The 288,358-nt window shown below is 44.1% G+C and overlaps 2 protein-coding genes and 1 pseudogene across 4 annotated transcripts; all 3 read right to left on the bottom strand.

The window, feature by feature from the left end:
• Positions 1–84,830: 84,830 nt before the first annotated feature.
• Positions 84,831–139,445, bottom strand: LOC143989074 (cytochrome P450 2C5-like). Of its 2 annotated transcripts, none has more exons than XM_077489085.1 (10): positions 139,291–139,445; positions 115,099–115,292; positions 112,877–113,039; positions 109,758–109,907; positions 104,439–104,599; positions 102,741–102,917; positions 99,678–99,819; positions 97,495–97,679; positions 89,515–89,656; positions 84,831–85,199 (listed from the first exon to the last, which is right to left on the bottom strand). In XM_077489085.1, exons 2-10 carry the CDS (start codon positions 115,276–115,278, stop codon positions 85,021–85,023), a joined length of 1,479 nt encoding a protein of 492 aa, XP_077345211.1. In that variant the 5' UTR covers positions 115,279–115,292; positions 139,291–139,445; the 3' UTR covers positions 84,831–85,020. The 2 variants fall into 2 exon arrangements, with proteins under 2 accessions (XP_077345211.1, XP_077345212.1); XM_077489086.1 differs by lacking the exon at positions 139,291–139,445 and adding an exon at positions 126,744–126,867.
• Positions 139,446–148,153: 8,708 nt separating this feature from the next.
• LOC143989072 (cytochrome P450 2C14-like) lies at positions 148,154–238,747 on the bottom strand. Its single transcript, XM_077489083.1, has 11 exons — positions 238,612–238,747; positions 215,984–216,066; positions 196,151–196,344; positions 185,549–185,711; positions 183,330–183,479; positions 179,038–179,198; positions 173,151–173,327; positions 167,590–167,731; positions 163,735–163,919; positions 152,953–153,094; positions 148,154–148,882 (listed from the first exon to the last, which is right to left on the bottom strand). Exons 3-11 carry the CDS (start codon positions 196,328–196,330, stop codon positions 148,704–148,706), a joined length of 1,479 nt encoding a protein of 492 aa, XP_077345209.1. The 5' UTR covers positions 196,331–196,344; positions 215,984–216,066; positions 238,612–238,747; the 3' UTR covers positions 148,154–148,703.
• A 2,843-nt stretch (positions 238,748–241,590) lies between these two features.
• LOC143989071 (cytochrome P450 2K1-like) lies at positions 241,591–288,122 on the bottom strand (annotated as a pseudogene). Its single transcript, XR_013276967.1, has 9 exons — positions 287,946–288,122; positions 283,808–283,970; positions 265,832–265,981; positions 264,975–265,135; positions 262,811–262,987; positions 261,319–261,460; positions 249,825–250,009; positions 245,461–245,602; positions 241,591–242,130 (listed from the first exon to the last, which is right to left on the bottom strand). The product of XR_013276967.1 is annotated as a cytochrome P450 2K1-like (transcript).
• Positions 288,123–288,358: the final 236 nt, after the last annotated feature.

Here is a 288,358-nt window from a genome sequence, read left to right as displayed (position 1 = left end):
TAGAAACCACTGGATCATTCAGTTCCCACAGAGGGGCGGCCCAAGATAACGCCTCGCCGGACAGGAGGGATATGATATATGCAACTTTTGCCCGATCGGACAGGAAGTTTTGGGGCAGAAGTTCAAAATGAATTGTGCACTGGCTAAGGAACCCTCTGCAACCCTTGGAGTCCCCAGAGAAACGGACCGGAGCTGGTAGTTGTAATGAATGTGTGGCTGCGACTGATGCGATAGGTGCAGCAGCAGATAGCGGTTGCGGTTGTTGAACTGGGGGTCCTAATGAGGCCTGAACCTGTTCAAAATGGGATACCAAATCCTGAAGGAATCGCATCACCTGGGTCTGATGCGATTCTTGGGTCTCAAGTCTGCGAACTAAGCTCTACAATGGATCATCTGCAGAAAGCGGCACGTCAGCTGGGTCCATGGCTGATCAAACTGTCAGGTCACCTTGAGGCGAGGTGACAGGTGCACACCGTAGGGATCAGGAGTGCACCGCAAGGTTGTGGACCCTACAGCTGACTGCTGCAGATGGGGGACAGATCCTACTGGGGTTAGAGCATAAGATTCCCTGGGGCGCAGAGTCTGAGCCCACGTACACACGGTCAGAGATTTTGCCAACCAAATCCGTCGGATTTTGCCCGTCGGATTTAGTCTGACGGATTGTGTCCGAAACTGTTGCATACACACAAACGGGCCAAGTTGGCAAAAAATCAGATCTTTCAGAATGTGATGACGTAATTTCGTTACGATGGGACTACATTCAGGCTAGTAGCCAATAGCTTTGATGTAGCAATTTGATCTGAGCATGCGTGGCACTTGGTCCAATGAAAATGCTCTACACATGATCGGATTAGGTCCGTCTGGCTCAGTTGGTCGGGAAATATTTCCAACATGTTGGAAAATTGGGTCGGATGGAGATTCGGACGGAATCAGTCCGATGCATACCACACACAGTCGGATTATCTGACGACACGGTCCGATAAGACTCATTCCGACAGATTCTCCGACCGTGTGTACAAGGGCAAAGAGCCAGCAGGTGTTCAACAGCGCCTCTGGTGGTGAGGATGGACTTAGCTGCAACTGGCTCCAGGTCGCGACCCCCAGGGTCCCCCAGCTCACACCCACAGTAGGCAACAGGAGGATAGGGATGGTGAGGGACAAAGCCAAGGTCGGGACCACAAGCAGACAAGAATAGTCAGGTACACGCCAAAAGGTCAGGATCACAGGCAAACAAGGATAGTCAAGACACGCCAAAGTCGGTAACGGAAAACAGTAGCAGAGCACACGGCAGGAAACAGGAAGCTAACACACAAAGGAATACACAATGGTTGATCAGTCCTGATGGCCTGCAGTGCACAGGTTAATATAGGGCTCCCTGATAGGGCCTGGGGTGGAGCCATGCTTAGAGGAGAGGTTATAAAAACCACCAGGTGGAAGTGGCTGGCCTCTTTAGTCTGAACACATGAGGGGAGGTAAGCAAACACAGGAAGATCACTGCATAACTATGACAAGTAGGTTGTGATTAGCAGACTGTACCTCAGTCACTACTAAAGGACTGCTGCAGAATAGGGCAGCAGTCAGCAGTAGTGCACCTCAACCCTATATATTGTGGACCTATACCAGTCCTTAAGGAATAGCAGACTGTACCTCACTCAACCCTATGTACTGTAGTACACTATACCTTACCAGTCCTTATAAGGTCCTTTGTGGAACTAGTAGGTTGTGATTAGCAGACTGTACCTCGGTCCCTATACTGATAAAGGACTGCTGCAGAATAGGGCAGCAGTCAGCAGTAGTGCACCTCAACCCTATATATTGTGGACCTATACCAGCCCTTAAGGAATAGCAGACTGTACCTCACTCAACCCTATGTACTGTAGTACGCTATACCTTACCAGTCCTTATAAGGACCTTTGTGGAACTAGTAGGTTGTGATTAGCAGACTGTACCTCAGTCCCTATACTCATAAAGGACTACTGCAGCAGAAGGGCAGAAGTCAAGTATAATATTCTTTCTATATTTGGAAGAAAGAATATTATACATGTACAAGCCTATTACCATACCAGTCCTGAAAAGAACCTTTGTGGACCTAATAGTAACAGCTACTGGTTAAACTGACTGTCCCTCATTGCCACACACAGCTTCCTGCCTGTCCATATTTAAACTGACAAAACACAGGCTGCTGCAACAATAACTTGAATAGCACTCAAAACTATATCCTGTACTACTTTACCATACCAGTCCTGAAAAGGACTTTTGTGGACCTAATAGTAACAGCTAATGATTAAACTGACTGTCCCTGCTGCACACAGCGTCCTGTCCCTCTCTCTACACTGACAAAAGACAGGCTGCTGCAACAATGACTTGAATAGCAGTGCCTCAAACCTATATCCTGAACTACACCTAACACCTATACCATACCAGTCATTAAAATAACTTTTGTGGACCTAATAGCTAGCGATTTGGGTCACTGCAGTCTCTCTCTGCTCCACACAGCAACCTCTCCCTATAGTGACAGAAGAAAGAATGTAAAATGGCCGCCGGATCGGGTCTATTTATAAGTTAGGGGGAATGTCCAAGTGTCCATGTGCTGTAATGTCTCAATTGGCTGTCCTGTACCCCATGATGGATGTGTCATCATAGGTCAAAGTTCTTTTACACAGTAAACACGGAAGTCCGCCGGGCGAACAGCGGCAATAGTCCGCCGATCGGGCGGACCGCGAACAGACGAAATTCGCCGCGAAACGACCGCCGGGCGAACCGTCCGGCCATCCCTACTTGGAATTACTGGAGCTTCCAGAATGGTACCAGGAATTTGCTTTGCCTCCCCTGGAAAGGAGTCCTCCAAGATCCCCCTTTTCCTCCCCTGACAAGCAGCAGTCATAGAAAATTAAACCTAACCATGGGGGAGGCTCACACTTGGGGACCCCAAACCCACGACCTAACCTGTAACCTATATCTACAGTGAATTTGGTGGTGTACTGTCTCTAATACACTTCAGGTGGTGAATTAATATCTCTCTCTCTCACTATATATATATATATATATATATATATATATATATATATATACACACATATATATATATATATCGAGGGTTTAGGCTGGTGACGCCTGCACAAAGTGTCATGATGGCAACAAGTGTTTGGCACTTGGTACATGGGCACTTCTTCTAACAAGACCACCTGTCATCTTCACCATCTCCTCGCATGCCTTCTCTGCTCTACTCTTTCAGGTAACTGCACTGATCTTCCCTGCAACACAAAGTTGCTCTACCTGTCTGTGATTTTCCCACCTGAGTCCTCTTCATACCCTCTGGTAACTGCACTGATCTTCCCTGCAACACAAAGTTGCTCTACCTGTCTGCGATTTTCCCAGCTGACTCCTCTTCATACCCTCTGGCAACTTCACTGATCTCCCCTGCAACACAAAGTTGCTCTACCTGTCTGTGATTTTCCCACCTAACTCCTCTTTATACCCTCTGGTAACTGCAAAGACTCCACTCTTAAACACTGGACTACATTGCCTAACTGAACATTAATTCTGCCTTACTAAGAATTTGAAAGTGTCACTTATTTTGTATTATGCTGTCCTGAACAAGATCAAACATTTCACCTTATTCTGTTGCCCCCTCCTGCACTGCACTCTATCAAGGCTAGTTGTAACCCCCCCCCCCCCCACAGGCCTGTTTTTATCAGCTTCTAATTTAATAATTTTGAATCATCCCCCCAACCTTTCCCAGTATAAATGTAGTTCATTTTTTGGGATGACTGGCGAGGGTTTCGGCTGGTCACTCCTGCACAAGGTGTCACGCCGGCAACAAGTGTTTGGCACTTGTACATGGGCACTTTGACTAAGGCACTGCTACAAAAAAAGTAAGTAAGGCATTATTGTTCCACTGCTATTTGGCAGGAGGTTCCTCTTAATACTCTAACTTCCCTCAACCTTCCTTCTATTCCCCTCACCCCACCCTCCAACCAGGGGTGGATCCAGAGTCCAGTCTCGGTAGGGGCACTATCAAAAATGTTTTTTGGGGGGCAATTTATATGGGAAATGGCTGGTATTGGCGCTTCAATCATTACGGCACCATGGTTGTTATGGTGTCAGGATGATTGAAGCGCATTATTTCTATTAATACATTGTAATATAAAATTAAATGGTTCAACTCACCACAATGCAGAATCAGTGGGAGCCCTGAGGGTGTCATTTGCCATGTCGCCTGCCACCAAATGCAGATTGTTACTTGCCACGTCACCTGCCACACATTGCGGATTGTCACTTGCCACGTTGCCTGCCACACATTGCGGATTGCCACTTGCCACGTAGCCTGCCACACATTGCGGATTGTCACTTGCCACGTCACCTGCCACACATTGCGGATTGTAATTTGCCACGTCGCCTGCCACCAGATGCGGATTGCCACGTAGCCTGCCACACATTGTGGATTGTCACTTGCCACGTCACCTGCCACACATTGCTGATTGTCACTTGCCACGTCGCCTGCCACACATTGCGGATTGCCACTTGCCACGTCGCCTTTCACACATTGCGGATTGCCACTTGCCACGTCGCCTTTCACACATTGCGGATTGTCACTTGCCACGTCGCCTTCCACACATTGTGGATTGCCACTTGCCACGTCACCTGCCACACATTGCGGATTGTCACTTGCCATGTAGCCTGCCCCACATTGCAGATTGTCACTTGCCACGTCACCTGCCACACATTGCGGATTGCCACTTGCCACGTAGTCTGCCACACATTGCCGATTGTCACTTGCCACGTAGCCTGCCACACATTGCGGATTGTCACCTACTGTGTCACTTTTCTGCTAAGGTTTTCTTTTGTTGAGTCCAGAGTGAAGATAGGCAGCAGAGAGATGATGTAATCTCTCTGCTGCACACAGCTTCCCGCAAAGTGAGGGCGGAACTGGAGGGATGCAGGGCAGTGAGAGATGATGTCATCTCCCTGCTCCCCTGCCTGCTGGCTTCCTGATTGGCCAGCAGCCCTCCTAAAGCCGCGTACACAAGGGCGGACTGTCTGGCCAACTTAGTCCGCCGAAACACATTGCAGCGGACAGTCCGCTCGTGTGTGGGCTTCAGCTGACTTTTTCAGCGTGCAGTCTGGCGGACTAAGTATTTTGGAATTTCCGTAATACTGTCCGTCGGACTCGCATTTCGGCGGACAATCCGCCCGTGTGTATGCCAGTCCGCCGTACTTTTGAAATGAGCGGACTTTTCCCGCCCGGAGAAAAGTCCGCTCATTTCGAGCGGGTATCCAGGTAGGCGGGGCCCGCGATGGAGATGTCGCTGGCCCCGCCGCCTGGTATGGACTTAAAGGGGAACCCCAACGCCGAAAAAAATCGGCGTGGGGGTCCCCCCCAAGTCCACAACAGACCCTTGTCCGAGCACGCTACCCGGCCGGCCAGGAAAGGGGGGCGAGCGAGCGCCCCCCCCCTCCTGAGCCGTACCAGGCCGTGTGCCCTCAACATGGGGGGGTGCCTTGGGGAAGGGGGGCCGCGCGGCCCCCCCACCCCAAAGCACCTTGTCCCCCTGTTGATGAGGACAAGGGCCTCTTCCCGACAACCCTGGCCGTTGGTTGTCGGGGTCTGCGGGCGGGGGGCTTATCGGAATCCGGGAGCCCCCTTTAATAAGGGGGCCCCCGGATACCGGCCCCCCACCCTATGTGAATGAGTATGGGGTACAATGTACCCCTACCCATTCACCTGTAAAATAAAAGTACAAAAAAAACACAACACACGAGATAAAATACTTTATTGCACAGCTCCGGGGGTCTTCCGTCTTCGGGGGTCTTCTCGCCGGACTCCTCCGCTATCTTCTTGTAGCTCTTTTGCTAGCGGAGGAGTCCGGCTTTCTTCCTCGCTGCCGGCCTCTTCTCCCGACTTCGGGGGTCTTGTCCCCCTCTTCGGTTCTTCTGCCGGGCCACCGCGCCTTCTTATAGCTCTTTTACATGCGGTGGCCCGGTCTTCTGTCGCCGCCGCCGCCTTCCGTTCTTCTTCTTCTTCTTCTTCTTCTTCTTCTCCAGGAGATGTTGCCTCGACGATCTCTCCGGCCGGAATGCCACTTATATAGGGACAAGGGGTGGTGTCACATGGCTTTAGGTCACATGGGTTGCTGTCACATGGTGACCCCGCCCCCTTACGATGTCATAGTCCCCATGTGACATCAACCCATGTGACCAACCCATGTGACATAAAGCCATGTGACACTGCCCCTTGTCCCTATATAAGTGGCCGCACAGTGCGTCCCTGGCATTCCGGCCCGGAGAGATCGTCGAGGCAACATCTCCTGGAGAAGAAGAAGAAGAAGAAGAAGAACGGAAGGCGGCGACAGAAGACCGGGCCACCGCCTGTAAAAGAGCTATAAGAAGGCGCGGTGGCCCGGCAGAAGAACCGAAGAGGGGGACAAGACCCCCGAAGTCGGGAGAAGAGGCCGGCGGCGAGGAAGAAAGCCGGACTCCTCCGCTAGCAAAAGAGCTACAAGAAGATAGCGGAGGAGTCCGGCGAAAAGACCCCCGAAGACGGAAGACCCCCCGGAGCTGTGCAATAAAGTATTTTATCTCGTGTGTTGTGTTTTTTTTTGTACTTTTATTTTACAGGTGAATGGGTAGGGGTACATTGTACCCCATACTCATTCACATAGGGTGGAGGGCCGGTATCCGGGGGCCCCCTTATTAAAGGGGCTCCCGGATTCCGATAAGCCCCCTGCCCGCAGACCCCGACAACCAACGGCCAGGGTTGTCGGGAAGAGGCCCTTGTCCTCATCAACAGGGGGACAAGGTGCTTTGGGGTGGGGGGGCCGCGCGGCCCCCCCTTCCCCAAGGCACCCCCCCATGTTGAGGGCACGCGGCCTGGTACGGCTCAGGAGGGGGGGCGCTCGCTCGCCCCCTTTCCTGGCCGGCCGGGTAGCGTGCTCGGACAAGGGTCTGTTGTGGACTTGGGGGGGACCCCCACGCCGATTTTTTTCGGCGTTGGGGTTCCCCTTTAAGTCCATACCAGACGGCGGGGCCAGCGACGTCTCCTTCGCGGGCCCCGCCTACCTGGAGACGCTCTCGAAATGAGCGGACTTTCCTTCGCGTGTGTGGGCGAGTCCGTTCATTTCAAAAGTAGGGCGGATAGTATGGCGGACTTAGTACGCCGTATTAGTCCGCTCAAAAAGTGGTGTGTGTGGTCAAGTCTGTTCATTCGAAAGTATGACGGACTGTCCGTCGGATTGTCTGATGGACTAAGTTGGCCAGACAGTCCGCCCGTGTGTACGCTGCTTTAGCCGCCCAGCTGCCCCCTCACCCATCCACTCAGCGCAATCACCCGCGGAACCGGCCGCGTTGGAACCCGCCGAACCGGCCATGCTGTCATCAGCTGGCGGTATTCTCGGAGGGGGCAATTGACCCGTTGCCCCCCCTGGATCTGCCCCTGCCTCCAACAAGCTCACACTAATCTTTGTTATAACGTCCTCTCTCCTCAAACTCTCATTTCTTTATCCCTTATCTCCAGCCCCCAATCTGTACATATCTCCCTTTCTTCTGTCCACTTAATATCACTCCACTTACCACCTCCTGCTCATTCTAAGCCCACACAGTATCACCACGTCCATTCCACCACAGCATCTGCCCTCCTATAAATCCCACTCCTGCCTTACCACCCTCACCCTCCTACTACTCCTAATGACTGGGGACATTGCACCAAACCCCGACCCTCCCACACCCAATTCCCACCCCCAAAATTGTCTGTCTACCTCCTCCAACAGTCATAACTCCTACTTTCTCATCCCAATTCCCCCGATTCCACAAGTCTACCCCCCTCTTTCATGTGCCCTCTGGAATGCCTGCTCAGTCTTCAACAAACCGCCCTCTGTCAATTACCTTTTCCTCTCCAAATTCCTTAATCTATTTGCTATAACCGAAACCTGGCTCCAGGAATCTGACACTACCTCTACAGCTGCCCTGTCCCACAGTGGCCTCCTTTGGACTCACTCCACCAGACCCAGTGGACAAAAAGGAGGTGATGTCGGACTTCTCCTCTCCACACAATGCACCTTCCAGGTACTTCCAACACCTCCCTCTCTTTCCCCCTGCTCTTTCGAAATGCACTGCATTCATCTTTTCTCTCCAGTTTGTGTGAGGGTCGCAGTTATCCAGTGTCACGCTTTCTGGATGATTTTTCTGCATGGCTACCCTATTTTCTCTCATCTGAAGTGCCTGCCATCATGCTAGGTGACTTTAAGATTCCAATCAATGTTAATACTGCTATCACTTCTACACTACTCAACCTAACCTCCTCTTTTAACCTAACACAATGGACCACAAACCACCACTCACTCCAACGGTAACACTCTCAATCTCGTATTCTCCCATCGCTGCACTCCCTGCAATCTCTCTAACACACCCTTTCCTCTCTCTGATCAAAACCTTATCCGTTTCACTGTCTCCTTGTCTCCTACATCCCATGCTGCCAACCCACAAACCACTACCCGTAGAAACCTTTGCAACCTCAACCCTTCCCTTCTTTACTCTGCTACTGATGGCCTTTATGACAAAATCGCACCCCTGTCCTGCCCAGACCTAACCACTTCCATCTACAACAACATGCTGTCATCCTCCCTAGACATACTTGCTCCTCTTACTGCACGCAGAACCAGGCCCCATCTGCCACAATCCTGGCAAACAGACGACACCAGAAGTCTCAAGAGACACAGCTGTGCTCTTGAGCGAGCATAAATCTAAATCTAATCTGCAAGACTTTACCCTCTACAGATTTGCCCTTTTCAAATACAACTCCTGCCTACACACTGCTAAGCAAACCTATTACGACACTCTCATCAAAACCCTCTCATCCAAACCTTGTCAACTCTTTTCTACCCTTAATATCGCTCAACAAATTGCCAACCATTTCAATAGCAAAATCGACACAATTCGCGTGGGATATCCAGCATTCAACTTCCTCCCCTACCCAACATACAGTGGTGTGAAAAAGTGTTTGCCCCCTTCCTCATTTCCTGTTCCTTTGCATGTTTGTCACACTTAAGTGTTTCGGAACATCAAACCAATTTAAACAATAGTCAAGGACAACACAAGTAAACACAAAATGCAATTTGTAAATGAAGGTGTTTATTATTAAAGGTGAAAAAAAATCCAAACCATCATGGCCCTGTGTGAAAAAGTGATTGCCCCCCTTGTTAAAACATACTATAACTGTGGTTGTCCACACCTGAGTTCAATTTCTCTAGCCACACCCAGGCCTGATTATTGCCACACCTGTTCACAATCAAGGCATCACTTAAATAGGAGCTGCTTGACACAGTAAGGTCCACCAGAAGATCCTTAAAAGCTACACATCATGCCGAGACCCAAAGAAATTCAGGAACAATTGAGAAAGAAAGTAATTGAGATCTATCAGTCTGGAAAGGGTTATAAAGCCATTTCCAAAGCTTTGGGAATCCAGCGAACCACAGTGAGAGCCATTATCCACAAATGGCGAAGACATGGAACAGTGGTGAACCTTCCCAGGAGTGGCCGGCCGCCCAAAATTACCCCAAGAGCGCAGCGACGACTCATCCAAGAGGTCACAAAAGACCCCACAACAACGTCCAAGGAACTGCAGGCCTCACTTGCCTCAGTTAAGGTCAGCGTTCATGCCTCCACCATCAGGAAAAGACTGGGCAAAAATGGCCTGCATGGCAGAGTTCCAAGGAGAAAACCACTGCTGAGCAAAAAGAACATCAAAGCTCGTCTCAATTTCTCCACAACACATCTTGATGATCCCCAAGACTTTTGGGACAACATTCTGTGGACCGATGAGACAAAAGTGGAACTCTTTGGAAGGTGTGTGTCCAAGTATATCTGGCGTAGAAGGAACACTGCATTTCATAAAAAGAACATTATACCAACATTAAAATATGGTGGTGGTAGTGTGATGGTCTGGGGCTGTTTTGCTGCTTCAGGACCTGGAAGACTTGCCGTGATAAAAGGAACTATGAATTCTGCTGTCTACCAAGAGATCCTGAAGGAGAATGTCCGACCATCTGTTCGTGTACTCAAGCTGAAACGAACTTGGGTTCTGCAGCAGGACAATGATCTTAAACACACCAGCAAGTCCACCACCGAATGGCTGAAGAAAAACAAAATGAAGACTTTGGAGTGGCCTAGCCAAAGTCCTGACCTGAATCCTATTGAGATGTTGTGGTATGACCTTAAAAAGGCCGTTCATGCTCGAAAACCCTCTAATGTAACTGAATTAGGACAATTCTGCAAAGATGAGTGGGCCAAAATTCCTCCAGGACGCTGTAAAAGCCTCATTGCACGTTATCGCAAACGCTTGGTTGCAGTTGTTGCTGCTAAGGGTGGCCCAACCAGTTATTAGGTTTATGGGGGCAATCACTTTTTCACACATGGCCATGATGGTTTAGATTTTTTTTCACCTTTAATAATAAACACCTTCATTTACAAATTGCATTTTGTGTTTACTTGTGTTGTCCTTGACTATTGTTTAAATTGGTTTGATGTTCCGAAACACTTAAGTGTGACAAACATGCAAAGGAACAGGAAATGAGGAAGGGAGCAAACACTTTTTCACACCACTGTAACAGGTCCAACACCACACTCAATACTCTCCTCTTTTTGCTCAGTTACCACAGATGAAGTTGATAAACTCCTCTCCATGGCCCATCACTACCTGTTCCCTGGACCCTGTCCCCTCTCATTTACTGCAACCCCCTTCCCACTCTATCCTCAACTCCCTAACCCACATCTTCAACCAACATGTACTGGTTACCCCCATACTCAAAAAACTCTCACTAGACTCCACCTGTTTGAATAACTTCAGACCCATCTCCCTGCTCCCGTTTGCCTCCAAGCTCGTCGAACACCTTGTCCATGACCAAATGAGTGGCTACCTCATGGACAACAACCTTCTCAACCCCCTACAGCCTGGCTTCTGCCAACAACATTCTACTGAAACTGCTCTACTAAAACTCACCAATGACTACTAACTGCTAAAACCAACGGCCACTACTCCATACTCATACTTTTAAACCTCTCTGCTGCCTTTGACACAGTTTACCACCTGCTCCTCCTTAGCAAATTACACTCCCTTAGCCTCCACGATTCTGCTTTATCCTGGTTCTTCTCCTACCTATCTCAGCACACTTTCAGTGTCACTTACAACTCCATCTACTCCGCTCCCCTTCCTCTTTTTGTTGGGGTACCCCAAGGTTCCGTCCTTGGGCCCCTCCTATACTCACGCTATACCTCTTCCCTAGCCCAGTTGATAGCCTCCCATGGTTTTCAATACCACCTCTATGCTGACGACACCCAGATCTGTCTCTCCATTCCTCAATTCACCCCCTTGATCTCCTTGATTTCAAACTTACTGAATGACATTTCAGTATGGATGTCACACCACTTCCTCAAACTCAATCTTTCTAAAACTGAACTTTGGTATATTTCCTCCTTCACAATCCCCCCCTCCCCCGTGATTTCACCCTTAATATCAACAACACAACCATTGGTCTCTCCACACATGCCAGGGTCCTGGGTGTAATCCTTGACTCTGACCTCTCCTTCAGCCCCCATATCCAATCATTGGCTAAATCCTGGCACCTTCACCTCCGCAATATCTCCAGAATTCGACCCTTCCTGACTAATGACACCACAAAGCAACTCATTCACTCCTTGATTATTTCACGCCTTGACTACTGCAACTCTCTCCTTAATGGCCTACCCTTAAGCAGACTATCCCCCTTCAGTCTATTATGAATTCTGCTGCTAGACTAATACACCTCACTAATCGATCAGTGACTGCCGCTCCTGTCTGCCAATCCCTTCACTGGTTTCCTCTATCCCACCTTGTAAAATTGAAAATGCTAACCATAACATACAAAGCCATCCACAACATCGCCCCCATCTACATCACCAACCTCATCTGCAGATATTGCCCAAATCGTCCTCTCCGCTCCTCCCAGGATCTCCTGCTTTCTAGCTCCCTTGTTACCTCCTCCCATGCTCGCCTTCAAGACTTTTCCAAAACCTCTCCCATCCTCTGGAACTCCCTGCCCCAGTTGTCCGATCAGCCCCTACCCTGTCCACTTTTAGGAGATTCCTTAAAAACTAATTTATTCAGGGAAGCCTATCGCACACCCACCTAACATCTGTCCCCGAGCCACCCCCATCAAATCATTCTCTGCAGCTATTACCTTTTGTACCAACACCCCTTCTCCCTTTAGAATGTAAGCTCTACGAGCAGGGCCCTCCTGTACCTTTTGTATTGAACTGTACTGTAATTGTGTTGTTCCCCCCCCCCCCCATACATTTTTAAAGTGCTGTGTAAATAAATAATATATATATATATATATATATATATATATATATATATATATATATATATATATATATATATATAGCAAAACCTTGGGAAGGTATTGCATCGGAACAGTTGTCCTGTCTTTTTCCTATATATATATATATATATATATATATATATATATATATATATATATATATATATATATATATATATAGTGCAGCGCTATAAAATTCAAATTGGTTGATACAGATATGCATGTACCAAAACTGCATATTAAAGTGCAAAAATGCAATTATTAACCGTGATTAGTAAACTTTAGCCATAATCAATACAGTACACAACAAAAATTATAAAGTGAAAGTCCAATGTATCATGAAGTGCACAAAATACACATATCCATATACTTCATAAGTGACTTAAGTTCATGGCTTAAGATTCTAGTGCAATGTGAGTTCAGTGAAGTAGATCATTCATGAATTTTTTTTTTTTTTTTTTACTTCAGTATTTTTTATTGAAATTTTCACATAAAACAATATTCAAATCATAAAAAAACAAAAAAACTAAAACAGAGATGAAAAATAGCAGAAACTGTTTGATATACACAGTATAACCTCAGATATTGAGTGTGACTGTGTATTGGTGTTCAGGTATAATATGAAAAGAATAGGTTAATAAAATACAGAAAACGAATATCAATGGAGTCGGTATAAAGAATCTCGGAGAAAGATTGTTTGGAAGCAAGTGTGTTGTCTACCTCTCAAGGGATGTTGTGTTTAGGCCAGATAGACCAACTTTTATCAAATTTCTTACTTTGCAGAGAGTTAATAGCAAATGTGCAGTTCCTGTGGACTGCCTTTAATACATCAGAAAGGTTTATAGTGGTATTCGTTTTCCAAGTGCGTAATATTAACGCTGGGGTTTCTATAAGACATGATTAACTACAGAATTATGCTCAGGTGGGAATTTTCCAATGCCTGTATGTAGTAATGCCAAAGCCAGCAAGGGGGAGGATTGTACCCCAGTGAGGGAGGAGATTAGACAAAACACTTAGATCCATAAGCTTCTCACATTTGGACAATTCCAAAACATATGCAACAAATTTCCTATTTGTCTGCAGTGTCTCCAGCAGTGTGGCGATGAGCTTATAAAATATTTTGATAGTCTATATGGAGTATATTGCCACCTGTTTACAATTTTTATTGTCATTTCCCAATGTTTAACACAGTGGGTTGATCTATGTATTGCCCTGAAAGCTGCTTGCCATTGGCTGGGTTAGTGTAAAAATGCCATATTTTTGGTGGGACACTGGATTGGGATGATTTTTGAGGAAGTTTTCAATTCGCAAGCAGGAGAACAGTTTATTGTTTCATAGTTTCATAGTTAGGTTGAATAAAGACACCAGTCCATCCAGTTCAACCTGAGTGAGTGTCTACAATTGTCCCTATCCCTGTACATTGCATGCTCACGTCAGTCCCCACAATCCAAGGTCCCCTTTCATATACTAGGGCCAATTTTAGACAGAGGCCAATTAACCTACCTGCATGTCTTTGTTAGGTAAGTTATATTGAGTTAGTATTTGTCCTATGGATTTGGGTTGGTTTTCACTGTATAAGTCTGAGATAAAAGAGATACCATGTTCTGTTAAGTCTTTTACTGATAACATTGGGATTTTAGCTTCAAGTAATACCAATGGTAGCTTGTAAGTTATTTCCTGGGCTTCACTATTTTTCAACTTAAGGTAAAGCCTCCATGCTATTCATGGTCTGCATGGGTGGAGACAGGGATGATAGGTTCCATGGAGACCAGCTATCATTTAAGAGGAGCAATTTCAGGTCAGCGGTAGGTGATATTGATTTGTCAATATCGACCTATAAAGGGGGCTCCTGGGTGTCTAACCAACGTTTGATGCAGTCTAGTCTGACTGCCCAAAGGTAGTCATGTAGGTCCACTAATCCTGCCCCACTTGCTTTCTTATGGGCGATAAGGTTGTTACGTGAGCACCTGTCTCTTTTCCCTCCCCAGATGAATGCCCTGCCCATGCCTGAAAGTTTGTTAAGGTATTTAATAGGAATATGAACTGGAAGAGTACGAAATAAATATACAATTTGTGGTAATATCATAATTTTGTAGGCTGTGATTTTCCCCATCTATGAAATTTCTCTCTTCGACATCTCTTTAAGTTGGACTTCTAGTTTAGGTATTAGCTTGGACATATTGATTTTAATTAGAGTTGAAACATTATTGGTTAGAGTAATGCCTAGGTACACAATACCTTCGTCACTCCAAGTATATGGTAATTGGTTTTGTAGTATGTGTCGTATCTTAGGGGGCACTCCGAGGTCTAGAAGCAGAGATTTACTAAAGTTCACTTTATAGTACGATACCTCCCCAAAATCCGTTAGGATTTTATGCGCCTGTTGTAGTGATTGTTGTGGGTCGGTCAAGAGTAGAATGACATCATCCACGAAAAGGTTAATAGAGTGTATGCTGGGACCGAATTGAAACCCTTTTATAAGAGGATGGGCTCTGATCGTTTCAGCTAGTGGTTCTATCATAAGATTGAAAATGGTAGGGGATAATGGGCAGCCTTGTCTTGTCCCATTCGTTATATTAAATATTTTGGGTAAGAAACCAGCCGATTGTACCTGAGCTGATGGACAGGAGTAAAGAGCTGAGATAGCCGGTAGAATATTACCTTTCAATCCAAACTTTGTTAAGACTGATGGAATATACGCCCAGTGAACCCTGTCAAACGCCATTTATTATTCTTCTGGTAGCCAATCTGATCGCGATGGATAAGTGTCGGAATTATAGTCAACAACCTTTTGGCCAGTAATTTTGCATATATTTGCTGGTGTTGTAGGATCCTTCCCTGGCTTCGGGAGTGTGACTATGTGTGCTCTTAACATTTCTTGGGGAAAGGAAGCATTTTCTGCTGCTTTGTTAAAAACTTGTTTCATGTGTGGTATTACAGTAAGTTTAAATGTTTTGAGATATTCATTAGAGAAACCGCCAGGCCCTGGTGATTTGCCATTGGAAAGGCTATCTATTACTCGTTCTATCTCTTGGTCTGAAATTGCGGTGTTATGGTCTGATAATTGTTGTGTAGATAGGTATGGAAGTTTTAATTTTTGTAAAAAGGATTGAATCTTATCTGTCCACGTTGAGGTTATATAGCTTGCTATAGTATTCAGCGAATTGGTTTGCTATAGCTTGTGGGTCTACTATCTTATGATGTGTCGTGGGGTGGAGGAGAAATGGTATTCTGGATTTTATGCGTGCGGCTTTTAATCTGTTCGCTAGGTATTTACCTGCTCTGTTGGCATAATAATTTAGTTGTAAGCATCTTAGGTGTTTATCATATTGTTGGAAGAGGTGTTCACGTAGTGACTCCCTGAGATTTGATAGTTTGCTAGTTAAATTATGTGTGGGGGTCTGTTTATGTAAACGTTCTGTGTCATGGATCTCTTTCAACAAGGCATTTCATTTTTGTGTGTGTTTTCTTTTTTCCTGAGCTCCTAATTAGATAAGTATACCCCGCATATAGGCCTTATGAGAATTCCATAGGACAAAGGGATCTTGGACTGAGTCTTTGTTGTCTTTAAAGAAATTTCATATGTGGTGTGATATTTTTTAATGTGTGCGGGATTCCTGTAACATTACAGCGCCAGATGGGAGGAGAAGAGGAGATACACTTTTCTAAGATAGACAAACAAAAAGCAGCATGGTCCGACCACGTTATATCATATATCTTGGTAGTATCTACGTATTGTAGTAGCCACTTGTCCGATAAAAACAGGTCAATTCATGAGTATGAGGAGTGCCTGTGCGAGAAGAAAGTGTAATCCTTTTCGTTGGTGTGGTGACACCTTCACGCATCGAACAGTTCCTCAGACTACAAAAAGGTTTGAAGGGAAACCGTACCTTTAGACCTTTTTGTGGTGGTGTCTATCGTCAAGTCCGGTACTACATTAAGTCTCCACAAATGAGGAGACGACCATATTTCATAGAGGCTGCTTTTCTAAAAAAACTTCCATATAAAGTGAAGTTGATGGGAGTTGGGGGAGTATAGCGTGATCAATGTGTAAGGTTTGGAATTAATATCATCATTGAGGATGATATACCTCCCATTTTCGTCCAGGAAAACTTCTTTGAGTTGGAAAGATACTGAGTCACTTATGGCCATGAGGACTCCCCCTTTATTGTGGTCAGGTGTACTGGCTATAAAAATATGTGGAAATTTTTTATGTGAGCAGTAAAGCCCCGTACACACGAGAGAACTTATGTCCGACAGACTTCCGAAGGAGTCCTGCCGGAGTTCCGACAGAGTTCTGACGGACTTTTCGACTGAGCGGACTTGGCCACACACAATCACACCAAACTCAGACGGATTCGAACATGATGACGTACGACTGGACTCGAATAAGGAAGTTCATAGCCAGTAGCCAATAGCTGCCCTAGCGTCGGTTTTAGTCCGTCGGAATAGCATACACACGAGCAAATTTTTCCGTCGGAAAAATTTTAAGCATGTTCCATTTTCTAAAGTCCGTCAGACTTTTGCGAATCAAAAGTCCGTTGCAGCCCACACACGATCGAAAAGTCTGACGGAATCATTCCGTCAGACTTTGGATGTCGAAAAGTCCGCTCGTGTGTACGGGGCTTAAGGGACTTTATTCTTTTGGAAGTAGGTCTCCTGGATGCAAAGTATGTCTGCTCTCTGTGTGATGGCTTGGTTCCATAGAGAGAATCTTTTGGTGGGATGGTTTAGCCCCCTTGCATTAATAGATAAGCAGTAGATTACCATGATTTGGGAATTGAGTAGTAGCATGTGCGCGCATAGTGTGGTTACTCACTGTGCAGATGGAGGTTCCAGCAATGAAAGGTGGACATAGTGACAGGGTGGAGGAAGACCAGGCGAGTTCAGTGATGGAGATTCTGTGGATTTCTAGATATCTGTGTATATTGAATAAAAAACATGAGGAACATGGGGTAATAAGAACAAAACAATAAGAAACAGCCAACATGGAGAATATAAGAAATGGATCCATAAACTGATCCGTGTGCAGAATCATCTTCTATTAGTTGCCAGGAGGGGGTAGAGGAGAACTAACTATATAGCCGCGTACACACGGGCGGACTGTCTGGCCTACTTAGTCCGCCGAAACACATTTCAGTGGACAGTCCGCTCGTGTGTGGGCTTCAGCGGACTTTTTCAGCGTGCAGTCTGGCGGACTAAGTATTTCGGAATTTCCGTAATACAGTCCGTCGGACTCGCATTTGGGCAGACAATCCGCCCGTGTGTGTTTCAGTCCGCCGTACTTTTGAAATGAGCGGACTTTTCCCGCCCGGAGAAAAGTCCGCTGATTTCGAGCGGGTATCCAGGTAGGCGGGGCCCGCGAAGGAGACGTCGCTGGCCACGCCACCTGGTATGGACTTAAAGGGGAACCCCAACGCTGAAAAAAATCGGCGTGGGGGTCCCCCCCAAGTCCACAACAGACCCTTGTCCGAGCGCCCCCCCCCTCCTGAGCCGTACCAGGCCGCGTGCCCTCAACATGGGGGGGTGCCTTGGGGAAGGGGGGCCGCGCGGCCCCCCACCCCAAAGCACCTTGTCCCCATGTTGATGAGGACAAGGGCCTCTTCCCGACAACCCTGGCCGTTGGTTGTCGGGGTCTGCGGGCGGGGGGCTTATCGGAATCCGGGAGCCCCCTTTAATAAGGGGGCCCCCGGATACCGGCCCCCCCACCCTATGTGAATGAGTATGGGGTACAATGTACCCTTACCCATTCACCTGTGAAAAAAAGTACAAAAAAAACACAACACAGGGTTAAAATATTTTATTGCACAGCTCCGGGGGTCTTCCGTCTTCGGGGGTCTTCTCGCCGGACTCCTCCACTATCTTCTTGTAGCTCTTTTGCTAGCGGAGGAGTCCGGCTTTCTTCCTCGCCGCCGGCCTCTTCTCCCGACTTCGGGGGTCTTGTCCCCCTCTTCGGTTCTTCTGCCGGGCCACCGCGCCTTCTTATAGCTCTTTTACAGGCGGTGGCCCGGTCTTCTGTCGCCGCCGTCGCCAGGAGGAGGAGGATTGTGTCAGCATGGAGGTGGAGCCTGGCACTCAGCATCAGCAGCAGTCTTTAAGGGATCATTTACAGTCCCAAGAAACCCATGGATTTGTACGTGGCTGGGAGGAGGTGGCTATGGATCGTCATGTCGTCCTTAGTGACCCAGAATGCCTCAGCTAACCTACGCTGCATGTCCTCCCTGATCCTGCAAAGCCTGCGGAAGGATCCTCGTATTCGTTGGATCAAGGAGAGGGATCATTACTGTTTGGCAACCCTTGTTGATCCACGTTACAAGGGTAAGGTTGAGGACCTTATCATGCAGTTGCAGAGGGAGCAGAGGATGAAACATCTTCGGGAGGCCTTGCAGAAAGCTCTGTGCAACACGTTCCCAGAGACTGGGAGGTTACAAATTCCTGGTCCTGGACAACATGTTGCTGAGGCTTCAGTCAGTCACAGAAGGACCGGTGGAGAAGGTGGCCGTCTAACCGATGCATTCAGACAATTTTTTTAGTCCTCAGACCCAAGGTATGATCAGTTCCAGCAACTATCGCCAGCATCTGATTTACATGGTGCAGGAATACCTAGGGGAAAGATCAGACTTGGACACCTTTCCCACTGAAAATCCTCTGGGTTACTGGGTCTTGAGGATGGATCACTGGCCAGAGCGTACACAGTATGTAATTGAGCTACTGGCCTGTCCTGCATCCAGCTTTCTTTTGGAACTCACATTCAGTGCTGCTGGAGGCTTTGTAACCGATCACAGGGTGCGCCTGTCCACCGACTCAGTTGATCGACTGACCTTCATAAAAATCAATCAGTCTTGGATCACCACCAGCTACCAAGCACCTGATGCTGATGTAACCAAATATTTTTTTTTTTTAAATGTCAGATCCCTTCAAGACTGTCTATGCTGAGTGACTATCCTGTTATGCTGAGTGACTATCCTCTTCCTCCTCATTATCATGCTGATAGCTTGTAAGAACATTTTTGGTTCTGGGCACTGCCACCAGTGGCTAAGGCCCAATTTTTCAGCCCCTGTTTAATTTTTGATGCAATATTTTGCAGGAGGGTTCATTGCTGCGCTCAACTATAATATTTGTGAGTGGTTGCAGTGTTGTGGCACCAGTGCCTAAGGCCCAATTTTTCTGACCCTGTTCAACAGGGGCATGTAATTCCAATTCTTGATATAATATTTCACAGCAGGGCCCATTCCAGCGCCACCAAGAGTAACTGTGAGGGCTTACAGTGTTGTGGCAACACCACCACACCACCACCAAAGGCCAATATTTCTGACCCTGTTCAACAGGGGCATGTAATTACAATTCTTGGTATAATATTTCACAGCAGGGCCCATTCTAGCGCCCCCCAAGAGTAACTGTGAGGACTTACAGTGTTGTGGCACCAGCACCACCAAAGGCCCAATTTTTCTACCATTGTTCAACAATGGCATGTAATTACAATTCTTGATATAATAGTTCACAGCAGGGTATTCCAGCGCCCACCAAGAGTTACTGTGAGGGCTTACAGTGTTGTGGCAACACCAACACCTTAAGCCCAAATTTCTGCAGAGCATATAGGGCAGGCCCCTACTTTCAAACATCCTAATCTTGGTCTCATCAGCCCACAGGTAAAAGTTCCAGTAATGTCTGCTTTTCTTCAGCAAACTGTTTGTGGGCTTTCTTGTGCATCATCTTTAGAAGAGGCTTCCTTCTAGGACAACAGTCACGCAGACCAATTTGATGAAATGTGCAGTGTGTGCTCTGAGCACTGGCTTACAGGCTTAACCCCCCCCCCCCTTACTCATACATCTATTTCCCAAGGACAACCTCTGGATATGACGTTGAGCACGTGCACTAACTTCTTTGGTTGACCATGGCGAGGCCTGTTCTGAGTGGAACCTGTCCTCTTAAACCACTGTATGGTCTTGGCAACTTTGCTGCTCTAGGCCATCTTTATATAGAGTAACAATTCTTTTTTTCAGACCCTCAGAGAGCTCTTCCAGTGACCAGTATGGGAGAGTGAGAGCAATAATACCAAATTTAACACATCTGCTCCCCATTCACATCTGAGACCTTGTAATACTAACGAGTCACATGAAACCGCGGAGGAAAAATGGATAAATGGGCCCAATTTTAACATTTTTACTTAGGGGCATACTCTCACTTTTGATGTCAGCCCTTTGAGGGGACAGCAAATTTACACTGTTATACAAGCTGTACACGGATTACTTTACATTGTAGCAATTTCTTCAGTGTTGTCACATGAAAAGTTATAATAAAAATATTTACAAAAATGTGAGGGGTGTACTCACTTTTGTGAGATACTGTACATCAGCTTCCTGTTCTAATGGTTTTGCTGTCACTATACACACTATTGTCTCAATAACTGACTTGATAGATAGTCAGGTAAATTCATCAAACCATCCAAGGGTTGGTGCACAACTTTGAGACCTTTGGTACCGTAAACGTACTACTTTCGTATAGATGTACCCCCTTTTCGTCGACTGACTTTTTTATTTTCTGCTTTTTCTTACTTCCTACATGATTCTGATCTGCATCACTGTTTTTTTATATAAAAGTTGAATCACACTAATAAAGTGAGAATAAAAAACTCCACGCCACTTAATAAATATTGGTGCTGCTCCCCTCAAAGAGTGTAATGCTCCTAAAAAGGGTAGTTTGTATAAAGGGGGTGCTATGCTATATTAAAGATGTGCTAGCTACATCTAAATTTCAATATATGTGGCAAATCTATGATGTCCTTGGTGAACAATAGAAACGTCACCCTAAAAATTAGTGTATATCATCCCAATCAAGTCACACCATTAACATCCCATCAAAGCGATAAATGGATCATAAAAACCACATAGGTGAATCAATAAGAAAAAATAGGAAAAAATTCCTAAAGACAAACTTTATAAATGAAAAAACACTAGAAATTATTATGTATCGTCCCAATCAAGTGACACTGACAACATTAGAGTCCCATCAAAGTGATGAATAATATCATAAACATCCGAAGAAGTGAATCAATCGAGGAAAAAGTTAATTCAAACATTTCATGAATAAAAATAAAAATAACATCTGTCTTCCAACCAATGCCTTCTTAGCAGATAGTGTATAATTCTTCCCCAAATATAAATAGCCAAGTGCACCCAAACTGTGAATAGGTAAGTGATCTGCTTACCAGATCAGTCTGACTTCCTTCCTAAGCCCTTGTACACATCGGAATGTGTCCAATCGGACCGTTTTGTCGGATATTCCGACTGTATGTGGTCTACATCCGACTGTTTCCGTCGGAGTATCCGACGGACCAAGTTTTCCAACTTGTTGGTAAAATTTTCCGACAAAATGCTCCGATTGGACATACTCCGATCATGTGTAGAGAATTCCGATCGGACAAAGTGCCACGCATGCTCAGATCAAATTCCTACAGCAAAGCTATTGGCTACTAGCGTGAAAGTAGTCCCGTTGTAACAAAATAACATAATCACGTCGGATTTTCCGACAACTTTGTCCAACCATGTGTATGCAACAGTTTTGGACAAAATCCGTCTGACAAAATCCGACGGATTTGTTTGTCGGAATCTCCAACCGTGTGTACAAGGGCTAAGAAAGATAGTCAAACTGAGCTTTGCAGGATGGTGCCTGCTCACATAGGGATGAAATATGGAACTTTGTAGCTCTTTCTCCTCAGTGATGATAGCAGGATATACAGAGAGAACAAATAGTATCCATAGTGTAATACTGTTTATTAAAATCTCAAATATAAAAATCAAGCCAAATGGCTGCTTACATTACAATGTGCCTCTCCCGTCACTGGGGCTACTAGTAGTCGAAGAGATGCTGGTGGATGCTCCATGGGGTCACCTCAACTCGCCTTCTTTCCCCCGACCTGTACCGCCGACCACTCAGACCGGAAGTTGCGTAAAAATGTGACCAGGTACCGCCTCGATGTAAGTTTCATTTGTTTACGTCTTCAGGAAGCGTATCTGGTAACTGGTAGTCACTTCATTTAAACCCTAGCTGATCACTATGGCAAATTTAATGCGCAGCCTCAGTCCCGGTAAATGAACAAAAAGAGCCAAATAGCAATTTGCCGCTAATGTTTACATATATATATATATATATATATATATATATATATATATATATATATATATATATATATATATATATGTATATATATATATAAAACATTTACAACAAAATAAAACAACAGCAAAAATACCCCAAAGATTGAATTCTCTAAAAAACACATTGTTCTTACATGATTCAAAAGTCTCCGTTAGAAATCCCAAAAATCCTCAAGATGGCGATGGATATTAGACTAACTAAGCATATCTTTTTGGACGCAATCCCATATTTCTATGTGTTATTGCCCCACTACATTTAAAAAGTAAAACATTTCAGAATGAACACCTATTTCTTGAAACTTTACACTTTGCTAATCATTGGACAAAAAACAATTAAGATCTAATTCTATGTTCATTTCTAGTGATTGCATACTCATAGTTAGCAAGGTTGAATAGACACTAGTCCATCCAGTTCAACCTGAGTGAGTGTCTACCCCTATCCCTGTACATTTCACACTCACATTGGTCCCTACCCTCAAGGAGCCCCCAATCATACACTAGGGCCAATTTTTTGGACAGAAGTCAATTAACCTACCTGCATGTCTTTGGTGTGCAGGAAGAAACCGGAGCACCCAGAGGAAACCCATGCGGGCACAGGGAGAACATGCAAACTCCAGGCAGGTAGTGTTGTGGTTGGGATTTGAACCAGCAATCATTTTTACTGCTAGGTGAGAGTGCTAACCACTACACCACTGTGCTGTCCAGCTGCTACTCCTTAATTTATATATCCACTTAGTCTCATTTTTAGAGATTTCTCATTTCATATATGTACCCCTCCAATTTTTTACAATTTTGTCAATCTCATAAAATATGCAGAGAGCAGGGTCACTATTATGATACATTTTGAAATGTCTTGAGACACTATGGTTTGGAAAACCTTTTTTTTATATTCGTTAGATGTTCATTTATTCTGTTTTTTAGTTGTCTGTTTGTCCGCCTATATATTGGAGGGACCAGGGACACACCAACACATAAGTCACATGATCTGAGTTACATGTGATAAGTGGTTTGATTTTGTATTGCTCTTTAGTTACTACAGATAGAAAATGCGTAACCTTTTTGGAGGTTCCTGGCCTTCTTGTGGTCTTACAGAGCTCTTGCACCAAGGAACAAAAATGAAACCCAGACCCATCCAAAAAAGGTAATTGTTTTGTTAGAGGGGTCTAGTACATTTTGGGTTATTTGGTTTCTCAGCCCTGGGGCCCTCCTATAGATAAATTTTTGTTTAAGTGGAATAATGGATGACAGATCTTGGTTTTTCAACAAAATGGGTCAGTGTTTTTTAATTATGGCCTCCACTTTTTTGAATCACACTAGCGTTTTACAATCAAACAAATGTGACGATTGACATAGGCACTAACTATTGTTAAGTGCTCATTTTAGATTCTATATCACAAGTGGTTATTATTTACAGACATTATCTGATGTCCCGATTGGTATTACGTGTTCTTATTGCATACTGATACCCTGTGCTTGGCTGTGTTTGGGAAACTTCTGATTTTCATGACAATTCACCTTGAAGTTGCATTTCTGTGTCAGGGAAATAGGAGTTACCTTGTGGGACGCGATCGTGTTAACGCGCGTCAGCGCCCACGAAGACGCAATATGATTCCCAGACGAACGCCGGATGGAGCCTCCGATCGAGTACGCGTGCGCCGGGTAGTACGAACGCATTACGTTACACGTCGTAGGCGTACGGACGCGGTGGCGCGCTCACGACGTAATCCAAGCGCCGTGTCTATTTAAACGTTCACCTGACAGCATCACATTGCTGGTTTATCGTCAGCTCTTCCTGAGTACCCGTGCCTGTTATCTCTGCTACCTGATCTCCTGTTACCGACCCGGCTTGTTTGACCTGCTTCCGATTACTCTCCTGGCTCCGACTTCTGGCTTGTCCCTGATACTCCTTGTCTGCTCCCGGCACCCGACCTCGGCTTGGCTTGACCTCCGTTCCTGGTCTCCAGTTCAGTATCCATCCTTCTTACCTCCGGATTGACCTCCCGTGTTTGACCTTCGGCTTGACCCTGACCCTGCCTTGGACTTCTTGCACAGTTGCCTCCAGAGACTGGTCTGCTCAGCATTTCCATCTACTGCTGCTACCCGGCAACCTGTGCTACTGTGGGCACTGCATCCCTGTGCCATCTCCAGGGTTGCACTGCACTCGGCCGCAAGGGGAGCCCTCTCAGCATCTCGGCCTCCTAACCTCGGTAGTGACAGTATAAACCAGCCAGATGTCAGAGGCCGACAGAGGCAACTCCCCGATAGAGGCCATCTTACGGGAAGTCATGGCCCTGACCCCAGCGATTAAGGGTCTCCAAGAGAAGTACCTTCGATTGGAGGAACGTCTGCAGCACCCTCCTGAGCCATCTGTCCTCTCTGGCCAAGATCCTAGCGCTATAGTCTCAACCTCTCCCGAGCCACGAGTCCCTGCACCAGAATATTTTCATGGGGACCGAAGAAAATTTAGAACCTTCAGGAACTCATGCTACTTGTACTTCTCTCTGCAGCCTCAGACATTTACTTCTGAAATGACCAAAGTGGGTTTTACCATCTCACTACTAAGGGACGATCCCCAGACCTGGGCTCACGGCTTACTAGAGCAACGCAGCTCTTCCATTAGTACCTTGGATCAGTTTTTTCAAGCTATGGCCCGCCTTTACGATGATCCCTTTCGGACAACTACAGCCGAAGCAACCTTGTACTCCCTCCGCCAGGGCGAGCGGCCTGCAGAAGATTATACAGTAGAGTTCCGTACTTGGTCTGCAGATGTCGGCTGGAATGAGGCAGCTTTAAAATATCAGTACCGGATGGGGCTGTCCGAGGTCCTCAAGGACGAGCTAGCCAGATTGGAGGTTCCCCCAACACTTGAGGAACTCATCCAACTTACCACACAGCTTGATAGGCGCCTACGTGAACGCCGGTCTGAAACCACTTGGACCTTTAACTCTACCCAGGCTCCACCTCCGGCCTGCCCAGCGGCATCCTCTGTTCTGAATGGCCCGTTCCGCTCTCCCTTGACCACTGAAGAGAGGCTTCGCCGCCGTCAGGCACATCTCTGCTTCTATTGTGGGGAATCAGGACATCGTATTGACCACTGTCCCACCAGGCCAAGTAAATCCACCCTCTGCACTCCATGTCATCTCCAGGTAACGAAACCCGCTTCAACCCACATCGCCCTTCCTGTCACATTGACGATGTCAGGTCAGGAGATCCACTTACAGGCAATATTGGACTCTGGGGCCTGCAGCTGCTTTCTGGACTCAACCCTGGCTAAAAATCTTGCTCTCCCGCTTCTCTTGAAGAAACAAAAGCTGACTGTCCGTCTGGCCGACGGCTCCCTACCTAGCTCTGGCCATGTCACCAGGGAAACAAGACCCATCCTAACGACCACAGATTCTGGTCATCGGGAGTTTATCAAGTTCGACGTCCTGTGTTCTCCCATGTTCCCTGTCATCCTAGGAATCCCGTGGCTTCAGGCACACAATCCTCGGATTGATTGGTCCAAGAAAGAAATAGCCTTCACTTCAGCTTACTGCCAACAACACTGTCTGGACCCCGAATCTAGAAACTTGCCCAGCTGTTTGACCGTCCAACCCGTACTCAGTCCCGCTCCTAACATACCAGCAGCGTACCAAGAGTTCAGGGACGTATTCGACAAGAGAAAGGCAGATATCTTACCTCCGCACCGTCCCTATGACTGCCCCATCGAATTATTGCCGGGAGCTCCCATTCCCTTCGGCCGGATTTTCCCTCTCTCCGAGACTGAACTTGAGGCCTTAAGACAATATATAGATGAGAATCTGGCAAAGGGGTTCATCCGTCCTTCCTCATCCCCTGCTGGTGCGGGCATCTTTTTCGTAGAAAAAAAGGACAAGACTCTGAGACCGTGCGTGGACTACAGGGAACTAAATAACATCACCCTCAAGAACCGCTACCCACTTCCGCTCATCCCAGAACTTTTCCAAAGGTTCCACACTTTCCGCATTTTTACTAAGCTTGACCTACGTGGAGCCTACAACCTCGTCCGTATCCGGAAGGGGGACGAGTGGAAGACGGCATTCAGAACAAGATTTGGGCATTTCGAATACTTGGTCATGCCCTTCGGATTGTGCAATGCCCCAGCAACTTTCCAGCACTTTATTAATGACGTCCTCCGGGAGTACTTGGACCACTTTGTCGTCGCCTACCTGGACGACATTCTGATCTTCTCGACCACTCTAGAACTCCATAGAATACATGTTAAAAAAGTGTTAGGTATTCTCAGGACCCACGGACTATTCGTTAAGGCCGAGAAATGCGACTTCGAAAAAGAATCTATTCAGTTCCTGGGACTCATCATTTCCACAGGTGGAATCGCCATGGACCCCCAGAAAGTGAAATCCATCCTAGACTGGCCCGCTCCTTCTGACAAGAAGGCTGTTCAAAGGTTCATTGGGTTTGCTAATTTCTACCGGAGGTTCATAAGGAGCTTCTCCACCATAGTAGCACCCATCACGCAGACCACTCGTCAACATATCAAGTTTCTCTGGACTCCAGCAGCACAATCTGCCTTTGACCAACTCAAAACCCTCTTCACTACCGCACCTATCCTGCAGCATCCAGATCCCGCCTTACCCTACGTTCTGGAGGTCGATGCCTCAGAGGTGGCCACAGGAGCAATTCTATCCCAGCGACAAGGTCCCAAGGCATTATTGCACCCTGTAGCCTTCTTCTCACGGAAGATGAGCCCCCCAGAGAGGAACTACGATGTAGGTGACCGGGAGCTTTTGGCAATCAAGACCGCCCTTGAAGAGTGGAGGTATCTCTTGGAAGGTGCCGCTCACCCCATCCTGGTCTTCACCGACCATAAAAATTTAGAATATCTTCGCACAGCTAAACGTCTGAGACCCCGACAAGCCCGCTGGGCTTTATTCTTCTCAAGGTTTAATTTTCATGTGACCTACCGTCCAGGATCAAAAAATGGCAAGGCAGATGCCTTGTCCCGGATGTTCCCAGACTCCTCAGAGAAGACTACACCTAGTACAATTCTGTCTCCCCAGAATTTCCTACTAATGCAACCGGACCTAAGGGCTTCGATAGCACAGGCCTCTAACCAATGTACTGACATAGAAGCTTCTTCCTTGAGAAGTCAAGACGGGCTTCTATGGCACCAGAACAAAATTTTTGTGCCTCAGCAGGCCAGGTTACTCGTACTAAGGACCTTCCACGACCACCCACTGGCCGGCCATTTTGGGGTGCGGAAGACGATTGATCTTGTGCAGCGGTCCTTATGGTGGCCTACCTTAAGATCCGACTGTAAAGAGTACGTTGATTCCTGTACAACCTGCCAACGAAACAAGGGGTCTAACGCTAGACCCTGGGGCCTGTTAAGGCCGCTACCAGTCCCAGAAAAACCGTGGAAGGAAATCTCTTTGGACTTCATTGTGGAGTTGCCCCCTTCTGAAGAGCACACTACCATCTTGGTAGTGGTGGATCGCCTATCTAAGATGGCGCACTTTCTGCCTATGAAAGGGACCCCCTCCGCCTTGGATACCGCAAAAATCTTCATTAAGGAAATTGTCCGCCTACATGGTGTACCCGACAGCATCGTATCAGATAGAGGGGTGCAATTTACCTCCAGGTTCTGGAAAGAGCTCTGTAAGTTGTTATCGATTAGAATATGTCTATCCTCAGCCTACCACCCACAGAGTAATGGACAAACAGAGAGAACCAACCAGACGCTCGAACAATATCTGCGATGCTTTTGTTCTTTTTCCCAGGATGATTGGGCCTCCCTGCTCCCTTGCGCGGAATTCGCGTACAACAATTCAGTGCATGCCTCGACCAACCAATCACCCTTTTGGGCAAACTACGGGTTCCACCCTTCGTTCTTACCCAATACCATTCCTGAATCTACGGTCCCAGCCGTTCAGGATAGAGTAAACCTCATCCAAACGAACTATCAGTTGCTCCAGGATACCATGAAGAAGGCTCAGGAGGAATACAAAAGACATTATGATAAGAAAAAGAGAATTAACCCTGCCTTTAAGATAGGGGACAAAGTGTGGCTCTCTGCTGTGAACTTAAAACTGTCATGTCCTTCTCGGAAGTTGGGACCCAAGTTCCTGGGCCCTTTTGAGATTAGACGTGTAATTAACCCTGTAGCATTCGAACTTGCTTTGCCTAATTCTCTTAGAATTCATCCCGTTTTCCATGTCTCCCTTCTCAAACGTGTCATCTCCAGTCCTTTTTCAGGTAGAGAAGAAGTGCCCCCGCCTCCGGTTCAGGTTGGTGATGAAACCGAATTTGAAGTCGAATCTATCCTTGATTGTCGTCGGAGAGGTAGGACAATCCAATTTCTAATTAAATGGAAGGGGTATTCGGCTGAGGAAAATTCTTGGGAACCTGCAAGTTTTGTACATGCACCTAGACTCATACACAGGTTTCGATGTCTTCATCCTGAAAAATGGGCTAGTTTAGGCATCCGGAGGCTGCCCCTTGGGGGGGGGCACTGTCAGGGAAATAGGAGTTACCTTGTGGGACGCGATCGTGTTAACGCGCGTCAGCGCCCACGAAGACGCAATATGATTCCCAGACGAACGCCGGATGGAGCCTCCGATCGAGTACGCGTGCGCCGGGTAGTACGAACGCATTACGTTACACGTCGTAGGCGTACGGACGCGGTGGCGCGCTCACGACGTAATCCAAGCGCCGTGTCTATTTAAACGTTCACCTGACAGCATCACATTGCTGGTTTATCGTCAGCTCTTCCTGAGTACCCGTGCCTGTTATCTCTGCTACCTGATCTCCTGTTACCGACCCGGCTTGTTTGACCTGCTTCCGATTACTCTCCTGGCTCCGACTTCTGGCTTGTCCCTGATACTCCTTGTCTGCTCCCGGCACCCGACCTCGGCTTGGCTTGACCTCCGTTCCTGGTCTCCAGTTCAGTATCCATCCTTCTTACCTCCGGATTGACCTCCCGTGTTTGACCTTCGGCTTGACCCTGACCCTGCCTTGGACTTCTTGCACAGTTGCCTCCAGAGACTGGTCTGCTCAGCATTTCCATCTACTGCTGCTACCCGGCAACCTGTGCTACTGTGGGCACTGCATCCCTGTGCCATCTCCAGGGTTGCACTGCACTCGGCCGCAAGGGGAGCCCTCTCAGCATCTCGGCCTCCTAACCTCGGTAGTGACATTCTGTTTCTATGCTCTGATTTGTGAAAGTTATACGTGCTCTTAATAAACTTTTAATGTTTAAAAAAATCTAATATTGTAGGGGTTTTAAATATAATTAAAAGAGGTTATCATATAATATAAAGGGCATTTTATGATACTGTTAATAAATGAATATGACATCAATTTAAGGAAAAACAAATAGTCACAAATGAAAACGAATCATGAGATCTATTATGGGTAAATCAGATTAAGATACTGGCATACATGCTTTCATATACAAGACTGAAATAAACTGTGTCTCTTATCTTCTTCTATGTGTTATTTCCTCCTGAATATCTTAATATCTCAAGCAACTGGCAATGAGTAAAATGTGTTGATCATATGCATGATAAAGTTAAGGAGAAACCACCTATAGCATTTTGGAGAACGCCCAAAAGTGAAATTAAAACAGAATCCAAGAGCAAATGGACCAGAAATGAGTAAACCTTAAGGCAGTTGATGTACTTTCTGCAAAATTGTTTAATATAGCATGACCATATAAACATAAGAACTGAATAATAAGAAATAATTGTTTACTGTTGACTCTTAGGGATACTCTTGGCCTGTTGTATTGCAGATTGTAACACCATGCATATTTTGTTACTCAGGAAAACATTACAGAACTTTAACCGCTTCAGCCCTGGACCATTTGGCTAGCCAAAGACCAGAGCACTTTTTGTGATTCGGCACTGAATGAATGAATGAATGAAATACTTGTATAGTGTACAATGCGAACTGAATCGCCTCTAGGCACTGCGTTGCTTTAACTGACAATTGCGCGGATGTACAACGTGGCTCCCAAACAAGATTGACGTCCTTTTTTTCCCCACAAATAGAGCTTTCTTTTGGTGGTATTTTATCACCTTTGCAGTTTTTATTTTTTGTGCTATGAACAAAAAATAGCAACAATTTTGCTATAATAAATATCCCCCAAAAATATATAAAAAAAGTATTTTTTCCTCAGTTTTGGCTGATATGTATTCTTCTACGTATTTTTGGTTAAAAAAAATCACAATAAGCGTATATTGATTGGTTTGCGCAAAAGTTATAGAGTCTAAAAAATATTGGATAGTTTTATGACATTTTTATTAATATATTTTTTTTTTATAGTAATGGTGGCGATCAGCAATTTTTATCATGACTGTGACATTATGGTGGACATGTCGGACAATTCTGACACATTTTTGGGACCCTTGGCTTTAATACAGTGATCAGTGCATTGATTATTGTAAAAATGTCACTGTCAGTGAAGAGGTTAACACTAGGGGGCAGTGAAGATGTTAATGTGTGTCCTAGTTTGTGTTCTAACTGAAGGGGGGAGGGGACTGTGCAGGGAAACTAACAGATCGTTGTTCATGCTCTGTGACGATCTGTCAGTTGTCCCCTCAGAGAACCAGAAACTGTGTGTTAACACACACAGTTCTGGGCTCTCCATGTGCCCCGGCTCGGGGAGCGAGCATAACGTCGTTTGGCCCAGCTGTGCCATTCTGCCGCAGTACACTACAGTACACACTAATAGGCAATATCTGACTAGCTTCAGCTTCTAATGAATAGTGATGGACGAACTTCCGATGGGACGTTTCGCGAACGCGGACCGCGAACGCGGCCGATAGTTCGCGAACCGCAACGTTCGGGGCGGGCCACATTGACTTCAATGGGAGGCGAACTTTGCAAACCTACAGGTCAAATTTGCAGCCACAAAATAATTAATAGCTGTGCAAACAAAGTCCCACCACATGGCCAATGACATAACACATGTATGAGGTGAATCTGGGATCGACAACTATAAGCATTCTTTTTTTATATGTGAAATTGTTGTGACAATTCAGGACTGTGGAGCGCATGAAGGCAAAGGAGGAGAGGGAAAGTCAGGGTAGGCAAAGAAGAGGGTGCAGGAGATGATCACCAGCAGTGTGACATACATCAATGACACCTGCACTGTGATAGAGTCATCTGACACCAGCACCATGATATAGAGCACTGACATCAGCAGCGTGACATACAGCAATGACACCTGCACCGTGATATACAGCACTGACACCAGCACCGTGATAGAGAGCACTGACATCAGCAGTGTGACATACAGCAATGACACCTGCACCGTGATAGAGTGATCTGACACCAGCACTGTGATAGAGAGCACTGACATCAGCAGCGTGACATACAGCACTAACACCAGCACCGCGATATACAGCACTGACACCAGCACCGTGATAGAGAGCACTGACATCAGCAGCGTGACATAAAGCACTCACACCAGCACCGTGATATACAGCACTGACACCAGCACCGTGATATACAGCACTGACACCTGCACCGTAAGCAGCCCCAGGAGGAAGTCAGCATAGCACATGGATGGTGGGAGCCCCTCATAATGAGCATAGCACAGGGATGGTGGGAGCCCCTCATAATGAGCATAGCACAGGGATGGTGGGAGCCCCTCATAATATGCACAGCAGAGGTACAGCCCCAGGAGGAAGTCAGCATAGCACAGGGATGGTGGGAGCCCCTCATAATAAGCAGCCCCAGGAGGAAGTCAGCATAGCACAGGGATGGTGGGAGCCCCTCATAATAAGCAGCCCCAGGAGGAAGTCAGCACAGCACAGGGATGGTGGGAGCCCCTCATAATAAGCAGCCCCAGTAGAAATATGGCACCGCTCAACCTCTTCAAACAGGAGGATACGGGCATATAGTACGGTGTGCTTTTTTTGGACAAGGAAGTGAGCCAAATGAAGAAAGAAGGTCTGTGTGCTCGATTAAAAAAATTGTTTATAGACATATACATGGTCTACTGGTCACATGTGTTGAATTCCTCCAAGATCCATGCCTCATTCATTTTTAGAAATGTGAGGTAGTTAACACTGTCGTGAGCTAGGCGAGTACGCTTATCGGTCACAATCCCCCCTGCTGCGCTGAACGTCCTTTCGGACAGGACACTGGATGAGGGGCAAGCCAACAGTTCGATTGCAAATTGGGCAAGCTCTGGCCAGAGGTCAAGCCTGCCCACCCAGTAGTCCAGGGGTTCATCACTCCTCAGAGCGTCCACATCGGCCATTAACCCGATGTAGTCGGACACCTGACGGTCTAGGCATTCCCTGATGCTGGATCCGGATGATACCTGTCGATGGGTCGGCTGAAAGAATGACCTCATATCCGAAGTCACCAACACATCTTCAAACCGGCCTCTTCTTGCAGGCGCTGTTGGATTGGTACCCGCAACTCCTTCTCTGGGAGTGGCAATTGCTCCTTTGCCAGCGCACACAAAAGCAGAATGCAGCATTTCTCGAAGCAAGGCCTGGAAGTGCTCCATTCTGACAGCCCTCTGTGACGGCGGTAACGTTTCGGCCATTTTGTGTTTGTACCGGGGGTCTAAGTACGTTGCCACCCAGTACTGGTCCTTGACCCTTATGCTTTTTATACGGGGGTCCCTATTAAAACACTGGAGCATGAAGGCCCCCATATGCACTAAACTGGAAGCGGTGTGGTGGCCTGGCTCCTGCTCACCATCCAGGATAATGTCGTCCTCTTCATTCTCCTCTATCCATCCACGCACAACAACAGGGATCCCAGAAAGGTTTAAAGCATGCTCTTCTTGCTCCTCCTCATCCGCCCTGGCACCATCCTCCTCTGACTCCTCTTCAGACTCCTGTTGTTCACTTGTCTCAGATAGAGTAGCCCCCCCTGGGAATTCATCCAGCATTGCGACTTCCTCATCTTCCCGCTCCTGCTCCTCCACAGCTTGATCAATGACACGACGCAATGCACGCTCCATAAAGAAGGCATAAGGTACCATGTCACTGATGGCGCCATGGCTGCGACTGACCAGTTTGGTGATCTCCTCAAATGGGCGCAGAAGTCTGCATGCGTCGCGAATGAGCAGCCACTGGCGCGGTGAAAAAAAAACCAGCTCCCCAGAACCTGTTCTGCCGCAGAGTTCATACAGGTAGACATTACCTGCACATTTCTGCTGGAGCAGCCTATCAAGCATATAGAAGGTTGAGTTCCATCGCGTTGGGCAATCGCAAATAAGACGTGAATAAATGCTAAGGTGGTAGTAACGGCGCTCGCCTGCTGTTAATTGTGCCTGCAGGAGACCCACCTACTATTAGTTGTGCCTAGTCTTTGCAGGGATATATATCAAATTAAAAGGTGTAGCTGAAGTGAAAACCTAGTGCATTAAGGTGCTTAAATGGCCGAGATTTTCCTTGCCTGCGCAAGATGTCCTGGACCCCAGGGTATTTGACAACGAATCGCTGCACGACCAAGTTTAAGACGTGTGCCATGCATGGCACGTGCGTAATTTTGCCCTGTTTCAATGCGCTAAGCAGATTGGCACCGTTGTCACACACCACTTTACCAACTGTCAAATTGAGTGGTGTTAGCCACTGATCTGCCTGTGAACGTAAAGCTGAAAGGAGTGTCGGGCCAGTGTGGCTCTTGGCTTCCAGGCACAACAGACGCAGCACGGCATGGCAACATCTCACCTGGCATGTCGAATAGGTTCTGGGGAGCTTGGGCGGCGCAGCGGAAGAGACGCTAGCAGCGGAAAAGGAGGAGTCAGCCAAGGAGGAGAGGGAGGAGGATGGAGTAGGAGGAGGAGGAGAAGAAGAGCCAGGCCTGCATGCAATCCGGCGGTAAAACCAAATCTACACAGGTGCCACGGGTTACATGCTTGACGGCCATCAGAAGGTTCACCCAGTGGGCAGTAAAAGTGATATACCTTCCCTGCCCGTGTTTGCTAGACCACGTGTCTGTGGTCAGATGTATCTTGGCACCAACACTGTGTGCCAGAGATACATTCACTTGCCGCTGAACATGGCCATATAGCTCTGGGATGCCCTTCTGTGAGAAATACTTCCTTCCTGGGACCTTCCATTGTGGTGTTCCAATGGCCACAAATTTTCAAAAGGCCTCCGAGTCCACCAGTTTATATGGCAGTAGTTGGCGGGCTATCAGTTCTGACAAGCCAGCCGTCAACGGTTGGGCAAGAGGGTTATCCGGCGTCATCATTTTTTTACACTCGAACATTAGGCCCACGGAAGCCTGCCTTTTTGCAGAAAAACGTGAGCTTGGCGTGATGGAAGGTGGAGTGGAGGACAATTGTGAGGAGAGAGGAGAAGGAGAAGTAGAAGACGAGGCTGGACGGTGAGAGCCTGGAGTGTGGCTTTGTGTGTTCCGTTGCTCCCACTGGGCTCGGTGATGGCTGCTCATGTGCCTTCTTAAGGCGGTCGTCCCTAGGCGAGTGTTGGGCTTACCGCGACTAATGCGTTGACTGCAAAGATTGCAGATGGCAACGCTATTGTCAGCAGCGGACACGTTAAAAAAAGCCCACACTGCGGAGCCATGTGCCGGTGTCCTGGGAGCGCCAGATGTGACTGTACATGGTCGATGGCTCGCTCCTGATACATTAGCAGTCTGCTTTGTCCCTCCTGTGCAATGTAAGTTATTCCTGCTTCTCCTCCCTATCTGCTGGTCCATATCTTCTTCTGAACTCCCCTCCTCTTCCTCTCTTGTGGGCACCCACGTGACATCACTAGACACGTCATCATCGATGTCACCTTCCCCACCGCTATAAGTAGAGATCTCAGAGTAGGCAGCAACACCGGGGACCAACTTCCTCCTTGGGCTGATCTGGGTACTGTCGTCAGACTGCTGAGTAGCGGTTGTTGCTACCTCCTCTTTCTGATCCAATACCAAGAGTGGCTGCGCATCAGAAATGTCTTGATATGGATCGCAAAATAATTCCTGTGACTCAAGCGGAAGGTATGTGGTGGTGGTGGTGTTGTTGGTGGTAGTGTCTTTGGGGGTGCACATAGCAGAGAGTGAAGAAGAGGGTGCAGATGGAAAGGATGAGGAAGGTGCAGAAGAGTAAGGCTGAGTTAGCCACTCAACCAAGTCTGGTGCGTCCTTTAAAGTAATTGAACGCACCTTCTGCAACTTCCCACTTTGGCTCAAGCCTGTTGCTCCTGCCCTACCCCTACCACCCCTGCGGAAGGGACTGCCTCTTCCTCTGCCTGTCATTTTGTAAATGACCCTGTGACAAAACTCTCAGTCCCTATACTGTGTGAGGGGGTTCGCTCGGTAGCGGGTGTGTGTGACCCCCTGGATGGGTTCACAACACAAAGTCAGGCACAGCAGACAGCGGTGTAGGTGCAAAAAACAAAAGGTCCGGTTTATTTAGGCTACATGCAGTGATACATATAACAGCCAAACAAAATAAAACAAGAAAATAAATCCTGATCAGCTTGACCTCTAACTACACACGTAGACTCCCTGTCTAACAACTGGGTGCAGCCTTGTGCTGCCCCAGTCCCTGTCTCTATTGTAGGGGTTTGCCACACAGGCGTTAACTCACCGCACAGAACAGATCTCAGACTCCCCAGTCTATACACACAGAACTGGTTCCAGGATGGAGCATCTCCCTATGCATGCTGGGGTTTTTTGTAGAGGTCTTAATGAGCCCACTTACTTCAGCTGGGCTCATTAACTCTTCCCCTCTAATTGTAAAAGTCTGCATAAAGCCTGAATCTAGGACACACATATTTCCCATCCTGAATACAACCAGGTGATTTTACCTGCGTGCTGCCACATACCCCCCCCTCTTGTTTCAACCTTGGGGTTGTAACACAAGCAGCCAGACACGCATGTATCTGAGACAAAGCATCCACATTCCCCATTTTAACACCAGGGCGATGCTTAACTGTAAAGTTAAATTCCTGTAGGGCCAGGAACCACCTATTTACCCTTCTATTGGTCTCCTTGTTTTGAGCCATCCACTTTAAAGGAGCGTGATCAGTCACCAGGTCAAAGTGCCTACCTAGCAGATAGTACCGAAGGGAATCTAGAGCCCACTTCACTGCTAAACATTCCTTCTCAATCGTGGAGTAATTTACCTCATGGGACTTCAACTTCCTGCTGAGGTAAATGACTGGGTGCTCTTCCCCGTTCCAGACCTGGGATAACACTGCTCCTAACCCAACGTCTGATGCATCAGTTTGTACATCAAAGTCCTTAGAGAAGTCTGGTGAGTACAACACTGGCTGGCTACATAAGGCTGTTTTTAAGGACTGAAATGCTTCCTCAGCCTCTGGGGACCATTTAACCATAACCGACTCTTTCCCTTTTGTCAGGTTGGTGAGGGGCACAGCCTGAGAAGCAAAATGGGGAATGAATCGTCGATAATAGCCAGCAATTCCCAGAAAGGCTCGTACCTGTTTCTTGCTGTTGGGACGTGGCCAACTCTGTATGGCCTCGACTTTATTGACTTGGGGTTTTATCACCCCCCTCCCAATAGTGTACCCAAGATATTTGGCCTCCTCCTGTCCAATGGTACACTTCTTTGGATTGGCCGTAAACCCAGCTTCCTGGATAGAGTCTAGGACTGCCTGTACTTTTGGCAAATGTGAGACCCAGTCTGTGCTATGGATAATCACATCATCCAGGTAAGCTGCAGCATATTTATGATGGGGCCTCAGAATCTTATCCATTTTCCGCTGGAATGTTGCCGGTGCATTCTGTAACCCAAACGGCATTCTCTTATATTGGAATGCCCCATCTGGGGTTACAAACGCAGTTTTCTCCTTGGCCGACTCGGCCAGGGGAATTTGCCAATACCCTTTGGTGAGATCAAGAGTTGTCATATATCGGGCTGTTCCCAGCCGGTCAACCAACTCATCTATACGTGGCATGGGGTAGGTGTCAAATTTTGTAACTTTATTTAATTGTCTAAAATCGTTACAAAACCGCCAGCTCCCATCAGGTTTGGGCACTAGTACAATAGGACTGGACCAGTCACTCTGGGACTCCTCTATCACACCCAATTCCAGCATCCTTTGAACCTCCCCACGTATTGCCTCCCGTCGGGCCTCTGGTATTCTATAAGGTTTTAGTTTTACCCTTTCTCCTGGCGGGGTGATAATGTCATGCTCTACGCCAGATGTTTGTCCCGGAAGCTCAGAGAAAATCTCTTTGTTACGAAGTACAAACTCTTTAACCTCCTGTTGTTGGGGTTTCGATAAGGTGTCTGCTATTCCAACCTCAGGAACTAAGCAATCAGGCTGTACTTGTGACAAAGTCTCTGCGACTAGGGATTCCCTATCCCTCCAGGCTTTCAGCAGATTGACGTGATAGATCTGCTCCGGCTTTCGCCTTCCTGGCTGTCTAACCCTGTAGTTCACCTCACTAATTTTTTCAATTACTTCATATGGACCTTGCCATTTGGCCAGAAATTTGCTTTCAACCGTAGGGACTAGCACCAAGACCCTATCCCCCGGGGAAAAAGTACGTGTCTTGGCCCCACGGTTGTACACTCTCTGCTGTGCTAACTGCGCTTGGGTTAAATGTTCCTTTACAATTGGCATTACCTGTGCAATTCTATCTTGCATCAGGGCGACATGCTCAATCACACTCCTGTGAGGAGAACTCTCATTTTCCCAAGTTTCCTTGGCGATATCCAGCAGCCCTCTTGGGTGTCTCCCATAGAGCAACTCGAAGGGTGAGAAACCCGTAGAGGATTGGGGTACCTCCCTAATGGCAAACATCAGATAGGGTATTAGACAATCCCAATTCTTTCCATCTCTATCCACCACCTTCTTTAACATTTGTTTTAGGGTTTTGTTGAATCTTTCAACCAACCCATCTGTTTGGGGGTGATACACAGATGTACGCAATTGCTTCACTTTGTACAACTTGCATAATTCTTTCATAACCCGGGACATAAAGGGTGTACCTTGGTCCGTAAGCAGTTCCTTACAAATACCCACGCGGCTAAAAACAAGGGATAGCTCTTTGGCTATGGTTTTGGCCGAGGTATTTCGGAGAGGAATTGCTTCCGGATAACGGGTGGCATAGTCCAATATAACCAAAATGTACTGATGCCCCCTAGCAGACTTCATTATCGGACCTACCAAATCCATTGTGATCCTCTCAAAGGGGACCTCAATGATAGGAAGAGGTACCAGTGGGTTACGGAAATGTGGCATAGGTGCCGACTTCTGACACACAGGGCAGGAGGAACAATAATTTTCTATTTCCTTCATGACCCCAGGCCAATAGAATCTCTGCAATACCCTCTCTCTGGTTTTCTCTGTCCCCAGATGACCTCCCAGAATGTGTCCATGAGCCAATTCTAACACCAACTTCCTGTAAGGTTTGGGCACTACAAGTTGCTCAATGGTTTCTTCTGCCCTTTGAGCCACTCGATATAGCAGGTCCCTTTCCATAGTGAAGTAAGGATAAGGGCAAGTCTTATCTGGGTTCACTAACTCGCCATCTATTTTCACCACATTTTCCCGTGCCTTTATTAGGGTGGGGTCTTTTAACTGTTCTGTGGCAAAATTTTCCCTGTGAACCTCAAGATCCGAAAACTCCACAGACGGCATGTTTTCATCTGAGGATGTTGGCTCCTCCCCAGTTTCTCGAGTTTCCCCCGCCAATACCGACAAGGGAAATTCAGGAGAGTCCTCACCACTCCCAGAGGAATTCTGGTCATCTTCCTGGTTTATAGGGGCACCAGTGGGGGGCTCAGGACAATCCCAGAGTTCCCAGAATTTTGGAAAATCCCTTCCCACAATAGCATCATGTGGTAACTGAGACACTAACCCCACCTGATGAGAGAGGTTACCTTTGGGGGTCTCAAAAAACACTGAAGTTACAGGATACTCTCGGGTGTCCCCATGCACACAAATAACAGCCACCCTGTTCTTCCCAGAGACCTCTGTAGTAACTAATTCAGCTTTTATCAATGTTACCAGGCTACCTGAATCTAGCAACACATCAACATGTCTACCATTAATACACATTTTACATAAATGTTTCTCAGGTCCCCGAATGGCAGTGCATGCAACTGTCGCAAACAGCGACTGACGTCTCTCCCTTATAAAGTCACATTGCATAGGCTCATCCACAACTGGGCAATTGGCTGCAATATGTCCCTCTTGCCGGCAGCGGTAGCAAATAATTTTTTTCGCTGCCTCTTGCAGCATGGGCTTCCTGGGCTGCTCCCGCCAGACCTTAGGTAGAACTCCCACCCTCTCACTCTCTCCACCCTCACCCCTTGGAGTCATCTTACCCGCCACTGGGGATGATCTGGTCTTAGGGGGGAAAGTCCGTGAGTCCCTGGAAGAGGTGGTCAAGTTCTCTGTAGCCAAGTACCTCTCAACCAGATCCACAAGTGTATCTGCATTTTCTGGGTCTCCATGGCTTACCCATTTTTGGATGGCAGTAGGAAGAGCTCTCAGGAAACGATCCATAACCACACGTTCCACAATGTTTGGTGCGGTCAAAATCTCTGGCTGCAGCCACTTCCTGCTCAGGTGAATGAGATCATACATTTGAGACCTGGGAGGTTTTCCAACCTGAAAAGTCCAGTTATGCACACGCTGAGCCCGGACTGCCAGGGTGACACCCAGCCGTGCCAATATTTCTGCTTTTAGCACCACATAGTCTTTTGCTTGGTCAGGCTCTAGGTCATAATAAGCTTTCTGCGATTCCCCAGTTAACAGAGGGGCCACCAGTCCAGCCCATTGCTCCTTAGGCCACTTTTCCTTTTCAGCAGTCCTTTCAAATGTGGTCAAAAACACCTCCGGATCATCCTCTCCAGTCATTTTTGTCAGTAAACGGCTCACACCAAAGGTTGCGGTATTATTGTACCCACTTGCTTCATTGGTCTGCGGACGTTGCTGTATCAATGTCTCTATTTGCTGTTGAAAATTCTGCTCTTGCTTCTGCAACAGGTCTATGAAGCGGGCTTCAGATCGCTGCTGGGCTTGTTGCTGAGCTTCCAAACTCTGCTGCAAAGTTGCATTTGTCTGCTGCTGATTTGCATTTGCCTGCTGCTGGGCTTGTTGTTGAGCTGCAAGGCTCTTTTGTAAAGCTGCATTTGTTTGCTGCTGATTTGCATTTGCTTGCTGCTGGTTTGCATTTGCTAGAGCCAGCTGTCTCAGTATCTCCTCCATGCTGGCCTTAACAAAAAAAAAAAAAAACTGCCAAAATTCTCCACCAACTGTGAGGGGGTTCGCTCGGTAGCGGGTGTGTGTGACCCCCTGGATGGGTTCACAACACAAAGTCAGGCACAGCAGACAGCGGTGTAGGTGCAAAAAACAAAAGGTCCGGTTTATTTAGGCTACATGCAGTGATACATATAACAGCCAAACAAAATAAAACAAGAAAATAAATCCTGGTCAGCTTGACCTCTAACTACACACGTAGACTCCCTGTCTAACAACTGGGTGCAGCCTTGTGCTGCCCCAGTCCCTGTCTCTATTGTAGGGGTTTGCCACACAGGCGTTAACTCACCGCACAGAACAGAACAGATCTCAGACTCCCCAGTCTATACACACAAAACTGGTTCCAGGATGGAGCATCTCCCTATGCATGCTGGGGTTTTTTGTAGAGGTCTTAATGAGCCCACTTACTTCAGCTGGGCTCATTAACTCTTCCCCTCTAATTGTAAAAGTCTGCATAAAGCCTGAATCTAGGACACACATATTTCCCATCCTGAATACAACCAGGTGATTTTACCTGCGTGCTGCCACAACTGATAAAGGACTGCTGCAGTATAGGGCAGCAGTCAGCAGTAGTGCACCTCAACCCTATGTATTGTGGACCTATACCAGTCCTTAAAGAATAGCAGACTGTACCTCACTCAACCCTATGTACTGTAGCACCCTAGACCTTACCAGTCCTTATAAGGACCTTTGCGGAACAAGTAGGTTGTGAATGATTAGCAGACTGTACCTCAGTCCCTATACTGATAAAGGACTGCTGCAGTATAGGGCAGCAGTCAGCAGTAGTGCACCTCAACCCTATGTATTGTGGACCTATACCAGTCCTTAAGGAATAGCAGACTGTACCTCACTCAACCCTATGTACTGTAGCACCCTAGACCTTACCAGTCCTTATAAGGACCTTTGCGGAACAAGTAGGTTGTGAATGATTAGCAGACTGTACCTCAGTCCCTATACTGATAAAGGACTACTGCAGCAGAAGGGCAGCAGTCAAGTATAATATTCTTTCTATATTTGAAAGAAATATTATTATACGTGTACAAGCCTATTACCATACCAGTCCTGAAAAGAACTTTTGTGGACCTAATAGTAACAGCTAATGATTAAACTTACTGCCCCTGCAGCACACAGCGTACTGTCCCTCTCTCTACACTGACAAGAGACAGTCTGCTGCAACAATCAGTAGCACAGCAGTACCTCAAACCTATATCCTAAACTACACCTAACACCTATACCAGTCCTGAAAATAACTTTTGTGGACCAAATAGCTAGCGATTTGGGTCACTGCAATCTCTCCCTGCTCCACACAGCAACCTCTCCCTATAGTGACAGAAGAAAGAATGTAAAATGGCCGCCGGATCAGTTCTATTTATAAGTTAGGGGGAATGTCCAAGTGTCCATGTGCTGTAATGTCTCAATTGGCTGTCCTGTACCCCATGATGGATGTGTCATCATAGGTCAAAGTTCTTTTACACAGTAAACACGGAAGTCCGCCGGGCAAACGGCAGCAATAGTCCGCCGATCGGGCGGACGGCGAATAGCCGAAATTCGCCGCAAAATGACCGCCGGGCGAACCTTTCGTCCATCCCTACTAATGAACACAGTGAGAAGCTCACTGTATGCAGTGAAGTCACAATAAGCAATTTCAGTATAAGAAAGGGGTGTATGCAACTGTGCAAAATCAAAGGTAAAGTTTTGGTTCAGCTTAATCCCATTAAAGTGGACTATGCAGTATAATGCAAGACCCATTTATTAGCTTTGTAAAAATTGTTGAATAACAGCATGTCACAAGAGTGCCTGTAAAGAAAAAAGTTAGTCTGGGGAATGGTGAGTACTCCAAAATCACAAGGAGTCACTCCAGTCCAGTGTAAAAGTCTCTCACCCCCAACGGGGGGGGGGGGAGGCGTCATATTTTTCTGGTAAGGAGCCAATCTCTATATAATTGGTGGTGGAGATAACACGGCTTGCACCTTTGAAGAATTCTATTGGAGTTCAGCATTTTTCACTTTATCATGGGTGGCTGGCTATTCAAGATTAACATTTTAATTAATATTATTATCTATTTTGGAATATATGTTTATTTAAATGTTTATTCAAATGTGAGGATTACAACTATTTATTTTGTGATAATTGGTATTTGCCCCTGGAGGTAGGGTTGTCATAACGCTGAGTGAAGGGTTTTTCTTAAGCCCCATACACACTATTAGTTTTTCCTTCAGATTTACCAAGACCATATAATATGAGGTCAAACCTTAGGAGTTTCAATTTGTATGCAATCAGGCAGGCCCTTCCACCACATGGTTTTGGTAAACCTGAAGGAAAAACTCAGCGGAAAAACTGATAGTGTGTATGGGGCTTTAGGCTATCTTTAATTTGATAATTTGTGATATTAGAACATACATGTTGCACAAGCACAAGGTTAAATCAGTGTTCTATATTTATATGCTTTTATATTATTTACAGGCTAGCGCAATTCATCTTTCTATATTTCTTTTTGTATATTTGGTTTACAGTAGAGTTGTAGCTTCCAAAGGCCCTTCCCAGGCTGTTCAGATATTTATTCCGGAATGCAGTTTGTTTTCCTTTCTCTTACTTTACATTGTAGCAAAGTGTAATTTCTTCAGTGTTGTCACATGAAAAGTTATAATAAAAATATTTACAAAAATGTGAGGGGTGTACTCACTTTTGTGAGATACTGTACATCAGCTTCCTGTTCTAATGGTTTTGCTGTCACTATACACACTATTGTCTCAATAACTGACTTGATAGATAGTCAGGTAAATTCATCAAACCATCCAAGGGTTGGTACACAACTTTGAGACCTTTGGTCCCGTATTCTTACTACTTTCGTATGGATGCACCCCCTTTTTGTAGACTGACTTTTTTATTTTCTGCTTTCTCTTACTTCCTACATCATTCTGATCTGCATCACTGTTTTTTTATATCAAAGTTGAATCACACTAATAAAGTGAGAATAAAAAACTCCACGCCACTTAAAAAATAAATATTGGTGCTGCTCCCCTCAAAGAGTTTAATACTCCTAAAAAGTGTAGTTTGTATAAAGGGGGCGCTATGCAATATGAGAGATGTGCTAGCTACATCTAAATTTCAATTGATGTGACACATCTATGATGTCCTTGGTTAACAATAGAAACGTCACGTTCTGTCTTCCAACCGATGCGTGTGGATAGGTAAGTGATCTGCTCACCAGATCAGTCTGACTTCCTTCCTAAGAAAGATAGTCAAACTGCGCTTTGCAGGATGGTGCCTGCTCACATAGGGATGAGATATGGAACTTTGTAGCTCTTTCTCCTCAGTGATGATAGCAGGATATACAGAGAGAACAAATAGTATCCATAGTTTAATACTGTTTATTAAAATCTCAAATATAAAGATCAAGCCAAATCGCTGCTTACATTACAATGTGCCTCTCCCAGCACAGGGGCTACTAGTAGTCGAATAGATGCTGGTGGATGCTGTAGGCTCCATGGGGTCACCTCCGCTCGCCTTCTTTCCCCCAACCTGTACTGCCGACCACCGAGACCAGAAGTTGCGTAAAAACGTGACCAGGTACCGCCTCAATGTAAGTTTCATTTGTTTACGTCTCCAGGAAGTGTACCTGTTAACTGGTAGTCACTTCTTTTAAACCCTAGCTGATTACTATCGCAGATTTAATGCGCAGCTTCAGTCCCGGTAAAGGAACAAAAAGAGCCAAATAGCAATTTGCCGCTAATGTTTACATATACATATATATATATACATTAGCGGCAAATTGCTATTTGGCTCTTTTTGTTCCTTTACCGGGACTGAGGCTGCAACAAAATAAAACAAAATAAAACAACAGCAAAAATACCCCAAAGATTGAATTCTCTATAAAAAAAACATTGTTCTTACATGATTCAAAAGTCTCCGTTAGAAATCCCATCAAACCATGTAGTTCTCACAAAAATCCTCAAGATGGCGATGGATATTAGACTAACTAAGCATATCTTTTTGAACGCAATCCCATATTTCTATGGGTTATCGCCCCACTACATTTAAAAAGTAAAAAATGTCAGAATTAACACCTATTTTTTTAAACTTTACACTTTGCTAATCATTGGACAAAAAACAATTTAGATCTAATTCTATGTTCATTTCTAGTGGTTGCATACTCCGTAATTTATATATCCACTTAGTCTCATTTTTAGAGATTTCCCTTTTCATATATGTACCCCTCCAATGTTTTACAATTTTGTCAATCCCATAAAATGTAGACTATGGTTTGGAAAACCTTTTTTTATATTCATTAGATGTTCATTTATTATGTTTTTTAGTTGTCTGGTTGTCCGCCTATATATTGGAGGGAACAGGGACACTCCAACACATAAGTTACATGACTTGAGTTACATGCGATAAGTGGTTTGATTTTGTATTGCTCTTTAGTTACTACAGATGGAAAATGTGTAACCTTTTTGGAGGTCCCTGGCCTTCTTGTGGTCTTACAGGGCTCTTGCACCAAGGAACAAAAATGAAACCCAGACCCATCCAAATAGGTAATTGTTTTGTTAGGGGGGTCTGGTACATTTCGGGATATTTGGTTTCTCAGCCCTGGGGCTCTCCTATAGATAAATTTGGGTTTAAGTGGAATAATGGATGACAGATCTTGGTTTTTCAACAAAATGGGTCAGTGTTTTTTAATTATGGCCTCCACTTTTTTGAATCACACTAGCGTTTTACAATCAAACAAATGTGACGAATGACATAGGCACTAACTATTGTTAATTGCTCATTCTAGATTCAATATCACAAGTGGTTATTATTTACAGACATTATCTGATGTCCCGATTGATATTATGTGTTCTTATTTCCTACTGTTTGGCTGTGTTTGGGAAACTTCTGATTTTCATGACAATTCACCTTGAAGTTGCATTTTCTGTTTCTATGCTCTGATTTGTGAAAGTTATATGTGCTCTTAATAAACTTTTAATGTTTAAAAAAATATAATATTGTAGGGGTTTTAAATATAAAAAAAGAGGTTATCATATAATATAAAGGGCATTTTATGATACTTTTAATAAATGAATATGACATAAATTTAAGGAAAAACAAATAGTGACAAATGAAAACGAATCATGAGATCTATTATGGGTAAATCAGGTTAAGATACTGGCATACAGTACAGCATGCTTTCATATGCAAGACTGATATAAACTGTGTCTCTTATCGTCTTCTATGTGTTATTTCCTCCTGAATATCTTAATATCTCAAGCAACTGGCAATGAGTAAATTGTGTCAATCATATGCATGATAAAGTTAAGGAGGAACCACCTATAGCATTTTGGAGAACGCCCAAAAGTGAAGTTAAAATAGAATCCAAGAGCAAATGGACCGGAAATGAGCAAACCTTAAGGCAATTGATGTACTTTCTGTAAAATTGTTTAATATAGCATGACCATATAAACAGAAGAACTGAATAATAAGAAATAGTTGTTTACTGTTGGCTCTTAGGACTACTCTTGGCCTGTTGTATTGCATATTGTAACACCATGCCTCTTTTGTTACTCAGGAAAACATTACAGAACTTTAACCGCTTCAGCCCCGAACCATTTGGCTAGCCAAAGACTAGAGCATTTTTTGTGATTCGGCACTGCATTGCTTTAACTGACAATTGCGCGGTTGTGCAACGTGGCTCCCAAACAAAATTGACGTCCTTTTTTTCCTCACAAATAGAGCTTTCTTTTGGTGGTATTTGATCACCTTTGCAGTTTTTATTTTTTGTGCTATAAACAAAAAATAGCAACAATTTTGCTATAATAAATATCCCCCAAAAATATATAAAAAAAATATTTTTTCCTCAGTTTAGGCTGATATGTATTCTTCTACATATTTTTGGTAAAAAAAAACACAATAAGCGTATATTGATTGGTTTGCGCAAAAGTTATAGAGTCTACAAAATATTGGATAGTTTTATGGCATTTTTATAAATATTTTTTTTTTATAGTAATGGTGGCGATCAGCAATTTTTATCATGACTGTGACATTATGGTGGACATGTCGGACAATTCGGACACATTTTTGGGACCCTTGGCTTTAATACAGTGATCAATGCATTGATTATTGTAAAAATGTCACTGTCAGTGAAGAGGTTAACACTAGAGGGCAGTGAAGAGGTTAATGTGTGTCCTAGTTTGTGTTCTAACTGAAGGGGGGAGGGGACTGTGCAGGGAAACTAACAGATCGTTGTTCATACTCTGTGACGATCTGTCAGTTCTCCCCTCAGAGAACCAGAAACTGTGTGTTAACACACAGAGTTCTGGGCTCTCCATGTGCCTCGGCTCGGGGAGCGAGCATAACGTCGTTTGGCCTAGCTGTGCCATTCTGCCGCAGTACAACTATGGCGGATGGTTGGCACGTGGTTAAATAAACAACACTAATAATTAATATCTGACTAGCTTCAGCTTCTAATGAACACAGTGAGAAGCTCACTGTATGCAGTGAAGTCACAATAAGCAATTTCAGTATAAGAAAGGGGTGTATGCAACTGTGCAAAATCAAAGGTAAAGTTTTGGTTCAGCTTAATCCCATTAAAGTGGACTATGCAGTATAATGCAAGACCCATTTATTAGCTTTGTAAAAATTGTTGAATAACAGCATGTCACAAGAGTGCCTGTAAAGAAAAAAGTTAGTCTAGGGAATGATGAGCACTCCAAAATCACAAGGAGTCACTCCAGTCCAGTGTAAAAGTCTCTCACCAGAAGGATAATGATGTCACCCTCAATTAGACGCCGCAGAGTGGAAATGGCCTTAAGGTAGCATATCATTTATTTTTTCCAAAACAGATACAGTTCTTTTTGATAATGATTTTAACAAGTGGCGGGAGCCTGGACCAATTAAGACCTTGCATTTTACTGTATGTCCTGCTTTAAATTGATCATGATGCTTAAATGAACCCCATCCCACTGATCGTACAATATACAGTGCATCCAGAAAGTATTCAAAGCGCTTCACATTTCCATTTTTGTAATGTTACAGACTTATTCCAAAATGGATTCAATTCATTATTTTCCTCAGAATTACATTTAAATAAACATATATTCCAAAATAGATAATAATATTAATAAATACTGTCCATCTTGAATAGCCAGCCACCCGTGATAAAGTGAAAAATGCTGAATTCCAATAGAATTCTTCAAAGGCGCAAGCCGTGTTATCTCCACCACCAATTATATAGAGATTGGCTCCTTACCAGAAAAATATGACCCCCCCCCCCCTGTTACAGAGGGTCACAACAGATGTAAAATGCGGTATATGGGCTCTCACGCCGTCAAACTGACCCTCCGATCTTGTACCATCAACAATATGGAATTGGCTCAGTCATTCACAGCTCCTCCCCTCCCGTGCACAACTCTCCACTCAACGTGGTAGCACATAAAAGATATAAAGGCTCCGGATAGTGTAAAACCTTTAGCTTTAATTGTATAAGTATATAAAAAATATTGTACTTACAAACTTAGAATGACATCAGGCCTTAAGAAGTGTTTGCCGGCCGGACACACACAAACAAACCCGTGTTTCCTGGAGTGCCAACAAACAAAACCGAGGTGACATCAGCGTGTCGCTCCTCCCTACGCATTTCGTAATAATTTACGTCGTTCAGGGGCTCTGTTGTGACCCTCTGTAACGGGGGTCATATTTTTCTGGTAAGGAGCCAATCTCTATATAATTGGTGGTGGAGATAACATGGCTTGCACCTTTGAAGAATTCTATTGGAGTTCAGCATTTTTCACTTTATCATGGGTGGCTGGCTATTCAAGATGGACATTTTTATTAATATTATTATCTATTTTGGAATATATGTTTATTTAAATGTTTATTCAAATGTGAGGATTAAAACTATTTATTTTGTGATAATTGGTATTTGCCCCTGGAGGTAGGGTTGTCATAACACTGAGTAAAGGGTTTTTCTTAGGTTATCTTTAATTTGATAATTTGTGATATTAGAACATACATGTTGCACAAGCACAAGGTTAAATCAGTGTTCTATATTTATATGTTTTTATATTATTTACAGGCTAGCGCAATTCATATCTTTCTATATTTATTTTTGTATATTTGGTGTACAGTAGAGTTTCTGCTTCCAAAGGGCCTTCCCGGGCTGTTTAGATATATTTATTCCGTAGCGCAGTTTGTTTTCCTTTCTCTTACTTTACATTGTAGCAAAGTGTAATTTCTGCAGTGTTGTTACATGAAAAGTTATAATAAAAATATTTACAAAAATGTGAGGGGTGTACTCACTTTTGTGAGTTACTGTACATCAGCTTCCTGTTCTAATGGTTTTGCTGTCACTATACACACTATTGTCTCAATAACTGACTTGATAGATAGTCAGGTAAATTCATCAAACCATCCAAGGGTTGGCACACAACTTTGAGACCTTTGGTCCCGTAATCTTACTACTTTCGTATGGATGCACCCCCTTTTCGTCGACTGACTTTTTTATTTTCTGCTTTCTCTTACTTCCTACATCATTCTGATCTGCATCACTGTTTTTTTATATCAAAGTTGAATCACACTAATAAAGTGAGAATAAAAAACTCCACGCCACTTAAAAATAAATATTGGTGCTGCTCCCCTCAAAGAGTATAATACTCCTAAAAAGTGTAGTTTGTATAAAGGGGGTGCTATGCTATATGAAAGATGTGCTAGCTACATCTAAATTTCAATATATGTGACAAATCTATAATGTCCTTGGTGAACAATAGAAACATCACCCTAAAAATTAGTGTATATCATCCCAATCAAGTGACACCATTAACATCCCATCAAAGTGATAAATGTATCATAAAAACCACATAGGTGAATCAATAAGAAAAAATAGGAAAAAATTCCTAAAGACAAACCTTATAAATGAAAAAAACCTTGAAATTATTATGTATCGTCCCAATCAAGTGACAACATTAGAGTCCCATCAAAGTGATGAATTATATCATAAACATCCAAAGTAGTGAATCAATAGAGGAAAAAGTTCATTCAAACAAAATTCATAAATAAAAATAAAAATAACAAAAATAAAAATAACCGATGCCTTCTTAGCAGATAGTGTGTAATCCTTCACCAAATATAAATAGCCAAGTGCACCCAAACTGTGGATAGGTAAGTGATCTGCTTACCAGATCAGTCTGACTTTGCAGGATGGTGCCTGCTCACATAGGGATGAGATATGGAACTTTGTAGCTCTTTCTCCTCAGTGATGATGGCAGGATATACAGAGAGAACAAATAGTATCCATAGTGTAATACTGTTTATTCAAATCTCAAATATAAAAATTAAGCTAAATGGCTGCTTACATTACAATGTGCCTCTCCCGGCACTGGGGCTGCTAGTAGTCGAATAGATGCTGGTGGAAGCTGTAGGCTCCATGGGGTCACCTCCGGTCGCCTTCTTTCCCCCGACCTGTACCGCTGACCACCGAGACCGGAAGTTGCGTAAAAACGTGACCAGGTACCTCCTCGATGTAAGTTTCATTTGTTTACGTCTTCAAGAAGCGTACCTGGTAACTGGTAGTCACTTCTTTTAAAACCTAGCTGATTACTATCGCAGATTTAATGCGCAGCCTCAGTCCCGGTAAAGGAACAAAAAGAGCCAAATAGCAATTTGCTGCTAATGTTTACATATATATATATATGTAAAACATTTACAACAAAATAAAACAACAGCAAAAAAAATACCCCAAAGATTGAATTCTCTAAAAAAACACATTGTTCTTACATGATTCAAAAGTCTCCATTAGAAATCCCATCAAATCATGTAGTTCTCACAAAAATCCTCAAGATGGCGATGGATATTAGACTAACTAAGCATATCTTTTTGGATGCAATCCCATATTATTATGGGTTATCGCCCCACTACATTTAAAAAGTAAAACATTTCTGAATTAACACCTATTTTTTGAAACTTTACACTTTGCTAATCATTGGACAAAAAACTATTTAGATCTAATTCTATGTTCATTCCTAGTGGTTGCATACTCCTTAATTTATATATCCACTTAGTCTCATTTTTAGAGATTTCTCTTTTCATATATGTACCCCTCCAATGTTTTACAATTTTGTCAATCCCATAAAATGTAGACTATGGTTTGGAAAACCTTTTTTTATATTCGTTAGATGTTCATTTATTCTGTTTTTTAGTTGTCTGGTTGTCCGCCTATATATTGGAGGGAACAGGGACACTCCAACACATAAGTTACATGACTTGAGTTACATGTGATAAGTGGTTTGATTTTGTATTGCTCTTTAGTTACTACAGATTGAAAATGTGTAACCTTTTTGGAGGTCCCTGGCCTTCTTGTGGTCTTACAGGGCTCTTGCACCAAGGAACAAAAATGAAACCCAGACCCATCCAAAAAGGTAATTGTTTTGTTAGGGGGGTCCGTTACATTTCGGGATATTTGGTTTCTCAGCCCTGGGGCCCTCCTATAGATAAATTTGGGTTTAAGTGGAATAATGGATGACAGATCTTGATTTTTCAACAAAATGGGTCAGTGTTTTTTAATTATGGCCTCCACTTTTTTGAATCACACTAGCGTTTTACAATCAAACAAATGTGACGATTGACATAGGCACTAACTATTGTTAATTGCTCATTCTAGATTCAATATCACAAGTGGTTATTATTTACAGACATTATCTGATGTCCCGATTGGTATTATGTGTTCTTATTGCATACTGATTCCCTGTGTTTGGCTGTGTTTGAGAAACTTCTGATTTTCATGACAATTCACCTTGAAGTTGCATTTTCTGTTTCTATGCTCTGATTTGTGAAAGTTATACATGCTACTAATAAACTTTTAATGTTTAAAAAATAATCTAATATTGTAGGGGTTTTAAATATAAAAAAAAGAGGTTATCATATAATATAAAGGGCATTTTATGATACTTTTAATAAATTAATATGACATCAATTTAAGGAAAAACAAATAGTGACAAATGAAAACGAATCATTTGATCTATTATGGGTAAATCAGGTTAAGATACTGACATACGGTACAACATGCTTTCATATGCAAGACTAAAATAAACTGTGTCTCTTATCGTCTTCTATGTGTTATTTCCGCCTGAATATCTTAATATCTCAAGCAACTGGCAATGAGTAAAATGTGTCAATCATATGCATGATAAAGTTAAGGAGGAACCACCTATAGCATTTTGGAGAACGCCCAAAAGTGAAATTAAAACAGAATCCAAGAGCAAATGGACCAGAAATGAGCAAACCTTAAGGCAATCAATGTACTTTCTGTAAAATTGTTTAATATGGCGTAAACATATAAACAGAAAAACTGAATAATAGGAAATAGTTGTTTACTATTGACTCTTAGGACTACTCTTGGCCTGTTGTATTGCATATTGTAACACCATGCATATTTTGTTACTCAGGAAAACATTACAGAACTTTAACCGCTTCAGCCCCGGACCATTTGGCTAGCCAAAGACCAGAGCACTTTTTGTGATTCGGCACTGCGTTGCTTTAACTGACAATTGCACAGTTGTGCAACGTGGCTCCCAAACAAAATTTACATCCTTTTTTCCCCACAAATAGAACTTTCTTTTGGTAGTATTTGATCACCTTTGCAGTTTTTATTTTTTGTGCTATAAACCATAAACGAGCAACAATTTTGCTATAATAAATATCCCCCAAAAATATATATATAAAAAAAAAAATTCCTCAGTTTAGGCCAATATGTATTCTTCTACTTATTTTTGTAAAAAAAAATCACAATAAGTTTATATTGATTGGTTTGCGCAAAAGGTATAACGTCTACAAAATATTGGATAGTTTTATGGCATTTTTAGTAATATATATATTTTTTAATAGTAATGGTGGCGATCAGCAATTTTTATCGTAACTGCGACATTATGGTGGACATGTCGGACAATTTTGACACATTTTTGGGACCCTTGGCTTTAATACAGTGATCAGTGCGATTAAAAATACATTGATTATTGTAAAAATGTCACTGGCAGTGAAGAGGTTAACACTAGGAGGCAGTGAAGAGGTTAATGTGTGTCCTAGTTTGTGTTCTAACTGAAGGGGGAGGGGACTGTGCCGGGAAACTAACAGATCGTTGTTCATACTCTGTATGAACAGACGATCTGTCAGTTCTCCCCTCAGAGAACCAGAAACTGTGTTTTTACACACAGTTCCGGGTTCTCCATGTGCCCCGGCTCGGGAAGCGAGCATAACGTTGTTTTGCCCAGCCGTGCCATTCTGCTGCAGTACAACTGTGGCGGCTGGTTGGCATGTGGTTAAATAAACAACACTAATAGGCAATATCTGACTAGCTTCAGCTTCTAATGAACACTGTGAGAAGCTCCCTGTATGCAGTGAAGTCACAATAAGAAATTTCAGTACAAGAAAGGAGTTTATGCAACTGTGCAAAATCAAAGGTAAAGTTTTGGTTCAGCTTAATCCCATTAAAGTGGACTATGCAGTATAATGCAAGACCCATTTATTAGCTTTGTAAAAATTGTTGCGTAACAGCATGTCACAAGAGTGCCTGTAAAGAAAAAAGTTAGTCTGAGAAATGATAATACCCCAAAATCACAAGAAGTCACTCCAGTCCAGTGTAAAAGTCTCTCGCCAGAAGGATAATGATGCCACCCTCAATTAGACGCCGCAGAGAGGAGATGGCATTAAGGTAGCATATCATTTATTTTTTTTCCAAATCAGATACAGTTCTATTAGATAGTGATTTTAACAAGTGGCAGGAGCCTGGACCTTTTAAGACCTTGCATTTTACTATAAGTCCTGCTTTAAAGTGACTCTGACGCTTAAATAAACCCCATCCCACTGACCGTAAAATATACAGTGCATCCAGAAAGTATTCAAAGCACTTCACTTTTTCCACTTTTTTTATGTTACAGACTTATTCCAAAATGGATTCAATTCATTATTTTCCTCAAAATTCTACAAACTGTACCCCATAATGACAACGTGAAAGAAGTTTGAAATCTTTGCAAATTTATTACAAATAAAAACAAAAAAAAAATCAAAGGTACATAAGTATTCAGAGACTTTGCTCAATACTTTGTTGAAGCATCTTTGGAAGTACAGCGTCAAGTCTTTTGGAATTTGATGCTACAAGCTTGGCACACCTATTTTTGGGCAGTTTCTCCCATTCTTCTTTGCTGGACCTCTCAAGCTCCATCAGATTGGATGGGGAGCGTCAGTGTACAGCCATTTTTAAATCTCTCCAGAGATGTTCAATCGGGTTTAAGTCTGGGCTCTGGCTGGGCCACTCAAGGACATTCATAGAGCTGCCTCACAGGCACTCCTTTGTTATCTTGGCTGTGTGCTTAGGGCCATTGTCCTGTTGGAGGATGAACCTTCCCCCCTGTCAGAAATCATGAATCAGGCTGAGACAGAAGTACAGTTAAATTACACTTGTTTAATAATAATAAAAAAAGTAAACAGAGTAAATGTAGTCAAAACATAGCCAGAGTTCAGAAACCGGAACGGATAGTCAGACAAGCCAAGGTGCAGTAGAACAGCAAGCAGGATCTGGAGCCAGAAAAAATGTCAGCCAAGCAAGTCTTGAACAGGGGAGCGTCTCTAGAGATGTGACCAAGGCGAAGGCAGAGATCATCTGCACTGGACGGCTTAAGTAGGCAGGACAAACTAGCAGGATATCATCAACAGGTGAGTCACTGTGGAGAGATAGGAGCTGGCAATCAGCCGACTGTTGAGTGGCCAGCTTTGAGAAGGAAGGGCTGAGCTGACCTTACGTAAGGTATCATTGATGTTTTTGTATTTCATATGCTCTGTAATATTTATCTTTAGTGTTTTTATGTTAGCGTTGCTATTTTCTAGGGAAATAAATACAACATTGTTTTATTAAGAAGTGTGTTTATGTTCATAGCTAAACTTATTGTACTATTGCCAGTAACATTATCAGAGCTTTGATAGTCTAGCTAATTATGGGAATAGACAAAGTTAATACATATTTTGAATAGATAGAGGGAATCCATAACCATCCACCTAATATTTATTTCAGATGGGCACTGATGAGGCTACACTGATGGTCACTGATGAGGCTAAACTGATGGGCACTGATGAGGCTGCACTGATGGACACTGATGAGGCTACATTGATGGGCATTAATGAGGCTGCACTGATGGTCACTGGTGAGGCTACACTGATGAGGCGGCACTGATGGGCAGCAATATGCTGCACTGATGGGCACTGATATGTTGCACTGATGGACATTGATAGGCTCCACAGATCATCAGTGCACTGATTATCAGTGTAATTGTCCCCTGTACCTGGAAAGGTGATCAGCTTTCCTTTCCTCAGACACTGACAGAGCTGAGGAAAGGAAATGTCAATAACTGGCATTTGTTTACATGTTACCAGCTGCGATTGGACACAGTTGATCACATGGTAAAGAGCCTACTTCATCGGCTCTTTACCATGATTGGTGATGTGCTGTGTCTGAAGGACACAGCTCCCCACTGATAGTTGTCATGCACGCCGCAATGTAAAAGACATTATATGGCATCCAGTCAGAATGGCAAAGCGGCCACCCAGCTGTCAATCTGCTATAGGCCAGGTGGGAAGGTGTTTAAAGTAAAACTAAAGGAAAAACTTTTTGTTTTGTTTTGGATAGAGTGGAGAGGGATTAGAACCCCTGTCAGTTTTTATTGCTGTCCGTGCCCTCATTAGATTCACCCTATCTATTTTTCCTGTTTCCCATTATTATTGAAAGTGATAGTACAAGAAAATCCCATTTTGGGTTGTGCTCAGAAAAGTAATAGAGGGGAAATCTTCCAATGGGGACACAGGTTCTGGTAATGTGGGGGTATTTAAAGGAATTCCTTTATTTGGAAGGGATTTCCTCTCACTTCCTGTTTGGTTATGGGACAGAAAGTGAAGGCAAATCTCCGCAATGGGACACAGATGGCGAAAAAAATCTGACAGAGGTTATAACCCTCCCTTACTCTATGCAAAATGAAAAAAAAAAGTTTTGCCTATAGTTCTACTTTGAATAACCCTACATTACACTACTCTTGAAGAAGTGGATTACAATACAAGAAATGCATTAAGCTCATACATATGGAGATTATCTTAAATCATTCCTGTTAGTTATTTTTAGTGTTATAATCTACGTGGACTAAAGTATGAGTTGCGTCTCAAAAATCATACAATCCAACATTTGTGCTATATGCAGTTCTTTTTGGGATGTAGCACATGTTTAGTCAGCATATATGTCTCAGTAAACTTTGCTATGGGGTTATCGCCCTTTGAGTACACTGACCTTAGGCTTATGAAATAAGTAGATGTGTGTTTAAAACATGTCTATTAATATGCAGCTTTCAAATAATTCTACCCAAGAACGGTACAGATTTGAAGGACCGCTATTGTAAAAAGTAAAAAAAAAATTAACCACTTTAATACCACTCTATGGCCGATATACTTCTAAAGCATGTCTCTCCAGTTCAGGGACGTTGTCCCTGGATGCCCTCCCAAAAACATGCTTCCTGTGCGCCCCCTGGGGAGTGCATTGGGAAGTGTCTGTGATCTCTGTGTCTTTTGGACATGGCGGATCACAGATCGGGGTAAAGGGCCAATTACATCAGCCCTTTACCATGTGATCAGCTGTGCCCAATCACAGCTGGTTATATGTAGACAGACTTGCCAGTGTGGTCTTTTGTTTCCTCACACGGAGACACACTGAATACAACACAATGTACACTGATAATGAGTGCAGTCCCATCAGTGCCGCTTATCACTGCATATCTCTGCTGTCTATCAGTGCAGCCTAAATAGTGCCCATCAGTGCAGCCTCATCAGTGCCCATCAGTGCAGCTTTGTCAATGCCTACTCATCAGTGCCCATTAGTGCAGCCTCCTCAGCGCCCATCAGTGTAGCATCACGAGCGCCCACCCATGCAGCCTCATCAGCACCCATCAGTACAGCCTCATCAGTGCCCATCAGTACAGCCTCATCAATGCCCATCAGTGCAGCCTCATCAGCGCCCATCAGTGGAGCCTCATCAGCACCCATCAGTGCAGCCTCATCAGTTCCCATCCAAGCAGCCTCATCAGTGCCGCTCAGTGCAGCCTTTTCAATGCCTCCTCATCAGTGCCCATCAGTGCAGCTTTATCAGCGCCCATCAGTGCAGCCTTGTCAATGCCTCCTAATCAGTGCCCATCAGTGCAGCCTAATCAGTGTCCATCAGTGCAGCCTCATCAGCGCCAATCAGTGCAGCATCATCAGTGCTCATAAGTGCAGCCTCATTAGCACCCATCAGTGCAGCCTAGTGCAGCCTCATCAGCGCTCATCAGTGCAGCCTCATCAGCACCCATCAGTGCAGCCTCATCAGTGCTCATCTGTGCAGCCTCATCAGCATCCCTCAGTGCAGCCTTTTCAATGCCTCCTCATCAGTGCCCATCAGTGCAGCTTTATCAGCGCCCATCAGTGCAACCTCATCAGTGTCCATCAGTGCCCATCAGTGCAGCCTTGTCAATGCCTCCTAATCAGTGCCCATCAGTGCTACCTCATCAGCGCCCATCAGTGCAGCCTCATCAGCGCCCATCAGTGCAGCATCATCAGTGCTCATAAGTGCAGCCTCATTAGCGCTCATCAGTGAAGAAGAAAAATTACTTGTTTGCAAAATGTATAACAAAAAATAAGAAAAACATTTATTTAAAACAAAAAAAATCTGTCTAAAAAAAAATGATTAAAATGTAATTATCATTCAAAGTGCTATAGCGCTAAAAAATGGCTTGGGTAAGAAGGGGGTGAAATGCCCAGTATTTAATTATAGTGTTAAAAATATGTAGACACATTGCCCCCATGATTCTGATTAGTGCTGTTCTGCTTCTCAGTAGGGATGGCCGAACTGTTCGCCCGGCAGTCGGTTCGCAGCAAATTTTGTGAATTCGTGTTCGCAATTCGCCTGATCGGCCGACTATTGCCGCTGTTCGCCCAGCGGACATATGTGTTTACAGTGTGAAAGAGTTTTGACCCATGATGACACATCCATCATGGGGTACAGGACAGCCAATTGAGACATATCAGCACAGGTACAATTGGACATTCCCCGTACCTTATAAATAGACCTGATCTGGCGGCCATTTTACATTCTGTCTTATGTACGTTTAGGGACAGGATGCTGTGTGGAGCAGAGAGAGGCTGTAGTGATACAAATCGCTAGCTATTAGGTCCACAAAAGTCCTTTTAACCACTTGCAGACTGGACCATTTTGCTGGTCAAAGACCAGACCACTTTTTGCGATTCGGCACTGCGTCGCTTTAACTGACAATTGCGCGGTCGTGCGACGTGGCTCCCAAACAAAATTGACGTCCTTTTTTTCCCACAAATAGAGCTTTCTTTTGGTGGTATTTGATCACCCCTGCGGTTTTTATTTTTTGCGCTATAAACAAAAATAAAGCGACAATTTTGAAAAAAACGCATAATTTTTTACTTTTTGTTATAATAAATATCCCCCAAAAATATATAAAAAAACATTTTTTTCCCTCAGTTTAGGCCGATACGTATTCTTCTACATATTTTTGGTAAAAAAAATCGCAATAAGCGATTATTGATTGGTTTGCGCAAAAGTTATAGCGTTTACAAAATAGGGATAGTTTTATAGCATTTTTATTAATAATTTTTTATTATTTTATTATTTTTTTTACGGCGGCGATCAGCGATTTTTATTGTGACTGCGACATTGTGGGGGACCCATCGGACATTTTTGACACATTTTTGGGACCATTGTCATTTATACAGTAATCACTGCTATATAAATGCAGTGATTCCTGTGTAAATGACACTGGCAGTGAAGGGGTTAACCAGTGGGTGGCAGTGTAGGGGTTAAGTGTTCCTAGGGGTGTGTTACTAACTGTGGGGGGGTTGGGCTTTCATTTAGTGAACACTGATCTCTGCTCCAATCACATGGAGCAGAGATCAGCGTCACTAGTTGCTAGGCAGAATGGAGAAATGCTGTTTACTCTGCATTTCCTCCATTCGGCCGCTCCGTGAGACGATCGCGGGGATGCCCGCGGCGATCGAGTCCGCGGGTCCCGCGACCGGACTCACGGGGGTCCCGACCAGCGCTGGGGAGCGCGCCGCCGGCGGCGCGCTCCCGATGGCAGGGCCGCATTGAATATTGGATGTACCTGTACGCCAATATGCCTGCCCGTGCCATTCTGTCGACGTACATCGTCGTGCGCTGGTCGGGAAGTGGTTAAGGACTGGTATAGGTGTAGTACAGTATATAGGGTTCAGTACACCTGTGCTGGTGATTGCAGCAGCCTGCCTTTGTCAGTGTAGGGAGGGACAGGACGCTGTGTGGAGCAGGGACAGTCAGTTTAATCACTAGCTATTACTATTAGGTCCACAAAGGTCCTTTTAAGGACTGGTATAGGTGTACAGTATATAGGGTTGTACACGTATAATATACTTTCTTCCAAATATAGAAAGAATATTATACTTGACTGCTGCCCGATTCTGCAGCTGTCTTTTATCAGTGTTGGGACTGAGGGACAGTCTGCAAATCACTAGCTACTAGGTCCACAAAGGTCCTTGTAAGGACTGGTATAGGTGTACAATATATAGAGTGCTGGTGCAGGGCTGTGCTGCAGATTACTGCCTTATTCTGCAGCAGTCTTTTATCAGTGTAGGGACTGAGGTACAGTCTGCAAATCACTAGCAACTAGGTCCACAAAGGTCCTTGTAAGGACTGGTATAGGTGTACAATATATAGGGTGCTGGTGCAGGGCTGTGCTGCAGATTACTGCCCTATTCTGCAGCAGTCCTTTATCAGTGTAGTGACTGAGGGACAGTCTGAAAATCACTAGCTACTAGGTCCACAAAGGCCCTTTTAAGGACTGGTATAGGTGTACTATTTGGTGTGCAGTATACAGGTGTGTAATACACATATAAAATACTTGCACATATAGAAAGCATAGTATAGTTTCCACTGTGCAGCATTGTGACTGATGAGTGGTTTTGCAGCGATACTACAAAGAGTGACAAATGCAATAAAAAAAAAGTATTATAACTGGTGTGATAGACCAGTGGCCCCCAAAAACAACAGATTGAAGCGGGGTGTTATATACCTTCTTCCACATACATACTGCACTTCTCTAGAGACTTTTGTCACAGGGTCATTTAAGGCAGGCCCTTCCGCAGGGGTGGTAGGGGTAGGGCAGGAGCAACAGGCTTGAGCCAAAGTGGCAATTTGCAGAAGGTACGTGCGATTACGTCAAAGGACGCACCAGACTTGGTTGAGTGGCTCACTCAGCCTTACTCTTCTGCACCCTCCTCATCCTCTCGATCTGCACCCTCTTCTTCACTCTCTGCTGTGTGCACCCCCAAAGACATACCTTCCGCTTGAGTCACAGGAATTATTTTCCAATCCATATCAAGACATTTCCGATGCGCGGCTACTCTTGGCATTGTATCAGGAAGAGGAGGTAGCAACAACCGCCACTCAGCAGACTGACTGCTGGTGTCAGTGCACTATATTACGGTGCTGGTGTCAGTGCACTCTATCACGGTGCTGGTGTCAGTGCTCTATATCAAGGTGCTGGTGTCAGTGCACTCTATCACGGTGCTGGTGTCTGTGCACTCTATCACGGTGCTGCTGTCAGTGCTCTATATCACGGTGCTGGTGTCAGTGCACACTATCACGGTGCTAGTGTCAGGGCTCTATATAACGGTGATGGTGTCAGTGCACTCTATCACGGTGCTGGTGTCAGTGCTCTATATCACGATGCTGGTGTCAGTGCACTCTATCACGGTGCTGGTGTCAGTACACTCTATCACTGTGCTGGTGTCAGTGCTCTATATCACGGTGCTGGTGTCAGTGCACTCTATCACGGTGCTAGTGTCAGTGCTCTATATCACGGTGCTAGTGTCAGTGCTCTATATCACGGTGCTAGTGTCAGTGCTCTATATCACGGTGCTAGTGTCAGTGCTCTATATCACAGTGATGGTGTCAGTGCACTTTATCACGGTGCTGGTGTCAGTGCTCTATATCACGGTGCTGGTGATCATCTCCTGCACCCTCTTCATAGCCTACCCTGACCTTTCCTCTCCTCCATTGCCTTCATGCGCTCCTGAGTCCTGAATTGTCAAAATTTCACAGATAAAAAAAGAATGCTTGACGTTGTCAATCTCAGATTCACTTCATACATGTGTTATGTCAGTGGCCATGTGGTGGGACTATGTGTGCACAGCGAGTAAGTATTTTGTGGCTGGAAATATGACCTGTAGGTTTTTAAAGTTCGCCTGCCATTGAAGTCAATGGGGCCCGCCGCGAACTTTGCGGTTTGCAAACTTTTGGCCGCGTTCGCGTTCGCGAAATGTCCCGTCGGAAGTTCGTCCATCTCTACTTCTCTGTATTCAACATAGGTCATTTCATTGTACTGTGGGTACCTGTTCTCCTGTTTTATACTTAGTGCCTACCAGTGAAACTGAGTAAGATCTTGACTTTGGTTGTCAACTTTTTAATTTTGTGTGCTTGTTTTTTTCTGTTTCTTTTTTGTTTTGCATACCATACCTTTTAAACGCAATAAAAAGAAGTTCCAAAAAAAAAAATTATTTATATATAGAAAGGCCAGTATGGTGGCCTGGAATTATGGGAGGAGCCCGGTGGGGTATATAATCAGCCCGTTCGCCTATCTTCCTCGTCGGTTCCGGTGCGCGATATCTGTTACGTCAGAGATCAAGGGCCGACTGTTCGAGACCAAACGTAGTGAGTTGTGTTTGTGAGTTCCCGTGTTTGTCCCGATCGTGTCCGTGTTGTTAGTCGTCTTGTCTTCGTAAGCGTTCGTGTGTTTTCCCCGTCCGAGTGTCGCAATACTCAAGGAAATTGCCGTTGTCGTACAACGCATCTGGGCCGGCTGTCGCAGGTAGGGCTTCGGCACCCATTTCATTTCATGTGTTACTATGTCACTTAAGCACGATATCCTGAACTCACGAACCTCTCACTTTTCATTTCACGAACGTTTTAAACCATGTCACCCGTACTCATTACCTCATGTCACTACTCCTTTTCTTTTCGAAGAGAAGTCGTTATTACCTATTCGGGACATGTCGGTCGTGCCACATCAGGCACTTCATTTCGTAGGCACTTCATTTCTAGCTGAACGACTCCCCAATCATTTCTTAATATTCGAATCGATCGAATCATTTCGAAATCACACCGGCTGCGCGTTACATCAAGTCAAGCAGTCCGGACCATTTCTAAAAATTCATTTCGAATCGTTTCAAACCGTTACGAGTCATTTCAAACCGGTCGGACCATTCCAAAATCATTTCGAATCATTTCATATAAATGAGTCATGTCAGTCATTTTATATCGTTCGAACCATTTCAATAATTTCATGTCATTTCGAATCATTTCAATCTCTTTTATGTCAAATCGAATCATTTCGAATCATTCGCTCATTTCTGTCACTTACCGCGTGCTCCGGTTCGAATCCTGTCGCATCCCCGATGCACCGATTCGCTTCGAAGTGCCCCAGGTTTCGGCCTCATTTCTGTACATGCTCCAGAGACTGAGTCACTCGCAGGTTCAGGTACAGGCCCTGATTCTAGTCTTTGTCATGGCATATCATTTCTGTCACTTATTACGCTCCGATTCGAATCCTGCCGCATTCATTGATGCACCGATTCGTTCCGGTGTGCCCAGCTGTTACGCCTCATTTCAGTACATGCTCCAGAGATGGATTCTTTGTTATAACTATCAGTCCAGTCGTTGATTCTTGTCTCTGTCATGGCATATCATTTCTGTCACTTATCACGCTCCGATTCGAATCCTATTGCATTTATTGATGCACCGATTTGTTCCGGTGTGCCCAGCTGTCACGCCTCATTTCAGTACATGCTCCAAAGACAGGATTCATTTATTTCATTCATGGGCCCATCCTCTGATTCTTGTCTTTGTCATGGGTATCATTTCATCTCACCTATCACGCTCCGGTATGAATAGTCACACCCGTGCACCAAATTCGTCTCGGCGTGCCCTAGGACAGGCCTCATTTCAGTACATGCTCCAGAATCCGTTTCGTGCTCGGTTGCAAGATTGTGGCATGGCGATCCGGACCTCTGTCATGGCAGATTCACTCATTTCACTGTCACGTACCGCTTCCCGGTTTGAGTCCAGTTGGTTCTTCAATGTTTTGATTCCTACCGGGGGCCTTGCTCATCGGTCTCATTTCACTAAAAGTTGCCTCAAAATTCAATACATGCTCCAGAGTTCGGTTTGCTGTCAGTTGCATCGGCGACGCGACCAAATCACATCTCTGTCATGGTAGGCATTTCATTCAAAAAAGCAACATTTCATTTGTTTGTTTGTCTCATTTCGTTTGTTTCATTTCATTTCATTTCTAAATCTCACCTCCATGAAGTCACTATTTAGCTAGCCATCTCTGTTCAGGTGTTGAACTCTCAAACAAACTTCACCTTCATCTCCTCAGGTCAGTCGAGTTTTCAGTAGGTCCACCCTGCACCTGGTCGGACGGTGCCTCCTTAGGTAAGGAAAAAAAAAAAAAACGTCATCTGGGAAGGAAACGCTCATGAGCGGAAGCATCCTTCTTGATTAAGCATGTATTTCTTCAGGAGTCTCCAACGAGTCTTGTAATCCATGTCACCCTCATATAGGTTCCGCTTAGGAGAAAACCCGAACCCGAGGACTAGTAGGCTCGCCAGGGCTGGATTACGCCACCATGTCCCGGGCCGGCAGTGAGGACCTCACAGCCCCATTATCTCCGTCTCTAGTCTCAGAGAGTGGCAGCCAACGGTCCCCCAGAGCATGGACCATTCCTAGGCTGACAGCTGAGCTGAGGCGCAGAAGTGTACCCTTTCCGGCAACAGCCAGAAAGGCAGAGCTTTTCAGGCTCCTCTTTCCTCCCCCAGCTGCGGCAGAAGCTAGTACCCAGCAGGCCTCCCTGGGCTCTATCGCCTCTTCAATTTCGCAGCTACATACCCTGGTATCTTCCCTGGCGACCTCAATGTCAGAGGTCCAGAATCGGGTGGCCCTCCTCGAGACCCGCTCGCCCGTTTCTCTTCCAGTACCAGCATCCCAGGCAGTGACTAGCCCTCTCGCAGGTATCACCGGGTGTACGTCAGTTGTGTACCCTTCTCATCTGGTATCAGCTAGCATCAGGAAGGACATCCTAGAGGGCAAGGACGTCAATCTGGCTTCTCTTCTCATCTCCATTCACAAGCTTGCGGAGAATAAGGCTTATACGTGGGGGGACGTGTCAGTGGTCCTCAAAACCAAGGACCCCAGGCTGGACAGAAAGCTTTCGGTCACCGAGTTTACGCTGGCCTTCGGCATGATGAGGGATATCATCTGCTCAGCCTCCCCCGGCAGGAGGGAGGAGCTGGATCGCTACCTCCATGTAGTAGTAGACTTAGGTTATAAATACGGCGGTTTTTCATTTTACGACTACCACCGCTCCTTCTCCGCCAAGGCGGCCACCAGGCTCTTCCAATTCCAGACGCCTACTGACTGGAGCGTCATGGATACCGAGCTATTTTGCCGCCACTTCGCGGGGCTACGGTCTCCCCTCTGTGCGATTTGCCAGTCGGCTACTCATACCACGACCTGGTGCGCTAGCTCAGTGACAGCCCCGCCCTCAGACAGTCCTTCTGCCTCAGGTACTGCTCAGGGCCCACAGGCGCCGGCACGCCTGCCGCAGACGGATAAGTTTGGGTGCCCGGTCAAGACCATGGGAGGGGCAGCAATCTGCAACAATTACAATAGCGGGTCATGCAATTTTAGTCAGTGCAGGCTGCTCCATGTATGCACGCAGTGTCATAGGGCTCATCCCAGGCTTATGTGCGAGGTCAAACAGATTAAGAAATCTTGACTAAGCCGGGTCAATGTCTCGTGGCTCAGCATCTACTTTACCGCTCATCCTACTCCCTCACTATCCGTCTACCTTGTCCAGGGCTTCACTCACGGCTTTCACACTGGACTTATCTCTCTCCCTCACCTCACGCACGAATGCCGGAACCTGCGGTCAGCAGCTATGGATGAACGAGCCATTGATCAACTACTACAGTCAGAGTTAGACCAGGACTTTATCATAGGCCCTTTCACACAGCCCCCATTCAACACCTGGAGAGTCAGCCCTATTGGGCTTGTCAAGGGTAAGTTCTCTAATAAACTCAGATTGGTGTACGATTTGTCAGCGCCTCATTCCTCTTCTGTCCCCAGTCTTAATTCCCTTATCCCTTCCGAGGAGTTCTCCCTTAAATATGCATCCGTAGACACGGCCATCCAGGCCATTCTCAAAACAGGCACGGGCACCTGGCTCTCCAAGGCCGACATCTCGGATGCCTTCAAGCTCCTTCCCATCCATCCATCTCTCTGGTGCTGGCATGGCATCTAATGGAGGGAGCTGTACTATTTTGCCACCAAACTGACATTCGGGTCCAAAAGCAGCCCCTGGCTCTTTGACACTTTCGCACAGCCACTCACGTTGATCTTGCTGCACGTAGCCCAGTGTCGGGGAGTCATACACTATCTGGATGACTTCCTGCTGATCGAGCCACCCGGCTCACCGCCAGGAGATCTGGATAAGTTAGGGGTGGTCTTCAGTAACCTCAACGTCCCCATTGCCAAGCATAAGGTGGATGGTCCAACGCAGGCCATCACCTTTCTCTGGGTTAGCCTAGACACCAACACCATGCAGGCCAGCCTCCCCCCGGATAAACTGGCCCGCATCAGGACGGTCCTGAAGGGACTTCACCCGCGCCAGAACTTGCACCAAAAGACAGCTACAATCCCTACTCGGCATGTTGAACTTCGCCATGTGCATCATCCCTCAGGGTCGCGCATTTGTGTCACGCCTATTGGTCTTACTGTCCCTCTCACAGGACCCGGAGCAAGTCCTCAGCCTGGATCCCGCGGCGATAGCGGACCTTGCTATGTGGGAGGAATTCCTATCGTCTTGGAATGGCGTGTCCCTGTTCATTCCCTCCGTGTCTTCCCTTTCACCCCAGGTGGTGACCGACGCAGCGGCCTCCACAGGCTTTGCGGCAATTTTTGGCCACCTCTGGCTCGCAGCTCCCTGGCCTCCCCAGATACTGGCAATTCCTGGCTTTGCCGAGACGTCCTCCCTGTTTGAGTTATACCCCATCGTAGCTGCAGCACACACATGGGGCCGTAGTTGGTCGGGTCAAACTGTGACCTTTTCAACAGATAATTTAGCCACTGCGGAGATCATTAATAAAGGCAGGTCCAAGTCTCTAGCGATAATGTCCTTCCTACGTCGACTGGTCCAGCTCTCGTTATTATTTCCGTTCAACATCCATTGTTCCTTTATCCCCGGTAAATTCAATCAGGCAGCAGATGCCCTCTCCCGCTTTAACTTTGTCTCATTTTTCGATCAGGTGCCCGGAGCCGGACCAACATCAGCAGCTATCCCGGACTGGTCTCAGCTGACCCTGGATTAACCCCACACCTCCTAGCGGCAACCCAACTCATCGATCACTCCCTCTCACGTAATACCCTCAAGGCCTATCAATCGGCCTGGAGGGCCTTTAACCGCTTTATGACATATCACAGCACAGAGACGTCCCGTGTCAAGCAAGTCCTGGCCTTCATTTCCTACTGCCACTCGGAGTTGGCGTTATCCTTTAATACGATCCGGCTATACCTGGCCGGGGTACAACATTTCACATCCCTCCAGGACCCTACCGAACCTTCCTTATTTTCTTACCACGCCGTTCGGGCTATTATGCGCGGCGTCCAGAAGCGCCAGCCAATGGCCTGCACCAAACGGCTGCCTATCACAGGAGACATTTTTAGAAACATGTCAGATATCCTGGCCACTTCACCTTTCGGTCTCCGCATTAGTGTCATCTTACAAGCAGCCATACATCTGGCCTTCTACGGCTTCTTACGGCCAGGCGAGTTCACTTGTAACAGCCCCACAGCACGCATGCTGTGCAAGCACCACCTGGTCCGATACGAAGACCATTTCATCTTACGCTTAGCAGTCTCCAAAACGCAGCAGCTTGGCTCGGGTACAGACATACATTTCTATAAGACCAACAACCGCTGGTGCCCGGTCGCCACTCTCACCCGCTTGTTGACCCTTCTGGCCGATCAACCAGAAACTGGCCAGCTTCTGCCATTTCACACTAAACCTCTGAACGCTGCCCGGTTTATGGAACATGTCAGGATACTCCTGCGTATCCTTCACCTCAATCCTACTCACTACTCCGGACATTCCTTCCGTATCGGAGCAGCTTCAACAGCCTCCCGCCAAGGGGTCCCGGACCATGTTATCAAGAAGTTGGGCAGATGGAAGTCCACCTGTTTCGCCCGTTACATACCCAATCCACAAGTGGAGATGGCCCAGGCCTTTGTCAAGCTCACCCAGTAACAAACTTGAAACAATAAAAATACAACCCCTACCTGAATGTTTTTGCCCCCTTTTTTTGGTATACCGTACGTTAGACCAGGGCACACTTTCAGGTCCATTTCAAGTAAGCGAGTTTATGTTAACCTTGTTTGTCATCCTTATCCGTATCGGTCAGAGGGTTCTGAACCATAAATAGAAAGGCCAGTATGGTGGCCTGGAATTATGGGAGGAGCCCGGTGGGGTATATAATCAGCCCGTTCGCCTATCTTCCTCGTCGGTTCCGGTGCGTGATACCCACCCACCCATCCCCTTTTTCAGGGCATTTCTCAAGCATTATACTCCTCATGAGAGTACTCATTTCACTCCATTTCATATTCATCTCATTTAACACCCACTTCTCTATCTAGGGTATGCCCCCTTATTTTGGTATACCGTACGTTAGACCAGGGCACACTTTCAGGTCCATTTCAAGTAAGCGAGTTTATGTTAACCTTGTTTGCCATCCTTATCCGTATCGGTCAGAGGGTTCTGAACCATAAATTATATATATATATATATATATATATATATATATATATATATATATATATATATATATATATATATATATATATATATGTGAACCCAACATTTCATATTCCTTATCTGTGCCTGCTGTACATTCATGTACTTGTATGAAAAAGTATCCTGTTCTCTTTGTATTGCTTCCTTTGTGAGAAATCCCTGGTGTTCCTGCCAGTCCCTCTGTTGTCCATCCTCCTTTACATTGGTATCCTCAGCGCCACTTACTTGCATCCAAGTCCCCTTCGCACCCCCCTTTCTTTGTAGCTCAGTCCTCTTCACAGCCCCCTTGTACCCCAGTCCCTTTTAAAATCCTCCTTTACTTGCAACCCTGTACCCTTTGCAACCCCCCTTTACTTGTACCCCAGTCCCTTTTACAGTCCCCCTTACGTGCACCCCAGTCTCCTTCACAGCTGCTCCCTTACTTGCCCCACAGAACCATGCAAAGCTCCACTCCATGTATCCCAGTTTCGTTTACAGCCCCCCTTCCTTGCACCCCTGTCCCTCTTTCCATGTATTTCAGTTCCCTCCACAGCCCCCATACTTGTATCCCAGTCCCCTCCACAGCTCTCTGTTTGATGTGATGTAAGTAAAGAGACAGCACAAGCCATTACTGTACAGAAGCCATGTTCACTGAATAAACCCACCAGGAACTGGAAACACCAAACAGGAAGAAGTACAACAGAAATGCACCATAGAGTTGCATTTAAAGAAACATAACATCCATAACACTCCTCTCTTTGTATCCCAGCCCTTCCACAGTCCCCCTCCTTGTATCCCTGTCCCCTCCACAGCTCCCCTCCTTGTATCCCTGTGCCCTCCACAGCCCCCCTCCTTGTACCCAGTCCCCTTCACAGCCTGTCCTTTTATCCTAGTCCCCTCCACAGCCCCCTCCTTGTACCCAGTCCCCTCCACAGCCCCGTTCTTGTATCTCAGCCCCTCCTTCTGTGTATCTCAGTCCCCTCCACAGCCCCGTCCTTCTATCCCAGCCCCTCCTTCTGTGTATTTCAGTTCGCTCCACAGCCCCGCTTCTTTTATCCCATTCCCATCCACAGCCCCCCTCCTTGTATCCCAATCCCCTCCACAGCCCCCCTGATTGTATCCCAGTCCCCTCCACAGCCCCCCTCCTTGTACCCAGTCCCCTCCACAGCACCGTCCTTGTATCCTAGCCCCTCCTTCCGTGTATCTCAGTTCCCTCCACAGCCCCCTCCTTGTACCCAGTCCCCTCCACAGCTCCCTCCTTGTATCCCAGCCCCTCCACAGCTCCCCTCCTTGTACTCAGTCCCCTCCACAGCTCCCCTCCTTGTATCCAAGTCCCCTCCACAGTTCCCCTTCTTGTATCCAAGTCTCCACAGCTCCCCTCCTTGTACCCAGTCCCCTCCACAGCCCCTCTGCTTATATCCCAGTCCCCTTCACAGCCCCCCTCCTTGTACCCAGTCTCCTCCATAGCCCCCCTCCTCCATCTGACCAAAGCACATAATCCCAAGGTAAGTATAGTAGCAAGTCCTAGTTGCAATACCTAGTTGGAACACCCAATAAGAGGATAATATGCGACCAGTTTAAACTACGTGGCGTGTTCACCAATGCCAGGAGTATGGCGGACAGGATGGGTGAACTAGAGATACTGTCGTACGAGGAGGATTTGGATTTTGTGGGAATTTAGAGTGCCACCACTGCTCCACCACTAAGAACCCCTCCTGATGGATGGGGTACTGAAGGAGGGATCCCCTAGGGGTGGATTTTGAAGGCACGTACAACTTTACTTTACAAAAAATATTTTATTTCATAAAACAAACAGAAAAATAGTATACAATATACATCTAAAATATATATCTCTACTCTGGGTATAGTTATAAAGACAATGTTGATAACAGTATACACCATTTAATGTGCAGTATAATCCATGTAGGTATAGACACTCTATGCGTTTCGGAGCTCAATAACGCATGTCCTGCTTCAGGGGTGTATATACAACATTTGCATGGAATAATACCTGTGGTGGGGTTGGTAATGTCCCAAAGATGTTATTTAATAAAAAACAGAAGATTATAGATGACCGAACATGTAGAAATTACTCTGCCAGTGTTCAAAGCGCATCCCAAATTTGTATACAAGAGGGCAAGTGGCGTAGATGTCGTGCAGGTGTAACAACGACTTTAAAGAGGTAGTGCAGACCAGAGAGAAATCCAGTGGACTGGAGCTCTAGAGGCACACCGCCCTGAAAAATCCTCAATAAGGCAGAAGGGTCAGGGATAGAAGGCAAATTGTCCAACTGGCATTACGCATGTGGGATCAGCAGCTCCTGGGTAATTAAATAAATAAAAGAGCGAACAAAAGTCCTGGATGGCTTAACTCCATATATATATATATATATATATATATATATATATATATATAAAAGCAAAGCAGAAGGCTTTCAAAAAATATAAGGTTGAGGGATCATCATCAGCATTCAGACTTTATAAAGAATGTAACAAGAAATATAAGAGTGCAATAAGGATGGCTAATGCCACGTACAACCGACCAAACTTTTTGACAGCAAAGGAAAGAATCTGTCGGACAATTCGATCATGTGTGGGCTCCATCGGACCTTTGCTTGCCAAAAATTCGATGGACTTTAGAAATAGAACATGTTTTAAATTTTCCCGCTGGAACTCCACCAGACCCAGTTCCTAATGGGAAAACCGTTCGTCTGTATGCTGGTCCGACGGACCAAATATGACACAAGGGCAGCTACAGCACCTGCCCGCGAGAATGTTTCCAGCTCAATCCTATTGCGCTGGTTCTCCGCTGCAGGATACTGTACATCTCATGCTCGCTGCAATAGGAAAAACGCAAGAGAGAGGCAACAATGTCCTTTTTTAGGTCTGGTATGAATTTTAAGGGGAAGCCCCTACACAGAAAAAACAGCGTGGGGGTCCCCCCAAAATCCATACCAGACCCTTATCTGAGCACACAACCCCGCCGGTCAGCAAAGGGGTTGGGGACAAGCGAGCACCCCCCTCCCTCCTCCTGAGACGTACCAGGCCACATGCCCTCAACATGGGGGGTGGGCGCTTTGGGGAAGGGGGCGCCTGGCCCCCCCACCCCAAAGCACCTTGTCCCCATGTTGATGAGGACAAGGGCCTCTTCCCGACAACACTGGCCATTGGCTGTCGGGGTCTTCGGGTGGAGGTTTGTCAGAATCTGGGAGCCCCCTTTAATAAGGGGGCCCCCAGATCCCAGCTCCCACCCTTCCCCAAAGCACCCATCCCCCATGTTGAGAGCATGCGGCCTGGTGCGGTTCAGGAGGGGGGGGGGGCGCTCGCTTGTTCCCACCCCCTTTCCTGCCCGGCCGAGCTGCGTACTCTCATAAGGATCTGGTATGGACCTTGGGGGGACCTCCACGCCATTTTTGCAGGGGTTCCCCTTAAAATCCATACCAGGTGATGGGGCTTGCAAGGTGTCAATCTCGGCGACAAAAGCGGCGAGATTGACTTCCTTTGCTAGTCCCATCGTAACTTGTCACGTTCGAAATGAACAGACATCGGTCCATGTGTGGGCAAGTACGTTCATTTGGAAGTCCGCCGTAACTCTGTTGGAAGTCCGTCGGAAAGACCGATCATGTGTGGGCAAGTCCGTTAGTTCAGAAAGTCCATCTGAACTCCGCCGGAAGTCCGGCGGGAAGTCCATTGGACCTAGTCTGCTGGAAAGTCCAGTTGTGTGTACAGGGCATAAGACAGAATATGAAAGACACATAGCGGAGAAGAGCAAAAAAAACAGTAAAAAAGGGAGGACAGCCCATATTGGCCCCATAAAGAATGAGGAAGGGCATCTGGTTACAAAGGATGGGGAGATGATGAAGGTATTGAATTGATTCTTCTCCTCAGTCTTCACAAGGGAATCGGGGGGCTTCAGTTACCAAAACTGCAGTGTTTATCCTCATGACACATCACAGGAAGCACCTCCATGGTTAACAGAGGACAGAATTAAAATTAGACTTGGGAAAATTAACATTAATAAATCACCGGGATCAGAAGGCTTGTACTCGAGGGTACTTAGGGAACTCAGTCAAGTAATTCCCAGACCATTGTTCCTAATTTTTACTGACAGTCTACTGACTGGAATGGTACTAGCTGATTGGAGAAAAGCCAATGTAGCACCAACATTTAAAAAGGGCCCAAAATACATCCTTGGTAATTACAGACCAGTTAGCCTAACATCAATAGTATGTAAACTCTTGGAGGGGATGATAAGGGACTATATACAAGATTTTTGTAAAAGTATCATTAGCAGTAATCAGCATGGATTCATGAAGAATCGTTCTTTCCTAACCAATCTATTAACCTTCTATGAGGAGGTGTGTTACCATCTAGATAAAGAAGGCCTGTGGATGTGGTGTATCTGGATTTTGCAAAAACATTTGACACAGTTCCCTATAAACGTTTACTGTATAAAATAAGGTCCGTTGGCATGGACCATAGGGTGAGTACATGGATTGAAATCTGGCTACAAGGGCGAGTTCAGAGGGTGGTAATAAATGGGGAGTACTCAGAATGGTCAGGGGTGGGTAGTGGGGTCCCCCAGGTTTCTGTGCTGGGACCAGTCCTATTTAATTTGTTCATAAATGACCTGGATGGTAGGGTAAACAGTTCAATTTCTGTATCTGCAGACGATACTAAGCTAAGCAGGGCAATAACTTCTCCACAGGATGTGGAAACCTTGCCAAAAGATCTGAACAAATTAATGGGGTGGGCACCTACATGGCAAATGAGGTTCAATGTAGAAAAATTTAAATAATGCATTTGGGTGGCAAAAATATGAATGCGATCTATGCACTGGGGAGAACCTCTGGAGAATCTAGGATGGAAAAAACCTGGGGGTCCTAGTAGATGCTAGGCTCAGCAATGGCATGCAATGCCAAGCTACTGCTAACAAAGCAAACAGAATATTACCATGCATTAAAAAGGGGATCAACTCCAGAAATAATTCTCCTGCTCTACAAGACTCTGCTCCGGCCACACTTAGAGTATGCTGTCCAGTTCTGGGCACCAGTCCTCAGGATGGATGTACTGGAAATGGAGCAAGTACAAAGAAGGGCAACAAAGCTAATAAAGGGTCTGGAGGATATTAGTTACCAGGAAAGGTTGTGAGCACTGAAGAGATGCTTGAGAGGGGATATGATTTCAATATACAGTGGTGTGAAAAAGTGTTTGCCCCCTTCCTCATTTCCTGTTCCTTTGCATGTTTGTCACACTTAGGGGGTTTTGGAACATCAAACCAATTTAAACAATAGTCAAGGACAACACAAGTAAACACAAAATGCAATTTGTAAATGAAGGTGTTTATTATTAAAGGTGAAAAAAAAATCCAAACCATCATGGCCCTGTGTGAAAAAGTGATTGCCCCCCTTGTTAAAACATACTATAACTGTGGTTGTCCACACCTGAGTTCAATTTCTCTAGCCACACCCAGGCCTGAATATTGCCACACCTGTTCACAATCAAGGCATCACTTAAATAGGAGCTGCTTGACACAGTAAGGTCCACCAGAAGATCCTTAAAAGCTACACATCATGCCGAGACCCAAAGAAATTCAGGAACAATTGAGAAAGAAAGTAATTGAGATCTATCAGTCTGGAAAGGGTTATAAAGCCATTTCCAAAGCTTTGGGAATCCAGCGAACCACAGTGAGAGCCATTATCCACAAATGGCGAAGACATGGAACAGTGGTGAACCTTCCCAGGAGTGGCCGGCCGCCCAAAATTACCCCAAGAGCGCAGCGACGACTCATCCAAGAGGTCACAAAAGACCCCACAACAACGTCCAAGGAACTGCAGGCCTCACTTGCCTCAGTTAAGGTCAGCGTTCATGCCTCCACCCTCAGGAAAAGACTGGGCAAAAATGGCCTGCATGGCAGAGTTCCAAGGAGAAAACCACTGCTGAGCAAAAAGAACATCAAAGCTCGTCTCAATTTCTCCACAACACATCTTGATGATCCCCAAGACTTTTGGGACAACATTCTGTGGACCGATGAGACAAAAGTGGAACTCTTTGGAAGGTGTGTGTCCAAGTATATCTGGCGTAGAAGGAACACTGCATTTCATAAAAAGAACATTATACCAACAGTAAAATATGGTGGTGGTAGTGTGATGGTCTGGGGCTGTTTTGCTGCTTCAGGACCTGGAAGACTTGCCGTGATAAAAGGAACTATGAATTCTGCTGTCTACCAAGAGATCCTGAAGGAGAATGTCCGACCATCTGTTCGTGTACTCAAGCTGAAACGAACTTGGGTTCTGCAGCAGGACAATGATCCTAAACACACCAGCAAGTCCACCACCGAATGGCTGAAGAAAAACAAAATGAAGACTTTGGAGTGGCCTAGCCAAAGTCCTGACCTAAATCCTATTGAGATGTTGTGGTATGACCTCAAAAAGGCCGTTCATGCTCGAAAACCCTCTAATGTAACTGAATTAGGACAATTCTGCAAAGATGAGTGGGCCAAAATTCCTCCAGGACGCTGTAAAAGCCTCATTGCACGTTATCGCAAACGCTTGGTTGCAGTTGTTGCTGCTAAGGGTGGCCCAACCAGTTATTAGGTTTAGGGGGCAATCACTTTTTCACACAGGGCCATGATGGTTTGGATTTTTTTTCACCTTTTAATAATAAACACCTTCATTTACAAATTGCATTTTGTGTTTACTTGTGTTGTCCTTGACTATTGTTTAAATTGGTTTGATGTTCCGAAACACTTAAGTGTGACAAACATGCAAAGGAACAGGAAATGAGGAAGGGGGCAAACACTTTTTCACACCACTGTACAAATACCATACTGGTGACCCCACAATAGGGATAAAACTTTTTCGCAGAAGGGAGTTTAACAAGATTCGTAGCCACTGATTAAAATTAGAAGAAAAGAGGTTTAAACCTAAGCTACGTAGAGGGTTCTTTACTGTAAGAGCAGCAAGGATGTGGAATTCCCTTCCATAGGCAGTAGTCTCAGCGGGGAGAATCGATAGTTTTGAGAAACTATTAGATAAGCACCTAAACGACCACAGCATACAGGGGTATACAATGTAATACTGACATATAATCACACACATGGGTTGGACTCGATGGACTTGACTATAAGGCCATCAGGCATTATAATTTCCACATCACCAGGAATTCTGAGACAAGCTATCTTATCTCCATACCCTGCCGTTAGGGAGGTATTGGAGAACCCTCTCTTGGATGAAGAATCCTGATATGCAATCTTCTATTCCACACACCCTGCTGTTTAATCCTGATCTACTGGTATTCGGAGATGATCACCAGTAGGCCAAAAGGCTTATGGATAACCAGACAGTAGCTATCCATAAATGTCCAAAATTAAAACATCTTGTGCTCTCCATCAAATATCAACTTATAAACATGTGTATGATCCCCACAGAATAATGAGAATATATCATATTTATCGGCGTATAACACGCACTTTTTTCCCCTTAAAAGCAGGGGAAAATCGTGGGTGCGTGTTATACGCCGATCCCCCGAAATTCTGAGCCTCTCTTCAAGGCGACTTTCGGCCGCCTTCGGCCGTTCTCAGAAGCTTTCGGCTGCCTTCGGCTGTTCTCGGAAGCTTCCGGCCGCCGAGAAGAGCCGAAGGCGGCCGAAAGCTACCGAGAACGGCCGAAGGCGGCCGAAAGCTTCTGAGGAGAGCCGAAGGCAGCCGGAGGCCCGCCGAGAACTACCGCACACCGCCGAGATACACATCCGGCTCTGTATCTCGGCGGCGGCATTTTTAAAAAATAAAATAGACACGGCTGCAATGGGGGACAAGACTGCAATGGGGGCCAAGGCTGCAATGGGGGACAAGACTGCATAAGGCTGCAATGGTGGACAAGGCTTCATAAGACTGCAATGGCGGACAAGGCTGCAATGGTGGACAAGGCTGCAGATGACACTGATGGGCATATAAATGTAAGTTGTTTTTTTTTTCCTTAAACTTCCCTCCTAAAAGTTTTTTTTTCCTTAAACTTCCCTCCTAAAAGTTTTTTTTTCTTAAAACTCCCTCCTAAACTTGGGGTGCATGTTATACGACGGCGCGTGTTATACGCCGATAAATACGGTATATATATATTTTTTGATAGTGGCCTAACCTAATTAAAATCAATTTATATCTGGAAAAAAAAACAAAAACAAATTGTGCTTCACGTTGACATCTTACCTTTTTAAAATAGGGATCACAGCCCAGTCCTGGTTCGCAGTCAGTTGTTTGCAAATGAAATGAGCAGTGCACTTTGGAATCTGACAAATTCACTTGCTGGGAAGCCATGCCCAGCATTATAATGGAGACTGGCAAACATTTTTTCAGTGATGTAAAGGATACAAAAATGCCTTGACCAGAGAACAATTTAACCACTTGACCCCGGGCCAATTCTGTCCTTTCTCTCATACAGAGAGATCTGCATTTTTTTGTGCTAGAAAATTACTTAGAACTCCCAGACATTATATATTTTTTTAAAAGCAAAGACCCTAGAGAATACAGTGGTAGGTGTTGCAATTTGTTTATGTGTCATGGTATTTGCACAATGAGAATAGAGTGGGGGGCGGGACGTGCTCTATGTGTGAATGGACACACAGAGCGCAGCTCAGGAATGAGCCTGCTCGAGGGCCCCCATAACAAGAGGCTTGCTACTGGTGGCACTCAGCAGGCACTGTTAATTTTGACATCAAATTTTCAATTTAGTTTTAGTTATAGTCTTTTGACTAAAATGCCATTTTAATTTTAGATTTAGTCGTATTTTAGTCTTTTGACTCAGATGCTTTTTTAGTTTTTGTCGTATTCTAGTCATCTGAGTTGCTTTAGTTTAAGTTGTATTTTAGTCGACTAAAATCCCTGGTACAATTTAGTTAACTAAAATATGATGGGTTTAGTTAAATGTGAATGTGTTATTTCTTTAGAACTGCCAAACATATACTCCTGGAGTAAAAATCTGATAAAATGTTTCTTTTATATGGTATTTAGGTTTGAACGGAAACAGATTTAGCCATTGTGATATAGATTCAATATGGTTTAAGTCATAGTCTTTTGACTAAAATGCCATTTTAGTTTTATTCATATTTTAGTCATCTGAATTGTTTTAGTTTTAGTCATAGTAGACTTAACCACTTAAGGACCGCCTGACACCGATGTACGTTGGCAGAATGGCATGGCTGGGCACAAGCACATACCTATACGTTGCTTTTTAAGTGCCCAGCTGTGGGTCGGGAGCGCGCCACCGCCGGTGCGCTCCCGACCCGGTTCTGTGCTCCGTGACCACAGCCACGGGACCAGCGGACCCAATCGCCGCTGGTGTCCTGCGATTGGGTCAAAGAGCTGAAGAACGAGGAGAGGTCTGTGTAAACAAACCTCTCCCCGTGCTTCCCTGAGTGGCTTTCACCGATCATCTGTTCCCTTTTATAGAGAAGGACGATCAGTGATGTCACATGTCAGGCCACGCTCCCCTACAATAAAAAAAACACATATTGTCATACATAACACCTACACTGCCTCCTAGTGGTTAACTCCTTCACTGCCAGTGTCATTTACACAGGAATCAGTGCATTTAAATAGAACTGATTGCTGTATAAATGACAATGGTCCCAAAAATGTGTCAAAAATGTCCGATGTGTCCGCCATAATGTCGCAGTCACAATAAAAATCACTGATCGACCGCCATTACTAGTAAAAAAAAATATTAATAAAAATGCTATAAAACGATCCCCTATTTTGTAAACGCTATAACTTTTGCGCAAACCAATCAATGATCGCTAATTGCGATTTTTTTTTACAAAAAATATGTAGAAGAATACGCCTAAACTGAGGAAAAAAAATGTTTTTTTATATATTTCGGGGGATATTTATTATAGCAAAAAATAAAAAATATTGCATTTTTTCAAAATTGTTGCTCTATTCTTGTTTATAGCGCAAAAAATAAAAACGGCAGAGGTGATCAAATACCACCAAAAGAAAGCTCTATTTGTGGGAAAAAAAGGACGCCAATTTTGTTTGGGAGCCATGTCGCACGATCGCGCAATTGTCAGTTAAATCGACGCAGTGCCGAATGGCAAAAAGAGGCTTGGTCCTTTGGCTGCAAATTGGTCCCGGGTTTAAGTGGTTAAATAGTATTAATTTAGTAGACAAAAATATTTTAGTCAACGGGGACCCAAAAAGAAGAGTAAATATATGCAATATATTCAGACTTATGTTATAAACCCAGGGCTCAGTGATCCATGTTTTAGATGAGACAGCTTGATGCTGATATCTTCCATTTGTCTTTGTGGTGTCCTGGGATTGAAGGGAGAATGGTAATTTTGACCTTTGTAGCAGGGATCATTCAACCAAGGTGAGAGTTTTGTCACCAATATTGTTTTGAACTAAATAACACTTTTTTTTAGTTCATCTGTCCCTTTTTCACTTTATACACACGTTATAATAAAGAGCTCAGATGCAATGGGACAATTTGGAGAGCTTTAACCTCATGATCCATATCTATGGTAGCCACCATGTGTGTATTTTTCAGACCAAAATGTCATTTCCCAGTGATGCTATGTTTGCTATTTATTATACCTGTTTTTACTCTTTATATACCATATTTTTTCTGATACCTTGTTATTGTATTACCAGATGTCACAGCCATTCATGTATAATATATGTGATATTCTCATCTATTGTTAGATGGCTTTCATCAATAAAATTTGTACGTTTTATTATACTTCTTTACGCATCTTTCTGGTTTCCTACCTATGCCCATAAAGTCCCAGGGGGTGTCTCCTTTGTGTTTCTTTCTCTATATAGGGATGTGGCTATAGGTTCCAGTCATTCACTATATAGTTGGCTTTCTTTCTCAATAAGTTTCTATACGCACATTATTGATCACATTCTTGCAAAACACAATTTGGACATATTTTTAATGATTTACTAATTAATTCGGTGTTTGCAGCTATTTTATTGAAGTTTGTTGTGGACAGATATATTGTATATACACATTATATATGCAAGCTGATTAATGCTCAGGGCTCACTTTCACTCCTCTTTCCTGTGGGAGCCTGCTACCATGTTCAATCCTATTAGTCAGGGACTAAAACTTAATTTAGTTAGTGGTTCAGACAAGCAGATGTTCTGTTTGTTTTTGCTATGGACTTTTTGTACAGGGTGTTACTGTTTTGTGCATTGCTTAAGAATGTCAAATGCAGTTGAACCTGCCCCTTTATATAAACAATATATGTATTGTATATATGGCAACTCCAAAAGAGCTGTTGAGTTATAATGGTCCTTCCTAGACGATCTAGAGATACCATTTCCACAGCTACTCCATAAACACTCACCGACCAAGCAGCAGCAACCAAATCCTGGATTTACGCTCTGCCAATATTTTGCTCAGAGAGAATGTATTAGAACAATGGTGGAGAGACTGATGCCGCATACACACGACCGGACTTTCCATCAGAAAAGGTCAGACGGAATAATTTCATCGGATATTCTGATCGTGTATGGGCTTCATCTTTTTTTTTTTCAAAAATTCTGATGGACCTAGAAATAGAACATGTTTTAAATCTTTCCAACGGAATCAATTCCTATCGGGAAAACCGTTCGTCTGTATGCTATATCAACGGACCAAAAAATGACGCAAGGGCAGCTATTGGCTACTGGCTATTGAACTTCCTTTTTCTAGTCCTGTCGTACGTCATCATGTTCTAAACTAACGGACTTTGGTGTGATTGTGTGTAGGCAAGTCCGTTTCAGGGGAACTACATCAGAACTCCATCAGAGAGACCGTCAGAATTTATTCTGATGGAAAAAATGGTCGTGTGTACGCAGCATTAGAATACCCAAGTGTGCTGGCAAAATTATTATTTTTTTACATTTTCTTAATTACATTTTTATTTTCTTGCCGTGATTGGCTTTGCAAAGTCAAATTTCACCTCATTCTTTGGGGAAACACCAAGCTTTGGGAAAAATTCCCTTGCAGAGTGAAATTTCCCTTCCAAAGTGAACATTCTATTTGAATTTTAGTAAATCAATCCCTTGTGTTAGTCGTGATGGTAAAACAGTAGGGGCAGGCACTGATACAGACCTTCTCCTATTGACTTCCAATGCTCTTAAAGCAGGGCAGGCTGAGACAACCATTGGGTGTCTGGCTAGTTAATAAACTATCTTGCACATTGATAGCCCTGGCTTCCAAAACTGAGACAAAATGTACTTGGAGATCTGAACACCTTTCATAATATTTATTGTGTCTGTTAATAGAAAATAAGGTATATCATTTAATAAAATGGTTAACATGGCCTTAATAATACATCTGTTAATCTGCCCTACAGAATTATTGGGGGTTAGTAATGTAATTGTCACCATGACACTATCATAGTTGCATAAAAAAAAAATAGGGACACCTTTTTTGCTGTTTGTTTAGCAAACCATTAAAGGTGGAGTATTACTTTAATTAGGGGTGGGGCATTAATTTAGGCATATCAGTAACCTAACACCATACTATAATTAAGCATAAATAATGCAGCCCTGTTGCTACGGTATGTAGCAACAGGGCGATAGGTGAGCAGTGCGTATTGACAAAGCAGTCAGTAAGCAGTATGTGGTGGCAGAGCAGCTAGTGAGCAGTATATAGTGGCAGAACGGTCAGTGAGCAGTATGTGGTAGCAGGGCAGTCAGTGAACAGTATATACGGTAGCAGAAGGGTGGTCAGTGAGCAGTATATAGTGGTAGGGCAGTGAGTGAGCAGTATGTGGCAGCAGGGTGGTCAGTGAACAGTATATAGAGTAGCAGTATATTGTAGGGCAGTGAACAGTAGGTAGTGGCAGGGCAGTGAGTGAGCATTATGTAGTGGCAGGGTGCCCAGTATGCAGGATATCAGGGCAGGGCAGTTAGTGAGTGGTATGTCAGGACAAGGCAGTCAGCTAGCAGTATGTATAGGCAGGGGATTTAGTGAGCAGTATGTCAGGGTATGGCAGTCAAGGAGCAGTATGTAAGGGCAGGGCAGGGAGTTAGCGGTATGTCAGGGCATGATAGTCAATGAGCAGTTTGTCAGGGCAGTCAGTGAGCAGTTTGCCATGGCAGGGCACTAAGTGAGTGGTATGTCAGGACAGGGCAGTCAGTGACTGGTATGTCAGAGCAGGGTAGTCAGTTAGTAGGGTCATACTATGGTCACTTACCACCTGGCTGTAGGGAGAAGGCTTCCTGGGTTGCTATCTCTGTTCCTCCTCTTTTCAATCCTTCAGCTGCTAGATGAGCACAAATGAAGCAGCCACCTGTGCTACAATGGGAGGAAATGGTCACACACCTGCCCCACCCACCAACTGGGGTACCCTACCGTGTGTGCTCTGCCTCCCAAACTAGGTACTGTAATAGCACAATATTCCTGCAATTGCTACTTCTGTGGGCTCCCCCACCCTATGTTGCCCCCAAGACCTCCTTCCTGGCAGCCATAAAATATCAGAGAGGCTATTGTGGGAGGTGGAGCCAGGGAAAACATGTGGGAAGTGGTAAATACAGTAAATAAAAGAAAAGTCAGTGGTGCTGTAACCCTACTTTTTACTGTCTATGGGATAAGGTTGGATGGTCCATGGCAGTGGTTCTCAACAGGCCATGTTTTCAGGTTTTCCTTTATCTTGTGCAGGTGCTTTAAGCTAGTTTATCTAAGAAAAAATCCCAAAACATGGCCTGTTGAGGGTTGAGAACCACTGGTCTATGCCAAGGTCCAGAGTGTTTGGGGCTGAAACACATAAATTTTTTTATATGATGAATTATTTTATGTCTTTATGGATAACGAATAAAGTGTACTACAATTTTAGTTTATACTGTGGTGGTGACGGACTCCTACTTTCTTTATGGCAATCTATGGTAGATACAGTCTCTGGCAGATACTGAAGATGGAGGATAGAGTTACATAGTTACATAGTTAGTCAGGTTGAAGTAAAACCACAAAAAAAAAAAAAATAATATCATACAATCCCACATACCCAACTCTATACCCACAGTTGATCCAGAGGAAGGCGAAAAACTCCAGCAGAGCATGATTCAATTTGCTAAAGCAGGGGAAAAATTCCATCCTGATCCCCCCGAGAGGCAATCGGATTTTCCCCGGATCAACTTTACCTATAAATGTTAGTACCCAGTTATATTATGTACATTTAAGAAATAATCTAGGCCTCTTAGTGTGAAAGAAACCTTTCTGTATATGGAGATGAAATGTCTTTTCCTCTAAACGTAAAGGGTGCCCCCTTGTCCTCTTTGTTGACTGTAAAGTGAATAATTCAACACCAAGTTCACTATATGGACCCCATATATATTTGTACATGTTGATCATATCCCCCCTTAATATCCTCTTATCAAGAGTGAATAAATTCAGTTCCTCTAATCTTTCCTCATAGCTGAGCTCCTCCATGCCACTTATCAGTTTGGTTGCCCTTCTCTGCACTTTCTCTGGTTCCCTAATATCCTTTGTGAAAATTGGTGCCCAAAACTGAACTGCATATTCCAGATGAGGTCTTACTAATGATTTGAACAGGGGCAAAATGATATCTCTCTCTCTGGAGTCCATACCTTTCTTAATACAAGAAAGGACTTTGCTCGCTTTGGAAACCACAGCTTGGCATTGCATGCTATTATTGAGCTTATGATCTACCAAAACCCCCACATCCTTCTCCACTATGGATCCCCCCAGTTGTACCCCCCACAGTTGTACCCCCCCCCCCAGTATGTATGATGCATGCATATTCTTAGCCCCCAAGTGCATAACTTTACATTTCTCAACAATAAACCTCATCTGCCACATAGTCGCCCAATTAGACAGAACATTGAGGTCGGCCTGTAAATTGGAGACCTCCTGTAAGGAGGTTATTCCACTGCATAGCTTGGTGTCATCTGCAAAGATGGAAATGTTACTTTTGATCCTAGACCCAATATCATTTATAAAGATATTAAAAAGTAAGGGTCCCAGCACTGAACCTTGGGGTACACCACTGATAACCTTAGACCATTCAGAGTAAGAATCATTAACCACTACTCTCTGAATTCTGTCTTTTAGCCAGTTTTCTATCCATTTACAAACTGATATTTCCAAACTTGTAGACTTTACCTTACACATGAGCCATGTGTGCGGAACTGTATTGAACGCTTTTGCAAAATCCAAGTATACCATGTCCACCGCCACCCCTCTGTCCAAGGTTTTACTTACCTCCTCATAAAAAGAAATCAGGTTTGTCTGACAACTTCTGTCTTTCATGAATCCATGCTGTCTATTGCTTAAAATATTTTTTTCCTGCAAGAACTCGTCTATGTGGTCTTTTATTAATCTCGCCAGTATAGAAGTTAAACTAACAGGTCTATAGTTACTTGGTAAAGACTTTGTTCCCTTTTTAAATATAGGCCCCACATTGGCCCTGTGCCAATCCAGTGGTACTATTCCTGTCATTAATGAGTCCCTAAAAATTAGATACAATGGCTTTGAAATTACAGAGCTCAATTCTTTTAGGATCTGGTCCAGGTGCTTTATCCACCTTTATTCTGTCTAAATATTTCTGGATCATATCACTTTTGAGTCATTGTGGATTTGGGGCTGTATCACTACCACCCCCATTGTGGACATGAGCTCCCCCATGCTCCTTTGTATACACAGAGCTGAAGAAAGTATTTAATAAATTAGCCTTCTCTTTGTACCCAGTCACCCACTGGGATTATTTTGTAAAGGGCTTACATGCTCAGACTTGACCTTTTTACTATTAATATATTTGAAGAATTTTTTGGGGTTTGTCCTACTATCTTTTGCAATCTGTCTTTCGTTTTGAATTTTTGCATCCTTGATTTCCTTTTTACATATTCTGTTATATTCTTTGTAACATTTAAATGACACTAGTGTTGCTTCATTTTTATATTTTTTAAAAGCTCTTTTCTTATAGTTAATAGGTTTTATTGTTAGCCTTTTAAACTTATTGCCCATGGGAATATACTTTGCAGTGAGTTTCCAAACAGTCTTTTTGTAGAATTACCATTTCTGTTCTGTGCCCATTGATGCCAATATTCTCTACCAGTCTAAGTCCTAGAGAGAAGCCCTCATGCTTGGAAAATTTGCTCTCTTGAAATTAAGTGTCTTTATCTTTTCCATATGTGATTTTTGCTTACAGCTAACATCAAATAAAATCATGTTATGGTCACTGCTACCCAGGTGTTCCTTTATCTGAACATTAGTAATATGCTCTGCATGGTTTGAGATTACCAGGTCCAACAGAGCATAATTCCTAGTTGGGGCCTCAATAAACTGGAAAACTTGTCCTGTAATAGGTTTATAAATTTTTGCCCTTTAACTGTCCCAGCAGTGCCATTACTCCAGTCAATTTCTGGGTAGTTAAAATCCCCCATTATTATCACTGTCCCAGCCCTTGCAGCCCTTTCCATCTGTGCAAGGAGCTGAGTCTCTACCTCCTCATTAACATTGGGTGGTCTATAACAAACTCCAATGATTAACTTTGAGCTACGCAAATCTGTATGCAGTTCCACCCATAATGCTTCAGACTCACCACTCTCCATCCACCAGGTCCTCTTTCACACTCGCTTTGAGATTACTTCTCACATACAGACAGACCCCTCCACCTTTCCTTATTACTCTGTCTTTCCGAAAGAGTGCATAGCCAGGAATATTAATAGCCCAGTGAGGAATGAAGCCAAGTTTCAGCAATACCGATTACATCATAGCTCTCCTGAGCTTCCAACTCACCTATTTTGCTTGCCAGACGTCTGCCATTGGTGAACAAACACTTGAATGCATTAATATATTTTGACCGGTCGCATACTATCCTCTTGGGTATTCAGAGATTGCAACTAGGACTTGCTACTATACTTACCTTGGGTTTATGTGCTTTGGTTACCCTACCACTAATGCCCCTAATATTAACCTTTGGAATATGTTCCACGCTGGCTATCTCTATCTCTGGACCCCCCCCCCCCAGAGTTGGGGCGGGAGTGTGAGGCGCAGAATAAATTACATTATACTTCCACCACACCGTCTATAGCTAATTAACTTAGTTATAGGTGGTGGGAGTATAATATAATCTATTTTCTACTGTAGTATTCTGGGTAGATGCTAGTATAAGGAAACTGCAGCTGTTAGTGCCTTGATTCCGAGACAAGTCCTGGGAAAGAGGCATCATGGGACATCCGACCAAAAAGCCTGACTGCCAAAACATTACATTTTATTTAGAAAGATTGTAGAAATACACTTTTAATAATTGCACATAGAATAGTTAGATGTTTTAAAGGAGCAAGGTGAGGTTTGCATTCAACACAAAACATGTTTAGAATACATTCATATTGTCAGAAAAATAAATACCATACAAAGTTATTCCCACTTTGTCATAGTTCAGCATTACACACGAGACAAAGCACAAATTTTATGACTCACAGGACCCCGTGTGAAACCAACTGCTGTTTTAAGGTCTAGTTTAGTTCCTGGAGGTGCCTGGAAAGTGAAGTTTTGTAGAAGACTTACAAAGAACATAAACAATTCCATTTTGGCCAATGTCTCACCAACACAGCTTCTTTTACCTAGTAAATATAAGAGATATATATTATCAGGTTATTAGAATTGAGATTCTATACCTGCTTTTGAAGGAAGTAAGTCAAATTCTCCCCAATAAGGACATAAGCAATAAAAACCTAAGATATACAGTCTATCCAAAATGAAAAAAAAAAATCTTTGGCTGAAAAGGATTCTCGGATCATATCTGATCCCAAGCAGGTGACGATGCCCAAAATTGGATGAATTCCTGATGCATTACAAAGGCGTTTTGAGGAACCAATTCAGGAAGTGAAACTATATTACAGTGCCTTGAAAAAGTATTCATACCCCTTGACATTTTCCATTATTGGGATTTTATGTGATAGACCAACACAAAGTGGCACATAATTGTGAAATGGAAGGAAAATGCTAAATAGATTTCAAACTTATTTACCAATAAATATGTAAAAAGTGTGACATGCATTTGTATTCAGCCCCCCTGAGTCAATATTTTGTAGAATCACCTTTTGTGGCAATTACAACTGCAAGCCTTTTTGGGTATGCCTCTACCAGCTTGCACATCTAGAGTGAAAATTTTGCACATTCTTCTTTGCAAAATAGCTCAAGCTCTGTCAGATTGTATGTAGAGCATCTGTGAACAGCAATTTTCAATTATTGTCACAGATTCTTAATTGGATTTAGGTCTGGACTTTTGACTGGGCCATTCTAACAAATGAATATACTTTGATCTAAACCATTCCATAGTAGCTCTGGCTGTTCGTTGTCGTGCTGGAAGGTGAACCTCTGCCCCAGTCTTAAGTCTTTTGTAGACTCTAACAGGGTTTCTTCTAAGATTGCCCTGTTTTTGGCTCCATCCATCTTCCCATCACCTCTCACCAACTTCCCTGTCCCTGCTGAAGAAAAGCAACCCAACAACATGATACTGCCACCACCATGTTTTAAGGTGGGGATGGTATGTTCAGGGTGATGTGAAGTGTTAGTTTTCCTCCACACATAGTGTTTTGCTTTTAGGCCAAACAGTTAAAATTTGGTCTCATCTAACCAGAATACTTTATTCCATATGTTTGCTGTGTCCCCACATGGCTTCTCACAAGCTGCAAATGGGACTTATGACTTTCTTTCAACAATGACTTTCTTCTTGCCACTCTTTCATAAAGGCCAGATTTGTGGAGTGCAAGTTGTCCTGTGAACATATTCTCCCACCTGAGCTGTGGATCTCTGCAGCTCCTCCAGAGTTACCATGGGCCTCTGGGCTGCTTCTTTGATTAATGCTCTCTTTGCCCGGCCTGTTAGTTTTGGTAAGTTTGCAGTTGTGCCATACTCTTTCCATTTTCGGATTGTCAGAAACCATGAACCAGACCGAGACAGAAATACAATTAAATCACACTTGTTTATTAATAAAAAATAAAAAGGTAAATAGAGTAAGCGTAGTCAAAGCATATCCAGAGTCCAGTAACCGAATCGAATTGTCAGCCAGGCCAGAGTTCAGTAACCAAATCGGGTAATCAGCCAGGCCAGAAGCCAGGGATCCAAGCAGAGGAACAGCAAGCAGGATAAGGAGCCAGAAGGGATGTCAGCAAGCAAGTCTTTAAACAGGAACTCAGGAGATTGTTTCCTGTGATGTGACCAAGGCAGAGATGAAGTGAGCTGGACAGCTTTAAGTAGGAAGGTCAGACGAGCAAGATCAGGAATAGCTGGATAACTGTGTAGAGAGATGAGAGCTGGCAATTAGCCGACGGCTGAATAGCCAGCCCAGAGAAAGAAGGGCTAAGCCAGCCCTGACACGGATGATGGATTAAACAGTGTTCCGTGAAATCTTCAAAGCTTATTTTTTTATAACCCAACTCTGCTTTAAATTTCTCCACAACTGTATTCTTGACCCGTCTTGTGTGTTCCTTGGCCTTCTTGATGCTGTTCATTCACTTAGGTTTTCTCTTAAAGACATAGGTGGACTCTATTTACTAATTAGGTGAATTCTGAAGGCAATTGGTTCCACTAGATTTTAGTTAGGGGTATCAGAGTAAACGGGCTGAATAAAAATGCACACCAGACTTTTCAGATATTTTTATTTTTTTTAATTTGAAAACCATTTATCATATTCCTTTGGCTTCACAATTATGTGCCACCATGTGTTGGTCTATTGCATAAAATCCCAATAAAATACATTTACGTTTTTGGTTGTAACATGACAAAATGTGGAAAACTTCAAGGGCTATGAATACTTTTTCAAGGCACTGTATATGATGGTTTGAAGAAATATAAAATATACTATTTGTTTAATCTGAAATTGGCATAACTGTAGCTCTAGTTTTAGCGCTACCTCTGAAGAAACTGCGGTTAATGTCTGCAGTAGGGATGGGCCTAACACCCCCCGGTTTGTAACCGAGTGATTCCGCCCCTTCTGATGTCACAAGCACCCTCCTAAAGTGACCTGGTATGGTTCAGGAGGAGGGGGGAGGGCGCTCCACCCTTCAATGGCCTACCAGGCTGCTTGCTTAGATAAAGGTCTGGTATTGATTTTGGAGGGGGGTCCTCACGACATTTTTTTTGTTAATTTTTTCTTAATTCTGTCTTAGGTTCCCCTTAATCACTTGTATTATATACACTACACTGACTGCACTATATACTCTGCGCTGCATTATATACACTACACTGACTGCACTATATACGCTGCACTCCGTTATATGCACTACACTGACTGCACTATATACTCTGCACTGCATTATATACACTATACTAACTGCACTATATACTCTACACTGTATGATTATATACACTACACTGACTGCACTATATACTCTACACTGTATGATTATATACACTACACTGATTGCACCATATACCCTACACTTTATGATTATATACACTACACTGACTGCACTATATACTCTGCACTGCATTATATACACTATACTAACTGCACTATATACTCTACACTGTATGATTATATACACTACACTGACTGCACCATATACCCTACACTATATGATTATATACACTACACTGACTGCACGCTCAATCCACTAACTAACCTGCCGTGTAAGCAGCCTTATATAGTGTGAGCCAAGATTGGCCAAAGGCACCCTGTCTTTGGCCAGTCATGGCTCTCACAGCATATCACGCTGTGATTGGCCAAAGTATATAGGTCAGGTGCATGCTTTAGCCAATCAGCAGCCTTCAATTCACTGCAATATTGGAGTGCATTATGGGACACATTGCGGTGGACGAACTTCACGCGAACAAACAAACACCCAATGTTCAAGCCAAACTTACATTCGACTGGAACATCTGGACCATCCCTAGCCCCTAGGTTATCTCTCTTGAATCAGTGCAGGGCAGCCAGGCACACAGCCATCATCCATCCACTCTGAATTACTAAACAGTCCAGGGGTGTCTTTTTGTACTTTATTGCTGGTAAACCTCGGGTAGAGGATTTGGGAATTAAGAAGGTTACTTCAAAAATGGAACAGGTTGCTAATGGAGGAAACTTTAATCTTGATAGTAGCACTAGCAATTACCAAGGGAATGACAGTCTATATGTGCATAACTGATGACCATGCACCAAAATGCTACACAAGTCATGAGAGCCTGAGATCAAGTAAACTTCAGCTCAAGAGAGGAGGCTTCACTAGCAGGGTCCCAAAGTATATACTATCCATAGGCACAATCCCAATGGAGAAGTACAGCATCCAGCAGCCCCTGGAACTCACAGGTCCATTCCCACAAAAAGGAAAGAGCCCTTCCAACTGCACTCCAGCCTATGTAACAGGAGCCCATCCACTATCTGAGCACCCAGGAATTGGATATGCCCTACTAAATATTCAGGCCGGCTATTTGAATTCTCAGACTCTAATATCCAGAACCTTCTCCTAAAGTCAGGGGGGAGGTAATCAGACTCCCAGCCTGTGGCGTCCTGAGCAGACCAAACTAAACATTCCTGGCTCCTGTCGCTAGAGCAGAAGGCCCATGCTAAATTCACCTAAAAGCCTAAGTAGGAGGGCACTACACTAGGAATAAATACGAAAATGTTGATTTTATATTCAGCATTTGCATAATAGAGACCAAATAGTAGGCTAGCTATTCAGCTTAATGTTTTTTTTTTTCCTTTATATATCGCTCCATCTTGAACACTACTGCGTGGCACAGAAAGACAAGCAAAAACAGAGTAAGGACTATACATAGCTGTGGGCATAGCAATATAGAAAAATATGTATCCTTATATTTTATGGTTCTCAAACAGGAAGTATGAAGATATCTCCCAGATACGAGAACGTTTTTATAAATGACTAATCCATGAACTGGGATTATACCATGGGGCCACAAATGTGGCATTTAACTCACCAGCTGAAAATGGAATGAAGGTTTCTTTCTTCAAAAAATTTCCTCTAGCATCTAGAAAATGTTCTGGATAAAACTCCTCTGGTTTTTCAAAGTGAGCCTCATCCAACATGACAGATGTCAGCAATGGAATCACATGTGTGTCCTCAAAAAAAGATCAAAATGTCATTGACATCACAGTACAATATAGTTTGAAAAACAATTTAAATTGTTATGATGTGTTTTTAATTGATTGTCTTAGTAGTAGGGATCAGCCAAATTTAGTGGTTTCAAATTTCATGGAAGTTAGATGAGAATCTGGAAGTTTGTTGAAATGTTGCCAATTTAGTTAAATGCATTGGAGTCAAAAGAGAAAGCTAAATTAGGGTATTTTTTTGGAGATATATAAAAGTGTAATAAACTATAAATGAAAAGCAAAGAGTACCCAATCACATGCAGGGAAAAAAAAAAAAAAAACTAAAGTGCCACACCATCACGTTAACGTCCAAATAGATACTGTTTATAAAGCCGATGCTCTTTGGTGGCCAAAGAGCGCAATACAGGCTAGGGGCATAGGAAGTTATAAGCTTAGAAGATTTCTAAGATGGTCAACAATAATCTTTCTTTTATCTGCAAACAGATATAACAAAACACCTATAATGGTATATTAACCACTTCAGCCCCGGACCAATAAACACCTTAAGGACCAGAGGTCTTTTTCCAATTTCGCACTGCGCTGCTTTAACTGGTAATTGCGCGGTCATGCAATATTGCACCCAAAAGAAATTTGCGTCCTTTTCTTCCCACAAATATAGCTTTCTTTTGATGGTATTTGATTGCCTCTGCGATTTTTTTTTTGCGATATAAATGGAAAAAGAGCGAAAATTTTGAAAAAAAATGATATTTTCTTCTTTTTGTTATAAGAAAAATCGAATAAACTAAATTTTAGTCATACATTGAGGGCAAAATTTATTCAGCCACATGTCTATAGTAAAAAAATGTCAATAAGCGTATATTTTTTGGTTTGCGCAAAAGTTATAGCGTCTACAAACTAGAGTACATTTTCTGGAATTTACACAGCTTTTAATTTATGACTGCCTATCTCATTTCTTGAGGTGCTAAAATGGCAGGGCAGTACAACCCCCCCCACCCCAAATGACCCCATTTTGGAAAGTAGACACCCCAAGGAAATTGCTGATGGGTATGTTGAGCCCATTGAATATTTATTTTTTTTGTCCTAAGGGATTGAATAATGACAAAAAAAAAAAATTTTTTACAAAAAGTTGTCACTAAATGATATATTGCTCACACATGCCATGGTTATATGTGGAATTGCACCCCAAAATATATTCCGCTACTTCTCCCGAGTATGGGGATACCACATGTGTGGGACTTTTTGGGAGTCTAGTCGCGCACGGCACCCCCAAAACCAATCACCACCTTCAGGATTTCTAAGGGTGCACATTTTTGATTTAACTCCTCACTACCTATCACAGTTTCGAAGGCCATAAAATGCCAAAATAGCACAAAACCCCCCAAAACGACCCCATTTTGGAAAGAAGACACCCCAAGCTATTTACTGAGAGGCATGTTGAGTCCATGGAATATTTTATATTTTGCCACAAGTTGCGGGAATATTACAAACTTTTTTTTTTTTTGCACAAAGTTGTCACTAAATGATATATTGCTCACACATGCTATGGGCATATGTGAAATGACACCCCAAAATACATTCTGCTGCTTCTCCTAAGTACGGGGATACCACATGTGTGGGACTTTTTGGAAGCCTAGCCGCGTACGGGACCCCGAAATCCAAGCACCGCCTTCAGGATTTCTAAGGGCATACATTTTTTATTTTACTCCTCACTACCTATCACTACCTATCACAGTTTTGAAGGCCATAAAATGCCAAGATGGCACAAAACCCCCCCAAATGACCCCATTTTGGAAAGTAGACACCCCAAGCTATTTGCTGAGGGCCATGTTGAGACCATTGAATATTTTTTTTTTTGTCCCAAGGGATTGAATAATGACAAAAAATTAAAAAAAAAATTTTTTTTACAAAAAGTTGTCACTAAATGATATATTGCTCACACATGCTATGGGCAGAAGTCAAATTACACCCCAAAATAAATTCTGCTGCTTCTCCCGAGTACGGGGATACCACATGTGGGGGACTTTTTGGGAGCCTAGCCACGTACGGGACCCCGAAAACCAAGCACTGCCTTCCGGATTTAAATATAAAATGCTACCAAAAAAACTGTTAGCGATCGCAGGGATCAGGCCTGACTCTGCGATCGCTGCAGTTATGTGTTTAGTGTTTTGTAAGTGACAGTGATCGATCGATACTGCACTTGGGTGGGCTGGGCAGAGGGGCAAAACGCAGGTGCTAGCAGGTATCTGGGCTGATCCCGCTAACAATGCGTTTTTTTGGAACCCTGAACTGCTGGGGACGCTAGTATAGATCTGATCAGATCAGATATTGATCTGTTCAGATTCTATACCACTACGGGAGGTGTATGCTTTGCGCATGGGTGTTAGCGGTACTGGCACTAACCTAGCGCTGCCTGGGGCGACGCAGACCCTGACCCTAAAACCGAATTGATATCACCCGCCGGGTGATCAGGGGGTTAAACCTTTATTGGGTAATAAATGGTGGGTGCCCTGATGCTATAAAAAGCAAACTAACCAGAGTCACCCGTAACACTTATACGGTGATCAGTGGTGAAAGGGTTAACTAGGGGCAATCAGGGGGTTCAAATTTTTATTAGGTAGTATATGGGGGTCCCTGGCGCTATATAAAAACCTGACGGGGAACCTAAATAACTAACTGGCTAACCAGCGTCACCAGTGACACTTAGGCCGCGTACACACGCGGGGACTGTTCGCCCAACTTTGTCCGTCAAACAGTTTCGGCAAACAGTCCGCTCAAAATTAGCATGGACGGACATGGCCACACACGACGAACGAACAGTTTGCTGAAACCGTGCGCGATGACGTGAACGGCACGTACGACGGGACGAAAAATACGACGTCCTATACACTGCATTATAACTTTCGGCGTGTAAATCCTTTCTGAGCATGCGCGGAACTTAGTTTGACGAACAAGCCTACACACGGGCGGACTGTTCGCTCAAACAAGGTTTCAGCGGACAGTTTTACGGAATTTCCGAAAAACCTTGTTCGTCAAACTGTCCGCTGAAACTGTCCGCTGAAAGCCCACACACGAGCGGACTGTCCGCCCAAACACTGTTCAGCGGACAAAGTTGGGTGAACAGTCCGCGCGTGTGTACGCGGCCTTATACTGTGATCGCTGGTGAAAGGGTTAACTAGGGGCAATCAGGGGGTTAAAACCATTATTGGGTAGTATATGGGGATACCTAGCGCTATAAAAACCTGGCGGTGAACCTAAAAAAATAACTAGCTACCTAGCGACAGTAGCGACACTGATGCAGCGATCAGAAAAATTATCGCTTAGTGACACTGGCAAAAGGGGGTGAAAGGGTTAACTAGGGGCAATCAGGATGTTAAAACCATTATTGGGTAGTATATCGGGGTACCTAGCGATATAAAAACCTGGCGGTGAACCTAAAAAAATAACTAGCTACCTAGCGACAGTAGCGACACTAATGCAGCGATCAGAAAAATGATCGCTTAGTGACAGTGGCAAAAGGGGGTGAAAGGTTTAACTAGGGGCAATTAGGATGTTAAAACCATTATTGGGTAGTATATCGGGGTACCTAGCGCTATAAAAACCTGGCGGTGAACCTAAAAAAATAACTAGCTACCTAGCGACAGTAGCGACACTGATGCAGCGATCAGAAAAATGATCGCTTAGTGACAGTGGCAAAAGGGGGTGAAAGGGTTAACTAGGGGCAATCAGGATGTTAAAACCATTATTGGGTAGTATATCGGGGTACCTAGCGATATAAAAACCTGGCGGTGAACCTAAAAAAAAACTAGCTACCTAGCGACACTAGCGACACTGATGCAGCGATCAGAAAAATTATCGCTTAGTGACACTGGCAAAAGGGGGTGAAAGGGTTAACTCTAGGGGCAATCAGGGGGTTAAATCTTTATTGGGGGGTGATAGGGGGCTACCCTGGACCTAACACTAACTGCCCTGACAGTTTTTACTTTTACAACTGACACTGAATGCATTGATCAGTAAAGAAATGATCAATGCAATCAGTGACACTGTGACTGGGGGGGGGGCGGGGGGGATCGGGGGGCGATCGGGGGGGGGGGATCGGGGGGGGGGTTTGTGTACCTATGTGTACCTATGTGTCAGTGTAGTGTTTTGGTGCACTTACTTTTAGTCTTCTCCTCGTAGTCCGGTCAAAAAGACCGCCCGAGGAGAATGACATCACTTCCTCCTTCCTGTGTAAACAATACACAGTGGGAGGAGGTTCGTCATTGGCCTGGAGCGATCGAGAGGGGGTGGCCATAAACCAACGGCCATCCCCTCATCACGGATCGCTCCTGGAGGAAAACGGACTGCCGTATCCAGCGGGAGGGGGTCCGATCGGACCCCCCACCCGCTGGAAGGCAGGCACGTACATGTGCGTGCTTGTGCCTGCCTGTGCCATTGTAATGACGTACATTGGCAATACGGCGGTCCTTAAGTGGTTAAGCAGACCAAACAAAAGAAGTTAGTTGTTTGGGTTCATAAAAATTGTATTTACTGTTCCCATCCCATTTTTATACTATCTGTCAGTGCGGCTCCATAGCAATGGAAATCACTGTTTCCAACCCATTTGTATATTATCTGTCAGCATAGCCCCAGCATTTAACGGGGCGGGATGAGGATCTTAGCACCGATCCAATTAAGAAAATAACAAAGGGTATAGTGCATTGCTACAGAAAAATGTCAAAATCAAATTCTCTGAGGTGCGAGACATATTGTAAAACGACATTGGCCCCCTTACTGATGAGGAGTGGTCCAATGTGCCTAATATTGTAGGACAAGTATCTCTTTCTGCATCTCAGAGATGTACCCAACCCTTACCCCTCAGATGTATACGGCAATTCTTCGACTGTTGTATATAGCCCAAAAGTTGATGGCGCAGAAATGGATCTCTATGGCTCCCCCCAACATACTCTTTGTGGATAAAATCATTAAATGAGGTTTTGCAAAGAGAACATATGGTTTATTAGCATAGGGGATACCCAGATATATTTATAAAACTGGGACAAATGGTTAGACACTTTAAGGTTGATTTTGTCACAATTAGGTTGAGATAGGTTGTTAGGGTGTAGCACATAAATGGAACTCTCCATCCCCTTTTTTTTGTTCTTGGAATTGGAGGGGAATAATAAATTACACAGAAATGAATGGATGGAAGTTTGTAATATTATCACACATATAAAAGGGATTGTAGGATATACTACACATGGAGGCTTCAATAATTATTTAACACTAAACGGAATATGGGAAATTGTGAAGAATCTCTCAGATACAGTGGGGACGGAAAGTATTCAGACCCCCTTAAATTTTTCACTGTTTGTTATATTGTAGCCATTTGCTAAAATCATTTAAGTTAATTTTTTTTCTCATTAGTGTACACACAGCACTCCATATTGACAGAAAAACACAGAATTGTTGACATTTTTGCAGATTAAAAAAAAAAAGAAAAACTGAAATATCACATGGTCCTAAGTATTCAGACCCTTTGCTCGGTATTTAGTAGAAGCACCTTTTTGATCTAATACAGCCATGAGTCTTTTTGGGAAAGATGCAGCAAGTTTTTCACACCTGGATTTGGGAATCCTCTGCCATTCCTCTTTGCAGATCCTCTCCAGTTCTGTCAGGTTGGATGGTAAACATTGGTGGACAGCTATTTTTAGGTCTCTCCAGAGATACTCAATTGGGTTTAAGTGAGGGCTCTGGCTGGGGCATTCAAGAACAGTCACAGAGTTGTTGTGAAGCCACTCCTTCGTTATTTTAGCTGTGTGCTTAGGGTCATTGTCTTGTTGGAAGGTGACCATACTTCCAGAAGAGCATTTGTGAAGTCAGGCACTGATGTGGACTTGTGCACTAGTCCAAATCATTTTGTGGAGGGGGAATAATGGTGTGGGGTTGTTTGTCAAGGGTTGGGCTTGGCCCCTTAAGGCGTCAGCATACCAAGACATTTTGGACAATTTCATGTTCTCAACTTTGTGGGAAAAGTTTGGAGATGGCCCCTTTCTGTTCCAACATGACTGCTCACCAGTGCACAAAGCAAGGTCCATAAAGACATGGATGAGTGAGTTTGGGGTGGAGGAACTTGTCTGGCCTACATAGAGTCCTGACCTCAACCTGAAAGAACACCTTTGGGATGAATTAGAGCAGGGACTGCGAGCCAGGCCTTCTTGTCCAACATCAGTGCCTGACCTCACAAATGTGCTTCTGGAAGAATGGTCAAACATTCCCATAGACACACTCCTAAACCTTGTGGACAGCCTTCCCAGAAGAGTTGAAGCTGTTAAGGGTGGATCAATTCAATGTTGAAACTCTATGGACTAAGTTTGGGATACCACTAAAGTTCATGTTCGTGTAAAGGCAGGTATCCCAATACTTTTGGTAGTATGGTGTGTGCATACTGTATATATATATATATATATATATATATTCACTGAATGTTACTGGAATGTCTAGCTATTAGGATGACTGGAGACAATAGTTTTGTTTAATAAATTGTATGTATGTGTTGTGTAAAAAAGGAAAAAAATGAAAGTTTAATAAAGATTATTTGAAATAAATAAATGTAATCACTTGTAATTGTGGTAGAATCAGAGCCGATACAAGGGGGGGCAGAAGGGGTGGATGCCCTGGGCGGTACAATTTATTGGGGGTGGGGGGGCGCAGTGAAGTGAAGAACCGCCTCTGCTGACAACAATCCTGCTGCAGCCGTAATCTCCGGCCAGGAGTGGTTTAACATTTCCTGTGTGCTCCATGGCCAGGAAGTGGAGAGAGAGGACGAAGCGTGGTAGGGAGGAGGCGGGGCCAGCACTGTGTTGTCCGGGGTAGGAGAGGAGGAGGAGAAGGGGATGATATTTCAGCAGCCAGAGCTAAATGTTTCCCGCTGCTCCAGAGACACAAATCACGCTCCCCCAGCCGTCACCCCCCACCACTGGAGTGCTCAGCAGAGCGGTCCCTGCACACCTGGAGGAGGCATCTGGCATGCAGTGGCGAGGACTGGAAGAGGAAAGTCCTGCGGAGGAGGCCCTATGAGCGCTGTATGGAGCTGATTGAAAGAGAGGAAGGAAATAAGAGGTGTTTTGACCGGTCTCCCCTCTCTGGGGCTGTCAATCAGTGCGGGGGGGAGGGGAGACCGGGGCTCCAGCTGCAGGTAGAAGCACAGCTACCACCATGCCACAACCTCTTTCCGCAGCCAGCGATCAACAACATGAGAAAGAGCCAGAACCCCCCCAACATCCCTCAGCCACAGACTGGTCTTTATATCCACCCCCTGTCCCATCCCATCCATTCCACTCCCTTCTTCCTGATCATCAGTGTCACAAAGAGTAAGGACAGCTCAGTCACAGTGTGCCCACCTGTGATTGCCAGCCCTCGAACTCTCCCTCCTACCTGCCCTTACCCCCACCTATGCGGGACTCCACTGCGGGTGAGTTGGGAGGTCCGCGTCCTGTGCTAGCACTGCCTGCTGATTGGCTTCCATGACGCTTCCTCATAAAAAATGGGGGGGGGGGGGCGCATTTTGCCATCTTTGCCCTGAGCACCAAATGGCCTTGTCCCAGCACTGGGTAGAATGACTGAGTTACTAAAAATGTTCATTTCTATTTCATTAACATTGCTGTGTTTATTACCCATGATGCTGTGCAGTGGCACAATGGGATCTCAAAGGGGAGAAATAAGATTTAAAAAAGAGTTATAATCAGATACGTTGAGGACAGAGGACTGACAACTTGTTTGGATGTGCTACTTGTAAAAATAATGGAAACCAATTCATTTTACTGTGTGATGAATTAAATAACAGAGCACAGTGCTAACTTGCTGCTTACTTTTGGAAGAAAGTACCCTCGGAAGTAGACATCTTTAGTAATGGCATGTGGGACATTAGTTGGAACGATATTTCCGAATCTTTGAATCTCGTGAATAACAGCATCTGTGTACGGCATGTCCTTACGATGACTTGCTTGTGGAGGAGATGATCCAATCACTTTTTCAATTTCTTTTTGGACTTTTCCTGGTACCAATACAAAAGTTAAAGCTGAAGCGGCAAGTAAAATGTTCAGTTCCAATAAATACTTACTTTAAACCTTGCTGATATATATTTTTAATTTTAACAGATTTGCATAATTGATTTGCACTTTTTTTTTTCAGTTACAATAGGTTTTTACTGGGTTTTTACATACAATAAATCAAAAACATAACAAAAGGAAGCTTTGCATGTAGAAAGTTTCATCATTGCTCTCATTTTAAAAGAATATAAAAGAGTATAAAGGAAATAATACACAGAAATAAGGTAAGAAACCATAACAAGTGCCATCCTTATGCTCATCCATAAAAAGAACTTAGTGCAGGTTAAACAAAAGGGAGCACATGTAATTTAATGACCTTACTTTAATCACTAAGCGTAAGTAGTCACAACATTACATACAGTACAGCTAGGGTTGCTCAGTCATTTTGTAACAAGTTAGCCATAAGGCCCATATATTTTTTTTCCAAGAAGGTATGTGTCTCTGTTGGGTGAAATTAAGAGTTCGTAGGTATAGTGTGTCTGAGTCGTTGTTATGACATCCATCAGAGTTGGAGGTGAGCTGGATTTCCAGAGTCTAGTCAGTGATAGTCTGGATGTAAGTAGAATATACATAGCCATTGTGCAGGTTGAAGGAGGAAATTGGTCTATGTTCAGGTTTAGCAGTACCAAGTCAGGAGATGGTGGAGTAGGAAGGCCAGTAATATTGGTAATCAATGGGTCTGAACGGATCTGCTCTGCTAGGGGCTCCATGACTAGATTGAAGATTAGAGGGGATAGGGGGCAGCATTGCCTTGTCCCATTCGTTATGCAGAAGGGATGCAAAAGCATCCCATCCACATATACCTGGGCAGAGGGTTGGGAGTAGAGAGCCGATATAGCTTGTAAAATTCTGTCTTTGAATCCAAACTGACTGATTTAAGGTAACCCCAATGTACTCTGTCGAATGCCTTCTCTGCATCTAAGGAAAGTAGCAGAGATGGCGTTCGGGTGCGTTCAGTGAAATGTACAACATTAATTAGTCTTCTGGTTGTATCAGCTGATTTGCTTTTAGTAAATCCTGTCTGGTCTCTATGAATAAGTAAAAGCATGTATTTCATAAGTTGAGTCGCTATGAATTTGGCATATATCTTGATGTCTATGTTAAGAAGTGAAATTGGGTGAAAGTTCTGGGGTGTGTTAGGCTCTTTTCCTGTTTTCGGTAATTTTATAACCAATGCTTTCAACATCTCTGCTGGAGATTTGCACAATTTTTTAATTGTTTATATAGAATCTTTATTATACAGGTTCATCTGTTAGGAAAACCTAGCACTAGCCACATGCGGCTTGGTTGTGTCTAGGAGGAAAAGCAACTGCATGGCGCTATAACTGCTGGCAAAAAGTGGCATTGATTTTTTTGTTGATTGACTAGTTGGTTGATTTCTGCTGAATATATATTTGATACTTTTCCTATGAAAAGCTGACTAACCAACATTTTTCCAAAATTATGCACTCTCTAAAGCAGCCTTTATCAATCTTTTCAACACAGAGAAACTCTTGAAATAACTTTCCAGTCAAGGGAACTCCAGTCAACAAGTGAAAATTCCTACAACTCATAATACATTAGTGTGATAGTCACTGGGAACAATGCAACTTACATTTGTGGTCATTGGGAAGAATTACCCCCTTGGGTTCAAGCCCAAGCAACCTCTGGAGGAACCCTAGGGTTATATAGAACCCTGGCTGAGATGCCCTGCTCTAATTGTTTTTTCTTAAATAATTTTATCACTTTCAGAAATGATATTGACTGCACAGGCTGTCATACAAAAGGCTGTTAACTCTAGTGGTTACAAGTCAGCATATGAAATCATCATAAAAATATGGCTAAAGCATGCAAATAATGAACGGTAAAAAAAAAAGAATTTTTAGATATACCGTATGCAATACTAACAACATAGCTGTAAGGCATTTACAATAGACCTTACAAAAGCCTTGCTTCTCTCTTACTTTGGATGTCTGGGTGTGTTATCATCAGCAGAATTCCCCAGCGAAGTGTGGTCGAGGTGGTCTCCATTCCCGCAGAAAAGAGATCGGTTACAAGCATTGTCAGGTTTTCATTGGTGAAAAATAATTTTTCATTGGGCTTTTCCTGCAAGACAAGGTTTTTGAACTTTGTGATGAAGACTTTGTGACCATCTATTCTTGTTAGCTGTTGTCCCAAAAAATTATCTTTTCCACTCTAGACCTTTGAGCCAAACATTAGGTACATACCTATTTGCTGTATATAGCTGAACTACCTACCCATTACATATTATTACCTGACAAAGGTTTTTTTTTAACTCTACCTTAGTGGTCTGAAACCTCACTCTTCTCCTATTTAGTTTGTAAAACACATGTAGTGCTGAAAAAAAAAAAGAGAAAAACTGCGCTAAGGTGAAACACAAGAAACAATTATATAGATTGATCCTAAACAGACCAAATTTAGCTGCGGCTTAACTGTGTCACATAACTACAGAAAAAAACTAAAGATAAAAATATATAAGCTGCGCTAAATATCACAAACATCAAAATGTGTAGAAATTAATTAAGTGACAATGGATTATGGGCTGTTACTCAGCCTCTAAACATAAATTAATGTAAAATCAAACCATGAGTGATAAATACACATAAATATTATAAACTCAGACCATGCAAACCGCCTATTCTTAGCAGTATAGGACCAAGCCGCATGCCCCTATATATAATGATACAAACTCTAAATACACCCAGTGTATGGATCAACAAGTCTATATATATAAATCAAATAAGTTATTTGTGTAATAGAAAATGTGAATAAAGTACCCCACAGATGAACCGTAAACGATCCACCGCTGTATGCGATTAAGTAGTGCTTGATCCGCCACCAAATAATTAAATTTGCCGCTTACCAGAAAATAATGACCCCCCACTACAGAGGGTTACAAAAGGCATGTGAATATATGATCATCTCCCAATCCAGAGGGGTCCTCGAAACTCTCCTTGCGCCACCACTCCACTACAAGGATTGTAGAAAACGCTCCCAAAAAATCTTTCTCATGAGTTCAGAGGGATTTAGGATAGGTATACAGTGTATATAGAAATCATCAGCCTTAAGTCCGTTGCGCCGGCCGGACGCATACGGACAGACCCGTTCTCCTGGAACTGTTCCAAACACGAGGTGACGTTAGCGTATAAAGTAGTGCTACCACCGCAGGGGACACTGATTTTAACTGACTCTCCCCCAAACAGTACAGAGGCCAGCCATCCACCCAAGCAACAGCCTATTCAGGAAAGGGTTTAGGGGGATGGGATACTCCAAATCCTCCAGCACATAACAACTGGAGGATAGTCTTCTCCTTAAAGCGGAGGTCCACCCTAAAATGGACCTCCGCTCATCGGAATCCCCCCCCCCTCCGGCGCCACAATCGGCACCTTTCAGGGGGGAGGGGGGTGCAGTTACCTGGATAATCCAGGTAACTGCACCCACTTCCGGGCTAGCTCTCTGCGGAACGGGGCGTACGTTACGCCCCATTCCGCAAGCGCCCGCCCCCCTTCAGCAAGTGCCCCGCTGCCTGCTGGGAAACACACAGCTCCCAGAGGCAGCGGGGACCGTCCGGATTGCGCCGCGCGGCTCGCGCATGCGCAGTAGGGAACCGGGAAATGAAGCCGAAAGGCTCCATTTCCTGATTCCCATACCCAAGATGGCGGCGGGACCCGGCAGCCGAGCGAGCGATCGGCTTCGGGTGCCGACATCGCGGGCGCGCTGGACAGGTAAGTGTCACTATTTAAAAGTCAGCAGCTGCAGTATTTGTAGCTGCTGGCTTTTAAAAAAAAAAAAAAACGCGGAGTCCCGGTGGACTCCCGCTTTAAGCAACTGTGAATATTGGGCAGTATAAGGCCTCACAGCTGGGGTCCATGAGGCAAGTCTCTTTGGCAGCAGGTTACCCTGCACCACTACACAGCTATTGATATCCAGTGCAATCTCAGGGACACTTCACAGTACTGGAAGGCACTCTTCTCTAAGCTCATAGTAAAGTACACTGCTGAGGGTAGAGAATGGCCAGTATCTGACAAGGTGACTCTGGCAATTACCTGTATATTTCAAAAGCACACCATCACCAAGAATCAATTCAGGGTCATTACTCACAAGAGCCCAGGACAGCTGCCACCTTTCAGCTTCCTCCAGACACATTCCAGTGAGTGGGTCAGTTCTCTAGACCATCTTTGGTATAGTCTTGCAGTCAGTCCCAGATTACTTCAAGGTCCAAGATCTGTCACTGCTGAGATATCACAGAACAGCAACACAATTCACAGGCCACCTCAAAGGCAATAGTCCCCCTGAGGCTTGGAACTCTCCTTCCTGGGGAAAGACAATCTCTCCAGAGCTTCAGAATATTTGTTTGTTTCTGAGCCACCATCTGGGCACACCTTCTTGGGGATTGGCTAGGCCCTGACAATTATTCAGGCTGGTTATTTTAAGTCTTCTAGAGGAAGGCTGAAGCAATGAAACTCCCAGCCTGTGAAACCATGAACAGACCAGGCCAAACAATCTCTGCTCCCTTGATTACAGAAGGAGCCAAAAACTAAATTTACCTAGCAGTCTACCTAGGACGGCACTACATATAGTTTGCTTTAGTATCTGCTGCCATCCTGATGACTGGACAAGAAAGAAACACACTGATAAATCTTTGGCTCCGGTGTCCACAGTTTCTGCGAAACCAGGAATTGGGGGGAAAGACTCTGAAATTAGTGACAGTGATAAAAAGCTAGGTAAGTGCTTAGGGATAGGTGAAGGAGGGGGGTGGGGACAGGGTAGGATGTGCAGTGAATTTGCATTTTTAATGCAGAGAATACATTAAGAATACATTAGGTATAAAAATGTTTAAAATTTAGTACTATTTTAAATGTCTTTTCTTCCAATCTTGCAATGGCCATTTTTAACCTTAAAGGGATAGTCAAGCAAAAAACTACATAAAAACAGTTTTACATGGCATTTTTTTTAAGTAATTGCTTCTCTTTTGAATTTTTCAGTTTCCCAAAGTGTCACCTTACCTCTTGCTGTTTTACCAAGAATGCATCAACAAGATTCCTCTGGTCATTGACATCCAGCTCTTTCCTTTGGGTGGTAAAGGTCTCCCTAATAAATTCATGCGTTTCGATTTGGTTTTTAATGACCTTCCTGTGATTTCCAGGCAACCAACGTAATATTGATGGAAATGCATTATACAGCTGCCAAAACAAAAAGGAACATGAAATATACAGTACTGTATGCTAAAATATAATGAGCACATTAATGGACCTAATTTGAGAAATATTACATCTGTCAGTTAAACTAAAAAATGAAATAATTTAGAAATGCAAGCAGTGTGAGTACCTGAATTTGACTTTGCTTGCAGTACCAGCAGAGCACAGTGTTCATAGGGAGTGAAAATCAGCACAACGAGCCAATCAGTTGTGCTGTACTGATCATGTGCTAATATTAAGCATGTTGACAGCATGAGAGATCAGAGTGGCTGAGAAATGAGCTCAGTGGTCTGCTGCTTCTGCTTTTACTGTACAGTCATAGGGTAGGCAAAGAAAAAGACCTGTACCGTATTTGCTGGCATATAAGACGACCCCCCCTAATTTTCCATTTTTTTTTTTTTTTACAGTTTTTGCCTGCACTCACCATATAAGATGACCCCTTTTCCAAGGCTTCATATTTCCTTATTCTTACTGGAGCTGGAGCCATACCGTACTGAGCCAATCACGGTGAGTGACGTATTCTATGAATGAATACAAAGCCTGCTCGGATTGGCAGACACTGTAACATCATCAACCCACGCCTCTCTGACTCCCAAAGTCGAGTAGGCTACTGTATGTAGCCTACTTGGATTGGCAGAGGTTGTTGCTCCAATCTGAACAGGCTCTGTATTCATTAATAGAATACATTGCATACAAGGATTAGCTCAGTGGTGCACACTGTATGTAGCCAAAGCTACATATGGTATTACCGCACATCTGACTGGCTGACATTCAGAGGGTGGCATTTTATACCCAGAGTATAAGACGACCCCCACTTTTTTGCCCGTTTTTTTAAGTTTAAAAGGTCGTCTTATACACTGGAAAATATGGTAAGTGTTACTTAAAGCAGTTGCAAAGCCTTAATTTTTATTTTCCTAAAATAATAAACATTATACTTGCCCGCTCTGTGCAATGATTTTTCACACAATGGCCCCTAAGCTCCTCCTCTTCTGTCTGTGCCCCCATAGCAAGTTGCTGTTACAATTACTGGGACATTTATTTACCCTAATGTAGGGAATGCATTAAAGTGGTTCTAAAGGCTAAAGATTTCTAGGCACCAAGGTAAAAACCTTCAGTGTTCTGCTCCCCCCACAGCCCCCCCCCCCCCCAATACTTACCGTTCATGATCCAGTGATGTGCATGAGATTGGCTGCTCTCCTTGGTCTCTGTCTCCTCAATGGCTGTTTTAAATCTTTCAGACGGAACCAATTCCTATCGGAAAAACCATTCACCTGTATGCTGTTCCGATGGACCAAAAACGACACATGCTCTGAAGCAAGTACGAGATGGAAGCTATTGGCTACTGGCTATTGAACTTCCTTTTTCTAGTCTCGTCGTACATGCTGTACATCACCATGTTCTTAACGATAGGACTTTGGTGTGATTCCGTCGGAACTCTGTCGGAAAAACCTTTGGAGTTTATTCCGACAGGAAAACCGGTCGTGTGTATTGAATTTAGTTGCTTACCATAGCTGCTGGACTGCCAAGGATTTGGATATTTTCCACATATATATTCAAAAGCCTCAGATATGTTGAATCCTTGTAATCAAATCGATTGCTCAGTAATATGGAAACAATTATGTTGGCCACCGCAGCGTTCATAATCATGGAGTGATTAAATGGTTCTCCTATAATTAGGACACACAAAAAAAATGTATGTTACTGAAATGAAAATTCATAGTGTATGTGGGGTTTAGCTTTTCATAAATCATAAGGCCCCTTCCACATGGGGCGGGCTCCACTGGCGTCCACTTGCTTAGCAGGGGATCGGCCTGCTGATCCCCCTTGAGCAGGCGGATGACTGGTCCATATCTACTCTGCTTATACAGAATGGATACAGACACAGCCTGCTCTCCTCTATGGGAGGTCTGATGCTAATAAATTGCCTGTATGTTTACAATCTACTGCCATCCGATCCGGTCCACCAGAAGAATGGGGAACGGATCCATCCATCAGTTTTTAGCAGATAGGATCGGATGCATGTCCATTTACACCCGCCACTCCATAGAGCAGACTGGAAGGTCAGACTGGGTCCACCTTTAAAACGGACAGGCAGACCCAATCAGCTAGTGTGAAAGGGGCCTATCTCTTATAGAAGTGTTCCGCTTTCAGGCAAACCTTTGTTTACTACTGCTACCAATGAATTCCGATACCCACTCAGAAGACCAATTTGCAACTGCCAAGCTACTATCTTTGGTAAAACCAATCTTCTTTCTGGCAGGATGCAATCCTCTTTTAAAACTCAAAGCTTCTGGTGCAAGCTGTGAATCCTAGGTGTAGATTACCTTGGGAATTCCACAAAAATGTCTTTCCGAGGTTCTGTTGGTAGAAGCAGCTCTAAGGCCGCGTACACACGAGAGGACTGTCCGTCCAACTTAGTCCGCTGAAACACATTTCAGCGGACAGTCCGCTCGTGTGTGGGCTTCAGCTGACTTTTTTAGCGGACAGTCTGGCGGACTAAGTCTTTCGGAATTTCCGTAATATTGTCCGTCCAACTTTGGTTTCAGCGGACAGTCCGCTCGTGAGTAGGCAAGTTGGACGGACTAAGTATGGCGCATGCTCAGAAAGGATTTACACGGCCGAAGGTTGCATTGCAGTGTATTGGACGTCGTATTTCTAGTCCTGTCGTACGTGCTGTACACGTCATCGCGCAAGCTTTCAACGGACTGTCTGTTCATCGTGTGTGGTCAAGTCCGTTCATTCAAAAGTAGGACGGACTGTCTGTCGGATTGTCTGACGGACTTAGTTGGCCAGACAGTCCGCCCGTGTGTACGCGGCCTAAGTGTAAGTTGCCACTGAGTGCTATTAGTATACTTATTATTATTTAATTGTTGGTGTTTCCCATTACAAAAATGAAGACAGATATACAATAGCAGGACAAGCAGAGGGGGGTCCATGTGAAGTCCACTTACAAAGTGTAAAAAAAAAAATAATAATAATAATAATTTACCTATCAGGTTTCCAGCAGTCATTATACAGGGCTTTGTGTAGTTTTCTGAAACAACCTATTCCATCAGAAGGACCACACATCTTGCACACTGAACAGGAACTCCTTATAATGTATGAGCTCAAAAATGGTCATTGCAGAATATTTACTTGGCATCTGCCAGTCCTCCATGCATTGATTGTGCTTGATGTTTCCGGTCCTGATTCACATTGAGGCTTGGTTTTGTTTGGCTCTATTTATAAACGGGATGCGTTAGTGTGTTGCCCGTGCCCCAGACGATGTCATTATAGGACAGAACGCGCGCTGGGTGGAGTTGATGTGCTGACATCACCACGTGTATCTGTCTAAGCGGACAGGCGTTCGCACAGCCGGCTGGCTATTTTGCTGTTTTTAACCTTCTGTGCTGTAAGTGTAAATTTTACCTTTCTATTAAATGATGTCCTATCGGAATTATGCTATGGGGAGTTCCTTTTTCATTCTGGGTAACATCTGACCACTCTGTATGGGACCTGCCTGATTGGGTTATCTGGGCTGTTTGCTGGCTATATCCTCATATGGTTTATTTGGAGGCACTGGTTTCCACTCTTGGATAAAGGTCCTGGCCGGGTAATTGGCCGCAAGCTCATCTAGCTTGCCTTTGTGGTGTGTACACTCTGGTTGCGTGGAGGAATCATCACTGTTTTTTATTCCTTATGCACACTTGCTTCACGGACTTTGGTTTATGGACATTCCTGTAAGGTAATCTGTGACAGATCTTGAAAAAGTTTTATCTCAGCGCCATTAAATAGTATGCGCCCTCTGTCTCTAGCTTTTCTGAGGATTTCTTCCTTGAAAGGGAAATTCACTATGCAGCAGACAATGTCTCTGGGAGGTTCCGAGTCGCGGGGAGGGGGTCTTAATGCCCGATGTAACCGTTCCATTTCAATGGGGGAGTCTGCGGGCTGGTCAAGTAGATCATTAAAAATAGAGCAGACAGTTTGAGGTAGTGCATTCTGGTCTATTCCCTCCGGGACTCCCCTCACCCATACATTATGCCTGCGTCCCCTGTTGTCGAGGTCTTCTACTTTCCTGTGCAACTCGAACATGTGCGGCAGGTGCACGTCATATGTTTTTTGAACCTGCTTGATTGCCATGGCCTGCATCCGGGAGTTCTCCTCCACCTCAGTAAGCCGGTTGTTCATCTTGTGAAAATCCGCTTTCAGGTCGGAAATCGCCTCTGTGAAAGTGCGTTTAAGGTCCAGGGCTACCTTTTGGAGGTCTCTTTGGATATCCAGGAGACTAGGGTGTGGGTTACCGAGTCCATTGTCATCCCCGTCCATAGTCGGGTCTAAGGGGCCACTGAATGTGGCCGGGGATACAGCTTGTGAGACTTGAGACGCCTGCGCCACTTCGTGATGCGTCGTCTGGCGTGTTCGGAACAGCTCCGGGATGTTTCCAGACGCTTGGGTACCTGGGTCCCTTTGGGTGCGGGGTGTGGAGGAACTCTTGGTGGATCTGCCCATGTTGGGGAGAATTTACTGAAGTCCCCTAACAGGCTTCTGTTCGCCCTCTGGATGTGGAAGCTGGCCCTTTACATGGCCATTGTGGGTCCCCCAAAGGGTCACTTCCCCTAAGTGGGGTGTTATCGTGGTCTTGAGGGGGTTAGGCTCTGGCTCTGGAGGGATGCAAGGCCTGCTGGGGGGGTTCTGGTGTGCCAAGATGGCTGCCACCTACCTCCACTCCTGGAGCCTGAACGTTGTTTGGGTGAGGCCGGCTGTCTCCAGGTCACCCACTGTCTTCTGCCCACCGGCCTTGGGGTTCGCCGCCGGTGCTGGATGGGCCGCCATTTTCGCCGCCCGCGGCGGTAATGGAGTGTGTTCGATCTTAAGGCCTTGTAGGCCACAAGATGGCGGCAGAGCCTCGTGGATGGCGCCGATGGCGCGGAGCGTGTGGGCGGCCTCGGGTCTTCAAAACGGCCGGGGACATCACCGCCGGTGCTCCGGATGCTGGCTGAGGGGTGTAGGGCATGCGTCCCGCTGAATTAGGCCCCCGTGCTCGCCACCCGCAGCGGTAATTTAGCTCGGAGGAGCAAGAGTCCTTGTAGGCCGCAAGATGGCGGCCGGAGCCTCGGGGATGGCACCAGCGCCGGCCTGGTTATGGAGTGTGCGGGCTGCCGTGGACCTCCAAAGCGGCCAGGGATGTTGCCGCCGGTGCTCTGGGCACTGGCGAAAGGATCGTGGGGCACAGATCGCACTCACCGAAGCAGGGTGGCCCTAGATTTAGTGCCAGCCAGCGGAGCTCAGACTTGGAGCGTCCATCCTCTTTCACGTCCGGCCACGCCCCCTTATGGACATTCCTAAGTGGATGTGTGTAATCTAATATCACACCTGTGTTGCAATTTATGACTTTTATTCATCAAGACTTTTTGGATTATTATTATTCAACAACATTCACCATCTATTATGCCTTGGGCATAACCACACTTTACCTATTGGTTCAAACTCAGTCAATACGTTCATATTATTATTTTGCACTTTTGTTTATTATTTAGCACTGCTACAAATATTCCTATTTTTCTTATTGTAGAATATTACCTCTTCCCCAAGACCCAAGAACACCTTTATTCCAGGCAGGGGAAAGGCATCCTAGGTCTAAGCATTGTAAACATCGCTACCATTCACCTAATTGAGGTAATGATGGCGGGGATCTCCCCAGTCACTTGCCGTACTAATCAGCATCCAAAATACCTGAAACCGGGGTTAAGAAAATGATAGAAAGAAATAAAGAGTGGAACATGGTTTAAAGGGTAAATTGAAGCATTCCAAATTGTGACTCGTCCACATCAAGCCAAGCCCATTGGTATGCAGTTTCTAAACCTATGGCTCAGGATAGGCTCACCGCAGGTATAAAAGTATATGGTATTCCGCAGAACATGTAAAATCTAACGAGTAGAACCACGCTTTATGGAATTGGTCCTCTTTGTGGTTAGAGGTTGCAACAATGTCCTTCATGGTTCAAATATCATTAATTCTGTTCAACCACAAATTTAATCTAGGTGGAGAAGTTTGTTTATGGTAAAGTGAGATACAGGCTTTAGCTGCATTTAGTAAATTACTCAAGAGTGATCTTTATATCAAGGTATAATCAAGATGGTAAATGTTATATTTTAACACACCAATCCCTCCTCTATACATTAATATTATTTTCAATAATCATGAAATAAAGAAAGTACTATTAATAGCCATCGTAAAAAAAATGTATAAAAAAAGATAATGAAAATAGTCTCCTCTGAGTGTTGTATACTGTATATGTTGTGTCCCACCTTTTATGTATTTTTCTGTTATTGCTCTATGCTGACATCAAGTCATGGTGCTGCAGCTTGTTATTGTGTGCATTTGATACTCTTTTGTTTCCCCTCGTGTTTTATGATGGTTGATACAGCTGGCAGAAATGTAGAGAATTTGTGAGGTCAATGGAAGCTGTTTGAGAAAATCTCACATTCATTTCTAATTCATCCCAAAAGTGTTCAGGAGGTCTGTGTGTTTCTTCCACCCCAAACTCATCAACTGTGTCTTTATGGACCTGGCTCATCCCTGGACTCAATCATTTCTTTAGGGTTTCTGAGTACTGTTAGTCATAGAGTGTACATGACGTGAATCTTCTTTTACAGAAAGGATCCAAAAAAAAACCTAAAGGTTCCATGAACACTAGAGGCCCTCATGATCCTCATTACATTTATGTGTCTTTGATTTTATGTGTATTTGATTTTACTATGGAAGCAGACCTAAATCAATGAGATTAATAGCTTAAAGGTTAATGGACTGCAATTTGCAATAATAAAAGCATTAAAGAAGAAAGACCTTTAAATGATTTAATCTCTTTCACCAAACAATCACATTCTTCCGAAATCCTGTCTTCAATTGTCTTCCTCCCCATTCCGAAATCTTTTAGGGATGAAATGGTGAATCTTCTCATCACTTTCCAGTTTTCACCACTAGAAAAAGTCATGCCTGGGTAGGAAAAAGATGTAAATTTGTTAAGTCCACCCACACGACTAATAAATGTTACTATACTTTCTAAGTGAGCCCAGGTGATGTTCTTCAATACCGACGTACCTCCTGTAAGTAATACACTCTAATTCAGGGTTTCTCAACTATGGTTCTTCCAGAGGTTGCTAGAGGTTTCTTGAGCAATGAGCAATTTTTCCCTCTCAGATAAGTTGCCACTGACACCATTGATCTTTTCAGCTATCTGTAAGGGGGAAATTATTTCCAATGACCACAGAGGCAGGGGCCCCAAGAAGAGGAGGATCAGAGCTGCTCTGTGCAAAACCAGGTAAGTATGACATATGTATTTTTTTTTTTTGAAAATGTATTTTTATTGAACAGTTTTTTAACACATACAGAACATACAAAAGGTCACTCCCCTCCAGAACTCCTCAATCTGCAGACACTGCCAAAACACATGATCAAAGTCAGCTCGGTCGGCTGTACAACACCAGCACCCCCGGCACCCGTACCATACATTCTGGCCAATCTGGCTGGGGTGTAATATACTCTATGCAGGATTTTAAACTGGATAAGTCTGTCTCTAGCTGATACCAGCGTCTGGAACGGGTAGTCCCACATGTCATCCCAGTCCTCCCCCTCAAAGTCCGGCACCAAGGCACTCCAAACATCCCTGCATTTTTGGATGGGCTTCGGCCTGTCAGGGAACAACATTTTGTACACAACAGAAAGAGGCTTTTCCAAGTCCTCCGTCCGCAGCACACTCTATTTTTTTTAAAGCTGAATCAACAAGGTTAAAATAAAATATCTTACTGCTTACAGGTGTTAAACCTCTTGAGGTAGGTTATGCAGATAGGCTTTAATGCTTATAAACAAGGTCTTTTACAATATTACACTATTGGGATCCTTCTCTCTTGTGTACGATGCGTAAGGGAAACATTACCAGGACATCTAGGATTGGATAATTTTCCAGAGTGCTGCACAAAAACTGTGAATGCTCCATACCCCGGGAGAGGAAATGATCTCTGGTGAGGGCAGTCACAATAAGAGCACAAATAAATCACGTATGCTGTGTGCATCTTCCAAGGGGAACTAGAGCAGTGGGTTTTTTTTTTTCCTTCACCAGCACAAAAGCACCAAGCACTTTCATCTACTTAATCTTTTTGGGATTATGAACTTTTATATTTGTTTTATATTAAAATTTTAAATTGTATTAGTATAGTTACATTGTAAACATCTGATCACGTTGGAGATATATAATTATTTTTACATTTTTTCATGCAATCATGGACTTTTTTTAATATTTATTCAACATTTTCTATGGATTAATTTTGTGCATTTTGTGTGTAGTATCACATCTTATATTATAATTTTGTGCATTTTTTTCTGCATTTTTCTACATCAATATCATTACATACGATAGATTATTTTCATTTTTATTTTTCACAAGCTATATTAATTAATTGTACTAGGCACATCATTATATCACTAATTATTAAAGCAATTTAAATGAACAGCCCCACACCTACCTCTATTTTATTTTTCTCAACTTTCTACCCCACTTAGGGGGGAGTAATCAGTAGGGGCAGCAGTTCTTTATATATGTAATTTGATTTTACACATTTATTTAAATTATATTATTTTTTGCTGGTACTTAATAAACCTTCCACTGCATGGAATCAAACTATTTTCCTTCACTCCCCCCTCAGACCCTGCACTTTCTGCTTCCCAGCTGTCACCTTAGTTTCTTCCTGGAAGCATCACAAGGTCAAATGGGGTGCACTGTGATGTAAGGGACAGTGGGGGTGCTCTGGACATCTGCTTATAATTATCATAGAAATAATACAATAGATATTGACCCCTATTGGAGTCCTAGAGGACTGATTGGCTTCATAGGATTGGCTGTCTAATGCTGCCGCCACCATCTCCTCTAAGTGAAACCAGCGGTGAAGCCTTTTGGCTTAAGAGATAGTTCCCTACTGCACATGCGCAAAGTGAGCTGCACTTTCTAATTGTCCCGGAAGGGATGGCGCCGCAACGATATCTTCTGGAAGTGGGGACAGAGGCCTGTTAAAAACAGGTACCCCCTCCCCCTTGAAAGGTACCAAATGTGGCACCGGAGGGGGAGGGGGGTGAGGAAGAAAATAAGTGGATGTTACACTTTTGGGTGGAACTCCACTTTAGGAAAAAAGCCCAGTACTAGACCTAAGCTTGACAATTTCTCCTGTAGACTAAAAATCATGTTGATCTATTCCTATTTCGAGAAGAGGATAACAGGACTCAGTCATTTTGCCCTAGATTCACACATATATACTGTATATATTAGGGATGTATCAATATCCTTTTTTTTATCACTGATACCGAATACCCATACTTTGTGGTGCTCTTTGCATCCATACAGTGCTTGTGGAACCCATGATGCAGGGAGGTTTCCCTTCTCCTGTGTGGACCCAGGCTTGTCATTGTCTTGATTTTAAGCCTGAGTTCACACAGGAGCGGGGAAAGCTCCCTGCATGATGAGTTCTACCAGCTCTGGCTCCCGATCTGACTGTGGACATCTCTGGCTTTGGCTTGGGCTCCTCTTGCCTTTTCCATGGCTTTGTTCTGTGCATTTCCAGCGGCCCCAGGTCAGTGTCGTTAATGTGACGGTTCTGCCAATTAGAATCCCTGTAGTCCATACTGTCAGAACTACAAGTAGATAGCTTGAACTGAAGGCTGGAATGAGAGAGCCACTGGAGATGCGAAGAACAAAGCCATGGGAGAGGCAGAAGGAGCCCAAGCCACAGCTGCAGATGTCCACAGGCCTCAAATTGCGGGCAATTTTTTGCAGTGTGATTTGAAACCATTCATTTTGTATGGATGCAAATCGCACAGCAAAGTATCGGTTTCAGGAGAGCATTTTCATGAGTACTCATAGTAGACGTAAATAAAAACAGGTAGATGTAAATAAAAATATAAAAGCTTCAGATTACCATGTCCTTTAGTGATTTCTTGGAAGAGTGGTATTATTGGCCTTCCGGAAAACTCCTCAGCATGATTTACCAAGGCATCCTTTATTGTCTCATAACCACAAAGGATCACCATTGTTTCCTCTCCTATCTTGATACTGTATACTGGACCATACTTCTTAGAGAGCTGCAATTACACCAAATGTAAATAGTATAATTAATTTACATTGTTTCAAATAATTTTATCAAAGGTTTTAAAAATACAAGCATAAAGATGATACAATCATATTTATTGTTAAAGAGTATCAACAGTAGTTAACGGCAAAAAATAGAATACGACAAACATAATGCAGAATGTCGCCTGGGGCGGTTGAAACAGGTAAGGGTGTTTCGGTAAGTGGCTCAAATACACCAAGAGTTGTATAACATCAAATGATCCTTCTTGGGGGGGAACGAAACCTAGTCAGGTGGGTGAAACAACAATCATGGGTCTGTCAAAGCACGCAAAGGTCCTTCCAAATTGGAGGGAGGGGGTAATGGGGGGGAGGGATGGTTAAGGGTGGTATTGGTCTGGTGGTCAGGACTTGGATCTCTTGCCATTAAGTGTGTTATAATAATGGTGCTATTGTGGCATTAATCCAGATGTACAGTGTTCATCTGATATGATGAGTATAGTCGTGAAGGCCGGTGTACAGGAAAAGGGAGTTAAGGGAGGTTAAACAGTCCCGTGGTCTTGTACGGTTTCAGCTCTTTTGTCTCTTGTCTCTTTCTACTCTCGTAGGTCAGACTCCCGTCAGCTATTAGGATTTTAAACTAGCATAAGCCTCAAGTATTCTGCTGATTCTGTAAAGTTTCGCCAGCATACCCAGGTTTTACAGCATTTGGTGGGGGTCTCACGGGCCTAATGTATTAAGTCCTCCATTTCTGCAGTTTTACTAATGCGTTGCAATCATTCTGTTATTGTTGGGGGGGGGGGTTACTGTATCTTTCTTACATTAGCTTTTTATTCATCTAGTAGGGTCATTGAATGTCCATTCAATACAGTATATGTCAAGCCAAATTTTCTTCTTATGCCCCGTACACACAAGTGGATTTTCCGTCGAACATGCGTAGAAATTCTGCGCGTCGGAATTGGTACAGACGATCAAAATTTCTGATCAGAACTTTTTCCGACTGAAAAATTGAAAACCTTCTCTCAATCTTTTGCTGGCAGGAATTCCGCCAGCAAAAGGCTGATGGAGCATACACACGGTCGGAATTTCCGACCAAAAGCTCACATCGAATTTCCGATTGCGTGTACGGGGCATTCATTTTAAAAAAGTGGGAAAGGGTTCACCCACACACACACCCTTGTGTTATTTCTTTTTTTTTAGCACCTTTTATATTTTTATTATTTAAATTTTTACTTTTTGTATTTTGTGTGCCTTTTTTAGTTTTATACACGATTTATACACAATTTTTGGCCATTTCCACATTCTTTGCAGGTCCCTCATGGGGGTGCATAGGTGGATCATTCAGTATATATATATATTTTTTTTTGTTCTTCCACATTCACGCACACTTGTATTTTTTGAAGATCAGTGCGGTTAGATGTGTTCACATATTTCACAAATCTTATGGACTGTACCATGGTAACCTGGCCTGGTTCTTGGTTGTTCCCTTGACCGGATGGGGTTTTCTGCCTCAGCCTCGGGTCAGACACTGTTTTCTGAGGCCCCCTGTCATCTCTTCCTTCTAGAATCTGGATCAAACTTTTTTGAGCTGACTTGTAAGTATCAGATCCCATGCCCCTTTTAAAATTAAATGCCCCCGCTCAAATGATATTTCATTATATATTATTTTCTGTTTATCTACCTGTGCTTATAGTTCATTCTTGCATCATACTCCCGATGAGTGGACAGGATCCATGAAGCGCATAGTTCTTTTAGGCTGCCAAGACATCTATTATGATTATGTTTGAGTATTATATGAATTTATCTTACCAATCACTTGTATTTTTAAGTGTCAGATCTTTTGCATATGGTCTTATTATTTAAAAATTGTATCATACTCGATGTAATATCTTTTGCAGTGACATGCCTCAATTAAAGTCCCATTATTCTTCTCTTTTTTTTTTGCATATATGTATATTAGGGTTGGAGGCTTGTCACTGTTGTTGTGTCAGGTCACATCTCTTCTTTTTCGTTTTATACTTCAGGATTCTACCTATCCATTATTTCTGCATCTTTTGTGGAAGTCAGAATTACCTCATGCATGGTTTTATACGGCTGCTCCGAGTCCAGGATGAGCATATTTCCAATGATCGGTAAAGGAGTGGGTCCAGGAGGAAAGTTGGGGGGCCTTCTTTTCCATCCAAATAAGGCAATGGCCAACAATACACAGAGAATGATTGATAGAAACAATGTAACTGGATCCGCAATCTGCATTGTGCCAGTAAGGTCTGGTTGGGATAAAAAATATAAGATGATCAATTATCAACTCATTAAAGGAGATATTGTTTTGTTTGATGCAGTACAGTACAACAAAGGTTTCTGAAGCTGAATTCCAGATAACCCACCAAATATACAGTACATCTGAAATACAAGTAAAGGAACTGCTTCATATATCAAACGGTTTAGCAACTCTTGTAATGCACGCTCCCCAACAGACAAAAAGTCAGGCCCTGGACCACTTTGTGGGCAATACTTCAGTTACAGTAGCCTGTCACAAACCCAGACCATCTAGAGGAGCCATCCTCAAACAGGGTTCCCTGAAGCCTTCAGGTTCCTGAAGAGGTTGCTAGGGGTTCGTTGGGTAGAGGTAGACTGACCCCCTCATCTGACAGTGGCCAACATCACTTTGGGGAGTAATTGACACACCAATGATTGTCTTTAAGGGTGGCACCTTCTTATTGACCAATATTTTATGAAGGTACTATCCACTAACCACTGATGTAAGGGTTTCATTTATGATTATAATTTTTACTTTTTTCAAATGTTGTGATTAGTAATGAAAATTATTTTTATTTAGAGCATTTTAGTGTTAGAGTATTAACAATACCTAGAAGACTGTTAGTGTCAAATACCCTAGGTATGCCATATTCTGTTTTCTTTTATTTATTTTTTTAGATCTATAACTTTATGACATTGATAACATATAATGCCGTAGATAGAATTTTTAGCAAGGGGTCCCTGTGACCTAAAAATCCAAGTTTTTCCCTGGGATAATAAAGGTTGAAAAAAGCTGATGGGTCCTGGATGGCAGATATAGCATGTGTCACCATTGTGAGGGTTGTGTTCCCTTTAAGGAGGAGAGTACTCACACAAACAGGGTGGGGGATTTCCAGGTGAGCCATTAAAGAGAGAAACGGAATGCCCAATTTTCCCAGGGTTATTAAGTCCTGATATGTGTTCCAGAATCCATAGGCTTTGAGAGATCTTTGATGGAAAAGATCCTTCAGCCCTGACTATGGGTAACTTGGACCAGAATGGGTTAACTTGCATGTGATAAAGGCCTGAAAGATGCAGGAAGTAGCCAGCAGTTTCTGGACCCAGGGACCTAACACCCTGTTGTGAAACAAGTTTATGCTGGCGTGAGCTGAAGTTTTTGTTTTGTACCAGAGTTTGCAGACTGTTTTGTTTGTTTAATGCTAGAGATAGGCTGTTTATTTTTTGGAGAAATAAAAATAATTTGCTTTTACAAAGATGTGGCTGTCTTGTGCTCCAGACCCCAAAATATCACAATACCTAAGGTTATTTTCTGTAACAACCACATTTCAAACTAATAACCAGATTTAGAGATGCTGGTGGCTAAAGCAGGGGAGCCATTGGCCTGTAGGGAAAAACAAACCATTTTATAGTAGAGACAGATTTTTTTGGCCAACAAAAGTGTACATCAACTTTATCTGATTCTTGGTATTCTGAAATTTCAGAGATGAAAATAAAGTTAGGACTATAAGACTGCAAGATGTTGTGATCACAGGTCTGAATGGAGAGTAGACAATTATATGATGCCCAGGGGCATATGTACAGAGGTTGCAGGGGTTGCCATTGCAACCTGGCCCCATGCTCCAGGGGGCCCATGTAGCCCCTTGTACACCTGGATTGGAGGGTGGTGGTGGCAGCAACATCTAGATGAACCGATCCATCTATGTAGCCTCTGAATCTCTGCAGGAGGGAGAGGAGGATATTGGGTATTCAGCGGCTACATGGAGGGAACGGTTCCTCTACATGACATGCTTCCCCAGCAGCGGGATTTGCCATTTACTAGCCCCTTCCGTGTCTTAATAAATTGAGTCAGTGATCAGTACCGATCACTGACTCTGTTTTTTGTTTTTTTAATTCATTCTTAGCCGAGGCATAATAAACTATGTTTACTATGCTTTGGTTTATGAATTAGCGGGAAGCTTTTTACAGAGGTTTCCTGTTTTTTCAGTCTGTACAGCTGAGGCTGCAGAGAAAGTTGTTCATGAATCTGTCCTCAGTCACTTTCTTTGTCTCAAACGTGAGACTCTCAGGGGTCTGTTTAGACCCCTGATATTTTACCAGAGCCACCCAATAGGGGTCTTAAAAAATATGTAAAAAATAATAAATTCAATTTCAAATAAATAAATAAATAAATGAATACATTTTATTGAAAGAGTAAAAAACAATGAATGGTGCCCTGTAAAATAAGTGAACAAACATAGTATAAGCTGCTTATGTTTCACTGGGTTGGCATCTTTAGGACATCCTGAAGACGCCAACCAGGCAAAAGATGTCAGAGTAGAGGCTCCGCCATTCCAGGTCCTGATCCTACATCTCACTCAGACTTTGTCCTTAGGAGAGACGTGGACTACACCCCATCCTTCAGGGACTAGCTGACTTGCAGGCATGAAGGAACTCAGCTATGGGAAAGATTGGAGGAACTGAAATTATTCTCTCTTGAGAAGAGAATATTAAGGGGGAATATGATCAACATGTATAAATATATAAGTAGTCCATATAGTGAACTTGGTGTTGAATTATTCACTTTAGGTCATCACAGAGGACAAGGGGGCACTCTTTACATCTAGACCAGTTGTCATCAACGCTGTCCTCAGGGCCCACTAACAGGCCAGGTTTTATGCATTACCTTGGGGGAGATGCAGACTAGAACACTGCAATCACTGAGCAGCAAATGATATCACCTGTGTTGTATTTCAGTTTTCTTGCAAACCTGGCCTGTTGGTGCGTCCTGAGGATACCACTGATCTAGAGGAAAATAAGATTTAATCTCCAAATATGGAAAGGTTTCTTCAAAGTAAGAGCTGTGAAAATGTGTAATAGACTCCCTCCAGAGGTGGTTCTGGCCAGCTCAGTAGATTGCTTTAAAAAAAGCCCTGGATTCTTTCCTAAATGTACATAATATAATTGGGTATTAACATTTATAGGTAAAGTTGATCCAGGGAAAAATCCGATTGCCTCTCTGAGGATCAGGAAGGATTTTTTTCCCCCAGCTGTAGCAAATTGGATCATGCATGCTGGGATTTTTCGCATTCCTCTGGATCAAATGTGGGTGAAGGATTCTATATATGGGATTGTATGTTTTTTTTTTTTTATTGTTTGAACTAAATGGACTTGTGCCTGTTTTCATTTTTTTTTTTTAACTATCAATTTTTTTTTTATTGGTTTAAAGAGGTTACAGAATAGAATACAACAAAACAACTTATGCTCTAATTTTCAATGTCAAGCTGAATGTACATACAGTAGTTGTATTCTGGTTATAATAATAATAATAATAACAAATAACCAATAGAAGCCAGCGAGTATAGTCATGTCTCTCGATTGATGTGGCATATGATTAATATTGCCCTATTTACCCCAATTGTTACTTGTGTCTGTTTTTAGCCAGACTAACTATGTACCTTGTTCATTAAGCGTAGCACTTGTTTTACTTGTATGTATACCTATATATATATATATATATCTGTTAGTGTGCTAGCAACTAGTAGTTTATTATACCTTGGAGCATGATTTCTCTTTTTTTAGCAATCGTTGGTGCCACTCCATGCCCCAGAAAACTGAAGGAGCAAAGGTTAAACAGCTACAGATAACACTGAACTATGACATAGGTGACTTTGCCAAGTAACTACTTGCTCTCTGGAGAAAATTTTCCATTTTGTAAAAAATTTGCATTTTTGCTATAAAATGACTGAATAATCTCAGAACACTATATGTTTTCTGAATTTAGAGATCTTATAGAATTAAAGAGTGGTAGTTGCAATTTTTACACAAAATATGCAATTGTTTATATACCGTACACATGCACACCCTACACTCATTTCATTGTTTCAGGTCGGGTTCACATATGTTTCTCTGCATCCAATTTGCATGACATGCGAGCTTGACCGGCTCTCAATGGAGCTGGTTTACATACAGTATCTCACAAAACTGAGTACGCCCCCTCACATTTTTGTAAATATTTTATTCTATCTTTTCATGTGACAACACTGAAGAAATTACACTTTACATTGTAGCAAAGTAGTAATTGTACAGCTTGTATAACATTGTAAATTTTTCAACACACAGTCATTAATGCCTAAACCGCTGGCAACAAGTGAGTACACCTATAAATGAAAATGTCCAAATTGGGTCCAATTAGCAATTTTCCCTCCTCGGTGTCATGTAACTCGTTTGTGTTACAGGGTCTCCGGTGTGAATGGGGAGCAGGTGTGATAAATTTGGTGTTAATCGCTCTCACTCTCTCATAATGGTCACTGGAAGTTTAACATGGCACCTCATGGCAAAGAACTCTCTGAGGATCTGAAAAAAAGAATTATTGCTCTACATAAAGATGGCCTAGGCTATAAGAAGAATGCCAAGACCCTGAAACTGAGCTGCAGCATGGTGGCCAAGACCATACAGCGGTTTAACGTGATAGGTTCCACTCAGAATAGGCCTCGCCATTGTCGACCAAAGAAGTTGAGTGCACATGCTCAGCGCGATATACAGATGTCTGTGGGAAATAGACGTATGAGAGATGCCAGCATTGCAGCAGAGGTTGAAGGGGTGGGGGGTCAGCCTGTCAGTGCTCAGCCCATACGCTGCACACTGCATCAAATTGGTCTGCATGGCTGTCTTCCCAGAAGGAAGCCTCTTCTAAAGATGATGCACAAGAAAGCATGGCAAACAGTTTGCTGAAGACAAGCAGACTGAGGACATGGCTTACTGGAACCAAGATAAACTTATTTGGTTCAGATGGTGTCAAGCGTGTGTGGCAGCAAGCAGGTGAGGAGTACAAAGACAAGTGTGTCTTTCCTACAGTCAAGCATGGTGGTGGGAGTGTCATGGTCTGGGGCTGCATGAGTGCTGCCAGCACTGAGGAGCTACAGTTCATTGAGGGAACCATGAATGCCAACATGTATTATGACATAGTGAAGTAGAGTATAATCCCCTCCCTTCGGAGACTGGGTCACAGGGCAGTAAGGATGAGCCAAACACCCCCTGTTCGGTTCGCACCAGAACCTGCGAACAGACCTAAACTTCGTGTGAACTTTAGAACCCTATTAAAGTCTATGGGACTCGAACGTTCACAATCTAAAGTGCTAATTTTAAAGGTTAATATGCAAGTTACTGTCCTAAAAAGTGTTTGGGGACCTGGGTCCTGCCCCAGGGGACATGGATCAATGCAAAAAAAGTTTTAAAAACTGCAGTTTTTTCAGGAGCAGTAATTTTAATAATGATTAAAGTGAAACAATAAAAGTGTAATATTCCTTTAAATTTCGTACCTGGGGGGTGTCTATAGTATGGCTGTGAAGGGACGCATGTTTCCTGTGCTTAGAACTGTCCCTGTACAAAGTGTCATTTCGCAAGGAAAAAAAGTCTTTTAAAATCACTTTTCATTGTCGGCTCCCGTAATACAGAGAACACTCAATGAGTGATACTATAGACACCCCCCAGGTACGGAATTTAAAGGAATATTACACTTTTATTGTTTCACTTTAATCATTATTAAAATCACTGCTCCTGAAAAAACTGCCTTTTTTAAAACTTTTTTTGCATTGATTCATGTCCCCTGAGGCAGGACCCAGATCCCCAAACACTTTTTAGGACAGTAACTTGCATATTAGCCTTTAAAATTAGCATTTTAGATTTCTCCCATAGACTTGTACAGGGTGTTCCGGCTTTTTGAATTTGCTGCGAACAGCCCAAATTGTTCACTGTTCGCTGAACAGGCGAACAGGCAATGTTAGAGTCGAACATGAGTTTGACTCAAACTCGAAGCTCATCCCTACGGGGCAGTATTCCAACATAACGACTCAAAACACGCCTCCAAGATGACCACTGCCTCGCTAAAGAAGCTGAGGGTAAAGATGATGGTCTGGCCAAGCATGTCTCCAGATCTAAACCCTATTGAGCATCTGTGGGGCATCCTCAAATGGAAAGTGGAGGAGTGCAAGGTCTCTAACATCCACCAGCTCTGTGATATCATCATGGAGGAGTGGAAGAGAACACCAGTGGCAACCTGTGGATCTCTGGTGAACTTCATGCCCAAGAGGGTTAAGACAGTGCTGGAAAACAATGGTGGCCATACAAAATATTGACACTTTGGGTCCAATTTGGACATTTTTACTTAGGGGTTTATACATTAATGGCTGTGTGTTATTTTGAGGGGCGCCGTCAATAAATTTGTTTCGTTCTGTTGCGTTCCGGTTCATATTAGAATTAATTCGTACTTCGTATTTCGTGTCCGAAATTCTATTTCAATTCGTACGAAATACGAATTGTCGTTAGGTTCGTTAACTTGTACGAACGTTCTTTACAATGAATTTCAAGGAAAAAATATATACCTCATTATGACAATATGTCCAAATTTCGTTACTACGGAAACAACATGTGACTTGGTTGACCAATCAGTGGTTTTCTTCTGCTGCTGAGGCCTACAGGGCAGGCCCGATCATGTGACTTCCCTTTGTGGGTTAGTTGTAGTGGAGCAGATCACACGATTATTTGTCTGTGCATCTGAGCGAATATCTTTGCAATCCTTAGTTTTTCATTGTTCATTTTAGTTTGTATCTGTATATCATCTGTTAGTGTTTAGTTTCTGGTTTTATTCGTTTTTTTGGTTAGTTTTGAGAGATTTTTTTTTTTTTTTTTTTCATTTCTTGTTACATTTAGTTAATATTTTGTTATTTTCTGTTGGTATAATTTTTTTTTTTGTACATTTGGTGATTTTGGTGTTAGTTTGCTGCAATCAAAATCATATATATTTTTTGTCTACATTTTTCTAACTTTTAAAGGAAAAATGAGCAGCAAACAAGGTCAAAAAAGCAGTAAGAGTGCTGCTGGGAGAGGGAGAGCTATGATCTGTGTACATGAGCAGCAGGTCGGACGTTCTGTCTCTGCGCCCTCTGAGCTCAGCTCACCTCCCATAAAGCTGAGGCGAATGGGAGTGAAGACTGCTGGTGGTAAAGAGCCTGGCAAACAGCAGACATTTGCACATCGCCAGCTGTTCCAGGATTTACCTCCTAGAACCAGCAGCACAATTCATAGCAAAAGTGGCGCTACCAACTCTGCCACTGCTGCTGGTAGCATGCTGCCCATTGGTACCTTTTATGGAAGAGGGCAGACCAAAGGGATTCCCAGTTCATATACATTTGTGCAGCCAAAGTTGGAGATCCTGGCAATGCAGCAGGAAACATGTCAGGAGGCCGAGGCTCATGATGATGTCCCCACCACCATTGCTGCCAGTGCCATCACCATTAGCACTACAGGGAGCTTGGCAGTGGTCAGCAAGGAGACAGAGTTTACTGCTTCTAATGATCACTGTTCCCTTGGCAATGTGAAAGAGGTGGAAGCAGGCTTTCCTGACATTGTTGTAGACAAATTTAATTTCCAGCCCTCTACCCATGTTGGCACCACCGACAGCCCAGAAAGTATCTCCCCTCAGTCCCCACTACTTTTTTCTCCTGAAAAGACCCCTGCCCAAGTGCTTTCTAAGCCTCCAGCATCAGAATGGGCCAATGCAACCATTAGACCTCAATCCATCACAGAACCCAAAATACCTGGGATGTTCAGGTCTCTTCCGCCTGCTCCTGCCGAACCTCAGAAAGAGAGTGTGACCACTGCAGTGGAAGGAATTCCATCAGGCAGTGTCCGAGGTGGTGGCTGCCGTTCCAGCATTTGGCAGCATTTTAAAAGAATTGGTGTCGGTCAGAAGGCCAAATGCAATCACTGTGGCAGGGAGCTCAGCTGGGGCTGAGACATAGGGCATCTCAGTAATAGTGGCATGAACCAGCACATGCGTGTGCACCACCATGCAGTGCTGTTAGGGGAGAAAAGTATTATGGCCACTCCTCCATACACCAAAAGGGGAACCAGTAGTGGTACCGCCATAGCCACCATGAGTGCCAGCACCACCAGCCAGTATAAGGCAGAAATGCTGTTACCATCCTGCATCCAATCCATACCAGCCAGGCCACCCTGGAAGATTTTGGTGGCTTTCAGAGTAAGGGTATATCTCGGGCGCAGGTGCATAAAATAACACGCCTGATTGGCAAGCTTATTGCAGTTGGAGGAGCACCTTTCAACATGGTGGAAGGTGAGCCCTTCAAGCAATTGACGCAGGCTCTTGCACCACAGTACCGTGTGCCATCACGTAAGACCTTCAGCCAAACTGTGGTGCCAGCCTTATACAGGTCTTGTGTCAGGGTGCTCAAGGAGGAGATTGGAAGGGCAGGTGGACAGGCAGTGCACCTGACCACTGACCTGTGGAGTGCGTGTAGTGCCCAGCATGCCTTCCTGTCCCTGACGCACATTGGTGGCAGGCCAAGGTGTCCCATGATGTAGTTCAAACATCTGGATCCTCGTCAGAAGTTGACAAACATGGGCACCGTTCCTTCCTCCTGCACGCTGAGGTGCTTGATGAAAAGCACACAGCGCGAAACATCCTGCAGAAAATGTTGTTGCAGTGGTTTGGACAGGCAGACAGCAACTACAGGATTGGCTATGTTGTCACTGATGGAGGCAGCAACATGGTCAAGGCTGTAAGGGATGGCAGCTTTGTGGGTGTGCGCTGCTCAGCCCACCTTCTCCACCAGGTGGTTACTGACAGTTTTCGGTTGGTGGAGACCATTTCTGGCAGCGATGGAAGGCTGTCCAAAGTGGTGGACTCTTGTCGGAAGATAGCTGGCCACTTCCATTGGAGTGTGGGGGACAGCCACCTCCTCAGGGTGGAACAGAGGAAGGCAGGCCTTCCAGAACACTGCCTAAAACAGGATGTGGGGACTAGGTGGAATTCAACCCTAGCAATGCTGGAACGCATCCTTGAGCAGCAGAAGGCTCTCCATGTCATGGCCTGTGATCATAACATTGGCATAGAGAGACCTTTAGGCAGGGAGGACTGGGCCATAATTAGGCAGATTGTGGCAGTCCTCAAACCTTTCCTCTCTGTCACAGAACACCTAAGCCACCATGATGCCAGCATTGGTCATGTGCTCCCACTCTTCAACCACCTTCAGAGCAAATTGGAGCGGTTCAAGTCGGCAGAGGAACCTTTGCCTGGTGGTGGCCCTCAACCTGATGTGTTGGCTCTGCTAAACACATTTCTGATGGAGTCGGGCAGGTGCACGCAGGAGTTGACCGCCTCTTGCCCAGAACTGATGCTGGCTGCCATGTGTGACCCTCGCATCAAGGGGAAAATGGCTGTGCAGTGTAGTGCTCTGACAACATGGCGGGACAGACTAATCGACAGCGTGCATCAGAGGGAAAGGCAGATGGTAAGGCTGGGAGAAGAGGAGGAAGAAGATATTGAAGACCCCCTCTCCCATGCATCATCTAGTGAAGTGAGCAGAGCTCCTGCCAGCGGAGCATCTTCTGTCTTGGCTGAGGCACTTGATACCCTAATGGGAACCTCCAGCATAGTGCACCCCAAGAAACCCATATCAGCAAAGGAGGTTGTCATGTCCTATTTGTCAGCCCAACCAGTGCACCCCACCACAGATCCAATGTTTTTTTGGCAGGAGAAGATCGAGGAGTGGCCTGCCCTCGCAGATATTGCCAAGGAGCTACTGTCCTGCCCTCCGACAAGTGTCCAGAGTGAGCGGGTGTTTTCTGTGATGGGAAACATCTTGTCACCCCAAAGATCCCAGTTGTCCCCCCCAGCTAATGGAGCAGTTAGCATTTTTGAAAATCTATTTGCCAAAGCTGGGGTACCCCTCCCTCACTCTGAATATTTCTTGAACTGACTGTCTGCAGCAGAGATGGCCATTTGGTCTTAGTAGTTGGTCCCTGTCCCTCCACACAATCCCTCCCCTCGCTTTTCATCTACCCCTATTTGCTTGTGACATCATCTGGGATGGACGAGAAGAGAGGAGGTGCCACCAGGAAGGAGCGGAGAGAGAACTTATTACACACGCTTCCTGCGCTACTCTGCATGCTGGCTGGTAAACGCTGTGCCCTGATGTTCCCCAATGTGCCCTGATGTTCCCAAATGTGCCCCAATGTGCCCTGATGTGCCCCAATGTGCCCTGATGTTCCCCAATGTGTCCCAATGTGCTCCAATATTCCCTGATGTGCCCCAATGTGCCCCAATATGCCTTGATGTGCCCCGATGTGCCCCAATGTGCTCCAATGTGCCCTGCTGTGCCCCAATGTATCCTGATGTGCTCCAATGTGTCCTGATGTGCCCCCACCATTCTTCTCATTTACACATATGACTGCTAGAACAGATAAAAAGACATTTAGGGAAATTGATCAAAATTGGAGCGAACAGAATCTGGATCTGGGGTGATCTATCGAAACTGGAGCAGGCGAAAACTGGACCAGCGGTGCATGGCAACCAATCAGCTTCTCTTCAGTTCATTCCCTTAAGATTTGAAAATGAAAGAGAGAAGCGGATTGCCTGCCATGCACCGCTGGTCCAGTTTTCGCCTGCTCCAGTTTCGATAGATCACCCCACACTGTTTGGGGTCACCGGGGATGTGCGGAAAGCACATGCTTGGTAACACCAAACAATTTCCAGTGACCCCGTACAGTGCGGGGGATCAAAACTGGAGCAGCTGTTCATGGCAGCCATGTGCTCATTATGAGGGGCTCCCACCATCCCTGTGCTGTGCTGACTTCCTCCTGGGGCTGTACCCCTGTTGTGCTCAGTATGTCAGAACAGCACAGGAATGGTGGAAACCCCTCATAATGAGCACAGCAGAGGTACAGACCCAGGAGGAAGTCAGCACAGCACAGGGATGGTGGGAGCCCCTCATAATAAGCATAATGACTGAGTCGTCGATGCCACAACAACTGATCCGAAATTCGTAAACAAAAGTTCGTATTGCGTACAAAATTCGGACGCATGGCAATTCGTATTTCGGATCCTCCCGAACGTACGAATTTAGGGAAATTCGTACGAATTTGAGATTTGTACGGAACGAAACGCACATGTCTAACTGTTATACAAGCTGTACACTCACTACTTTACATTGTAGGAAAGTGTAAACTGTCACATGAAAAGATGGAATACCTTTTTACAAAAATGTGAGGGGTGTACTCACTTTTGTGAGATACTGTATGTTCAGGGCAACCACAATCCACATTCCAAAAGGGTCCTGATTTGCTCCTGAACCGGTGAATAGAAATGCACTGGCCCCCATGCTGGGAACCACGGCCGCACATATGTGAACCCGTCCTTACAAAGCTGAGCAGTTTTTTTTGTTATATCTATCGGGGCCCCTTGACTGCATGGGCTGTATTCTAGAAAAGGGGAACCTCACCTTCATCTGTGTGCTGTAGATGAGCTCCTAATACTACTTTGTACAGGGGCGAGTCTATATCACTTTTAATACGGGAAAGTATCTTGCTCACTCTAGAAACTGCAACGTAGCATTGCATGCTGTTATTAAATCTATGATCTACAGTATGATCTACAATTTGCGTAGTAGTGTATGTTGTGTACTCACGTCTCTGTCAGCCTATTCATCTAAACGACCTTCCTCTTTTCTTTTTTTTCCCTACAATCATTCAAGGTTTTCTAGATATCCGGCACTTCCGGCATGTTTGCTGGATTCAGCAGCTGTTCTCCCCCTCCCTCCTCCCACGTCATTGTAGTGTGTGCCCTGCTCAGTCTTCTGTCTGCACACAACTCTCATCAATTTCTTTTCCCATCTATCGCTTCTGATTGATTAGTTGACAAGCTATTCGATTGGAGGAAATTATAGTGGAAACATGGACTTTATAGGCACACGTGTATATTAAGTAAAAAATTTAAAGTTTTTCTTAGAATAAAGTTAAAACTATTATATACAAACACATTAAAAACATATGATTGAGTGACTTCAAGGACTCTCATAACACTAATTTATATATATATATATATATATATATATATATATATATATATATATATATATTGTAAGGGATCTTCCCGGGGTAGGGTGTGTTTGGACACAGTTCACAGCAGACTTGGAATTTGATAAAGCAGATCTTGGCGTTTATTCGTGGTACAAACAGTCCAGCAAACAAAATATACAGCAACACCGTGCTTTCTAAGTACAACAAAAATAAAAGTCCTAGCCCGGCTGGGCGCTTACTAACAGGTTCTGCTCACCTATCTGACACTTACAAACACAGCGTCTTTCGCCTGGATATCGCAGGGTGAGTTTTAGCTCCAGCAGTGGCTGTGCTTGCAGCTTCCTTCAACACACAGATTGTTCATTCCCTGGCTGAGAAGCAATCACCTGCAGACCCTGCAGAGCCTTTAGCTTCCCAGGCTAATTAGGATCCAAGCTCACCTGATCCCAAACCCAGAACTGGATCGGGGGATGTGGAATGACAGGTCCCTCTACCAAACCTACCTGCCATTCCATATAAACCCAGGCCCGGCAAAATTAAATAACAACTCAGCAGCATATCGCTGCTGAGAAACTGATCCATCCTGGATTTACCATCTCACACTGTGTAGCAACCTAGGTGAGATGTACACCCCCTCGATCACTTCTCCAGTGACATGTCTACAATATATATATATATATATATATATATATATATATATATATTTATGGTGTGGAGCCCTCTGACCGATACGGATAAGGATGACAAACAAGGTTAACATACACTCGCTTACTTGAAATGGACCTGAAAGTGTGCCCTGGTCTGACGTACGGTATACCAAAATAAGGGGGCATACCTTAGATAGAAAGTGGGTGATAAATGAAATGAATATGAATGGAGTGAAATGAGTACTCTCATGAGGAGTATGATGCTTGAGAAATGCCCTGAAAAAGGGGATGGGTGGGTGGGTATCGCGCACCGGAACCGACGAGGAAGATAGGCGAACGGGCTGGTTATATACTCCACCGGGCTCCTCCCATAATTTCAGGCCACCATACTGGCCTTTCTATTTATGGTGTGGAGCCCTCTGACCGATACGGATAAGGATGACAAACAAGGTTAACATACACTCGCTTACTTGAAATGGACCTGAAAGTGTGCCCTGGTCTGACGTACGGTATACCAAAATAAGGGGGCAAAAACATTCAGGTAGGGGTTGCATTTTATTGATCCAAGTTTGTTACTGGGTGAGCTCGACAAAGGCCTGGGTCATCTCCGCTTGCGGATTGGGTATGTAGCGGGCGAAACAGGTGGACCTCCATCTGCCCAACTTCTTGATAATGTGAGTAGGACAGAGGTGAAGGATACCCGGAAGTATCCTGACACGTTCCACCGGGCAGCGTTCAGAGGTTTAGTGAGAAATGGCAGAAGAGGACTAATTCCTGGTTGATCAGCCAAAAGGGTCAACAGGCGCGTGAGAATGGCGACCGGGTACCAGCGGTTGTTGGACTTATAGAAGTGTATGTCCGAACCCGAGCCAAGCTGCTGCGTCTTGGAGACTGCTAAGTGTAAGACGAAATGGTCTTCGTATCGGACCAGGTAGTGCTCGCACAGCATGCGTGCTGTGAGGCTACAACAAGTAAACTCGCTTGGCCGTAAGAAGCCGTAAAAGGCCAGGTGTATGGCTGCTTGTAAATGACACTAATGTGGAGACCGAAAAGGTGAAGTGGCCAGGATATCTGACATATTTCTAAACGTCCCCTGTGATAGGCAGTCGTTTTGGCGCCGGCCATCGGCTGGCGCTTCTGGATACCGCGCATAACAGCCCGAACGGCGTGGTAAGAAAATAGGAAGGGTACGGTAGGGTCCTGGAGGGACGTGAAATGTTGTACACCGGTCAGGTATAGCCGGATCGTATTAAAGGATAACGCCAACTGCGAGTGGCAGCAGGAAATGAAGGCTATGACTTGCTTGACACGGGACGTCTCTGTACCGTGATACGTGATGAAGTTGGTTAAAGGCCCTCCAGGCTGATTGATAGGCCTTGAGGGTATTGCGGGAAAGGGAGTGATCAAATGAGTTGGGTAGCCGCTAGGAGGTGAGGGGCTAATCCAGGGTCAGTTGAGACCAGTCCGGGATAGCTGCTGATGTTGGTCCGGCTCCGGGTACCTGAACGAAAACGAGACAAGGTTAAAAAGCGGGAGAGGGCGTCCGCTGCCTGATTGAATTTACCGGGGATAAAGGAAGAATGGATGTTGAACTGAAACAACAACAAGAGCTGGACCAGTCGACGTAGGAAGGACATAACCAACAGAGAGGACGCCTTGGCGCAGCCAGGAATTGCCAGTAACTGGGGAGGCCAGGGAGCTGCGAGCCAGAGGTGGCCAAAAAAACAGCCGCAAGCCCGTGGAGGCCGCTGCGTTGGTCATCACCTGGGGAGAAAGGGAAGACACGGAGGGAATGAACAGGAAGACGTCATTCCCAGACGATAGGAATTCCTCCCGCATAGCCAGGACTGCTATTGCCGCGGGAACCCGGCTGAGGACTTGCTCTGGATCCTGTGAGAGGGACAGTAAAACCAATAAGTGTGACACAAAGGCGCGACCCTGAGGGATGATGCGCATAGCGAACTCAACATGCCGTGTAGGGACTGTAGGTGTCTTTTGGACGACTAGACTGGAGAATATGCGAGGATATAATATGCCCCTAAAGATGGCAGTTGTGATGGCGAGCGTCTGCCGTTGGCTATGGGCTGATGCCTCTGGATGCCCCGAGGTGGGGATCTTGCTGTATGGGCCGTAACGACAGATGGCTCTCCGTGCACTGTAAGGATAAGAAATGTTGAACGCTGGCTAGAAATAGCCTGGGCGTGCTACAGGAAGAAGTCAGTTGCGTGTGACTACATGATCCTGGTGCGGGACGGAAGCTGAACTCAACTGTCCTAAGGAAGAGACGGATAGACAGACAACAGTGAATGGTTTGTAAGAAAGCCACGGGAGACGAGAGGCCAATTAAGTGCTGCTGAAAATGACGTGTAGCCAGTTTGTGTGCCACTGAGAACGTGCTTGCCAATGAATGATTGCAAGAAGTTATGCTAAGTCATGAGCCTTGGCGTGACTAAAGTTGTGTTTAAACATGTGCTTGCGACAATTGCCCGGGAGTTTGTCACTGGAGATGTATACGTAGTGACTGTGAGCCATTCGTGTTACCGCATGTGCACTGCGAAGACTACAGGAGTTGTGCTTGAATGCATGTTTGGATGCGTGCTTGCGATGATTGCAAGATGTTACCCAGGATGCGTGCTTGTCATGACTGCAAGATGTTATGCTAGGATGCGTGCCTGCAACTAATGCAAGGAGTTGTGCCAGGACTCGTGCCTGCAACGACTGCAAGGAATTATGGTAGGCTTCATGGGTAGCCAGGCCGGAAAAGACAGAAGTCCATCCGGTCCAACCAAATCAAAATAAATAAGGTATCACACAACCCGACACCCAATTCTACGCCCGCAGCTGATCCAGAGGAAGGCAAAAAACCCCCAACAGAGCATAGGCCAATTTGCTACAGCTGGGGAAAATTCCTTCCTGACCCCTCGAGAGGCAATCGGATTTTTCCCTGGATCAACTACACCTATAAATATAAGTACCCCGTAATACAACGTACATTTAGGAAGGTATCCAGGTCTTCCCTAAAGCAATCTATTGAGCAAGCCAGAAGTGCCTGCCAGCAATGATTGCAACAAGTTGTGCCTGGACACCTGCTTGCAACGATTGCAAGAGGTCTATGCTCAAATGCGTGCTTGCCATGATTGCAAGAGAACTATGCTCGAATGCGTGCTTGTAATGAGTGCAAGAGGTCTATGCTCGAATGCGTGCTTGCAATGATCGCCAGAGGTCTATGCTCGAATGCCTGCATGCAACGATTGCAAGAGGTCTATGCTTGAATGCATGCTTGTAATGAGTGTAAGAGGTCTAAGCTCGAATGCGTGATTGTAATGACCGCGAGAGGTCTATGCTCGAATGCGTGCTTGCAGCGATTGCAAGAGGTCTATGCCCGAATGCGTGCTTGTAATGAATGCAAAAAGGTTTATGCTCGAATGCGTGCTTGCAACGATTGCAAGAGGTCTATGCTCGAATGCGTGCTTGTAATGACCGCGAGAGGTCTATGCTCGAATGCGTGCTTGCAGCGATTGCAAGAGGTCTATGCTCGAATGCGTGCTTGTAATGAATGCAAAAGGTCTATGCTCGACTGCGTGCTTGCAACGATTGCAAGAGGTCTATGCTCGAATGCGTGCTTGTAATGACCGCGAGAGGTCTATGCTCGAATGCGTGCTTGCAGCGATTGCAAGAGGTCTATGCTCGAATGCGTGCTTGTAATGACCGCGAAAGGTCTATGCTCGAATGCGTACTTGCAGCGATTGCAAGAGGTCTATGCCCGAATGCGTGCTTGCAACGATTGCAAGAGGTCTATGCTCGAATGCGTGCTTGCAGCGATTGCAAGAGGTCTATGCTCGAATGCGTGCTTGTAATGACCGCGAAAGGTCTATGCTCGAATGCGTACTTGCAGCGATTGCAAGAGGTCTATGCCCGAATGCGTGCTTGCAACGATTGCAAGAGGTCTATGCTCGAATGCGTGCTAGTAATAAGTGCAAGAGATCTATGCTCGAATGCGTGCTTGTAATGATTGCGAGAAGTCTATGTCTGGATGCGTGCTTGCAACGATTGCAAGAAGTCTACGCTTGGATGTGTGTTTGCAACGATTGCAAGAAGTCTGCGCTTGTATGTGGAGAAAACAGCGAGACACGCCTAAACGAAGCTGTGTTTCCCTTTTGAAGGCAATCTATAATGAAATGAGGCCGAGGAGCAAGGCCCCCCGGCAGGCATCCAAACATTGAAGAATCAACTGGACCCAAGCCGGGAAGCGGTATGTGACAGTGAAATGAGAGAACCTGCCATGACAGAGATCCGGATCGCCATGCCACAACTTGCGACCGAGCACGAAACGGATTCTGGAGCATGTACTGAAATGAGGCCATTCCTGGGGCACGCCGAGACGAATTTGGTACACCGATGTGACTATTCGTACCGGAACGTGATAGGTGAAATGAAATGAAAAACCCATGACAAAGACAAGAATCAGGGGACGAGCCCTTGAACCAAACAGATGAATCCTGTCTTTGGAGCATGTACTGAAATGAGGCGTAGCAGCTGGGCACACCGGAACGAATCGGTGCATAAGGAATGCGACAGGATTCGAATTGGTGCGTAATAAGTGACAGAAATGATATGCCATGACAGAGACAAGATTCAACGACTGGACTGATGGTTACAACAAAGAATCCGTCTCTGGAGCATGTACTGAAATGAGGCGTAGCAGCTGGGCACACCGGGACGAATCGGAGCATAAATAAACGCAACAGGATTCGAATCGGAGCGTAATAAGTGACAGAAATGATATCCCATGACAGAGACAAGATTCAACGACTGGACTGATGGTAGCAATAAAGAACCCGTCTCTGGAGCATGTACTGAAATGAGGCGTAGCAGCTGGGCACACCAGAACGAATCGGTGCATAAAAATGCGACAGGATTTGAATTGGAGTGTAATAAGTGACAGAAATGATGTCCCATGACAGAGACAGGATTCAACGACTGGACTGTAGGTTACAAAGAATCCATCTCTGGAGCATGTACCGAAATGAGGCGTAGCCGCTGGGCACACCAGGACGAATCGGTGCATAGAGGAATGCAACAGGATTCGAATTGGAGCGTAATAAGTGACAGAAATGGTATGCCATGACAGAGACGAGAATCAGGGACCGTGCGTGAACCTGCGAGTGATTCAGTCTCTGGAGCATGTACAGAAATGAGGCCGAACCCTGGGGCACTTCAAAGCGAATCGGTGCACCAGAGGTGCGACAAGATTCGCGCCGGAGCGCGACTAGTGACAGAAATGATTTGAAACGGTAGAAATGACTGGGAGTGAAATGATTTGACATGAGATAAAATAAGATACATAACATGACTGCATGAATGAAGAGACATATATTCGAACTGGAGCAGACAAAGCGAAACGTGTGGACTGCTTGCCTTGTCGTAACAAGCAGTCGGCTGTGAGTCGAATGATTCGACCGATACTAATAGAAATGCTCGGGCAGACGAATGGTTTCGAATGCCGTACCTGCGAATGAATCGCCTGACGTGGCGTAATCGAACGTGTCGAAAAGTGACAACGACTACATCGAAAATAGAAAATAGTGACATGCGTACGAGGGCCACAGAAAACATTCGATTTAAAAGAAGCGAGCGGGTCGAGAGTACAGGGAATGTTGATGGTACATCGAAAAACATAATTGAAAAGGGGATGCCGAAGCCAAACCTGCGACAGCCGGCCCAACGTGAAACGACAAATTCGATGGGTACGACGACACTCCGACGGCGAAACCCACGGACGCTGATGTACGGGAAGACGAGTTGTCAAGACGGGAACGAATAACGCGGGAACTCACGAACAGGCTCACTGCATCTGGTCTGGATAGTCGGCCCTTGATGTCTGACGTATCAGATATCGCGCACCGGAACCGACGAGGAAGATAGGCGAACGGGCTGGTTATATACTCCACCGGGCTCCTCCCATAATTTCAGGCCACCATACTGGCCTTTCTATATATATATATATATACCATATGTAACAAACACAAAGGTTTGAAGTGCGTACAATGATATAAATCCAATGGTTGTTTGGATACGTGAAGAGTCGTGTTCGAAGGTCGCTCAGAAAATCGTTCTACATGTTTCGTGCATTGATGTGCTTCTTCAGGAGCTTACGTATATAATAGACATGTAGGAAAGTATTATAAGAATACAGCAAAATATCCAGAAAAAACATGTTCATATATAAATTAAAAAAAAACTATAGTCACTTTATAATCATGTTTTTTCTGGATATTTAGATGTATTCTTATAATAACTTTTCTACACGCTCCAAAACCTTTGTGTTTGTTACATGTGGGATACAGTAAAACCTTGGTTTGAGAGTGTTTTGCAAGACCAACAAAATATTTAAATACATTTTGACTTGATATACAAGCGATGTCTTGATATACAAGTAGTGACATGTCACAACTGAGTATAAAAGAGAAGAGAGGCGCCTGTAAGTGTAGCAGTATGATTACATTTAATGAAGGTACAACATTTAGCAACTCACGTGGTTGGTGATTAAAACAGGCACATCTAAGTATGCAGGCTTCTGGAGTAAAGATGTCCACATAGACCATGCTCCTGACCGCCATTGACGTTGTCCCTTTCACACTGCGCTCCACGAGCGGTTCAAGCCTTGCTTTCAGACCTCTCTACTGCAGGGTAGTCTTCCTGGTCTCGATTGCAGACAGCTTTATCCCGGATGCCTGCATTCTTAGATGTGCCTCTTTTTAATCATCAACCACGTGAGTTGCTAAATGTTGTACCTTCATTAAATGTAACCATATTCCTACACTTAGAGGCGCCTCTCTTCTCTTTTATACTCTGTAGCTACTGCTGGATTTTGCTTCTAATCCCCTTGTGGAGGCTTCCATTTGTGCATGGACCTTTTATAGAGCGTCACGGAGCTGCAGCCGCAGGCTGTGAGCGCAGGACGGCATGACAGATGCTTTGGATGCACTGTCGCCGTTTTTAGGAAATAAGGTCCCGCCGCTTTAAGAGTGCGGCGGGCGGGGCGGTGAGCGGAGCCAAAAGTTAGGAATCACGAGGCAGAGAGGAAGACAGGGTCAGTGTAGAGCGGAGGAGGAAGCGATTCCCACCCACCCTCCCCTTTTTTGTGACGGGTTTTGGGCAAAGGTTGGTTTTGGATTGGCAGTGTCCTGGGGGGTAGTTGAGAAGGTTAAGCGGTACAGGTGGAGAATAGGTGGTACCCATCCATGGTGATGGGGGTGGTTGGATTGGTACTTCACGGTTACATGGGGTTAACCGGAAGAGTAAAAACGGGTAGGTCACTGCATTGGTTGGTATAGCCTCCGAGACAGGTCAAGAGGTTAAAAGGTAATGTGCAGTGACCAGTATATTTTTTTTTTTTGGTTAAATTAATCAAGGCCTGTTGGCCCTTTACTCCAAACTCAGTCTGGTCTGGTTAATGGGGGAGTTGGGTTTGGAGAGTTGGGATATATGGAGACGGTTAAATCATTATGCAGAAGTAGGTCAGACAATACAGAGGTCAAGTTACACAACCTGGTCACATTGCTATAATCTTTTTATATGGTCTATAAACTGAAGGACCTATGAATAAATGGTTGTAGAACAAATCATTTGAGTTTCCATTATTTCTTATGGGGAAATTTGCTTTGACATACAGGTGCTTTGAATTTTTTACCTAATACACACATGTGCCTATAAAGTCCATGTTTCTACTCGAATTTCTTCCAAACAATATCGGGACATTTGCACACTGTTACTTGTGTATCCACAGTATCACCCTCCGATAATACACGTAGTTCACGCTTTTTTGTTAAGCTATTTCATTGATATGCCACAAATCAGGAACTGGATTTTGATCGATAGGTAATATATGATCAATATTGATCGCATCCCAGTTTCTACCATTCAATTTCATAATCTGTGCCATCAAAATATGATGGTATTCAGGAACAAAGTATCTCAGTGCTGAGGATTCATGCCAAATGATTGATCATTTGTTGTCCTTTCCTGTAATTAATTGTGATCTAATTAATTAGATAATAAAAAATGAAACATGGAGGGTCACCACTAGGCCTCATGGACACTGGCACTCCTTGGGTTTTCTAAACTTTTAGCCCTTGTATACACGGTCGGAGAATCTGTCGGAATGAGTCTTATCGGACCGTGTCGTCTGATAATCCGACTGTGTGTGGTATGCATCGGACTGATTCCGTCCAAATCTCCGTCCGACCCAATTTTCCAACATGTTGGAAATATTTCCTGACCAACTGGGCCGGTCGGACGTAATCCGATCATGTGTAGAGAATTTTCATCGGACCAAGTGCCACGCATGCTCAGATCAAATTCCTACATCAAAGCTATTGGCTACTAGCCTGAATGTAGTCCCATCGTAACGAAATTACGTCATCCCGTTCTGAAAGATCGGATTTTTCGCCAACTTGGCCCGACCGTGTGTATGCAACAGTTTCGGACACAATCCGTCGGACTAAATCCGACGGGCAAAATCTGATGGATTTGGTTGGCAAAATCTCCGACCGTGTGTACGTGGGCTTAGGCCTCCCAGATGAGGTACATTTATGGTACATTTGCAGTGCAAATATTTAGGGCCTGTTCACATCATTTGTGCTGTGGTGTGTTTGCGATCGCATTCCTAACACATGGCAACCAAAAAGTGATTGTTTCCCTATAAATACAGTTCACACCAGCGTGTTGCTTTACATTCACCCAGTGTTGAAAAAAGTGTGGCATACACTACTTGCGTTTAGATGTTCCTGTATAGGATTCAATGTATTTCTTTGATGCGCATGTGTTTTTGTGCAATTCATAGTAAAACGCAAAGGTGTGAACTAGATCTTATGGCTCATTTAGGGTATATTCACACCACACTGCATGCATTTACGCATGGGCTTTGTGTTGCATTTTTTTAATGTGTTGATGTCCATTTTACATGCGCCTGCATTTGTTAAAATTAACTTTATTTAACCAATTCCTAAGACCCCTTTCACACTAAGTCACCCCAGGCGTCAGCAGTAAAGCGGGGCTTTTTAGCGGCGCTATTCGCCCGATATTGGGGGGGGGGGGGCGGTTTTAAATTACATTGTTGCCCCATTGTTTTCTTCTGGAAAGAAGCTGCTGGCAGGACTTTTTGTGACTGAATGGTGGCTATAGTGTGGCTTAGCTGTTCCCCGGAGGATGCCATGGACGTCCGTCTGAAACCATGCTCCTCATGCGCCTATTGGTGGTGCGCATCTGGCACAGTCTGTGAACATGGTAAAGGGCCAATCACAGCGACCCTTTACCATGTGATCAGTATAAATGGAATTTCCGGTTATTGGCAGTACTTTCCTCACGTGCTGTCACAGCATGAGATGAGGAGAGCCTGTAACTGCCAATCCTGACAGGGGACATGCACACAGATAATTAGGGCACGGATCATCAGTGTAGCTCCATCAGTGCCAATCAGTGCCTTCAATGCTGCCCATCAATGCCACATATCAGTGCCAATAAGTGCAGCCTCATCAGTGTCTCCTCATCAGTGCCAGTTAGTGCTCCATATCAGTGCAGCCTCATCAGTACCACCCATATTAGTGCCAATCAGTGTCCCATTTGAGTGCTGCCTCATCAGTGCCACCTATCAGTGCCAATCAGTGTCCCATATCAGTGTCGCCTCATCAGTGCCACCTATCAGTGCCAGTGTCCCATTTGAGAGCTGCCTCATCAGTGCCAACTATCAGTGCCAATCACTGTTCCATATCAGTGCCACCTCATCAGTGGCACCTATCAGTGCCTATTATTGTTCCATATCAGTGTCGCCTCATCAATGCCACCCATTAGTGCCAGTGTCCCATATCAGTGCCGCCTCATCAGTACCACCTATCAGTGCCAATTAGTGTCCCATTTCATTGCTGCCTCGTCAGTGCCACCTATCAGTGCTAAACAGTGTCCCATATCAGTGCCACCTATCAGTGCCCATAAGTGTCCCATATCAGTGCTGCCTCATCAGTGCCACCTATCAGTGCCAATCAGTGTCCCATATGACTACAGCCTCATCAGTGCCGCCTGACAGTACAGCCTATCGGTGCACATCAGTGAAGGAGAAAAATTACTTATTTGCAAAATGTTATTACATAAACTGATGTTGGACAAAAAGGCCTGGCTTGCAATCGCCACTCTAATTCATCCCAAAGGTGTTCTTTCGGGTTGTGGTCAGGACTCTGTTCAGGCCAGTCAAGTTCCTCCACCCCAAACTCGCTCATCCATGTCTAAATGGACCTTGCTTTGTGTACTGGTCCAAATCACTTGGTGGAGAGGGGATTATGGTGTGGGGGTTGCTTTTCAGGGTTGGGCTTGGCCCCTTAGTTCCAGTGAAGGGAACTCTTAAGGCGTCAGCATACCAAGACATTTTGGGCAATTTCATGGTCCCAACTTTGTGGGAACAGTTTGGGGATGACCCCTTCCTGTTCCAACATGACTGCACACCAGTGCACAAAGCAAGGTCCATAAAGACATGGATGAGTGAGTTTAGGGGGAGGAACTTGACTGTCCTGACCTCAACCCAATAGAACACCATTGAGATAAATAAGAGCGGAGACTCCGAGCCAGGCCTTCTTGTCCAACATCAGTGCCTGACCTCACAAATTTGCTTCTGGAAGAATGGTCAAACATTCCCATAGACACACTCCTAAACCTTGTGGACAGCCTTTCCAGATGAGTTGAAGCTGTTATAGCTGCAAAGGGCAAGCCAACTCAATATTGAACCCTATAGACTAGAACCGGGATGCCATTAAAGTTCATGTGCATGTAAAGGCAGGTGTCCCAATACTTTTGATATATAATGTATTTGCGTGTGCATGTGTAAAATACTGACTAGTAATACAGATTTTTGTATTTTTTCTGTACTGATATTTATGCACCTGTGTGTACAGTCCCATTGAAACCAATGGACTGCATTAAAATCATTAAAAACAGTCCTGAATGCCTAAAAACATTGGAGTTTTTGGCATCCATGTGCAAGGGTCCTTAGGGACGGTTCACACCTGTGTGCTGTGTTTTTGGAGCATTGCGTTTTTAGGTGTGTTTTACATGTGTTTTATGTGCACTACTATAGGACTCTATAGAATGGGCATTTCGATGAAAGTAAATCAAAGTTGTCAAAAATGCAGAATGCAGGAGTTGTATTTTAGCTCACCGCATCTAAAACACACGTAAAAAAACACGTAAAAAAAACAAAAGCCATTTGACAGAAATAAGCATTTAATCTTTGCAATGTAGACACAGCCTCAATGTAAGGGAGGGGAGAAAAAACAGCAGATCAGTAATTATTCACAAATGTCCTCTATCTCTGCAAACCTGCTCATTTTGGATCTGCCTTGACCTGCATAGATCCGTTCATTCATCCCTATTGGTTGTTGTAAAATCATAGAGTGAACACATAAAAAACATAAAAAATAAAGTCTACCTCTAAATAAAATGAGTGTTGTTAGAGTCTTACCTTAATGCTACCGGTGAGACACACTTCAACCTCCAAGTAACCCACAATATACGTCCTCAAAGACTCCACTTCAATGTATGTGAAGTGATAAGGAAATATGTGCATAACCCGTAGTAGAGCAAAAGGACACATTCTCAGCAGGAAAGTCCAAAGTTACAACCAATGAGAAACCTATACAGCATAAATGCTGCTGAATTGTCACTAGGTCACATGCCACCCCCATGAAGACTTCTATTGGTAGTTCTGACACACATTGAGTGGGCATGGTTCACTGTGCTTACTATCGGTAAACTGTCTGGAGCCGTGCATGAACATAGGAAGTGGCTAAAAGATGCTGGAGGAGACCAGTAGCACTGAGATGCAAATAATGCCTTGTACACACGATCAAACGATCCGGTGGAAAAGTCTGGCGGACTCAAGTCCGCCAGACAATCCCCCTGTGTGTGGGCTCCGGCGGACTTTTTTTACCCAAAAATGCCTCGGTCAAACGGCCACCTTCTCCACCACTCCTTCTGTGACTGACCGAAGTCTCAGCAACACGTTGTCCAGGACCAGGACTTTTAAAATGAACGGACTTTTCCCCCCTGGAGAAAAGTCCGCTCATTTTGAGCGCGTCATCAGGTAGTCGGGGCCAGAGAAGGAGGCGTCGCTGGCCCCATCACCTGGTATGGACTTAAAGGGGAATCCCTACGCCGAAAAATGGACAGAAATGGAAATGGACAGAGAAGCGGCGTGCAGCGACTTATATAGGGACATCATCCGTGATGTCCCTATATAAGTCGCCGCACGCTGCGTCCCTGTCATTGTGACCGGAGTGAGCGACGAGGCAACATCTCCAGAAGAGAAGAAAAGAAGAACAGAAGAGAAGAACAGAAGGACAGAAGACTGGGCCACCGCTTGTAAAAGAGCTAGAAGAAGGCGTGGTGGCCCGGCGAGAAGAACCGAAGAGGGGGGACAAGACCGCCGAAGAGCGGGACAAGACCTCCGAAGTCAGAAGAAGAGGGCGACGGCGATGAAGAAGAAAGCCGGGCTCCTCCGCTAGTAGTCCGGCGAGAAGACCCCCCGGAGCTGTGCAATAAACTATTTTAACCCTTGTGTGTTGTGTTTTTTTTTTTCACAGGTGAATGGGTAGGGGTACATTGTACCCCATACTTATACACAAAGGGTGGGGGGCCGGTATCCGGGCCCCCTTATTAAAGGGGGCTCCCGGATTCCGATAAGCCCCCCGCCCGCAGACCCCGACAACCAAAGGCCAGGGTTGTCGGGAAGAGGCCCTTGTCCTCATAAACATGGGGACAAAGTGCTTTGGGGTGGGGGGCCGCGCAGCCCCCCTTCCCCAAGGCACCACCCCATGTTGAGGGCACGCGGCCTGGTACGGCTCAGGAGGGGGAGCCGCTCGCTCGTCCCCATCCCCTTTCCTGGCCGGCCGGGTAGCGTGCTCGGATAAGGGTCTGATATGGACCTGGGGGGGGGGACCCCCACGCCGATTTTTTGTAGGGGTTCCCCTTTAAGTTCAAAACCAGGTGACAGTTTCAGCATCGCTGGCCCCGGCTACCTGGAGACGTGCTCAAAATGAGCGGACTTTCCTCCGCGTGTGTGGGCGAGTCCGTTCATTTCAAAAGTACGGCGGATAGTCCAGCCGTATTAGTCCGCTAAAAAAGTGCCGTGTGTGGGCAAGTAGCTCGTTCGAAAAGTCCAACGGACAGTCAAGCGGAAAGTCCGTCAGACTAAGTCCGCCGGATAGTCTGCTACGTGTGTACGCGGCATAAGGATGAAAAAAATTTAAAATGGGTTAGTCGGTTAGTTGAGAAATGCCCCCTTACACTGGTGGGTGATGGAGACTTGTTCCAATTCAAAGATGATCATGCAAGAAATGACGTATTGCATTGGCAGTCTATAAAAAGTGCTCTCTTATGGTGGTGGTCGGTGGAGAAGTGCTCCATTATGATGGTGATCCTTCAAAAAATATCCAGATACATTAGTGTTCAGCAGAGATGCAGTTGGTGCTTAATACCCCCTTAAATCAGTCAGTGGAGAAATACCTATTTTCATTGGTGGTGAGTACAGAAATGCCACTTACATTAGTGGGCAATGGAGTCTTGCCAAAATATAAGTGCTTACCCAAGAAATTACCCCTTATGTTTGAGAATTAGTAAAAAAGTGCCCCCTTATGCTGGTAGTTGGTAAAAAAAAAAGTGCGCCCTTACGCTGGTAGTCAGTTGAGAAATTCTTCCTTGCATTGGTTGTCAGTGGTGAAATGTCCCTTTACAATGGTGGTCTGCAGACCCCTTTACTATACATTGGTAATAAGTGGAGAAATGCCCCTTACATTGATGGTCAATGAAAACTGACCCCAATTATTATTATTATTATTATTATTATTGTACACGATTTATATAGGGCCAACAGTTTATGCAGCGCTTTACAATGTATAGGGGGGACAACACAATTACAGTACAATACAAAAGGTACAGGAGGGCCCCGCTTGTAGAGCTTACATTCTAAAGGGAGGGGTGGTGGAAATCACCCCAATACAGGTGATCACTCAAAAAATGACCCCTTACATTGGAAGTCAGTAAAAGGTGTTCTTTTATGCTGGTGGTCAATGCAGAAATGCCCCTTTACATTGGTGGTCAGTGGAGAAATATCTGAAATATCTATTTAAACTGGTGGTCAACAGAAACTTGCCCCAATACATAGGTGATCACTTAAGAAATGACACTCTACATTGGTAGTCAATATAAAAGTGCTCCCTTAAGTTGTTGGGTAGTGGAAAAATATGGATGAAGCAAAAAGTAACTAATGCCACGTACACACAATTGGAATTTCGGCCAGCAAAAGACAGATGAGAGCTTTTCATCAGAAAATGCGTCCGTATGTATGCTCTATCGGAATTTAGCTGACCGAATTCCCGCCAGCAAAAATCTGAGAGCATGTTCTCAATTTTTCAGACGGAATAACTTTCTCGGAAATTCCGATCATGTGTATGCAATTCCCATGTGCAAAAGCTTACGCATGCTCAGATTCAACTACGAGATGGAAGCTATTGGCTACTGGGTATTGAACTTACTTTTTCTAGTCCCGTCATATGTGTTGTACGTCTTCTTGATGGTCGGAATTTGGTGTGACCATGTGTATGCAAGACAGCTTGAGCGAAATCCCGTCAGAATTACCATCAGAGCTTTTTCCGACTAAAATTCCGATCGTGTGTATGTGGCATAAGATTTGCAAGAATGTATGTATACATTTTTTCATTTGGAGTTTTAGGGTGTTTGCATAAAAAGATACTATATTGTAACGTCACATTATGTGCCCAAGACCTGCACTTTTGTGGGTCTGTTCAGTGCAGGTCTGCACAAGGACACATAGACGACAATTGTTTTCTATGTGTACCATTCACACCACAAGGGATCTGTGAGATGTGGAAAAAGAGTCATGTCTGCATTTCTCTTTACTATACCGGAGCTCACATTAAGAGTTTTATGGTCACAGCATAAGCTTTCTTTTAATAACATCAATATTGTAATAACAATTCAAACAGAATTTATATTTAACAATCCAGTATAAACTTACGTGAATAATCTCCTTTCATGTTATGAGTTCTGCCTATCTGCTGGCTGTTTCTTTCCACAACTTCCTGGATTCCCAGCATGCTTTGCAGCTTCCTCTTCATTCCTAAGGACTATATATCTTATGGTACCTTGCTGCCTACAATTAGGGATTCCTGTACCGACTTGGCCTCCTGAAACTCCTCCTCTGTGCACCTCTGTAGTTCAGAAGGAAGGTGAACTGACAGAATGCCGCTACCCATCAGAAAATGTAACAGAAGTGACATCCTGAGCAAACAATTCTTACTGCGCATGCACCATGCATTCCAACATGGCTGCTATGCGTTCTAATAGGTTTCCTAATCTGACAGAACACAAAGGCAGCAGCAGACATCTTCTAACATGGATGGATGGGGTGTCATAGCCAATGGGCAAGGGTTTCTTCAAGCCCCTTGGCCCGCTGGAAGAGCCTGTTTAATGGGTGGAGTCATGTGATCGGGGTTATGTGCCACCTGGACGGCTGTCTGGGTGGACGTGTGTTATGTCACCCTGGGCTGCTAGGCCGAAAGACTAAGGCCTATCCCGGGACACAACTGGCTGCTGGGCTGCCTGAGGCCTATCCAGGAGCTGGAGAATCAGCGTAGGGTTGGGACTGCAGGATTGGAGTGTAGTGAACCAGTTGTGGTGAAGGTAGAGGGGAAGCTGTCACCACTAAGGGACCATTCACCTTGTTACCGTAGACTACCGTAAGTAAGCTGAAGCAAGTACCAGAGCAGTCTTCTCACCAGCCAGGGACAGCAAAGAAGTGGGAAAGCATCAGCAGGTGCCAAGCCAGGAACCTAGCTGGATAGCGGGGGTGACGCTTGAGGAGTATATAGCAGGATGGCTGTGGAAGAGCTCAGAGGATCCAGTGGTGACTGGGATCTGGAAGTCTAGTGAGAGCCTAGGACAGTGATGGCGAACCTTGGCACCCCAGATGTTTTGGAACTACATTTCCCATGATGCTCTAGCACTCTGCAGTGTAGTGAAGCATCATGGGAAATGTAGTTCCAAAACATCTGGGGTGCCAAGGTTCGCCATCACTGGCCTAGGAGCTCAGTGAGTGAAGATCCACAGTGGGATACTGTGAGATAAGTAAAAGGACTGTTCCATTTTACCAAGAGTTATGGATAGCTACCATTAGTGACTGTTACAAGATTAGTTGCCATAGGAGACAGCGGTCCTACCTATACAGAAGTGTTATCCGACTTTCAGGCCTTCAAGTCTCGGAGTCTGCCAATTACCATTGCATCTACTCAAGGGTGTCCTGGCCCTAACCCTCTCTCCCCCAGTTCTGTTAAGAGACATCAAATATCTTATTTGCAATAAAAAAGTGACTGGCACCCATCATTCTTCTTGCTTCACACCCACCATGCCTGATAACCCACTCTACAAGGGAGGATGTCAGCTCTCCCTAATGCTTGAGGTCACCATTAGCCTTCTTGGGCCCCGAGACCTTGTTACATCTTTGTGGACTGCAGAGCACCTCCTCCTTGTGTCATCGGATGAAGGGAGAAGAATTGTTCTGTATTCCTAACACACTTCCTGTCCTAGACCCCCTCTCAATTAAACCAACCTCACATATAGTTGACCTCACCTGGCAGAGGTTTGCAGCCAGCAGTATTGGAGCCAGCAGTATTGGAGCATGTATCAGGGACGACACACCATTTGAATACAAATTCCTTGTTTCACTTCCCCTACATACCTCTTCTATGTAAGAGGGATGGCAGGTATAAGTGTAATAATAACCCTTTTGCATTATTTATTCTCCACCTTCTGCTTCATTTAGCAGCGTTTTAGATGATCGTCTCATTTATTATTCCCTTTTTACAGTTGTTTGATTCCCAACCTTATATATGTGTGTATTTTCTCTATCATCCCTGGGAAAATGGCCACCGTTATAAGGAAACACTTCGGGAAAATGGCATACGTATTAGTTTGAATAGGAAGACACTGAGAAAATGGCAACCACTATGTTATTCAATGGTGACTTCAACAAAATGGCCGTGCAGACTATTTAGGACACTTTCTGTGCTACCCTGTATCCCCTGATGAAGTCACACGACCCGTGAAGATACGCATCAGGATTGGCTGACAGGCACACAGGAGTGATGCGGGAGACAAGCTAGGCGCTTGTGGATGTTACACTGTGTCTCATCTTGCTCAATGTGAGTGTAATTTATGTTGATTTTAATAATACATTTTACAATATGTACTACACTATTGAGCATTCCCCTTCTTCCCTCTGCATCCCGCTCGGGGTGAGTGTGAAAGCCTAGTATAGAGGAGCCACCATCCACCACCAAGTACTGATCTTTGGATTAATGGGAGGAGGACCCTTAAAAGAGCATATAGAAGCCACCAGCTATCCATGCAAAGACCTACAGAGGATATTGGAATTATAGATTTTTCCCATGCTGTTACCTTACAGCAGTAAGGTGAGAGGCCACTTCTCATAGAGGTGTCACTGCATGGAATGAATAGACACCTGTTATTTACAGTATTTATTGGCGTATAAGACGCACCGGCATATACCACGCACCCCAAGTCTAGGAGGGAATTTTAAGGAAAAAAACTTTTAGGAGGGAAGTTTAAGGAAAAAAAAAACCTTACATTTAAATGCCCATCAATGCAGCCTTATCATTGTCCATCTGCAGCCTTGTCCACCATTGCAGCCTTGTCAGTCAGCCTTGTCCACCATTGCAGCCTTGTCAGTTTTATTTCTTTTTAAAAATGCCACAGCCGAGATACAGAGCCAGATGTCCTGTGTATCTCGGTGGTGTGCGGTAGTTCTCGGCGGCCTCCGGCCACCTTTGGCTCTTCTCGGCAGCTTTCGGCTGCCTTCGGCCATTCTCTGCAGCTTTTGGCCGCCGAGAACGGCCGAAGATGGGCAAAAGCCACCGAGAACGGCCGAAGATGAGCAAAAGCCGGCGAGAACGGCCGAAGGCGGGCGAAAGCCGCCAAGAAGAGCCGAAGGCGGCTGAAAGCCGCCCAGAGGCTTATAATTGCGGGGGATCGGGGTATAACATGCATCCGCGATTTTCCCCTGTTTTTAAGGGGAAAAAAGTGCGTGTTATATGCCGATAAATACGGTACTTCATAGTCCGCACGGTTAAGATTAGTTAGAGACATTAATTTCCCACTATATTATTGAGATGTTGATGTTTATGAGCACTGATTGATTGATCACTCATTACTTGCCATGCAAGTTCTTAATTCGCCTTGGCTATCATTCATCACAGTTGCAGTTTGAAGGCTTTCTTTATTTGCATGTTGTGTTTCTACTGCCATCTTGTGCACAGTTCGAGTAGTGCCTTTTATTTTACAACCTGTAGCATATAGGTTACACTACAGTCTGAAAACAGCGCAGCGCTATTCATACACATACACATATACACACGGATAAGTGTACGTTTTACTTACTGTATAGATCTGAAGGATTTACAAATCCTTTACAGTGCTCCAGTTTAATTCAACTTTTATTTAGAAAAAGTTTATTTTGAAAACCTATGCAGTCTTCTTGGGTACTGCCTTCTTCTCACGTCTTTTTCAACATCATTTTTATACAAGTAAGTCCTTTAACTATTACAGTATATAATTAGGTGACTATTGTGATTAATTGTTTATTTGTTTTATTTCCCTATATATATAGCGCTTTATTTGTGCATGCTATTCTACTGCCCCACACAACATATTTTGTCTGCATTATATGATCCACCATCCTCGTGTAACACTCCTGTGATGATACGTAAGTTGACACATGAGATACAGCATGCTGTATGGATTTTCTGACATATGTTAGGTATTGATTATTGTAACTTTTTCTTTTATATCAGCCATTTTCTTTGCTGCCAAGTTTATTAATCGGTCCAGAGGAAGCGATTATGTGAAACTGTCAGGAAAGGGTCCATCCACTGGTAAGATCCATCATTTGGCGTGCAGTTCTGAGGTCCACCAGCAGGTGTCTCCCGGCAGTTTGTAACTGTCAGGAGAGACTTTCCCTGCTGGTGTTATGTCATCATTGGGCCGCAGTACTGGCGTCCACCAGGGGGTGGATCCTGGCAGTATGGAGCAGGCAACGCTTCCTGCTATCAGGTGTTACTTGAGGACAATTACTGCAGTCTTTTAAATACCCGGCAAGCCCACACATGCTTGCCTTGGTATCTCTCTCCCTGGGCCCTGACCTTGAGCCTGCATCTGACACGACCTGATCTATTCCAATCCCATCTTGGACCTGTCCCTCCTGTTTGCCTTGGATCCCTGCTCGGCAGCCCATCCATCTGTCCTTGCCCTGCCCTGTTGGTTCCCCATCCTTACCCATCTGCTGACCCCCCTTGTATGACCTCGGCCTGGCTTTTGTTACGATTCCGGTATTTCCCATTATTTGTATATACCATTGTTGTTTGTGGCTTTGGGTTGGTTGTGCACTGTTATATTCACTTACTTGTCATCTATGTAAATAAACACCATTATTATTTACATGTGTTTCTGGTTTCCTCTGTGCAGTCCACACAGTCTGGTCTACTAATTCCCTGACAGAAACGGGTCAACCTCTTGGAAAATTTAGCAAAGGCACGTTGGCTTTTTAATACATGGCATATATTGTTCTATGGCACATGAATGCATGGTTTTAACAACCTTTTATTGCAATACTTTGTAATAAAATTTGCTATTTTAATATAATTTATGTTGCCGTCCTTCTCTGGGTACCAGTAAAATCCAACATTTTCTTGTTTGTTGTCATTTATAAAACCTGTTGAGACCTGATACATACTACAATTATGCCTTCCCAGTTTATGATATTCATCATTACCTTGACACTCTATGAGGGAGTATATGATATAGACTCTGTAGGTAAGCAATCTTTTTTTCACCTGCACTTTTCCTCTCATCCCATGTTCTTCTTTTTCACTCTCTCCTTTTTTTTCTCTTCCACTTACCCCATTTTCCGATTTCTCGTTTTTTTACTTTCCTATGTCCCCTGTGGTGCACTATAACACTACAGTATATATTTCCAACATCTATATATATGGTATTGTCCTTGCTCCTATGTGTGTGTTTCCTTTTTGGGGTTACATTCCCCATGGGCTCTCCAGGCTACTTGCCACCACTCTCTGATGTAATACTATACAGGTAATTTTGTGATATATAGACTTTTTAGAATATAATGATTTATACCATGAAATAATATTTGCCCCGTTATGTGGAATGTCACAATAAATGTAGAAAATATATGTATATAATACATTTTTCTGATAATAAAAGATGATGCTGTGTTTAAAAGAAATTCATTTTTAATTTTGCTACATGAAACAATAATTGTCATATCTTGTACATGCTGTAACAGTATTTGACAGGATCTGAGGCCCTGATGAAGCAGGTCAAGCCGCGAAACGCGTTGTATGAAATACACAAGACTGGATCTTGAATCAAGGATTACATCACCCTGGACAAGCAGTCTGTTAACTCGTTTTTTATGGAATAAACCCCCTTCTTTTAAGAATTGTAGAATGTTCTGAATAAAATTATGTACAAGATGATTTTATATATAACTTGTTGGCTCAGTGGTCATTAACACAAAAAAAACGTGCAAAAAAAAGTCCCAAACCTTACTCAGATTTCTATAATTACTTCCACTCCTAGGGTGACATTGCTGCTCTTCCATAGATACAGTACCCTAGGACAGTAAGTATGTTTCTTGTACGATCACCAGGGGAAAATAAAGGAAAAAACATAAATATAGAAAACAGCCACCACATCAAAGAACCTCATATCATGAATGGTCTGGTGATTCCAGATAAATATAAAGTCATTTGTTTCACATGTTCACACACGAGGCACAGCACAAATTTTATGATCCGTAGGACTCCGCGTGAGCCCAACTCCTGATTTCAGGTCCAACTTTGTCCCAGGAGGAGCCTGGAAAGTGAAGTTTTGTAGAAGCCTCACGAAGAACATAAACAATTCCATTTTGGCCAATGTCTCACCAGCACAGCTTCTTTTACCTAGTAAATATAAGAGATAAATGATCAGGTTATTAGAATTGAGATTCTGTACCTGCTTCTTTAAAGGATACAAATATTGGGGGTTACTGAGGAGTTCAGTAGCTACATAAACCTCATGTAAGTTACTCTGAAGGGAATTCTAATATCCCTAATGACTATAGGTGATACATTATTCCATACAGTATAGAAAAACAAACACACAATATGGATTGACTTTGAAGACTGTATAGACAGACAAAGAGACATCACTACAGATATATCTGGTCACATTCCTGATATACAGTAATCCCAGGCCATTGCTGTTTTAAGATATACCCAACTTGACTAATGTATGATCTATATTCATTGGACATAACAATGTATTATGTATATTCATTGAACATACCAGTGTATCATGTATGGTCATTGGACATATCAATGTATCATTTATATTCATCAGGCATATCAATATATCATCTATAGTCTTTGGACACATCAATGTATCATGTATATTCAGTGGACATATCAATGCATCATGTAAGGTCATTGGACATGTATCAATGTATCATTTATATTCAATGTGAAAAATCAAGAGAGAACAGAGAACACCAACTAGTGAAAGAATCCTGGCAGCTTCTACCACATCCCAGAAAAACGTTTGAAAAAACTGATAAGAGTTGCCCCTGGGATTTTGTGGGTAGAAAGGTTGGCAGGATTAGGACAAGATTATAATCTTACAAAATACGTAAAAAAAAAAAAATGAAAAAAGTTTATTTAAATACTGAGTACATATAGAATACACATCTAAGAAAATATAAATATAAAATGGAACACATGATGTATCAACTACCAATTGTTGAGACACACAGGAATACCTGACAAAGGGTCAAATGTAGATGGTAGTCACAACAATACCCAACATGTTTCGGAGAATAAAGCCACAAGGCTCAATCAATGGTGTGTCCATATCCTTCCTCAGGGGTTACAGGGTAGCATGTTGATATTGTTAAATAGTGTCATTCTTTTGAACATTCTATAGCACAGTTGACACCGAAGGTCCCTCACACTTCAGATGCTGCTGAATCGTATGGTCAAAAAGACAATTCTCCAGAGGCAAAAATACAGACAGGTCTATTAAGCTGAGAGCTTAGTGTATGTGTCTGTGATCTAAGGCATTTCTTTTCAGCCCGTTCTGGCATTCCTAGTATGCCCTGACTTGCTGCCTCTGATTTTTGAGATATCTTTTTGCTTAAAGCTTTGTACAATACACACCCGGTTTAGCATTTTAGACAGCTTAATAGATCTGTCTGTATTTTTGCCTCCGGAGAATTGTCTTTTCGGTCATACGTCTCAGCAGCATCTGAAGTGTGAGGGACCTTTGGTGTCAACTGTGCTATAGAATGTTCAAAAGAATGACATGATTTAACAATATCAACATGCTACCCTGTAACCCCTGAGGAAGGATATGGACACACCATCGATTGAGCCTCGTGGCTTTATTCTCCGAAACATGTTGGGTATTGTTGTGACTACCATCTACATCTGACCCTTTGTTGGGTATTCCTGTGTGTCTCCACAATTGGTAGTTGATACATCATGTCTTCCATTTTATATTTTCTTAGATGTGTATTCTATATGTACTCAGTATTTAAACTTTTTTTCATTTTTTTAACGTATTTTGTAAGATTATAATCTTGTCCTAATCCTGTCAACCTTTCTACCCATATATATTCAATGGGCATATCAATATATCATCTTTAGTCATTGGACACATCAATGTATCATGTATGGTCATTGGACATGCATCAATGTATCATGTATGGTCATTGGACATATCAATGTATCATGTATGGTCATTGGACATGCATCAATGTATCATGTATGGTCATTGGACATATCAATGTATCATGTATGGTCATTGGACATGCATCAATGTATCATGTATGGTCATTGGACATATCAATGTATCATGCATAGTCATTGGACATATCAATGTATCATGTATGGTCATTGGACATATCAATGTATCATGTATGGTCATTGGACATGCATCAATGTATCATGTATGGTCATTGGACATATCAATGTATCATGTATAGTCATTGGACATATCAATGTATCATGTATGGTCATTGGACATGCATCAATGTATCATGTATGGTCATTGGACATGCATCAATGTATCATGTATGGTCATTGGACATGCATCAATGTATCATGTATGGTCATTGGACATATCACTGTATCATTTATATTCATTGGACATATGAATGTATCACGTATAGTCACTGGACATGTCAACTGATCATCTATATTCATTGGACATATCAATGTATCATCTATATTCATTGAACATATCAATGTATCATGTATGGTCATGAAACATATCAATGTATAATCTATATTCATTGAACATATAAATGTATCATTTATATTTATATTTATATCAATGTATCTTATATATGTGTTGGACATATCAATGTATCATGTATAGTCATTGGATTTATCAATGTATCATTTATATTAAATTTTGACATGCTGTATCAATATATCATCTATATTCAATGGACATATCAATGTATAGTCATAGGACATATGAACCCCTTAAAGTGTTACTAAACCCAGGACCCTCCATTCACTATATCTGGTCTCCCACAGTACACAGAACATGGACATTGATTTTTTTTAGTAACTATAAACTGTTAAATATCCTTTCTCATCGGCAGTTAGAACACTTTTGTGACTTCTATCAGTGTCTGGTTAAACCTTGTAGGAGGAGTTTGCATTCTACTCAGATTGTCCTATGAGGCTTCAGGATTCCTGACCCTCTGTCTGGACAGTACTGATTGGCCCTCTGGTGATCACATGCCCCTTCCCAAGGAAAAAATAAAAACTCTCTAGCAATACACACCAAACTAATCATGTGCAGAGTGCCTCCTAGGGCTCTTGTTCTATCAGAATATGGTTTGGGGACTGTGGAAGAAGGGGAGGATCAGAGAAGACAGTATCAAACAGACTTTTAACACAATGTGGAGGATTTACCCCTTAGGTTCCACAGTGAGTATAACAATCATGCTTTACTGCATATACAGACTGATTTTACTGGTTATGGTTTAGAAACACCTTAAAATGGTGATGCTAATTGGTAGAACTTGCAAACAGATGAACCTGCATTCCATTTTTCAGAAATGTCAGGCGGGCTGCTTATATAAATATAAACTCCAGGAAGTGCAATAACCAACACATCATTAGCATGTATAGCAGGATCACCTCCTAAACACTTGAAAGCCACTGCTTATTCGCCCTCTGAAAAGCCACTCAGAGCCTTTTAGGGCATGAGTTATCATGAACCTATCATAACCCACTAGGAGTATATTTCCTACGCTATCTAAAACTTAAAAAATAAAGATTTTGCCGGGTATACACTTTGTAGCTGAACTCTAACCTTACCTTTATTCTTCCACAGGCTTCTCTCTTGTACTGGAAAGGCTTGGTTCACACTGGATGCCGACATGGCTCACAGCAGGGGTCCCGTGCATCCTGGTTCACCGTCTCAGGTCCAATCTCAGCCCAAATTTAAGGCTGAATTCGGACCTGAAACAGACCAAAAGACGCACAGGGCTCCTGTGCAAATTCACACTGGAGCCACATCGGAGATTTGTGAACCGGCTCCATAGAGAGCTATAGAAAAAAAGAGAGGAAAGGAGGGGAATGGGGGGACATTATATGAAGCACAACACCAAAACCATAGAGAGCTGGTCACATTCTCCTGCAATTGCAAATTGGATGCGGGGATTCCACATCCAATTCGCAATAGTGTGAACCCAGCCTTACTCTGACTTTGCTGCACACTGGGCATCTTGTAGTATGCATTTGAGCTTCTTCAATTAGGCTTTGACAAAAAAAAAATTGCGCTCTCCGGTTTAGTAAATTCCCCATATACTGTCTCTGGGCTGTCCCCATATAATGTCACTGGATTTTAGATGTGTGAAATATGGTGTGGTCTGTATGCAAACACCAAGTTGATGGGGGGGGGGGGGGGGGAGGGGAGCCAAGAAAAAAAAAAAGATAAAATCTTAGCTTTTTCTTACCAGATGAAAATGGCATGAAGGCTTCTTTCTTCAAAAAACTTCCACTAGCATCCAGAAAATGTTCAGGATAAAACTCTTTTGGTTTTTTAAAGTGGGCCTCATCAAACAGCACGGATGTTAGAAATGGAATTACATATGTCCCCTGAAAAATATTAACATTTAATTAGTTATAATACTATACAAAATAGTCCAACAAAGTAGATGGTTATGTCAAATGCCCTGTACACACAGTCGGACTTCCCGACAGAAAATGTGCAATCGGATCTTGTTGTCGGAAAATCCAATCCTGTGCGGGCTCCATCTGACTTTTTCGGTCAGAATTTCCAACACACAAAGTTTGAAAGCAGAATCTAAAATTTTCCAACAAGAAAATCCAATTGTTTAACCAGTTGCCGACCGCCGCACGACGATGTACGTCGACAGCATGGCACGGGCAGGCAATTTTGGCGTACATGTACGTCCCTGCCTTCCTGCGGGTCGGGGGCCCGATCGGGCCCCCGTCCGGTGCCTGCGGCGGTCGGTTTTCGTCCGGGAGCGATCCGGGACGAGGGGGCGGCCATTCATTCATGGCCACCCCCTCGCGATCGCTCCCGACGAATAGAAATCCCCCGTGACATCACTTCCTCTCCTGTAATGTAAACACAGGAGAGGAAGTGATGTATTCTCGCCTCCGTGTCGGTATTTTTCGTTCCGACACGGAGGAGAGCGGATCGGTGAGTTGCACCAACACTCTACACACACAGTAGAACATGCCAGGCACACTCACACCCCCCCTTTACCCCCCGATCACCCCCCCAATTACCCCTGCCCCCCAGTCACAGTGACACCAATGTCATTTTTTTTTTTTTTTTTTTGCATTGGTGTCATTTGTGACTGTAATAACTGTTAGGGCAGTTAGGGTTAGCCCCCTTTAGTTCTAATGTACCCCCCTAACCCCCCCAATAAAGGTTTAACCCCGTGATCACCCCCCGTCGCCAGTGTCACTAAGGCTGGGTTCACATTGCAGCGGTTTATGAGAACGAATGTGATTCGCACCGCACTGCAGTGCAAATCACATCCGATCTCTGTGCGATTCGAGTTCAGCCATTCGCCGCACCCGCCGCACCCGCCGCAAATTCGCACGGGACCCTTTTTTTGGCCCGCAGCAGAATCGGATCGCATGGGTGTTCACACCATGCGATCCGAGTTTGCAGATCGCACTGCGATATGCGAACTGATCTGGGGGTGTCAGTAACATTTCACTGACACTCCCAGCAGTTCGCATAGGGCAGTGTGAACTGCCGCCGGGAGGCATGCGATGCGGGAACCCGCCGCGGATTCGTGGCGTTTCCGCATCGCTCCAGTGTGAACCCAGCCTAATAAGCGATCATTTTTCTGATCGCCGTATTAGTGTCACAGGTGACGCTAGTTAGGCAGGTAGGTATTTAGGTTCGCCGCAGCTTTTTATAGCGCCAGGGACCCCCATATACTACCGCATAAAGCCCCCTGATTGCCCCCTAGTTAACCCTTTCACCAGTGATCACCATATAACTGTTACAGGTGACGCTGGTTGGTTAGTTATTTTTTTATAGTTTCAGGGCACCCGCCATTTATTACCTAATAAAGGTTTAACCCCCTGATCACCCGGCGGGTGTCATTTGTGACTAATAACTGTTAGGGCAGTTAGGGTTAGCCCCCTTTAGTTCTAAGGTACCCCCTAACCCCCCCAATAAAGGTTTAACCCCGTGATCACCCCCCGTCGCCAGTGTCACTAAGGCTGGGTTCACATTGCAGCGGTTTATGAGAACGGATGTGATTCGCACCGCACTGCAGTGCAAATCACATCCGATCTCTGTGCGATTCGAGTTCAGCTATACAGATAGTATGGCTGAATTCGTGTCGCACCCGCCGCACCCGCCGCAAACTCGCACGGGACCCTTTTTTTGGTCCGCAGCAGAATCGGATCGCATGGGTGTTCACACCATGCGATCCAAGTTTGCAGATCGCACTGCGATATGCAAACTGATCTGGGGGTGTCATTAACATTTCACTGACACTCCCAGCAGTTCGCATAGGGCAGTGTGAACTGCCGCCGGGAGGCATGCGATGCGGGAACCCGCCGCGCATTCGTGGCGTTCCCGCATCGCTCCAGTGTGAACCCAGCCTAATAAGCGAACGTTTTTCTGATCGCTGTATTAGTGTCACAGGTGACACTAGTTAGGCAGGTAGGTATTTAGGTTCGCCGCAGCTTTTTATAGCGCCAGGGACCCCCATATACTACCGCATAAAGCCCCCTGATTGCCCCCTAGTTAACCCTTTCACCAGTGATCACCATATAACTGTTACAGGTGACGCTGGTTGGTTAGTTATTTTTTTATAGTTTCAGGGCACCCGCCATTTATTACCTAGTCTCACTAGTGTACCCCTAAATTTAGGGGTGTCTACTTTCAAAAATGGGGTCATTTGGGGGGGGTTTGTGCCATCTTGGCATTTTATGGCCTTCAAAACTGTAACGCCCTTAGAAAGCCTGAAGGCGGTGCTTGGTTTTCGGGGCCCCGTACGCGGCTAGGCTCCCAAAAAGTCCCACATATGTGGTATCCCCGTACTCAGGAGAAGCAGCAGAATTTATTTTGGGGTGTTATTTCACATATGTCCATGGCATGCGTGAGCAATATATCATTTAGTGACAACTTTGTGAAAAAAAAAAAAAAAAAAAAAGTTTGTAATTTTCCCGCAACTTGTGGCAAAATATAAAATATTCCATGGACTCAACATGCCTCTCAGCAAATAGCTTGGGGTGTCTACTTTCTAAAATGGGGTCATTTGTGGGGGTTTTGTGCCATCTTGGCATTTTATGGCCTTCAAAACTGTAATAGGTAGTGAGAAGTGAACTCAAAAATTTACGCCCTTAGAAAGCCTGAAGGCGGTGCTTGGTTTTCGGGCCCCGTACGCGGCTAGGCTCCCAAAAAGTCCCACATATGTGGTATCCCCGTACTCAGGAGAAGCAGCAGAATTTATTTTGGGGTGTCATTTCACATATGCCCATGGCATGCATGAGCAATATATCATTTAGTGACAACTTTGTGAAAAAAAAAAAAAAAAAAAAAAAGTTTGTAATTTTCCCGCAACTTGTGGCAAAATATAAAATATTCCATGAACTCAACATGCCTCTCAGCAAATAGCTTGGGGTGTCTACTTTCTAAAATGGGGTCATTTGTGGGGGTTTTGTGCCATCTTGGCATTTTATGGCCTTCAAAACTGTAATAGGTAGTGAGAAGTGAACTCAAAAATTTACGCCCTTAGAAAGCCTGAAGGCGGTGCTTGGTTTTCGGGGCCCCGTACGCGGCTAGGCTCCCAAAAAGTCCCACATATGTGGTATCCCCGTACTCAGGAGAAGCAGCAGAATTTATTTTGGGGTGTCATTTCACATATGCCCATGGCATGCATGAGCAATATATCATTTAGTGACAACTTTGTGAAAAAAAAAAAAAAAAGTTTGTAATTTTCCCGCAACTTGTGGCAAAATATAAAATATTCCATGAACTCAACATGCCTCTCAGCAAATAGCTTGGGGTGTCTACTTTCTAAAATGGGGTCATTTGTGGGGGTTTTGTGCCATCTTGGCATTTTATGGCCTTCAAAACTGTAATAGGTAGTGAGAAGTGAACTCAAAAATTTACGCCCTTAGAAAGCCTGAAGGCGGTGCTTGGTTTTCGGGGCCCCGTACGCGGCTAGGCTCCCAAAAAGTCCCACATATGTGGTATCCCCGTACTCAGGAGAAGCAGCAGAATTTATTTTGGGGTGTCATTTCACATATGCCCATAGCATGTGTGAGCAATATATCATTTAGTGACAACTTTGTGTAAAAAAAAAAAAATATTTATTTTTTTGTCATTATTCAATCGCTTGAGGCAAAAAAATAAAATATTCAATGGGCTCAACATGCCTCTTATCAATTTCCTTAGGGGGTCTACTTTCCAAAATGGGGTCATTTGGGGGGGTTTTGTACTGCCCTGCCAATTTAGCACCTCAAGAAATGAGATAGGCAGTCGTAAACTAAAAGCTGCGTAAATTCCAGAAAACGTACCTTAGTTTGTAGATGTGACAACTTTTGCGCAAACCAATAAATATACAATTATTGACTTTTTTTTTACCAAAGACATGTGGCTGAATACATTTTGGCCTAAATGTATGACTAAAATTTAGTTTATTGGATTTTTCTAATAACAAAAAGTAGAAAATATCATTTTTTTTCAAAATTTGCGGTCTTTTTACGTTTATATCGCAAAAAATAAAAATCGCAGAGGCAATCAAATACCATCAAAAGAAAGCTCTATTTGTGGGAAGAAAAGGACGCAAATTTTGTTTGGGTACAACATTGCATGACCGCGCAATTACCAGTTAAAGCAGCGCAGTGCCAAAGTGTAAAAAGACCTCTGGTCATTTACCAGCAAAATGGTCCGGTCTGAAAGTGGTTAAATTCCGATCCTGTGTAGACAATTCTGATGGACAAAGTGCCACGCATGCTCAGAATACATTACAAGACAAAAGCTATTAGCTACTGCCCTCTATATAGTGCCGTCGTACGTGGTTTACATCCAGCGATTTTCAGACAACTTTATGCGACCATGTGTATGCAAGACAAGTTTGGAGCGTCGGAAAAAATCTGATGGATTTTGTCGTCGGAATGTCCGTTTACTCTTTTATTTTATCCTATGTTTTATTCAAAACTATTGTTTTGTGGAGCAATACAATTGCCTACAACAATCTGACTATTCATGTTGAAAAAAAACAATCAGGACTTGTTGGCTATTCCTGTGAAAATAATTGATATTTTGGAGGCCATACAATTTCACCTTTAAAAAATCAATTGCATACAATTGATTGAAAATCGTTAATCAACCCCCCCCCCCCCACACCCCACACCCCACACCCCTTTATCTTTGTGTGTCTAATGACCCCTGATCTTGAGGGAAGGCTTTCCAACAATATGTTGGAGTTTGTGAGAATTTGTACCCATTCACCCAAATAAACATTTGCATTTGGGTGGCAAAAATATGAATGTAATCTATGCACTGGGTGGAGAACCTCGGGGGGAATTTAATATGGAAAAGGGCCTGGGGGTCCTAGTAGATGATAGGCTCAGTAATGGCATGCAATGCTAAGCTACTGCTAAAGCAAACTGAATATTGGCATGCATTAAAAAGGGGATTAACTCCAGAGATAAAACAATTCTCCCACTCTACAAGACTCTGGTCCGACCTCTCCTGGAGTTTGCTGTCCAGTTCTGGGCACCAGTCCTCAGGAAGGATGTACTGGAAATGGAGCGAGTACAAAGAAGGGCAACAGAGCTAATAAAGGGTCTGGAGGATATTATTTATGAGAAAGGTTGCGAGCACTGAACTTATTCTCTCTGGAGAAGACGCTTGAGAGGGGATATGATTTCAATTTACAAATACTATACTGGTATTTACAATAGGGATAAAACTTTTTTGAAGGGAGTTTAACAAGACACGTAGCCACTCATTAAAATGAGAAGAAAAGAGGTTTAACCTTAAACTACATGAAGGGCTCTTTACTGTAAGAGTGGCAAGGATGTGGAATTCCCTTCCACAGGTGGTGGTCTCAGCGGGGGGCATTGATAGTTTCAAGAAACTATTAGATAAGCACTTGAACGACCGCAACATACAGGGATATACAATGTAATACTGACATATAATCACACACATAGGTTGGACTTGATGGACTTGTGTCTTTTTCAACCTCACCTACTATGTAACTATGTAAGGTATTGATGTTGGACAAGAAGATTCATCTCAAAGGTGTTCAGTATGGTTGAGGGCAAAGTTAAAAAAAAACTTCCACAAATTTTTGCCACAAGGCTGGAAATGCACAATCATCTAAAATGTCTTTGGATGCTGTAGCATTAACAGTACTCTTCACCGGAGACACTTTAACTCTAGAGTTTGTAGAGATGTCCCCATGCATTAGGCCATAGTGTTTTAAAATCATCTTTTTGTAGAATGACTGGATCTGAACTATTTAGCCAGTAGATATGTAACCCCACATATGTACAGTAAAAGGACTTATAAAGTCTTATGTAATAAAGCTGAAAACGGTTCTGCACTGACTTTTTTTTTGTGAATGTTTAAAAATGATGTCTTGTTAATAACATCCTTACTTGTAGTGACGATGCCCGTTATCCATGTCCGTTTTTAGATAGAATCTATTGTTTATAAAAATCGTTTTTGCCCGATGTCATCTTGCTTGTGCGCATTTGAAGCCCACAAGCAATCACTTCCTCCTTCCCTGGATTTGGAGGAACCAGCATTCCTTGCTGGTTCCCACGCATGCTCAGTGGCATACTCGCATCAGATCTCCGCACTGACTCCTGGGATTAATTACACGAGATCCCAGGAGACAGTGCGCATATCTCTAGATATGATGCGGCTACCCGCACAAACGCCGCCCACCGACGCAGGGACAGAAAAATATCTTTTACAAGCAGAAAAGATACGATTAAAAAAAAAATGTAATCTTCCATTGTGAACTCTAGACTGCATGTAGAAAGCATTGAGCCAAACATAGCGAAATGTGTGCAGAACCGCTTGAACTATATCCAATGATTTACGTTTTAAAAACAATGGCAGGATTGCTAACTGTCACATTTGCTTGTGCTCTCAACCAAACTGTCAAACCATCCAATGGCTGGTGTCATAACTGATCATATGTGCAGCACCATGGCAGTTGCAGATCAAATAGAGGCTAAGATGGAAGCTTCCCTGGCTGAAAAGGAGAGGAGATTTAATTCCGCTTTAATGTAATACTATACGGAATGGATGTATAATGCAATTGACCAGTCCTGCACACCCACTGGAAACAATGCTTTATGAATCATGAATTAATATGCATATATTGTAAATTATTATCTGTACCTGATTTCTGTTAAAATTATTTACAAATGTATTGTTCTCTATGATGCCTTACCTAAAAATACCATCCATCATTTTGTCTTAATATCTATCTATTAGTAATACCTCTTTCGGCTATACTTTATCTTTGTCAGTTAGTTTGTTTATATTATCTAGCTATCTTCCTGTTTGCTATCTCTCATCTCTGAATTATGATTAAGCCAAAATTCAAAGTGCTCCAAATTAACTCAAATAACACAATTAGAGGGTGTAGCCTAAACTATGAAAATTAAAGCACACAGCCAAGCAAGGTGGCGAAACATATAGGGATGGAAATTTGGAGCACTAGAACACTTTATATATATTTTTTTCCATCATCATTAGGAGCCTTGGTTAGTTGTGTGCTTCAACTTTCATAATTTAAGCCACATACCCTAATTGTGTCATTTGCATAAATTTGGAGCACTAGCACACTTTGAATTTTGGCTTAATCATCAGTCAGAGAAATTAAATTGGAAAACATATAGCGTATAAAGATATTACTAATAGATAGCAATCAAAACTGGTTGATGGATTCTCATTTTAGATAAAGCACCATAGTAGAAGATAAATTTGTAAATATGATTTGAAGATTAAAATTTGTAATTAATATGAATATACACAGTATGTATCATTTGAAGATTAGTAGTCGTATGTCTGGAGGGGCAGAATACATGAGTTTAGTGAAGTGACTCATACACCAGATCTTTGAAAGTGTAGTTTCCGTTCCAGTACAGTGGTTTTAACTTCTCTGGCGGTATGATTATGTCAGATTTTTGATGCTCAAAGCAGTACAAATGCTTTGCATGGAAATTTGACGTTTTATATTGTAGGCCTGTAATTCTTAGCCCTTGTACACACGGTCGGAGAATCCGTCGGAATGTGTCCTATCGGACCGTGTTGTCGGATAATCCGACTGTGTGTGGTATGCATCAGACTGATTCCGTCGGAATATCCGTCGGATCCAATTTTCCAACTTGTTGGAAATATTTTCCGACCAACTGGTTCGATCGGACATACTCCGATCATGTGTAGAGAATTTTGATCGGACCAAGTGCCACGCATGCTCAGATCAAATTCCTACATCAAAGCTATTGGCTACTAGCCTGAACGTAGTCCCATCGTAACAAAATTACGTCATCACGTTCTGAATGATCGGATTTTTTGACAACTTAGTCCGACCATGTGTATGCAACAGTTTCGGACAAGATCCGACTGGGAAAATCCGACGGACAAGATCCGATGGATTTGGTTGTCGAAATCTCCGACCGTGTGTACAGGGGCTAAGGAATAACACACTTAAATCTGTCCAAACAAGAGTCTAGTAGATATCCCAGGTATGGCAAAGTTTGAAACACAAAATCATAAATTATAATATAATAAATAACTATAAATAATTATAAAAAATAATAATAAAATTTATTCAATAATGTAACCAAATCAAAAACACCTAAAATTACAGAATTGTCGCTGTCGTTACATTCAGTGTTTGATGACGGATTTCCCCACAAATCACTATCTTTAGTGATTTATGATTTATTATTCATTTATTATCGCTGTTTTCTAGCTGGTCTAAAACCATTTGATGTAAAGGGACTCTTTTTGGTTTCTGAAGGAGGAGAAAGAGTTAACATGACTAAAACTTTAATATAGCTGACAGAAGAATATCTTTATTTTTAGGGTCTGGTTTTTCACGATGACCACAGTATAGATAAGGTCTGGTAAAAACTGGTTCTGAAATGATGTCTTCAGACAAAGTCAAAGGGGGTTATTTACGAAAGACAAATCCACTTTGCACTGAAATTGCACTTGGAAGTGCAGTCGCTCTAAATCTAAGGGGTAGATCTGAATTGAGGGGAAGCTCTGCTGATTTTATCATCCAATCATGTACAAGCTAAAATGCTGTTTTTTATTTTCATTGCAAGTCGACCTCGGATCTACAGCGACTTCACTTCCAAGTGCACTTGCAGTGCAAAGTGGATTTTCCTTTAGTAAATAACCAAAATGTCGGCATTAAATAGTTTAAATTAAGTCTTAGATGCTACATATGTTTGTATAGGAACTATGTGTCGTGATGAACTCTGTCCTCCCTCCCTCCTTTGTCTTTAAGTTGTGAAATATTCTTTGTCCAAAATTTGTATAAAGATGTGATTATTACCATTAAAACCAAGCATTCATTCAATGACTCTTGTCTGCATTGAATGCTTCTGGAGCTCTGAAAGAATTCTACTGATTGTCCAGGTCTAAGCATAATTAACCCCTTCAGTTGGACAATCTCAAGTTTCCAGGCAGAAAGAATAGTATATATAATATAAAACTGCATGCAGGGCACTGGACAAAGCATTAAGGACAAAGGGGATGTGAAATAATTTGATACAGTAATACAGTGTACTGTACAGTAGGTGACTGCGATATTGTGTCAATCTTGCCGCTTTTATCGGCGAGATTGACACCCTGCAAGCCCCGTCGCGGGAGCCAGCGCCGAGCTGGCTCACATCGGGAAAGGAAAAATGTTTTTTTTTCCTTTCCCGATAAGCGACAAGCATCGCTGACATTGAGGCCGGGTTAACACTGGTGCGGGGATCCGAATTGGATTCCCGCCAGTACCAGGCACTGTATTTGGTATGAGTCCTAAGGGAGAACTCCACGCCAAATTAAAAAAAAAAACGGCATGGGTTCCCCCTCCGGGGGCATACCAGGCCCTTAGGTCCGGTAGGAATTTTAAGGGGAATCCCCTACGCCAAAAAAAACGGCGTGGGGTTCCCCCCAAAATCCATACCAGACCCCTATCCGAGCACGCAGCCAGGCCGGTCAGGAAGGGGGGTGGGGACTGGTGAGCGCCCCCCCCCGAGCCGTACCAGGCCGCGTGCCCTCAACATGGGGGAGTGGGTGCTTTGGGGGAAGGGGGCGCCCTGCAGCCCCCCCACCCCAAAGCACCTTGTCCTCATGTTGATGAGGACAAGGGCCTCTTCCCAAAAACCCTGGCCGTTGGTTGTCGGGGTCCATGGGCGGGGGGCTGATCGGAATCCGGGAGCCCCCTTTAGGAATGATGTCACAGTCCCGGAGGATGCTGGGACTGTGACATCATAAGGGGGCAGGGTCACCATGTGACATCAACCAGTGACCCCGCCCCTTGTCCCTATATAAGTCGCTGCACACCGCGTCCCTGGCATTGTGGCCAGAGAGAGCGTTGAGTCAACACCTCAAGGAGGAGGAGGAAGAAGAAGATCAGAAGAACGGAAGGCGGCAGCGGCAGTGGCAGAAGACCGGGCCACCGCTAGTAAAAGAGCTGGAAGAAGAAGTGGTGGTCCGGCAAGAAGAACCGAAGAGGGGGACGAGACCCCCGAAGTCGGAAGAACAAGAGGTGGCGGCGACAGAAGACCAGATCTCCGCTAGTAAAAGAACTAAAGGAAGAAAGCGGAGGCCTGGCAAGAAGAACCGAAGAGGGGGCCCTGAATAGGATGCATTAAGGTGAAAAAACACGAACCTTTACAACCCCTTTAATCTTCTGACTAAAGTTCCACTTTAAGTAAAGTGACCCATATACCAAACACCATTTGTCTAGTACAGTCCATCATCCTCTAGCTATCCTCACATCATACTCCTAGTTTCCAACCTACATATCTGATGTGTGTCTACAGCTCCAGAGATCCTGGGTCAAAGCTAGTATAGCCTTTAGCTATGAGTAAGCACCAGAAGTTACGGTTTTGAAACATGTTAGTGATCTACTTCATCGTTTGATGTATGGATTTTCACCAATAAAGATATTATCGTGGGGGGGCAGCCATCCGGATTCAATTTTTTTCTCTGTAAAGAATGAAATAACGAGGTGCTGCAACAATTTGCTGCTTACTTTTGGAAGAAAGTAACCCCTGAAGTGGACATCTTGAGTAGTAGCATGTGGGAGGTTGGTTGGAACAATATTTGAGTATCTTTGAATTTCGTGAATAACGGCATCTGTGTATGGCATGTTCTTACGGTGACCAGCATGTGGAGCAGATGATCCAATCACTTTTTCAATCTCATTTTGAACTTTCCCTAATTAAAAGAAAGAAAAAATATTACCCTGTAAAAGGAAGAATCTTTTGTTTACAGATATCCATTTATTGCAGGATGTTTTCATCATACCTACTTTGCAATGCATGGTGGGCTAACTGATAGGAAACCTCAGCACTAGCAAATGGCTGCTACTAGCGGGCTTGCTAATTATTATTATTATTATTCAGGATTTATATAGCGCCAACAGTTTGCGCAGTGCTTTACAATATGAGGGCAGACAGTACACTTACAATACAAATCAATACAGGAGGGATCAGAGGGCCCTGCTCATTAGAGCTTACAATCTAGAAGGGAGGGTCAAGTTGAAACAAAAGGTAATAACTGTGGGGGATGAGCTGATGGAGAATAAGAAAATACAATTGTTGGGTGTGGGTAGGGTAGGCTTCTTTGAAGAGAAGTGTTTTCAGGGATCGTCTAAAAGCTAATAAAGTAGGAGATAGGCGGATAGATTGGGGTAGGGCATTCCATAGGATTGGAGAGGCTTTGGAAAAGTCCTGGAGGCGAGTATGGGAGGAGGTGATGAGGGAGCTATAGAGCAGGAGGTCTTGAGAGGAATGACGAGAACGAGTAGGTTGGTATTTAGAGACTAGGCTAGTGATGTAGCTGGGGGCAGAGTTGTGGATGGCTTTGTACGTAGTTGTTAGTATTTTGAATTTAATTCTTTGGCTGAGCGGAAGCCAGTGGAGGGATTGACAGAGAGGAGTAGCAGACACAGAGCGATCGGTAAGGTGGATGAGTCTGGCAGCAGCATTTATGATAGATTGAAGGGGTGATAGACTATGTAGAGGCAAGCCAATGAGAAGGGAGTTGCAGTAGTCAAGGCGGGAGATGACCAGCAAGTGAATTAAGAGCTTTGTTGTGTCATTGGTTAGAAAGGGGCGTATTTTAGAGATGATAAACTGTTATCATTGATAGAAGTAGTATATTAACTCAGCGGCGGCCCTTCCATATGGGGCACAGGGGTGCCGCCTACCCAATACCTGGGCCCAGGCCATACATTACATGCAGGGCAACAGATGCATGGATTCCAATGACAGTTGTTTTTTTAATAGAAGTGCATGATTAGAGCTGGTGGCTCTAATTGGCTTCAAAAAAGGGTAGGCTCTGCGCCCCGAGCCCACCTAGTTGTGTGACATTAGCAATTTAATATTCACTATTGTCTTCCTTTTTCTCTTCCCGGACAATCCTGGCTCAGGAAGTGGGTCCTGAGACCCAATTGGCCGAGAGGAGAAGCGATCCTTTTGATCACCGAGGAGGGAGGAGACACAGGGGAAGCCACGCCGCCATGAAACCAAGGAAAGAGGAGATGCAGAGGTCTGTCTCCGCTGCCTGAAGGAAGCCCATGACCTAGATGGGGGGGGGGGGGTGGCGGTGGACAGATTGCTGCCTCCCCCACCCAAAAGAAATGTACCACCAGCTGTCACTGTATGAATTAGTCAGGTGTATATTTAGCAAAACAGCTGAAGAAAAAAAATGTTCATAGCTAGTCATAGCTAGTGTTGAACGAACTGGCATGGATTCAGTTTGCGGGAAGATCCACAAAATCAGCCTAAAAATTTGCAAAACCCCCAAATATAGGAGACACAACTAGTATTTTTTCTGGATTTTTCAAGGCCAATTTGAAGCTTTTGGGAAAAAAAGGGCATGGATAGCCAGACACCACCATAGAGAATGTGTACCAGTGCAAAAATAAATAAATAGATTAATAAATTACCATTTAATAGGGAGTAGGTTTTTTAATTGGAATTAAAGGGCAAATATAAAATAAATAAATAAACATACTCGGGACATACCATAAACTTGCACATGAAGAGGCCTGTAAGCAGGTTGAAATAAACTTGGTTAGGTGCTGCCCTGGACAGGAAGGTAAGAGTTAAGGTTTTTACCAGTTCTTTGGTTTTGGCAGGTTTTCTTCTGGTCCAATCCACTGATCCTGTGCTATGAGAGAGGGACAGTGGTCTGGAGCAGAGAGCTCCCGAAGTGGAGAGAATCGGAAAGCCGTTCCTGTGAGGAGTGAAATTTTTTTATCTGCTGCTGCTGCTGCCACTGCCATCATGTAAAAGGTCATCAGGACCAGGGGTTTGACCCTGAAGACTCCAGCACTGGGAAATGCCACTTATGGATCCCCTGACCATATATGGACTCTACCTTTGCAGGTATGCTGGGGCAGCACATAGCCTGAGATAGGGTTAGGGACGTAGGAAGAAATACTGTTCTTACATGTGGACTTTTAATGTTGCACTTATCTAAGTAAAGCTTTGAAACCTTGTTCCCATCTAGTCTCAAGTTGCTAAAAGGGTGTAATGCAAGTAGCCGGCACCTTTCTACAGTTCAGTTCACTAAGATACTTTGGGGTATGAAGACATAAGTAGTTATTACAGTGTGAAGATGCAAGTGGTTACCAAGTGTAACGGAAGTTCACCAAGCAGAATGTCATTAAGTGTGTGTGGGAGACAGGTGGGATAGCCTCTTGCAGGAGGTAGTTGTTGTTGGCACTCTCTCTGTGAACGGTCCATCTCCCATAGCAATGGGAGCAGATCAGTGCCGCAGAAGTCCCCAGCATGTGCACAGGTACAGAAGAGTTAAACAAAGTTAAGTGAGTCCATGTTAGGTGCATGGCGGAGCCCCATATTGTTACTGGTAACGAGGTAGCGGTGATACGCTGGATGGGTGGATGTGGACAAGGCTCAGCATGTCCCTCCTAAATGCAAGTTACAGAGAAAGTATGCAATGTCTCAGGGAACCAAAATTTAACTGAAGAACAGTTGTGGTGCAAGTGTACAGAGTGTACAATCATTTCTAAAAGTGGAGGCCAGCCTTAAGGTCCCCACAATGGCCTCAGCTTTGTCCTGGGGCATTGATGAAGATTACAGAAGTAAAGGTACTCCATGTGTAATAAAGTGATCCTGTCACAAGTACCTAGCGTAGCCCAGAAGAACTCTCCCCGTGGTATGCCTCCTATGTTATCCATGCTTGGCGCCCAACGAGGAGGCAAACATGGAGGAGATGCCACCCGCCTAGCCTTACCTGTAGGACATACTACACCATGAACTTGCACACCCATAAAATGTACTACAGCAAAAATGACATTTAGGCTGAAAACTGATGAAATTCGAGCCATGGATGGCTCCACTGTATTTAGGCAACCACAGATGCCATGGCTGCCGAACACAATAGCCATCAGTGGAGATTCCTGAATTCATGCATGAATAATGCTACATGTTGCCTGTCTTATGGAAAGTTGGAGCCCAACTCCTACCTTGTTGAAAGTCTATGGTCCTCCTAATTTCAATGAGATTCACTAATTCCACTTGTATCAATTAAAATCGATACTTCCAGGCATCTCAAAAACAAACTGCCAGGTCATGTAAAAACTTTGGAAAATAATAACCTTTCCAAAATCATGAAGTCTTTAATTGGTTCATTCTGTAATACATTTCTCAGTTTTAGCTTCAGCCAACTCCATTGTCTGACTTACAGAGCGCTGCACCTGCTAGTGGTTATAAGTCACTATATGAATTTATTATCATAAATATGGTCCAAGCATATAAAACAGTAAATCAACCACATATTCGGATAGATGTTACATCAAAAACACAGCTGTATGGCAATTTATGATGACTGTACAAGAACATGGCTTCACTCTTACTTTGGATGTCTGGGTAAGTTATCATGAGCAGAATTCCCCAGCGAAGTGTGGTCGAGGTTGTCTCCATCCCAGCAGAAAAGAGATCAGTTACAAGCGCTGTTAGGTTTTCATTGGTGAAAAATAACTCTTGACTGGGCTTCTCCTGTAAAATTTAGTTTTATAAACTTAGTGATGTGGCCATTGCATATTTAAAGTGGTTGTAAACCCTCCCCCACAACTGTGTCCCATGTAAATCAACAAAAAACCCTAATGAACACTGCTTGTATATATCTCCTTACTTGCTTAGTATTGTTGTAATCCTTGTTGTTCTGCAGAATGAAGTCACTGAGCATGCCCAGATCTCCCCTGATTTAAGGCACACTCTCTATGTCTTATCTATCTGTTATCAGGACTTCCTATGGCACACCACTGAACTCTGCTAATCACTCAGAGCTTCCTCCTACACACCATGTGACCTCACATACAGTCTAAACTGCAGCCATTACTGCAGTCTTATCAGCTGAAGCTGATTATGCCTCGTACACACGATCAAACAATCCGGTGGAAAAGTCCGGCGGACAATCCCCCCGTGTGTAGGCTCGGGCGGACTTTTTTTTACCAAAAGTCCGGTGGACTAAGAAAGTATTTTTTACTTTTGAAATGAACAGACTTTTCCCGCCCGGAGAAAAGTCTGCTCATTTTGAGCGCATCTCCAGGTAGCCGGGGCCAGCGAAGGAGGCGTCGCTGGCCCTGTCACCTGGTATGAACTTAAAGGGGAACTCCTACACCAAAAAAATCGGCGTGGGGGCCCCCCTAGGTCCATATAAGACCCTTATCCGAGCACGCTACGCAGCCGGCCAGGAAAGGGGGTGGGGACGAGCGAGCGCCCCCCCTCCTGAGCCGTACCAGGCCGCGTGCCCTCAACATGGGGGGGTGCCTTGGGGAAGGGGGGCCATGCGGCCCCTCCACCCCAAAGCACATTGTCCCCATGTTGATGAGGACCTCTTCCCGACAACCCTGGCCGTTGGTTGTCGGGGTCAGCGGGCAGGAGGCTTATCGGAATCTGGGAGCCCCCTTTAATAAGCGGGACTGTGACATCATCCTCTGGGACTGTGACATCATAAGGAGCGGGGACATCATCCAGTGATGTCCCTATATAAGTCGCCGCACGCCGCTTCTCTGTCATTGTGACCAGAGAGAGCGACGAGGCAACATATCCAGAAGAGAAGAGAAGAACAGAAGAGAAGAACAGAAGGCCAGAAGACAGCGGCCAAAGAAGACCGGGCCACCACTTGTAAAAGAACTAGAAGAAGGTGCGGTGGCCCGGCAAGAAGAACCGAAGAGGGGGACAAGACCCCCGAAGAGGGGGACAAGACCCCCGAAGTCGGAAGAAGAGGGCGGCGGCGGCGAAGAAGAAAGCCGGGCTCCTCCGCTAGTAAAAGAGCTAGCAGAAGATAGCGGAGGAGTCCGGTGAGAAGACCCCCGAAGACGGAAGAAGACCCCCGGAGCTGTGCAATAAACTATTTTAACCCTTGTGTGTTGTGTTTTTTTTTTACTTTTTTCACAGGTGAATGGGTAGGGGTACATTGTACCCCATACTCATTCACATAGGGTGGGGGCCCGTATCCGGGGCCCCCTTATTAAAGGGGGCTCCCGGATTCTGATAATCCCCCCGCCTGCAGACCCCGACAACCAACGGCCAGGGTTGTCGGGAAGAGGCCCTTGTCCTCATCAACATGGGGACAAGGTGCTTTGGGGTGGGGTGGTACGGCTCAGGAGGGGGGGACGCTCGCTCGTCCCCACCCCCTTTCCTGGCCGGCCGGGTAGCGTGCTCGGATAAGGGTCTTATATGGACCTAGGGGGGGACCCCCACGTCATTTTTTTTCGGCGTAGGAGTTCCCCTTTAAGTTCATACCAGGTGACGGGGCCAGCGACGCCTCCTTCGCTGGCCCCGGCTACCTGGAGACACGCTCAAAATGTGTGTGGGCGAGTCCGTTCATTTCAAAAGTACGGCGGATACTCCAGCGGACTTAGTACGCCGTATTAGTCCGCTGAAAAAGTGCCGTGTGTGGGCAAGTAGCTCGTTCAGAAAGTCCGGCGGACAGTCCGGCGGAAAGTCCGCCAGACTAAGTCCGCCGGATAGTCTGCTACGCGTGTACGTGGCATAAGTCCGACAAAGGGAAACATTGGACATTGGTACAAGTAAATACTATGAAATAAACAAGTAAGCTATGAACAGGGAAGCAGGGTTGCCATAGAAATGTTGGATTGAGAAGGAGGCTTGGTTAACAGTACAGGAAGTGCTCAATGTAAGGGCGGAAATACACTCCACTGTGGACTCAGAAAACAATACTTAAGATGGAGCTGACTAACCCCTGGAAACAAGTTTTTTAAAGTTTCTTTAAACAGTAAGTAATATGTGATTTGGGCTGGATTACAGTGGCTATAGTCTGATAATTACTTATTATAATGGACTAAATGAAAAGAAGCATCAGAGTGGGAGAGTTTACTTCCTCTTTAATATTAACCCAGAAATTGGACCATCCCAACTCCAGCTTCAGTGACATTAAATTCCAAAAGGGCTTGTGTAGCATTTATATGTTGTTTTTTTGTTTTGTTTTCTGATAAATGTGAAGTTTTCCTGTCATGTGCCTTCTGTACCATGTACAGTGGAGAAAATAATTGTTTGATCCCCTGCAGATTTTGTAAGTTTGTCCACTTACAAACAAATTAAGAGTCTTTTTTTTAATCATATATGTATTTTTAATGTTAGAGACAGAATATCAACCAAAAATTCAGAAAAACAAAACACAAATGCTATAAATTAAGTTGCAGTTCAGTGAGTAAAATAAGTATCTGATTGCCAAGTAAAACATAGTGGTGAAACCCTTGATGGCAAGCACAGAGGTACGACGTTTCTTGTTGTTGGTGGCCAGGTTTGCACACATCTCAGAAGGGATTTTTGTCCATTCTTCTTTACAGATCTTCTCTAAATTCTTAAGGTTTCTTGGCTGTCTTTTGGCAACTCAAAGTTTCAGCTCCTTCTATAAATGTTCTATAGGATTAAGGTCTGGAGACTGGCTAGGCCACTCCATGACCTTAATGTGCTTCTTCTTGAGTCATTCCTTTGTTGCCTTGGCTGTATGTTTTGGGCTATTGTGATGCTGAAAGACACATCCACGACCCACCTTCAGTGTTCTGGCTGAGGGAAGAAGGTTCTCATCTAAGATTTTACAATACATGGCCCCGTCCATTGGCCCCTCAATGTGGTAAAGTTGGCCTGTACCTTCATCAGAGCAACAGCCTAAAAACAATATGTTTCCACCTCCGTGCTTCACTGTAGGGATGGTCTTCTTAGGGTCAAAGTCAGCATTTTTCTCCTCCTAACACGGCGAGTCGAGTTAATGCCAAAGAGCAAAATTTTTGCCTCATCTGACCATGGCACTTTCTCCCACTCCATCTCTGAATCATTTAGATGTTCATTGGCATGACTGTACATGTGCTTTCTTGAGGAGGGGGACTCGCCGTGTTTGGAGCAAGAAAAAAGCTGACTATGACTCTAAGAACACTATCTGTAAAGAAGAGTGGACCAAAATCCCTTCTGAGATGTGTGCAAACCTGGCCACCAACTACAAGAAATGTCTTACTTCTGTGCTTGCCAACAAGTATTTCTCCACCAAGTACTAAGTCATGTTTTGCTTGAGAATCAAATACTTATTTTACTCACTGAACTGCAACTTAATTTATAGCATTTGTTTTATGTGTCTCTAACATGTAAAATACACCTATGATAAAACATATAGACCCTTAATTTGTTTGTAAGTGGGCAAATTTGCAAAATCTGAAACTTCAAGTTATCAAGCAACAGCCAAGAAACCATAAGGCCCCTTTCACATGGGGCTGTCCGTTTTTACTCATCCACTTGCTCAGTGGGGATTGCTCCGTTGATCCCCGCTGAGCCACCGGATGACAAGTCCGTTTCTGCTCACTGTGCAGAGACGGACCTGTCAGATCTCCGCTTTCCTCTATGGAGATTGGATGAAAACGGACCACTTGCCCATTTTTATCTGATCCGATAGACGGTTGGAAAATAGGGGTTCCATCTGTCTGGATTTAGCAGATCAGAGCAGATCGGATGTTAGCGGACATGTCACCCTTGACATCTGTAGCTCCATATAGGTGTATGAAGCGCCCGTTCAGGTCTGCCTGAAAAACTCACAGTCAGATCTGAACGGTCCGCCCGTGTGAAAGGGGCCTAAGGATTTAGAGAAGATCTGTAAAGAAGAGTGGACCAAAATCCCTCCTGAAATGTGTGCAAACCTGGTCACCAGCCACAAGAAATGCTTTACCTCTGTGCTTGGGGATCAAATACTTATTTTACTCACTGAACTGCAACTCAATTTATAACATTTGTATCATGTATTTTGGTTGATATTCTGTCTCTAGCATTTAAAGTGGTTGTAAACCCTTACAAACCACTTTGACCTACAGGTAAGCCTTAATCTAGGCTTACCTGTAGGTCAAAGTGGTTTGTAAGGGTTTACAACCACTTTAAAGTATACGGAGTCCAAGCAATATCTCCTAAACCTATATGGTTTAGGAGATATTTGCCCGAAAACGGGCACCGCTGTCTACGGCGCATGCGCCATAGACAGCGGCGCGCAGGCTCACTGAGCGCGGCAGTTCCAAGAAAGGAGCTGCCGCATTTGTCGACTCCCGTGCGCATGCGCGAGAGTGCTGTCATCGCGGCTTCGCCGTATGACAGCGGCGGAGCTGCGAGACTCCACCAGCAAGATGGATGCGGCAGACTACAGGGGACAGCGGCGACTTCGCTGGCTCCTGTGTCAGGTAAGTGACACATAATGGGCTACTTTGCGATGCATAGTAGTCCATTATGCTTTACCTTTGCAGGGAAAAAAAGAGGAAGTAAACTCATCAGGGTTTACTTCCTCTTTAAAATACACCTATGATGAAAATTATAGACCATTCATTTCTTTGTAAGTGGGCAAACTTACAAAATCTGCAGAGGATCAAATAATTATTTTCCCCACTGTACTTGTGTGCGATAATATCCTGTTCTCTTTGTATTGCTTCCTTTAGGTTAAATCCCTATCATTCCTGCTAGTCCCTCTAGTTTCCTATTAAAAACTAACCATTCTAAGCAGGAAAGCTCACCGTGGTCAGTTCTCTAGCTATGCTGGGAACTCAGTGTACTCCCTCCCCCCCCTCCACACACACACACACACACACACACACACACACACACACACACACTTCACTGGCAAGCTCAGTGTGCTGCTACCTCTCCTCTCCCCAGCTCTTATGCACCTGAGAACAGAGGGAATGTACTTTAATTATTTATTTTAAAAAAAGTGAAAAAAGGTATTTAGAATTTTTTTTTGATATCTATACGAAAATCTTTTGCTTTTCATTTCTATTTTAAATTGAATGGGTTGTTTTACAAGATGATCGTTTACAATCACTTCAACATTTAAGTGTTTATTTTATTTTGCGGTATTGTGTGTAAGGTGTAATCTCCTTGTATTGGTGGCTTCTTCTAGTTTTTGGATGTGTTGACTTACCTCTTGCTGTTTCACTAGAAATGCATCGACAAGGTTCCTCTGGTCATTGCTATCCAGCTGTTTCCTTTGGGTGGTAAAGGTTTCCTTAACAAATCTATGCATTTCATCCACATTTTTCATGGCAGTTTTGTGTGTTCCAGGCAACCAGCGGATCATTGATGGAAATGCATTATACAGCTGCCCCCAAAACATATTAACAAATAAACTTAGAAACAATAACATATTGTCTATTTAGACATTTAAGCATGAATGTGTATTTAGTAACACATTTTAAACCGCCTGCACTAAACAAATGATTATGTGACCTTTTTTTTTGTTATATATCCTTAACCACTTCCAGTTCAGACCAAATCTGACATTTCTCTCCTATATGTAAAAAATCAGCATTTTTATTTTTGCAAAAAACTACTTAGAATCCACACGTATATATATATATATATATATATATATATATATATACGTAATATAATATATAATGTGTGGATTCTAAGTAGTTTTAGCAACAAAAAGAAATGCTGATTTTATTTTTATATATATATATATATATATATATATATATATATATATATATATATATATATATATTTAATAATAATAATAATAATAATAATAATAATAGTATTATTATCTATATAAAATATATATATATATATATATATATATATATATATATATATATATATATATATATATAATAGTATTATTATATAAAAAAAAAGATATATATATATATATATATATATATATATATATATATATATATATATATATATATATATCTTTTTTTTTTAATTATTAATAATAATAATAATAATAATAATAATAATAATAATATTATTATTATTATTTTTTTTTTTTTAAGCAGAGGTCCTAGAAAGTAAAATGGTAGGTTTTGCACATTTTTATGTGACATGATATTTGTGCAGCATTTTTTTAAATGCAAATTTCTGAGAACAAAAATACGCTTTAGTGAATTTGAATGCACAAAAACACAATAGTATACCCAAATGTTTGGTAAAATACAACAACTGACGTTGTACTGAATAAATATATACCAAATATCTCATGCTTTAAAATTGTGCACGCCTGTGGAACAGTGCCAAACTAGAGTACCTACAAATCTCCATAGGTGATGCCTTAAAAGGCTTTCCAGGCTACCAGTTTAGAGTTACACAGGAGGCCTGGTGCTAGAATTATTGCTCTCACTCTGAAGTTTGCAGCAATACCTCACATGTGTGGTGTGATCGCCACTGAAATATGTGTACGGGACCAACGTGCATGCTAGCCTTTGCACACGAGCATGGGGGAACAAGTGCTTTCACCCCTTGCCGAACCTGCCGCCGCAGCTTTACTGAGGCAAAATGGCACGGGCAGGCTAATCGACGTTATGTTATGACGCTTCCTTAGGCACCCACTAGGGGCTCCCTCAATCGCTCGTGACGCGGCGAGATCCCGGATCTCTGCATGTAAATGCAGAGATCCCAGTTCTCTGAGTATAAACACAGAGATCCCAGTTCTCTGAGTGTAAACACAGAGATCCCAGTTCTCTGAGTGTAAACACAGAGATCCCAGTTCACTGAGTGTAAACACAGAGATCCCAGTTCTCTGAGTGTAAACACAGAGATCCCAGTTCTCTGAGTGTAAACACAGAGATTCCAGTTCACTGAGTGTAAACACAGAGATCCCAGTTCTCTGAGTGTAAACACAGAGATCCCAGTTCTCTGAGTGTAAACACAGAGATCCCAGTTCACTGAGTGTAAACACAGAGATCCCAGTTCACTGAGTGTAAACACAGAGATCCCAGTTCTCTGAGTGTAAACACAGATATCCCAGTTCACTGAGTGTAAACACAGAGATCCCAGTTCTCTGAGTGTAAACACAGAGATCCCAGTTCTCTGAGTGTAAACACAGAGATCCCAGTTCACTGAGTGTAAACACAGAGATCCCAGTTCTCTGAGTGTAAACACAGAGATCCCAGTTCTCTGAGTGTAAACACAGAGATCCCAGTTTACTGAGTGTAAACACAGAGATCCCAGTTCTCTGAGTGTAAACACAGAGATCCCAGTTCACTGAGTGTAAACACAGAGATCCCAGTTCTCTGAGTGTAAACACAGAGATCCCAGTTCTCTGAGTGTAAACACAGAGATCCCAGTTCACTGAGTGTAAACACAGAGATCCCAGTTCTCTGAGTGTAAACACAGAGATCCCAGTTCTCTGAGTGTAAACACAGAGATCCCAGTTCTCTGAGTGTAAACACAGAGATCTAAGGTCTCTGAGTGTAAACACAGAGATCCCAGTTCTCTGAGGGGAGAAGAGACAGAGCGTCTGTTCATACAAAGTGAACATAGATCTTTTGTCTCCCCTAGTTAGTCCCACCCCCCCTTCAGTTAGAACACACTTGAGGGAACACAGTTAACCCCTTGATTGCCCCCTAGTGTTAACCCTTTCACCACCAGTGACATTTTTACAGTAATCAATGCATTTTATAGCACTGATTGCTGTATTAATGCCAATGGTCCCAAAAATGTCCGATGTGTCCGCCATAATGTCACAGTCACAATAAAAATTGCAGATCGCCGCCATTATGAGTAAAAAAAGAATAATAATAAAAATGCAATAAATCTATCCCCTATTTTGTAGACGCTATAATTTTTGCGCAAACCAATCAATATACGCTTATTCCAATTTTTATTACCAAAAATATGTAGAAGACTACATTTCAGCCTAAACTGAGAAAAAAATTGCTTTTTAAAAAAAAAAAAATGTTTATTATAGCAAAAAGTACAAAATATTGTGTTTTTTTTATTTTTTCAAATTTGTGGCTCTTTTTTTGTTTATAGCATAAAAAATAAAAAACGTAGAGGCGATCAAATACGACCAAAAGAAAGCTCTATTTGTGGGGAAAAAAGGATGTCAATTTTGTTTGGGGAAAACGTTGCACGACCGCACAATTGTCAGTTAAAATGACGCAGTGTCGTATCGCAAAAAGTGCTTTGGTCAGGAAGGGGGTAAAATCTTCCGGGGCTGAAGTGGTTAAAATTATTATTATTATTTTTTTTAATTTTACGTTTTAATTTTTTTGGGCAATTATTTTGTTATCACAAAAGATGAATAGCATAAGCCGGTAACAGCTTGTTTACAGTACGAGACCAAAACTGGAAGTGGCAAAACCCTCATTGCTTCCAGTTTCTGATGTCACACAGTGGGAGGGGCAACATCAGTTCCTCTCAATGTGTTAGAGGAACTGGATACCAATGGTTGCATCCTTACCAAGCTCCCCAATCGGCCAGGAGAGCCTGTTAAAGGTGGCAGCAGGAGGTGGGGTGATTCCCCTTCTGCAGCCTCTAAATGTAATGGCTGTGTAGCCGCTTGGAATTCTTTTACTAGAAAGAGAATCAGCTGCTGAACAAAGCAATACTGGGATCCTTAGGCTGTTTATTACTTACTTTACTATAAAGGATTTTACTTTTACTTTTTTTTTTTTTTTTTTTTTACTTTGTTCTGCCTATGTCCTGATAGAAGATTGTCTATTCTTTCTGACACCTGTGACCTGCACAGGAAATGAGGGGAGACCTGTCTCATGTAAAAACAGACAGAAGAGACTCTCAACTTTCCTAAATTTACTAGAAAATTAGATTTTTTTATTGCTTGCTGTGTCGGCATTGGAGAGATTTCACCTCATTTCCTGGCTTATCTGACCTATCACATAGACAGGAAGTAAATGGGGGATTTCCTGTAACTTTTCTGTTCTATAAGATACCATTGCATATAAAGATATTACCAAGGGAGAGGGTTAGCAGAGTGATGAAGTAGTGTTGCCCTTGCAAAACCGGAAATTTCTCATTTGCATAAGGAGAATGACTAATTTAATCAGAAATCATAATTTCACGAGATTCAAGAGATGCTGTAAGTTTTTTATTTTTTTAAGTATAACTAGTATAGAATACAATTTAATTTTCTATGTAGCACTACCCCCACTGGGGCTTCTGGTGACTGACTCCCCTGTCCCTGCAAAACCAGGCAACAAGCATTTATTAATTCCATCCAAACACAAGAAAACAGTCTCTGAACTTAGTTTTGTTGTTTTTTAAGGGTTAATCACTTGGATGGGGTATAAGGTTTATGGGATGCCCAACTTGACGGGAACTATATATAGAGACAACTTCCTTCCAATGTACAAAATCCTGAACTGTCCTTTGTCCTGGACACCGAAATTCTTTAGTGATCAAAAGCAAAAGTCCCTTGAGAACTAATGCCCTGTACACACGGTCGGACTTCCCGACGGAAAATGTGCGACCGGATCGTGTTGTCGCAAAATCCGATTGTGCATGGGCTCCATCTGACTTTTTCCGTCGGAATTTCTGACACACAAAGTTTGAGAGCTGGATCAAAAATTTTCCAACAAGCAAAATCCGATCGTTTAAATTCCAATCGTGTCTAGACAATTCCGACGGACATAGTGCCACGCATGCTTAGAATAGATTACGAGACAAAAGCTATTGGCCCATTTATAGTCCCATTGTATGTGTTCTATGTCACCGCGTTCAGAACGATCAGCTTTTCCGACAACTTTGTGCGACTGTGTGTATGCTAGACAAGTTTGGGCCAAAATCCGTCTGAAAAAATCAGACGGATTTTGTCGTCAGAAAGTCCAACCATGTGTATGGGGCATAAGAGCTCTCAGTCCCCTTTGAAAATAGGACAGTATATTGTAATCTGCATACAGCAGTATCTCCTCTCCTCTATAGAAACTGCTCCCAGTTCTACTGCCTGCAGGAACTACCAGACATCCTGGCTATTTGTCCACCAGCCAACCTTGCTGCTCCAAAGATCTCCCAGAGTAAGGGATAAAGGGGTTGAGCACAATGCTGTCCTTTTGAAAGCTTGCTACATGTGGCAGTGTCTCCCCTTGCGAATCCCTGGGTGTACTGATGTACTCACTCTGTCCTCTTTGCTCCCTGCTGCTCGTAAGGCAAGACTCCCCCTCAAACTGAGACCCTGAAAGGATCTTCCCAAGATAGCCAGAGACCAATCTGGAGGCAGAGCCACCCAGACCCAGGGGTCCCCTCCTAGGCCACTGACAGCCTCCTCATCACTCTATCTTCCACCGACTCCCCTGTTGGCCAGGCTCCACCATATTTATGGGCTGACTCAGCCACCCCGCTAGGCCCTCTGTCTGGGAATTGGCCAAGTTTCCTCAAGTATGCAGATCAGCCCTCCTGGCCTTCGCCCACTAACTCCTAGAAGTTTCTCCAAACTTCCAGATCCAGGGGGAAGTACCAGAGAACTGCCTCTGTGAAGCCATTCCAGCCAGACCTGCAGTAACCCTGACCCAGTTTCTGACTCACAAACTAACTATGAGTCATAACTCAAATTTGCCTGCACTAACACTAGTAGCACACTAGAAGGTGCTACATATAAACACAGTATGATTAAAATTGTTTGGGACACAATGGAGTCAATTTATTAATACTGGAGAGTGCAAAATCTGGTGCAGCTCTGTATAGAAACCAATCCGCTTCCATTTTTTTCAATGCTTAATTGAATAAGCTGAATTGGAAGCTGATTGACAAACATGCACAGCTGTAACAGATTTTGCACTCTCCAGTTTTAGTAAATCAACACCAATATATTGGCTTGGCTTTGAGCTTGGTGTTTGATAGTGGTTTACATTATCAGAACTTGCCCCAGCCCTATCACACACCAAGTTCACAGCCAAGAAAATATATTGTAATAAATCAGTAACAAAAGTGAACTTTAATATAGTAAATGCATTGTTAAAAATAAAGAATAGTTAAAAAGGTTGGTTCACAGGAAGAAGTTACATCTGCATGTCTGCCCATAATAGCCTGCAATAATGGTGACATTTAATGGTTTATTAGCTTACCATTGCGGTTGGGCTTCCAATGATGTGGGTATTTTCATTAACTATTTTCAAAAGCCTCAAAAGTGTCGGATCTTCATAATCAAACCGACGGCTCAGCAGTATGGAAACTATTATGTTGGCTACCGCAGCACTTATGATCATTTTGTTATCAAAAGGTTCCCCTACAATAAAGAGGGAAAACAATTTTATATTAACCACTTGATATCTGGAAGGTTTTACCCCCTTCATGACCAGGGTATTTTTGCTATTCAGCACTGTGCTACTTTAACTAGAAATTGCACACTGCAACACTGTACTCAAATGAAATGTATACAATTTTATTTTCACATAAATAGAGCTTTTTTTTTTATTGTATAAATTAAAAAAGTTATTTTCTACTTTCTGTTCTAAAACATATGCAATAAAATCAAATGACTTCATAAATTTAGGCTAAAATGTATTCTGCTGTTTTTGGTAAAGAAAAATCCCAATAAGTGTATATTAACCACTTTCAGACCGGACCAATTTGCTGGTGAAAGACCAGACCACTTTTTGTGATTCGGCACTGCGTCGCTTTAACTGACAATTGCGCGGTCGTGCGACGTGGCTCCCAAACAAAATTGACGTCCTTTTTTTCCCACAAATAGAGCTTTCTTTTGGTGGTATTTGATCACCCCTGCAGTTTTTATTTTTTGCGCTATAAACAAAAATAGAGTGCCAATTTTGAAAAAAACGCATTATTTTTTACTTTTTGTTATAATAAATATCCCCCAAAAATATATAAAAAAAAATTTTTTTCCCTCAGCTTAGACCGATACGTATTCTTCTACATATTTTTGGTAAAAAAAATCGCAATAAGCGATTATTGATTGGTTTGCGCAAAAGTTATAGCGTTTACAAAATAGGGATAGTTTTATAGCATTTTTATTAATAATTTTTTATTATTTTTTTTTTCACTAGTAATGGTGGCGATCAGCGATTTTTATTGTGACTGTTACATTGTGGGGGACCCATCTGACATTTTTGACACATTTTTGGGACCACTGTCATTTATACAGTAATCACTGCTATATAAATGCAGTGATTCCTGTGTAAATGACACTGGCAGTGAAGGGGTTAACCAGTGGGTGGCAGTGTAGGGGTTAAGTGTTCCTAGGGGTGTGTTACTAACTGTGGGGGGGTTGGGCTTTCATTTAGTGAACACTGATCTCTGCTCCAATCACATGGAGCAGAGATCAGTGTCACTAGTTGCTAGGCAGAATGGAGAAATGCTGTTTACAACGGCATTTCTTCATTTGGCCGCTCCGTGAGACGATCGCGGGTATGCCCGCGGTGATCGAGTCCGCGGGTCCCGCAACCGGATTCACGGTGGTCCCAACCAGCGCGGAAGCGCGCCGCCGGTGGAGCGCTCCTGATGGCAGGGTGGCAAATTTAAAGGGACGTACATGTACGCCCATTTGCCTGCCCATGTCATTCTGTCAACGTACATCGGCGTGCGCTGGTCGGCAAGTGGTTAATTGGTTTGTCTGAAAGTTATACCATCTACATGGACGTCGCTAGTGACACATATACAGGGATCAGTAATAATACTGTACACTGGGGGTTGGCAAACCAATGATCGCAATCTAGGGTTGTCTGGGAGCTCATGAACAATATGGACGACGATTTGAGAAGTTAGCCATCCCTCTTCCTTTGGGGTTTGGCCTTTTGGTTTCCTACTACTCTCCTCTTCCCATGCACCTTTTCCGCTTTGGTGGTTAGAGGACCATTGGATGAGTGCCTCATACAGCAGCATATTAAGACATACTGAGAATTTTTCAGACGGGTGAGTCTGTTTGACATATCAAACATATGTCAATGCCTTCCCTCTTCTTCCCTCCGTCTACATGAGCTCCCGGGATATTTATTTACTTACCAACCAATCAACATGACCATGATATTGTTGTACTTTTGTATGACAGTTTGAATATTAAATACCACATCCCTCCCTACGGGGGATCTGGCATGGTCTAGACTGGTTTTGGATGCAGAGTAATGGGGTCATTCAGGAATTCTCCCAATTGCACTCACTCCAATGCTCATTTATGAGGTTGAGCATATTATGCTCTTTTAGGGAGGTGTCTTGTAGCCCAGACAGCAGGCAGGATACAGAGGACAACGAGGAAGAGTCCTGTAGTCCAGCAGCCGGATGCAGATGGCAGCAGGATACAGCAGGTGGCACCGGCCGGATACAGGGGACAGCAGGGAGGTGTCTTGTAACCCAGTAGCAGAATGCAGACAGCAAGCAGGGTACAACGGGCAACAAGGAGGTGTTCCATAGTCCAGCAGCGGTAAGCAGGTGACTGGCAGGTTTCAGAGTAGGTAAACAGTCCGGGTCAAACACAGGCGGGCAGATCAGGTACCAAAACAAAACCCAAGAGAGTAGTCAAGTCCAGAAGCCAGAGTCGGGGGCAGGCAGCAACCAGAAAAGTCAGGAACAGGCCAAGTCAAATACAGATCAAGTAAACTTCAGATACAGGGTAGGAAAGGGTTGGCTGCCTGGCTGGGCTTGGGGAATCAGCCTGCGTATTCCATTGAGATGGAGTTACCCATGATGTGCCTGGTACTTGGCATCCCCTCAGAGGGCACAGTGCCCCAAAGGCAATACATTTTGGTCATGTGGGGCGGACCCTATGCCGGACAAGATAGTTTGCGAGGACTGTTTCAGACAGTGTGTTTTGGCCGCTGGAGCCCAAAACACACTGCACATGCGCATAAGTCCATAATCACCCATAGGAACATAGCGGCTGGCTCAAAAAGAAGAGAGAGAACCGTGTGCCCCCCCCCCCCCCCCGCCCCCAAAGTAATAGGCGGAGGGAGAGCATAAAAGAAAGATGTGAGAGGAGCGCTAAAAGAATATGCAGTGAAGAGAAAAAAGCCTTGAGGAAAATAAAAAAGAGACAGTAACCAGAAGAAACAGAATCCATGCAGTTCCAAACCCTGGATTTAGGACAAAGCAGGCATGCCACAATAGTATTACTGTCTCTGGTTAGAGAACAGCTTGACCACAATAGACCACCAGAAGAGGCTCCCCACCTTGTTGATGCATTTAGCAACCTAAGATGTGCAACAGTCAGCAAGTAGGACCATATCCTAAACACAACAGTCTGTGGGTGTTGATCTTAAGGACAAAAAGGAGAATTGGGAGGTTGCACTCAGTCAAACTTTTATAGATTTAAACAGGTCCTGTGGGTGGTGATAGGAGAGGAACTATATCATATGTATGCTGCTATGTTGGCATCAGGAAACAGGATTTCACATAAGTCATCACCCTTCACATAAATTTTCAGGTTGCATGATTTGCAGGTGTTCCCTTTCCCTGCCATTGATAAGCTTAGCTACCCACCTAGAAAATCAAGCCAATCAGAAAGCAACAGGTTATGATCTCTTTGAGAGAAGCCCAGGTATCTTTATCATTGTTCAGGCATAGTCAAGGCAAAGCAGCTGAAGTTGACTTTAAGCTACTTAATAACACTATTGGAACATTGGGAATAAAAAGTGCCCTGAGGCACTGAGGTGCTAATTACAATATAACCTTAGAAAATACCAAAGCTGCTTATACAATAGTTGATTTTCTAACAAATATTTGTACGGACATTCACATTAGTACATTTGATGACTAAACAAATGTCATCAGAAAGTACATCAAAAGTGTAAAGTACAACAAAAGACAAAACTTTCTTTTTAGTTTTGGATAGAGTGGAGATGGATTAGAACACCTGTCACTTTTTATTTCTGACTGTGCCCCATTAGGGAGATTTAGCCTCTTTATTTGTCTATTTATTTACCATTATCATTGATAGTGAAAGCAAAAGAAAATCTTGAATATTGGGTTGCACCCCAGAAAAGTAATAGAAAGGAAATCTTACAATGGGGACACTAGTGGTGAACTGGGGGTCCCTAAGGGCTTCCCTTAATTTGCAGGGATTTCCTCCCACTTCCTGGTTTGGCTATGGGACAAGAAGAGAATGGAAACTTCCCTCTTGCTGACCAAGGGGAAATGCTATGCACTGCAATATACGTTTGTTCCTTATATCTGGCATAGAACTTTGAAAATCCTGAAGATTCGCTGGAAACCTATGGTATCAGCAAATCCAAACCTCATCCCTAGTTCTCATGATCTTTATTACATTTGTTGGAATTATCTTTTCATTACTGTATGAAAGATGGCCTAAGTCTTTGTTACTAACAACATACAGTAGATGTTAATATAATGTTCTTTACAAGAGTGTCATTCATCCACAAATGGCATCCCAATATTTGAGAAGAAAGACCTTTGAATGATCTGATTTTTTTCGCCAAACAGTCACATTCTTCCAGAATTCTGTCTTCAATTGTCATCCTTCCCATCCCGAAATCTCGTAATGTTGACAGGGTAAATCTTCTCATCACTTTCCAGTTTTCATTTCGGGAAAAAATAACTCCTGAATGGGAGAAAAAAAAATCAATAAGTCCACCCACAACTGATAAAAGTTTCTGTACATCCCAAGTGGCCCCAGGTGATATTTTCCTATACTACCCAAATTTATATCTGGCAGTCTCATAAAAGAAGGGCCAGTCAAAATCTTAAGGAATTTTTATATTCTGAAATTAATAGTTAAAGAAAAATATGGAGTTATTTTGGTGATATATTTGATCAGCGGCTTTGTAGTTTGCCCGAATTGTGGAGCATCTTCTCCACAATGCCAGCATACTGCAGAGCTGCTGATCGATTTTATTTAACCCTTTTGGAGTCTATTCTTCAAGAAATACAGCCCTGATGAAAGGGTTGACTTCCCCCTGAAACACTTTGGCTCTACATGTTTACTTTTATCTTCAATAAATAACTAAAAAATGTATCATGTGAGACTTTTTTTGGTCATAGGGCACTCCTCTCCAATCACCCAAGAGTTCACCGGGATAAATTTTCCGTTGTCGTTATCAGAAAGGTAGCAGCCCTAGACCCCAACAGAGTTTACTACCTACAATGTTATACAACCCATTGGAAACAATTCCCTCTATACCAGGGATATGCAATTAGCGGACCTCCAGCTGTTGCAAAACGACAAGTCCCATCATGCCTCTGCCTCTGGGTGTCATGCTTGTGTCTGTCAGAGTCTTGCTGTGCCTCATGGGGATTAGCTGGAGATCCGCTAATTGCAAATCCCTGCTCTATACCCTCCACATAGTAACTTACCACTAGGCAGCCTCAAGCGGCACCAGTCAAGCTCTGTCTTCCCCTCAAAATTGAATGTTTTGTGGTATAGTCCAAAGGTACAGTTTACATGAACAAAATCCAACCCTAACTACCTAATTCAGGCTGACCAAGTTCATACCTTCCCCAAGTTAACACATCCTTCAATGCAAGTCCAATGCTGATGGATTCCTGGCTCCAGGCAGATGTCCAAGTGGCGAACCATGTGTTCTGGTAGGATACAACTCATTGGAAGCAATTCCTTCTATACACTCCACAAAGTAACTTGCCACTAGGCAGCCTTAAGTGGCACCAGTCCAGCTTTGTCTTCCCCTCAAAACTGAACATTCAGTCGGACAATGGTACAGCTTACACAAACAAAGTCCAACCTTAGATGAACAAAGTCCAACATGAACTGCAGCAACTCAAGCCAGCTGCCCTAAGAGTGCAATATGCCCTAAGGTTGGAACCTCTTCAGCAGAACAAGATCCTGGCTGATCTAGACCCCATACTAATTATGTTCTCCCCTCCAACCTACTGGACACACCTCCCCAGGAATTGGCTGCATCACAACAAATATTCAAGCTGCCCAATTGGCTATCCCAGCTCTCTATGTTCTAGAAGCCTCTAAGCAAAGGGAGCAATCAAGCCTGTAGCCTGTGAGATCCAGAACTCAACAGATGCTCCAATGATTACAGAAGAGACAAAAATAACAAAACTTACTTTTCATCCTAGAATCCTACCTATGAGGGTGTTACACCATAGTCAGACAGTGGCTAATAAAATCTGATTAGATGCTATGGACTACCACAATTTGCATGCTATACTTATTAGTATACTTTTGTGGTTTTTGGTAATTATAGTGTATATCACTTAAAATGTATCAACTAGATTTTCATATAAGTTGTTGGAGGGTTTAAAAATTGAATGCAAGAGTATTTCATGCCACTGTTTATGCAGTGCATAACAAGTTGTCTAATGAGAAAGGCCAACACTAGCTCTTGGCTTGTAGACTGGAGATCCTGATGGCACTGTCTCTACTAGAAGAAGAGGAAAGATGGTTTATATTTTCTTTGGTCTATTCAACCAAGTCATTCAGCTATAAGTATGTGTAACCTGACTTACTGCAGGGCTGTATTCACAACACAGCAGAGAAACCAACTAAAACAATGATGTACTGGGTTACATCTGGAAAATGGGTAAAAAAACAAAACAAATACACAATATTCCAAATTTGTCAGAATCAAAAGAAAGGAAAAAAAAAAAGATAGAAGTCAAGGAAATAACAGAAAATGTCACAATGTGAAAAATGTATGTTACCGTGTCCTTTAGCGATTTCATCGAAGAGTGGATTTGTCGGTCGCCCGGAAAACTCATCAGCGTGATTTACCAAAGCATCTCTTACTGTCTCATATCCACAGAGGATCACCATTTTTTGCTCTCCTATCTTGATACTGTACACGGGACCATACTTCTTAGAGAGCTGCAATTGGACCAGATGTCAGTGATATAAATATATAACTGAGCATAATTTTTAAAAAAGGTAAATATTAGAATAATGTATATAGGAATGGTTGAATCTTCTGGGGATCGTTTTGCAGAGGGATTGAGGAATCTTGTTTTAAATTTGGCAAGCATGAATTTATCAGCAAATTAAAATCTAAGGGAGGCAAATCTTATTATGCCCATTTCTGTGATTAATAGGAAAAACATTGTCAAAAAAGGCATTGAAAGTTGGACACAGGTCACGGGGGACATGTACCAATGTAGATACATTAATAGATACAATAAATACCATAACCTTTCATGCTGTTTTGAAGGCAGCATTGAGAACATACAAATTCCTAAAATTTGTGCATAATGTTACAGAACAGTTTCATTTTCAAGGCCAATCTTAGCAAAAGCATTCACTGGCAGCAAGGGGCGGACTGACCATTGGGGCACTCGGGCACTGCCCGAGGGCTCCATGCCACTAGGGGCCCCCATCAGGGTTGCCAACCTCAATAAAACCAGGGACAGTATGTGTCTGTGTGTGTATACTGTATGTGTGTGTGTGTTTGTGTGTGTATACTGTGTGGCCCCATATTCTCCTATTGCCCGGGGGCCCCATAATCTTTTATTGCCTGGGGGCCCCATAATCTCCTATTGCCCGGGGGCCCCATGAGTTGCCGGTCCGCCCCTGCTGGCAGCATATATATATATGGCTGTGGAACTACTTTATTTTTCTTCTACAAATGACATGGCTTATATACAACAACAGCACCTCAATCTGAATCATTGCAGTCAAAAATAGCTTAGCAATAAATGTGACTGAGGCCAACTATAATTTTATTTGTCTTTCAAATTATGCACGTTTGTGTAGGCAAACAAAAGGCAGCTCCACAAATAGGTGGTCAGTAATACAAGAATGCAGCATGTTGGGTGCCTCAGACTTAAAAAAGGCCTTGTCAACATATATATATATATATATATATATATATATATATATATATATACACACAGTATCTCACAAAAGTGAGTATACCCCTCACATTTTTGTAAATATTTTATTATATCTTTTCATGTGACAACATTGCTACAGTGTAAAGTAGTGAGTGTACAGCTTGTATAACAGTGTAAATTTGCTGTCCCCTCAAAATAACTCAACACACAGCCATTGTCTAAACCGCTGGCAACAAAAGTGAGTACACCCCTAAGTGAAAATGTCCAAATTGGGCCCAAAGTGTCAATATTTTGTGTGGCTAACCATTATTTTCCAGCACTGCCTTAACCCTCTTAGGCATGGCGTTCACCAGAGCTTTGCAGGTTGCCACTGGAGTCCTCTTCCACTCCTCCATGATGGCATCATGGAGCTGGTGGATGTTAGAGACCTTGTGCTCCTCCACCCTCCATTTGTGGATGCCCCACAGATGCTCAATGTGGTTTAGGTCTGGATACATGCTTGGCCAGTCCACCACCTTTACCCTCAGCTTCTTTAGCAAGGCAGTGGTTGTCTTGGAGGTGTGTTTAGGGTTGTTATCATGTTGGAATACTGCCCTGCGGCCCAGTCTCTGAAGGGGGGGATCATGCTCTATTTCAGTATGTTACAGTACATTCTGGCATTCATGGTTCCCTCAATGAACTGTAGCTCCCCAGTGCCAGCAGCACTTATGCATCCCCAGACCATGACACTCCCACCACCATGCTTGACTGTAGGCAAGACACACTTGTCTTTGTACTCCTCACTTTGTTGCCACCACACACGCTTGACACCATCTGAACCAAATAAGTTTATCTTGCTCTCATCAGATCACAGGACATGGTTCCAGTAATCCATTTCCTTAGTCTGCTTGTCTTCAGCAAACTGTTTGCAGGCTTTCTTGTGCATCATCTTTAGAAGAGGCTTCCTTCTGGGACGACAGTCACGCAGACCAATTTGATGCAGTGTGTGGCATATGGTCTAAGCACTGACAGGCTGACTCCCCCACCCCTTCAACCTCTGCAGCAATGCAGGCTGCAGTCATACGTCTATTTCCCAAAGACAACCTCCGGATATGACACTGAGTATGTGCACTTTTGGTCGACCATGGCGAGGCCTGTTCTGAGCGGAACCTGTCCTGTTAAACTGATGTATGGTCATGGCCACTGTGCTGCAGCTCAGTTTCATGGTTTTGGCAATCTTCTTATAGCCTAGGCCATCTTTATGCAGCGCAGCAATTCTTTTTTTCAGATCCTCAGAGAGTTCTTTGCCATGAGGTGCCATGTTGAACTTCCAGTCACCAGTATGAGAGAGTGAGAGCGATAACACCAAATTTAACACACCTGCTCCCCATTCAGACCTGAGACTTTGTAACATGAATGAGTCACATAACAAAATGGATAATTGGGCCCGATTTCACTTAGGGGTGTACTCACTTTTGTTGCCAGTGGTTTAGACATTAATGACTGTGTGTTGAGTTATTTTGAGGGGACAGCAAATTTACACTGTTATACAAGCTGTACACTCACTACTTTACATTTTAGCAAAGTGTAATTTCTTCAGTGTTGTCACATGAAAAGAAGTAAAAAAATATTTACAAAAATGTGAGGGGTGTACTAATATATATATATATATATATATATATATATATATATATATATATATATATATATATATATACATACATATGTATATATATATGTATGTATATATATATATATATATATATATATATATATATATATATATATAAAATACTAAAAATACTAAAAAATAAATAAATATAATAATAAAGAATAATAAAAATAATAATAAAATAATATAATAAATAAAAAAATAAAAAATAATAATAATAAATATATATATATATATATATATAGATATATATATATATATATATATATATATATATATATATATATATATATATATATATATATATATATATATATATATATATATATATATATATATATATATATATATATATATATATATACATATATATATATATATATAAAAATAATTACCCCCAGAATACCATCCCCTTAAATAATAAAAGAGTGGTGTCCTAACTAACTCCAATCTCTTCTCTCTAGTTTGCCAGATTTCATTATCCTATCCCTAAAGAATATTCCAAAGCACTGACACTGTGGCTGCTCTCGATCCCTAAGCAGGCTGGCTTATCCCAAAGCCCCCTTAATGGTCCCTCTATGCCTGCTGGCCATAATTCAAAGGTCATACAGTGTATTATATTTAAAAGAAAGCCTGAAGCAAGTCTGCACATAAATGCACTCATTCTGTAAATCTCAAACCAGCAAGATTTGTCTCAACACCATGGTAGCAGTGAACCCAAACCTCAACCCAAAGTGTATATATAAAAAAACAGGTCACAGTAACAGAAATCAAAGCTTTGCTCACATCTGGTCATCTTGACAGGGTATCCTGAATCTTTTGCAAAAATAAATCACGACCAACTTCCAAAAGGACAGTGGCTATATCAGCGATTTGTCACCTTCCAAAGTAGAGAAAGCCTTCAACATCACTAAATGGCTGTGTTATGGAACACGTATTATGTCTCCATCACTGTAACATTGGATTTTGATATGAATGTATAAATATATTTGTGCTGACATCTAGTGGGAATTCAGTGTTGCTGCTTGTTATTTTGTTCCTGAACATTTTACATTTTTAAAATCCAGATTTTAAAATCCAGATTCTCTGTATGTTGGTGTTAGTTGGTTTAGTCTTAATGTTCCCTCACTTATTATTATCCAGGATTTATAAAGTTCCAACAGTTTGCGCAGGGCTTTACAAAATGAGGGCAGACAGTAAAGTTACAATACAATTCATTACCAGTGTAGTTCAGAGTTACCCAACCTGCCTCTTACTGCTATACCACTTGTACTCCAACATCCCCATTTCTTACCCTTCTAAAATTATGAGATCACACCTTAATTTTGGAGTATAAATGGCCATAGCAGCCTATTTATTATTCACACCATATAAATAACTCCAATATCAAATATATACCAAAATATCACCTCCGTAACAACTTGTTTAACTCCACTCTGTTGGTCTTTGACGGCACCCCGAACTCCAACACATATTCCACCAATACACTGCGGGACTTTTTTCCACACGATAGGCCTCCAGCGGATAATCAGCACGGAGACAACCCCCTTCCCGCAGTGCAACCATTACAGTATTCCAGCTAACCTTTCGCTGGAATACACCAGAGGGGCACATACTACCAATGAGCCCCCCACCCCTTTCCATCACATATGTTTACTGCCACCGTCAAAGACCAACAAAACACCGCCAATCCACAGCTGCCATGAGGACCATCTGCCATGCTCCTGAAAGAAAGAAAACACATAAACCAACAAACACAGACAACATATAGGGAGGGTGGGTGGGAAAAACGGCCTCCTCCTTTCTTTCTCCACAAAATTCTGTTCCCCAGCCCAGCCCTGCCTCCTCCTTATATAGTACCACTCCCCCTTGGACTTTACTCACTGTCCCCTCCTCTCTTATCTCTTCCTATTAACACATGCATTGTCTCCCCTAAACAAACTGTCATGCCCGGCCCTGCACTACTTTTCCTTTTCTGTCTTTTCCGTTCTGGGCCTCACTATACAAGAATAAGTTGGCTACCAACCTTCATAGAAGGCATAGGGCTTAGAAGATTATTGTATCTTTACTCTTCAAAGGATCATTAAACATTAAATGTACTGTATTTTAACCAGTTCCCGACCAGCGCACGCCGATGTACGTCGGCAGAATGGCATGGGCAGGCATATTGGCGTACAGGTACGTCCAATATTCAATGCCGCCCTGCCATCGCGAGCGCGCCGCCGCCGGCGTGCTCGTGTGCCGGTCGGGACCCCCATGAGTCCAGTCACGGGTAGCGGGGACTCGATCGCTGCGGGCATACCCGCGATCGTCTCATGGGACGGCTCAATGGAGGAAATGCCGTGTAAACAGCATTTCTCCATTCTGCCTAGCAACTAGTGACGCTGATCTCTGCTCTATGTGATTGGAGCAGGGATCAGTGTTCACTAAATGAAAGCCCAACCCCCCCACAGTTAGTAACACACCCCTAGGAATACTTAACCCCTACACTGCCACCCACTGGTTAACCCCTTCACTGCTAGTGTCATTTACACAGGAATCACTGCATTTATATAGCAGTGATTACTGTAGGAATGGCAATGGTCCCAAAAATGTGTCAAAAATGTCCGATGTGTCCGCCACAATGTCGCAGTCACAATAAAAATCGCTGATTGCCGCCATTACTAGTAAAAAAAAAAATTATTGATAAAAATGCCATAAAACTATCCCTATTTTGTAAACGCTATAACTTTTGCGTAAACCGATCAATAATCGCTTATTGCGATTTTTTTGACCAAAAATATGTAGAAGAATATGTATCGGCCTAAACTGAGGGAAAAAAATGTTTTTTATTTTTGGGGGATATTTATTATAACAAAAAGTAAAAAAGAATGCGTTTTGATTGTCAGTTAAAGTGACGCAGTGCCAAATCGCAAAAAGTGGTCTGGTCTTTGACCAGCAAAATGGTCCGGTCTGTAAGTGGTTAACAAGTAAAACTACATTTGATTAAACTGCCTTGTTTTCTTGAAGAGTTGAGCTGTTTGTGGATGGTGCTTATTCAGTAGGTGACCATACTGGATGCACAGACTGAGGTCTAAAGGAGGTATGTTAGTGCATAAAGTGGTCCTTGAAGCACAAGTGGCACATACCGTATTTATCGGCATATAACACGCACAGGCGTATAACACGCACATTCATTTTAAGAGGGAAGTTGCAGAAAAAAAAAAAATTAAGGTTAGTGCCCATCTGCAGCCTTACCATTGCCATCAATGCAGCCTGATCAATGCCCATCTGCAGCCTCACAAGTGCCATCAATGCAGCCTCACCATTGCCATCAATGCAGGGACAGGGAGGAGGGCGGGACGAGCACCAACAGATTGCATACAATGAGAATCTCCTATGATAGACAGAACAGTGGTCCAATAGCTTCCCAGGAGATGGGACTTCCTATTACAGAGGCCACCAAGTAAACAGGAGATTCTCACTGTATGTAATCTGATGATGCTCGTCCTGCCCCCCTCCCTGTCCCCTTTGAGGCAGCTAAAATTGTAGTATTGGCATATAACACGCACCCGCTTTTTGCACCCAATTTTCATGGTGAAAAAGTGAGTGTTATACGCCAATAAATATAGTAATGTTCAGTATATGTAATGCTAAAAAAGACTATCAGATTTTGCAGGCATACATGAGGAAATGGACTTACGGTTTAACTGCTACAGAGGCGGCATGTGGCCCGTTGGTCATCAAGGTCTATGTTTTTAAAATATATGGGTCTCATGTATGCACAGGCTGTGGCTGAGGAAGAACCTCAACAAGTATACCAGAATACTTCATACAGCATTACATTTAGACTAAATATTTTTTTAATTGAGGTTTCAATTAATGCGTTTGCCCCACTTAGCTAGACAACATTTTGCAAACTCCCTGTATACAATTTCACATACATATTGTACAGTATACGTCCATTGAGCTTTTGAGACTTGCCCAGTTCAGCTTTGTTGACTACATAACACCCCCCTCCAATGTTATGGAGATAGGAGGGGGTTGGTACTCTGTAGTCATAAAACACTTCCTGTCCTAGGGTGACAACTCTGCTACTCTATACAGTACATTTAGTGAGCAATGTCATGCTAAAACTGGAATTGTGTTACTGGTAGGACCACCAGGTAAAAATGAATGAAGTCAACAAGTCAAAAAAAACTAAAAAAAAACTGCAGTAACTATATCTAAGCTACAATCTATTACATTTACATTTATTGTAATATTTAGCATTTTATGGTTTAGGTACACTTTATTAATGGAAAATCCAAGCAATGTTCTTTGTCAGTTGGATTTTACATATAAGATGCAAAAATGGATAATATCAAATACATAGGCTTAATTCATATGTCAAGCAATAAAATATTTAGTGAATTAAAGCAAATATTTAAAACAATAACAAATAATACACAGTAATGAAAAAAATAGCAAATAATACACAGTAATGATAACACTACTGCATGTCTTAGAATAATCGTGGATTAAAGCTTGTAAAAATAAGTTTCTTTTTCAGTGAAAACTAAGCAGATCATTCGAAACAGACGAGATCAGGCTAAGTTAGTTAGTCATGGCTGGCCCAGGCTGGTAAAGAGTTGAACCTGTTTTTGCAGTTTCCACATTTTTCTGGGCTCTGCCTGGGAAGAGACCCAGACAAGACCCAATACATAACCTCTAGCTACTTCATAGAGCTCTAAAGGGGACTAGAAAGCAGGTATGAGAAAGGGAACCTTGCTGAAGTTTGCAGGGACCTGTGGTCCACCATTGGAGTGCCAAAATCATCGAGATACCCAAGACTAAGAACACCTCTGCTTGAGTTCTCCCAATATTGGACTTTTCCCCCAAAAATGCCACCTCTGCAGATACCCTGGGCTAGCCACGGTTAGGTTTCATTAACAGAAGGATGTTTATGCATGTTATAATATTCTGCTGAGTGCTCAGAAAAAGTTGTTTCAACTGTTTTGAGCCTGGTCTGAAGTTTTTCAAGGGGTGCATGTTTGATCTCGGTATATTCCTATAGGACCTGGGTCTGTTAAAGCACTATGGGGTATGTGTAATTCCACTGTTAAAGTTAACTTACAAAGCAAAGAAGTGGTTACCATGGGTAACCGAAAAGAAGAATAGCTATAGCAGCCAGTCATTTGGAGTGGTACCTGGTTAGGTTGTAGGTCCATCGATGGTGAGGGGTCGGTTCTCTGACTTCGTCCCTAGCTGTCCAGTCACCAGGAGCAGACTAGCAGTACAGAGGTTTAAGACGTGATCACTTTGTTACGAGGGGGAAAGAGTTAACATAGGACACGTATGAGACCTACGCTATGTTTCGGGGAACTGCCTTAATGTTTGATTCTTCACATGACCACAGCCCCGGCCTGGTTCCAGGCATTGATGAGTGCACTCAATGCAAAATATTCCTCCATGTGCACTGGCACAGAGGCTTCACCCACAAGGCTTTGCAAGCCAGGATTTCACTGAATCCAAGGGATTGCATGTGGTTCCTCAAGGACAGAGCAGTGGCAGATCGATCTCCCACCTACAATCACCACCAATGTAAGGGGGCAATTTCCCACTGACATCCAATGTAATGGATTACTTCTACAATTAGTGTAAAGGGATCTTTTTTCTGTAGACCGTCAAAGTAAGGAGAAATTACAACTTTCGCAGTTTGTGTTTCTTTTCTTATTTTATCATTTCGTTTTATTCATTTTTTATTTGTGTTTCTTTTCTTATTTTATAATTTTGTTTTATTCATTTTTATTTGTGTTTCTATTCTTATTGTATTCTTATTTTATAATTTCGTTTTATTCATTTTTATTTGTTTAATGCAATTATTATTGCTGCACAGAGCAGGGGAGTAAGCGCTGATTTCGTGTGATGTGGTGATTTTTTACTTAAAATAAAGGCACAAACTACTTCAGATTCGATCCGGAGTGCGGCTGTCCAGAGTTTTCTTTTCTCTATCCATTGGTTTGTGCAATTAGCCTGCACCTGGGACTCCCTTTGTCTGGAAATTAAGAAGTTTTTCAGGTGGATCGGCCTGGAGCGGTGGCTTTCTCTTTTCCCTACAGAGCAGGGGAGTGTTGTAAACTAATCCGCTCTGGGTGTCAAATACCCTAGTTATGCCAATTTCTTTATTTCTGTTTAAAACCTAATGATCATGCTAATGCACTGTGACCTGTTATGTAATTTTTTGTCAAGGGTTCCCTGAGACCTCAAAATTATTTTAAGGGTTCCTCTGGAGTAAAAAAAAAAAGGTTGGGAAACACTGGCTTAGATGTTTGCATATACAGTAATGCCGCATACACATGAGCGGATTTTCCATCAGAAAAATCTTGGATGGTTTTTCTGACGGAATTCTGCTCAAGCTTGGCTTGCATAAACACGGTCACACAAAAGTTTGCTGAACTTTCGACCGTCAAGAACATGGTGACATACAACACTATGATGAGCCGAGAAAATTAAGTTCAATGCTTCTGTGCATTGCTTCTGAACCATTCTAATGTTATTTTTGTTTTGATTATTAGACACATCCGAGGGATATAGCCATTGCCTAAGATGTTTAGCGATCCATATTACAAGTGGGTTTGTTGCATTATTAGCATCGGATAGACTGTGCTTGTCTTAGGGCTATTTGCCATTACTTTCAATGGCGCATTGAGACTAAGTCTTGCATCTCAGAACGAGGCTTGGTACGCATTACTAGCTTTATTAGGCGGAGCGTCACTGAGCTGCCCGTTCCCCATTGACAACGTCAGGTATGACGAAAAGCGCCTGGGAAGGCATGCAGTGATGCCACCACGTTGTAGGAGAGGAGGACGGGCTCCTGTTTGCCGGCCGGCTTTTTATGTTGTTCTTATACGCTGTGATTTATCTACTCACATGTAAGTGTGCTACTTTTACTTTTAATAAATTGTCCCTACGATATTATGCTATGTCGGTTCCTTTCTTCTCTGTGGACCACTGAGTTCTCTATTGGGACCACGGAACAGATCACTGTCTGGGGAGTACTGTTAAGAGATGGAGTGCTGACCCACTGAAAGGAGGATATCTTTGATGTGACCTACCGACTATATACAAACGCTTCAATTTATATATTTTCTGGTAAGCGCATTCACTATATGGTGACGGGCACTTCATGCGCTTTCGGAGTGTGTTGAACCACTGGGGTGCTGCCATTTAAGAACATAAACGTTTATTATCTGGACTCACATATGAACTTTTTATGATTGGATTTTTGTTTGTATCATTTTTTATGCACTTTTTGCGATTTTTATGCACTTGAGGTGTTTCTCTGATTGTATTAATCATACATATATTAATTATTCACATATTTTAATATCTTATTTCTGGTATATAATTAATTAGAGGGTTGGCACAGCTTTTTATTTTTGTATTGTTGTTGAGTGCCATATCGCATTTATTGCTGCTGCCTATATTACATATTGTTAGTTTGTTTTTTTCACTATTTTTCCCAGCGTGGTTTATATTTTTTTCTATTTGTGCTGTTCTGAGCATGCGTCATAGTGTTTCCGAGCATGCGTAGGAATTTTGCGCGTCGGAATTGCTACAGGCTATCGGAATTTCCGATTGGAACTTTTTCTGACCGAAAAATTGAGAACATGCTCTCAATCTTTTGTTGGCTGGAATTCGGCCAGCAAAAGTACGATGGAGCATACACACGGTCGCGTTTTCCAACCAAAAGCTCTCATCTGTCTTTTGCTGGCCTAATTTCCGATCGTGTGTATGTGGCATAACTCTATACTTCTAGGTTTTTCTGGTCCTTATCCTTCAGCATATTCCTAAGATGTCATTCTTACCTCTTGAAATGATTTATACGGCTTCTTCATGTTTAGGATGTGCATATTTCCAATGATTGGTAAAGGAGTGGGTCCAGGAGGAAAGTTGGGGGTCCCTCTTTTCCATCCATAAAGGACAATGGCCAGAAATACACAGAGAATAATGGAAAGAACCATTGTAATTGGATCTGAGACATCCATTGTGTCAGCAAAGTCTGATAAAGACAGAAAAGAAATGTTGATCAGGTTACAAACCTACAAACTCATTAAACAAAGCACTGGTTTGAACTCACAGAAAACGGCTGAATACACAAATGAAATAAATATATGTGAATTGCTTTACCTGCCAATGGATTTGTAATTTGTAATAATGTAATCTGGGAACCTCTGCAGACGATGCTGCAGATAAAGTTAACCTACTTCAAAACCACATAATTCAAATAGAGTATATCATTAAGTAAACACAGAGGAGACAAGATTTCTATAGATGTATCAGTGGCCTCATGTGCTGCTAACAGTATGACCTATAAAGTAATGTGGAACTGCTGAAACCACCAAGCAAGTGTACTCCCATGCTAAGTGATCTAAATAAATAATGTGTATTAGACTGGTGAGCTGTCCCTGTAAATTAAATTAAATTGGGGTGTGGCCAAATGGACGTCTGAGCGGACGTACCTGTGGAGAGCTCCTGCCATCCTGGAGCACACCTTGGACTTTTCTTCCACAGTGGACCTGCCTTGCTTCCTCCGGGGACCCAAGACTGTCAGGGCGCCACCTGGGACCATTGGTGCGGCAATCCCTGGGTTCCAGCCACCTAAGAGATGGATCGTAGCTTCGGCCTTAGCGCGGTGAGTGGTGGCCATCTTGCTCCACCCGGCTACTGTGCCAACACTGCCTCCAGGCCTCCTACCTGTCCTGTGCCCAGCTCTCCCACTGCACGGAAATCAGTAGCCTGCAATCCTCCCTCTGCTGCTCCTGTATGCCAGCCTGAAGGATCTAGTAAGTAACAGTGGCTATCTTGCTACACCCTGTCGCCCTCCCTGTCTCCTTTGAGCCCGATCTAAGTCCCATCTACCCCCTGGAGAACCCCATGGCGGATTATGGCCCCTGGATGGAGATATTAGCAGGTATCCATCCCCATTTGTTGCACGGGTTGCAGCCACGGCCCTGGTCCCGGAGGCCACGTGTGGCGGCCATCTTGCTTCATCCTGCTGCAGTATCTGCATATGCTCTTGGTCTCCTTAACCCCTCTGCGCCTGGATCACTCCCTGCAAGAGATGCCCAGCAGGTTCAGCTGCCACCTGTAGTCCTCATTAAAAAAAACTATTCAGGGGGATGTGGTCGACCATGGATGGCTGAAGACATGTGCTGCTGAGCTTCATAACCACCTGAAGCTGACAGTCTTTCTTCCAGTCAACGTACATCTTTAAAAGGCATGTCTACACACAGCTTTCGCTCTGCTGAGTCCACAGAGTTGCAACACGGCACGATCCAGCGACACCTGCTTCGCACATCTCAGTCGGAAACCCGTACTCCCAAAGACAAGGTGGCTCCCATTCAAAACACAGGGAAGAGCAAGCCTCTTCCCCCCAGTCAGCCGGCGACAGACAGCAGTGAGGGATCAGATGATCCCAAGCCCTGCACTCTGACCCACTGGCTGTGGTATGCAGATAATTGACCCCTGTTGCCCCGCTCCCTGAAACAGGCCCTGTGGATATGACCCTTCATCCAGATCTGAGGCCTTGGTCCTCCTGTCGACCTTCTGGGTGGAGTTTGAGTCCTGTGCGGTCAAAATGGAAGCTGTACTCCACAAAGACCTCCATGCCCTCCAACAGCAGATCTCAAATACTGAGACCACAGTGTCTGCCCTAACTGACACTTAAACTGACCATGCAGCCCACATCACATCCCTTGAATGTGCCTCCAGGGATCACTTGCACTACATACGGCAACATCAATTGCATATAGAAGACGGAGAAAATAGGAGCCGCAGGAACAATTTATGGCTACAAGGAATACCAGAGGCCAGGGCTTGTATAGACTTAAAACCTCCTGTCACTGCCATCCTCAACCTAGTCCTGGGAAGAGAGGCTTCATCCCCCATTGAATTGGACTGGGTGCACAGTAGGAGGGCCGAGGAGGGATCATAGTGGCGCAATGTCCTCTGTGTGGGAACATTATTACACCCTTAAAGAAGAACTTATGCACATGGCATGGTGTTTGGGCCCAGTGGACTTTGACGGTTCTGCAATCCATCTCTGCCTGGACCTCTCTCACAATACTCTCCACATGTGTTGCATGGTCTGCCCGCTGCTAGACCAGATACGTCAAGCCGGAGAAACTTACACATGGGGTCATCTCTTCAGTATTAAGGTGGCCAAGGCTGATCATACATTTGTTATTTCTGACCTGGATCAACTCCCAGCCTTCTTCCTCTCTCTGGAACAGGACCCAATTGATATACTGAACTGGTTGGGTCCACCAGATGACCACACTAGGGTGCACGCATGTGACCCTCTCCCACAATGACATAGGCATCCGAGGTCCAGATCGCATTCTGTGGGCCCTAGAATGTGTCGGCCTACCTCACTGGAAGATTAAGGCAACTCTAGGATGTTACATAAAGCCATATCAACACTCCTCATATAACTAGCACCATTCAAGTACACTACTTACTTACTTACACACAACAGGACTTTTTGATGGACTAGGTCCGACAGTCTTCCCGATGGACTTTCGGCGAAGGTCTGACAGACTTTCTGAACGGACTTGGTCACACAAAAGCACACCAAAGTCCGACGGATTCGAACGTGATGATGTATGACCAGACTAAAATAAGGATTTTTCGACTAGACTCGAGTCCGTAGGAAAGATTTGAAACGTGTTTTATTTCTAGGTCCGTCTGACTTTTAGGTAAAAAAAGTCAGCTGGAGCCCAAACACGATCAAATTGTCCGATGGATTCCGGTCCGCCGGACCTAGTCTGCCGGAAAGTCCGATTGTGTGTACGCAGCATTAGAGTTTGTTAGGCTGCTTATTTAGGTGTCCCCCTACCTAGTTTTTGTCCTGGTATATCTCTGCTATCTTACAAGTTTCCCCTTCCATTCCCCACCCCTCTTCCTTTCTCTGCTGTCTATAGTCTGATTTTCTTTTTCTCATTCCACTATGGCCCACACAGTAATATCTCGTCCTCACCTGAAATTTTGCTCCTACAATGTAAATGGCCTCAATATTGCATCCAAAAGAGGGCAAATCCTCTACCAATTGCATGAACAACAGGTCAATGTGTTAAGTTTTTCCTTCAGATTTACCAAAACCATATAATCACTTCAGCCCCGGACCAATTGTCAGCCTAAGGACCAGAGGACTTTCTACAATTTTGCACTGCACTGCTTTAACTGGTAATTGCGCGGTCATGCAGTGTTGTACCCAAACAAAATTTGCGTCCTTTTCTTCCCACAAATAGAGCTTTCTTTTGATGGTATTTGATTGCCTCTGCGATATTTATTTTTTACGATATAAAAGGAAAAAGACTGAAATTTTTTTAAAAAAAAGATATTTTCTAATTTTTGTTATAAGAAAAATCGAATGAACTAAATTTTAGTCATACATTTAGGCCAAAATGTATTCAGCCACATGTCTTTAGTAAAAAAAAATGTCAATAAGCGTAGATTTTTTGGTTTGCGCAAAAGTTATAGCGTCTACAAACTAGAGTACATTTTCTGGAATTTACACAGCTTTTAATTTATGACTGCCTATCTAATTTCTTGAGGTGCTAAAATGGCAGGGCAGTACAAACCCCCCCCCCCCAAATGACCCCATTTTGGAAAGTAGACACCCCAAGAAAATTGCTGAGGGGCATGTTGAGCCCATTGAATATTATTATTATTTTTTTTGTCCCAAGTGATTGAATAATGACAAAAAAAAAAAAAAGTTTACAAAAAGTTGTCACTAAATGATATATTGCTCACACATGCCATAGTTATATGTGGAATTGCACCCCAAAATATATTCTGCTGCTTCTCCTGAGTACGGGGATACCACATATGTGGGACTTTTTGGTAGTCTAGCCACGTACAGGACCCCGAAAACCAATCACTGCCTTCAGGATTTTTAAGGGTGCAAATGTTTGATTTCACTCCTCACTACCTATCACAGTTTCGAAGGCCATAAAATGCCAAAATAGCAAAAACCCCCCCAAATGACCCCATATTGGAAAGTAGACACCCCAAGCTATTTACTGAGAGGCATGTTGAGTCCATGAAATATTTTATATTTTGCCTCAAGTTGCAGGAATATTAAAATTTTTATTTTATTTTTTGCACAAAGTTGTCACTAAATGATATATTGCTCACACATGCTATGGACATAAGTGAAATTACACCCCAAAATAAATTCTGCTGCTTCTCCTGAGTACGGGGATATCACATGTGGGGGACTTTTTGGGAGCCTAGCCACGTACGGGACCCCGAAAACTAAGCACTGCCTTCAGGATTTAAATATAAAACGCTACCAAAAAAACTGTTAGTGATCGCAGGGATCAGGCCTGACTCTGCGAACGCTGCAGTTATGTGTTTACTGTTTTGTAAGTGACAGTGATCAATCGATACTGCACTTGGGTGGGCTGGGCGGAGGGGCAAAACGCAGGTGCTAGCAGGTATCTGGGCTGATCCCGCTAACAATGCGTTTTTTTGGAACCCTAAACTGCTGGGGACGCTAGTATAGATCTGATCAGATATTGATCTGTTCAGATACTATACCACTACGGGAGGTGTATGCTTTGCGCGTGGGTGTTAGCGGTACTGGCACTAACCTAGCGCTGCCTGGGGCGACGCAGACCCTGACCCTAAAACCCAATTGATATCACCCGCCGGGTGATCAGGGGGTTAAACCTTTATTGGGTAATAAATGGTGGGTGCCCTGATGCTATAAAAAGCAAACTAACTAACCAGAGTCACCCGTAACACTTATACGGTGATCACTGGTGAAAGGGTTAACTAGGGGCAATCAGGGGGTTAAAATCTTTATTAGGTAGTATATGGGGGTCCCTGACGCTATATAAAAACCTGACGGGGAACCTAAATAACTAACTGGCTAACCAGCGTCACCAGTGGCACTTATACTGTGATCGCTGGTGAAAGGGTTAACTCTAGGGGCAATCAGGGGGTTAAAACCATTATTGGGTAGTATATGGGGATACCTAGCGCTATAAAAACCTGGCGGTGAACCTAAAAAAATAACTAGCTACCCAGCGGCACCAGTGACACTAATGTAGCGATCAGAAAAATGATTGCTTAGTGACACTGGCAAAAGGGGGTGAAAGGGTTAACTAGGGGCAATCAGGGGGTTAAAACCATTATTGGGTAGTATATGGGGGTACCTAGCACTATAAAAACCTGGCGGTGAACCTAAAAAAATAACTAGCTACCTAGCGGCACCAGTGACACTAATGCAGCAATCAGAAAAACGATCGCTTAGTGACACAAAAGGGGGTGAAAGGGTTAACTCTAGGGGCAATCAAGGGGTTAAACCTTTATGGGGGGTAGGGGGCTACCCTGGACCTAACACTAACTGCCCTGACAATTTTTACTGTGACAACTGACACTAAATGCAGTGATTAGTAAATAAATGATCACAGCAATCAGTGACACTGTGACTGGGAGGGCGGGGGGTGATCGGGGGGTGATCAGTGGGGTGATCGGGGGGGGTGACCGGGGGGGGGGGGGATTTGTGTACCTATGTGTACCTACATGTCAGTGTAGTGTTGGTGCACTTACTATTGTGTTCTCCTCGCAGTCCGGTCAAAAAGACCGCTCCGAGGAGAATGACATCACTTCCTCCCTGGCTGTGTTTACACTACACAGGCGGGGAAGCTTCTCATTCGCCAGGAGCGATCGAGAGGGGATGGCCAGAAACCAACGGCCATCCCTTCATCCCGGATCACTCCTAAAGCGAAACGGACCGCCGCAGCCAGCGGGAGGGGGTCCGATCGGACCCCCCACCCACTGGAAGGCAAGCACGTACATGTACGTGCTTGTGCCTGTCGGTGCCATTCTACCGACGTACATTGCCATACGGCGGTCCTTAAGTGGATAATATGAGGTCAAACTGATAGTGTGTATGGCGCTAGGAAACTCATTTCCACACAAATTCTAGCCCTTCCTGCTCCAATAGGTACTTTAACAGATGGTTCCACAGTAGAAACCCTTCTCAGAAAACTAAAGGCATTTCTGTTGCCTTCCACAAAACGCTTCCGATTGAGCTGATAGACCAGCTTTCAGATCCTCAGGGAAGATATGTGTTTGGGAAGTTCTCTTTATGGGGTACAAAATTCACTATCGCCAACCTCTACCAACCAAATACTAATCAAATATCATCTGCTCTGCGGTACATGAGGATCTTGTCGGACTTTGCAGAAGGTAAACTAATCTTAGGCGGGGATTTTAATGCCCCCGTGGATCCACCCCTAGATTCATCAACCTCTCACTCATCCATCTCCTTTACTAAGCTGAGGGCATTCAAACAGACTATTTACGACCTCCATCTAATTGACATTTGGCAAGTTCTGTTTCCGAAAATTCCCAACTATACTAATTTTTCACAGGTCTATCGCTCTTAGTCCTTGTACACACGGTCGGACATTCTGACAACCAAATCCGTTGGATTTTGTCCAACGGATTTTGTCCGACAGATTTTGTCCGAAACTGTTGCATACACACGGTCTGACAAAGTTGTCGGAAAATCCGATTGTACATAACGTGATGACGTTATTTTGTTACGACAGGACTACGTTCAGGCTAGTAGCCAATAGCTTTGGTCTAGGAAATTGATCTGAGCATGCGTGGCACTTTGTCCGTCAGAGTAGGCTAAACATGATCGGAGTATGTCCGATTGGAGCATTTTGTCGGAAAATTTTACCGGCAAGTTGGAAAAGTTGGTCCGTCAGATATTCCGACGGAAACAGTCCGATGAAGACCACACACAGTCGGAATATCCGACAAAACGGTACGATAGGACACATTCCGTCGGAATCTCCGACCGTGTGTACAAGGGCTTACAGTTGTATCGACTATTTTCTTATTGATCATAGCTGTTTGGATTGGTCACCCGAATGCAAGATAGACTCTATGGTTTGGTCTGACCACTCACCTATCTATCTGACACTATCGCTCCCTTCCACTCTGGTGGGGGAATGGACGTGGAGGCTGAATGAGTCCCTTCTCACGAAACCTGACTGTTTCCACAAAGTTTCGGAAACCATTTCTAACTTCTTAGCAGATCATGCCTCGGACTATACCCCACTACCCTAAAGCCGCGTACACACGGGCGGACTGTATGGCCTACTTAGTCCGTCATACAATCCGACAGACAGTCCGTCATACTTTCGAATGAACGGACTTGACCACACACACCACTTTTTGAGCGGACTAATACGGCGTACTAAGTCCACCATACTATCCGCCCTACTTTTGAAATGAACGGACTCGCCCACACACGTGGAGGAAAGTCCGCTCATTTCGCGCGGCCCCCCCACCCCAAAGCACCTTGTCCCCATGTTGATGAGGACAAGGGCCTCTTCCCGACAACCCTGGCCGATGGTCGTCTGGGTCTGCGGGCGGGGGGCTTATCGGAATCTGGGAGCCCCCTTTAATAAGGGGGCCCCCGGATACCGGCCCCCCACCCTATGTGAATGAGTATGGGGTACAATGTACCCCTACCCATTCACCTGTAAAATAAAAGTACAAAAAAAACCACAACACACGAGATAAAATACTTTATTGCACAGCTCTGGGGGTCTTCCGTCTTCGGGGGTCTTCTCGCCGGACTCCTCCGCTATCTTCTTGTAGCTCTTTTGCTAGCGGAGGAGTCCGGCTTTCTTCCTCGCCGCCGGCCTCTTCTCCCGACTTCGGGGGTCTTGTCCCCCTCTTTGGTTCTTTTGCCGGGCCACCGCGCCTTCTTATAGCTCTTTTACAGGCAGTGGCCCGGTCTTCTGTCGCCGCCGCCGCCGCCGCCTTCCGTTCTTCTTCTTCTTCTTCTTCTTCTTCTTCTCCAGGAGATGTTGCCTCGACGATCTCTCCGGCCGGAATGCCAGGGACGCACTGCGCGGCCACTTATATAGGGACAATGGGCGGTGTCACATGGCTTTATGTCACATGGGTTGGTCACATGGGTTGATGTCACATGGGGACTATGACATCGTAAGGGGGCGGGGTCACCATGTGACACCAACCCATGTGACATAAAGCCATGTGACACCGCCCCTTGTCCCTATATAAGTGGCCGCGCAGTGCGTCCCTGGCATTCCGGCCGGAGAGATCGTCGAGGCAACATCTCCTGGAGAAGAAGAAGAAGAAGAAGAAGAAGGAGAAGAACGGAAGGCGGCGGCGGCGGCGACAGAAGACCGGGCCACCGCCTGTAAAAGAGCTATAAGAAGGCGCGGTGGCCTGGCAGAAGAACCGAAGAGGGGGACAAGACCCCCGAAGTCGGGAGAAGAGGCCGGCGGCGAGGAAGAAAGCCGGACTCCTCCGCTAGCAAAAGAGCTACAAGAAGATAGCGGAGGAGTCCGGCGAGAAGACCCCCGAAGACAGAAGACCCCCGGAGCTGTGCAATAAAGTATTTTATCTCGTGTGTTGTGTTTTTTTTGTACTTTTATTTTACAGGTAAATGGGTAGGGGTACATTGTACCCCATACTCATTCACACAGGGTGGGGGGCCGGTATCCGGGGGCCCCCTTATTAAAGGGGGCTTCCGGATTCCAATAAGCCCCCCGCCCGCAGACCCCGACAACCAACGGCCAGGGTTGTCGGGAAGAGGCCCTTGTCCTCATCAACATGGGGACAAGGTGCTTTGGGGTGGGGGGGCCGCGCGGCCCCCCCTTCCCCAAGGCACCCCCCATGTTGAGGGCACGCAGCCTGGTCAGGTTTAGGAGGGGGGGCGCTCGCTCGCCCCCCTTTCCTGGCCGGCCGGGTAGCGTGCTCGGACAAGGGTCTGTTGTGGACTTGGGGGGGACCCCCCCGCCGATTTTTTTCGGCGTTGGGGTTCCCCTTTAAGTCCATACCAGGCGGAGGGGCCAGCGACGTCTCCTTCGCGGGCCCCGCCTACCTGGATACCCGCTCTAAATGAGCAGACTTTTCTCCGGGCGGGAAAAGTCCGCTCATTTCAAAAGTACGGCGGACTGGCATAAACACGGGCGGATTGTCCGCCGAAATGCGAGTACGACGGACAGTATTTCGAAAAATCCGAAATACTTAGTACGCCGGACTGCACGCTGAAAAAGTCAGCTGAAGCCCACACACGAGCGGACTGTCCGCTGAAATGTGTTTCGGTGGACTAAGTAGGCCATACAGTCCGCCCGTGTGTACGCGGCATTACAGTGGGAGGACTTAAAGCTGTCCTGCGAGGAATCTTTTTTCAAATTGGGTCCCGCTTGAAAAAGGTATGATCAGCCACAATAACGTCAGCAATGCAAAAGCTTTGAGATCTTGAAACCCAACATAAATGAGCCCTAACTGTGGTGACCCTTACGGAGGTCTCAACGGCTCAATACAAATTCAAGGAATTGTATGAGGCCTCAGCTCGTACCTATGTGGACAGACTTGCCTTACATCAGTACTGATTCCAAGATAAATGCTGTAGACCTTTGGCTTGCTCCCTCCACCCAAACACGTCTTCCACATTTATACCCCATATTCATGCCCCATCTAGGGAAATGATCAGTGAGCCCTCTAAGATATCACAAACATTCTGAGATTTCTACCAAACACTGTATAATCTACCGCCTGGCATCTCTTCTAGTCCCTTCCTTACCCCTGAGACTGATAGATAGTCTTATATTGAGGAAACCGTGCTCCCTACATTGGATGGCAATACTGTAGAATAGCTGGAGCAGGTAATTACAGCAGACAAAGTCGTAGAAGCCATCTGGTAAAAGTCCAGATCCTGATGGTTTCACTCCTAAATTCTATAAAATATTTGCTCCCCTACTGACCCCCTTAGCTAAGATATTCAATTCCTTATCGGAAGGCTTTGCGTTTCCGCCACAAATGCTTGAAGTCCACATTGCCATTATCCCAAAACCAGATACAGACTCAACTTTGTGCACTAATTACAGGCCCATATCATTAATTGGAGTAAACTTAAAAATATATGCCAAAATTCTAGCCAATAGATTGCAGCCGCTGCTCCCCCGCTTCATACACCTGGATCAGGTAAGTTTTGTAATGGTCCCGAGGCAAGGGGCAAACATCCTGAAAACCCTGCTTCTTACTGAATATGCTGGCACCTATGATGTCCCTCTATGCCTTTTGATGGTCAATGCGGAAAAAGCATTTTATCATGTTGACTGGCAATTCCTCCAGATGTTTTTGGTGCAGATAGGTCTGGGCCTCAATATGCTATCCTGAATGATGTCTCTCTACCACTTTCCTTCCACTAGAATTCGGGTGAATGGCTCATTGTCCCCCATATTTTCTATACACAATGGGACACGACAAGGCTGTCCTCTATCTCCCCTCCTTGTCCTTGTCATGGAACACCTGGAAATTGCTTTGCACAATAACCCCAACATCTCAGGTGTATCAGTAGGGCCCACTCATTCCAAACTGGATCTCTTTGCAGATGACCTGCTAATGTTTGTGACCCAACCCCATCTATCCTTACTACATATAATGCAGGAATTCACAATGTTTAGGAAGCTGAGCAACTTCAAAGTGAATCATACTAAGTCAGAAATCCTGACTATCTCACTGTCCCAGGAGGTCCTCTGCCAAGTCTCCACTAAGTTTTCCCTTTAAAACAGGTTCCACTTCCATCTGTTACCTCAGAATCCAAATACCCACAGAAGGGTCCCAATTGTTCTCCATGAACTTCGCTCCCCTTCTGCTTAGAACCAACACGGATATCTCAAACTACACAAAAAAACGTCTATCATGGCTAGGCAGGGTGAATGCTCTAAAAATGGATGTTCTCCCTCGGTTTCTATATTTGTTCCAGACATTTCTGATTTCCATACCCTCCTTGTACTTTAAGAAGTTCTGCCAACTTTTTTCCTCCATTATCTGGAGGGGGGCTCAGCCTCATATATGCTATGAAACTCTATTGCGCCTCAAGATACGTGGGGGAGCTTGAGCTCCAGATGCCCCTCTATATACTATAGAGCAGCAGTACTCACGTGTATACTTGACTGGTTCCACCATTCCTCCACCTAATTATGGGTACAAATAGAGAGCCATCTCAATTCAATAGATCTCTGCGCTTTGCTGTGGAGGCCTGCTGAATTCCTAAAGGGAGGGATACCCCTTGGCAATCTCACCCAACAAACTATACAAATATGGACCCGAATTAATTCCTCCAAGACCTTATCTCCACTAAAGGAACCCATGGCGCCTCTGTTTGGGACTCCAGCTTTTGGACCTTGGTGTAAGGAGGACCACAGACGACTTGACCAAGTCCTCGTTTAGACTCTTCTCTGATTAAAGACATTCCCTCCAGCCCATCTCCTCATACTTTGACACATTGGCTGCAGAGGCAACAAGTGATGGCAACAAGTGATATCTTACATTCGTACCTTCCCATCCTTGCCTGATATACTAACTGATTTAATAGACTTGAAGAACATACTGCTTCAGGCCACCCCCCTACGCATGTGGTCTCTCAACTCTACTCTCTCATACATATGGTTTCTAATCCCAACCTCCCCCCCCCCCCCATACACAGAGGCTTGGAGGGTAGATTTTGGTCACTCCATTTCATCTGTCGAATGGCAAAAGTGCTTCATTCTGACTCACAATATATCCTTAGCCTCCAAAGCTCAAGAAAAGGGGTTCAAGTTGTTGACCCATTGGTACAGATGCCCCTCAACTTTACACTGGATAAACCGGGAACTCCTGGATACCTGCTGGCATTGCTTGTCATCCAAGGGAACTTTACTCCACATTTTGCGGGAATACCCCACTGTGTGGAGGTTCTGGTAAAAGATCCCCGACCTGTACCGCAGACTCATGGCAACCTCAAGTACACCCTCTCCTAGGTAGTTCTGCTAATTATGCTCCCTGGACCAATCAAATCGGTCAAAAAAGACGTTCTGCATCACTTTCTGGCAGTAGCTAGAACGGTTCTGCCCAGACACTGGAAATCGATGAGCATGCCTACCCTAGGGGATTGGGCAATTGAAGTGGGCTGAATCAATAGCTTGGAATGAATGTTGTTTCGGGAATCAGGTAAAGAGGAGCATTTCTCCGAGACCTGGACCTCATGGTCTATGTTTTGGTATTCCTCAGAATTTATTCCATGGGCTGCAAAGGACTCTACCAATGCAACTGTCTAGCCTAAGTGGAATGTCTCCCTCTTAATATTTACTTACCATACTGTCTTGACTCTGTATTTTCACCTTCATTCTCCCTCTTTTCTTTATATGTTGCAGTGTTACACGACCACCCAAACCATAATCTCTAGTCTCGTCAGCTGGGGAATTTGTGACCCACATAGAGTTTCCCTCTACGAGAAATTGTGTTTAGCATGATAATAAAAGCCTTAGCATAGTTGTAATGTGTGTGGCACCGCTCGTTGAGTGGATAGTGGTGCTCAATGACCCATAATATGTTATGATAGATGATATAGGTATACAGGCTTATCTACCAAATTAACTCGGTTGAAACTAACAGACTCTCTATACCCTGAGACGTTATGGTACTAGTATTGAAATTACGTCTGTTTCTATCTATGTGTTATTGAACGATGTATTTGTATACTGTACACCCCTCCTTTCTCAATAAAATAAGATTGAACTAAAGGAAATTAAATGAATGAGTGCTGTGTGTGCTACATATATACAGCTCCCTCCTACTCAAAAATATATAAACAGTAAAGCTTATATATTAAACAACAGCATGTTCTAGTACCAAAATATTCCAAAGTGTCCTCTGGACTATCAGTAAGTGTAGTGCCTGCTCACACCCTGAGGAAGTCACATGACCAGTGACACAACGCATCAGCGGAGCCGTTGAAGTCACTTTTGGTTTGGACACAAAACCGGAAGCGCGACGAGAGCCTGTTGATTTAGAGATACACTGCTCAAAGGTTTTTATACTTACCGTATTTATCGGCGTATAACAGGAACAGGCATATAACGCGCACATTCATTTTAAGAGGGAAGTTTCATGGAAATAAAATTTAAATAAGGAACTTTGAAGCAAAATAAGGCTCAGTGTCCATCTGCAGCCTCACCATTGTCATCAATGCAGCCTGATCAATGCCCATCTGCAGCCTCACAAGTGCCATCAATGCAGCCTCACCATTGCCATCAATGCAGCAGCATCACCATTGCCATCAGTGCAGCCTGATCGATGCCCATCTGCAGCCTAGGGAGGGGAAGGGATGACAGATTGCATACAGTAAGAATCTCCTATTATAGACAGAACAGTGGTCCAATGGCGGCCCAGGAGATGGTACTGCCTATTACAGAGACTGCAAGTAAACAGGAGATTCTCACTATGTAATCTGACGGAGCTTGTCCCGCCCGCCTCACTGTCCCCTCTGAAGCAGCTAAAATTTAAGTATTGGCGTATAACACGCACACTCTATTTGCACCCAATTTACACAGTGAAAAACTGAGTGTTATACACCAATAAATACAGAATGTGGGTGAAGTTTAACTATAAATAAATGGTGGAAAACTTCTTAATGTCTTGTACAATGAGGTTTTTCTTATTCTAGGTTTGAGTCAAGCTGTGAGTGGAGACAGCAAAGCCCGGTCTCTTAAAGGGGGATTTCTATAGAGCCATGAGTTTCAACAGTCCTTTACAAAATAAATGAAGACAGTGTTTTCAGGTGGAAGTGGTATAGGCTTCCCTGAGAGAATTACTTTTCAAGAATCATATAAAGGTGAACCCAGTAGGATAAACAGTACATGGACAAACTAGAATAGGGAGTTTCAGAGGATGGGAGAGATTCTGGAGAAGTCTTGGAGGTGCAACACTCACCATTTTATTCTGTAGGACCTTTGCTTTAAAAAAAAATATATAATGTTTGGGGTTCAAAGTCATTTTCTAGCCAAAAAAAAATATTTTTTCATGTAAACAAAAAGTGTCAGAGAGAGCTTTGTCTTCAAGTGGTTAGAAGAGTGGGTGATGTGTGACATAAGCTTCTAATATTGTGCATAAAATGCCAGGACAGTTCAACCCCCTCAAATGACCCCTTTTTGGAAAGTAGACACCCCAAGCTATTTATTGAGAGCTATTTTGCTACAAGTTTGGGGGAAAATTACAAAGGTTTTTTTTTTTTTGTTACACAAAGTTGTCACTAAATTATTATTATTATTATTATTATACAGGATTTATATAGCGCAGACGGTTTATGTAGCACTTTACAACATTGGGGCAGACAGAACAATTACAATACAATTCAATACAGGGGGAATCAGAGAGCCCTGCTCGTTAGAGCTTACAATCTAGGAGGGAGGGTCAGGTTATACAAATGGGTAATAGCTGTGGGGGATGAGCTCATGGAGAAAATAGTGCAGTTGTTAGATGGAGGCAGGATAGGCTTCTCTGAAGAGGAAAGTTTTCAGGGATCGCCTAAAAGTGGACAAATTTGGAGACAGTCTGACAGATTGGGGTAGGGAATTCCAGAGGATGGGTGAGGCTCGGAAGAAGTCCTGGAGGTGGATATGGGAGGAGGTGATGAGGGAGCTAGAGAGCAGGAGGTCTTGGGAGGAACGAAGAGGGCGATTAGATTGGTATTTTGAGACTAGGCTAGTGATGGTGATGTTTGAGCAATTATATATTGCTCAAACATGCCATGGGCCATGTGGAATTACACCCCAAAATACATTGTGCTGCTTCTCCTGAGTACAGGGATGCCACATGTGTGAGACTTTTTGCAGCTCTCGTTTCTTTTTTCAATTTTAAAAACTTTGTGCCAAAAAGCGAGATCTGAAAAATACTTAGCATGCCTCTCAGAAAATAACTTAGGGTGTCTAGTTTCCAAAATCGGGTCATTTGGGGTGGGGGTTGTGCTATCTGGGCATTTCATGCCCTCCGAAACTGTGATAGGTAGTGAGGAGTGAAATAAAAAATGTACGCCCTTATTAATCCTGAAGGTGGTGATTTAATTTTGAGATCCTGTACGTGGCTAGACTCCTAAAAAGTCTGACACATGTGGTATCCCCGTACTCAGGAGAAGCAACAGAATGTATTTTGGGGTGTAATTCCACATATAACCATGGAATGTGTGAGCAATATATCATTTAGTGACAACTTTGTGTTTTTTTTTTTTTTTTTTTAATTTTTCAATTACTTGTGACAAAAAAAAACATTCAATGGGCTCAAAATGTATCTCAGCAATTACCTTGGGGTGTCTACTTTCCATAATGGGGTCATTTGGGGGGGGGGGTTGTAATGCTCTACCATTTTAGCATCTCAAGAAATGAGATAGGCAGTCATAAACTAAAAGCTGTGTAAATTCCAGAAAATGTACCCTAGTTTGTAGACGCTATAACTTTTGCACAAACCAATAAATATACACCTATTGACATTTTTTACCAAAGACATGTGGCTGAAGACATTTTGGCCGAAATGTATGACTAAACTCTATTATATTTTTTTTTTATAACAAAATTAGATAATATAATTTTTTTCAAAATGTTCGGTCTTTTTTCCGTTTATATAGCAAAATAAATAAATCGCAGAGGCAATCAAATACCATCAAAAGAAAGCTCTATTTGTGAGAAAAAAAGGACACAAACTTCTGTTTGGGTACAACATTGCATGACCGCGCAATTACCAGTTAAAATAGCGCAGAGCCAAATTGTAAAAAGTGCTCTGGTGAGAAGCCAAATCTTCCAGGGCTGAAGTGGTTAATGATTACATTCATTAAGAAACTCACAGTAACACTTTTTTTTCAAATGTAATTGCAAGGTCAATAAAGACATGAGTGAACGAGTTTGGGGTGGAAGAACTTGATTGGCCTGACCTCAACTCGATAGAAGACCTTTGGAATGAATTTGAGCGGAGATTGCCAGCCAGGCTTTTTTGTCCAACATTAGTGCCTGACCTCACAAATGCGCTTCTGGAAGAATGGTCAAACATTCCCATAGACACACTCCTAAACCTTGTGGACAGCCTTCCCAGAAGAGTTTAAGCTGTTATAGCTGCAAAGAGTGGGCCAACTCAATATTGAACCCTACGGACTGCATGCCATTAAAATTCATGGGCATGTAAAGGCAGGTGTCCCAATACTTTTGGCAATATAGTATACTTTGCAGGGAGTTTAATAAACTTTGAAACAGTTTCCTACCATTTGTTGCTCTAAAGAAATATCTGTTCCCCCAGGCTAATTACAGACTCTCAACTGGTTTCAACAATCAACTGGTGCACTCTAAGGCCGCGTACACACGCGCGGACTGTTTGCCCAACCTTGTTCGTCAAACAGTTTCAGCAAACAGTCCGCTCAAAATTTGCATGAGCGGACTTGCCCACACACGAGCGGACTGTTTCAGCAAACTGTTTGCCAAACAGTTCGCTCAACTTTTGAAATGAACGGACTCGCCCACGTAAGGCGGAGGCAAATCCGCCCATTTCGAGCGCGTGTACAGGTAGGCGGGGCCCGCGAAGGAGACGTCACGGGCTCCGCCGCCTGGAATGGGCTTAAAGGGGAACCCCAACGCCGAAAAAAATCGGCGTGGGGGTTCCCCCAAAGTCCACACCAGACCCTTGTCCGAGCACGCTACCCGGCCGGCCAGGAAAGGGGGGCGAGCGAGCGCGCCCCCCCCCCTCCTGAGCCGTACCAGGCCGCGTGCCCTCAACATGGGGGGGTGCCTTGGGGAAGGGGGGGCCGCGCGGCCCCCCCACCCCAAAGCACCTTGTCCCCATGTTGATGAGGACAAGGGCCTCTTCCCGACAACCCTGGCCGTTGGTTGTCGGGGTCTGCGGGCGGGGGGCTTATCGGAATCCGGGAGCCCCCTTTAAGAAGGGGGCCCCCGGATACCGGCCCCCCACCCTATGTGAATGAGTATGGGGTACAATGTACCCCTACCCATTCACCTGTGAAATAAAGTACAAAAAAAAACACAACACAGGGGAAAAAATATTTTATTGCACAGCTCCGGGGGTCTTCCGTCTTCGGGGGTCTTCTCGCCGGACTCCTCCGCTATGTGTGTGTAGCTCTTTTACTAGCGGAGGAGTCCGGCTTTCTTCCTCCCCGCCGCCGGCCTCTTCTCCCGACTTCGGGGGTCTTGTCCCCCTCTTCGGTTCTTCTGCCGGGCCACCGCGCCTTCTTGTAGCTCTTTTACAGGCGGTGGCCCGGTCTTCTGTCGCCGCTGCCTTCCGTTCTTCTGTCGCCGCCTTCGGTTCTTCTGCCGGGCCACCGCGCCTTCTTGTAGCTCTTTTACAGGCGGTGGCCCGGTCTTCTGTCGCCGCTGTCGTCGCCGCCGCCGCCGCCTTCCCTTCATGTTCTTCTTCTTCTTCTTCTTCTTGTTCTTCTTCTTCTTCCCCAGGAGATGTTGACTCGACGAGCTCTCCGGCCGGAATGCCAGGGACACGCTGTGCGGTCACTTATATAGTGACAATGGGGCGGTGTCACATGGTATATGTCACATGGGTTGGTCACATGGGTTGATGTCACATGGGGACTATGACATCGTAAGGGGGCGGGGTCACCATGTGACCAACCCATGTGACATATACCATGTGACACCGCCCCATTGTCACTATATAAGTGACCGCACAGCGCGGCTCTGGCATTCCGGCCGGAGAGAGCGACGTGTCAACATCTCCTGGGGAAGAAGAAGAAGAACAAGAAGAACAAGAACGGAAGGCGGCGGCGGCGGCGACGACAGCGGCGACAGAAGACCGGGCCACCGCCTGTAAAAGAGCTACAAGAAGGCGCGGTGGCCCGGCAGAAGAACCGAAGGCGGCGACAGAAGAACGGAAGGCGGCGGCGACAGAAGACCGGGCCACCGCCTGTAAAAGAGCTACAAGAAGGCGCGGTGGCCCGGCAGAAGAACCGAAGAGGGGGACAAGACCCCCGAAGTCGGGAGAAGAGGCCGGCGGCGGGGAGGAAGAAAGCCGGACTCCTCCGCTAGTAAAAGAGCTACACACACATAGCGGAGGAGTCCGGCGAGAAGACCCCCGAAGACGGAAGACCCCCGGAGCTGTGCAATAAAATATTTTTTCCCCTGTGTTGTGTTTTTTTTTGTACTTTATTTCACAGGTGAATGGGTAGGGGTACATTGTACCCCATACTCATTCACATAGGGTGGGGGGCCGGTATCCGGGGGCCCCCTTCTTAAAGGGGGCTCCCGGATTCCGATAAGCCCCCCGCCCGCAGACCCCGACAACCAACGGCCAGGGTTGTCGGGAAGAGGCCCTTGTCCTCATCAACATGGGGACAAGGTGCTTTGGGGTGGGGGGGCCGCACGGCCCCCCCTTCCCCAAGGCACCCCCCCATGTTGAGGGCACGCGGCCTGGTACGGCTCAGGAGGGGGGGGGCGCGCTCGCTCGCCCCCCTTTCCTGGCCGGCCGGGTAGCGTGCTCGGACAAGGGTCTGGTGTGGACTTTGGGGGAACCCCACGCCGATTTTTTTCGGCGTTGGGGTTCCCCTTTAAGCCCATTCCAGGCGGCGGAGCCCGCGGTGTCTCCTTCGCGGGCCCCGCCTACCTGTACACGCGCTCGAAATGGGCGGACTTTCCGAGCGGGAACAGTACGCTCATTTCGAAAGTACAGCGGACAGGCCCACACACGGGCGGACTGTTCGCTCAAACACAGTTTCAGCGGACAGTTTTTCGGAATTTCCGAAAGACTTTGTCCGTCCAACTGTCCGCTGAAACTGTCCGCTGAAAGCCCACACACGAGCGGACTGTCCGCCCAAACACTGTTCAGCGGACAAGGTTGGGCGAACAGTCCGCCCGTGTGTACGCGGCCTAAGCCCTTTTACACACGGTCGGACATTCCGATTTTGTCCGACTGATTTTTTTATCGAAACTGATGTTGCATACACACGGTTGGACAAAGTTGTTGGTAAATCCGATCGTTCAGAACGTGATGACGTTATTTCGTTACGACGGGACTACGTTCAGGCTAGTAGCCAATAGCTTTGGTCTCGTAATTTGATCTGAGCATGCGTGGAACTCTGTCTGATCGGAATTCTCTACAAACGATCGGACAAAGTCCGATCGGATCATGCCTTCGGAAAATTTTATAGCCCAGCTCTAAAACTTTGTCGGTCGGATATACCGATGGAAACAGTCCGATGGAGCCCACACACGGTCGGATTATTCGACAACACGGTCCGATCGGACATTTTCCGTCAGAATGTCCGACCGTGTGTACAAGGGCCCAGAGGTCTTGTGAGAAAAGATACAGGGTCTGCATCTCATTGGAAGTATTAATTCCTTGGAGAGAAAGTCACCAAAACTCAAATTCCTATTGCAATGAATGCCTAAAATGTGACTTGCCTTGTTGCAGACTTCCGATAAGATCAGTGAGTTAATCACATAAGCAGGTGATGACATTTCTGGGGGTGTTCTTTTCCCCAGCGGTGTACAGAGTACCAGGCTGCCATATTGCATTCAATTTTTACAGAAAATTGCAGCAGCTGCAGATTGAAGAGGCAAGGTAATTTATAATAACTTTAAATTACAACATGGCTTGTGTAGCAATGGTATATGGTGTACACTATATAATGAAGACTCCACCAGATGAGCAGTTATTTACAGGTGTCTGCTCTCTCCGTAAGTCAGCCCAGTTCAAATCTGTCTTGATGTGCGTGTATCAGATTAATTAATCTCTTATTACAGCTATGAAATCTTAATATAATGACAATCTACCTCCAAATTTTAAGAGCACGCTAAAAGTCTTACCTAAATGCCACCTTCGAGACAAACTTCAACCTTTAGGCAATTCTCATGTGCTCTCAGCGCACAATGGCTCCACTTCACAATATCTGAAATAAAAAGCTAATATCAGGTTTTATTTAACCTGCAATAGAACAAAGGGCACATTGCATAAGACCTTCTATTTTTTATTATGTGAAATACGTGTATACTGGCCAAGGAACGCTAAGGTTACAACCAAAGACAAAACACATTTTCCTCTCAGTTCATGTAGAGAAATACCTTGAATTAACCCCTTCAGATCTGCGCAATAGCCGAATGACAGTTACAGCGCGGACCTACTTTGCCTGGAGGCCATCAGTAGACATCATCGCCTTTGCACACTCCCCGTGCACCCCCTGCAGGGCATGTGGCACACGCTGTGATAACCGAGTCAATGAGATTCGGGTGATCACAGATCCGAGTAAGGGGTCGATCCTGGTCTCTTACCCCATGATCAGCTGTCAGCCAACGACAGCTGATCACGTGATGTAAACAGAAGATCAGTAATAGTTTTTTTTTTCTCCTCATGCTGACAGCGTGAGGAGAAAAAAAGCCAATTACCAGCTTCTGTGCAAGGGACATTAGTCCCGAAGAGGAAGAGGTGAAGCAGCCTCATCTGTGCCAACCAGTACCACCTGCCAGTTCCACTTACCATTGCCCATGGTGCCACAAATCAGTGCCCAATAATGCCAACAATCAGTGCCACCTATCAATGCCCATGAGTGCCACCTATCAATGCCCACCTGTGGTGCCAGTCAGTGCCTCATCAGTGCCACCTAGCAGTGCTGCATATTGGTGTCACCAACCAGTGCCAATTAGTGCCCATCACTGCCACTCATCAGTGCCCATAACTGCCACCTATCAGCGCCCATCACTTCCAGTTATCAGTGCCACCTATCAGTGCCAGCTATTAGTGCCCTTCAGTACTTCCTATCAATGCTCTTCAGTGCCGTCCATCAGTCCCACCTATCAGTACCACCCATCAGTGCCACCCAACAGTGCCACCTCTCAGTGCCCACCAATGCCACCTATCAGTGCCCACCAGTGCCACCTATTGGTGCCCACCAGTGCCACCTTATCAGTGCCCATCAATGCAGCCTATAGGTGCCCATCAGTGCAGCCTCATCAGCGTACATCAATGAAGGAGAATAATGACCTGTTTGCAAAATGTATTAACAAAATATAAAACAGCTTTGTATTTTTTTTAATTTCTGTCTTTTTTATTATTTTTTTAAACAAAAAATAAAAAACCCAGAGGTGATCAAAACAAAATAAATCTCTGTTTGTGTGGAAAAAAAAGATAAAAATGTAATTTGGGTACAGTGTTGTATGACCGCACAATTGTCGTTCAAAGAGTGACATCGCTAAAAGCTGAAAATTGGTCTGGGCAGGAGGGGGGTTTAGGTGCCCAGTAAACAAGTGGTCAAATGGTCAGTGGTCAAATAATTTTTTTTTTTTTTTAATTGATAGGGGATTTACAGCCCAACTGCAGGCACAATAACCTTACAAATGTTAAAATGTTTAGCCTAGTCTCAGCCTCCGCACTTCTTTTTCACTGTGCCAGCAGGGAGATCAATGTGCTGGTGGGGAGAAGGGAGATCCAACTGACCAACTTTGCCATAAGAGAAGTGCTTCCGCACTTCTCTTTTACCGTGTCGGCATGGAGATCAATGTGCCGGCGGGGAGATGGGAGACCCCACTGAACGGCTTTGCCATATGAGAAGTGTCTCCGCATTTCTTTTTCACTGTGCCGGTGTGGAAATCAACGTGTCAGCAGGGAGATGAGAAAAATCTCACTCTGACCAGCTCTGCTATGATAGAAGTACTTCCTCACTTCTATTTCTCTGTGCCAATGGTGAGATGAGAAAGATCTCCCACTAAGAGGCTCTGCTTATCTGAGAAGTGTGGAAGAAACTCTTGTTTACTATGAATCTGCAGGCAGGGAGATAATGTGCTATCAGGGAGATCAAGAAGGTCTCCACTGTGACCAGCAGAGTTCCACAAGGGAGGGTGGTACAAGCTTTACAACCAATCAGGATGGCTGGCAGGAGCTCCTGTGACCATACTCCAAGCTCTCAGATTGTTCAGAAAGCCAGTATCATGGGGTTTCCACAAAGAAAGGAAAGAAAACGATGATGGGGTTGGGTGAATCCCAGATCCCTAATGCCGCGTACACACGGGCGGACTGTATGGCGTACTTAGTCCGTCATACAATCCGACGGACAGTCCGTCATACTTTCGACTGAACGGACTTGACCACACACGGATGCACAAACAGTCCGTCAAAAGCTTGCGCGATGACGTGTACAGCACGTACGACGGGACTAGAAATAGGAAGTCCAATACACAGCAAAGCACCCTTCCGCCGTGTAAATCCTTTCTGAGCATGCGCCATTCTTAGTCCGTCGAACTAGCCTACTGACGAGCGGATTGTCCGCTGAAACCAAAGTACGACGGACAGAATTTCGAAAAATCCGAAATACTTAGTACGCCAGACTGCACGCTGAAAAAGTCCGCTGAAGCCCACACACGAGCGGACTGTCCGCTGAAATGTGTTTCGACGGACTAAGTACACCATACAGTCCGCCCGTGTGTACGCGGCATTACCCTCATTTTTCCTTCCAAGTTGTTACAACAATTTTTCCTTCCAAGTTGTTACAACCATTTAGGTTCATGCAGATGCAGTACAGGTATTTTAACTGCAACATCAGATCTTTTTTACCTGCCTAGCCTTTAGAGTGTCATAAATGGGGTTTATGAACGAAAAAGGCAATTAGGGATAATTGTCAAGGTATTTGCAAAATATAGATCAACTGCGCAAAAAAAAAAAAAAATTCTCCAGCTCATCTATTTTTCTTGCTGGGCTGTTTGGGCCCAAAGCAAGTCCCTGATTTTTGTTTATAATTTCAAATTTAGTGAATAAATTCATACTATAATCATAAGCTGCACATTGAATTGCACAAAAAAAAAAAGAAGAAAGATAAGAAAAAAAATACACTCAGCAATTATTATTAATAAAGTGGCACCAGGTTCTGCAGGTTCAGCATTGCCTTGGGAAGGGGGTGAGGGTGCATCGGAAAAAAACAATGCTAATTGTGCAGTTTTGCATGTGCTATATGTGTTTATTGAGTTAAAATGTTTTAATAAATGTTTTAAATGTTTGCTTACATTTATTCATAAGAGTATGCTTGTTTGAACTGTGTGTGTGTCTGTGTATAAATATATATATATATATATATATATATATATATATATATATATATATATACAGTATATATATACACACTTATGTGTCAAAATCATATAAAAATAAATAACTTCAAAGATCATGATGAATCAAACATCATGTGAATCCATGACATTGATTAAAAAGGGGGAAAGCCTTTTGGTAATGTCAATTGATGGAGTATATAATTAAAAATCTTTTGTTTTTTATTACTTAACATTTGAATTGCTCATCTTGGATAAACCATGAAAGGTTGAAATTACAGGGAGATCCCTTACTGGAACATTAAAATCCCATTGGGGTCAGTCTAGAAAAGAGGAAGGAAGGCCCACATGCCTCGTACAATGGTGTGATGAAAGGTTAGAAGATGGTATGTACTGTATGTCTAAGTCCTCCTTTAGACCTCCTGGGGAAAAGCTATCTAACTGAAAAATCCAGAACTGTTCTGGAAATTTTATAGATAGCTGTTATAACTTTTCTGTTTATTACGCGGAATTGAAGTTTTCTATACACGTGCTTATGTAGGTATCACATTAATATTACAATTGTAGTTTAATGTTAACAAGGGGCATAACATAGGCAGGAAAATAATAAAAACATTATTAGTGCTGTATGCACAATGGGTGCATTGTGTGATACATAAGAAAAACATGCAAAATGTAATACAGTTATATACAAAATTTATAATTTCTTTCACAAGGACGTTTTCTTGGACATAGTCTAGTTTCCTAAACCGTTCCACTTCAGGGATGGAAATAAGAATGTATTGAATCACAAAAGCCTGAAGAGATGTTGGGTCCTTGTTATGGTAGGCAGAATAGTATCTTGCTACATTATATTAGGGGGAGCCTTGCTTGATATTCCATCGGTGCTCACCTACTATGGTCAGAAATTATCTTAAAATGCAGCCCACATAACACAGGCCACAAGGGCAGGAGAGACAATATACAACATAGGAGGAAGAGCAGGTGAGAAATGCCATAATAGTGTAATTCCTGTTCTTAAAATCACAGGTTTTCAAGTTATGAAGAATAAATTGGCATTCTATTTTTTGGCAACGAAACATGCCATTAATGGAAAATAATTGTAGTGTGTTTTCTGGTGCCCGAGCCTAGAACATGGGTTTGATGCTCTCCAAATAACCAATGAGCTTACAGGTTTTATTACCAAAGCTTAATTGCACAAGCTGAGGTTAGAAGCTTATTGTTTTCTATGCAACAGTAAGACTGATTTTGCACTTTCCAGCTTTAGTAAATAAACCCCATTGTGTACTTAAAAGTGGGGTATGTCTGTAGAGGGTTCTTTACGGTAAGAGCGGCAAGGATGTGGAATTCCCTTCCACAGGTGGTGGTCTAAGCGGAAGACATTGATAATTTCAAAAAACTATTAGATAAGCACTTGAATGACTGCAACATACAGGGATATACAATGTAATACTGACATATAATCACACACTTAGGTTTAACTTGATGGACTTTTTTTCAACCTCACCCACTGTGTAACTATAGTCATCACACCCACACATTTTGTAATTTCCTTATTAAGCTGAATTTTAGACATAATGTATTTTAATTCACTTTTTGATTACCATAACTGTATTCATGTAGGTAGTCCGTTATTGAATTCATCACCCATAACTGATTAAACTTTATTTTTAATTTAGTATTATTATTCTTTTATTACCACCCATGGCATTGTAAGCACTTTTACAGGTTCATTCTTCTATTCATCCCACTTATGCAATAACATCACAGTGTCCTTATCAGTTTATCTATTAATCATTTATTATTTTATTTGAGCTCAACCAAGTTCTTCGTACAAGTTTGGTGTTCCATTAACCACTTCAGCCTCAGAAGAATTTACCCCCTTCCTGATCAGAGCACTTTTTGCGATTCGGCACTTAGTCGTTTTAACTGACAATTGCGTGGCCGTGCGACACGGCGCCCAAACAAAATTGATGTTCTTTTTTCCCACAAATAGAGCTTTCTTTTTGTGGTATTTGATCACCTCTGCGTTTTTTATTTTTTGCCCAATAAACAACAAAATGCATTGTTTTTTACTTTTTGCTATAAAAAATATCCCTAAAAAAATATTTAAAAAAACATTTTTTTTCCTCAGTTTAGGCCGATACATATTCTTCTACATATTTTTGTATGCTGGATCTGCTTGTCTTTCTGTTTTCCCGCATTATCCCATCATTTGGGTTGAGCACTTGTTCATATTTTTTACTTTTCTTATTTACTAATTGTAATGATTTGAATGTATAATGTATATGTAAAGTGGTGTGCAAATTCTATAAATATCCAAAATAAATAAATAATCTATAATTCGGACAAGCCGTGTTTTTGTGTGACAATTTTTCTTTTATTTAAGTTGAAACCAGTCCTTTAATCAACATGACTTTTAAATGAGTTAAAGGGCCTACCTGCTCCCCATGACCCCCGCAACGCCACACTAGCTACTAAAAGCTCCGGGGTAAGCATTCCTCTTCAATACAGTACCAAAGCACCCCATGGGAAAAATTGGTCAGCAACAGGAATATTACAAACATATCCCTGAACAGCAGACAGGGCTTTGTTACCAGATCTCAGCCTCCACCCTCCCATTCCCCTCCGGACCCTTTCTCAAATATGGACTCGCCTCTGGGAATGGAGGGCTCTGGCATCCCCCCAGCTACTGTCCCCCAAGCCTCTAACTCAGGTCCGCCACCCCCGCAGGGGATCCTTACACCTGCTATATTGGACGCCAAACTGGACGCCAAATTACATCTCCTGCTCCAACAGATCACAACTAATGTCTCGGCCGAGGTAAATAAACTTGCGATGGAACTGAGAAAGTAAATTAACCAGCTTAGTGAGTGCACGGACACACTCGAAAACAAATTTGATGAGATGGTCAGCTATGTTCAGGCCGTCGAGGAGGACAACCACAACCTGCGCCTCTCAGTTTCTCAATTACAGCTGCAACAGGAAGACCTGGAAAATAGAGAAAGACGCCAGAATCTACGCTTTAGAGGTATCCCGGAGACTGTGGGAGATCCTGATTTACGTGCTTATCTCCTAGGCCTCTTTAATACCCTGGCCCCCACGGTCGTGGACATAGATTGGCACCTTGATAGAGCCCACCGCTCTCTGGCCCCCAAACCTCCTGCAGGAGCTAGACCCAGAGATGTTATTGTCCGGTTCCACTTGTTTGAAAGCAAAGAGGCACTGATCCAATCCATGCGCAACAAACCTCAAATTGTCTACAAAGGGGTGAAGTTGCAGATTTTTAGTGGCCTTTCTCCCATTACCCTGGCTAAACGCAGGAACCTTCGGCCGATCACCTCCTACTTGCAACATCACAAGGTCCCATACTATTGGGGGTTTCCCTTCCGTTTGCTTTTGTCCAAAAATGGAGCTCAGTACACCCTCCGTGATCTTCCGGAGAGCGAATCCTTTCTAAAGAGCCGCGGGCTCCCTCCCCTTCCTGAGGAGGACATGCATCCAGCTGAAGCCCAGAATCGCCCACTTCCCAATACTCCAAGCGGCATCTGGACACCCGTGAGGAGCAAATCCAGAAGGCATCTCTCCACACCTCAACGTCCACGGTTCTCCAAGCAACCCCCCTGACTTCCCCCGCCAGACCCCACATGGTTCAGTTATGTATGCTGCTCATACTCCCTCATCTTTTCTTTTCCCTCAGTGATTTGAAATGAAAAGACCCTGTTGCAACGATTATATCAAGTTTGCCCTCTGTCTTGAATGTTAAAGCTGGGACTAGTTTTCCCCATCCCATGGGGTTCCGTTCTTACAAAAGACTAGATGTTGTTAATGCACTTTGTTAAATTCCAAATTCATAAGGAGAGTAGATGGCCCTCCCACCTTTACTTCCGGTGATCGTCCGGCCACGATCCTCTTGGCCTGGGTTAATACCCTGCGTCCCCTGAGGGTAACATGTTACCTTCAGGCTCTCAAGATGTTCTGTTCTTTTTTGTTTTTGTTTTCTTTTTTCTTTTTCTGACGCTTTTGTTAATGTTTCTTTTTAAAGTTTTTTTGTTCTACTGTGTCCATTCCTATAGATCAGTTTCATTGTTTATTTATGCACTGCATATGCTGGTATGGCCTCAGGTTATCCTGGCCCTGGGTATATCTAATTTTTCCCCACCGCCTAGGCATAACTGACGCTAATGTCACCTTCTACAGATTAGAGTTCTGGTTCATTGATTCTTATTTTAGGCTGTACTGCAACCTTCAGCCACTTACATATGCTTACTTTCCTAGACCGCCCTTATGGCTTTAAAGCTTTTGTCATATAATGTAAAGGGCTTAGGCTCTATACGTAAGAGCTGGTTGGCCTTGAAGGAATTCAGGTCTTCTGGTGTGGATGTGATTATGTTACAAGAAACCCATTTTAAAGCAGATGGCTCCCTTAAGTTTGCCTCCAAACACTTCCCCGCCTCCTTCCTGGCCTCTGACTCCACAGGTAAGGCGGATGTTGCAATTTTCATCAGTAAGTCATGCCCCATTAAGGTTAAAAACTCCCATGCAGACCCCCATGGTAGATACCTAATCCTTGACTGCCAATACTTTAACACCTCTCTGACCCTCGTTAACCTATATGCCCCTAATGTTGGTCAGGTTGACTTCCTCAATGGCCTGTTTGACTCCTCCCACTATCCATCACAGCCCTTTATGATAGTCGGTGGGGACTTTAACCACTTGCTTACTGGGCACTTAAACCCCCCTCAGTCCCAGACCAATTTTCAGCTTTCAGCGCTGATGCACTTTGAGTGACAATTGCGCGGGCATACAATACTGTACCCAAATGAAATTTTTATCATTTTTTTCCCACAAATAGAGCTTTCTTTTGGTGGTATTTAGTTACAGCTCGGAGTTTTATTTTTTGCTAAACAAACAAAAAAAGATGCAAAAAAAAAAAAAAAAAAAATCATGTTTTAATAGTTTGTTATAAAATTTTGCAAACGGGTCATTTTTCTCCTTCATTGAAGTGCGCTGATTAGGCGGCACTGATAGGCTGCATTGGTGGGCACTGATGGGCTGCATTGGTGGGCACTGATGGGCTGCACTGGTGGGCACTGATAGGCATAGTTAAGGCGGCACTAATAGGCACAGATAAGGCGGCACCGATGGGCACAGATAAGGTGGCACTGATGGGCAAAGATGGGCACAGATAAGATGGCACGGATGGGTGGCACGGATAAGTGGCACGGATGGGTGGCACGGATGGGCACTGATAGGTACCACAGATAGATGGGACTGATGGGCACTGATAGGTGGCACTGATAGGTGGCTCTGATAGGTGGCACTGCTGGGCACTGATGGGCGGCACTGCTGGGCACTGATGGGCGGCACTGCTGGGCACTGATGGGCGGCACTGGGGTGCAGCACCTTTGAGGCAGATTGGGTGGCACTGTGGGTGGCACTGTGGGGTGGCACTGTGGGTGGCACTGTGGGTGGCACTGTGGGTGGCACTGTGGGTGGCACTGTGGGCACTATGGGCACTGACAGGGGGCACTGACGGGGGGCACTTACTTTTTCTTTTATTTTACTTCAGGATGGCACTGCGGGAGGCAGGTGGGCACAGGCAGGTGGCAGGTGGTCCCTTGTATTGATGGCCGTGATCGGGACTGATGTCCCGATCACGGCCGCCGGTGATCGGCTTTTTTTTTCTCTCCTCGCGCTGTCAGCGCGAGGAGGAATAATAGCCGATTACCGGCTCCGTTCTATCACATGATCAGCTGTCATTGGCTGACAGCTGATCACGTGATAAGGGGTCGGGATCGACCCCTTACACGGATCGGTGATCAGGCGAGTCTCACGGACTCGCCGATCACAGAGCGCGCCGCGCGCGCCCCTCAGGGGGCGCGCAGGCCGCTCGTAACCAGGACGACGTCAATAGACGTAGTCCTGAAAATGTAGGTCCGCGCTAATGCCGTCATTTGGCAATAGCGCGGATCTGAAGTGGTTAATTTGGTTATGTCCCCCACTAGAGATGGACAAACACTGTTCTCTTCAACGCCCTCCAAGAAGCTTGCCTCTCAAGCTACCTCCTTCCGTCAGCTTATAAGATCCCACCGACTTTTCAACTCATGGAGGATTAAACTCCCCACAGCTCAGCAATTCACCTTCTATTCTCCAGCTCATAAAATGTATTCAGGACTCGATCACTTCTTTATATCTGCCCCTCTCATCCCACACGTGGTTGACTCTGAGATGATGCCGATTACCTAGTCTGATCATGCCCCCATCGCCCTAGATCTCCTGCTCACTCAGGCCTACCCCAGATCTTGCCACTGGCGACTTAATAATCATCTCTTACAATCTGAAAGCTCCCGCTCTGTCTTTGCGCAGAGCCTTGCAGAATTTTTCCAACTACACAAAGGGTCGGTCTCTGATTTTTCCACCCTGTGGGAAGCCCACAAAGCCGTTTTTAGGGGTGCTTGCATTGCTGAGAGCTCTAGACTGAAGAGAGACAGAACCAAATTTATTAGATCTCTAACTTCTGCTCTTCTCTCTGTGGAGTGGAGGCTTTTGGGCTTCCCCACAGTGGAGAGACTGCGGAGAGTCACACTGCTCAGGGAACAGATTAAAATGGCGCAACTAGACCAGGCAGCTAAATCGATGCTCTGGATGAAGCAGAAATTTTACGAATTTTCCAATAAACCCCATAAAATGTTAGTTAACAAACTACGTCTGCTCACATTCAATTCCTTCCCTGAGTTTCTCTCCCGGCCTGATGGAACTAAGACTCATTGCCCTCGTGAAATCTCAAACATCTTTGGCAAATTTTACCACAAACTTTATAACTGTCTATCCCCAGAAAACCACTTCCATTTTACACAAGAGAAATTTAAGTCCTTTTTCTCCAACCTGAAACTTCCCAAGCTCTCGACAACTGATTTAGAGGCCCTAAATAAAACAGTAACGGCGGACGAGCTCTCAGCTATAATACGGGAGCTCCCTTCGCATAAATCGCCTGGCCCTGATGGCCTCCCCTATTTTTACTATAAAACCTACCTGGATATTTTGGGACCACATATGCTCACTTTATTCGATTCTCTACTAGAAGGCACCCCTCCCCACCCCCATTTTTCACACTCCTTCATCTCAGTAATTCTTAAGCCGGGTAAGTACCCCTCCATCCCAGACAATTACAGGCCAATGGCCCTTCTAAATTCGGATTACAAGATATTTACGAAAATCCTTACTTCTAGACTGTCAGTTCTTGCTCCCAAACGTATTCACAGAGACCAGGTGGGGTTTGTCCCTGGCAGACACGCCGGAGATAACATCCGCCGCACAATCAATTTGGTGGACCTTCTGGATAGGACCAATAAATCAGCTCTGATACTTAGTTTAGACGCACAGAAGGTCTTTGATAGGCTTAGCTGGCCTTATATGTTCGCCACGCTTAAAGTCTATGGTTTTACTGGCCCCTTTTTAAAAGCACTAGAGGCTTTATACTCAACTGTTACTGCTCAGGTGCAGATGTCGTCCTTCCTGTCGCCTCGCTTCCCCTTGATGAATGGTACTCGGCAGGGGTGTCCTTTATCACCATTGTTATTTATTGTATGCCTTGAACCCCTAGCCGAGTCCATACGTTCTCATCCAGATATCCGTGGGGTGGTGATGCGACAGGGGGAGTATAAATTATCACTCTTCGCGGACGACATCTTGCTAACTATTACCAACCCATTGGTCTCCCTCCCTTCACTGCACAAACTACTCTCATCCTTTGGTAGTATCTCTGGCTACAAAGTGAATACCTCAAAGACTGAAGCTCTACCCATACACATCCCCGCTACACAACTCTCTAGGCTTAAAGAAACTTATACTTATAGATGGTGCAATGACTCACTCAAATACCTGGGTGTTCTTTTGACTAGTGATGGACGAACTTCCGACGGGACGTTTCGCGAACGCGAAATGCGAACGGACCCAAACGTTCGCGAAACCGAACGTTCGCCGCGGGCCCCATTGACTTCAATGGGAGGCGAACTTTGCAAACCTTCATGTCGAATTTGCGGCCACGTGGTAATTATTAGGGGGTAAAACGTAGTCCCACCATCTGGACAATGACATAATACATGTATGAGGTGAATTTGGGATCGATAACTACAAGCATTTTTATTTTATTTGGGAAATTGTTCTAACAATTCAGGACTATGGAGCTAATGAAGGCAATGGAGGAGAGGGAAGGTCAGGGACCAGGGTAGGCAAAGAAGAGGGTGCAGGAGATGATCACCAGCAGCGTGACATACCGGAATGACACATGCACCGTGATAGAGGCATCTGACAGCAGCACCGTAATACAGAGCACTGACAGCAGCACCGTGACATACAGCGCTGACAGCAGCACCGTGACATACAGCGCTGACAGCAGCACCGTGACATACAGCGCTGACAGCAGCACCGTGACATACAGCGCTGACAGCAGCACCGTGACATACAGCGCTGACAGCAGCACCGTGACATACAGCGCTGACAGCAGCACCGTGACATACAGCGCTGACAGCAGCACCGTGACATACAGCGCTGACAGCAGCACCGTGACATACAGCGCTGACAGCAGCACCGTGACATACAGCGCTGACAGCAGCACCGTGACATACAGCGCTGACAGCAGCACCGTGACATACAGCGCTGACAGCAGCACCGTGACATACAGCACTGACAGCAGCACCGTAAGCAGCCCCAGGAGGAAGTCAGCACAGCACAGGGATGGTGTGATCCCCTCATAATAAGAACCCCCAGGAGGAAGTCAGCACAGCACAGGGATAGTGTGATCCCTTCATAATAAGAACCCCCAGGAGGAAGTCAGCACAGCACAGGGATATCATAAGCAGCCCCAGTAGAAATATGACACCGCTCAACCTCTTCAAAGAGGAGGGTAGGGGCATATAGTACGGTGTGCTTTTTTGGGTCAAGGAAGTGAGCCAAATGAATTAAGAAGGTCTGTGTGCTTGATTAAAAAAATAGTTTATAGACATATACATGGTCTACTGGTCACATGTGTTGAATTCCTCCGAGATCCATGCCTCATTCATTTTTAGAAATGTGAGGTAGTTAACACTGTGGTGAGCTAGGCGAGTACGCTTATCGGTCACAATCCCCCCTGCTGCGCTGAACGTCCTTTCGGACAGGACACTGGATGAGGGGCAAGCCAACAGTTCGATTGCAAATTGGGCAAGCTCTGGCCAGAGGTCAAGCCTGCCCACCCAGTAGTCTAGGGGTTCATCACTCCTCAGAGCGTCCACATCGGCCGTTAACCCAATGTAGTCGGACACCTGACGGTCTAGGCGTTCCCTGATGCTGGATCCGGATGACACCTGTCGATGGGTCGGCTGAAAGAATGACCTCATATCCGAAGTCACCAACACATCTTCAAACCGGCCTCTTCTTGCAGGCGCTGTTGGATTGGTACCCGCAAATCCTTCTCTGGGAGTGGGAATTGCTCCTCTGCCAGCGCACGCAAAAGCAGAATGCAGCATTTCTCGAAGCAAGGCCTGGAAGTGCTGCATTCTGACAGCCCTCTGCGACGGCGGTAACATTTCCGCCATTTTGTGTTTGTACCGGGGGTCTAAGTACGTTGCCACCCAGTACTGGTCCTTGACCCTCATGCTTTTTATACGGGGGTCCCTATTAAAACACTGGAGCATGAAGGCCCCCATTTGCACTAAAGTGGAAGCGGTGTGGTGGCCTGGCTCCTGCTCATCATCCAGGATAATGTCGTCCTCTTCATTCTCCTCTCCCCATCCTCGCACAACAGGGATCCCAGAAAGGTTTAAAGCATGCTCTTCTTGCTCCTGCTCATCCGCCCCGGCACCATCCTCCTCTGACTCCTCATCAGACTCCTGTTGTTGACTTGTCTCAGATAGAGTAGCCCCCCCTGGGAATTCATCCAGCATTGCGACTTCCTCATCTTCCCGCTCCTGCTCCTCCACAGCCTGATCAATGACACGACGCAATGCACGCTCCAGAAAGAAGGCATAAGGTACCATGTCACTGATGGCGCCATGGCTGCGACTGACCAGTTTGGTGATCTCCTCAAATGGCCGCAGAAGTCTGCATGTGTCGCGCATGAGCAGCCACTGGCGCGGTGAAAAAAAACCCAGCTCCCCAGAACCGTTTCTTTCGCAGAGTTCATACAGGTAGACGTTAACTGCACGTTTCTGCTGGAGCAGCCTATCAAGCATATAGAAGGTTGAGTTCCATCGCGTCGGGCAATCGCAAATAAGACGTCTGACCGGCAGATGGTGTCGCCGCTGAATGTCAGCAAGGCGAGCCATGGCCGTGTAAGATCTTCTGAAATGGGCCGAGATTTTCCTTGCCTGCCGCAAGATGTCCTGGACCCCAGGGTATTTGACAAGGAATCGCTGCACGACCAAGTTTAAGACGTGTGCCATGCACGGCACGTGCGTGATTTTGCCCTGTTTCAATGCGCTAAGCAGATTGGCACCGTTGTCACACACCACTTTACCAACTGTCAAATTGAGCGGTGTTAGCCACTCATCTGCCTGTGAACGCAAAGCTGAAAGGAGTGCCGGGCCAGTGTGGCTCTTTGCTTCCAGGCACAACAGACGCAGCACGGCATGGCAACGTCTCACCTGGCATGTGGAATAGGTTCTGGGGAGCTTGGGCGGTGCAGTGGAAGAGACGCTAGCAGCGGAAAAGGAGGAGGCAGCTGAGGAGGAGAGGGAGGAGGATGGAGTAGGAGGAGGAGAAGAAGAGTCAGGCCTGCATGCAATCCGTGGCGGTAAAACCAAATCTACACGGGTGCCACGGGTTACATGCTTGACGGCCGTCAGAAGGTTCACCCAGTGGGCAGTAAAACTGATATACCTTCCCTGCCCGTGTTTGCTAGACCACGTGTCTGTGGTCAGATGTATCTTGGCACCGACACTGTGTGCCAGAGATACATTCACTTGCCGCTGAACATGGCCATATAGCTCTGGGATGCCCTTCTCTGAGAAATACTTCCTTCCTGGGACCTTCCATTGTGGTGTTCCAATGGCCACAAATTTGCGAAAGGCCTCCGAGTCCACCAGTTTATATGGCAGTAGTTGGCGGGCTATGAGTTCTGACAAGCCAGCCGCCAACCGTTGGGCAAGAGGGTTATCCGGCATCATCATTTTTTTACGCTCAAACATTAGGCCCACGGAAGCCTGCCTTTTTGCAGAAAAATGTGAGCTTGGCGTGATGGAAGGTGGAGTGGAGGACAATTGTGAGGAGAGAGGAGAAGGAGAAGTAGAAGACGAGGCTGGACGGTGAGAGCCTGCAGTGTGGCTTTGTGTGTTCCGTTGCTCCCACTGGGCTCGGTGATGGCTGCTCATGTGCCTTCTTAAGGCGGTCGTCCCTAGGTGAGTATTGGGCTTACCGCGACTAACGCGTTGACTGCAAAGATTGCAGATGGCAACGCTATTGTCAGCAGCGGACACGTTAAAAAAAGCCCACACTGCGGAGCCATGTGCCGGTGTCCTGGGAGCGCCAGATGTGACCGTACATGGTCGATGACTCGCTCCTGATACATTTGCAGTCTGCTTTGTCCCTGCTGTGCAATGTAAGTCATTGCTGCTTCTCCTCCCTATCTGCTGGTCCATATCTCCCTCTGAACTCCCCTCCTCTTCCTCTCTTGTGGGCACCCACGTGACATCACTAGACACGTCATCATCAACGTCACCTTCCCCACCGCTATAAGTAGAGATCTCGGAGTAGGCAGCAACACCGGGGACCAACCTCCTCCTTGGGCTGATCTGGGTACTGGCGTCAGACTGCTGAGTAGCGCTTGTTGCTACCTCCTCTTCCTGATCCAATACCAAGAGTGGCTGCGCATCAGAAATGTCCTCTTGATATGGATCGGAAAATAATTCCAGTGACTCAAGCGGAAGGTATGTGGTGGTGGTGGTGGTGGTGGTCGTGTTGTTGGTGGTAGTGTCTTTGGGGGTGCACATAGCAGAGAGTGAAGAAGAGGGTGCAGATCGAGAGGATGAGGAGGGTGCAGAAGAGTAAGGCTGAGCGAGCCACTCAACCAAGTCTGGTGCATCCTTTAAAGTAATTGAACGCACCTTCTGCAACTTCCCACTTTGGCTCAAGCCTGTTGCTCCTGCCCTACCCCTACCACCCCTGCGGAAGGGCCTGCCTCTTCCTCTGCATGTCATTTTTTAAATGACCCTGTGACAAAACTCTTAGTCCCTATACCGCTGAAGGACTGCTGCAGTATAGGTGAGCGGTCAGCAGTGGTGCACGTCAACCCTATCTATTGTGGACCTATAGCGGTCCTTACAGAACAGCAGACTGTACCGCACTCAAGCCTATGTACCGTAGCACCCTATACCAAGTTACCAGTCCTTATAAGAACTTTTGTGGACCAAGCAGGTTGTGTATTAGTGTTTAGCAGACTGTACGTCAGTCCCTATACCGCTGAAGGACTGCTGCAGTATAGGGCAGCGGTCAGCAGTGGTGCACGTCAACCCTATCTATTGTGGACCGATAGCGGTCCTTACAGAACAGCAGACTGTACCGCACTCAAGCCTATGTACCGTAGCACCCTATACCAAGTTACCAGTCCTTATAAGAACTTTTGTGGAACAAGCAGGTTGTGTGTTAGTGATTAGCAGACTGTACGTCAGTCCCTATACCGCTGAAGGACTGCTGCAGTATAGGTGAGCGGTCAGCAGTGGTGCACGTCAACCCTATCTATTGTGGACCGATAGCGGTCCTTACAGAACAGCAGACTGTACCGCACTCAAGCCTATGTACCGTAGCACCCTATACCAAGTTACCAGTCCTTATAAGAACTTTTGTGGACCAAGCAGGTTGTGTATTAGTGTTTAGCAGACTGTACGTCAGTCCCTATACCGCTGAAGGACTGCTGCAGTATAGGGCAGCGGTCAGCAGTGGTGCACGTCAACCCTATCTATTGTGGACCGATAGCGGTCCTTACAGAACAGCAGACTGTACCGCACTCAAGCCTATGTACCGTAGCACCCTATACCAAGTTACCAGTCCTTATAAGAACTTTTGTGGAACAAGCAGGTTGTGTGTTAGTGATTAGCAGACTGTACGTCAGTCCCTATACCGCTGAAGGACTGCTGCAGTATAGGTGAGCGGTCAGCAGTGGTGCACGTCAACCCTATCTATTGTGGACCGATAGCGGTCCTTACAGAACAGCAGACTGTACCGCACTCAAGCCTATGTACCGTAGCACCCTATACCAAGTTACCAGTCCTTATAAGAACTTTTGTGGACCAAGCAGGTTGTGTATTAGTGTTTAGCAGACTGTACGTCAGTCCCTATACCGCTGAAGGACTGCTGCAGTATAGGGCAGCGGTCAGCAGTGGTGCACGTCAACCCTATCTATTGTGGACCGATAGCGGTCCTTACAGAACAGCAGACTGTACCGCACTCAAGCCTATGTACCGTAGCACCCTATACCAAGTTACCAGTCCTTATAAGAACTTTTGTGGAACAAGCAGGTTGTGTGTTAGTGATTAGCAGACTGTACGTCAGTCCCTATACCGCTGAAGGACTGCTGCAGTATAGGTGAGCGGTCAGCAGTGGTGCACGTCAACCCTATCTATTGTGGACCGATAGCGGTCCTTACAGAACAGCAGACTGTACCGCACTCAAGCCTATGTACCGTAGCACCCTATACCAAGTTACCAGTCCTTATAAGAACTTTTGTGGACCAAGCAGGTTGTGTATTAGTGTTTAGCAGACTGTACGTCAGTCCCTATACCGCTGAAGGACTGCTGCAGTATAGGGCAGCGGTCAGCAGTGGTGCACGTCAACCCTATCTATTGTGGACCGATAGCGGTCCTTACAGAACAGCAGACTGTACCGCACTCAAGCCTATGTACCGTAGCACCCTATACCAAGTTACCAGTCCTTATAAGAACTTTTGTGGAACAAGCAGGTTGTGTGTTAGTGATTAGCAGACTGTACGTCAGTCCCTATACCGCTGAAGGACTGCTGCAGTATAGGTGAGCGGTCAGCAGTGGTGCACGTCAACCCTATCTATTGTGGACCGATAGCGGTCCTTACAGAACAGCAGACTGTACCGCACTCAAGCCTATGTACCGTAGCACCCTATACCAAGTTACCAGTCCTTATAAGAACTTTTGTGGACCAAGCAGGTTGTGTATTAGTGTTTAGCAGACTGTACGTCAGTCCCTATACCGCTGAAGGACTGCTGCAGTATAGGGCAGCGGTCAGCAGTGGTGCACGTCAACCCTATCTATTGTGGACCGATAGCGGTCCTTACAGAACAGCAGACTGTACCGCACTCAAGCCTATGTACCGTAGCACCCTATACCAAGTTACCAGTCCTTATAAGAACTTTTGTGGAACAAGCAGGTTGTGTGTTAGTGATTAGCAGACTGTACGTCAGTCCCTATACCGCTGAAGGACTGCTGCAGTATAGGTGAGCGGTCAGCAGTGGTGCACGTCAACCCTATCTATTGTGGACCGATAGCGGTCCTTACAGAACAGCAGACTGTACCGCACTCAAGCCTATGTACCGTAGCACCCTATACCAAGTTACCAGTCCTTATAAGAACTTTTGTGGACCAAGCAGGTTGTGTATTAGTGTTTAGCAGACTGTACGTCAGTCCCTATACCGCTGAAGGACTGCTGCAGTATAGGGCAGCGGTCAGCAGTGGTGCACGTCAACCCTATCTATTGTGGACCGATAGCGGTCCTTACAGAACAGCAGACTGTACCGCACTCAAGCCTATGTACCGTAGCACCCTATACCAAGTTACCAGTCCTTATAAGAACTTTTGTGGAACAAGCAGGTTGTGTGTTAGTGATTAGCAGACTGTACGTCAGTCCCTATACCGCTGAAGGACTGCTGCAGTATAGGTGAGCGGTCAGCAGTGGTGCACGTCAACCCTATCTATTGTGGACCGATAGCGGTCCTTACAGAACAGCAGACTGTACCGCACTCAAGCCTATGTACCGTAGCACCCTATACCAAGTTACCAGTCCTTATAAGAACTTTTGTGGACCAAGCAGGTTGTGTATTAGTGTTTAGCAGACTGTACGTCAGTCCCTATACCGCTGAAGGACTGCTGCAGTATAGGGCAGCGGTCAGCAGTGGTGCACGTCAACCCTATCTATTGTGGACCGATAGCGGTCCTTACAGAACAGCAGACTGTACCGCACTCAAGCCTATGTACCGTAGCACCCTATACCAAGTTACCAGTCCTTATAAGAACTTTTGTGGAACAAGCAGGTTGTGTGTTAGTGATTAGCAGACTGTACGTCAGTCCCTATACCGCTGAAGGACTGCTGCAGTATAGGGCAGCGGTCAGCAGTGGTGCACGTCAACCCTATCTATTGTGGACCGATAGCGGTCCTTACAGAACAGCAGACTGTACCGCACTCAAGCCTATGTACCGTAGCACCCTATACCAAGTTACCAGTCCTTATAAGAACTTTTGTGGAACAAGCAGGTTGTGTGTTAGTGATTAGCAGACTGTACGTCAGTCCCTATACCGCTGAAGGACTGCTGCAGTATAGGTGAGCGGTCAGCAGTGGTGCACGTCAACCCTATCTATTGTGGACCGATAGCGGTCCTTACAGAACAGCAGACTGTACCGCACTCAAGCCTATGTACCGTAGCACCCTATACCAAGTTACCAGTCCTTATAAGAACTTTTGTGGACCAAGCAGGTTGTGTATTAGTGTTTAGCAGACTGTACGTCAGTCCCTATACCGCTGAAGGACTGCTGCAGTATAGGGCAGCGGTCAGCAGTGGTGCACGTCAACCCTATCTATTGTGGACCGATAGCGGTCCTTACAGAACAGCAGACTGTACCGCACTCAAGCCTATGTACCGTAGCACCCTATACCAAGTTACCAGTCCTTATAAGAACTTTTGTGGACCAAGCAGGTTGTGTATTAGTGTTTAGCAGACTGTACGTCAGTCCCTATACCGCTGAAGGACTGCTGCAGTATAGGGCAGCGGTCAGCAGTGGTGCACGTCAACCCTATCTATTGTGGACCGATAGCGGTCCTTACAGAACAGCAGACTGTACCGCACTCAAGCCTATGTACCGTAGCACCCTATACCAAGTTACCAGTCCTTATAAGAACTTTTGTGGAACAAGTGAGTTGTGAATGTTTAGCAGACTGCAGCAGAAGGGCAGCAGTCAAGTATAATATCCTTTCTATATTTGGAAGAAAGAATATTATACATGTACAAGCCTATTACTGTACCACTGATACCAGTCCTGAAAAGAACCTTTGTGGAACTAATAATAACAGCAAGTCTTTAAAATTACCCTCACTGCCTGACAACACTGCTTCCTTCCTGTCCCTATACAAATTGGCAAAAAAAGAGAACGATTAGTGGTTACTGGAACAGCTCTTTTGTGGACCTTGATAGTAACAGCTAATGATGATGATGATGATGATGATGATGAAAGACTAATCTGGCTGTCCCTGTAGCATACACCGTCCTTTCCCTTTCTCTAAACTAACAAAAGACACTCAGGCTGCTGCAAGAATCAGCAGCACAGCAAACCTATCAACACCTAACACCTATACCAGTCCTGAAAAGAACTTTTGTGTACCAAATAGCTAGTGGTTTATCTCTCCCTACTCCACACAGGAACCTGTCCCTATCGTAACAGAAGAAAGAATGTAAAATGGCCACCGGATCGGGTGTATTTATAGGTTAGGGGGAATGTACAAGTGTCCATGTGCTGTCATGTCTCAATTGGCTGTCCTGTATCACATGATAAACGTGTCACCAAAGGTTAAAGTTCTTGTATACATTAAACACGTAAGTCCGCCGCGGCGAACGACGGAAAAAGGCGTTCGAACGTGCGGACCGCGAATGTCGGAAATTCGCCGCGAAACGACCGCCGGGCGAACCGTTCGGCCATCACTACTTTTGACCCCTTCATATTCCCACTTGTTCCGTGCAAACTTTCCTCCCCTATTCCAAGACATAAATAGCTCCCTACTGTCCTGGTCCAAATACCCTCTGTCCCTCTTGGGCAGGATCAATGTCCTTAAAATGTCAGTCTTGCCTAGACTGCTTTATCATTTTGAGACACTGCCAGTTGCCATTCCAACCCCACAGCTTAAACTTCTCCAAAGACGTTTTTTAAAATGTATATGGGCTGACAGATCCCAACGCCTAGCCAGCTCAGTGGTATTTACGCCTGGAGCTCGAGGAGGTTTGGGGGCTCCGGATATCGTGAAATATTATCATGCTACTCATTTAAGAATTATTACCACTTGGTCCTCTCTTAACGCCACAAGTCAGTGGGCTGCTATTGAGAAGGGGGTCCTATATCCGGTTCACCCATGCTCCTTGATCTGGGGCGCTTCATCCCCTCTGCACCCTAACCTTAGGCGTCAATGTACGGCCCCAATGTCTTTTACCCTGGATATATGGCAAAAGTGTAAAAAAAATACTCCCTTTTTCACGTAGGGTCTTGAAAGCGTAAAGCCTTCGCAAAATGGGGTGCACCAAATTTCTAAGTTGGAAGAGGGGGGGGGGGTCCATTGCGTGGATGGACCCCCCCCTCTTCCAACTTAGAAATTTGGTGCACCCCATTTCGCGAAGGCTTTACGCTTTCAAGACCCTACGTGAAAAATATGATATCCCCAAGCATTCGTTTTACTTCTATCTACAAGTTAGACACCTCTTCAGCTCCAAATCTCCGACTTTAACCCTTGATAACCCCACGGCCTTTGAACACCTTTGCGCCCAGGGATCCCATCAATTACATCTAATCTCCTCTATCCACCGAATCCTCCATGAGTCGACCCCCTTAAAGGAACTTACACATCTGTATATGAGTAAATGGTCTCAGTTGTTGGATAAACCTATCACCCTACAGACATGGGATAAGATCTGGGCCTCTACCTTTAAATCCTCTAAGTGTGTCACGCAAAGGGAAACGGCAATTAAAATTCTTATGTTCTGGTATAGGACCCCCGATGTCATCTACAAATTTGACCCCTCAGTCTCGGCACATTGCTGGCGTTGTGGGCTTGACGTCGGGTCGCTGTTCCACATCTTTTGGAAATGTCCCCTGATACGTCCCTTTTGGATAGAGGTGGGATCGCTGGTGATGGGGGTGACGGGGGTGTCCCTTTCCGATCGATCCCTTACACTGCTTGCTGGGCCTCCCTATCCCGGGCCTACCTAAAAATACAAACCGGCTGATCTCCTATATTCTATTAGCTGCTAAGAGGCTTATCCCGTTATGCTGGTTATCGGGCACAACCCCTCCCTGGCCTAGATTTCTTCAACTGTTATCTGAGATACAGAGAATGGAGTACCTGACGGCCTCGGTGCATGACTCGGTTCCCCAGTTTAATAAAGTTTGGGAACCATGGGATCGGTCGGAGTATGGGGCTCCCCTGTCTGTACACCCTTAACCGCTTGAGATCCGCGCTATAGCCGAATGACGGCTACCGCGCGGACCTGCTTTGACGGGACAATGTCTATTGACGTCGTCCCGTGCACGAGCGCCTTACCACTTATCACGTGATCAGCTGTCAGCCAATGACAGCTGATCATGTAACACAACAGAGCCAGTAATCGGCTATTTTTCCTCCTCGCGCTGACAGCGCGAAGAGAAAAAAAAAAGCCGATCACTGGCAGTGCCACCTATCAGAGCCACCTATCAGTGCCACCTATCAGTGCCCATCAGTCCCATCTATCAGTGGTACCTATCAGTGCCCCTTAGTGCCACCCATCCGTGCCACCCATCCGTGCCACCCATCAGTGCCACCCATCAGTGCCATCTTATCTGTGCCCATCTTTGCCCATCAGTCCCGCCTTATCTGTGCCCATCAGTACTGCCTTATCTGTGCCTATCGGTGCCACCTTATCTGTGCCTATTAGTTCCGCCTTAACTGTGCCTATCAGTGCCCACCAGTGCACCCTATCAGTGCCTACCAGTGCTGCATATCAGTGCCCACCAGTGCTGCCTCATCAGCGCATTTCAATAAAGGAGAAAAATTACCTGTTTGCAAAATTTTACAGCAAATTATTAAACATGATTTTTTTTTTTGTTTTTTTGTTTTTTTGTTTGTTTAGCAAAAAATTAAAACTCCCAGCTGTAATTAAATACCACCAAAAGAAAGCTCTATTTGTGGGGAAAAAATTATAAAAATTTAATTTGGGTACAGTGTAATATGGCTGCGTAATTGTCATTCAAAGTGCATCAGCGCTGAAAGCTGAAAATTGGTCTGGGCAGGAGGGGGGTTTAAGTGCCCAGTAAGCAAGTGGTAATGATCGCAGCTGCCGGTCGTAACTCCCCCCTTCCCGGCATCCATTCCCATCTTTCTCCCTCCCATTTACCTTCTCGATGTACTAGCCCAGGTAACCTACTCCCCCCCCCCCCCCCGAGACTCACCAAGATGATTATATGGATGTCTTGCTGCTTTGTCTCTCTCTGCTCTCCGGCCCACTGTCATATGGATTTGTTTTTGCCTTACATAAACTGTATGTTACTCACTTTACCTGTTATAGTTATGCAGGTCACCTTTGTGCCTGCATATGTGGGCATTAATCTTTAACTTCTGTAGTTAACGTTTATGTTTTAACCATTTACAGACCGGACCATTTTGCTGGTCAAAGACCAGACCACTTTTTGCGATTCGGCACTGCGTCAATTTAACTGACAATTGCGCGGTCGTGCGACGTGGCTCCCAAACAAAATTGATGTCCTTTTTGTCCCACAAATAGAGCTTTCTTTTGGTGGTATTTGATCACTCCTGCGGTTTTTATTTTTTGCGCTATAAACGAAAATAGAGCAACTTTTTTATTTTTTACTTTTTGTTATAATAAATATCCCCCAAAAATATATAAAAAAAAAAACATTTTTTTCCCTCAGTTTAGGCCGATACGTATTTTTCTACATATTTTTGGTAAAAAAAAAATCACAATAAGCGATTATTGATCGGTTTACGCAAAAGTTATAGCGTTTACAAAATAGGGATAGTTTTATGGCATTTTTATTAATAATTTTTTATTATTATTTTTTTTTACTAGTAATGGCGGCGATCAGCGATTTTTATTGTGACTGTGACATTGTGGCGGACACATCGGACATTTTTGACACATTTTTGGGACCATTGTCATTTATACAGTAATCACTGCTATATAAATGCAGTGATCCCTGTGTAAATGACACTGGCAGTGAAGGAGTTAACCAGTGGGTGGCAGTGTAGGGGTTAAGTGTTCCTAGGGGTGTGTTACTAACTGTGAGGGGGTTGGGCTTTCATTTAGTGAACACTGATCTCTGCTCCAATCACATGGAGCAGAGATCGGCGTCACTAGTTGCTAGGCAGAATGGAGAAATGCTGTTTACACGGCATTTCCTCCATTCAGCCGTCCCGTGAGACAACTGCGGAAATGCCCGCGGCGATCGAGTCCGCAGGACCCGCGACCGGACTCACGGGGGTCCCGACTGGCACGCGAGCGTGCCGCCGGCAGCACGCTTGCCATTCTGCCGACGTACATCGGCGTGCACTGGTCGGGGACCGGATAATCTATACTCATTTCTGCCTATTGATTATTTCAATGCTTGATTATACTGTATTTGCTCTGAAATTTAATAAAAAATGCAATTATATAAAAAAAGAATTACTCCTCACCGTTGTGCAGGTCTGATCTGCAACTACAGGAAATGCTTGGTTAAGGCTGCCAAAGGAGGTTCAACCAGTTATTAAATCCAAGTGTTCACATACTTTTTCCACCTGCACTGCGAATGTTTATATGGTGTGTTCAATAAAAACAATTATTTGTGTGTTATTAGTTTAAGCAGACTGTGATTGTCTATTGTTGTGACTTAGATGAAGATCAGATCACATTTTATGACCAATTTGTGCAGAAATCCATCTCATTCCAAAAGGGTTCACATACTTTTTTTTTGCAACTGTAAATAGATAGAAAACCCATAGCCATTTTAAAGAATATGTCAACCCAGATTTCATATTCCTGATATGTGCCTGCTGTATTATGTATTTCTATATATATAAAAAAAAAAGTGTCCTGCTATCTTTGTATTGTTGTCTTTGTGTGAAATACCTGGTATTCCTGCCAGTCCCTCTGCTTTCCTATTAAAAACTGACCGCACTTGGCATGAGAGCACAGTTCTCAAGCTGTGCTGGGAACTTAGTGTGCTCCCCTCCAATGATCAGATTTGTGTTGACACACACACACACACACACAGCGAACACTTATAAAAAAGGGAAATGCAGTAGTACCAGTGGCGTAACTAGAACCTTCAGGGCCCCTATGCAAGAAACCATGAAGGGCCCCCCTGAACCCCAGCCAGGGCCCTTCCCTCCGAGTCCGGCGGTGGAACTCCAGGGCGTGGTCACAGGTATGACCTTTGTGAGCCCTGTAGTTCCACCACTGGCATCAGTAGTTTTTTTTATAATTTTTTTTTTTAATCTGGCTGGGGAGAACAGACATCGGACTGAGCAGCAATGCATGGAGCAGGAGAGGGGTACTCTGAGGAGCCGGCTGAGGACACAGGTCATGCGGGGAATGCACAACTAAAGAGCATCCAGTGCGATAGTCGAGCATGGAGCTCTGCTAGTCACCCTCCACCTCCAGCCACCCGTGTGCATGGTGCACTGGTACCCCTAGCTGCCTATGCTGCTGCCGGCCATATGCAGAGGGGGCTGCATGGGCCCCCTGCAGCACAGGGCCCAGTTGCGGTCGCGACTGCTGCACCCCCTATAGTTACGCCCCTGAGTAGTACCTTGGATTACAAGCATAGTTTGCTCCAGAAAAATGCTTGTAATCCAAAGCACTCGTATATCAAAGCGAGTTTCTCCATAGGAAATAATGGAAACTCAGCTAATCCCTTTCCACAGCCACTGCTTGTCTATGCAGTACTGCATGTGGCCAGAAGTTTGGGGGGCACCGGAGACACTCAGAAACACTCAGAGACGCTCAGACGCTTGGAGACACTTGTAAACACTCCGTTCCAAGAGAGTCTAATTCATAGGGGATTTTACCCCCCAACTATACACCTGTGGAGGTGATGGTGAAAAGGTTTCATCTAGGATGTAATCAAGCACTCCCGTGTTCTTTTTTGGACTCTTATACATCTTTTTAATGTGAATTGACCACATAGTTGGAATAATTACTCTGTGGACTTTATGTTTATATGCAGTTTTCTGTGTTAACACATGCGTGACAGCGGGATTTTGTCTGTTATGTAGCGCTGCCTTGATGAATGTGTCTCTTTTGTCTGTCGTAAATTGAATCCGCCTGCCATCAGCAGGTATGTGGTAGCAGCTTCAATCTTAAAATAGGATATTTATGTGTGTTTTCATATATATTTCTTTATTTATTTAAAGTAAGAAGTTCCATCCAAACCATAAGCGCTTGCTTGAATTTGTAGGAGGGGGTCAGTTTGTCTACAAGCAGCTTATAACTATTTCTCATTATATAGAGAGCAGAAGCAGGTACAGGTCCTTCATAGATTGCTAAAATCCTTGCAATGCAAATACCTGACCTGGAAAGAACAAAGTGGTATTTCATACAAACAGGGTGGTGTTGAGGAAAAGAAAAGGCAGGGAAGGAACTGGATCCAATGGCCTTCAAAGTTAGAATCTCGGACACCCTGGTCAATAAGGATCCAATTTCCATCTCTCATTCTGTGCTACATAAAGTGGACATTTTTTTTTACAGTTAGTACAACGATTATGTAAAATTGGTCAGACTGAAAAAGCTTTCTAGCTGCGAGGTATAGCACAAATCTTATGTGGTAAGGGGGCGTTAGTGAACCCCAGTGCGGGTGTCAGGTCCACATCAACACCAGGAGGGGCCTGGAACGTGAAGTTTTGCAGCAGTGTTGTAAAAAACAGGAAGAGCTCCATCTTGGCCAGGTTCTCTCCAGCACAGCTTCTCTTACCTGGTGAAAACAGAAAACAATGAAACTTACTCATTGCTAAAATTTGTGACACAGTTTAAAGTATGATGGTTCATCCTGGGAACATCTGATTGGTGTGTGGAGAAGGCAGGAATTCTGTTAAAGCAAATTGGTTCACGTACCCATAATTGATAAGGGTTTTTACATCTGGATCAACTATGGACTAGTGCCTTGTACACACGGTCGGACATTCAGACAACAAAATCCATCGGACAAAGTTGTCGGAAAATCGGATCGATCTTAACAAGGTGACATACCACATGTACGTCGGGACTATAAAAGGGCCAGTAGCCAATAGCTTTTGTCTCGTAATTTATTCTGAGCATGCGTGGCACATTGTCCGTCTGAATTGTCTACACACTAACGGAATTTAAACGATCGGATTTTGTTGTCGGAAAATTTTAGATCCTGCTCTCAAACTTTGTGTGTCGGAAATTCCGACTGATAAATTCAGATGGAGCCCAAACGCGATCGGATTTTCCGACAACACGATCCGATCGCACATTTTCCGTCGGAAATTCCGACCGTGTATACAGGGTTTTGAGGATGCTTGAAGTTGATAGATGGATTTAAGTTTTTTTTTATATTTTTCTGTACCTAACTATTAGGGATGAGCCCAACGTTCAAGCCGAAAGTAAGTTCGACTCGAACATCGGGTGTTTGCCTGTTCACCAAATAGCGAACAATTTGGGCAATTTTGAAAGCCGCGGAACACCCTTTAAAAGTCTATAAAGTCTATAAAGGCTTATATGCAAATTATTGTCATAAGAAGTGTTTCGGGACCCAGGTCCTGCCCCAGAGGACATGTATCAATGCAAAAACAAGTTTTAAAAACTAACGTTTTTTCGGGAGCAGTGATTTTAATAATGCTTAAAGTGAAACAATAAAAGTGAAATATTCCTTTAAATTTTGTACCTGGGGGGTGTCTATAGTATGCCTGTAAAGTGGTGCATGTTTCCCGTGTTTACAACAGTCCCTGCACAAAATGACATTTCTAAAAGAAGAAAAGTCCTTTAAAAGTACTCATGGCTATAATGAATTGTCAGTCCCGGCAATACACATAAAAGTAATTGAAAAAAAACAGCATAGGATTCCCCCATAATCCATTACTAGGTTCTGGTATGAATATTAAGAGGAACACCAAACCAAAATTCAAAAAAATAATTGCGTGGGGATCCCCTCAAAATCCATATTAGACCCTTCAGGTCTGGTATGGATTTTAAGGGGAACCCTGTGACAAAATTTTAACAAAAATGGTGTGGAGGTCCCCCCAAAAATCCATACCAGACCCTTATCTGAGCACGCAACCTGGCAGGCCGCAGGAAAAGTGGGGGGACGAGAGAGAGCTAACCCCCTCCAGAATCGTACCAGGCCACATGCCCTCAGCATGGGGAGGGTGCTTTGGGGTAGCCCATGTTGATGGGGACAAGGGCCTCATCCCCACAACCCTTGCCCTTTGGTTGTGGGGATCTGCGGGTGGGGGGCTTATCGGAATCTGGAAGCCCCCTTTAACAAGGGAACCCCCAGATCCCTACCATTTCACTAAAAAGTGTGAAAATTGTAAAAATGACATGGCAAAAAAATAAAAAAATAAAACTGTCCCACAAAGTCTTCTTCTTCTTCTCGTGCTCTGCCAACGGAACGGAAAAAAAAAATAAGAAAAAAAACGCACAACGCCACCGATCCGCCTCTGGCACCCACTGCAATGACCGACCTCTCAGGTGCGGGCTCTGTTATAACTGAGGGCAAGGCCACGCGGTGATGTCGCCGAGTGACCCTGCCCCCCTCTGATGCACAGGGACATCCCATCCCTAGCCACTACAGGGAAGCCATAGGTATGTCCCCATGCGTCAGAGGGGGCAGGTTTTTTTTCCGGTCCATCGGCGGTGTTCGAAAGGGATTTTTTGCCTGTTGGCATGTTCTACTGCAAACCAAACCGAGGGGTGTTCGGCTCATCCCTACTAACTATGTAACAATATGTATCTCTCTTTGGGTGGAGCAGCGAATGGTTAAAACCCCAGTAGGGGTTTTAACCATAATGAAAAAAAAAAAATGGTGTTCATCTAACATAGCAATACATCTACCTACCCCCTCAATGAAAGTATTTAGAACCAACATTTTCTTTTAGTTTTAGTGTGGTCTTTTCTATCTGTGTCTTGCTGGGGAAATTTACCCTCCTTATTTGTCTTGGTAACCATTGCCACTAAAATGCCAGCTGTGTTAGAGGGGATTTTTTCTAAATTTGGAGAGATTTTCACTCAGTTTCTGTTGTGTCTCCAAAAAAGCATACCCTCAACCATCCCAAATTTCATGAGACTGTCCTGTGATATTAACAATATAGCACAGATCCCACCTGTGTTCTGTAGTTGAATGCTGGAACTCTCATTTTGCCACTCAGCTTTGCGATAATGCACAATTTGCCAGGTGGAGTGATCTTCTATCCTAAGGCATGTACAGTACATGGTTCTGGAGGTGACATCACTGCACAGGCAGTGGCACAGGACAAATGAGACAGGTTCTCTGTTGTCTTCTACTGACCAACAATGCTTTTCAAGAAGGAAGAAGGGAAACACTAATGACCACCATGCTATTTAAAGGGGAAGGGAGAGGTAGGAATGCTTTTCAGTGAGGAGAAGAATAGAAGCTTCCATTGACAGAACCTGGAAAGTGAGAATGTGGAGATAACCCATTGACCACCAATGCCTGGGAATGAGGGAGGGGACCTTCAGCATCTATTTAGGCCAGGGTGGTCTCTTGCAGTGTATTTATGCACAAAACACTTTATTGTGCAGTGCATTAAGGCTGCTAATGTTCCACTTTGGACCTAGAATTGGACATGCACCAAGTTGCTTTTGGAAGGGTTCTTGGGTGTCATTAAAGTGGAACTTCACCCTAAAGTAGAAGTTCTGCTTTATGCCTCACTCTTCTATTTTTTGAACTTTTTGGGTACCTGGTTTTGGCAAGTACCCACTCCCAGTTATGTTCAGATTGCTGCTGTGATCCACTGGAAGTTCTATTCCCCCAACCTCCTGGGACACATCGCAGGTGAGTGGCATGGGCAGCCAGCTGTGAAGCCACAAGGAATAACAGCCAGATGTGCACAGTAAACATGCCGGTGCCAGGAACCCAAAGACCGGTGAAGAACCAGTTCAGATGGACCTCTGGACCGGTGAGCATCCTTTTATTAAAAGTTAGCAGCTACAGCTGACATTTCATTTTTTTAATACAGGGTTAACGACTGCTTGAACAAAAATGGCACTGCAGTACATCAAAGCACATAATCAGCAAACACCTGCTCTCCTTGAATATTACCTAATGAGAAGGGTATAAATGCCTCGTTCTTCTTCAGATTTCCTTCTGAGTCGAGGAAATGTTCAGGGTAAAACTCATGTGGTTTTTCAAAGTAAGCTTCATCCTTGAGAACAGAAGACAGCAAGGGGAAAACAACGGTTCCCTGTGGGAAAAGCACAATCATATAATTGTGGATGCATGTCTTAGTGTATCTGTATGGACAAATGTAAAGTTATTCTTCTAGAAAGCCATTGTAGTAGCAACGTTACAAATCTTTTAAATATGTCTCCATATTTAATTAATTTTTCCTCTTCTTTTATATTTCCTCCCTTACTGTGTTTTGTATATTTAATGACTTGTTATACTAAATTCATGTATTTCTAGACGTAGGTAATGTCCTGATGAAGCTGCGAAGCGAAACTAGTTGAGCGATTACCCCACCCGTCTCTACAACATTGTGACCTATATCTTTGGAAATATTATATATTTTTATATTATATTGTATTTTTTCTCTGAATAAATTGTTTTTATATTGTATAATGGTTTGATTTCAATCCTTTTCCAATTTTAGTATATGTGCCCCGTGATAGTCCCATGCTCACATTCTATGTGTTCTGACATCTCTGATAGGAGACCAGAGATTTCAACATTTCCCTTTAATCTATCCTATTGGGATGAGGGTGCACTTTTAGTTTATTCCTTGTAATACCTCAAAGCCATTCATTTCTGTAGTAGCAACGTTGGTGGACTACAAAGAGAACCTGTTGAATTGGCAAATTGTAAGCAAAGAGTGATTAAAGCCTAGTGCACATGATCAGAATATCATACAAAGAATTCCACTTTCGAAGCAATCATACGATAATCTGATCGTTAGCACACAGCTTTCGTTCAAAATTATCCAAAGGGATAAACACAAAACATTTTTGTTTAATCAGTACAGTTTTCGTCTGAAAATACAATACATTAAGATTCAAAGGACAGGCACCGGAAGTGACTTCAGTGTGCGAGCTCGCCTCTCGTGGTGACTAGCATGTACCTTGGTTTTAAATGTGAGTACCGCAGTTTGGTTTAATAAAATCATCTAAGTCTTCACGTATAATCTTCTTTTTTCTCCATACTATTCATGCACCAACTTGGCAGGATTTTCAACGCTTTCTATTTGTGCTTGAGAGGCATATATATACAGTTGCAAAAAAAAGACACACAACAATAGACAATCACAGTCTGCTTAAATAACACACAAAGAATTAAATGTCACCATGTTTTTATTGAATACACCATGTAAAAATTCACAGTGCAGGTGGAAAAAGTAAACCCTTGGATTCAATAATTGGTTGAACCTCCTTTGGCAGCAATAACTTTAACCAAACGTTTCCTGTAGTTGCAGATCAGACATGCACAACGGTCAGGAGTAATTCTTGACCATTCCTCTTTACAGAACTGTTTGCCCCCGTAGACACGGTTGGAAATTCCGACCACAAAATTTGGTGGATTTTTTCCAATGGATTTTGTCCGAAACTGGTGTTGCATACACACGGTCGGACAAAGTTGTCAGAAAATCCGATCGTTCGGAACGTGATCGTTATTTCTGACGGGACTACGTTCAGGCTAGTAGCCAATAGCTTTGCTCTTGTAATTTGATCTGAGCATGCGTGGCACTTTGTCCAATCTCATCTCATTGATTGGACTCCAGTTGGCTGACACCTCACTCCAATTAGCTCTCGGAGATCTCGTTAGTCTAGGGGTTCACATACTTTTTCCACCTGTGAATGTTTACATGGTGTGTTCAATAAAAAACATGGTAACATTTAATTCTTTGTGTGCTATTAGTTTAAGCAGACTGTGATTGTCTATTGTTGTGACTTAGATGAAGATCAAATTACATTTTATGACCAATTTGTGCAGAAATCCATATCATTCCAAAAGGGTTCACATACTTTTTTTTGCAACTGTACAATTACAAACCATCAATCAAGATACAAGGTTCCCTAGATGATCTCCATGCCATGCCGTTTATAGGGAGCCGTTTAGTGGGATCCACTGCAGGACCCTGGATCTTTATATGGTTTATACACACGCTGTTACCTTACAGCCACAAGCTATCACAGCCAGGTGCTCACACTTGCAATGCCGGCGTCACGGAGAGGAAAAAGAGAGAAGCGAAGCTTCGGGCGGCTGCATCACTGGATTATGAGACAGGTGAGTGACGATTTATTAGAAGTCAGCAGCTGCAGTTTTGTAGCTCTTGACTTTTAATGAACACAGAAATGGATGGAACTCCGCTTTAGTAACCTATTTGTTTTCAATATGGAAACTAGCATGCAAGAAAAATGGACGATCATTCGCCCGATAATCTCATTGTGTATACTAGACTATTTTTGCCACTTTTTGGGTACCTAGTTTTGGCAAGTACCCCTCACACCTACGGATTGCCACTGTGATCCACTGGAAGTTCTATTCTCACACCCTTCTGGGACATGTCACAGGTGTGAGGAGTGGGCAGCCATCTGTGAAGCCACAAGGAATAATATATATATATATATATATATATATATATATATATATATATATATATAAAATTCACCTAATTGGTACAAAAATTGGGCTGAATACAGGGCTCAATATTGAGCTACTAGCCAGGCCTCAAGGGTTACTCGCCACCAGTTGCCCCGCCCAACCCTACCATACCCCACCCCTAACCCCACCCCTAAACACGCCCTCATAAATTATCTCTTGAAATAACACTTAAATGTTTTATGCAGAATTATGTTATAAAAATATATATTAACCACTTTATCTGTGTCCCCAATGCAGCCTGTGTCCCCATTGCAGCTATGTGTCTCCAAGTCAGCTATGTGTCCCCAATGCAGCTATGTGTCCCCAATGCAGCCTGTGTCCGCCAGTGCAGCCTGTGTCACCAATGCAACCTGTGCCCACAAGTGCACAAAATTAAAAAAAAAATCATTCAAAAATATTGTCCGATTGAAACAGGATAGGATCTTGGGTCCAGCACTTCCCAAAAGGCCGCAAATTATCTATAGAAAAGCACCATCTCTCCGAAAGAAAATTGGAACCTGGAGTAATAGACCCTCTGACCCAAGTTGACAATAGGCTTTTATCCTTTTTGACTGGCTTGTATGCATATGGCTGGTGTCCAGCTTGTAGGCAAGCCAAAAGTAACATCATGAAAAAGAAGGAATTTGTGGCAACTGCTACTAACAAGACGCACAAAATCAAAGAACTAATTTCATGTTCTACACTGGGGTCATATACATGTTGAAATGCGGGTGTGGCTTGCAATATGTAGGGAGGACCTTCAGACCATTACATGTGAGACATTAAAAAAGGACTCATTACCCATAATGTCTCTAAACATTTTAGATTGTTCCATGACCGCAACTCTAGACATCTCAAATTTTGGGGGGTAGAGAGAGTTAAAAAACATTGGAGGGGAAGGCATTTTATCCAACATCTCAGTTATCGTGAATTGTACTGGGTATATGAAATTGCTTCTTAATCTTCAATGTTGATGAATAGACTGATCTCCCTGATTTTGGAAAATCTTTTTTAGATGGCATTTTATGAAGCATTGTTTATAAATTTTAGTAATTTTTTTTTTTTATTATCGCTGCACTGCCTTATTTGTGAATTTTACCCAGGAGTTTAAATATCGATCTTGAGTGTTACAGCTGCTACATATTTGGGGATAATATGTTGCACTGATTGATCTTCTATCTTTAATTCCTAAAGTATACCTAGTCCCAAAACAAAAAAATTATATATTGTAGACTACAAATCGTTAAAAGTAGTGGCTTCCATATTTTTTATGTTTTTTCTTCATTTCCCCTGGTGATTCTGCCAGTGACACACTTCCTAGGTTGTCTCCATTCTGGATGAAGGAACTATGGAGGCTCCTTTGGACGCCAGCATTCTGTCTTGGTGGATCTGTACTAGCAGATTTAGATGGACTTGAATTAAAGCTTACACTTTATAAGCAGTTACAGCAACCGTTTTTTTCTTTTGAGATAAAGGTTTTACAAAAATTTATAAAATTTTGATAATTCTAAGCACCCCATCAGTGTTTAATGCTTAGCTTCTACTCTCTAATTGCCATGTTTGCTAAACAGCTTGGTCTGTTGAAGGAAGTAAAAAAAAAAAACAGACTTAATGGACAGTTCACCACAGGAAAATAAAGAAAAAAGCCTAAAAAGAAGATGTAGCCACCACATTTCAGAATTGGTAAGCTGCAATGTAACACATTTTGAATTTTGATATACAGTACTTTAACATTGAATTGTTAACAAAACCTAGACTGCTGCAAATGCAAGGGGCTGCATGCATCTAAACTCCTGTAAATGGTGAGACTGTATATATGTTATACTTGCCTTTGGAATGTTGTACCCTCTAAATGTGACATCTTTAGCAGTTGCATGTGGGATATTCAGAGGTACAATATCAGCAAACCTCTGGATTTCATGAATGACCGCATCAGTATATGGCATCTGCTTCCTGTGCTCAGTTTGGGGTTGAGCCAATCCAATCACTCTGTCAATTTCACTGTGTACTTTCTCTGTCAGGAAAATAGACTCATATGTGTTTATAATCAAGGAAATATTTCTCTGTATGTTAAAAGTCATTGCAAAAATACCATATCTAAAGCCTTTTTTTTTTTGTTTTAGATGGAGTGGTAAGGTTTTTATTGCAGGCTGTGCTCCCATTAGGGCGATTTATCACTCTATATTTCTATATTTGTCTTAGTGACTAATGTCACCGAGACTAAGGCTGGGTTCACACTAGCTGTGGCCACGGCTCACAGCATGGGGTCCAGTGCATCCCTGTTCTCCATTTTAGGTGCAACTCAGGTCCGAATTGTTGCCTGAATTCTGACCTGAAACTGAGCCAAAGACACACAGGACCCTTTTCCAGTGCGGACCGCGGCCGCTCCGGGGCTGTATGAACTGGCTCCATTGAGAGCCGGTCACAGTCTCCTATCATGTGAATTGGATGGTGAAACCTACATGCATAAGTGTGAACCTAGCCTTGAAGTGAGAGAACATTGAAAATATAGGTTGTAACCAAAACAGCAATAGAGGGTGAAATCTACCAATAGGCGCACTTGTCTTGGTGAAAAGTGTCTAAAAGCAGGTTAACCTAACTTTAGAGAGATTTTATGTCACTTCCTGTTGAGTCTTTAGGAAACAAAGTCCTAAAGATTCAACAGGAGTCTTGATAGTTTCTAATATTTTAATATTTTTATTCTAAAGATCATGCAGGACCCAAAGACTATCACATGCATTACCTTAAACCAAAATATGTATATGTTTTACTGCCTGATGTCATACCCTCTGCAACCCTCTTTTGCACATGATATTTGGTTTCATGCCCTCCATACTCCTCTCATTCACACCCTACCTACTGTCATACCCGATACGCTCTTTCCCTGCATAAACTATTCATTGTGATATACTTTGCAGGGAGACTGTGCGGGCGCTGCAGGATTTCAGTCCCTCCTGGTGTAGTGTGTTACCAATTGTTTTCTTGGTGCCTGGTCCCAGTTGCCTTGAGATCATTGACAAGATTCTAACATGTAGTTCTGGGCTGATTCCTCACTGTCCTCATGATCATTGAAATTCCACGGGGTGAGATCTTGCATGGAGTCCCAGACTGAGGGAGATTGACAGTTATTTTGAGTTTCTTCCATTTAAGAATAATCGCACCAACTGTTGTCACTCTCTCAACAAGCTGCATGGCGATGGTCTTGTAACCCATTCCAGCCTTGTGTAGGTTTACAATCTTGTCCCTGACATCCTTGGACAGCTCTTTGGCCCTGGCCATGATGGAGAGATTGGAATCTGATTGACTGGTTGCTTCTGTGGAGAGGTGTCTTTTATACAGGTAAACTGAGATTAGGAGCACTCCCTTTAAGAGAGTGCTCCTAATATGAGCTTGTTACCTGTATAGAAGACACCTGGGAGCCAGAAATCTTGCTGATTGATAGGAGATCCAATACTTATTTCACTCATTAAAATGCAAATCAATTTCCGATTTTTTATCCTCTGTCCTGAATGCTATGGTCTCTGTGCACACTTGGATGGAGGATTTAGCGTGTGGGGTGGGGGCTCATTTGTGAATATGGATGTACGTCCTGACTGAAATAAGTCTGCGAGTGGATGCTCTCATGCACATGTTTCTATTTACCTTCATTAACTTCAATTTCCTGTCCCACCCATTTATGGGTGGATCTGGTTTAGAACAAAGCATTTATATAGCAGCAATGTGGGGGGACAGAGTAAGCCCCTGTTGATGACCATTTGTGTCGAAACGTGTCAGGAGGCATTACTTGTACCCCATATTGCTTTGTTTCTAGTTCATTTAAAATTTTTTGTTTCTGTGATCACTTTTTATATTTGTATAATACGGATTTTTTTCTTTTTTCTTTTTCCCATTTATATATTACCTGCACGAACCCCTGAATTGAAAGTGAGATACATTGGGTCTTTGAGGTACCTTTGCTCCTGAACATGTGAACTACTGGGTGGTAATCATCGGATCCACCTGTTCCGATTTGGGACTGCTGATGCTCTTGAGAGGACTTCATATCAAGACCATTTCTCCCCAGGAGTTGGAGTGCAATCTGTTGGGATTAACAAGCTCTTTTGACCCATTGTCGTATGGCATGCGGGTCCAACTGTTCTGGTAAGCGTATCCATCTTATACCTTCAGATTGTTGCATCTACAGATACCCCCATAGACCAACAGATTGCTGTGAAGTGTCTTGTGGATACTCTGAGTTAAAATCTATTTGAGAAGACTGGCCATTCTCTCTCCATACAAGTGGACTTGTGTACAGATTGATGAACTGGCAATGCTTTTCTTTTCCTTTTAGGATTCACGTTATGTGTCCCTAATATGATTATATTGTTCATGCAGTATTGTTTTTTTATATAGCACCAGAGACTATATCTCTGCACATAGTGTGGTATGCACTTGCTTGTTAACTAACTTAATAGTTTTTTCATTGCTGAGTATAGGTCACTCACACCTACTCAAAAAAAGGTGTGTTTTGAACTTAATGTTTGTCTAGCGCTACATTTTATTTTTCACTGTTATAGTAAACCGACCATTAAAATAATAGACTGTTAATTTTTTTGTCAGTGGGCAAATGTACAAAATCAGCAGGGGATCAAATACTTTTTTCCCCTCACTGTATGCAACAGCTACCAAGGCACATATCAACCGGAAAAATCCCCGCTCTGTTGGAGAGGTTGTGGGAGGAGAGAAACAATGGCCCTTATATGGTGGGATTGCCCAAAAATACAGAAATTCTGGCAGGAGGATATACAACAGATACAGGAAATTACGGGAATGAGTATGCCTAAGGAGCCAGGAACCTATTTATTCCATAATAGTCCATTTACAATAAAACAATACAAGAATATGGTAATTCCTCACCTAATAAATGCAAATCCATAATATTGGCAACTACCTGAGAGCCCAATGATACAATATTGGGTTAAAAGGGTAAAGTATTTCTACAACATGGAAGAATTGTATCATTACAGGGAAGAAAAAATAGAAAAATGTGTAAGTATATGGAAAGGTTGGATACAGTTTAAGAGTACAAGGAAATATTCTGCGTTAGTGGGAGAGGAGAGAAGAAGAGAAAAGTATAGAGGATCGGAAAATCAATATAATACATGGTAAAAGAGAAGGAGGGGTAAAGGGGGAGGGTAAATAGGAAGATTTTTGTAAACTTTGTACTTATTGTATTTCTTTGAAATCATTTCAATAAAAACCTATATTGTGAAAAAAAAAAGAAAAGAAAATTTATAATAAAAATAAAAAACTAGAATAGTGTTCAGTGTTCTAGGTACACTTGAACATTGTTTTGAAGGAACTCTTCAAAACACTTCATGTTTGTTCCAAACATCTTGGAGAACTAACCAGAGATCTTCTCTGGATGTAGGCTGCCTCTAATCCTTCTGTGTTTTCATGTAATCCCAGACAGACTCGATGTTGAGATATATAGATTAGAATAGGGACCCTGGCGCTACCTACAAAATGTGTAAATAAAGGGTACGCCCTTGTCATATAAGGTGATCTGAGATCTATCTACTATATTAGTCCTATATTTTTATTTTTTGGTTGTTACAATACACATCGTTTGATATTTTGCAATTTTTGCACACTTTTTGCAATTTTGCACATATTTGCACTTTCCTTGCACTTTTGTAAATTTTTTGCAAATTTGTACATTTATCCTTTTTTTGGTAAAAAAAAAAAATTCACATATGGTGTGGACTTTATGCAACACCCAGCTAATTGAATTAGGATATCTGCTATATCAAGTTGGAGGTTTTTTGGCTTATTGTACTTATAAAATAAGGACTGTATAAACCGTATATATAGCTAGATAAGTGGGAAGTGATAGAAAGCTATATAAGTCAACCATTATCCTATCATTTATCTTATTTTATTTCAATTTATTTTTATTGTTTGGTTACGTCTGATTATGTGCTTATGATGTGATATACCTTTATCAATTTTCATTATCCCTACCATATAGTACCCTTATATAATCAGTAGACGTATAGGGGAAAAGAAGGGGGTGGTTGTACCATACCCTGTGTCTGTTACTATACACCTAACCAAAGAGAATTTCTTCCGGTGGTCTGGACTATATAGTCTGGGTTTTCTCTTTTTTTGTTGTTTATATCACTTACGTGATATAGGACTAATATAGTGGATAGATCTCAGATCACCTTATATGACAAGGGCGTACCCTTTATTTACACATTTTTTAGGTAGCGCCAGGGTCCCTATTCTAATCTATATATCAGTTGCAAGTTCACTGCCTCTAAGGGGGCTGAGAAATAAGGGGATGGCAGCAACCTATTAGACTAATACCACAGTCAGCTTGTTCTTCTATATTTGTATTAATGTTGAGATAGTTACATAGTTAGTTAAGTTGAATAAAGACACCAGTCCATCCTAAGTGAGGTGTCTACAATTGTCCCTACCCTCAAGGAGCCCACAATCCAAGGTCCCCATTCATATACTAGGGGCAATTTTGGACAGAAGCCAATTAACCTACCTGCATGTCTTTGGAGTGTGGGAGAAAACTGGAGTACCCAGAGGAAACCCACCCAGGTACAGGGAGAACATGCAAACTCCAGGCAGGTAGTGTCGTGGTTGGGATTCAATCCAGCGACCCTTCTTACTGCTAGGTGAGAGTGCTAACCACTACACCACTGTGCTGCCCGAGATCTGGCATCTGTTGCTGCCAAATCATCACTTTCAGGACTCCTTGTTCTTTGTGCTGAAGATAGTTCTTAATGCCATTAACTGTATGTTTGGGGTCGTTGCATACCTCCCAACTATCCCAGATTCTGTGGGACTGTCCCGAGATTTCAAGGCTGTCCCAGGTTCCCGCGGATCTAGGCTAGAGTCCCAGGAAAACAGGTTTAGGCAGCTGGATCCACTTAGTGGGGGTGTTCTCATAAGATGCAATATGCTCTCACTGTGCTCTCCACCTCTCTCCCCCCCTTTCAATCTTCTTTCCTGTCAATGGTTGTTAGGACCGCCGGCGTCCTAACAACCGATGATGCGCATTGCAGGCACTGACAGAAGGAAGGACATGCAAGGACCTCCCAGCTCCACCCCCAACTCCGTCTTCCTAATTTCACTAGTCTCCTGCCCAGTAAGGGGACTCTGGATTTCATGTACAAAGTTTTGTGCTGCCATCTAAGCCAGTGTAATGGAGGACACACACAGACAGCGGTCACTTCCCTTGATTCTGTCAGCTTCTCCACTGCCCCTCCCCGCACCTCTCCTGCTCTCTCTCTCAGGCTGCGCAGTATAGAAGCCCACAGCCGTGGCTCCCTGATACTCTGCTTCAGGAGATAAGACATCAGCTCCATACCTCCCAGCTGCACACACACTCTAGTGACCTCTGGTCCTCTTCTCCTCTCTCCTGAACTGAGCTGCAGTGGAGGGCAGCTCACAATCGCTCCCTGTCCACTCAAAGCTGCTGTTCACATATGCATGCAAGCAAAATTTTTCTCTCTTGCACTCCTCCTTTCAGTTGAATTTAAAAGCAGCACTGCTCATTACCAGTCTAGAGCTCCTGCTTTGCCACTGTATTTCTTGACCCCACTGCCTCCAAGTTGCTGAGAGTGTCCTCTCCCCTTTTACAGTTGTCTTAGACTTTAAATTTTTTTTTTTTAGGTATAACAAAAGGCAAATGCACCGCAAATATGCCTTAACCCCTAGGCACTAACAGTTCTCTGCAACATCATCTCCTAATCTGCCAGTTTCCACATCCAATATGGCAACACAAGAAACTTCCCTCGCTTCAGGTGTGCTTTGCAGGCAAGATCATTTATATTTGTAGGGGGGGTGGGGGGTAAAGTAAGGGGATTTGTGCTAGAAGGAGGGATTTAGGGGGAGGATTTCTGCTGGGAGGGGATATGTGTGTCAAGAGGTGGAATTTAGGTGGGGGGATACGAGGCCGTGTGCTAGAAGGAGGGATTGGGGGAGTATTTGCAATGTGGGGATGATTTTGGGGAGATAAGGATTTGTACTAGAAATTGGTAATTTGGGGGGTTTGATGAGAGGGATATTTGTACTGAAAGGGGGAGAGGATTTGTTTTGGGAGGGGGGATTTTAAGGGGGTTGGGGAGGTTTGACCTAGGAGGGAAAAGTGGAGGGGGGGGGGTTGTGCTGGAGGGATTTGGGGAGGAAGGGGATTTTTACTAGAAGGGTAACTTGGAGGGGTGGAAGAGGATTTGGAAGGGGGGATTGGGATGGAGAACGGGGCTACCCCAGTCCTGGAACCAGAACTGACCACACGGGTCTCATGAACACCTCCCCGAACCACGTGACCCACACCGCTTAAGTACCCCCATCCCAGACTCCTCAGCGGGCCCCGGCACTCCCACTGATTGACTCAAAGAAAGCTGATACCCAAACATCCAACCAGACCTGATTCTGGCCTGTCATGTGAACCTCACCATTCACATGACCAGGCAGAACTTCCAAACACAGCCTGGCCTGGTGTTAAGGCCTACCTACATAATCACCCTCAGAACCCCTACTGTTTTGAGGCAAAAACTAAATTTACATACGTGTGATATTTTGTCCAAAATGTCATCCGCTACATGACCAATTTGTATCACATCTAAAACTAGTATAATCTTTTTTAATTCAATCTTATTTTATTGAGATAGAAAAATTGAGATAGAAAAATTATACAACAGACATATATGTCATTCAATATCACATAAACAGAGATATACATCATTGCAACATTGGTGTTATACCGTCTCATGGTTTAGATAATTTGTGAGCTTCGAATGATTTAGTGTGGTATATAAGCCTGTATACCTACATGTCTAACCTGACTTATTAAGGGTAGGTGAGCACCACTATCTGCTCAACGAGTGGTGCCCACTCATTACAGGTAGGCTAGGGATTTTGTTGCTGTGCTGAACACATTTTCTTTGAGGGGGAAGCTCTGTGTGTGCCAACGTTTCTGTCTGATGAGACTAGAGATTGTGAATTAGGTGATCGGGTAATACTGAAACATTTAAAGGGAAAGGAGAAAAAGAGAGAGAGAGTGGGGATAGAGGGGTCAAGGCAGTAAGGAATGTAGAAATTAAGAGAGACACATTCCACTCTAGCTACACAGGTGCGTCGGTGGAGTCCTCTGTGGCCCATGGAATAAATTCTGAGGAGAATCGAAACATAGACCGCGAGGTCCAGGTCTTAGAGAATTTCTCCTCTTTACCATTTTACTGTGACAACATTCATTCCAAATTATTGATTTGGTCCACTTCAATTGCCTAATCCCCCAGGGAAGGCATGCTCATCGATTTCCAATGTCTGGGCAGAACCGTTCTAGCAGCTGACAGAAAATGTCACAAAACATATTTTTTGACCAATTTAAGCAGTCCAGGGAGCAAAGATAGCAGAACTACCTCAGGAGAGGGTGTAATTGAGGTCGCCATGAGTCTGCAGTACAAGTCAAGGATATTTTGTCAGAACCTCTGCACAGGGGGGCATTCCTACCAAATGTGAAGTAAGGTTCCCTTGGATGACCAAGAATGCCAGCAGGTATCCGGGAGCGCTGGGTTTATCCAGTGCAAAGTCGAGGGGCATCTGTACCAATGGGTCAAAAACTTGAATCCTTTTTCTTGAGCTTTGGAGGCTAAGGATATTTTGTCAGAATGAAGCACTTTTGGCAGTCCACAGTGAAATGAAGTGAGCACTGCTGCTCTTAAGGAATATAGAGGCATCTGGAGCTCTAGCTCCGCCACGAATCCTGGGGAGCAAGAGAGTCTCATAGCGTATCCGAGGTCCCTAACCAGGTAAAGGAGGAGAATAGTTTGCGGAGCTTCTTAAAGAACCAGGAGGGTATGGAAAGGGGAATTGATTGGAACAAATAGAGAAACCGAGGGAGGATCTCCATTTTTAGGGCATTCACCCTGCCTAGCCATGATAGTCGTTTCTTTGTGTAGTTTGAGAGATCTGTCTTGTTCTAAACAGAAGGGGAGCATAGTTCAGAGAGAATAATTGGGATCCTTCTGTGGGCATTTGGATTCCGAGTTAACGGATGGAAGTGGAACCTGTTTTAAATGGATACTTAGTGGAGACTTGGCGGAGGACCTCTTGGGACAGTGAGATGTTCAGGATTTCTGATTAGTATGGTTCACTTTGAAATTTCTCAGCTTCCCAAACCTCATGAATTCCCGCATTATATGTGGTAAGGATAGATGGGGTTGGCTTACAAACATTAACAGGTCATCCTCAAAGAGAGCCAATGGAATGAGTGGGGCCTATTGATACACCTGAGATGTTAGGGTTATTGCGCAAGGCAAATGCCAGATGTTCCATGACAAGGACATAGAGAAGGGGAGAGGACATCCTTGTCGTGTCCCATTATGGATGGAAAATGTAGGCGACAATGAACCATACACCTGAATACTAGCAGAAGGTGAGGAGTAAAGGGACATCATTCGGGATAGCATTTTTGGGCCCAGGCCTATCTGCTTCAGAGACATCTGGAGGAATTTCCAGTCGACCCAGTTGAATGCTTTTTCCGCATCAACCCTCAAAAGGCAGAAAGGGACATAGTCGGTAAGAAGCAGAGTTTTCAGGGTTTTACAAAACCCACCTGGTCCAGGTGTATGATTCGGGGGAGCAGCGGCTGCAATCTAGTGGCTAAAATTTTGGCATATGTTTTCAAGTCCACTCCAATTAACGATTAGGGCCTATAATTAGCGCACAAAGTAGGGTCTTTATCTGGTTTTGGGATAATGGTAATGTGGGCTTTGAGCGTTTGTGGAGGAATTGCAGAGCCTTCCGATAGGGAGTTGAACACCTTAGCCAAGAAGGGGGTCAGTAGGGGAGCAAATGTTTTGTAGAATTTAGGAGTGAAACCGTCGGGACCGGGCTTTTACTGGATGGGGTGGCCGCTATCGCTCCTACGACCTCATCCACTGCAATTATATGCTCCAGCTCTTCTACAGTATAGCCATGTAAAATTGGGAGCTCCGTTTCCTCAATATAGGACTGGCTATCAGGCTCAGGGGTAAGGCTTGGGATAGAAGAGATTGTATAGTGTTTGGTAGAAATCTCGGAATGTTTGTGATATCGTGGAGGGCCCGCTAAGCATTTCTCCAGAAGGAGCCCGAATATGGGGTATTTATCTCGGAATCAGTACTTATGTAAGGCAAGTCTGTCCACATAGGTATGAGCTGAAGCCTCATATAGGTCCTTGAGTTGGGATCGAGCCATTGAGACCTCTGCAAGAGTCACCACCATTGGGGCTCATTCTCATCCATAACCAGTCAAAGTCTGAATTAGACAATGTCTGCTGTCATACCCTGTGCACTCTTCTCCTGCATATAATACCTATTGTCATGCCATCCACATCCTTGCACATACAGTCTGAACTTTAGTCCTACCCTATGCACCTCTACTTCACAAACTGCCTGCAAAAACACTTGTCCCAAACATTACCTATAATGAAAATACAGTAGCGAAAATAATTATTTGATCCCGGTCAAATTTTGTAAGTTTGCCTACTTACAAAGAAATTAAGGGTCTATAATTTTTATCATATGTGTATTTTAAATGATATAGACAGAATATCAACCAAAATCCTGAAAAAAAAACACATTATTATGTGTATAAAAGTCACCTGTCCATCACGGGCAAGACCAAAAAGCTGTCAAAGGAAATCAGGGTCAAGATTGTAGACCGGCACAAGGCTGGAATGGGCTACAAGACCATCAGCAAGAAGCTTGGTGAGAAGGAGAAAACTGTTGGAGAGATTATTTGCAAATGGAAAAAATACAAAATAACAATCTCGGTCTGGAGCTCCATGCAATATTTCGCCTTATAGGGTGAGGATGATCATTAGAAAAGTGAGGGATCAGCACAGAACTAAATGGGAGGAGTTTGTGAAAGATCTCAAGGCAGTTGGGACCACAGTCACCAAACAAACCATTGGTATAACAATAGGATGCCATGGATTGAAATACTACAGCACCCACAAGGTCCCCCTCCTCAAGAAGGCTCATGTACAGGCCCATCTGAAGTTTTCCAATGAGAATCTAAATGATTCAGAGAATGATTGGGAAAAAGTTCAGTGAGACCAAAATTGAGCTCTTTGGCATTAACTAAACTTGCCATGTTTGGAGGAAGAAAAATGCTGACTATGACCCTAAGAACACCATCCCTACAGTTAAGCATGGATGTGGAAACATTATGATAAAGGTACAGGCAAACTCTGAAGCATTGCGTGTCCAATGGACAGGGCCATGTATTGTAAAATCTTGGATGAGAACCTTCTTCCTCCAGCCAGAACACTGAAAATGGGTTGTGGATGGGTCTTCATGACAATGACCCAAAACATATCACCAAGGCAACAAAGGAGTGGCTCAAGAAGAAGCACATTAAGGTCATGAAGTGGCCTAGCCAGTCTCCAGAACTTTATCATATAAAAAATGTATGGAGGGAGCTGAAACCTTGAATTGCCACGCGACAGCCAAAAAACCTTAAAGGGGTTGTAAACCCTCGCATTTTTTTACCTTAATGCATTCTATGCATTAAGGTGAAAAGCCTTCTGTAGTGCAGCAGCCCCCTAGAGCCCCCCTTTTAATTACCTGAACCAGATCGAGCACAGCAGCTCCAGCCACTGTCAATCAAATCCAGTGACACGGGAGCAGGGCGGCGGGGCCGAGGCCCACTGTCTGTGTCAATGGACACAGCAGCAGGACTTGGGAGCACACCTGCACAAGTGCCCCCATGGAAATCGTCTCTCCTTGAGGGCACTTGAGAAGAGGAGGAAGCAGTAGCGCTGCTGGGAGACCCCAGAAGAGCAGGATTCCGGCCACTCTGTGCAAAACCCTTGCACAGAGGAGATAAGTATAACATGTTTGTTATTTAAAAAAAAATCTTTACAACCCCTTTAAGGATTTAGAGAAGATCTATAGAGAAGAGTGGACCAAAAGTGTGCGCAAACCTGGTAACCAACTACTAGAAACGTCTTACCTCTGTGCTTGCCAATAAGGGTTTTTCTACCAAGATCAAATACTTATTTTAGTTACTGAACTGCAACTCAATTTACAACATTTGTATCATGTGTTTTTTTGGGATTTTTGATTGATATTGATTAATGATAAAAATATAGACCCTTTTTTTGTGGGCAAACTTACAAAATCTGCAGGGGATCAAATAATTATTTTCCCCACTGTAGGTCCAATGAAAGGCCATGCTATGTTAATGTGCTATGTTAATTACCTGTTAAATCAAAATACATATTAAAGGGTTAATAAAGCACCATACATCAGATATTCAATTACCATTTCTTACGTTGTATTTCTGGTTATTGGATCATTAGCAGGAGGCTCCATCGCAGAGTAGTAGTGGTTGTCTCCATACCAGCCACAAAAAGGTTATCCACCAGAACACTCAGGTTGTCATTGTGGAAATACACTGTCGATTCTGACTTCTCCTGCACAAATAAAATAGAAGATGAACTCTAGTCAAAAATCTTTTTCTGTAAGTTTTGGATACCATGTCCTAAGCAGGGACACAGAGCGCAAGGCTTGCAACTTCTGCTGTGTTTTTAACCTCTTCTGTCTACAGATCAGTCTGTTTTGCAGTATTTTTGAGTCCATTTAAAATTCTACCATTTCATCCAGCACTAATGAAGGGGGATTTTGTGACCCTTGAAACATGTTGGCTGTCTGAGACAAGCAGCAATAAGAGGAATGCCCAGGCTGACACGACCCCCTTCCCTCTGCATTCCTCTTACTATTGCTTGTCTATGGAATGTGCTCACATCCAAGACAAGCTGCATCTCCTTCATAAATGGGGTTGGTAATCATAACTAGGGTAAGAAAGCAATTACAACCATGGGACCAAGTGTTACATGGGACTTTGTCCTGTATGGGACATCACTGTTCAATAAAAATTCTAATGATAGATCTTGTGAGTGGTAAACAAAGTCAACATGTTTTTGTCTGAAGTAATGCAAGATGTGTGTATGTACTGCGTATATCTATCTCTCTCTCTCCATATATATATATATATATATACACACAGTACATATAGGATATGATATGATTATATATATATATATAATATCATATCATATTGTATATGTACTGTATATATATATATATATATATATATATATATATATATATATATATATATATACACACACACTTTTTTATTGAATCAACAGATATTTAAAAGCTAACTTCACTTTTGTGGGTAAAAAAGAATGCCTAATAAAGAAAAAATAATATAGTGTATACAATGGTGACACAAGCCATATTGTAATGGAATGTTATTACCTTTCCTTTTTAATCTGCAGCCTCTGTAATTTTCTGAATATGCAATGCAATATGGCTACCTGGAGGTGTTCTGTACACAGAATGTGTACAGAACGTCCCCCCAGAAACATAATTTCCTGCTTGTGTGATTGGCTCACTGATTTTCTCAGAGGTCTGCACTAAGATACAAATCAGATTTCAGGCATCCCCTGCAAAAAAAATGTAATTTTTGGTGAGATACTTCCAATAAGAACACATCTAAAATGATACAGGCAGCAGCTTTCCTCATTAGTGGCCTGCAGGTGCACAGCTGATTGATAATTATGAAACCACTCACATTAGATTCATTGCCCCACATGAGCACAAGCAAACACACAGTCATTTCTTAAGAATAAAAAAGGTAGGAATCTGCAACAGTTTGTTAAAATCCTTGTAATGTACATAGATCACCAGGAAGGGAATGTTTTTTTTTTTGTTAACAAAAGTGGAGTTATGCTTTATTAGTAAGAAAGAATGTCTACCTCTTTTTGCTTTGCCAAGAAGGCATCAATGAAGTTCCTTTGGTCATTGATATCCAGTTCCTTCTTCTGTTTTGTGAATACCTCCTTTATGAAATCTTGTGTTGATTGAAAAATGTCACAGATTTTTTGATGGCTGCCAGGGAGTAAGCCTATCAAAGTTGGATAACTGTTGTAAAGCTTGAGGAAACAAGAAAAAAATAGTTATACAGCACATTGTATTGTTGTGGAAATTGGATTGAAGATGTATTTTAATATGTATTGTCATAGTGTCTCCCAGTGTTAGCTCTCCCACAACCAGCTCTAAAGAGCTGACTGGGACAGACTGATGCTGGTTGAGATCCATTTGGTAGTAGAAAACTTCCTGAGGTTGGAGAGAAGTGTTTGCAGAATGGGGATATGTCCGCTGGCGAAGGGCCCCTGTGCGATGGACAGAACAATCGTCTGGGGGGATGTGTTCGCTCTGCAAAGACATTATCGGTTTTGCAGATGTGCGCTTGTGTCACCCCTGTATGTCTGATTAACATATTTGGGGGGACATGGCATACAGCTGCAGATAATCTCCCATCAGCAGGAACGGTAGTCATTGGTAGGGATGAGCTCGGTGATCGACTTGAACATCGGCCGTTCGTCTGTTCGGCGAATTCAGAACTTTGTGGACCGTTCACACCAAATTCGTGTGACACGAACGGTCCTCAATGCACTACGCCATCGCAGTGCATTGCTGGCTCATGATTGGCCAAGCATGCACTGTGACCCCGCATGCTTGTCCAATCACAGCACCGGCATCGAGGAGAGCCATAATTGGCCACAGACAGGATGCCTGTGGCCAATTACAGCTCAGGGGGTTTAGTACACGCCCTACACTATATAAGGCTGCCAGCGCGGCAGTCTTGTGTAGTGTGTTCCAGCGTGCAGGGAAAGAGCTAGATAGGCAGGGACAGTGTGTTCTTTTCTCAGGCATCTTAAAGTTAAAGTGGTGTTGTGTGCCTTCAGCACAGTATATACCTGTATCTACCATTTATTGCTGTTTTTCTCTAATTAAGGCATCTGCAGGAGTTAGTGGGTGTTGTGTGCCTCCAGCACAGTATACACCTGAAGATACCCCTTATTGCTGGTGTTGTCTGTTACATATCTTGCATATTAGCCTTTAAAATTAGCACTTTTTATTTAGAACGTTCAAGTCCCATAGACTTTAATAGGGTTCCAAAGTTTGTACGAAGGTTCTGGTGCGAACCGAACCGGGGGGTGTTCGGCTCATCCCTAGTCATTGGATGTTGTATAAACTCATATCCTGTTTGGTCATATCCTGTTTGGTCATATCCTGTGACTAGTAATTAATGTATAAAAACGTCATGGGTTAAGAAGTGGTCAAAAGCAACCCTTAAAGAGGAAGTAAACTCTCCCACTATGACGCTTCTTTTCCTTTAGTCCATTATGATAAATAATTATTAAACTATAGCCACTGTAATCCAGCCTAAATCACATAATACTGTTTAAAGAAACTTTAAAAAATGTGTTTCCAGGGGTAAGTCAGCGCCATCTTAAGTATTGTTAACTGAGTCCACACTAGAGTGTATTTCCGCCCTTACATTAAGCACTTCCTGTACTGCTAACCAAGCCTCCTTCTCAATCCAACGTTTCAATGGCAACCTTGCTTCCCTGATCATAGCTGACTTGTTTTATTTCATAGTATTTACTTGTGCCGATTATTTAGTGTTTACCTATGTCAGTCATATCCGCTTCAGCTGATAAGACTGCAGTAATGCTGTCCGATGCCTTTTTTCCCACTCCATGTGATGTCATATGGTCACATGGGGTGCAGTAGGAAGCTCTGAGTGATTATGCAGTATCGTGGAATTTCAGTGTTGTGCCGTAGGAAGTCCTGATAATAGATAGACAAGCACACAGAGTGTGCCGTAAATCAGGGGAGATCTGGGCATGCTCAGTGATGTCATTCTAAAGTACAAAAAGGATTAAAACAATACTATGCAAGTAAGGAGATATCTACAAGCAGTGTTCAATAGGGTTTTGTATGCTGATTTATATCGGACAAAGTTGTGGGGAAGAGTTTACAACCACTTTAAAAAGCAGCCCTACTTTTGATCTACAAACACCTGAGCTTGGATTGTCCAGCTCATCTATCTCTACTGATAGTGTTACTTACTGTGACCATAGAACTTCCTAAGATCCTGAAATTTTCATGAATTGAGTGCATGAGCTTTAGTATGATTGGATCATCATATTCAAATCTATTTCCCAGTAATATAGACACAATTACATTGGCTACAGCTGTATTGATGATGGTTAGATTATCAAAGGGATCCCCTAAAAACAAAAGAAAACATCAGCTTAGTACTGTAAGTGTGACAATAATGAGGTCCAATGAACCCCAAACTAAATAAAGAGAATGGGGGTTGTACTGAACACTCTTTTCTCCAAAATACGCAAGTTAGCAATAAATGATCAGATTTAAAATCTTGTTCAATCTCTGTGTTGGAACCAGTGCTAGGCCACAACTAGCTCAAGACATGAAGCAGGCTATCATAAATCACATTGCAATAGTCCAAGCACATTCATCTTCCTTTTATTATGCAAAAAAAAAAAAAAAAAAAAAAAAAAAAAATATATATATATATATATATATATATATATATATATATTTCTATTTTTGCATAATAAAAGGAGCTTCTCTGGAAGTGCCGCCATCTCTTTCTTTTCGACCTTCACATCTACATGAATTGGATGCTTTTTACACAGCATACAACTTGCATAACATGTGAGTGTTACCAGCTTTCAATGGAGCCAGTTCACACATGTTTTGGGTGGCTGTGGTGCGAATTTGAAAAGGGTCCTGCACGTTTTTGGGTCTGGTTCAGGTGCATAAAATTTGCACCTGAATCACACCTGAACCAAGGTTTGTATATAAATAGAGTTGGGCTTCACTCTGTAGCTACAAGAAGCCAGTAAAGTACTCATCTCTAAATGACTGAATATATTACAGAGGATACTGAACAAACTCACCCTTGTGGGATTTAAATTCCTGGATTAAACATACCACTTCCTCCCTAATTTTGTTCTCTATAGATTTTTTTCCCATTCCAAAATCCCTTAGTGTTGAAATAGTGAATCTCCTCATCACCTTCCAGTTCTCTCCATGAGCAAAGACAATGCCTGAATGGAAGAATACAAAAAAATCCATGCAGACATACGATATAAAACATTTTTATTACATTCTGCATTCTTTCAAAAGCCTCAAATTGATTTTAATTCAGCTCATTGAATAACTGAAACCTGTCTTTTTGCAGATTTGTCACATGGTACGTGAACGTTAACATTAGGCTTTCGGTGTGAATGCTTATTCTATTAAATGGTAGGCAGGGAGGGGCATTACTTTGTTGGACTTATATGAGGACTTAAGGTCTGTGTGGTCATTTCGGGAGTGGGGATTAGGGATGAGCGGAACACCCCCTTTTTCGGTTCGCACCAGAACCTTCGAACGGACCGAAAATTCGCATGAACTTTAGAACCCCATTAAAGTCTATGGGACTCGAATGTTTGAAATCAAAAGTGCTAATTTTAAAGGCTAATATGCAAGTTATTGTCCTAAAAAGGATTTGGGGACCTGGCTCCTTCCCCAGGGGACATGGATCAATGCAAAAAAAATTGGACGTTTTTTCAGGAGTACTGATTTTAATGACTCTTAAAGTGAAAAAAAAGTGAAATATTCCTTTAAATATTGTGCCGGGGGGGGGGGGGGGGGGGTGTCTATAGTATGCCTGTGAAGCGGTACATGTTTCCCATGTTTAGAACAGTCCCTGCACAAAATGACATTTAATGGGAAAAAAAGTCATTTAAAACTGCTTGCGGTTTTAATGTTATGTCTGGTACCGGCAATATGGATGAAAATCAGTGAGAAAAATGGCATGGGTAGCCCCCCTGCCCATTACCAGCCCCTTTGGGTCTTGTACGGATATTATGGGGAACCCCGTACCCAAATAAAAAAAAGGAAAGGTGTGTGGGGTGGTGCAAACAAGACAGGGACTGTGTAGGTTTGTTGTGTTAAGTAGAATCTGTTTGTAATTTTTAACTGGTACATTTTTAAATAGCTCCAATCAAAAAATCTATTTTTAAGCTTTTTGGAAACCATGGGAAGGGTTATCACCCCTGTATAATTTTTTTGGCCGTCGTTTTTTTTTCATCTCACTTCCTGTTGTCTCCTTCCGTTTGCAAGTAGGAGACGTTTGTAAGTTGGATGTTTGAAAGTAGGGGCCTGCCCTATATGCTCTGCAGAAATTTGGCCCTAAGGTGTTGGTGTTGCCACTGTAAGTCCTCATAGTGACTCTCGGTAGAAAAATTGGGCCTTTGGTGGTTGTGGTAGTGCCACAACACTGTTAGTCCTCACAGTTACTCTCGTGGGCGCAGGAACGGGCCCTGCTGTGAAATATTATATCAAGAATTGTAATTACATGCACATGTTAAACAGGGGCTGAAAAATTGGGCCTTAGGCATTGGTGCCACAACACTACAACACCTCACAGAAACTCTAGTTGGAGAGCAGGAATGAGCCCTGCTGCAAAGCATTGCATCAAAAATTGTAATTACATGCCCCTGTTAAACAGGGGCTGAAAAATTGGGCCTTAGGCACAGGTGCTGGTGCCACGACACTGCAACCTCTCCCAGATACTCTAGTTGGAGCGCAGGAATGAGCCCTGCTGCAAAGCATTGCAGCACAAATTGTAATTGTTAAACAGGGGCTGAAAAATTGGGCCTTAGGCACTAGTGGCGGCGCCCAGAACCAAAAATGTTCTTCCAAGCTATCAGCAGGATCATTGAGGAGGAAGAGGATAGTCAACCAACAAAACAGGATAGTCACTCAGCATCAGCATAGGCAGTCTTGAAGGGATGTGACATTTAAAAAAAAATGATTCGTTTACATCAGCTTCAGGTGCTTGGTAGCTGGTGGTGATCCAAAACTGATTCATCTTTATGAAGGTCAGTCGATCAACAGAGTCGGTGGACAGGTGCACCCTGTGATCGGTTACAAAGCCTCCAGCAGCACTGAATGTGCGTTCTGAAAGAATACTGGTTGCGGGACAGTCCAGTAGCTCAATTGCATACTGTGCAAGCTCTGGCCAGTGATCCATCCTCAAGACCCAGTAAGCTAGAGGATTTTCGGTGGGAAAGGTGTCCAAGTCTGACCTTGCCCCTAGGTATTTCTGCACCATGTAAATCAGACGCTGGCAAAGGTTGCTGGAACCGATCATACCTTGGGGCTGCGGACTAAAAAATTGTCTGAATGCATCGCCAGGAGACCACCTTCTCCACCGCTCCTTCTGTGACTGACCGAAGCCTCAGCAACACGTTGTCCAGGGCCAGGAGTTTGTAACCTCCCAGTCTCTGGGAACGCGTTGCACAGACCTTTCTGCAAGGCCTCCCGGAGATGTCTCATCCTCTGCTCCCTCTGCGACCACAGGATAAGGTCCACAACTCTACCCTTGTACTGTGGATCAAGGAGAGTTGCCAGCCAGTAATGATCCCTCTCCTTCATCCGAAGAATACGAGGATCCTTCCGCAGGCTTTGCAGGATCAGGGAGGCCATGCAGCGTAGGTTAGCTGAGGCATTCGGTCCGGAGTCCTCTGAGTCACTAAGGACGACATGATCCATAGCCACCTCCTCCCAGCCACGTACAAGTCCACAGGTTTCTTGGGACTGTAAATCATCCCTAAAAGACTGCTGCTGCTGATGCTGAGTGCCAGGCTCCACCTCCATGCTGACACAATCCTCCCCGTCCTCTTCCTATGTGATCGGTGGGACAGCAGGAACACTGTCTGGATAAAGGGGGCCTTGAGAGGCAAGGAAGTCCTCCTCTTCCTGCCTCTGTTCTGCCTCAAGTTCCCTGTCCATTATTCCATGCAGCGTATGCTCCAACAGTTGGACAAGAGGTACAGTGTCAGTGATACATGCACTGTCACTGCTCACCGTCCTCGTGGCCTCCTCAAATGGTGACAGGACAGTGCATGCATCCCTGATTATGCCCCACTCGCGTGGTTAAAAAAACCGAGCTCCCCTGACCCTGTCCTGGTGCCGTAGTTGCACAGGTACTCTTAGTTGGCCCTCTGCTGCATGTGCAGCCGCTACAGCATGGCCAACGTTGAGATCCACCTGGCGAGCATGTCACATATAAGGTGGTTCTTGGGCAGGTTCAACTTCTTTTTGGAGCTCAGCCAGCCGAGCACTGGCATTATATTATTGGCGGAAATGCACACAGACTTTCCTGGCCTGCCTCAGTACATCCTGTAAGCTCGGGTACCTGCCCAAAAACCGCTGCACCACCAGGGTTAAGGATGTGAGCCACACAGGGCACATGGGTCAGTGTGCCCCAGTGTGGCTCCTTTCCCCCAAACACACCAGCACAAGCACGGCATGGCATCTTTTTGCGGGCGTACTTGCGTAGCTCCTTGAACGCCTACGGAGCACCGCTGGTTCCAAGGACAAAGCACAGGAAGAGGCCATGGAGGAAGAAGAAGAGGGGTGGAGGAGAGAGGTGTGTCACAATCAGTAGTAGCATTTTGGAGGCGTGGTGGCGGAACAACCTCCAACACTACTGCACCTTGTCCTGCATCCTTCCCAGCTGCCAGAAGAGTGACCCAATCTGCCGTGAAAGATAGGTAACGTCCCTGTCCATGCCTGCTGGACCATGAGTCAGTGGTAATATGACCGCCCTGTCCAGCGAGGCATGGACATTGCCTTCCACATGCCGGTAGAGAGCAGGAATCTCCTTCCATGAGAAAAAATGGCATTTGGAAACCTGCCACTGAGGAACCGCACATTGCACAAACTCATGGAAGGGGGCCGAGTCTAGCAACTGAAAAGGCAGCAGTTGAAGTGCTAGCAATTTAGCCAAGCTAGCATTCAACCGCTGGGCATGTGGATGGCTGGGAGTGAACTTCTATTGATGGTCCAGCAGCTGGGGCAGGGAAATGTATCTGGTACAATCGGACGTCGGTGTACTGCTAGCAGAGTGCCCGGAAGTACTTGGCTGTGACACACCTAATTCTACACCTTCATTCCTCTCAGTGCAGGTTTCAGAGAGGACTGAAGGTCTAGTGGGGTTGGAGATCCCAGCTGATGAGGAGCAAGGAGAGGTCTGATGTGTTCTTTGGTGTGGGTCGTTAAGGTATGCTTGCCAACAATCTGCATGGCAGGTCAACAAATGTCTGGTCAAGCATGTGGTGCCCAAGCGGCTGATGTTTTGGCCACGTGAGATAGGCTGGAGACATATGTTGCAAATAGCAGTGGTGCGATCTGATGCACTTGTCTCAGAAAGGCCCACACCAAAGAACTTTTGGAATAACTCGCAGAGGCAGCGCCCTGCACAGGCGAGGCTCTGCGGTGTGATTCCGTCAGTGTGCTGCCCTTAAACTGGCCCCCGGAGGGCATCCTGCCTCGTTGGAGATGTGCCTCCTCCTCCTCTCTCCTATCAGGCACCCACATGGAGTCAGTGACCTTATCATCCCCTCCCTCTTCATCACTGGAGCAAACCTGGCAGTATGCTGCAGCTGGTGGAACATGACTGCCAAATTGCTGTCCTTCTTGAGCATCTCCTCTCTCTGGGCTCACGCTACTGCCTTCCTCTAGCTGGGTATCATCATCAGAGCCTTCAAAATGCTGGGCATCCTCCTGGAGCATTTACCCAACACTGTGCTCAGACAGTTCAGGGGACTACTCAGGAGGACATGGTGGATCTAGGGAAGGAGTGACTGATGACATTGAGACAAGGGAAGAGGACGCATTGGCAACTACTTTGCCAGTACCCTGAGACTGGGTGAGACAGGATGAGGAGGGCTTGGTCATCCACTCTACCAAGTCGTTGGCATGTTGCGGCTCAACATGTCCAGCCACCGAAAATAAGGACAAGCATATCCCATGGCCACGTGCTGATGACTATGCACCATGTCCACGACCAGTGCTATTGCCTCTAAACACAAAGCCTTCTTGTCCTCTTTTATTGGCTTGTGACTGTCTGCCTCTCTTTGTTGGCCTTCCAGACATACTAAAGCCTGAAGGGAGATGAGAACACCAGCAATTGGGGGCAGCTTCAGGTGTATACTGTACAGGTGGCACAATACACCAACTGTAACTGCCCCAGATGCCTGTGGTATAGAAACGGAACAACACCATTAATTGGGGGAAGCTTCAGGTGTATACTGTGCAGGAGGCCCAATACACCGACTGTAACTGCGCCAGATGCCTGTGGTATAGAAATGGGACAACACCAGCAATTGGGGTAGCTTCAGGTGCATACTGTGTAGGTGGCACAATACACTGACTGTACCTGCTCCAGATGCCTGTGGTATAGAAAAGGAACAACACCAGCTATTGGGGGTAGCTTCAGGTGTATACGGTGCAGGAGGCCCAATACACCCACTGTAACTGCTGCAGCTGCCTGTGGTATAGTAACAGAACAACACTAGCAATTGGGGGGTAGCTTCAGGTGTATACTGTACAGGTAGCACAATACACCGACTCTAACTGCTGCAGCTGCCTGTGGTATAGAAACAGAACAACACTCGCAATTGGGGGTAGCTTCAGGTGTATATGGTGCAGGAGGCCCAATATACCCACTGTACCTGCTGCAGCTGCCTGTGGTATAGGAACAGAACAACACCAGCAATTGGGGGTAGCTTCAGGTGTATACGGTGAAGGTGGCACAATACACCAACTCTAACTGCTGCAGCTGCTTGTGGTATAGGAAAAGAACAATACCAGCAATTGGGGGTATCTTCGGGTGTATAGTGTGCAGGAGGCACAATACACCACTGTAACTGCTGCAGATTAGAGATGGCCTTGCGGTTCGCCTGGCGGTCGGTTCGCAGCGAATTTTGCGTGTTCGCGAATCGCCAAACCGGCGGACTTCTGCCGCTGTTCGCCCGGCGGACATATGCATTTACATTGTGAAAGAACTTTGACCCATGATGACACATCCATCATGGGGTACAGGACAGCCAATTGAGACATTTCAGCACATGGACAATTGGACATTCCCTCTACCTTATAAATAGACCTGATCTGGCGGCCATTTTACATTATGTCTTATGTCAGTGTAGGGACAGGATGCTATGTGGAGCAGGGAGAAACTGTAGAGACACAAATCACTAGCTATTAGGTCAACAAAGGTCCTTTTAAGGACTGGTATAGGTGTACAGTATATAGGGTTCTGGTGCACTGCTGTGCTGGTGATTGCTGAGTGCACTGCTGACTGATTCTGCAGCTGTCTTTTGTCAGTGTAGGGACAGGATGCTGTGTGGAGCAGGGACAGTCAGTTTAATCACTAGCTATTACTATTAGGTCCACAAAGGTCTTTTTAAGGACTGCTATAGGTGTACAGTATATAGGGTTCTGGTGCACTGCTGCTGACTGCTGTGTTGGTGATTGCTGAGTGCACTGCTGACCGATTCTGCAGCTGTCTTTTGTCAGTGTAGGGACTGAGGAACCGTCTGTAAATCACTAGCTACTAGGTCCACAAAGGTCCTTTTAAAGACTGGTATAGGTGTACAGTATATAGGATTGTACACGTATAATATACTTTCTTCAAAATATATAAAGAATATTATACTTGACTGCTGCCCGATTCTGCAGCTGTCTTTTATCAGTGTAGGGACTGAGGGGCAGTCTGCAAATCACTAGCTACTAGGTCCACAAAGGTCCTTTTAAGGACTGGTATAGGTGTATAATATATAGGGTTGTGGTGCATTACTGCTGACTGCTGTGCTGCTGATTGCAGCCCGATTCTGCAGCTGTCTTTTATCAGTGTAGGGACTGAGGTAAAGTCTGCAAATCACTAGCTACTAGGTCCACAAAGGTCATTTTAAGGACTGGTATAGGTGTACAGTATATAGGGTTGTACAAGTATAATCCACTTTCTTTCAAATATAGAAAGAATATTAACCCTTTCCCGCCGAGCGTACGCAGATATGCATACCCGGCTTCCGGGGGTTATACCGGGATGATGCCCGCACCTGCAGGCATCATCCCGGTACCGTTTTTTGCAGCAGGCGATTGGCTATCCAGGTATAACAACCGATGCGGCTAAAAGCCGCTCGGCTGTTATGCCGGAGGAGCGGGAGGGGACGTCCCCCCCTCCCGCCGCCTCTCGCCGCTGTTACCGGTGCTCCCGCTCGATCGGGAGCACCGATCAGAGATCCGACGCCTCCGGCTGCTGCAGAGGAACTGGAACGAAGCCGTAATTGGCTTCGTTCCAGTCTCCTCATCGTAAACACGGAAGCGACGTCATAACGTCACTTCCCGTTTACTCGGCTGCCAATGGCGCCGGTTTCAAAAAAATATCCGGTATTCAGAATCGCCGTTTTCGGCGATCTGAATACATTGAAGTGTAAAGGAGGGGTGGGGGGTCTTTTAGACCCCCGTTCCCTCCATAAAGAGGACCTGTCACCACCTATTACTGTCACAAGGGATGTTTACATTCCTTGTGACAGCAATAAAAGTGATCAATTTTTTTATTTTTTTTTAAAACAATTTAGTTATTTTAAAATAAATAAAAAAATAAAAAATAAAATTTTTAAGTGCCCGCCGTCCCCGCGAGCTCGCGAAGCAAAGAAAAAACGCATACGGAAGTCGCGCCCGCGTATGTAAACGATGTTCAAATCACACATGTGAGGTATTTCCGCGATCGTCAGAGCGAAAGCAATAGTTCTAGCACTAGACCCCCTCTGTAACGCTAACCTGGTAACCGTAAAAAAAAATTTAAAGCGTCGCCTATTGAGATTTTTAGGTACCGTACTTTGTCGTCAATCTACAAGTGCGCGCAATTATAAAGTGTGACATGTTTGGTATCTATTTACTCGGCGTAACATTATATTTCATATTACGCAAAAAAATTGGGCTAATTTTACTGTTTTGTTTTTTTTTTATTCATGAAAGTGTCCCTTTTCCCAAAAAGTTGCGTTTAAAACACCACTGCGCAAATACCGTGTGACATAAAATATTGCAACAATCGCCGTTTTATTCTCTAGAGTCTCTGCTAAAAAAAATATATATATAATGTTTGGGGGTTCCAAGTAATTTTCTAGCAAAAAATATGGATTTTAACTTGTAAACACCAAATTCCAAAAATAGGCTTAGTCATGAAAGGGTTATACTTGACTGCTGCTCGATTCTGCAGCTGTCTTTTATCAATGTAGGGACTGAGGGACAGTCTGCAAATCACTAGCTACTAGGTCCACAAAGGTCCTTTTAAGGACTGGTATAGGTGTACTATTTGGTGTGCAGTATATAGGTGTGTAATACAAGTATAAAATACTTGCACATATAGAAAGCATAGTATAGTGCATTTCCACTGTGCAGCATTGTGACTGCTGAGCAGTTCTGCAGTGATACTACAAAGAGTGACAAACGCAATAAAAAAAAAAGCATTATAACTGGTGTGATAGACCAGTGGCCCCCAAAAACGACAGAATGAAGCGGGGTGTTATATACCTTCTTCCACATACATACTGCCCTTCTCTAGAGACTTTTGTCACAGGGTCATTTAAAAAATGACAGGCAGAGGAAGAGGCAGGCCCTTCCGCAGGGGTGGTAGGGGTGGGGCAGGAGCAACAGACTTGAGCCAAAGTGGCAAATTGCAGAAGGTGCGTTCGATTACGTCAAAGGACGCACCAGACTTGGTTGAGTGGCTCACTCAGCCTTACTCTTCTGCACCCTCCTCATCCTCTCGATTTGCACCCTCTTCACTGTCTGCTGTGTGTACCCCCCAAAGACACTACCACCAACACCACCACCACAATATACCTTCCGCTTCAGTCACAGGAATTATTTTCTGATAAATATCAAGACATTTCCGATGTGCAGCCACTCTTGGCATTGGATCAGGAAGAGGAGGTAGCAACATCCACCACTCAGCAGTCTGACGACAGTACCCAGATCAGCCCAAGGAGGAGGTTGGTCCCCGCTGTTGCTGCCTTCTCAGAGATCTCTAATTATAGCAGTGGGGAAGGTGACGTCGATGGTGACGTGTCTAGTGATGTCACGTGGGTGCCCACAAGAGAGGAAGAGGAGGGGAGTTCAGAGGGAGATATGGACTGGCAGATAGGGAGGAGAAGCAGGCGGAACTTAGATTGCACAGGAGGGACAAAGCAGACTGCTAATGTATCAGGAGCGAGGCATCCACCATGTACGGTCACATCTGGCGCTCCCAGGACGCCGACACATGGCTCCACAGTGTGGGCTTTTTTTAATGTGTCCGCTGCTGACAATAGTGTTGCCATCTGCAATCTTTGTAGTCAACGCATAAGTCGCGGTAAGCCCAACACTCACCTAGGGACGACCGCCTTAAGAAGGCACATGAGCTGCCATCACGAGCCCAGGGGGAGCAACGAAACCCACAAAGGCACACTCCAGGCTCTCACCGTCCAGCCTCGTCTTCTACTTCTCCTTCTCCTCTCTCCTCACAATTGTCCTCCACACCACCTTCCATCATGCCATCCTCACGTTTTTCTGGAAAAAGGCAGGCTTCCGTGGGCCAAATGTTCGAGCGTTAAAAAATGATGATGCCGGATAACCCTCTTGCCCAATGGTTGACGGCTGGCTTGTCAGAACTGATAGCCCGCCAACTACTGCCATATAAACTGGTTGACTCGGAGGCCTTTCGAAAATTTGTGGCCATTGGAACACCACAATGGTAGGTCCCAGGAAGGAAGTATTTCTCAGAGAAGGGCATCCCAGAGCAATATGGCCATGTTCAGCGGCAAGTGAATGTATCCCTGACACACAGTGTCGGTGCCAAGATACATCTGACCACAGACACGTGGTCTAGCAAACACGGGCAGGGAAGGTATATCACTTTTATTGCCCACTGGGTGAACCTTCTGACGGCCGTCAAGCATGTAACCCGTGGCACCAGTGTAGATTTGGTTTTACCGCCACGGATTACATGCAGGCCTGGCTCTTCTTCTCCTCCTCCTACTCCATCCTCCTCCCTCTCCTCCTCGGCTTACTCCTCCTTTTCCACTTCTAGCGTCTCTTCCGCTGCGCCGTCCAAGCTCCCCAGAACCTATTCGACATGCCAGGTGAGATGTTGCCATGCTGTGCTGCGTCTGTTGTGCCTGGAAGCCAGGAGCCACACTGGCCCTGCACTCCTTTCAGCTTTGCATTCACAGGCAGATCAGTGGCTAACACCGCTCAATTTGACAGTTGGTAAAGTGGTGTGTGACAACGGTGCCAATCTGCTTAGCGCATTGAAACAGGGCAAAATTACGCACTAGCCATGCATGGCACACGTCTTAAACTTGGTCGTGCAGCGATTCGTTGTCAAATACCCTGGGGTCCAGGACATCTTGCGGCAGGCAAGGAAAATCCCGGCCTATTTCAGAAGATCTTACATGGCCATGGCTCGCCTTGCTGACATTTAGCGGCGACTAGACATGTGCAATTCGTTTCGTATGAATCTCAAATTCGTACGAATTTCCCTAAATTCGTACGTTCAGGAGGATCCAAAATTTGAATTACCATGCGGCCGAATTCTGTACAAAATACAAACTTTTGTTTACGAATCCGAAGGAGGAAGTCAGCACAGCACAGGGATGGTGGGAGCCCCTCATTTAACGAAAATTCGTATTTCGGATAGTAAATTCTTCAACGGAATTTCGTATTTCGGATAAAAACCAAACTTCCATCAGCATGGACTGTCATAAGGAGGTATATTTTTGCCTTTAAATTCATCGGAACGAACCTTCGTACAAGTTAACGAACCTAACGGCAATTCGTATTTCGTACAAATTGAAATGGAATTTTGGACACTAAATACGAAGTACGAATGAATTTTAATACGAACCGTAACGGAACAGAACAAATCAAATTTATTGCCCATGTCTAGCGGCGACACAATCTGCCGGTCAGACGTCTTATTTGCGATTGCCCGACGCGATGGAACTCAACCTTCTACAGTACCTTGCGAAAGTATTCGGCCCCCTTGAACTTTTCAACCTTTTGCCACATTTCAGGCTTCAAATATAAAGATATAAAAATTTTATTTTTTGTGAAGAATCACCAACAAGTGGGACACAATTGTGAAGTGGAACGAAATCTATTGGATTTTTGAAACTTTTTTAACTAATAAAAAAATGAAAAGTGGGGCGTGCGAAATTATTCGGCCCCCTTGCGTTAATACTTTGTAGAGCCACCTTTTGCTGCGATTACAGCTGCAAGTCGCTTGGGGTATGTCTCTATTAGTTTTGCACATCGAGAGACTGAAATTCTTGCCCATTCTTCCTTGCAAAACAGCTCGAGCTCAGTGAGGTTGGATGGAGAGCGTTTGTGAACAGCAGTTTTCAGCTCTTTCCGCAGATTCTTGATTGGATTCAGGTCTGGACTTTGACTTGGCCATTCTAACACCTGGATACGTTTATTTGTGAACCATTCCTTTGTAGATTTTGCTGTATGTTTGGGATCATTGTCTTGTTGGAAGATAAATTTCCATCCCAGTTTCAGGTCTTTTGCAGACTCCAACAGGTTTTCATCCAGAATGGTCCTGTATTTGGCTGCATCCATCTTCCCCTCAATTTTAACCATCTTCCCTGTCCCTGCTGAAGAAAAGCAGGCCCAAACCATGATGCTGCCACCACCATGTTTGACAGTGGGGATGGTGAGTTGAGGGTGATGAGCTGTGTTGCTTTTACGCCAAACATATCGTTTTGCATTGTGGGCAAAAAGTTGGATTTTGGTTTCATCTGACCAGAGCACCTTCTTCCACATGTTTGGTGTGTCTCTCAGGTGGCTTGTGGCAAACTTTAGACGAGACTTTTTATGGATATCTTTGAGAAATGGCTTTCTTCTTGCCACTCTTCCATAAAGGCCAGATTTGTGCAGTGTACGACTGATTGTTGTCCTATGGACAGACTCTCCCACCTCAACTGTAGTTCTCTGCAGTTCATTCAGAGTGATCATGGGTCTCTTGTCTGCATCTCTGATCAGTCTTCTCCTTGTCTGAGCTGAAAGTTTAGAGGGACGGCCAGGTCTTGGTAGATTTGCAGTGGTCTGATGGGTCTCCTTGGGATGTTTAAAGCTTGGGAAATCTTTTTACTTCTCCACAACAGTATTACGGACCTGCCTGGTGTGTTCCTTGGTCTTCATGATGCTCTCTGCGCTTTCAACAGAACCCTGAGACTATCACAGAGCAGGTGCATTTATACAGAGACTTTATTACACACAGGTGGATTCTATTTATCACCATCAGTCATTTAGGACAACATTGGATCATTCAGAGATCCTCGCTGAACTTCTGGAGTGAGTTTGCTGCACTGAAAGTAAAGGGGCTGAATAATTTTGCACGCACTACTTTTCAGTTTTTTATTTGCTAAAAAAGTTTAAATTATCCAATAGATTTCGTTCCACTTCACAATTGTGTCCCACTTGTTGGTGATTCTTTACAAAAAATTAAAATTTTATATCTTTAGGTTTGAAGCCTGAAATGTGGCAAAAGGTTGAAAAGTTCAAGGGGGCCAAATACTTTCGCAAGGCACTGTATATGCTTGATAGGCTGCTCCAGCAAAAATGTGCAGTTAATGACTACTGTACGAACTGTGGCAGAACAGGTTCTGGGGAGCTTGGTTTTCTTCACTGCACCAGTTGCTGCTCATGCGTGACGCATGCAGACTTCTGAGTCTGAAGAGGAGTCAGAGGAGGATGGTGCCGGGGCGGATGAGGAGGAGCAAGAAGAGCATGCTTTAAACCTTTCTGGGATCCCTGTTGTTGTGCGTGGATGGGGAGAGGAGAACGAGGAGGACAGCATTATCCTGGATGATGAGCAGGAGCCAGGCCACCACACCGCTTCCAGTTTAGTGCAAATGGGGGCCTTCATGCTCCAGTGTTTTAACAGGGACCCACGTATAAAAAGCATAAGGGTCAAGGACCAGTACTGGGTGGCAACGTACTTGGACCCCCGGTACAAACACAAAATGGCAGAAATGTTACCACCGTCACAGAGGGCTGTCAGAATGGAGCACTTACAGACCTTGCTTCGACAACTGCTGCATTCTGCTTTTGCGTGCGCTGGCAGAGAAGGAATTCCCACTCCCAGAGAAAGAGTTGCGGGTACCAATCCAACAGCGCCTGCAAGAAGAGGGCGGTTTGAAGATGTGTTGGTGACTTCTGATATGAGGTCATTCTTTCAGCCGACCCATCGACAGGTGTCATCTGGATCCAGCATCAGGGAACGCCTAGACCGACAGGTGTCCAACTACATTGGGTTAACGGCCGATGTGGACGCTTTGAGGAGTGATGAACCCCTGGACTACTGGGTGGGCAGGCTTGACCTCTGGCCAGAGCTTGCCCAATTTACAATGGAACTGTTGGCTTGCCCCTCGCCCAGTGTCCTGTCCGAAAGGACGTTCAGCACAGCAGGGGGGATCGTGACCGATAAGCGCACTCGCCTAGGTCACGACAGTGTTGACTACCTCACATTTCTAAAAATGAATGAGGCATGGATCTCAGAGGAATTCAACACATGTGACCAGTAGACCATGTATATGCATAACTCTATAAATGATTTATTTAATCGAGCACACTGACCTTTTTTCTACCTTTGGCTCACTTCCTTGTACGAAAAAAGCACACCGTACTATATGCCCGTACCCTCCTGTTTGAAGAGGTTGAGCGGTGTCATATTTTTGTGTCCCACAGCGAGTTGCTGGTATCAGTGTTGCTGTCAGTGCTCTCTATCTCGGTGCTGGTGTCAGTGCTCTCTCTCTATCTTGTGCTGGTGTGGTCTCAGTGCTCTCTATCTCGGTGCTGGTGTGGTCTCAGTGCTCTCTATCTCGGTACTGGTGTGGTCTCAGTGCTCTCTATCTCGGTGCTGGTGTAGTCTCAGTGCTCTCTATCACGGTGCTGGTGTCAGTGCTCTCTATCACGGTGCTGGTGTGGTGTCAGTGCTCTCTATCTCGGTGCTTGTGTTAGTGCTCTCTATCTCGGTGCTTGTGTTAGTGCTCTCTATCTCGGTGCTTGTGTTAGTGCTCTCTATCTCGGTGCTTGTGTTAGTGCTCTCTATCTCGGTGCTGGTGTCAGTGCTCTCTATCACAGTGCTGGTGTGGTGTCAGTGCTCTCTATCTCGTGCTGGTGTGGTCTCAGTGCTCTCTATCACGGTGCTGGTGTGGTGTCAGTGCTCTCTAACTCTGTGCTGGTGTCAGTGCTCTCTATCACGGTGCTGGTGTGGTGTCAGTGCTCTCTTACTCGGTGCTGATGTCAGTGCTCTCTATCACGGTGCTGGTGTCAGTGCTCTCTATCACGGTGCTGGTGTCAGTGCTCTCTATCTTGGTGCTGGAGTCAGTGCTCTCTATCACGGCGAAGGCGTAGTGCATTGTGGGGCATGAGCGCCACTTGAATATAGAGCGAACGGCCCATAACGTTCGGAATTCACTGAACGGGCAAACAGCGGTGTTCGAGTTGAACGTGCGTTCGACTCGAACACTGAGCTCATCCCTAGTGGTGATGCTCCCCAGCAATCCAAAGCGGTGGCGAGGTGGGGCAGTGACATGGAATCTGTAGAATTGAAATTCTGCATTTCATAATTTAAAAAAAAGAAATACACAGTGTGATTGAACCGCCCAGCACCCAGCTTGGGTGCTTCCATCAAGATATATAGCCTCCTACAGTTTGGACATGGCAACCAGATATTATAGCTGACCATCCAAGACTAGCCGACAATAGCTTAGATGCAACCTGGAACTCTCTTTATTGAAAACTCACACAGAATATATAGCACACCAGGTCAGATGAGCCACACCAGGTCAGTAGAGAGTGCATATGGCGGGTAGCGTTTTCATTTTCTCCTATATTTCGGGGCCCGTCAGGTGGCGTGATTGATGGTGGATTACATCGCAGGACACTTTTTTTTTCTTTTTCTTTTTTTAATAAAGGATTTGTTAAAAACTTATGGTTTTTACTTTATGACATTTTTTGGTGAATGGATAGGGGTATGATGTACCCGATACCCATTAATATACGGGGGCAGGATTCTGGGGGCCTTTGTTAAAGGGGGCTTCCAGATTCCAATAAGCCCCCCCACCCGCATACCCCCACAACCACACACCAGAGTTGTTGTGAAGAGGCCCTTGTCCCCATCAACATGGGTACAATGTGCTTTGGGGCCTGTTATGGACTGGGGGGGACCCCACGCTGTTTTTTTTCTTTATTTTTTTAATAGTCAGGTGATTTTTAACTGTGAGTCATTTTAAATGGGATTTTTTTCTTTGGAAATGCAGCATGGTCTGTATATGCTACAAATGTGCCACTTTACCGCCTGCCATCATTATACGTTGGCAGTTTGAAGAGGGATATTTTTGTTATGGCAGCAGCTAGCTACCATAACTCTGGTATCCTCTTCTTCAGCAGGTGGTCCGCTTTCAGATAAAAGTGGTCCCTGTGGCGGATTCGCCGCATGACCACTTTTTATCGGCAGTGGGAGAGGGCCCCCTCCTGCCACGCTCATGTGCCCTCCACTGCTTACCAGAGCCTTGTTATAGGAATAAAAGTGACACCATTTTTTTTTAAAGAACAGTGTAAAAATTAAAAATAAAAGGTGAAATAAATAAGAAAAAAAGTAAACACGCCCTGTCCCACTGAGCTTGCGTACAGCAGTGAACGCATACGTGAGCTGAGCATTGCCCGCATATGAAAGCGGTGAAAACGGTGTTCAAACCACATTTTGAAGCATGACGTGTTGGGTATCAATTTACTCTGCATAACATTATCTTTCACAATATAAAAAAAAAATTGCTAACTTTACTGCTGTCTTATTTTTTAATTGAAAAAAGTGTATTTTTTTCCAAAAATAGTGTGCTTGTAAGACCGCTGCGTGAATATGGTGTGACAGAAAGTATTGCAACAACCGCTATTTTATTCTCTAGAGTGTTAAAAAAATGTTTTAATGTTTAGGGGTTCTAAGTAATGTTCTAGCAAAAATACCTGTTTTTAACTTGTAAACACCAAATCTCAAAACGAAGCTCATGGCTGAAGTGGTTAACCACTTACGGACCACCACATGCCAATATACGTCCTAACTTTGAAGAGGAATATCGTTGTTATGGCAGCAGCTAGCTTCAGCCGGTGGTCCACTTTCAGATAAAAGTGGTCTCTGCGGCTGATTCCCTGCAAGATCACTCTTATCGGCGGCGTGAGAGGGCCCCACCCTCCTACCATGCTTCAGTGCCCTTTGCTGCTTACCGGAGCTGTCGGCAGCAGAGGAGGCGATTGGATGTTGCTCCTTCCTTGGCATGGAGACGAGTGTGGGGAAGATGGCCCCCACCGGTTTCCATACCATTGCAGGGCAGAAGCAACTTCAAAACATCACTTCCGCCCATAGCTTTTAAAGGGCCATTTTTTTTTCTCGTTTTTTTTTTTAAATGACAATTTTTTTTTATTGCATTTAAGTGTACATATGAGAGCTGAGGTCTTTTTGACCCCAGATCTCATATTTAAGACGTTCTGTCATGCTTTTTTTTCTATTACAAGGGATATTTACGCTCCTTGTAATAGGAATAAAAGGGATAAAAGTGACAGAATAAAAAAAAAAAATAACAGTGTAAAAAAATAAAAGGTAAGATAAATAAGGACATTTTTTTTTTAAACGAACCCCATCCTGCCAAGCTTGGGTTCAGAATCAAAAGCATATGTGAGTAGCGCCCTCATATGAAAACGGTGTTCAAACCACACATGTGAGGTATCGGCACAATCAGTAGAGCAAGAACAATAATTCTAGCCATATAACTCCTCTGTAACTCAAAACATACAACCTGTAGAATTTTTTAAACGTTGCCTATGAAGAATTTTAAGGGTAAAACCTTGTCGCCATTCCACGAGCGGGCGCAATTTTGAAGCGTGACATGTTGGGTATTAATTTATTCGGCGTAACATTATATTTCACAATATGAAAAAAATTGGGCTAGCTTTACTGTTTTCTTATTTTTTAATTTAAAAAAGTATATTTTTTCCAAAAAAAGTGCGCTTGTAAGACCGCTGCACAAATACAACCACTATTTTATTCTCTAGGGTGTTAGAACCTCCAAACATTATACATTTTTTTAGTAATTTTCTAGAAAAAAAAAACTGTTTTTAACTTGTAAACAACAAATCTCAAAAAGAGGCTTGGTCCTTAAATGGTTAAGGGGGCCCCCAGGCACAATATTTAAAGGAATTTTTCCCAGTCCCCCTTACCCCTTTTATGGCCAATCACTTGCATATAATGACGTTTTTTTTTCTTTATTTTTTTTTATTCAGTTGTCAGCGGTGAAACCCATTGACAGCTGGTGATGACTCATCAGTTGTTAAGGCCAGCTTCCCGGCCCCGTTCCTTAACAACCAGCTTACACTGTGCCCGGATTGGACGAAGTTTTGCCCAATCAGGGCATAGAATGCACTGTGCAGCACTCAGTGCATTGCAGGGTGTTTGTCAGGGTGAACCCCCGGCAAACACCCTGCAAATTCGGGTGTTCAGCGAATGGACGAACAGGCAAATGTTTGGTCTGAACTCATGCTCGGGGCAAACTGTTCACCCATCCCTACTGATGATATAAACATCTGCTCTGAGTATCACCACCTAAAGTAGTCATTGCTGGTTATGGGCATAGAGGCCCTAAATATGGATCTAAGGCCTAGATTCCCAGAGTCTGTGTGTTTCAGGTAGACAATCCCAAATCCAAAGCAAAACCACCCCCCCCCCCCCCCAGGCACACAACTCCCAAAGAGTAGTGCTCCCTTAAAAGCCAGGGCCCATATTCAGTGGGCAAGAGGCTACTCCTGCAGTCCCCTCCAAAAGCTCCTGTCCTGGCTGGGTTTGTCACACACAGCCAACCTGATATAACTTTCCTGGCTATTTCTACCTTAACTAGAATTGTCTTTAATATGTAACATATATCGTCTGTCTATGCCATTTACAGACTGTAATTTAGGCAAAATATATTTAGAATTAAAAAAATATATATCAATACCATTTCCTTTTGTTGTTTTAGCAAATATTGGGCCATCTGGTCTTTCATTAAATTCATCGGCGTGGTTAATTAGTGCATCTTTTATGGTGCCATAACCACTTAAGATAACCATCTTTTCCAAACCCAGCTGGATGCTAAATACTGGACCATATTTCTTGTATAGCTATAAAAACAATATGACACATTATAGAGATAACAAAGAGCATGTTGATCCAAAACAACATTGTAAACTGATGCTTACTTAACAGGTACAGTACATCTATGTATACTCATGCTGCCTTTGATTCTCTGTGCAGCGCACTGAAACCTTTGAATCTAGGGAACTCTGAGATAAAAATATTGGCCACCTTCTGTGCTTTCTGCCATCTCCTTGTATCTCATGTGCCTTACTATTGGCCTGTTACTGTAATGGATGTCCTCATTAACATCTTGCCGACCAGCCACTGCAGTTTTACTGCGTCAGGATGGCACGGCTGGGCAAAACTATGTTACCTTACGTCGATTCACCTTTTCACCACTAGGGGAACGCGCACATGCCCGCATCGTGTGCCTGGAGCTGATGGGAGTGCCCAGTGGTTATGATGACCGCCGGGCTCCTGCAACTGCTCATGACAGAGCGAGAACCGGGATCTGTGTGTGTAAACACACTGATCCCGGTTCTCTCAGGGGAGAGAAGACAGATCGTGTGTCCATACTGATCATGAATAACGATCTGTCATCTCTCCTAGACAGTCCCATCCTCCCTACAGTTAGAACACAGTGAGGGAACACAGTTAACCCCTTGATCACCCCCTAGTGTTAACCCCTTCCCTGCCAGTGACATTTATACAGTAATCAGTGCATTTTTATAGCACTGATCGCTGTATAATTGTCAATGGTCCCAAAAATGTGTCAAATGTGTCCGATATGTCTGCCGCAATATCGCAGTCCCGATAAAAATTGCAGATCACCGCCATTGTTAATAAAAAATGACATAAATCTATCCCCTATTTGTATACGCTATAACTTTTGTGCAAACAAATCCATATACAATTATTGCGATTTCTTTTTTTACCAAAAATATGTAGAAGAATACATATTGCCCTAAACTGAGGAAAAACAAATTTATGATAAAAAATGTGGGATATTTATTATAGTAAAAAGATATTGTGCTTTTTTTCAAAATTGTCGCTCTTCTTTTGTTTATAGCACATAAAATAAAAACCACAGAGGCCATTGAATACCACCAAAAGGAAGCTCTATTTGTTGGGAAAAAAAGGACGTCAATTTTGTTTGGGTACAAAATTTGGCACGGCCGCGCAATTGTCGGTTAAAGCGACACAGTGCCATATCACAGAAAAAGGCCCAGTCATTGAGCAGCCAAATCTTCCGGGGCTGAAGTGGTTAACCAAAGTAAGACACATGAATTGGGAGGGGGAGGAGTCAGAGACAGTAATCACAGAATTTAGCTCTGCCCTGAGTCTTGGGAGTATGGAGGAGTTCTGCTATGAACTATGAATACTTTTTTTAATTTGCATTAACATACACATTTTCATGACAAGCATTCGGGGTGTGTCCCCTTCTTCAAGTCCAAGCAGTACTAATACACGTAAACTGGATAGTTAGTAAGATAAGGCAGAGAGAGGGTGAGTAGGAGTACCAGTCACAGAGATGGGGGGGGTCTTAAACGTTTGGACAGTGAAAACCAAGGTCCACATTTCATCCACATTTCACATTTCATCCATTACCTTTTGTGTCAAATTGTTTATCATGTTTAATTCAAAAGTTTTCCTTTCCTGAGTAGTAGAAGTTCCCTTGAAGAATTAAAACATGTATGGCTTCCATGGTGTGGTCTTGTTGCGAGAAATGATATCCCACAGGTGTTTATGCTTGTACTGAAGGTTTTGTCCTTGTAACCCTTCTTATGGAATAAATCTGCTAGCATTCCTAGTTTTTTATTTCTGTCTTCTAGGTTTTATCATATTCAATGGTATCTGATGGCATTACTGTGTATGATGTGTTTGGTGTGTTGGGGGTGGAAACTGGAACTGTGTAGATATTTACATCTGTTAGTGGGTTTCCTGTATCTTTTCTTTTTTTTCTTTTTTTTTTGCTTTTTTTCTCAGATTGTCCTATTTAGCATTCTGCTAAAACTTTGTGTATTAGTATTGCTTGGACATTGAAGAAAGGCACATACCCCGAAAGCTTGTCCTGAAATTTTGGATGTTGGTGCTAATAAAAAAAAAAGATATCATGGATGGAACTCAGTTGTTCTTGTTGCAGGTGCACTAATACAGCTACAATCACCTCAAGCAGGAAGCGTTATAGTAACTATAATTAGTAGATGCATTAATATACCAGTTAACACGAGATGATTTTTACCCAATCTATTTAATTTCAGCCAGATGGGATGGATTTCTTAAAGTCTGCAAATGCCAACAGATGGCACCAAAATACAAATGTTGTAGAACTCCACTTCAGGTGACGCTCGTCCAGAGCGGCATTGCAGTTGGGGAGGAAGTTAAAGCGGGGTTCCACCCTAAAGTGGAACTTCCGCCGATCGGAACCCTCCCCCCCTCCGGTGTCACAATTGGCACCTTACAGGGGGGAGGGGGTTGGAGATACCTGTCAAAGACAGGTATTTACACCCACTTCCGGGCATAGACTCCCGTGGGAGTCTATGTCATTTCCTGCCCTGCCGCGCTGTCTGCTGGGACACACACTGGTCCCAGTGACAGCGCGGAGAATTCCTATTGCGCTGCGCGACTCGCGCATGAGCAGTAGGGAACCGGGAAGTGAAGCCGATTCGCTTCACTTCCTGATTCCCTCACCTAGAATGGTGACTGCAGCAGCCGAGAGCCGAGCGATCGATCGGCCTCGGCTGCCGGCATCGCTGGAACCAGGGACAGGTGAGTGTCCATTTATTAAAAGTCAGCAGCTGTAGTATTTATAGCTGCTGACTTTTAATATTTTTTTTTTAGGTGGAATCCCTCTTTAAGAGGAACATGGCTCTTCTATAGTTTCCTGGGTCACTAGGGAAGTTGTCCGATTGAATAATGCCACCCCATGTGACTCTAGCAGCCATTTTGGGTCAGGCAAAGCCTATTTAAGGCCCTAGCTCCCAGGCTTGGCGTGCATTTTGCAAGTGGTTAGAGTAGAGACAGGTACCCCATCTGTTAGAGACAGAACTAGCCATAGAGATAGGTTCCTGATGAGGAGAAAAAAGGTAGGGTTTGCAACTCTGGACATATTCTTGCTTGGGCAAGAGCAAGCCAGTCTGCATTCTGCCCCTCCTAACAGGTGCTATCAGTTCTGCTGAAACTTGCTCTCTATACGGTGTTGGAACTCGTGTTTGGCTGCCTTCCTACTGGATTTATGGTAACTGTCTTTGTATTAGTAAAGAGTGGTGACATGGGTAGGGTAGGCGACAGTGTCAGAAAAATGGCACCAACATCCCTGTTGATAAATGTTTTTGTATTACTTCAATACAAGTTCTTTACATTGTACTGGAACTGTGTATTGTTGCTGCTGCACCACGCTGCATCTCACCTACATGCAGCTCCTGGCAACTTCAGATGCATAAACAAATACCTAATTTATTCCTTATGGACCTCAATGCCCATTTGAATGAAGCCTTACAGTTATTTTCCCTCACTTTCTGTCCCAATAACCTCTATCATTAGGGTGGGAAACAGCAGTAGAAATCCTCCATCCAACCACATATAAAAACAATATAATGTAAAAATATCCTGTGTATACTATTTATGTATAATATTGATCCCCCATACCACCTTTATATGAAATATCCTTTAATGCTATCAAGAACCGTATTCCTTATTTATTTGCTCAACAGGGGAAGCAGTGTCACCCTTCTGGATGGACTGTTTGGCAGTGGCTGAACAAGTTTACAAATCCTTTGGCAGGTCAGACAGTTCATATTTGTGATTTAAATATACATTTAGTTGTTTGCCCATTGTTCAACTTTTACTAATAAGTTTTCTTTGAAACAAAGTGCATTTATCCCTTTTGCCCCACAATCCCTCATCTAAACTAGTCCACCTTCACCCTCACCAGATGCATACTCATCATAAACCCCATCATGTCCACCAAAAAAAATAAGAATAGAAACTCAACACTATCAGCAAAAATACTTGATTACCTTCATAAAATCTTTCTGAGGATTCACTGGGTTGACCATGTGCAGGCTTCCGATGATTGGTAGAGGTTTTGGACCTGGAGGATAGTTTTTGTCTTGTTTTTGGTCATTATAGACCTTTGCCAAAAACAGGATGATCACGATTGTCAGAAGAATAGTGACAAGGTCCATAGCAACTATATTTATATGTAACTGCCAAAAAATAAAAAATAAAATAGATGACTAATTTTCAGTGTCACTACTTAGTGGTGGGGTAGAATAATGATAAGTGTCTGCAGCCATACAGCATACCTCTCAACTGTCCCTCTTTTGTAACGGAACCAATCTCTCTGTCTGTCCTTCCCTCAGTTGTCCTTCTTTTAAGCCTGATGTAAGGATATCTATATAAAAAAAATACACGCACGCACGCACACACA

This window comes from Lithobates pipiens, unplaced genomic scaffold, assembly GCF_037356315.1.
Source record: "Lithobates pipiens isolate NorthernLeopardFrog02 unplaced genomic scaffold, aLitPip1_a1.2 Scaffold_18, whole genome shotgun sequence".
Classification (NCBI taxonomy): Eukaryota; Metazoa; Chordata; class Amphibia; order Anura; family Ranidae; genus Lithobates; species Lithobates pipiens.
The sequence above is the reverse complement of the archived record's forward strand: the minus strand, read 5'-3'. Positions and strand labels throughout refer to the sequence as shown.

Coding starts and splice junctions, on each gene's coding strand:
- LOC143989074 (XM_077489085.1), bottom strand. CDS start 115,278: ATGCAGATTGCGGATCCAGTTACATTGTTTCTATCAATCATTCTCTGT. Junction 102,918..104,438: donor TTGGCAGTCCAGCAGCTATG/GTAAGCAACTAA, acceptor TTGTTTTGGCAG/CTGTATAATGCATTTCCATC. Junction 99,820..102,740: donor TCTTGGTAAAACAGCAAGAG/GTAAGGTGACAC, acceptor CTTGTCTTGCAG/GAAAAGCCCAATGAAAAATT.
- LOC143989072 (XM_077489083.1), bottom strand. CDS start 196,330: ATGGATGTCTCAGATCCAATTACAATGGTTCTTTCCATTATTCTCTGT. Junction 183,480..185,548: donor TGAAATCGCTAAAGGACACG/GTAACATACATT, acceptor TCTCCCATTCAG/GAGTTATTTTTTCCCGAAAT. Junction 167,732..173,150: donor TTCTAGTGAAACAGCAAGAG/GTAAGTCAACAC, acceptor TAAATTTTACAG/GAGAAGCCCAGTCAAGAGTT.